General features: G+C 42.1%; 3 protein-coding genes across 13 annotated transcripts; 2 read left to right on the top strand and 1 right to left on the bottom strand.

The window, feature by feature from the left end:
• Positions 1-26,558: 26,558 nt before the first annotated feature.
• On the top strand, positions 26,559-30,726 carry LOC147640451 (pentatricopeptide repeat-containing protein At4g39530-like). 2 transcript variants are annotated; one of them, XM_086780730.1, is made up of 2 exons: positions 26,559-26,816; positions 27,123-30,726. In XM_086780730.1, the coding sequence occupies exon 2, from the start codon at positions 27,157-27,159 to the stop codon at positions 30,331-30,333; it is 3,177 nt and encodes a 1,058-aa protein (XP_086636856.1). In that variant the 5' UTR covers positions 26,559-26,816; positions 27,123-27,156; the 3' UTR covers positions 30,334-30,726. The 2 variants fall into 2 exon arrangements, with proteins under 2 accessions (XP_086636856.1, XP_086636863.1); XM_086780737.1 differs by having other exon boundaries at positions 26,672-26,827.
• Positions 30,727-83,547: 52,821 nt separating this feature from the next.
• LOC147640450 (uncharacterized) lies at positions 83,548-112,127 on the top strand. Of its 8 annotated transcripts, none has more exons than XR_015263082.1 (3): positions 83,548-83,733; positions 83,826-84,011; positions 111,957-112,127. XR_015263082.1 is itself a non-coding variant. In XM_086780699.1 (2 exons), exons 1-2 carry the CDS (start codon positions 83,651-83,653, stop codon positions 83,959-83,961), a joined length of 219 nt encoding a protein of 72 aa, XP_086636825.1. In that variant the 5' UTR covers positions 83,549-83,650; the 3' UTR covers positions 83,962-84,080. The 8 variants fall into 8 exon arrangements, 1 of the variants encoding a protein (XP_086636825.1); XR_015263085.1 differs by lacking the exon at positions 111,957-112,127 and adding an exon at positions 84,397-84,823; XR_015263084.1 differs by lacking the exon at positions 111,957-112,127 and adding an exon at positions 84,354-84,823.
• A 16,285-nt stretch (positions 112,128-128,412) lies between these two features.
• LOC147640449 (primase-helicase Twinkle, chloroplastic/mitochondrial-like) lies at positions 128,413-220,838 on the bottom strand. Of its 3 annotated transcripts, none has more exons than XM_086780664.1 (23): positions 220,404-220,838; positions 208,245-208,369; positions 208,036-208,091; positions 207,793-207,850; positions 207,574-207,681; positions 205,697-205,780; positions 205,522-205,602; positions 205,246-205,311; positions 205,040-205,159; positions 183,338-183,385; positions 183,164-183,249; positions 182,965-183,025; positions 182,396-182,578; positions 148,088-148,219; positions 134,064-134,125; positions 133,864-133,947; positions 133,587-133,718; positions 133,280-133,376; positions 133,054-133,188; positions 132,861-132,928; positions 129,452-129,519; positions 129,034-129,372; positions 128,413-128,947 (listed from the first exon to the last, which is right to left on the bottom strand). In XM_086780664.1, exons 1-21 carry the CDS (start codon positions 220,627-220,629, stop codon positions 129,486-129,488), a joined length of 2,046 nt encoding a protein of 681 aa, XP_086636790.1. In that variant the 5' UTR covers positions 220,630-220,838; the 3' UTR covers positions 128,413-128,947; positions 129,034-129,372; positions 129,452-129,485. The 3 variants fall into 3 exon arrangements, with proteins under 3 accessions (XP_086636790.1, XP_086636799.1, XP_086636806.1); XM_086780673.1 differs by having other exon boundaries at positions 128,413-128,918; positions 220,404-220,835; XM_086780680.1 differs by lacking the exon at positions 220,404-220,838 and adding an exon at positions 209,482-209,503 and having other exon boundaries at positions 208,245-209,366.
• Between the last annotated feature and the right edge of the window lie 52,982 nt (positions 220,839-273,820).

Genomic DNA, 273,820 nt, shown 5'->3' with positions numbered 1-273,820 from the left:
TGCCGTCCACACTAGCCTGGCCGCCCATGACTCCGCATGGGCGTCCTCTCCCACTGAACCCCGATATGGCCATCCGGTCTGCCGTCGGTCACCGGCATTACAGCCTACATGACATTACCCCCCCCTTAAGAAGAGTTTTCGTCCTCGAAAACAAACTGGGGAAACCTTTTGGAAATTGCACTACGGCGTTCCCAGGTTGCTACCTCCTCATCCCTATCTGTCCATTTAACAAGTACCTCCTGGTACACTTTATGTCGGGTTTGTCTATCACGATACTGTAGAATCTTTTCAGGTTCATGTGGTATCTTTGGTGGCTCTATCAAGTCCACCAAAATCTCTGGAGAAACTGCGTTCTCTAACCTGTGACCTGATTTCTTCAGTTTACTGACATGGAAGACAGGATGGACTTGAGAACTCTCCGGTAACTCAAGTTTATATGCTACGTCCCCAATCTTCTTAAGGATTTTAAAAGGACCACAATATCTCGGAGAAAGTTTATTACACTTTCTCGTTTTCATGGTTTTTGACTGCGCAGGAACCTTGAGGAATACAAAGTCACCTTCTGCAAAGGTCACCTTTCTTCGTCCTTTATCCGCATAAGTTTTAGCGCGATCTTGGGCGCTACGACGAATTCTCTCACGTGCGGCTCTGAGCATATCATTCATATCTTCAAGGAAATCTTTGACAGATTGAATCTTCTCCTTTTCTAGGCCTACAGCCATCGGAGATCTCGGCTGGAATCCATACATTAACATAAATGGTGTAAATCCAGTCGTCGCTGAGTGTTTGGAGCTGTTATATGCAAACTCCAGTAAGGGCAAGTACTCTTCCCAATTAGATTGCTTCTTACTAACATAAGAACGCAACATATCCTCTAGAATTTGGTTAACTCTTTCAGTTTGACCATCAGACTCCGGATGATCTGCCGTACTCATACTCAGAGTAGTATCCAGCTTTTTGAAGACTTCCCTCCAAAAATGACTGTTGAACTTTCTATCTCTATCCGACACTATATCTGCGGGCAGGCCATATAGCTTGTAGAGATGTTCAATAAAGAGTTTTGCCAACTCTGGCGTTTTTACAATTTTCTTCGTGGCAATAAACTTTGCCATTTTAGTTAACCTGTCCACTACCACCCACACCGAGTCATTCCCTCGACTCGTCTTGGGTAAACCAGTAATGAAATCCATGGAAATGCTTTCCCATTTCCCTTGAGGAATCTCCAACGGATGGAGTAGTCCTCCAACCTTAAGACGTTCATGTTTATTAACCTGGCACTTACTGCATTTCAGCACATAAGCCTGGACGTCCCTAAACAAACTAGGCCAATAAAACTGTCTTTTTACTAGTGCATAGGTCTTCTGAATCCCAGGATGACCCGCACTTGGACTATCATGACTTTCTTTAAGAATTTGGGCCTGAAAGTCACCAATAGTTGGTACACATATTCTACCCTTGTAGAGTAAGTACCCGTCGTCAATGGAGTAATTAGCATATTTCTCCCCCCGACGAAGTTTATCACTCCCCTTTGAAGCCGTGGCAGTCAAAGGTGATGAAGGGCCTACGTCAGAACTCTCCGGCTCCAAACTATACCCAGAAGACACGGCTAGTCTCTCCGGACTAGCTCTCGCTTCCCTTCTCGTTGCACCTTCGGCCAGTCTCTCCGGACTAGCAATACGTGCCAACGAGGGAGGTGGTCGCGTCTGTGAAGAAGTGCGTACGCGTACAGCGCGCCAGACCTCTGTAAAAGATGGATCGTGCTCACATAAACCACGTAGGGACTCCAAGAAATCATTCTTGAAGACTGTGAAACTAAGTTCATTAATCTGTGGCATGCGACTAAGTGCATCTGCCACCACGTTATACTTACCTTTCTGGTAACGTATCTAAAGGTCAAACTCCTGTAGAATCTCCGCCCCACCGAGCTTTTCTACCCTTCAGTTCATTTTGACTTGAAAGCCATTTCAGACTTTCATGGTCCGTCCGGACCTCAAAAGTGGCACCATATAAATAGTGTCTCCACTTTTTCAGTGCATGAACTATCGCTAGTAACTCTCGCTCGTAAGCCGAGTAGTTACGCTGCGCACGATCTAACTTTTTACTTTCAAATGCAATTGGGCGTCCCCTTTGCATAAGTACAGCCCCAATGGCCTCATTACTAGCGTCTGTTTCCAAAACAAACGGCTCATTTGGATCGACAATTGTCAAAACAGGTGCAGCTGCTACGGTCACCTTGAGCTTGTCAAAGCTCTTCTGTTGGGCGTCCCCCCAACTAATGTTTTTTGTTTTTGATCGTAACTGGTCAGTCAACGGGATTGCGATCTTCGCGTAGTCCTTCACATACTGTCGGTAGAACCCCGACATGCCAAGAAAAATTTGCAGTTCCTCGAGATTCTTCGGTGCTGGCCATTAAAGAATAGCCTCTACTTTTTCTGGCTCCATCCGCATACCATCGACGGATATAATATGACCAAGGTAGTGAATTTCTATTTCAAAAAATTCACATTTGCTTTTCTTCGCAAATAGTTTGTGCTCTCGCAACAACTCGAACACTAGACGCAAATGCTCTATGTGTTCTTTCTGTGTTTTACTATACACAAGAATATCATCTAGGAAAACTACTACAAATTTTTCTAGATATGGACGTAAAATACTGTCCATTAGCGTCATAAACATCGCTGGAGCATTGGTTAGCCCAAATGGCATAACCAAAAACTCAAAATGCCCAAAACGGGTCCTAAATGCTGTCTTCGCAACATCTTCTGCTTTTATTCTAACCTGATGATACCCAGATCTCAAGTCTATTTTTGTGAAGTATCTCGATCCATAGAGTTGATCAAACAACTCATCCATGCGTGGCATCGGATACTTGTTCTTAATCGTTATCTGATTAAGAGCCCTATAGTCTATGCACATCCGCATAGATCCGTCTTTCTTCTTTACCAGAAGAATAGGCGATGCCCACGGACTTGAACTAGGCCGAATAAAGCCTTTGTTCAAATATTCCGTTAATTGTTTTTCCACCTCCTGTGCCTCGGAGTGGCTTAATCTATAAGCAGGTTTGCTTATAGGTTTTGATCCTGGCATACCTTCGATGCCATGGTCTACTTCTCTAGATGGTGGTAAACCATCTGGTAAATCATCAGGAAAAACATCCTGAAATTCCTCTAATAAATTCGTTAAAGTATCTACGTACTTTTTCTTTAATGTCTCATTCACCTTGGATTTTTTCTTGTTTGAATCACACGCATGCCAAACAGGGTTTTCAAACAGTGGGTCTCGTCCAAGGTTATTTTGTTTTTCTTGTTTGTCTACACAAACATCATTTATCGTTTCATCTACGGAAACAGAATTCAAAAGAGGGTAACAAGCATATACCTCTGCTATCTGGTCTCTGCGGACCGCTGTACATAGCTCCATGGAGGAAATAAGTGGTGTGGCAGGGACAGTACGGTCGCCCTGCAGGGTGATGACTCTACCTCCATGCTCAAAACATAGCATATTATGTAAGTAATTCCGAGCTAGACTAGGGCCCAAGCCGTACAGCCACTCCCTGCCTAGATATACGTCTGCTCTGGCTAAGTGCATGACCTGAAAGTCAAGCGGAGCCTCGTAGTCCTGCATAGATAATGGGACTCCCAATACTACGGTATTCCATACCGTTTTGTCATATCCGTTGGCTAGGCCAATAGTATACTCATGATCACTCTGGGTCCCAGTCAACCCCAACTTCTTGACTAACAAGTAGTTCAAAAAGTTGTGGCTAGCTCCATCATCAATAAAAACTATGACTCTACGACCACCTATGGTGCCATACATGCGCACCATGTCATGCGGACCTGCAGTAGGCTGCCACATCGCTGGTGTCACTGAACAAGCGTGATGCTCATCACAATGACACACTGTCACCTCTCTGAACTCTGCGGAACTGAGAGGGAGTCTCTGCACTGTATGCAACTGCCTAGAAGATTTACCATCTTTTTTGGGCTCGTTGCCACTAGTGCTGGCTTTAGGCTTTGGATACTCAACCTTCGTGTGCCCTACTTCATTGCAATTAAAGCAGCGATTTTCCTTACGCGCTTTAATATACTGCTCTTTCTTTTGGATTTCGGTGTCTCTTTTTTTCCTGGATGGTCGCGGTTTTTTAGACCAATGACCACCCTGTCCTTCCTGGTCCGTCCTATCCCCTTGTTTCTCACTACGGAACTTTTTTCTTTTGAGGCCTGACCTCCTCTTTTCACTACCCTCGGCCCTGCTAGAACCACCACGCGCACTACGGCGCTTGATGTCATCGAATATCTGTGCATATTGAATTGCCTCTGCTAAGTCTTTAGGCTGTAGGGGTTCTACGTACTCAAGGTAATCATCTTTGAGGCCTCTCTTAAAGCCTCGCAATGTCTGGAATGCATCGATTCCCTTTAGCTTGAGTACTATCTCCCTATAGTTTGAGATGTACTGAGTTAGGGATTTGTTCAACATCGAGCACTTGTCCCATAACTCCCAGCTTCTCTTTGCCTCATTAACAGGCAAAAATTCTTTTCGAAACATTGTTTCAAATTTCGTCCAAGTGGCAGGGCGAGTTGTCAAACTCATCCACCACTTGTACGCTTTGTCGGTTAATGAGAGGCTAGCCTCTACGGGCTGTATACGGCTAGGCTGCTGTCGCAGCACGTGCAAATCTGACCACTTCGCTAGAAACATATTGACTGAGTCCTTGTTTCTCTCCTTTTCCTCGCCACCAAAACTAGGCGGCTTTAAGTCTTTTAATAACGACGAAGCTCTCGCTAACGGATGGCCCCGCAGGCGCATCGGCCTGTACTCCTGCAATTATTGGCGAGGCTACGCTCACCCGTGCCGCAGGAGCTCGGCTACCACGAGGAGTCGGAGTACTAGCCGAGGCGGCTGTCAGTGCATCTAACCGTGTGGAGATGCTCTGTAGCATCGTGACTAAATCAGCCTGGACTTTACCCATAGTGTTCAATTTGGCATTAAGATATTTAAACAGTCCACTAGAGAGCTCCGTCTCTGTTAGGACATCAGCAGGGTCCAATAGGTCATAGTCGTCGTCGTCATAATCCAAGAGGTCCTCCTCGGTCCCCTCAGCGATGTCAGTATTCATGTCCTCTGGCTCATCGGCCAGAAAGGGGTCATCAGCCAATGCGGCCGCTCTGCGGGCTCGCTGGGTCCTAAGACGGGGTCAATAGACGAGGAGGGCGCTGGTGGATCACGAGTGATCGATAAGCACGCTCCGGACCGAACAACGGTCGGGCATGTACGGCGTGACAATTCGGTCGGGGTCAAATCCGACCGACCGAGGACAAGAGACTAGAAAAACCTAGAGAAGTAGAAGGCGGTGGGGACACACTACGCCTAGCAGACATTTTTAATTCTTGCAAAAAATAATGCGAGAACTCAGAAATTACTAAAAAAAACGCTAATAAAAATGAGCAGTGGTGGAGAGAGAATAATAGTCACCCCCCTTTACGGTCGCCTGTCGAATTGTTGTGCGTTACGGGCCTCTACAAGGATGCTTCCGGGATGCTCCGACCACGAGAAAAATGCCTGCAACTCATAACAAAAATTTAAATGATCGAGAGGTGCCTTGCCGGGATTATTTCTTGCGGGGATTATCCTTCCTCCCCAGCCGAGAGAGAGCGTTTGTTTGAATTTTTCATTTTTAATTTTATCAAAATTGAATAATGAAAATATATATAAAAAAGAAATAGTTTTTTTTCTTTTTTTTTCTCTTTTTTTTTTTGTCTCTGGCCGCTGGTGGCCGTCTGTCGCCGGCTGCTCTGGTTTGGCTGGCTGCCACCCCTGGCTGGCTGCCGTTGGCTGGCCGCCGCCGCCGCCGCCCATGGCTGGCCGCCTGGGCCTGGCTGGCCTAGGCGCTTGGGCTGGTCGCCTAAGCCATTGCGTGGAGGGGCTGCAGCCACCCAAGCTCGTTCACCTCCACACGCCCCCACTTCAACGCGTTTCTTCTTTACACAAGGCGCCCCCAGTTGAACGTGTAAGAACTTCTTCGCTCACGCAAGTCGGTGCTATAGCAGGGCTTCTTCGCTTCAGAAAGGAAAGGCCTCCCTTGCACAACAGCATTACGAGAGGTAGGGGGCTCTGTTCGCCCCCCCCACACACAGCATTAACGTATATGTGGGACTGGCCAGGCTGGTCTTCGCCCCCCCCATCCCACACAGAGTTAACAATATCAGTTTATTTCGTGGGGTTGGTCTGCGCCCCCCCACCTCGACACAAAGGTTTCAAATGCTTTGAAAGCCTTTCAACGCAGAGTTTTTCGAAGCCATTCAACGCAGAAAACAAAAAAAACAAACAAAAATTTTGCTTACCTGCGATGCTTTTCCTGTGTGTGATGGGGAGATAGAGTGAGAGAGAGAGAGAGAGAGAAAGAGTTCTTCCCTTCAAAAAATCTTGGCCCTCCTTCCTCCACACACTCCCTTGTGGAGATAAGGGTGAGAAGATTGTGGATGAAAACCATCGAGTGGGCTCCGGTCCCCCGTTCACGCGCGGACTCTCACGATCCCCTCGAACCACGCTCTGATACCAGTGTTAGATATTCGTAACGCCACTACGGGCGTTACCACGAGAGGGGACGGCCTCTTGCTCACCACCCAGCCATAGAGGAAGAATGAGGATTGCCCCTCATCCCCCAGGCTATATAGTGTGTGGCCTGCCATCCACACTAGCTTGGCCGCCCATGACTCCGCATGGGCGTCCTCTCCCACTGAACCCCGGATATGGCCATCCGGTCTGCCGCCGTCGGTCACCGGCATTACAGCCTACATGACAACAGTGTTACATCATTCCTATTCAACATATTGCAGAAATTACTCAGAGATGAAGAAGAGAGAAACATTCTTCTTGTATTGCTTCCAGAACCAGTACAAACTCAACTGAGCAACTACTCGATATAAGACTAAAGACATGCTCTACTACAATCTTCAGCACAGCTAGCGCCTTCTCCTCTCAATCATTCATTCACTCACTCATTTTTTGATGCTTGCCTTGCACCATCCTTTTAAGCTTGGTCTTCTTGATCTTGGCAACAACTACTCTGATGGTTACAGCCCACCATCTTCACATGTGCAGTACCGAGGTGGTGCTCACAACGTAAAAGGTGGTCAGACTGATCACTCTGCCGCCACCACTGAGCTGTTGGGCGTAAGACTTGGCATGCCTGGTGCTGGAGCTTCTACTTCGGAACCCACTTCCTTGACAAATTTTTCCTTAAACTTCTTAAACATTTCTGGGGGAGTGCAGTGCAGAATGTATACATTAGCAAAGTATGTGGCATGCTTTTGCAACCTCTTTAGTTTTGACACATGTTCTTCCTCAACACCCAAGACCCTTGTCAGTCTGCAAAGTTTTCAGGTCGAAAACTCTCACCAACCCCCACAGGTCGGAGTGGGGTCTTATCTAGAATTCTCTTAATAGACCTCCACTCAACTTGTGCAGTGTCTTTGTATTCCGTCGGATGTTATAGAGGTGGGCTTTGCAACTTCTCTGCATTTGGGTCTTTAGTGCTCCACTTCTAGACATTGGTGCTGTCTGGTGGTTGCATCCTCAGTGGAACTATCTCTCCCCTCTAGAGTCTGAGAGAACAAGAATTGGGAGAACGGATGTTCCAGAGGAAGGAGTTTCCTGCTCAATATGGACCTTATTCTATTTGCATTTTAAAAATACTATGGTAACTCCATGTTGGCCTTCAATAGCTGTGAGAAGATCACATGAGAGGCTTCAAAAAATGGGTTATCTGTGCTGGCCCATGGAGCAATTGAGCTGTTGACTAAGCTATCTTTCAGGCGCTCATTTTCTATGTTTAGGGCTTGGTTGGTTTTCTACAGTTTTCGGACCTCAATTAGTAGCTCCCATCACTCCTTTCTTGGCACACCGCCTGGCAACATCTTTGTGCTTTCTGTGGCAAGCTCTGCATCAGCTTTCACCTTGGCGATTTTAGCTTGTACCCTTGCGACTTCTTCTTTTACTTCCCTCAGCTCCAGTTTCCACTGCACTCTTATTTTTTGGGTCAGCTTTATCTTTTTTTCCATTGGTTGTTCCTCCTCTATCTACTTCTGGAGGGTTATCTTGTATTCTTCCTAGTCTCTGGGCATTTCCCTTTTGAGCTGATCCTCGTTTTCCAAACAATGTTCCATTTCTAATTCTAGAGCGTTCAGTTCTCTGATTATATCCATTTCAAATTTTGTGCTCTTTTTCTAGTCTATCTTTATACTCTTTTGCCAGTGATTTGGTCTCGTCTTTGTCTTTATAGGCTTCTCTCAAAATTATGTATACTCTTGGGAGGGTGTTGCATCCTGCAATTCTTGCTGTAATTCTTTGTTTCTCTCTGCCAGATTTTTGGCCTCCTTCTCCCAGTGAGTTGCTTTCCATGTGGTAGCCTTCAGGAATTGCACCAGTCTCTGCTCCTCGCTTTCCACTTGCTTCTCTTTTTCAGAAGTACTGGCCTAAGAGATCCTTGGTCTGTAGGCTGTTGCTCCTGCTATTGCTATTGTGTTTGCTATTGCTGTTGTGGTTGTGGTTGTTGTTGTTGTTCCTTGTTAGCATCTTCATCTTCATCTAGGTCATGGATGACCTTTTGAGATTTACAAGCCATCTGTTCTTGTATTGCAGTTAGAGATTCTAAAGCTTGGTCCCATACCTTGCTGAGTCTGGCCTTTGCTGTCTTTATAATTGCTATTTTGGTATCTAACGGAAGGCACATTATCTCCTCTTCCTCCTGGTTCTTCAAAACTTGGACCTTTGTTTGGGTGACTTCCAATGCTGTAGTGCTATCCAACACTTCTTCTTTCAAACCTTGGATGGTTTCACTCCAGACTTTGGCAAGCTTTTGGGCTTCTACTAATTCTGCCTTGAGTCTCTCCACCTGAGCTTGGAGCATGTTTTTCTCGCTCTAGTGAGGGTTCTCATCTTCCCTTCACTCAGCTCTTTTTGATGGACCAAGGCCTTCTCCGCCATTGCAAGTTTATCTCCACATTATGTTGAGCCATGATTTTTTCTTTGTTCTCCAATTCCTTGGCTTTGTTTATAGCTTTTGTGAGCAGGCCGTGTTGCTGATGGTTTAGGGTGCACATCTTGTGAATAGTGTTCCGGGCCTTCGACTCATACTCCTCCACTGCAGTGATGGCTTGAGATAGAATATTTTGGGCCATAGTCATCAGCCCTTTGTTCATGCTCAACTACTACTGAGTGGGGAGTTGCACCTCTAGTTCTCTGGGAAGATTTAGGCTGTGGCTTGGTCCTTCATCCATTTTTTGTGTTAGACTTGCCACCCAAGGTCGGAGTTTTGGAGGTATACGAAGTTCCACCCTTGCAGCCATCTTGCCCTTCTATGCCTCTTCATCTCTCTTTTTTTATTGTTCCCCCTTCTCTTTTCTTTTTCTCTTCCTCCTCTTTTCTTATCTTATCTTCTTCCTCCTTTTCCCTTTTCTCCTCTTCCAGCTTCTTTTTCTTTTCAACCCGCTCTGCAAGAGCTTCTCGCTTTTGTCTCTCCTCTAGTTGCCTTTTCCTTTCCTCTTCCACTTTTTGTTTCTTCACTTATTTTAGGTCTGGCAATAGGTTTTCATCCACCCTGTGCTTTCTCTTTTTGCTTGCCTTCTGGGCTATTTTTGCTGGCCTTCTGGGCTATCTTCTGCCATTCATCTTCATCATCCACATCATCTTCAAATGAATTGAAGATCATTTTGGTGGTCTTCGAGGATCCTCTAGCTTTGTGGTGTTATCACTCCACATTGAACTCTCCAGACCTAAGGTCCACAAACCTAGTAGCTTGTGCAATTTTCCCTTAAATGTGCATGCACCACCGTCGGACGTTTTTCTTTGGCCCATGTGGCTGCTTGTTTCACTAGATTTTCACTAGATTTTCTTTGGCCCATGTGGCTGCTTGTTTCACTAGATTTTCCTTGTAGATGGCTGCCCAATTTATTTTCTCTCCTGCTTCTGCTGCTCTGAGTAGCATGTAATTCTTGTTTGACATGTCCATCAACTTTCCCATATGAACAATAGATTCTGCAAAGAAGAAGACAAATTGCTCTCTCCGGATCTCATCTACCACATCCTTCACTTGGTGCATGTTGCCTGTCTTTAGGATTTCTTCCTCCACCTTGGGCTTTATGTTCATGTCCAGCGCCCCATCCATTGGCAACCCTAGCATGTGGGGTGCAATGCGAGCTTCAAAATCTTTATTAGCGCCTTCCCCTCCACATGCACAATGTTCGTCTTAGGAAACTGATTAATTAGTTTGCCCCCATCTTCGGGGTCGTGTAGGTCCTCCCATCGATGATCCAACAGCTTTTCAAAGCCGCATTTGTTTGCCCACTCTAGGTGTTCCTTTTTCTTGATGTCAAGGACCATCATCGGCATGTAGAGGCTTCTCTCAGGCCTTTGTGTCTTGTTGATCTTGGGCATGGTTCTATCTTCAGAGAGAGTGCTGTGAATCGGTGAGAACGCTGGGAGCAAGAAAGCAGGTTGTGAATGTGCGCGTTTTGGCTTCTTGTGCTCTTTTTGCGATCCTTTTTTCTCTTTCCTTCCTTTCTTGGGGCATTGTCATTTTTGACTTGTTAAATTTGTAGCATTGTGATGAGCTATGGTGGATCAAATGCAAGAATCAACATAATTAGCAATTAGATGATGATTAAGATGAGATTAGTGAGCAATTAATCTAATAGCTTAATGTAGGCATGGATACTCAAAAAACAACAAATTCTCATTAGGCCAATGCCTCAATTTATAGGTTGCACATCCATAAGATGCCAAGCATCTAATCCCATTGATTTCTCCTTGATTTGTGCCACCTCCCCTACATCTCTGGGGGTACCTTTTCCTAGAATCTTTCCACACCCCTATATTCACTCATGCTACACTTGATTCTCTCATTATTAGTAGATTCCTCTCACCTATTTTCTAAGCCTCAATGCACACCATGGACACCTTTCACTCGTGGTTGCATGCCTTGAGTGCCCTTATTTAAAGAGCCTTGATTTAGTAGTGTGCCTGTGTACATGTACCACAACGTGAATAGATGCCCTGCGCACATACACGTGCCTCCTCCTATTACCATGAGCCTTGATTTCTCCTTGATTTGTGCCACCTCCCCTACATCTGGGGGTACCTTTTCCTAGAATCTTTCCACACCCCTATATTCACTCATGCTACACTTGATTCTCTCATTATTAGTAGATTCCTCTCACCTATTTTCTAAGCCTCAACGCACACCATGGACACCTTTCACTCGTGGTTGCATGCCTTGAGTGCCCTTATTTAAAGAGCCTTGATTTAGTAGTGTGCCTCTGTACATGTACCACAACGTGAATAGATGCCCTGCGCACATACACGTGCCTCCTCCTATTACCATGAGCCTATTCTCACCCCCCCACCCACCTACCACCTCCCCTAGCACAAGCTATATGAAGGGGAGTGGCAAAACAATTGCACCCACGGACATCACATACACGACCAATGTGGGTGGAAATCTTCAAACTCATGCTGAAATTCCACGATGTTGGAGACTCATTGTTTGGGACATCATAGCATAGCGGAGGCTACACTCCAACCCACACACTTTGTCAATCCGTGAATGCAACCCGGTTAGCGCATAGAGGCTATCCCGAATGGGAGAAGATTAGTTAACCACACACTAATGACTTCTAGTCCTACTCAATCCTTCTTCAACACTCAAGCAATCAATCTAACATAATCAAAGCATCAACATTAGGCTACACTTAAGCATAAAAATGCAACTTATGCAAAGAACCACAAAGAGCTATCACACAAGCCTCAACTACACATCATTTCATGCACAAGCTTCATCACATGCACTCTACAATTCACAAATCAGATTTTAGCATCAAAACATCATTAAGAAATCTAGATTAGCAAGTGTGTAGACCATAACCTCATATCATTGAAAATGTAGAGAATAGAGAGTACAAGATTGAAGCAAGAATGGAGATGGAGAGCCTTGGGAGAGCACATGAGATGGAGCTATGAAGCAAGCTCTCTCTATGAGCCTCTCAACCAAATGACCAAAGAGTCCTTTAGCTCTCAAATGAGCCACTTTTTATACAAAAACTCTAAAACTCCCAAAAGTTCCCATGTGGGATTATTGTCAAGCCCTCTCCCACATTCATCTACAACTTGGAACTCTTTACAAGAGCCCTAAGTGTCTTTTTTGTTGCATCCTTGCATTGATCTTCATTCGTCAATGTAACACTCCCCCCTTCCTATTTTGCGCACGTCCTCGAGCGCGGTAGGAGCACGAGCTGCAAAAAAAACAATGGACACAAGTAAAGCCTTTATTGAAAAAAAGAAAAGAAAAGAAGAAAAGAAAAAACAGCAATGACAATTCCACATGTGAGCATACAAGTGAAAGGCTGATTAAAGTTTTAAAGAGTACTAAAATAGGTGAGTAAAGACTAGTCAAAGTGAGACTAAGTGGTAGATAGTGCTATGCAAAGGCAAGTGTGCTTGTACACCGCCGGTTATGACCGCAGTCTCAATGTCCTACAAGTATTTAAGTTATTCCTAAATGGCAAACCTACTCCTAAATATGAGCAAAGGTGATTGGAACTTTTTTTTTTTTTGATGTGTGTGTAGAAGGTGATAAAGATTAAGGTTCTATCCCAATGAGACCCAAGCAATGGCCAAGAGACCTCCGCCAAGAGAATCTAAAAACCGCTAAGTATCTCAAGGGCGACAGACCCTTTTTCTTTCTTTTATGACCTAAGGAGTACCCCATGAAGATGAGGGCATCGGTCTCGAGGGCCCATAGTGTACCCCAGAGTCCTACCAACATCTATCAAGGCGATAGATTCCTCGAAGGTCTTTTTCTGAAGCTTTTAGACGTCAGTGTTCACCCCATGGAAACCAAGGCATCGGCCCCAAGGTGCTAAGACAACCCCAGGTCCTACCAAGCATTCCTCATGGCTGTAGACACGTCATGTCTCAATTCACTTTGTATATATTTTTTTAGGGTATATTTTCATAAATTTTTTATTAATCCTAGCACCTAAGCTCATATCTAAGAGGTAGCTACCACTAGGGATAACTAATATACCTTGAAAGCATATGAACTTGGCATACTCCATTGATATATATCCTACACTGTCTTTAAATAGAAATATCTTCTACTAAGTTCACTAAGAATCTAGAATTCACTCACCATATTTTAACAACTAATCAAAAACTTAAACCAACCAACATTGTGTGAACATGCAAACCATATATCCAAAAGATGAAAGCACATAAAGAACAAAAGATTAAGATTTGAATACACCTGTTGTAGTGCCCGGTGATGTTGTTCGTTTGCATTGATGCATTGCTGATTTTGTGCAGATTGCTCCTCCTTGGTCTTTGTAGGCGTAGCATGTCTCCCCCCTTCCTAATTTGTGTGCACGGTAGGTGGACTGTTGGGGCGTGTTTGATGCTCTTGTTTAGCTGAGATCTCTGCAAAATGGTTATTAACAAACAAGAAAAGAAAAGAAAAGAATAAAATTTGCTATTGGTGCCAATCACCGAATATAGCCGAGGGGAAAAAACCCAGTGGGAGAAAAGTGCCCTGGCTTGTCGATCTTATTGTGGAGTCGCTGAGCTTACCCTTGCGCTAGTGGTGGATCCGTGTCCACTTCTGCTGGAAAGATAGTATCAATTTCCTCAGGATGCAGGGACAACCCCTCACAAAAACCGGCCTCTGGAGAAGGTGGTAGAGGAAGGAGTGCTTCCTCACTAAAATATGGCATTGGTTCTATGGGAAGGTTAAGCAGACAATTTCGATTTTGGAACTACGCAATATAGGTACTCATATTGATCCAATATTGACATGTTGAGGCTTGGGGAAGGAGGGCTTGCAAGATCGGTGGTTGCAAGTCATTTAAGCTTGTATCCCTCCATTGTTGTGCTTGAACCTCCTCAGGTAATCTACGTTGATTTGGTCCTCTCTCTGGTATTCTCACATTAAGAAGATTATGGCATTGAGGTATAATTCCCACAATTTGTTTCATTAAGCCTGTGCCATATCGTCTAAAGTAAGAGCGGCATATCCAACAAATATGTGAAGCTTCTCCTAATACGAGTCGTGCACACTCTTGACAATGTGGAAATGGGTGATGCTGTTGATAGAATAACGTGACAAAGTGATGCCCACAACAATTTTCACCTAAGGGAGCGTAGAAGTACCTAGAATGAGTTTGAAACGGAGGAGCACTATAACCCCCGCGAGATGATCAGGTCGAGTACTATCAGGGTCAATGCATGGTGGACATGTATCTCGCCAAATATCCATCAGGAGTTATCTGGACGTAGAACAATGAAATTTAGAACACTCATATCCATCATTACAATTCCAATCAAAAACAAAATTATCTAAAAAAGAACACATCTTCTAAAGGCATAAGGAACTACATTATTCAAACATTGATCTACCAAAGAGCTTTAATTGTAGTGTTAATGCCTTATCTTTGGTTTTGGGTATGTTCTTCTTAAGATGTGGAAATTTTAGCAATTGTCAAGGAATTTGAGCAAGATAAGAGGATTTAGGCATTGAAGTGCTAGAATCTATGCTCAAATGAGACTCATTTGAAGTTGTCTTAGGTACACAAGTTGATCGTGGAATTGTGTAACAAGGAGAAATTGGGACAACCGGTGTTTCAATACATGTTTTAGGAAGATCAACACAAGTAGATTTGTAGGTGCTATCACAGCCACCTATCCTATGTTGAAGAGTTTGTGTTGTTTTCTTTTGCACCCACTGATATGGAAAATCAAGGGTGGCTTTTGGAATCTTTCTGAAACACTCTTTTACCCCTAGCAAACCATGGCATTTTGGAAGCCAAATTGCTATTGCACCCTCATAATAGCCTTGTGCTTTAAGAACATGTTTTGGGACCCAACGAGTAACAATCTGAGGTTTAGGCTTGGAAAAGATGTGCTTTTTAGGAGGCTTAGCAACTTTGCTAGATGGTACAAGTTTGTACGCATCTTTGGGTAGCCAAATTGAAAATTCCTTCTTGCCTGGTCCGACTAGAGTAGTTGGAACATGCCAGCCATGGCCCTCACTTGAGTACTCATCAATTATCCACATCATTTGTGTTGGAGCTTCAAGAGCAGATTTTGAAAGTGCTTTGTGTAAGGTAGAAACACCACCCTTTTTACATGATAAAGCTCGTGGAGTAGCAGAGACTTCCTCTACTTGCAGTGCTGTTGTGGATGCATTCCTATAGTACAAATCATCTAGAAGGTCACGTGGTTGTACCATTCGTATAGGAATAATGTCATATCCATCTGAGTCACAGAATTGAATTGGCTTAGGTAAAGCACATGTCGATAATGTTGCAAGGACATGACTCCATTCTAGTGGATCAATTAAATGCTCAGGGAAGGGTTGTGGAATGTATGCTTCATCTGCGATTACCCTTAAGTCTCTCAGTGTTGAAATCCTTACATGAGGCTCCACACATCCACAAATCTTCTCGCCCATCTGACAATGCAACTTTTGAGCCCTCGGATGAAGCAGAATCAAACTCATCTATTGGAGACCTTGTTACATCACGATATGAGTGATTCCTTAGGTTGACCCTTGTGATGACAGAATCATGTCGGAGGTACAAATAATTGTATCCCCAATCTTGAATCATTTTAAATTGTCGCATGAATGGTCTACCCAATATCACTTCACAGTTTGGATGTTTTCCAAAATCCACTACTGCAAAGGTGTGCTTATATTCAATCCCACATGTGGTGATCAATATGTTCTCCAGCAGCCCAAGGGGATGTTCTAAGCTTCCATCTGCTAGCTGCAAGCGCATCCTGGTACTCCTAATAGCTGGTTTGCCCCACTTTTTCCAAATGGACCTTGTCACAATGCCCACTCCTGCACCACTATCAAGTATTGCAGTTGAAGATACTTTTCGCACTTCTAATGGGAGGGTATCATTTCCCTGATCGTCCTCACAAAATTTTTCTACTTTGTTGATAAGAACTGGCATAACATGCTTTGTCTCGTGGTGTATAGTACACTCATGGTGACCCTTTTGTAGCAATACCTGCTCTGACAAACATGTGGCAATATCATTCCACAACTTAGGTCGAATTTTTATCAAATCAAGCAAAGGTAAGGTACAAGCCACTGGTGCTGACAAAATAGCTTGCACGATACTCATATCCTTCTCCTTTGTCAACCTTTTATGCATGGAGGGTATCCTCAAGGTTTGAGAACAGTTCTCATATTCTCCCAGATATGATGGTAAGGTTTTCATTGTATGCTTACTTCTAGGAGAAGAAATTGTTTGAACTTCCTCCTGGATGCTTGGGCGTCTAAAGTTGTTTTCCGTGCCCCTGGTAAAATCCACCTCAGAGAATGGAGGCGAACTAATAGAAGACATGTTCTCATTAACTTTCTCATGAACTGCGGCCCACATCTCATTTGTCATGTCCTCATTAGCATCAATAACTTCATCATTGCATGGGAAGACAAGGCTAGGTGGTGGCAGAATACCTCCTTTCAATTGGGTGTCAATTGGTGCAGACCTTTCGCTATGAGCTTGTGAAATGAGCTCACTTTTCATTTCCCGACTTGATGACACTTCTGGTATGGTTTCTAATGTTGGCTTAAGAGAGGTTGGGCCCCGAGGAATAGGTGGTGGTGGTCCCTCAAGTATTGACTGAGCTTCCCTAATGAGTTGCTGATGTACAGCTAGATTGATCTTCTTCTCACGAGGGTTTGGGTATTCTTGAAGCTTCTTGGGTAGCTCAGATAAAGCTGCAATGCGACTTCTATGAGCATCAATGATGGCATCTAGAGTCTCATTCACCTTATCCACAAAAACAGAACCCCCAGAACTATCCTCGGTCGTACTAGTCTCATCTTGTTTAGCACTAGGCCCAGGTTGAGGTTGATGTTCCTCATGCACTTCTTGGGATGTAAAAGTTTGATCCCTCATGTTTTGTTTAGAGGCATCTTGAGAACTAGTGGATGCACTTTTAGTTTGCTTGTTTTGGTTCTTCTTCCTCCTAGTGGTCTTTTCTATTGGGGACTGTAGGGTCTTGTCCACTAGATTTGTCTTTGCATCCCTAGTTCAAGGTGTCTCATCAGTCTGTATTTCGGCATTTCGTGTCTGTGATCTAGTCATGACTCTAAGTGGCACGACATCCTCATTCTCAGATGAAGGTGGTGATGGAACTGCCCCTACAAGGTTGAGTGAGACCTTTGGTTGAGAGGTGCCTTCCTCATGTGGTTTCAGCAAACAATCCTTTGGGAAGTGTTCTACACAACACCCTAGACAATATCTTTCAATTGGTGGAAATTGTTGTACTGTTGTATTGGATCGAGATGCTTGCCTTGAGCGATGTGGACAATCACGAGCCCAATGGGGTTCTCCGCACTCATAACAGGGGCCCATTGGTTTGGCTTCTACTTTCCTTTGCTGCCATTGACCTGAGGGGCCTGGAGTCCTAGGTTGGTAGCCGCCTAGCAACATTAAAGAGTTTTGTTCCCCTGGTTGAGTCTCCAATGCTGGGCTTGGGTATGCGGGACTTTCAAAGATATTTTCTTTGGATAAATATGATGCATATTCCTCCTCCACATAGCCTGGGTTTACCAAGTCTCTACACATATTTGAATTGTCGTAGTCCACAACCCTTACAGGAGCAGTCCCAGGAGCAGGAGGTTGAGCACCAAGAACAGGTCGTGCTTGCTCTTGTGCCATCGGTGGCTTACGTTCAAAATTAGTATACTGTTGATACATTTGTGAAGCCCCTCCACCCCGTGGCTGCTCACGCTCCTATCTCATTCTTGCAATGCGAGTACATTCCTGTGTGGTGTGGGTAAAGTTCCAAGCACAGGCTTGGCACCACTTTTTTGTGGGTTGGTTTGTGACTAGAGGAGAAAAGGTATTACATTCCTCTGTTTTATGGTTACCGCCACATGCTCCACAAAGATAAGGACCTGTAGGAAGTACACTCCTCATTCTTTGCTGCTGTTGTTGTGGCTGCATGGGTGGACGATAGGTCTGTCCCAATCTCCTTAGTACTAGGTTAGCTATCTGGTCTGGATTTACTAGAGCGCTAGACCCTAAACTTTGGTCATCACCCCACTGATCTCTAGGTTTCACCCCTAGGCCAGAACCATCTTGGAATTTGAAGTTATCGGTGAAATCCATAGCATCATGGCAACACTCATTGAAATTTGTATGCTTCTTCGCATAGAGATGTGTATGTAGTGTTGAATTTTTGAGTCCTTTTAAGAAGAGAGAAATTAATCGACTCTGGGCGGGCTTCTCATCTTCTGGGCAACGATTAATGTACTGCTTCATTCTATTTACACAGTCTCTAACACTCTCATTCTCGCCTTGCTTGAAAGAGTAGATGTGTGCTACCGTGTCATGTTGAATTCCCGTCAAGGAAAAAGCAGCAATGAATCTCTCTTCCAAAACTCGTAAAGAAGATTTGTCTGAAGCCTCTAGTGCCTGAAACCAAGCAAGGGCTTTTCCCTCAAGAGTGAGTCCAAATCCTTCAATTTGAGTATGCTTGTCAGCCACTTGCTCAGCTCAAACTGCTTGCCTAAATGCTGCTACATGATCGTATGGATCTCCCGACCCTTCATACTTCTTTACCAGTTTCTCAAGAGTTGATGGCCTTACTTGTCTTGAATACTCATCATAGGGCCTACGGCCTCTCACTCTCAGTGGGAATTGTTCCTCTCTTTGGAAAGATGGTCCACATGCATCCAAAATTGGTGTAGGGCCCCTATTACCAGCCTCACCAAACCCCTCCAAAGATCTTGTCACCCGCATTTCAGGAGGTGCATTTATGGGAGACCGAGTTGGCTCCCCTCTCCTCCGATGGTCATAGTGAGAAAGATGTTGTTGTGGTGTGACCGGTGGTCGCACATTTGGTGTAGGACTATATCTTGGTGCTAGAGTTGGGCTACTAGCAGTGGTCCACTTTGATGTTGAGGGTCCCTCTCTAGTGAACTCTCGTAGGGGAGGAGCAACAGTTTCTCCAAGAAAGGCTGTCTCTCCTGGTTTGGCTGTATTTGTTGAGAACACTTCCATGAATAATGGTTGTCCTTTCCACGTGAGCTCCCGAATCTCTTTCCAATCTAAGGTTCGGTATTCATTGGCCCATTTATCAATTATTTGGTTCATGTGTCCTGCAAGCTTCTCAACTACCACCACAAGAGCTAGAGGAAGATCTAGCTCTGGCAATTTAGTTGTGGCATAATATCCCTCCAAAGAGTCCTTATAGACCTCTTGAAGTGGGTCATCCTGTAAGACCTTTGTCACTGGAATTTGTCGCACAAACTCCCATTGGTTCTCAGCCCCCTGATCCATTTTGCTCTTGCCTTTCCTATCCCTTTCCAAATTTAGATCTACAAGAACTAAGTCATCTATGGATGGTTTTGAGGACTAGGCATTGGATGGTCCAGGCATGTCCGGCTCAATGAGCCAGTCATCTCTAGACTCCCTTGCTCTGGAAAGTTTTGATAAGTCTAAGAACTCGGTTCTAATTTGTCTACATTTTCTGGATGGTAGGTGACTTCGTAGCGAACACCATCTCCACCCATGTACATGTTACCCTGGTCATTCACTAGAGGTGCTCTATCAAGTTCTGAGAAAATGTCTGCGATCTTAACAAGATACCGTTGTTGTGGATCCCTAAAGATCTCAGTTCCTTGAGCATTCGTGTAGACATATTGGAGTCTCACATTGAGTCTTAACCCCATGGTGTCGACTTCAAATGGATTAAAAGATCTTGCGGGTGTCCTATTTGGGGCTAAGGGATGACTATTTGACGGCCCTAGATTGTCCATGGACAATGAACTAGTTGTTCTGGAGGAAAGGGTATCGGATTGGGATTCAGAAAGGGTTTCAGCAATATCTGCCAAATTTCCTACCGATTGGGTCCCACTTTCTTGCGTAGGTACTCTAGAAGGTGCCCTAGGCCCTATGGCAGAATCTATAAGACGTCCCGACCGCAAGTGCATAAGGTCAAATTTTTTTGGTTTTTTATGTGTTTTTTTTGTCTTTGTTTTTGTTTTTTTTTTGTTTTTTATAAATATATATATATGTATATATATATATATATATATATATATGTATATATATATATATGTATATATATATATATGTATATATATATATATGTATATATATATATATATATTTTACCCTACCTAACCACTAAATGCAACTAAAATGAGTATGTGTGTAACTATCTATCCTCTCTTTTTTTTTTTTTGAACGATTTTATTTTTTTTTTAATTTTTTTTTTCTAATTACAAAAAAATATGAATCACGCTAAACAAAACACTAATTATGCACATAATTACAAAAAATTTAAAACAAAATGCAAGTTACTCTAATTATGCAAAAAATTACAAAAATGAAGAATTACAAAATATGCAAAAAAGTAGACTCCTAAAAAACACTTAATTTACAGAATTTTTTTTATTTTTTATTTTTAATTTCTATTTCTTTTCTTTTGTTTTCTTTTGTTTTTGTTTTTGTTTTTTTTTAAACTAATAAATTTCGTACTAATTACACAAAATATGAATTACGCTAAAAAAAATACTAAATATGCACACAATTTACAAAAATTTTAAAAAAAATGCAAGCTACTTTAATTATGCAAAGTTTTACAGAAAATTAAGAAATGAAAAATGGACCCAAAATACGAAAATAATAATTGTTTCTTTTTTTTAATATTTTTTTAAATTTCTTTCTTTTTTCTCTCTTTTTTCGCTTTTCTCTTTTTTTTTCTCTTTCTTTTTTCTCTCTTTTTTTCGCTTTTCTCTTCTTTTTTCTCTCTTTCTTTTTTTTTAAAAAAAATTATATATATATATATATTATTATTTTGTTATTTTGTTGTTTTTTATTTATTATTATTATTTTTTATTTAAAAAATACAAAAACATGAAAAATTAATAAAAAATAAAAAATAAAAAAATTTGAAAATGCACCAACCTTATCCGCTCGCCTCCTCGCCGGATTCTTCGCCGACGTGCACGTGTTTCCTTGCGACGCCTTCTGCCAGCACGTCTTTTGCCTTCTTCTCCACTGCTGCGCTGCTTCGCTTTTTTCCGGCCGTCTGCTCCTACAGCCTTTTGCTGCTCCGCGTTGCTGCTTGCTACAGCCCGCCCGCGCTATAGTTGCTGTCCGGCTCAAAAGATACAGTCACAGCCGGCCTTCGCTCCGTGCTGCCGAGACAGCCTGCGCTTCGACGCCTTCCGCTCCGCCGGTCAACTTCCTGCTCCTTCTCTCTACACGCTTTTGCCTGCAACCTCTATACTCGCCTCCTTCAGGATACTGCCCTTCGCACGGCTGCTGCGCTGCCTTCCACGCTTTTACTTAGACGCTTGCCACCTTCTTCAGCTCTACGTCTTCCGCCTCACACAGCTACTGCTGCGCCCACAGCCACTTCTGTCAGGTTGCTTCATTGTACGCCTACCACAGCCCGCCTTAGCTTTCAGCCGGCCACCCAACACCTTCACCTTCACTTTCAGCCGGCCGCCCAACAGCTACAAGGTATAAGCCGGCCACCCAACAGCTACAGCGCTTCTGCGAATAAATATATATATATATATATGCGCCTCCCACAGCTACTTCTGTCAGGTTGCAGTGTGTTAGTTGATTAGTGAAAAAAAAAGTATGCCAAAAAATACAAAAACAGAACTCTTAATCTTAATTAATGGCGGGATTACTCAACCGCAATGGGATTTTAATTTTTTTGCTTCTAATCAAAAAACAGAAAACACACAAGGTGCCCTTGAGATCACACACTCAATGCCCTTGCAAACTCTACTCTAATCTACCCTAATCCATGATTTTGCAATCAATGGAGCACTTAGTAAGAAGTAATGGTTAACACCCTTCACTAACTTAGGTGTGCGTTCCCCGGCAGCAGCGGCGCCATTGTTTGGGACATCATAGCATAGCGGAGGCTACACTCCAACCCACACACTTTGTCAATCCGTGAATGCAACCCGGTTAGCGCATAGAGGCTATCCCGAATGGGAGAAGATTAGTTAACCACACACTAATGACTTCTAGTCCTACTCAATCCTTCTTCAACACTCAAGCAATCAATCTAACATAATCAAAGCATCAAGATTAGGCTACACTTAAGCATAAAAATGCAACTTATGCAAAGAACCTAACATGCAAAGAGCTATCACACAAGCCTCAACTACACATCATTTCATGCACAAGCTTCATCACATACACTCTACAATTCACAAATCAGATTTTAGCATCAAAACATCATTAAGAAATCTAGATTAGCAAGTGTGTAGACCATAACCTCATATCATTGAAAATGTAGAGAATAGAGAGTACAAGATTGAAGCAAGAATGGAGATGGAGAGCCTTGGGAGAGCACATGAGATGGAGCTATGAAGCAAGCTCTCTCTATGAGCCTCTCAACCAAATGACCAAAGAGTCCTTTAGCTCTCAAATGAGCCACTTTTTATACAAAAACAGTTCCCATGTGGGATTATTGTCAAGCCCTCTCCCACATTCATCTACAACTTGGAACTCTTTACAAGAGCCCTAAGTGTCTTTTTTGTTGCATCCGTGCATTGATCTTCATTTGTCAAGCAACACCTCCTATCCCACCTTGAGGTCTATCCCACCTTGAGGTCTTCAACCAAATCTGTTAGGCATTTAAAGATTTATATGATGTAACAAAGGTCCATATCTTTGGACTAAACCTTGAAGGCAATACTTGGACCCTCGGCACAAAGGCACTTTCAAAGCAGTGAGACAGGCCTTAACTCTTGGATTTGCACCATACGGGCCCAAATGGAGTCCCGTTATCCAATTGTTCCACCTAGAAAAAAGGACAAAGGAAACCTTACGTGACTACAGTGCACACATTAAGTACCTCGATTCACATTGCAAAGAAAGGGAAAGATTGAGTGACAAGCAATTAATGGACCGTTTCTTCTTGGGTTTGCACAATCCAACGCTTCACGACCATTTGTTAGTGAAGGACCCGTTAACCTTTGCTCAATCGATGACAATATACAAGAAAGCGATTCCATACGATTGGCCACCAAGCCAATGACAACCCAAATCCCATTTGTAACATTACCCTCATCTCCACCTAGGCACCATGCATTAATGGTGGCATCTCCCCTAACCCCCCACTCGTACGTAGAGCCACCACGATTGTCTACAGTGCCCATCTTTCCATTTCAACCATTGTCTCTCATAACAAGTCCCATTTGATCATGGAAAGATCAAAACCTGGTCCATTGCCAAGCCCATGGAGCCCATAGGTGCAACTATTCTTTACTACACTACAGGTGGCCCACCCTACTTTTGATAAGATGGAGGGTGATAAGGCTCTTGATTTTATTGAGATGAGCTAGAAAGGTAGGACTACATAGACAAGCATGGGAAGTTGGGAGGGTTAGGCCGTGGAGGTCCCAGGGAAGGAGCTTGCAAGGATCCTGAGCATGCCAACAAGGATCCTGAGCATGCCAACAAGGGTCCAGAAGAAGGGGACAAAGAGCTACCCTTAGCCATATTTACAAATGAGAAACTGAAAGCCTCCCAAGGAGAGAAAGATGACAAGCCCCAAGGGATGGGTTTCCCATACGTAAATGCTGAAGCTTTTAAGGAACCATCACAGCCATTGTAGGTAAGAAGCAAGTCATAAGAAGGAGATGAGGTCCCATCCAAAATATATCAGAGAACCACACCATTGCTATGGGTGCATGACCCCATGCCTGACAATTTGAATCCCACCAATTTATTTTTTGAAGCAGAAGAGAGAGTGCAAGAGGAGATTCCTAACAACCTTTCCACCTGCCAAGCAATCCACAATATGATGAAGCCATTTATAGGCTAGCAAGGAATCTCCCTTCTTGTTGAGAGTTGATCCATGGTATATCCACATGCTCGAGGTCCTACTCATGCAGTTCTACCTCGAGCAACCCTTCAAGCAATAGCTATAGAGCATTCCCATCAAAGAGCACAAAGGATATAGGTGGTGTGGCCAGACGACAACAAAGCATTTAATTGTGTGGAGATGAAGAACCAACCTAAGTGGTGGCTCCTGCTACTTTCGCATTTAATAATGTGAAGATGAAGAACTAGCCCAATGGCCATTCCACTACCTTCGCAATCTAGATTGCTGGGCCACATACTATGTTGCACCAGTGAATCAATGTATAAATCCCATGTATATGCCATTGCGCAAGCGCATAAGGTGGAAGGAGTACGAGGCCAAAAAGAAGATCAACCCTCTCCTCCATAAATTCCTTGAATTTAAATCTTTGCCATTCAGCATGATCCCCATGGAAGAATGGATATGCGGGTTGATAGCATAATTTATTACTTCATATGAAGATTCCCCAAGTGTTTCCATCCAAGCCGCCCATCAAGTTTCTCGACACCATTTGCATTTGCTTTTACAAGATAGGATATTAAGGAAGAGAAGAGCCCCATGCAATGACACAAACATGATGAATTACATGTGCAGGGCCTTGCCTTTAACATTAACCTCACGCCCATACCACCAAATCTATAGGTTTTTTGTGCACATCCAAATTTTGAAAGCATTTAGGATGTGGGCATTCAAAGAGATATTCTCATCCAAGTTCATCCTTTTTGGCTACAACTTGTGTTCACCCACAACAATGGGAAGCTAGTCTAATGTCTAAAGGTGGTGCAACTTCCATACAATGATAATCTAAAGATCCTCTCATCGACATGCCCATTATTCATAGCATTTGAGGACAACAGAAGCAAGTCTAGGCCGGGGAGGGGGGGTTGTTAACTCTTTTTCATATATCCAAAATTCTTGCCTCTAGCCTAGGATATGCTCACATTATGAATTACAAGGGGACTAATGACGTATCAATAGCTAGCCATAAGCCTTGTATATATGGTTAAAGATAGGCATGGGAACCACTTAAGTTGGGCGACTGGCAAAGCCCATTTGTATATATACAACTTTTGATAATGTGAATGGGGAATTCAATTTTTTCTTAAGTCCATTTTCATCTTCTCTTGAGCTCTTATGTTCTTGCTTGCTTGATTGTAGAGTGCATGCTTGTGTATGTGGATGGAATGTATTGCACGTGGATGCTTGCTTGCTTGAGTGAGAGTGTGATTGAGCATGATTGGTGGTTCAAGTTTTTTAGCTTAACTATTACTTTTTGGAAGAATTACTTAGTTGATTTGAGAGTAGAGGAAGGGAACAAACAAGAGGGATTAACACACCTCTTGGCCTCTTTAGCCTCTCTAATAAGAACTTCCATGATCCAAGATAAGTGGTCTAACCACTAGCACTATGGTTCCTTGCTAGAGAGCAACAAGGTTCTTAACTTGAACAAATGGCACCTAGTCCCTTGCTAGAGAGCAAGAAGGTTCTCGACATGAACAAATGGCACCACTCCTAGAAGAGGGATTGACACACCTCTTGGCCTCTTCTGGGAGAGGCACCATTTGTTCATGTCAAGAACCTTGTTTCTCACTAGCAAGGAACCATAGTGCTAGTGGTTAGACCACTTGTGTTGGATCATGAAAATCCTTATTAGAGAGGCTAAAGAGGCCAAGAGGTATGTCAATCATCTTGTTTGAGCCCTTCCTCTACTCTCAAATCAACTAATAATCCTTCCAACACACTCAACACATTCCATCCACACACATGAGCATATAAGAGCTTAAGAGAAGAAGAAAGCTTTGCACTTGAGAAATGATTGAATTCTCCATTCACATTATCAAAAGTTGTATACATATAAATGGGCTTTGCTCGACTGTCTAACTTAAGTGGGTGCCAATTGGCTATCTCTACCCATATATACAAGGCTTATGGTTGGCTATTGATGATACATCATTGGGCCTTTGGCCATACATAATGTGAACATATCCTAGGCTAGAGATGAGGATTTTGGATCTATGAAAAAGAGTTAAGAAACCTTAAATCTTTAATATAGAGGCGATGATTTTGGACTTAACAAATTTAAATCTATTTTTTGTCATTAACTATTTAATACAATACAATGATTATACTCCTTATACCAATTTGTTTCATTTTATAGCTTGATTGGATCTTTAATTCTTTTGTCAAACATATTTTTGTTTTATTATGATTAGGTATGATTCAATAAACAAGGCAAATCTACTCCAAAACTTATAACTTATGGTGCCACCTCATTTCGTATGACCATAACAATAACTACTCAACCCGCACGTTGCTGCAGTATGTAAAAGACATTACGAAGCGAAACCCAGGAATAGAAGTCGGAATACAAAGGGTCAATCAAAGGGAATTTTTCCTCTTATTTTTTTAGAAAACCAGGATTTCTTTTTTCTCTCGTCTCCTTGTGATGGTTAATATGTAACTAGTACTCAATCCACGCGTTGCTTCAGTATGTAAAAGACATTAAGAAGCAAAACGCAAGAATTGAAGCAGGAGGGTCAAATTAGGAATGGAAACCGGAATACAGAGGGTCGAATCGATGAGATTTTTTCCTCTTATTTTTTAGAAATCCAAGATTTCTTTTTTCTCTCCTCTCATTGTGCCTTGGTTGGCCATGGTTAAGCCATGGTTAATATGTAATAATAAATAATAAATGATATTTCTTACACTAATTTAGCAACACCTATTTATTTAACTTATCTAAGGCTTCAAACCCCCCTTTCGCAAAAAATATCAACGGGTTTCCAAGAGAAGCCGAACTTGCTTGCAAGCAAACAGCACACTCCGGGCCATTGAGACGACCTTGGATGCTCCCAAATTGAAGAGTAATCTGGAAGTTTAACGGCACCAACAAATTATCAGTAAGCTTTAAGTACAGCCCTTTATTTCTCATATCATTTGCCCGTTACCTTAATTTTAAATTTAATCCCCTACCCGCATTATTTTTGTAAGCCTCTAGCTTGGTGATTATGATTATGATTATGATGATATGCCTGGGTGTGCTTCTAGCTTATCAATTATGTATGCGCATGTTGTCCATTCACATACGAGCTTTTAAGATGTACCATGTATGATGCTGTAGCATCCACGGTCATATTATGTATGTGTGTGTAAGGGAAGCAGCTGCAATGCATGAATGATGGGTTCTGCCAATGATATTGTTACAGGCATGTGTGAAGGTAAGGAATCTTAAAGCAAGGAATGAGCAGCGTCAAAGGGCCCATGCATTATGCATGGTTAAGCTGTGCAAATCTTGGCGTGCTTGAGCAGGTAGGAGAGCGTGTGCACGATGGTAAACCCAGTGTAAGCTATGGAGTGCAATTAAGGCATGGGTGCAATGGCAAGCCCAACTTAAGCTATGGAGTCCAACTAGAGCAAGGGCACAATTGCAAACTAAATTTAAGCTATGGAATAGAATCAGACTATGGGCACAATGGCAAACCCAAGTTAACTGATAGATTACAAGTAGAGGACGGGGACAACGACAAACCCAATTCAAACTATGGAGTACAATATGGACACAATGGCAAACCCGATTCATCGGATCCTTCAAGCTCCTCAGGAGTTGCTGAGCTTGCAAATGCGTTTGCTTCCTTGCTACAGAACACTGATCCTTCGATGGAAGATTTCGTCTCCATTTTGCATGAAAACAGAAAACTTAAGAACCTAGCATATGCCAAGACTCTGCATGTGCATATATGTGAATTTGGGCTCGAAGATGCTAGTGCACTAGGGAATTATCTTGTCCCTATGTATGTAGGATGTGGAAGTGTTGCTGATGCTCATCAAGTCTTCTGCAAACTGGCTCACGCAAATGAGTACTCGTGGAGTGCCCTCGCCCAAGGCTACGTTGAATGTGGTGAACTACATCATGCCATCGACCTGTGCCAAAACCAGCAGGTGATTTCCAGTAACTTCATGCTCACTGCCCTCCTGAAAGCTTGTGCCAAGCTAAAATGTGTGGAAAAAGGCAAAGAACTGCACATTGGGATTGTCAAACAAGGCAATGAAGGTGACCTTTTTGTTGGTAACAGTTTGGTGGATATGTATGCCAAGTGTGGCTCCCTTATAGAAGCACGAGAAGTGTTTGAGAAGCTGCCAGTCCATGATGTGGTTTCCTGGACTGCACTGATTGCAGGGTACGTGGAATATGGGTTTTCTGAAAAAGCATTGAACTGTTTGGATCTGATGCAGTTAGAGTCGGTGCCTCCAAACGCTGTCACGTATGTTTGCAGCTTGAAAGCTTGCAGCAGCATAGGAGCCATAGACAGGGGTCGAGATATACATACAAAGATTGTCAAAGATAGTTTTGAAACCGACCGGCAGGTGAGCAACACCTTGGTGGATATGTATGTCAAATTTGCCTTACTTGAAGATGCAAAGAAAGTGTTTGATAGTTTGCCAGTGCGAGATGTGGTCTCATGGACTGCATTAATGAGAGGGTATGCTGAGCATGGGATTGGTGTAGCAGCATTGATTAGCCTAGAAAAGATGAAACTAGAGGGCGTGTCTCCAAATGCTGTCACGTTTTCTTGCATCCTGAAGGCATGTAGGAACATGAGAGCTATAGATAAGGGATATAACGTCCATTCTGAGATTGTCAAAGAGGGATATGATAGTAATCTTTATGTTGGCACCACATTGTTGGATATGTATGCTGAATGTGGCTCACTTGCAGACGCCCGGCAAGTCTTTGACAAGCTGCCAGTTCGAAGTGCAGTTTCATGGAATGCACTCATCGCGGCGTATGCTGAATCGGGTCTTGGAGAAGAAGCACTGAAGTGTTTTGAGCAGATGCAATTAGAGGGTATGCCTCAGGATGCTGTCACATTTATTTTCAGCTTGAGGGCTTCTGCCAGCACAGGATCCATAGCCAGGGGCCAATTAGTACACTGTGAACTTGCTAAAGAAGGGTTTGAGAATGATTCTTTTGTTGGCAGCATGTTGGTGGATATGTATGCCAAATGTGGTTTCCTTCTGGAAGCATGGGAAGTTTTTGACCAGCTTCCCATTAGAGATGTCGTATCGTGGACTGCAATAATTGGAGGTTATGCTGAGTGGGGATTTCACGAAAGAGCACTGGACTGTTTCAAGCATATGCAATTGGAGGACGTGTCACCAAATGCTTTCACATATGTTTCTGGCTTGAAAGCTTGTGGTAGCATTAAAGACGTAGACAAGGGCATTGAGTTACACAGTGGGGTTGTCAAACAGGGACTTGAAAAGGATGTCTTTATTTGCAATGCTTTAGTGGATATGTATTCTCAGTGTGGTGGTCTATTGGAAGCCCAAGGGGTGTTTGAAACCTTGCCGAATCAAGATGTTGTCTCATGGAACATACTTATTGGAGGGTACGCTGACCATGGGCTCGGTGATGACGCACTGAACTGTTTGGACTTGATGCAAGAGGAGGGTGTGCCTGCCAATGCTGTCACATATATTTGCAGCTTAAAAGCCTGTGGCAGCTTAAGAGACCTAGATAGGGGCCAGGAAATGCACACCAAGATTGTTAAAGAGGAATTGGAGGGAGAGATTTTTGTTGGCAATAGTTTGGTGGACATGTACGCCAAATGTGGCTCGCTGGTGGGGGCACGGCATGTGTTTGAGGAGTTACCAGTTCGAGATGTCGTCTCATGGAATGCACTTATCGCAGGGTATGTGGATCGTGGATTTGGTGCAGAAGCTCTAAATTGTTTGGAACAGATGGAATTGGAAGATGGCGTGTTTCCAAACTCTGTCACCTATGTCTGCACTTTGAAAGCTTGTAGCAACATAGGAGCCATAGACAGGGGCTACAGATTACATGCCAAAATTGTGCAAGAGGGGTTTGAAGAAGATTCTTTTGTAGGCACTACTTTAGTGGGTATGTATGCTAGTTGTGGCTTTTTTTCTGAAGCAAAAGAAGTGTTTTATGAGCTGCCAGTTCGAGATGTTGTCTCCTGGACTGCACTGATGGCCGGGTATGCTGATTGTGGGCTTGGTGAGGAGGTGCTCAAAAATCTGCAGCAAATGCAACTGGAGGGTGTGCCTCCTAATGTTGTAACTTTTGTTTGCAGCTTGAAAGCCTGTGGTGGTGCAGGAGCCAAAGGCAGGGCCCGTGAATTACAATCTGAAATTGTAAAAAGGGGTTTTGATAGAGATACTTCTCTTGCTTATACTGTGGTGGAAACATATGTGAAATATGGTTCCCTTGCAGAAGCACGGGCAGTGTTTGACAAGCTACCAGTTCAGGATGAAGGGTTCTGGGCGGCGACAGTAGCTGCAAATGCTGACCATGGATTTGGTGAGGAAGTTCCCACTTCGTCAGATCAAGCATGTCCAGAGAGAATGTCTTTGAATGCTGCTGGGAGTTGTCCTGCATATTCTGAAAGCTTGTGACACTGGGGGATATGAGTAATGCAAGATGAGATTGTTACCATTAGGTGTTTAAAATGGCTATTTTTCTAAACGAAAACTGCTTGCAGAGTGTATGCTGGCTGTGGGGGGGAAAACTTGTGTGCAATGGTGGACTCGAGGGCAGTGAAGTGAAGACTATTATGTTTGGGGTAAAAGTTACACTTTGCATAAAGAGAGTCATGTTTGTTGAAAGAATGAGATGAAAATGCAAGCAAGATGGATCCCATTGTTTAGTCTTCGTGCTTGGAATCTTCTGGAAAGGATACTATATGCCAAGGATGGCATTTTTGTAACTATTGTAACTCCACCGGTCGGTGTGGAATGCTTGGTTGAACACAATGCTAATCAATACACTTAACTACATTGAGATTTAATGGACAACAAGCACAATACAAGATGTAATTTGCTGAATTGACAAGAGATGCACAATGAGCCAAAACGGTTGGCCCCTCTCTCAAATAATGTTTATTGATCTTGGGAGAACGAAGTACATATTGTCATGACATTTTTGACGAGATTTCCATACCAATGCATATGAATATAGTATTGCAAACAATATCGTTGTTAATGGAGATCTGCAGCTCACACTACCCTCTCAAGTGTCCATGTTTCCTATCATCTGCTCTCTATTGTTGCAATGCACGGTATAAATAATTTGCAAGAGAGCACGTAGGACAAGAGCACACTACACAGGGTATGTGAACATGCAGTCCTGCTCCTCTCTCCTACTACTTGCTTCCATAATTGAGTATTAAAGCTTTCCAATTGCAAGATGACAACAGAAGTCTTCACGATGGATGCGTCTGGAGTATTGAAACCTTCAATCTGTCGTGATCCTTTGTGACAAAAGTCTTCAAGTGGATGAAGAGAACCATGAGAAAGCTTTCCCTATCGTTCAACTTAGAAAGGAAGGTTGAAATTAGGGTTTTTCAGTCAAAAGACCAAAAATTACAACAAATATTAGAGTTGTTTTGTTGAATTTTAATCAATGGAAGTCTATAGGAGAGTAAATACCACTTGGAAACACTCTTTGAAGCTTGGAAAACACACTAGTATGCTTGGATATGGTGTTGGGAAGAAGAAAGTACAAAAAATATAGACAAGAGGCCTTATGAAGAGAGGCGCCAACTTCTAGAGAGAGAAGGAAAAGAGAGATGATGATATGTCCACCTTAGGTGTCAGATAGAGAGAAAAAGTGACTTGTGGTGCAACACATGGTTGATTTGCTCTCTTTGAACAAAGGGGATAAGGTTTGGGTGGTGAGCATTGAGCTTTGTCCACCTCGAGACATCAATGTGCGAACACAGGGTTGGTTATAATTTATGAGTGAGTTTTGGTTACCCAAAACTTAATAAAGTGTGTACACACTCACTTATAAATTAATGCTAGATTCTAAGGCTAGGTTTTGATCAATACTTATCACCTGTCACATGCCACATAACCATGTCAGTAGACAGTTTCACACGCATGGTTCACGGGTGGGTGTCTCCATACTTGGAACTACACATTGGTCGAGCAAGCATAAAAAACAGCATATAAAATGCAATTTGCAAGCAAGCACATGAGATGCTACGCAATGCAACATTGGTATGAACAATCCCCGTTTGTGAGACTATACCAAAGTAGATGTGTTCCAAGCAAGTACACGAGGTATTAGATCCAATGAAACACCAATCCTCCAGGCATTTCCGGGCATGTATACACAACACAAGTCCAAACAGTCCATAGTTTCGCATGAGTGGCATCAATCCCTGGCATATGTAAGTCTCATGGACGCCAGTCCAATGTATATACATAATGAGAAAGCACAGGTGGACCAATTGGGTGGCCAAATGGTGACAACTACTAAGCACTATAATTGCAAGCTTGGTCTACTTGGTCTAGTAGGTTCACATCAATGGTGCTTCAGCACGTTATTAGTGTGGCAAGGTGATATGCAGACCTCTCAAAATGCATACGCAACAATGAATATATAAAATGTAGACCTTTCAAATGCATATGCATGCTTCTTAACAAAGAGCTTAAAAATTGACTAAGTTGCACCATTTTCGCAAAGTTGAAAGATGTCTCTATGCAAAGGGACATGGTTAGATCATGATTATGCACAGTGAACAAAGTGCTTAACGATCCTTAACACATGAAGGATATGTCTTATATGAACATGAAAGAAGCCAGGGTAGATCTGGTATACTTGTGTTATGTGCAAGAGTTTATGAGAGACAAGAGAGCAGCGGAACACAAAACACACACCCCCAACAAGTAGACTTCAGCCTATTGTATGTTTCATGTACAAGAAACATAGGTTACAACTGAATGTTTTCAAGTACAAAATGAACTCAAAGTAGATCTCCCTGATCTCAGCCTAATGGTGCTGCAAACTCGTTTCACATTGACACGCTGCAGATCTCGACCAGCTTTTCTGCGTTTGTGAGAATCGTTCCTTAGCAATAGAACTCCTTGAGCACTAGAGATGGGAAACACGGTCCCAAAACGTCTTTTACATAGGGGGTGAGGGCAGGCCGCCCTGTAGGTTTGCTACCTGCTGCTTGACTGGCCCAGGCTGTCAGACAGCCTGTCTGGCTGCCTTGCGGTGGGCTGCTGCCCAGGACTCCATCATCCACCAACTCAGGCTCGTTCTCATTCAATGCAGCACTTAGCTCTGGCTCATGGTACTTAACAAGATTGTTCGAATGAACCACGGACGCATTTTCTAGTTGCTCGGTAACCCCAGCTTAATTGAACTGTTGCTTCCAGATCTTCAAGTACACCTAATCTCCTTCCTTGAAAGTGCTCTCCTCTCAATGCTTGTCAACTTTGTGGACCTGTTTCATCTGTGCCTCCTGTAACTCTTCACGGACTTGTCACAACATTTGGTCCATTTCCTCTACACCTGATCCACACAATAGTCTCTCGTGGAAGCCTCAAGAGCTTTGGTCATTGGATTGATGGCCAGATGACCATAAAAAACCTCAAAGGGAGTCTTCTTCATTGATTTCTGTATTGTCTTGAGAGCTCTGGTCATTGGATTAACGGCACAACCTCAAAGCAAGTCTTCTTCATTGATTTTTTTATTGTGTCGTTGGTGGCATGCTCCACCAACGGTAAAAACTTATCCCAAATAGTACAACGCTCATGACAATATTATCGAAGCATGGTGATCATTGTCTTGTTCATGCTTGGCGTCGGTGAGTCTCTTTGGGCGTGGGAAGGATCTTTCAGGTGCCCATGAGGGGTAAATAGGGTTGGGAGGTTAGTTTGGCTAGGTGCTAACCGAGAAATGATTCAAAAGGAAGTCGTCCACACAGCTTGGTGCAATGGGCACCATGCGAACACTAGACGATGGGTCCGTACCATGGACTAGGTTTGTGTCCGTCATGGTCCCCCCATCCATAGATATATATATTGATATCTGCAAGATCAAAGGGAGTAAGAGTAAGCTATGCTAGCTTGAAGGTATCTATGGTGTGCCTGTGAGAGAGTAGCGAGTGCAAGGAGAGAAGTGGAGGTTCAAGCCATGGAGATGGTGTTGAGAGCGAGAGAGAGAGAGAGTGAAAGATGTGATGAACTCAAATGGAGAAAACGAGAGATAGTAATTGCACGCAACAATGATGATTGATTGAGCATAGAGTACAATGCTTGTTGTAGACTAAAGACCTTATCTTTGACCCGTAATAATCACACACACAAGTAGGCTAAGTACACATGGCATACTTATTCTATCCCAACTAAGGGTGGATTCACACACATAAGCACACAAAACACAGAAGTGAGTGTTCATAACCTTTTTAGGGGCTGTTCATGCACACAAGCAAGTACACACACGAAAGCTCCAACATACCCAACAAACCCCCCTTCGGAGCGAAGGTGGAGTGACTTGAGATAACCTTCATCATGCTCTATGGCCTCCGGACTGCACCATGTCTAGAACTAAACACGTTCTCTATGCCAACTCAGAGGCTTATGTTTGAGCATGATTCAGAGGCTTAACCAAGCACATGAGTCTTACATATAAGCATGATCAGAGGCTCCAAGTCTAAGCATGGTCTAGAGGACCGAGGAACCAACATCCTAGAAATGCCCTTCCAAGCCTAATTTGTGGGAGCTCCACCCCTAGCAACATACATTAGTTTACCCAATGAACAACCCTCCCTTGCTCTAGGCAATGTATGACAGAAAATGATGGAGCCTTTTATAAAACAAGGTGTTACAAACATATAAAAGAGAAAACACACGCAAGGTTTATTTAATTAAGATTTCTGGGGACATCCCAGGTAGAGAACCCTTGACACTAAACACAAAAAAAATTAAACGAAAATGTGAAAAATGTTGAGGAAGAAGATTCCCCCCTCGTTCGGAAGAGTGTCGATGACGAGATGCCTGCGGCGTTTCCATGCTACCGCTCCAAGCTCATCTTATGGCAGCACTCGTGCTAGTGCTTCAAGTTATGGTCCCCCCTAATCTTCCCAAAGCCTTGGCACCACTGGCACCGCACTAAGCTAGGGCAGTACCCATTCTGCACCCAGCTATGGAAATACTGCAAGCTCTAGCAACGCTCAGACAGCTCTGATACCATATGAAAGCTCCCCAACAGTATATGGAAGGGCTTTTGATGTTGAGGGTAAGAATGGAACCTCCCAGGGAGGTGATCTACAGCAAAGAGAGAAAGAAAGAGGAAAGAAACCACCTAAGGGGATAGTAATTGGCAAGCTAGAAAGGGACTCGATGACCCTGAAGCGTCAACAAGCATTGAATTATAGGTCTAACTGAGGATGAGGCCTTTGGCCTAAACAGATAGGGGTGCCAAGTCATCAACAAAGGGAGCATCTTCAGACACCTAGTCCTGTGTCCAGCAAACAAGCTGATGGAATGGTATTTGCAGAAATTGTGTCAAGTAAGTAGATGGGACAATATTATGCTTCCCTTGCATACTAGAGCTAAATTCATCAACTCCATCCTTCTAGCCTTTCTATATTTCTTTAACCCCTTGTTAGATTTTAAGAAATGCCATTGTGTCTTAAACTGTTGACTCCCTATCAAAAGTTCCTATGGAGAAACAGGGTGAACCAGAGAGCTAGCCACCTGGGATAAAATTTATCTCCCCAAGGCCTTGGGTGGGTTAGGCATCTTGCACATACAGATTCACACAGGCTAGGAGAGCCGCCTTTCTAGTTGAATGTATTCTCAACAGGACCAGATTTGGGTTCATATGTTGATGGAGTGCGTAGAAGACTCTGCAGTGGAGACTCATGGTAAGTGACATGGTGTCTGTGGGGTTGAGAAGTTGTTTTCTTTGGTCCTAGTCACGTGCAGGTCTTCTCCCTTTGTCTCCTCCTTGGTCAAAGTTGGGAATCAGTGCTGGGCACCTTAACTTGGAATTGGTCCACTAGAGTCATAGGAAACCATGTGCTTTTTAACCATATCTGGTGGTCACATACCCCCAATACTTTGTGTACACACAGCTTGGGGGGAGTGTGAGTAAGAGTAGGGACAGTAGGATGCTGGGCACTTTGATTTGATGATGTATATATAGTAGCTTTCATGTGTGTTGAGTTTATCATGAAATGAGGGTAGCTGGATGTAAATCTTGTTGTACTATAATCTTGATTATGGTTTAGCATCACTTGAGGAGACATATATATTCAGCCCCCTGTATATATATGTGTGTGTGTATGTATATATATGTTACCAAAAAAATAAAAAAGGAAAAAAAAGAATACCAAAAAAATAAAAAAGGAAAAAAAAGAAGGGAACTCGATGAAGAAGAGGTTAAAAGCACATCACCTAGGGAGTGAGGCATGCACCATGAACCACGTTTGCATCCACCATGCTCCCCCCCCCATCCAGAGATGTACCTAGAAGGGCTGCTGATGTTGAGGATAAGGAACATCATCACCTAGGGACGTGACCTTTGTGGACAAGGGTAAAAAATAAGCACCACACCTAGGGAGGCCACCTAGGGAGGCAGCAAGAACATGGGTATGTTAGAAGTCATCTCCTGTCTATTTTATACACCAGGGCCTTTGTTGTGGGTGTGCCCGCCCTTATGAGGTGTTTTCTCATTTTTCCCCACTCTCCGTTTTTTTTCTCCTATTTTTTCCCATTTTTCTGTGGCTTGGGAGGCAGCCCTGAGTTGGCAGGAGGATCCAGTCGTTGGCCGACTGCATTAGCATGTGTGTGTTCCCATTCTGGAGTTGGCCGACTGAACTGGATAGGTCGTGGACCCTCAGTGCTGGCCGACTGCTGTTGCAGGTCGTGGATGTCCAGTCGGCTGCCTCACAACTGGCCGACTTGCTGCATATGCTGGTCGTGGAGATTCAGGACTATTTTGGAGCTGGCCGACTGAACTGGACAGGTCGTGGACCCTCAGTGCTGGTTAACTGCTGTCAGTGCAGATCGTGGATGTCCAGTCGGCTGCCTCACAACTGGCCGACTGGCTGCATATGCTGGTCGTGGAGATTCAGGACGAGTCGGCTGCCTGTAGCACAGGCCGACTGGTATATGGGGCCATATAAATAGGCCCCCAGCCCCCCATTCCATTATGTATCATCTTCGGGATCTTCTTGTGTATATAGAGCAGAGTTACACACCTCTATCTCTCTCTCTTGTGCTGTGATTTTTTGCACTGCGTTTTGCTCTTGTGTTCCCAGATCTGTTCATCATCTTCGCTACGTATTCTGACATGGTATCAGAGCCTAGGCTCTAGATAGTTCTTGGGATTTGTGTGAGCAAGAGGGGGACTGCTGTGTTGCTGATTGGTGGACTTACGGGACTGTTCGAGAAGAGGAGAAGCAAGAGGACGGCGGGCTGATTTACTGGACAGCCACCTGCTGGTGTTAGTTCTTCTTTGTTCCGACCCACCCACCCTTTTCAGAGTACATCCCCGCAATGGCAGATCTGTTTGAGATGGCCGAGAGGCATGTGAAGATCTGGACACTCCCCATGTTCCCGGTGGACCGTCAGTTGGACGGGAGCAACTACGGCATATGGAAGGTTATGATGGAATCTGTTCTGGAGTCTTACGACCTCGCTGATTTCGTCATTGTTGGGGTTCCACGGCCGGAAGTAGAGGAAGGGGAGTTACCGTCGATCCGAAAGGACCGCGAGGCTCAGACACAGATGTGGGATCGTGTCAACGCTAGGGTTCGGATACTCGGGAGTGGATTCTAGACAGTGGTGCTTCCAGGCACATGACTCCTTCCCGTTCCGGTTTACAAGATCTCTGCAGGCTTTCTGGTCACATTCTTACTGGGGATACATCCACTATCCCAGTTCACAGTGAGGGCAGGATGGAGATAGTTCCCGATGGCAGAGGGGGGAAGCATTCCTCCCAGGTGTTGTATGTTCCGGCACTTGGTTTTCATCTGTTGTCAGTGCATCAGGTTTGCAAGACTCGCGTACGGGTGGAGTTTGATGAGCATTTTGTTGCTCTCCGGGACAAAGCAACAGGCCAGGTGGTTTGGGAAGGCGGAGTGGAGAATGGAGTTTACAAGCTTTCAGCACTCTCTCCCCCAGGTCCTCAGGTTTGTGATGAGTGGCAGTCTGGTATGGCCACTTAAGTGTGGATACGCTGCAGGTGCAGGCTTTCCGGGACCAGATGGTGGATAGCTTGCCAGTAGATGGCAGCAGTTGGCAGGAACTCTCCAGTACTGATGTTGGTGGTTCTTGTGTTCGTGAGTCAGAGGAAACTGAACAGGTCACTTATGCTCTGATGTCTCGTCGTATTCGGGACAAAGAACCTCCAGTAGATGAGGATGTTCTTTCCACGGGGACCTTTTGGGAAGCCAGGCAGGTGGCAACTGATTACTTGCAGAAGGAGGTGGCTTTGTGGTTCCGGATTCAGAGGGGGTAGTTGACAGGTTTCAGAAGGACTTGCGTGGTCTTCAGCAGGTTTCGAGGACTTGTTTGTGCACCGTAACAGGTGTTGATCCTTGTGAGTAGTGTGATGCCTCTTTGACTCAGAAGCAGAATGGTTCATTGATCTGGTTGATGGACACCAGATTGGACGGAAGCTTCCTGATGAGGCAGTTGAGCTCATGGTTGCGGATGACTCTTTGGGAGGCAGGATTGCGTTTCCTGTGGTTTCTGCGGCATGCGAAGGATCATGGATGGAGTCCGACTCCACGGTTGGAGTAACTCAGTTTGGGGAGGAGATCCGAACACAAGGAGATCTACTTCAGGCCCAGGAGCAGTTTTATGGAGCAGTAAGAGGCAGTCATCTTTTGCCTTGTCGAGGACAGAGGCAGAGTACCAGGCTGCTTGTGATGCTGCTTGTGAGGTGGTGAGGATGGAGAGGTTGCATTGCCGGTATGGGCTTCCACTAAAGGAACCCATGGTCATCCAAAGGCACTTTGTTCGTGAAGAGATCGTTGCTGATGACATCTTGCTAGAGTTCTGTTCGACGGAGGACAGTACGGTGGACCTCTTCACGAAGTCGCTATCTCAGGAGTTGCTCAAGCGGCACCCCAGCTCCCTGTGGTTGGTTTCACAGCCAGGAGCTGAGAGGGTCTATTTTATACACCAGGGCCTTTGTTGTGGGTGTGCCCGCCCTTATGAGGTGTTTTCTCATTTTTCCCCTCTCTTCGTATTTTTTTCCATTTTTCTGTGGCTTGGGAGGCAGCCTTGAGTTGGCAGGAGGATACAATTGCTGGCCGACTGCATCAGCATGTGTGTGTTCCCATTTTGGAGCTGGTCGACTGAACTAGACAGGTCGTGGACCCTCAGTGCTGGCCGACTGCTGTTGCAAGTCGTGGATGTCCAGTCGGCTGCCTCACAACTGGTCGACTGGCTGCATATGCTGGTCGTGGAGATTCAGGACCAGTCGGCTGCCTGTAGCACAGGCCGACTGGTATATGGGGCCATATAAATAGGCCCCCAGCCCCCCATTCCATTATGTATCATCTTCGGGATCTTCTTGTGTATATAGAGCAGAGTTACACGCCTCTCTCTCTCTCTCTTTTGTGCTGTGATTTTCTGCACTGCGTTTTGCTCTTGTGTTCCCAGATCTGGTCATCATCTCCGCTGCGTATTCTGACAGGGTAATCCTTGGGGCTAGAAAAGAAACTTACCTAGGGTGGTAAGAATGTGAAACTAGCTTCTCCAAGATTCAAAGAAGCTTTGCTAACCTATTGAAGGGGTCTTTGGACTTTTTTTTTTGTTGTGGAGATCAGGGTTATAGGCCCAAAGGACCATCATTGTAAAAAAGGGCAAGAAGCTTTCCGGAGGCCTTTGATCGTCAAGGGGGGAAGTAGCACACTTCACGTGATATCTGTTGATCAAAGGATTCATTAATCACATTTTCTTTCCTCCTCCTTAGTATCCTTGGGATTGAAGAAGTTATTTTCTAATCCATTGCTCTCGAGACGGTCGAGGATTTGGCTTGAAGGATGCTAATTCATTAGCTGAATTTCTCCATGTGGGGGATCTTGGCGGTGATTTCCACTGGAAAGAATTATTTGTGTTACAAAGTTTACGATGAAGTTTCCCACGTATATTAATGGGGCTTCATAGTGTCCCCTCGGTTCTCGATCACCTTGTGGACTAAGGAGAATTATTTGTGTTGCAAAGTTTATGATTAATTTTCCCACGTATATCAATGGGGCTCCATAGTGGTATTGCGACTATGTCACCTTCCCTCTTGAGTTGATCAGTTTTGTTTGTCCATTGGATGGTGCAATCGGTTGCGCTAGGTCCAGGTTTGATGTAGTGTCACCTATCCTTCCATTGCTCTTGAAGGCATTACATAAATCTTTCTAACCAAAGGATTATTTCTAATGGAAATATTAACTTTTAAAAACCCTTCTTAGCTTGCACCATTATACAGGAGTTTACACTTCAGGCTATGGTGGGTTCAGGGTCTGGTTTAGGTTCCCATGTTTCATATGAGAGCAAGTTGTGACTTTTCCCTATATCAATCAATGTGATGCTAGAAGCTTGGTTATTATAGAGGATGAGATCTTGACGCTCATCCTACTTGGTTTGATGTCCAAGTCCTCATTTTTCAAACAAGTGAGTATAGCCATGTTCACGTTTAATGTTTTGTTTTGAAAGCATTGTTTGGTCTCTATCTTGTTCAATTCTTCTCTCCATTTATCAGAGAATTCCTCATGCACGTTTGTGGCTTAAATGTACCTCAACCGGTTGGTTTTCTTTTTGTAGAGTGTCATTGCACCTAGCCTTAGCTCTTTTTATTTCAATAATTTCTTGAGATGCGAACTGCAATCGGAATCTTATTCTAGGAATTGATTGTGGAAGAGTAGAGAATTCACAAGAATTGATTCAACCATAAAAACCATTGCTTTGCAAGCTTCAACTAAATCAAATCAATTGAAATTTAAACACTTAACAAAATTAAAATACTTAGCTCAATAGACCATATTGGGTGCAATCTTCCCCCCTCTTGTGCGTGGCCTCTCCCCACACAAGAGTATTTCTTTATTAGCTTTCTTTTCCACCAAAATTAGGCCATAGCTCCCAAAATATACAAGATGTGCTTTTTAGAGAGCACGGCACTCTTCTTTAACAAAAATAGAGTGTCAAATATTGGGACTAGGGTAAAGCCATAGGCTTTAATAAATTCCACATAATAAATGTATCTTTCCTAAAGTTCAAAATAAAAAAATCATTTGCTAAGGTTGCAAGCTACTATGCTTGCCGAAAATGAAATGTGATGAACCAATATATTTCTTCCAAAGTAAACTCTTCAATTCCCATAGTCTTCATCACCTGAAAATATAAGCTCAATTAATTATTAAATTAATTCCACAAATATTAAACAGGCACAAATCATCACCAACTCATGAGGCGTAAGTACCCCAAGAATCACCCTGCCATACAAACCTAACTGAAATAATCATAGGTGGCCTCAAACATACGTCATATACCGCACGTATTAATATTTATAGTGGTGTCACCTACGATATTAACCTAGCCGGCATGACGCAAGAGCAACCTAGGCGTCCCCAAATTACTCAAGAGAGGATAAATAATATTTTTCTAGAGGACTTAAAATATACTCATGACATCCCTCTTGCTTGAGTTTGCAATTGTCCTCAATTGCGGATTTGCTAGGTTTGAAAAGAATGAAGAATTTCAGGGTAAACTCGGAAAAATTTCTCAGGCATCCATTTAGCATCTTCTTGTGGATGATTCTTAAAAGTCAAAAGATACTTGAAGTATTGATTGCCTGTTCTTGTTGTTGTTATCTCTTGGTCAATGATAGCATCAGGAACTAGTACTTCTTCCTCTCCTTCAATAAGAGGTGGTTCCTCATATGTTGGATGAGTAGGAAGTGTTCCTCGAAAAGGTTTCAAGAGATGGATATGAAAAGAATTGTGGATATTCCAATTAGATGGAAGCTCTAGTCTATAGGCCACATCATTCATCTTTTGAAGGATTTTAAATGGCCCATAATATCTAGGCGCTAGCTTCACTGCAGGGAATTTTTTCACACTCTTTAATCGACGTTTTTCAATTCTCAAAAGTACATAATCACCTTCTTGAAATGAAAAATCTTTGCGCTTCCTATTTGCTTGAGATGTATACTTCTCTTGAGCTCTTGCAATACAATCACGCACTTCAGATAAAATGCGATCAAAGTCTCTAACATATTGGTCGGCAGCTTCAATCTTATGAGAGAGTCTAGTAGCCGGAATAGGCAAAGCTCTACCATAGATGATCTCAAATGGTGCTCGACCAGTAGTAGTATGAGGAGTATTATTATAAGCAAATTGGAGTAGGTGTATGTACTTATCTCATGCACTAGGTTGCTGGGAAACATAGGCTCTAAGCATATCTAAGATAGTGCTATTTGTGACTTCGGTTTGTCCATTCGATTCGGGATGGAAAGCCGTGGAAAAATCTAACTTAGTGCCTAAGTTTGAGAAAAGAGCAACCCAAAAGTGACTACAAAATTTAGAATCTCTATCAGAAACTATCACTTTGGGTAGTCCATGATGAACAAAAATTTGCTTAACAAATATGTTCGCGGCTTGCTGAGAAGTTAGTGTCTTTTTACATGGAATGAAATAGGCTTGCTTACTAAACCTGTCCACTATTGTCCAAATCATGTCATGGTGGTGACTAGAAGTAGTAGGAAAGCCAGTAATGAAGTCCATAGACACTTGTTCCCATGGTCTATCAGGAATAGGTAGAGGCATAAGCAATCCCAAAGCTTTGCCTTTGTAGCTTTTAATTGTTTGGCAAATGTTACATTCAGCTACAAATTTAGCTACATCATTCTTCAAATGAGGCCAAAAGAATTCTCGAGAAACTACTTGAAGTGTTACGGAAACTCCTCTATGTCCCACAAATGGTGGTTGGTGCATCTCTTCCAAGACAAGTTGTCTATAAGGTTGAGTAACACACAATCTTTTCTCAAAGAAAAGATAGCCATCATTATGAGAATAACTTCCTTGAGGCGTCCAATTGTTTTCACGCAATTTGATCCATATTTCAAAAAAATCTGGATCAACTTCGTAAGTTTCTTTCATAAGTACAAATGGTTCACTTTCAATAATGGAAATGTTGTTGATATTTGGTCTTCGACTCAAAGCATCGGCAACAACATTTTCTTTTCCAGGTTGGTATTGAATCATAGGTTGGAAACTTTGAATGAAAGATATCCATTTGATGTGCCTATCTGAAATAAGAGGTTGCGTAAGCAAATGCCTAATGCTTTGTTGATCTGTCTTGATAAGAAATTCAGAACCCATTAGGTAATGCTTCCAGATTTTCAAAGCATTCACTACTACTGCTAATTCCTTGTCATATGTGCTATAATTTTGCTCTGCAGGCTTAAGCTTTCTACTTTGATAAGCAATAGGATGGTTGTCTTGCATAAGAACAGCTCCAAATCCTTTGCCACTAGCATCAGTCATCACTACTATAAAGAATGGTCTTTGAAAATCAGGTAGTGTAAGAACTGGTGCTTGTGTTAAAGCATTCTTGAGTGTTGCAAAAGATTTATCTTGCTTTTCAGCCCAATTGAAATTTGTAGCTTTCTTAAGGAGTTCAGTCAAAGGATGAGCAATACAAGCAAAATTCTTGACGAACTTCCTATAATAACTACATAGGCCAAGAAAAGATCTAAGATCATGTTTGTTTCTAGGCGTAGGCCAAGAAGCTATACACTCAATTTTCTTAGGATCTACACGAATCCCTTCAGCCGACACTATATAACCTAAGTATTCAATCTCTTCTTGAAAGAAAGAACTCTTTTCAGGATTGACATACAATTCATTTTCTCTCAAAAGATTGAACACTTGTTCCAAGTGTTGTTCATGCTCTTGTCGATCCTTGCTGAAAACAAGAATGTCATCAAAGAACACTATAACAAAACTTTGAAACTTAAGGAATATGCGATTCATCATACAGCTGAAAGTAGCTGGAGCATTGGTCAAACCAAATGGCATAACCAAAAACTCATAGTGACCAGTTTGGGTTCTAAAAGCTGTCTTGAAAATGTCAAATTGAGTCATACAAACTTGATGATACCCAGACTTTAGGTCAATATTACTAAAGACCTTTGGTCCTCTAAGCTTGTCAAGAAGATCATCTACCCTAGGAATAGGATATCTGTTCTTGACAGTAATCTTATTTAATGCACGGTAGTCTAAACACATTCGGTAAGTTCCGTTTTTCTTCTTAACAAGAAGTACTGGAGCTCCAAAAGATGAACTACTAGGTCGAATAAGGCCTCTCTCTAGCAAGTCTTCTATTTGGCTTTGGATTTCTTTTTGCTCTAAATTATTAACTCTATAGGGAGCTTTACAAGGCGGAGAATTTCCAGGCAATAAGTCAATACTATGATCCTCAGGCCTAGACTTAGGTAATCCTGGAGGTAGATCTTCCATGAAACAGTCACTAAATTTGGAGATAAAGAGATCAAACTTTGGACTTTTGGATGTGTCAGACTCAGCATCAAGCTGGTTAACCCATACCATATAAGTCTTGTCTCTTTTTCTTAGAGCTCTCTTTGCTTGAGTGTGACTCAACAAAGGACTCATTTCTCCTTTGACTTGACACTGGAGGATAATATCTTCATTGTCCTTCCTTAGAGAAATGCTATGAGTGTCATAGTCTATAATAGGATTGTATTTGTGTCTCCAAGGCATACCCAAAATTATATCTACCCCTTGTAATAGTGCAACTAAGAAATCCCTCTTTTCTGTTGAGGGCTTGATGCATAAATCCAAATCTTTCACCTCTTGCATGCAATTATACTTTGTTCCAGTAAATGCTGCTTTGACTTTATAGTGCGTAGGTGAAGAATGAAGATTTAATGCTCTAAGTACCTTTTCAGAAATGAAATCATGTGTACTACCATCATCATGCAAAATAAGAACATGTCCATTTATTGTTCCTTTTATTTTAAGCAAAGAATGAACATGAGGTTTACCTTCTTGTTCTGAGTAGTCTGGATCGGAATTACCCTCTTGCTTGAATGATTCTTCTTCATTGTCGTCTTCTTCAATCATATTGACTCGAGCTACTGCTGCTGCTGCTGGTGTTGAATTCTTGGTACGCTCTGGACAATTCGGTGCTATGTGACCTTCTTTGTGGCACTTGAAACATTTGATAGTAGATGTCTTCGGTTTGCCACCATTGACTTTCTTATTGGTACTCATGTTGCCTTTAGCCTCATCCTTGCCTTTGTCATAACCTGGTTTATACATCTTCTTTGAAGCATAAAAAGATTTAGTAAATGTTTTAGAAGAAGTTCCCTCATGTGCTTTAATCTCTTTAGGAAAACCATTTTTACGTTCTGAATTAGTTGCCAAAGATATTGCAAAGGATAGTAAATGAGGTCGAAATATATTCACATCGGCCTTAATGGTAGATCTAAGGCCTGATATGAACTTCCTCTTTTGGTCCTTCTCGCTGACTCTATCCACAACCTGCACCTGTAATAAAGTATTCCAGAACTTTTCTACATACTGTGACATAGTTTCCTCTTCCAATTGATGCCAGCACCTCCATCCAGGATGCCTCTGACCACATGTCCATCATAGGAAATGGGCAGGGCTACGTTTGTGTCCACCTTCAAAGTAGTGGCTGAGCGCATTCACTCGAATTGTTGGTGTGCCTTTGGGTTGTGGGTTGTGGTGAGGATAATGGGGTAGTTCAGGATGATGGGGCTGAGATTCATCTATGGAATCTGAGTTAACTCTCTCCTCTATGAAAGCCTGCAGTTTTCGTTCCATCCAATCCCAAAGATCATTCCATAAATTTGGATTTCCTTTTAACAAGGTTCCAATGGGCATTTGGATTTGGGAAGAAAGGAAGGTTGAGGGGCCAACAAGGTCACGTTGATGAGGAGCTCCTGCGCAGGTGCCGGGCCTTGATCATAAGGTGGCCAGCAATGGTATATGGAAGTTCAATGCGGTCCTTATTTGATGGGAATGGAGTCAAGATTTGGGTGCCGTATATGAGGGTAAAAGACCTCAGCAGATTTTGTGTGAGCATCTCATGAGTCTTTGTTAGACTCTGTGTCACTGTTCGAATCAAGTGGTTTGATGTGAACGTGGGGTTTGAGCTTGGCCGCCTATGGAATAGGCACTGGGGAGGATTAGGAGGCGCAATGGGGCAAGATCTTCGTTTGTAAACATCATGTTGTTGAGCAGATCTTCCTCGGCTTGGAGTATAAGCGGCGGCTCCTACCTTACCAGGTGTGGTGGAAGTTCAAGTTCTTGACGTGGACATTGAGTAGGTATGGGGGGCGGCACGCACTAAGGTACTGGGTCAAAGGTCAAAAAAACAAGTGACAATTCAAGTTGAGCCTGGTAGTTCCCTACCAGTGCTTGGGAACCCCCTGAAGATGTTGCTTCTTGAGGATGGCATTGAGATATGCGACTAGCTATTTTCGTCGTTTGTTGGTGAGTTTTTGGGGAGTGGCATTTTGGCACGATCATCACTCCTGGAGAGGAGGAGGATGTGGTCTTTGTGGAGCCAGTGCGGATGGTGCACAATCAATAACTAAGGTGTTGGACTGCTTCGGTTTATTGGCCTTCTTAAGTTTGGCCTGTAACTGTGTGACAAAATTCAATGGGACAATGGATATCTTCCCATGTTGAGAACGCTCAACACATGGATATCTTCCCATGTTGAAGACATTCAATGGGACAATGGATATCTTCCCATGTTGAATGCTCAACACATGGATATCTTCCCATGTTGATGACATTCAATGAGACAGGGGATATCTTCCCATGTTGAACACTCAACACGTTGAGAGATGGCATACCTTCGACTGTGGACTGAGAAACTAATTGCAAAGGGAAATCCTTGAAGTAATGATCGATTCCACAACCATGACAGTGTGGCATCACTGGCAGGCTTTTCTTTTGAGGGCATTCACTAGCAGTTGTGCAGGTGTGGAGGAGAATTGGTATTATTATATGATGCAGTTCCTAGAGGATGGAACATTCCCAGAAGGGTACACTGCTGACAGAAAGAAGAGGATTTCCTTAAAGAGTAGAAATTCCTCCATGATTGTCAGACATCTGTACAAAAGAGGCATAGACCAGATCTACGCAGGTGTGTCTTGGATCATGAGCAAGAGAAGCACACTGCAGCATCGCAGGAGGACACATGGGCGGAGGAATCACAACTCAAAAAATTTTGCAAGGAGGCTTGTGGTGGCCAACAACGATCATGATGGATGCCAATAGTGAAGTAAAGCAATGTGATGTCTGTCAGTGGTGGATGGGTCAACCTGGTGACTTTGATAGATTGCCCATCTCACCCATTTTGCCATTGTTTCCATTTATGAAGTGGGGATTGGATTTTGTTGGGCCAATCAAGCAACCCATGAAAGGCAGCAGGGTGTGAATAAATAATTGTGGCAATTGATTACTTCACCAAGTGGCCGAAAGCTAAAGCTGTAAAGAGAAATTCCGCAGAAGAAGTAATGAAGTTCCTCTTCAAGGACATCATTGCTAGGCATGGTTTGCCAGTGGAGATAGTCAGTGAGAAATTCCGCAGAAGAAGTAATGAAGTTCCTATTCAAGGACATCATTGCTAGGCATGGTTTGCCAGTGGAGATAGTCACAACACACTTCATGAACAAAGTAATGAAAGGGTTGATGGAAAGATACCACATCAATCACAAGAAATACTCAACCTATTATCCATAGTGCAATGGCCAGCAGGCGGAATCCACAAACAAGGTTCTTACCAAAGAAGATCATAAATGCCAACAAAAATGATTGGGACCAAAAGCTAAATGCCACCTTATGGGCATTCCACACGTCATACAAAGTCTCAACAGGGCAAACAACATTCAAGCTAGTATATGGGTTATTGGAGGCTGTAATGCCCATGGAATTTTGTGGTGCCCAATCTGAGAGTAGCCATCCAAGAGAAGCTACCAATGGAGGAATCGTGGTAGCACAGAATACAAGAGCTCTTAGCTTTAGAGGAGGAAAGGCAACTCAGCTCTCTACAAGGAGAGATAGTGCAGCAAAGAAGGAAAGCTTGGATTGAGAGGCATCTCAAGCACAAAATTTTCAAACAAGGAGACTTGGTATTGGTCTACAACTCCAAGTTGGGATCGCACCTTGGGAAATTCAAGATCTGGTGGATAGGCCCATTCATGGGGTAAAAGAGCCAATAAGTCAAAACACCTTTACACTAGAAGGCTTGGATGGCATACCTTCCCCAAAACAATGAACAACTTCAAGATGAGAAAATACATGAGCCAACCATTGGTAGTCACATAGAAGGAAGAAAAAGTGGAGGACCAGGAGCCGACCAGGAGCCCCGGAGCATCTACATTGGCATGATCTCACTAGCATAAGTTAACCGCCGCGAAAAACCTAGAAAGCAATAAAGCCACGGGAAGTGTCCACCCTAGGGTTGGCTCGTATATGCAAGAGATCACATTTCCACAATCAAACAAGGCCAGGTCAGCAAAGAAGTAAACAACCAAGTGTACGTCAACCAGATCCATGTCAACATGCAATTGGCCCCACGATATCGGCATAAGTGACTGTATGGACTGAGCTACTTATATTTCCCAAGTGATAGAGAACTTCGTTTGGGTTGCACTCGTAGAAGAACTTTGTCTCCTTCCTTGAAGATCCTTTCAGACCTCTTGGTGTTAGCATAATGCTTTTGTTGATCTTGAGCAGCTTTAATATCCTTTTGGATTGCCTTGGTTTGTTCCTCTATCTCTTTGAGCATTTTCCTGGATGCCTCAACTCTTATGGTCGGATCAGAGAAATTTAGAGGAGATAAGCACTCTTGCCCATAGAGTGCTGTGAATGGTGACATTCCTATGCTCTGATGATAAGATGTATTGTAGGCAAATTCTACCAGAGGAAGGTATTGAATCCATCTTCTTGGTTCCCGTCCACCATGTGCTCTGAGAATGTCTTCAATTACCTGGTTGACTCTCTCACTTTGGCCATCAGTCTCTAGATGATAAGCCACAGTGCTAAAGCAAAGTTGAGTGCCCAAGGCTTGAAATAAGGACTACCAGAATTTTGAAGTGAAGTCAGAATCCCGGTCACTTACTATCCTTTTTGGGAGACCATGAAGTTTGAAGACTTCCTTGATGAATACCATGAAGTTTGAAGACTTCCTTGATGAATATTCGAGCAACATCAGAAGCTTTGAAGGTCTTCTTTGCTGGTATAAGGTGAGCTACTTTGGTAAGTAAGTCCACTACTACCAGAATGGAGTCATATCCTCCCTGTACAGTGGGGAGACTTGTGACAAAATCCATACTAATGCACTCCCACTTCATTTGGAAAATATCCAAGGAGGGTTGAAGTTTCCCAGGCATCTTGACCCTTTCAGCTTTGATCCTTTGGCATAAGAGACATTGCTTCAAGTACCGAAGGACGTCATTTTTCAAGCATGCCCAATGAAAGCTCCTTCTTACGGCATTTAATGTTTTTGCATAGCCTAGGTATCGTGCAGGCAGGACTATCATGAGCTTCATGGAGGATTAGTTTTTTTAAAGCGGGATCCTTAGGGATACATAGCCTGTGATATTGAAGTAGAGGCTTCCTTCATGAGTGGAGTATCCCTTGATTAGATTCTTCTCTTTCTGTGAATTTCCCCCTTCTTCTACTAACTTCATCATCCTCTGATAATCTGGATCATGAGATGAGACTTCTTCCACCTTGACCAGTATGGGATTATTTGGCAGTGAAATTGCACTTAAGAAAGATTTGCGGCTAAGTGCATCTGCCACATTATCTTTCCCAGGGTGAAATTTGATGTCGAATTCATATTCTTGTAGAATTTCAATCCACCTCCTTTGCTGCATGTTGAGGTTAGGCTGGGTGAAGATCCACTTCAGACTTTTGTGGTGGTCAGTTTTACAAGCTAGAATTTTCTCCCCAAGAGATAATGTCTCCATAATTTGAGGCAATGAACAACTACTAAGAGCTCCAAATCATGGGTGGCATAATTTTCTTCATATTGCTTTAGCTTGTGGGAAGTATAAGTGGCTGGTCTTCCTTCTTGGCCTAAGACACTACCAAGTGCTAGACTACTGGCATCAATATAACCACTTCAAATTCCTTGGTGAAATCAGGAAGTTTCAGGACTGGGACAGAAGTAATAATGACCTTGAATTGATCAAAACTATTTTGATGGATTGGCAGAGCCACTCTATTTTGCAATCCTTCTTAAGAAGATCCATCAAAGTTGTAGCTACCAAGGCATAATCTTTGATAAAAATCCTATACCATCCCGTGTTTATCAAAAACCCACGAACTTCACGAACTGATTTAGGGGATGGCCACTCCAGAATATCTTTGACCTTGGCGGGGTCTGCCATCTTTGGAGACGATGAACCCAAGATACTCAATTTGATGAGTAAAGAAAGTACATTTTCTCTTCTTGGCATAGAGTTTGTGTATGCGCAGCAATTGCAAAACTCTACGCACATGCTCCTCATGCTGTTCCATTGATTTGGAGTAGATTAAGATGTCATCAAAAAAAACAAGCACAAATTCATCCAAGTAAGGACGGAATATATCTTGCATTAGGCGGTTGAAAGTTGCAGGAGCATTGGTTAACCCGAATGACATTACAGTAAACTCATAGTAGCCATAACGGGTATTGAAGGTTGTCTTGGGTATATCTGCTTCCTTGACTCTAATCTGATAGTAACCACCCTCAAATCTATTTTTGAGAAGACTTTGGCCCCATGAAGCCTATCAAGAAGTTCGTCGATGCAAGGGATAGGATACCTATTCTTGACAGTGACTTGATTTAGCCCTCGATAATCTATGCAAAGGCGGAGAGTTCCGTCCTTCTTTTTTTGGAAAAGAACAGGTGCCCCCCAAGGAGAGCTACTGGGGTGTACGAATCCTTGCTCAATGAGTTGGGAAAGTTGCTTCAATGGCTTCAGGGAAGGGACATTTTATAGGGTGTTTTTGAGACAGGTTGAGCTCCAGGGATCACCTTGATTTCACGGTCGACTTCTCGAGGAGGCGATAGCCCTGTAAGCTCGTCAAGGAAGATGTCTGAGAATTCTTGGAGCTAAGAGGGTTCTGTCTCCTTACTAGGTTCAATGGCTTTTTTGAGCTTGACTAAGAAAACTTGCTGACCCTTACGTGCTCCCTTGAGAAGATGTTTTGCCTTGACTACCCTAGATTTAGGTTTTCCTGTTATCCCCTGAACGGATATTACTTGGCCATGCTTATTTTCAAAAGTGATACTCCCCTGGTTATAGTGAATGCTAGCTTTGTTTGCAATTAACCAATCCACAAGACTCTAAAGTGGCCACCATGAGTTTGCTCATTACCCAGCTCAAAATCAAGGTCTCCTACAGAGTGTGGCGAGATACTACTTCTTTCCCACTGGCTAACTCTACAGTCATTCTTCTAGCTGTTTTTTGACCCAAGTTTAATTTTTGCAAACACCTAGGAGAAAGAAATGAATGGGTGCTGCCATAATCAATCAAAAGCTAGAATGGCTTACCGCCGTGAGTGGCTGGGGTTTAGATTACACCAAATTGTTTATTCGGACCTTGGTGTTCTACTGCCGCATGGACGGTGGCGTGCTCTTCTTCAGCCATTTCCAAGGTCGGTTCTTCACTTATAATACAGGTGGTCCTAGCAACTGCTCCTCCGAGGCCTTTGCCACATCCACCGCCTCTTGCACCTTGGTGGATAGGGGTTCCACGGCCTTGATTTCCTCTGCCACCTTGCGGAAATGATGTTGCCATCTTAGGATAGTTGGCCCTAAAGTGTCCCGGCTCATTGCATTCAAAACACAGAGGGCCTTCTCTGGAAGAAGCAGAATATGAGCGGGGCACAAAAGAGTTGCTTTGCCGCCATTCTGTTGGGGTTTTTTGTAGGGTGGATCTTTAGGATTTGCCTCAAGGTAAGATCTCTTTTGAGGCAAAGTGGCAAATGAGGGGGTATTGAGAGGGGCGGCAGCAAGGGGTGACTACACTGCAGCAAGTACACAGCGTAGGGACAGAGGGCGGTACAGGCAGCGACATGACAGAGTATAAGCTACGCAGAAATGCGTACTGTCCATGGAGCATCCCAGCAGGGTTTCATATAGCTGTGGGGTATGGGTGTAGGCGTTGCGCAAAGCAAGGTCGAAAGGATGGTGTGCCGACAAAGGCTGTGGATCACTGGCCTGCATGGCTCTGGGGGAAAGGTACGGTGGCAGTTAACAGGGAAAGGTACGGTGGCGGCTAACAGGGAAAGGAGTGGTATGCATGTACCCTATGTGGTTAGGGGCAGCATGGGTGTCCACGTAGCGATGCGTGTGGACCACACAGTGGGCAGTCGACCTTTGGTTCTTGTGCGGCCATCGTACGGGCACCTTGGTAAGTGTGTACGGTCCAATTTTGGGGACGGGGTCTCCAAATTTGGGACATCAACCTAGATTTGCATGTCGGATCACCCGGGGAGATGATTTTTTTTTTTTGTCCGGGATGTTCTCCTGGTCGTTGGGGTGTAGATCGTTCGTCAATCGGATGCCCGGTCGTGCATTTATTAAGGTTTAAAGGTCGTTGCTTTTTAACTAAAAATAACCAAAATTTGCATATAAGCTTAATCCGGTGTCCGTTTTGGATGTTGTAAAATCCTATATTAGGGTAAAATCGCATGTAGATTCTAAATTTGGACTCGAAATTTGAAGATTCTAAGTAGAAATGGCTCATTTAATAAAATCATTGATTTTTATACCATAAAAACTCGTAAATTCATCTATTACATGGACATTTCTTTATTAGTGAAGATGGGTATGTTACAACGACCGTTGCTTTTTTGTGAACGAATGGCTATTCGATTTTTTATTTTTTCTTTTGTGATTTTTTGGGTAGGTATGTTTGTGCGCTTAGGTGGATATGTCTATATGCTTTGGTAAGTATGTCCATATGCTTTGGTAGGTACGTCTGTATGCTTTGGTAGGTACGTCCGTAAACTTAGCTGGATACGTTCGTATGCTTATGAGTGAATAGCTGTGGCTTATGAGTGAACGGTCGTGGATTAGGAGTAAATGGCCGTGGCTTATGAGTGAACAACTGTTTCTTTGTGAACAAATGGCCGTTCAAGTTTTTTTGTAATTTTTTTGGGGTAGGTACGTTCGTACGCTTAGGTAGGTACGTCTCGTATGCTTAGGTAGGTATGTCTCGTATGCTTAAGTAGGTACGTGTTATATGCTTATGAGTGAAATTTTTTTCGTGATTTTTTTGGGGTAGGTACATCTACACGCTTATGAGTGAACGGTTGTGCGATTTTGAATTTGGGGAGTGGGTGGCGATTTGAATTTTTGAGTGTGGGACAACTAAGATTCTCTCTTAATAATAGGTAGGTGGAAAGAGGCTAAAGTTAGAGGCCAACTCTAAATTAGTGGTTTTCAACTAATCTAGAGATTCTCTAACTTAACTAAAACTTAATCCACCCTAATCTCATTGTTGATCATCCTTTAACCCTCTTTCTTTGCTCTCTAATTACTCCTTAATGGTTGGTAAGGAGCTTTGTGATGGGGATTTGATAGCTCAATTAGCAATGTCAAGGCTAATCTAATGATGTGATTATCCCCAATTAACCCTTCTAATTATGCCTCCAATTAACCCACTCAAAAGAGAGAATTAGGCAAATGAGGCCCAATTAGTGCTGATTCTCACTAATTGTGACCTAATGGGAGTGGTCTAAATGTGGATTTAGGTCAATGCAAGTGTTTAGAATATGAATGCCACTCCAATTAGTCCAATTACAAGTAATTAAGCTTAATTTTTTAGTTTTTGGTCTCTTTAAGCTCACTAATCACACTAACCAATAGATTAGTAAAAATTAAGAGATTATTTGTGATTATTTGTGTTTTATAGTTGATTAAGGTTTTATCTTAAGTTCCTAACCTACCTATGTACACACTCTTAAAAAAAACATGATTGAAAGCTAAAAATTTACATAAAGTACTCTAGGTTTAAGCAAAAACCCTCTCTTTTAAGCTCTCGAATCACTCAAATCTCTAGTTTTTTAGTTTAAACACATACTAATTCTACTCCAAACCATAAGCTATGCACAACATTAAAACAAAAACAACCAAAATAATTTAAAAAACAAATCAAACAACCCAAAACCAAATGCCATAGTTACTTACTTGACATCGAGCAATGGAGACTCCCTCGAATTCGAACAAGGAAGGCTTCAACAAGAAGCGGATTGGCATCCCTAGCAACGGTACCAAAGATGGTAACCAAACCAAAACTTGTCATGAAAAGTTATTGATCTGTCAAGCTCGAGAGCCATGCTCAAGATCTCCACCGTCGCATGTGGAGAGCATGTGGATAGCCGCTCATTAATCACGATCCTCCCAAACTCGTCACACCAAGGTGGTTCCTAATTCTACGAGTGGTGCAATCGCTCTCATGAAGATTATGTGGGATCTCTGCGAAAGCCAATCGCAGTAATGATAGCCTAACCACTCAAGCAAGAGGGAGAGAAGAAGCAAGAGGGAAGCATGAGAGGACACGCAATTAGCGCTAATCACACCCAAACCCTAACCCTAAGCATACCACACATGCTCGATTAGAGTTGCAAGAGAGAGGGAGAGAGAGCACTCCAATTCTATTGCATAAATGGGAGAATGAGTTACAAACAAAAAAAATTGGCTTTTATAGTTCCAAGTCTTTTCCCACTAGGCCACCCATGAGTAAGCGACTCGAGGTACTCGGAACATAGTTACAAGGCTTTTCTTTATAGTTTGGCCAGTTAGTCAAGATCCTCTTGTCTATCCTTTGAAGCTCAATACTTGGGAGCATCTTTAGGGCGTTTTCTTGATCAAATGACGGGATTTAAAATATAGTACGGGTGCTCGTTACATAAGTGTGTGGACATAGTTTCATAGAAACATGTTAACCACATCTACACACCTTTTTGGACCATGCTACAGCTTTTTTTACAATCCCCTTTATGTATATTTAAAAGGCATCATATAGTATAACAAATGTGTAATAGCTCTTTTGCACCACCCTTGAAAACTTCACATGGGTCTCCACTCATCTTGTCCATGTTTAAGTATTAAAAAAACTAATACTATTTGGAGATGCATTGTGCAAGAGCTCATGACATAGCAACATGTGAGATGAAAGAGGAGGACACGGATGCTCAAGTACTATTCTAAAGAATGCTAAATGAGGTCGTGGAGAGGAAGGGATTTCTAATGCTTACGTCGGATCTCTTTGGCTTCATGGTTGACAAGGTAGGTGCTAATTAGAAGGGGAAGGCCGAATTATGTATAACAATGGTCCTCACAATAACAAGATGGCATTGTGCAACTAAGGATGATGCACTAACATAAGACATATATATAAGAGCTATAAAAGCATGGAGGGGGCAAGGTTGTCGATGGAAATATTGCTACCCAATGGATTGTTGGGCTCAGTTGGTGGAATCATTGGAGGTATTATTCTATCGCGTGCTCATCTCTACCACCTAATGATAAGAGTAACTTGCTTTGTTTAGTGAAAGAAGAAGATAATGAGACAAGAAAAGCACACAATATTCCTAATGGTAAGGTCGCCTAGATGTAAGCAGAACTCACGACATTGAGTTTGGTTCTATTTTTGTATTTTCCTAAAACCTTTCTCTTGACTGAAACACAAATACACAAGACTTCAAAAAATTCTTGAAGAACAAGTTATTATGGTGTCAGGCTATTAAGCATGGCACCACACTGATTAAGTTCTCCGAGCAAACTTACAAGTTGAGGTTACCCACAATGTTTTCAATCATGACTCTTGAGATAAACGAAAGCACTTTGCAAGTGTGTTTGAGAGGAGCTACTTGGCAGAAACCTTGTTTGTAAAGGTGATGCTATTACCCACGTGCCAAATTACAAGACACATGAAGTTGTTGCTTACCGAACAACAACAAAAAATAAAGAGAAAAGACCAGCAAGGGACAACCTGCAGAAGAAGCACATGAAAATGATCATTGGATACTGGGGCCAAACAAGATAAGTATGACTCAATCCTCAAAAATTACACTTGTTATTAGCATATTTGCTTTATGGGTAAAAAGGCCATTACTGTACAAAGTGATTTTATAAGCTTAAGCATAAAGCTGATGGCAACATTGGACTGCTACAAGGCAAGGCATGTTGTAAAGGGTTATACTCAAGAGAAGGGGATAGATTATGATGAGACCTTTGCACCCACGTCTCGTATGACTATAATTAGGTGTATTATTGCATCGGCAGTGCATCATGGTTACAATGTACTTATATTGATATCAAGACTACTAATGGTGATTTGCATGAGGAGGTTTATGTATCTCAACCTCATGGTTTTGTTAAGAAGAAGTAGGAATCTAAAGTATGCAGGTTCAGAAAAGCTTTATATGGCTTTAAGCAGGCTCCCAAAGCATGGTATGAGAAGATAAATGCATACTTGGTTGCAAATGGTTTTTGCAACACCCTCTCTCTCTCTCTCTCTCTCTCTCTCTCTCTCTCTCTCTCTCTCTCATTAAAGAGAGACCGATGGAGGGCGAAAGAGGGAGGCTAGGAGAGAGAGGGTGAGAGGGAGGGTGAAAGAGAGAATAATGGAGAGCAAAAGAGGGAGGCCTAGAGAGAGACGGCAAGAGAGAGAGAGAGAGGGGGGGGGGTAAGTTTTAAAAAAGGAATTTAAAAAATAAAATTCCAATTTCTAAATTTTAAAAAAACACCTCTCTAGGGTGGAGAGAGAGAGAGAGAGAGAGAGAGAGAGAGAGAGAGAGAGGTAAGTTTTTAAAACTTTTGAAATTAAAAATAATAAAATTAAAAATAGTGAGAGAGATATAGGTATAATTAAAATAATTTTAAAAAGCCCCATCCCTCCTCCATCCCAATGTGGCAAGCTCACCACATGGGATGGGGGAGGACTGGGGCTTTTTTATTTGAAATATTAAATTATTAATTTTTAAAATTTATTTTTAATTTTAACTCCTCTCTCTCTCTCTTAATGAGAGAGAGAGAGATGTGTGTGTGTGTTAAAACTCCTCTCTCTCTCTCTCTCTCTCTCTCTCTCTCTCTCTCTCTCACACACACACACACACACACACACATTAAAGAGAGAGATGTGTGTGTGTGTGTGTGTTAAAGAAAAAAGAAAACCCACAAGGTTCTCCAGGCTAGACTATGGTGGCCTACACTCTTTGGAGATGCAATAGAATTTGTCAAATATTACAATGAATGCCAAAGGTGTTCATGGTCCAAGAGAAGGATTGCATGTCCCTAAACCCCCTAATTTTCAAACAACTATTTAAAAAATGGGGATTATACTTCATGGGTCCTATTAGCCTAGTGACTAAAGGGGACCCATGTATACTCCATCATAGTCGCCCCACATTGATTACTTCACAAAGTGGGCTAAGTCCAATGCTATGAAGAATACTGACATGGGATATACCCCAAGCTTTGAGAATGTGATTTCTTGTTTTAGTTACCCACTATAAACGAAGTGGTGGAGTTCTTGCTCAAAGAATTCCTTATAGTGCATACATGATACTACCCACAAGCAAATGGCCAAGCTGAACTTATAAACAAAACCTTGTGCACCATTCTCATGAAGATGGTAGAGGTATCAGGAAGCAATCGTCGGGAGCATAAGTTGCATTCTATTCTCTAGGCCTACCGCATTGCCTACAGGTGGTTATTAGCAGCATGCCTTTCCATCTTACATTTGGACTTGGCATAGTCATGTCAATGGAACACTTGGTTCTAAGCCTCCAAAATATATCAAGATACAACCTCAAGGGAAACCTTTTCAACTGTCCAAACCCAACAACAAGACCAAGATTAGTGGGTACGTAAAGGCACTATTTTAAAGAGGAGTAGAGGTAGGAGGCCATCAAATGCAAAGCATAGAAGAAAAGAAAGGGCTAGAGATGGCCAAGGCAGTGGCATACCACCTTTGCCCCCTTAGCCAAAGAAGACTCCAAAACAAGCATCCCAGTTGCCAGCTCCAGATAAGGGAAGAAAAGAAAGGAAGAGTGGAATTAAAATAAGAAACCATAGTCAGATTAGAGGAACAAGTTGGAAGCACCCAATAACACACATGTAGCAAGAGACTTTATGGTGTTAGGATGCTCAAAACAAGAGGCGCACAACCCAATTGTAGGCATGGAGTGGAGGCATGAAGCCAAAAGGACAAGTACAGATATGCCACTACCACAATCCAAACCATCAACCCCATCCTAAACCCAACAATCCAAGTTACAAACAACAAGATTTTCAAAAACTGTTGACATGGATTAGGCCCAAGAAGCCATAAGCTACACAAGTGCATGACATAGGGACCAAGAGAGGTTTAAAGGCTACAAGCAAACTTAAGAGAGAAGGAAATGGCTTATTTCCAGCACAATAAAGCATTATAGGATGTACAAAAATAGAAGTTGTTCTTATAGGAAGAGGTAAAGAAGCAGGGAGAAGCAACCCAACATAAGGAACTACGATTAGAGGTATAAGGCCTACAAGAGGCAAATAAAGGGATGGAAAGAGAAGTCAAGTAGATGAAATGAATTATGTCTAAACAAGACAAGGAAGGATAAAAAATGAAACACGATTTGGACACAACGCTCCTTTGACTAGGAAAGTATAGAGGCTAGAATGAGCCAGATACTAAAGGAGCAAGGAAGCGATAATAACTCCGTAGACCATGGACACAGACAAAGTGGAGTTGATGAAAGCCGTCTAGTTGTCTTAGATGTAGATGACTAACCAAAAGTCTTTGAGCTGAATGCTAAAAAATGGAGAGTAATGAAGTAGATTTAGTGTCACATACACATGGGGGATGGGGCCTAGGCACTTGGGCTTAGGGTCATTTACATGTGTGCCTTTGGGGGCCTTAGGCTATATGATACTTAGGGCTCATGGGCATTGTACAACTTTTGTTACTTTTCTTGGAGCTCTTATGCCCAAGCTTCCATGGTGGACTTCTCCCTCATGAGATGTTAGGATGGTGGCCTACACCCATGTTATCTACTCCATGTATTGAGTGGGTCATTTACTTTCTTGCATTAGTATCAGAGCTTTGATTTGATCCATTTTCTGAAAATTTTTGAGTTTTCTTGATTTTCTTGATCAAGAAATGGAAAATTGGATGGTCGAATCTTTTAATTTTTGTTGTTTCTAACCTTTTTGGGGCCATGGGTTTGATTGGGATCAATTTTGGGTTAGGCGCTCCAAAATTTTGAAAAAGGAGGACCAAAATTGGGAGAAATGCACTAATCTTGATTAGTGATATTAATCAAAATATTTCTAACTAATCCTCTTCTTCTTACTTGATCTTGGGAGAAATTAGAGCTTCAATCTCAATGATTAGCAAGCATTTCCTTAGGGTTTTGATGGTAGCCTTCTCTTCAAGTTGATCACAAGAAAGCATGGTTTCACCATGGATTTCATGGCCGCCTTCATGTTTTTCTACAGTCGTCATTTTTACATGGATTCGTTTCTTTTCTCATGAAAGATGGCCCATATACCACTCAATAGCCTTAGCCAAGCCTAGCCAAGTTTGCTTAAGCCTTGGAAGCGACATTACAACTTATTTCCCTTGCACTTTATCCAAGCTTAACCAAGCAATAGAACTCAAGAGAGCGTGGCATTGGGGCAATTTTTAGCAACTATGGCATTTTCTTCTACCGGTTTGGATGTGCACGATTTAGACCTTTGAGGCTACATTTTTGGCTACCATTGCTTCAAGTACGGGTTCAATTGTGATTTCACTTAGATTGCCTCAAATGCTTTCACTTGGATGGCTTTTAAATGATTACTTTCACTTGGCATGTTCGAGTACGGGTTCAATTGTGATTTCACTTGGATTACCTCAAATGCTTTCACTTGGATGGCTTTTAAATGATTTCTTTCACTTGGCATGCTTCAAATGCTTTCACTTGGATGCTTCAAACCTTGCAACCTTGGATGCTTTCACTTGGATGCTTCAAACCTTGCAACCTTGGAACAATGGCATTAGATTTAAGCTTGGGAGAATCTCCACTTGACATTTAGGGCTTTCTTCCAAAAAAACCCTAATTTTTTGACATTGGCCATTTCAACTTACCATTAGCCTTGTCTAATCATCATTAATTTCGTTAATGATGTCATTATAAAAACTAATGCTTCAAATAGATCAATGATCAAGCCATGTTTCTCAAGTTTGGGGGTTCTTGATCAATTTCATACACCATTGGATGCCCTTAGAACCATTTGATGCTTCTTCAATCATTGGTGTGACATTTAAGCCATCTCTATGCTTGGGAATGTCAAGATATTTTCACCTTGATTGTTGCATTGGTGTTAATATTGTTTAGATAATCAAGCTTGGGAAGTGAAAGTATAACATAAGTACATGCTAATGAAATAATGGATTGAGCATGAGTTCATGCAAAGCATTGTAAGTCATCTTACCAACATCTTTGAGGTTCAAATCACATCTATCACATCACTTTGTACCCCACATTTCATCCAATTAAATCTAGAATGTGTGTGAGGGTACCTTGGCATTTGGTTGGATAGGCCAAGGGGAGCATGTCTTAAATCTTAATTGCCATGAGTGTCGCAGTAATGTGGTAAGGGAGAGGATTAGGTACTTGGTGTGAAGAAATGGCCCCAACTCTTGCCATTGGATTCTAAACTTTGGTAAGAGGGTGGGAAGGCTTGGCTATAGGAGATTAGCAAGCAAAGCTCTCCATTAACAAACAAAGCTCTTCATCAACAAAGCTCTTCATCACAATTAATCTTCATTGTCACAAAGGTCACATATAATATGCCATTGGTGAATGCATTATGCAATGAGGATATGCCTTGATACTATGCCAATTGCCAAGAGAGCATTGGTTGTGGATTGAGTACATAGGAAATTTGAGATTTAGTCACTAATACAAAGGAGGTATGCCAAAAATTTTCAAAAATTACATGCATAGTTAGCATTAAGGATAATTATGGACACACATAAGGTGCTTTTGGATGCCAAAGATGCTTGGAAGCTAGGGGTGGTACATGTGGAACATGCGGGTACCAAAAGAGCTCTTGAGCAAAATCTGCAGATTCACAAAACCCTAATTCAGTAAAATTACATTAGGGCTGGAGTTTAGGTGTTTATATAGGTTCTTAGTACTTACTCCCTTACACCTTCCTAACAAGCCTTAAACCTCTTCGTTCCCGACATCATTTGGATCCCCAACTTGCCATTTTTCACATTGGAGGTCAAACTTGTGCCCAGTCAGAAACAAGAAGTTATTTGGGACAAATGACATCATATGATGGATGTACATTATTAGGGCTTCCCAAAAATCCATAGTACACCCAAATCCGATGTCGTTTGGGGGTCAAACCTATATGGTTGACTTTGACCAAAAAGTCAAAATAGAGGATATCTGCACTTTGACTCTGGCCAAACCCTCTTAGGCATAGTTATTACTTGTCATCACAAGCACACATATCAAATTTCATCTAGATCCAATGACTTTTGAGTACTCTATGGCCTAATTCCTATTTTCAGCAGTGTCGTATAAACCCTAAAATAGAGAATATTAGGGCTATTCAAAAATCTTCTGTTCTTGCATATTTACACGCTATGCCACAAGATTTTTCCATATAGCCCTAGATCATCAAATTCCAACACCATTTAAGCCTTCTAAAAGCCATTTTCCATTTCCAGTCATTATGCCAAGTGGGCATCCATTCAAGCAAGCGATGGAACTTCAAGAGATAAGGAAAGACAGGGAAATAGTAAATGAGGATCTTATAGAGGATAGTGCTGAAGAGGATTTTGAGGACATGCAAGCAAGAAGCAATTTTTTTTTCTAAGCAACCTTCTTCAAGCATATATGGTGTATAAGGACAAGGCTTCTCTCAAGCAAGGCCAACCGAGGATTCTTCATTTTCAAAGGCAATGGATGGAAATGCCTATCAAAGGCCTTTATCAATTGAGAGTCAAGACAAAGGACAATATGCTTTTTGAGACATAAGGATTATAGAACATTATGATGCAAAATCGAGGCTTAGATTTTCCATGATGCATGGACTTTTGCATACAAGGTTGTTGGAATCAATGAAAGTGCAAGATTTTCTTGATTATATGGTATCTACTCAAGTGAGTAGTTTATGGTTCAAAAGAGAAGATCCGTTTCCACAAAGATTGTTTGCATTCGTGATGGGGAAGGAGTCACTTGCATGGGACTCAAGGATTGGATTCGTAATTGGGATGCCTATTTTCATGCCTTTCCTTATGAGACGATCTTGCCAAAGTGAAGAAAGTGACTTCTCATTTCAAAGGAAGAGCTAGATCTTGGTGTTTGAAGGAAATGCACAACTATAATTAGGATTGGCAGAATTTAGCATATGATGTTGTGCAATACTTTATGACCACCCAAGAGCAAAAGTGCTTTAGAGATCGATACATGGTATTCTCACATGAGGACTCTCTATCTAGCTATATGGAGAGATATTGGTACCTTCCTTCTTCGTTCCCAACATCAAAGAGAAGAAAAGTATAGAGGGTTTTGTGCAAATATTAGACAAAGATTTCATACAAGTATCTCAAAGTATTTTGCAAATTGATAAGGATATTGGTTTAGATGAGATCATGGTGCTGAGGGGTGTTGATGGGACTTGTCCACATGCATACCCAGAGGGTCAATCACAAGGGTAAGTTTGTTGAGCTAAGCAAGATAGAAATGAATGAATTGGTGGTACCCATTCTTGGCTACACTTTATGTTTGAATGGGGATGGAATGCTTCAGCTCATGTTGAAAGATTTGGATATCAAGAATTATAAAAGAGGTTACCCGCTCACTCACAATCTTTTGGTCATTGCATAGAGTATGATTATGTGGGTCTTTATTCACACATTGTCGGTGTTGAAGTGGATGAGATGCTTGCTGTAATTTCTGGACAGCAAGTAAATGAGGGGATCTCGATGCCAGTTCTCTCTCAACAGACATCACCGATGTGTTCGTGGTCAATGGGAATACGCAAGTTGAAAATGGAAATGCTTGGATTACTTCCATAAGTGCTTTGATTGATACATTTTCAGCTTATGATATGATGCAATGAGATCATAAAGCCTTGATCATTGAGGATATTTTGGATGTATATGCAATTGTGGTTGACATAAGGGATGATAACTCACGTGATCATGTACATGCTTATGAGGTTGCATTTGACATAGGTCTTGAACATGAGGATGAGGATTACACACATGGTGGAGACACATGCATTATTGGTCATTGTGTGACATTAGGCAGCTTGATGATGATGCTCATGCAGTTGTTGATGACTCATCTACCATCATTACTAGTGTGATGAGGAGAGTATCTATGTTGACGTGAATGATGGTAGTATGCATACACATGCTCCGTATGATGAGGATGAGTCCTATGATGCTAGTGTGATGAGGAGAGTATCTATGTTGATGTGAATGATGGTAGTATGCATACACATGCTCTGTATGATGAGGATGAGTCCTATGATGCTAGTGAACATGTGGATGACATTATCGATGTGGATGACATTGATGATGAGGTTACTCATGCATCTAGTAGTGAGTAGCTATTGGATACCTCATTGAGGATCTATGGGAACCCAGTCTATGACCCTTTCTTGAGATAAGAGTGGAGAGTCATTGATTGTGACCTCTACGAGGATTATGGTTCTTGGTACATACGGATTATGCTCAAGTAGTCACTTGTGATGTGGATCATGCCTATGGACCTATGCATGGTGATGGATACAGTAAGGACATGTATTCACATTTGATGGAGCATGCTATGGAGTATGAGGCATTCTCTTTTGATGCTCATGGATGCCTATGCATTGACACAAACATAGTCTATCAAGCATTCACTCTTGGACATGATGCATTCACCTATGATTTGAGTGGGTGGTTCTATACAGGCTATCAAGTACCCACAGGGTCCTATGCATGGGTGCATTATCCTTTTGACCCAGGGGGACATTGGACGTATCTCATTGATGGATGTGGTGCATTACATCATCCATTTGATCTAGGAGGATGTAGGATTGATACAGTCATGGGCCAGGCATGGCTTGGATTTCCATTCGATCTAGGCATCATTATTATTAGCCTCATCGTCGCCGCCGTTGATGACACCCTCCTATCCTTTCCATTCGATCCAGGCAAGCGTTGTGGACGTGTTTTTGATGGGTACATCGAGGCCATGAGTGCATTTTTGGCTTTTGTATATAGCCTTTTGTATATGTTTGTGCATAACCACCCTTTGATTTCAAGGATGAAATCATTGTAGGAGGGGATGGTTTGTAATGACATAGATTTGGTGTCACATGCACATGGGGGATGGGGCCTAGGCACTTGGGCTTAGGGTCATTTACATGTGTGCCTTGGGAGCCTCGGGCTATATGATCCTTAGGGCTCATCGACATTGTACAACTTTTGATCATTTTGACTATTACTTTTCTTGGAGCTCTTATGCCTAAGCTTCCATGGTGGACTTCTCCCTCCTGAGATGTTAGGACGGTGACCTACACCCATGTTATCTACTCCATATCTTGAGTGGGTCATTTGCTTTCTTGCATGGAGGAATGGGAGGAACATGCTAAAGGGGTATGGGAGGAGTATTTGTAAAAGCTATCATGGAAGCTTCCACACCCACTTGCGACAACCAAATAGTCCCCCCCATAAGAAAGAGGACTAGAATCCAAAATGGGGAAAGGAACAACAAGGGAGGATTACCAGAGAACAAGACTAAAATCAAGAAATGCGACTAGAGGGCAAGAAAGACCAAGGCTTGATTAGAAGGCGATAGAGGGAGTGCCAATAAAGAAATGGAGAAGCTCCGAACATAGAATGTAAAGCTAATGTAGGAGCTAGAAGTTTAGAAAAAGAAATTTGCAAACCTAAAAGTGGAAGGAAAAAAGGTAGTGGTCCAATAGGACAATAAGAACTAGTAAAGAGCTAAAAGGAAATTATGATGTGGACCACCATAGCCATGGACAACATACTGCTAAATGAGCTCAAGGAACATGTGGCTACCACTACACAGCTAGAAGAGAAAGTAGATGATGAATCTGCACTTAAGGAACATGTGGCTACCACTAGAAGCAGCTAGAAGAGAAAGTAAATGATGAATTTGCACTCAACGTGAAAGTGAAGCTAGAAGGGTTGGTTCAAGAGTTCAAAGAACAATAGAAGAGTTGGTTCACAAGGACCTCGGAGGGTTGGTTTAAGATTTCAAAGAACAACAGAAGGGTTGGTTTAAGAGTTCAAAGAACAACATAAGGGTTGGTTCACAAGGACCTAGGAGGGCTGGTTTAAGATTGCAAAGAACAACAGAAGGGTTGGTTCAAGAGGAGCTGGGAGGGTTGGTTTAAGAGTTCAAAGAACATACAAGTGATAAAGAAGGAGCTGTAAGCAAGAACGACTCCAAGGAAGACTCAAAAGGGCTCACAAATGATAAAGGAAGAACTGAACATGGCATTGGCCACTGCCTAAGCAAAGTTATCAAAAAAATTGAAGCCTCCCAGACTATCAAGAAAACACACATTAAAAACATGGTAGTAGCCAAGGACAAAATGATTAAATATTTCTAGAACTAGGCTAAGCAGGTTCAAGGAGCCAAATACTATGGCAAAAAAGAGGCACAAATGCTGACAGAGCTAACAAAGCTCAATGGAACTGCTCTTCGGCCCAGAAAGTTGACAAAATCAAGAAAGAGCTAGCCAATGTTTAAAGAGCAATGACACAGGAGATCAAGCACAAAAAATCATTACTAAGGCAAGCATGCCAGTACCTGTAATGCTACCCCCATACAATACATGGGGGATGCTCTCAACCACCGTCGGGCTAGGTGGATATAAATAGACTTATGAAAGAACATGCAAAGCAGACAATCCCTAAGAACCATGAGAAAGAAGTAGCCAAAGTAAGACCAGTAGAGTCCATGATGATAGACCTCGTGGTGGGAACTAGCCAAATGGCCTCACCCACATCCCCTAATAAAAGTCGCAACACTTGATCTAGAGCCATGCATGGAATAATGTGGGTTGTTATGACTCGCATGCCCAAGTGAGGAGGTAGAAACCATTGCAGAGGGTGAGATAATGTCAGTGCCACCACTCGATCCAGAGCCATGCATGGGGCAGTGGTGGTGGGATGTCATGACTCATAGACCTAGGTGATGAAATAGAAGCCCAATGAAAGGGTGATAATGCCAAAGCCATGCACGGGGTAGTGATGGTGCAATGTTATGACTCGTGGACTTGTGAGGAGGCAAAAGCCCATGTAGAGGGTGGCAATTCTATTGCCTCTAGGCTTATAGAGAGGGATATCATTAAGCCAATGGGGTGCCGCCCCCAACAGGAAGAAATTGGATGACCACCGATGGATCAGGATTAGAGACAAGGAGCTAGAACAACAAATTTTTACTATGATGATGCCATTCCTCCACAATTTATAGAGCCACATACTTTTACTATGGAGATGGCTGAGATGGTTATGTGTTAGCCAAGAACATGGAAAGGCTTAACTTTCCACATGTCAAAGTGATAGAAGTGGAGCAAATGATGTTGGAAGAGAAGGAATTAAGATCTATATGTGTGATATCTAGAGTATGACTGTGTATGTCATGCGTGATGTCCAAAGCATAACTGTGTATATCATGTATGATTTGACTTAACTTTTCACATGCCAAAGTGATAGAAGTGGAGCACAAGATGCTGAAAGAGAAGGCATTAAGTTCTATATGTGTGATGTCCAAAGTGTAACTGTGTATATCATGTGTGATGTCCAGAGTGTAGCTGTGTATATATCATGTGTGATGTCTAGAGTGTAGCTGTGTATATCATGTGTGATGTACTTTAATATTGTGAGATTTCATTAGGACAGTACTCTTACTCTTTTGGGCTTATCTCAGAGTGTCCCCTACTCACGTAGTCAGGTGTTGGGCATTGTGTTGGGAAAAATCGTACACCTCAGCTCTAGGAACTGGCTAAGTGGTATTGAAACTAGAAAGTGACACCTAAGTAATGCAAGGATGCGGTCAGCCCACTAGGAAGGGGTGTATTTTAACTAGTTTTACAAGTTAACATGGTTTCACCCACCTGACCTATAGTTAGGGCTTTGCCATCTTACCTACTCAAATGAGCACCTATCTTTTGTAATAGGTGCTCAACTTTATAAAGTGGCCTTACCCCATAAGCTTAATAGGGAAGTCACTAACTTTTTATACATACTTGCTTTTTATTAAAACTAGTGGTCTGAGACTATTTTTTAATTTTTATCCAACCTAACATGAAAGCCAGTCACTTGTATAGAAGTTATTTTTGACATCAAGCAATACACATTTATTCCTTTACAATAGATTACTTGTGAGATATCCTTATCCTTCGAACCCTCTTTCAAATTGATCTTGCATGCATGATAGATGCTTACTATATATGTTTGATTGTAGGCTTCTCTCTTTCACTAGCTTCTTCTCCACCCACCTTTTGTGAGAGAGAATCACTCTGCGAAGGATATCTCCTTCTTACCTCCATCTAGGCAAAGGAAGTTCTACCTTCACCCCCTTAGAAAAAGAGCATCCTGTGGTGTGACAACAGAGGGAGGATGTGATGGATGAGCTAGTGTGCACCCATATGGGAAGTTGTAGGCTCTACATCAACACTTTATTCGGTAAGGCTAAGGTAAGCTCTTAACTTGAACATTGTTCTTCTTCTTCTCAAGGAAAACTAGAAGAAGAAGAAAAACAAGAAGTGAATTTTTGTCTTTTTCTTCTTATTAAGTGAGATGAGAAAGTATAAGTGTATATATATTTGTGCAAAAGAAGAAGAAGGAGAATAGAATTTTTGTCTTATTCTTCTTATTGAGTGAGATAAGAAAGTATAAGTGTATGTAGACTTGTGCATAAGAAGGAGGAAGAAGAAGAGGATGCTTCTTCTTTTCCTTATACTTCTTCTCAAGAGGAATTAAAATTAAATGTCTATGTCTAAAAGTATGAAGGGGTAGAATAAGAAGAAAAAGAGAAAGAAGAAGAGCATCTTTATCTTTTTCTTCTTTTTATATTCAAGAGAGTTAGAGTCTTATTCTTCTTGTAGTTTGAAGAAATCAAGATTGTAAAAGAATAAAGAAAGTAGATGTACATGTACATGTAGATGAAGGAATAAAAGAGCATATTTTTTTAAAGAAAGTAGATGTAGATGTAGATGTAGATGAAGGAATAAAAGAGCATATTTTTTTAAAGAAAGTAGATGTAGATGTAGATGAAGGAATAAAAGAGCATATTTTTCAAAGAAAGTAAAAGTAGATGTAGATGAATAAATTAAAGAACAATGTAAATGTACATTTAGATTTAGAAAGTAGAATTAGATATAGATGAAGAAATAAAAGCATGTTGTAAATTAAATGTTGTGAGACTAAAAGACTAAAAAGAGAGTGTTTTTCAAAGAAAGTGGAAGTACAATTAGATGTTGATGTAGATGTGCATGTTTTTCAAAGAACGTGGAAGTAAAATTAGAGATCGATGTAGATGAATATGTAGATGAAGAAATAAAATCATGTTAGAAATTGAATTTATGACTAAATCAAGAATAATTTCACGATTTTATTATGACATTTATTCACAATATGTTTTAGTGTGGAGGAGGAGGAGGGATGCATACATTCGGTGTTCCATTGGAAGTCACCATTGTTAGTCATGAGTTAATGATTCTATTATCACATTTTTATTCACAAATATGTATGTACAACTAAGTTACCATTTTGGGATGAACACTTATCGCCACTAATACTATGTAACAAAGAGTAAATATGGACACACTAAAAGGACATATGATCAAACTTTGAAGCAATAGTGTCCATATCTACAACTGGATGGGTGTCTAATAATGGTATGACATAATACTTATGGTGATACTAGACGGAGACACCAAAAGGATATATGATCAAGCTATGAAAAGCAGTGATGTCCATATCTACAACTTTTATGGGTGCCCATACTAGCCCAACGAAATACTTATGGCGTTTTGGAGCCTGTGGTAGCAAGCTAGAATGAAATCCCTAAAGTTGTCCTTCATGGATATATTATGAGATTAAGTATTGTATAAGCAATAGGTAGCTTATGAGCCATGGTTTGGTTGACAACAATTTAAGTATGTGTGAACACTTATGACCTTATACATAAGTAATTTTCTCCCCATAATGCAATATACTCTCCCATTGTATGCAGTTGAGATTTGCTCTTGATAACCTTCTTGCTAATCTTCTTCTTAATAGTGAGCTTGTGTGAGGAGTGTGTAAGGTGAGAGGATGGGTGGAACCATGTTGTAAAAGAGTGCAATGGTGTGTGGGAGAAAGCAATAGAACTAGCTACCCAAGGAGGTGTGGATCTCTTGAAGCCCTACTTGAGCTGTCCACAACAGAAAGATCTCCATGATAGTATTTGAAGTTAGAGGTAGAGTGGATCCTTATGCTCTAAGGCTATAGAGGCTTGGCCTATTTTAGGGAAATAATATGAGACCACTAACTAGATAAGGATTTAGAACCAACAACTTAACTTTATGATAGGGCAGCACATTAATTGTGAGGATTTAGAGCTTTTTTTATTGGATGGTGACTATTAGCATTGTAATGATGACCCCAATATCTTTACACAAAGGTGCATATGGTCTTGACACTATTAGGATCATAATTATTGACTCGAGATCTTTACACATAGGTTCATATGGTCTTGTCAACCCTTTTCTTACTTTTGATGAGTTTAATGTGATGATTTAAAAGAAGATGTGCTAAAAGACACAAGAAGGTGGGGATTCACTATTCTTCACTAAAAGTGTAAAGGCCTTGTCACTTTACTAAAAGTGTGATGGTCCTGTCACTTCACTAAAATATTCAAATCAAGAACACTTTTCTTACTTTTGAGGAGTTTTATGTGATGCTTTAAAAGGAGTAGATGTGTTACAAGACACAAGGTAATGGGGATTCACTGTTCTACACTATCACAGAGAAAGGAAAGGGTAAAGGCTTCCCTCGATAACCCCTCTTCTCTTTAATAAGAAGTAGGAGTAGATGCATTAAAAGACACACAAATGGTGGGGATTCATCGTTCTTCACTATCACAAAGAAAGGAAAGGGCAACGGCTTCCCTTGATAACCCCTCTTCCTTTAATAAGAAGTGGCAGTAGGTGAAATGATTCTGATATGCAGCAAACTCGGTCCACTACTTGGTCATATTCTAATTTCCTACAACAAGAGGCAAATAGATGAGAAAAATGACACCTTGAATCTCACCAAGAAGGATTCTAGTAATGATCCCAAAGTTCATTTGGAGATTCTCTTTATTGCAACAATTGAAGAAATCTATGTAAAGGCTAAGCATTTCGTTGTGCCTGCCGAGAGTGCCTCAACATATGGCCAATAAAAAAGAATTAGCACACATTTCCATCACAATAATAGTCACCACCCAATGCCCAAGAGTAGAGCATAGATATAGTGTTTTTAGTAATAATGTTACTGAAAATCTTTTGGATGTCCTCTATGTACCAAATATCAAAAGGAAAATTCTGCATCATAACCATCATTGATTATGACTTCAGAGTTTACTTTGATACAATCATCTTGGATGCTAATAACAAAGTTGTAGGAGAGGAACCAAATGTAGTAAACTCTATAAATTTTTAGCTTTTATTGTTGATGGGGGTATAAGTAAGCCATAGCATAAGAGACATGGGAACCTAATTTATACAATCTTGAAAGAGATTCAAAGGAGTGGGATTGTGGCGCACCTACCAACATTTCTAGAGATATGGGCACCTAAGTTATGTAATCTTAAAATAGATGCAAAGGAGTGAGATTGCATAACTTAGGTGCCCATAAGAGATATGGGCACCTAAGTTATTCAATCTTGAAAGAGATGCAAAGGAGTGGGATTGTGGCACACCTACCAACATTTCTAGAGATGCCAAATGCATGTGAAGCTTGTATGATGGGTAAGAAACATGGCAGCCTTTTCATAATAAGAGGGAAACTATAGAGTAAAGTCTACTCTTTAGCTTGTCCATGTTGCTCTTTGTATAAAGATACATGCCATAACTTAAGGTGGTTCTTTTCACTTTATGTTGTTGATTGAGAACTATAATAGGACAATGTGGATATATTTTTTGAAGAACCATTCCAGTCATAGTAGCTTGGGGTGGTTCTTTTGCCTTTATGTTGTTGATTGGACAACTACAATTTAGGAAGATGTGGATAAATTTTTTGAAGGGTAAGGCTTTAGAAAGTTCAAGGAGTGGCTAATGGTAAAAAATGTGACAAGGAAAAATTTGAAGGGTAAGGTTAAGGCTTTGGAAAGTTCAAGGAGTGGCTATCAATGGTAAAAAATGAGACAAGAAAAAAGCTAAAGGAGTGGCTCAACATCCCTTCCTCAAGTTCAACACCATATGAAGATAAGCCTAATAGAATGCTACTATAAAGATGATAGAAGGGTCTAAAATTATCATACTTAATCAATCCCCTTAAGAGAAACATCATTCCTTTAAAACGAAGGCCAAGAAATGCCCTACGTTTTACAAACAAATCTAATCCTAAAAGCTTTGTGAAAATATATAAGTATTCCTTTATATCCAATGATATCTCTTTATTTCTTTTATGAATTGATTCTTTATGTCAATGTGCTTAATTATTGTAGCCTTCTAAGCTAAATGGATTGATATGCTATCTTTACAAGTACTCACCTTTTAGAGCTAGTAAGAAAACACTATGTTGTACCTTGGAAAGCCAAGTGATGGCTTTAATATTGAAAAAAAATCATTGCCTTAAGTAATCTTCCTATCATCAAAATTACCAACATAACTAAAATACAAAAACCCTTTAAAGCTAATTGAATTTTCACTATATGTGAGCCTAGATTTTCTAGTTCCATTGAGGTATCTAAGGACCCTCTATTTTGCACTCTAATGGACATTTTTGTACTAGATATAAATCGAGCCAATACTCCAACACTATACTTCTAGTCCTTTACACGGTGAATGACTAAGCCACCTCCTCTACCATTGCCAAGTGTTATGGTGAGACCATGATGCTCATAGAAGCATCATAGACAATATCTTCCAATAGAGCTCTACCATTTAAAATGCTTCTTTCTATAGGCATGGCTGCACAGAGACTCAGCCACAAAAATCACACAAAGAAAATAGAGAAATCATTATGCACAATGCTAGAATGAGCAGTGCAAACAATACACACATAACATTACTGCAAAAAATGTAGGACAACAGCACAATTTTAAATGCAAGTAGATGAGAAAGGGAGTGCAAACAAACATTATGCATGTAGAGAATAAACATGCTTAACAAGGTCTAAAATAATGAATCTAAAGCTAGTAATCATTAAACTTAGTAATTATACAACATGCTTAACAAGGTCCTAAAATAGCTAATCTAAAGCTAGTAATCATTAAACTTAGTAATTATCCAACATGCTTAACAAGGTCCTAAAATAGCTAATCTAAAGCTAGTAATCATTAAACTTAGTAATTATACAACATGCTTAACAAGCTCCTAAAATAGCTAATCTAAAGCTACTAATCATTAAACTTAGTATGCTTATAATTACTAATTATACCATAGATTGTACACATTCCTTGCCCCATGAATGATTTACATGTTCATGGTAACACGGTCGTCTCAATCCTACAGTATCATTAAAAACAAATCAATTGGCACCACCGATAACTTGCCAAGTGTCATCCGTATATACATTTATTTATAGGATGCCATTCTCAGGCATGATGTTAACCATTGGTACCTCCAGTTTATATGACTTTTGCTTAGTGAAATTCTAGATTTTTTGAGTAATCTAATAGTACTGGATGAGATCAGATACCCTAGTGGTGCATACAACTTTGTAAATGGTCTGGTCCATGGAAGAACCCTAAGATTTGGATTTTTTCGCCCCATTTTAGCTTCATAAACCATAACTACTGGCGTGAAAGTCTTTAATTTTGGATGTCATGAAAATCTTTTTACTACTTTGTTCTTGAGACAAGATCCCTCAGGCTCTATTCTCATCCATGCAATTATTCAACTGCCTTTAGCCTTTCTTGCAAAATTCTAACCTCCTTGAGATCATGGGGCGGGCTGCTATTCTAAGAAGAGTAGGGACACAAAATTCTAGAGGCACTACTGCTTCTAAGCCAAATGCTACTAAACTAGATTGAAGTATGATCAATTGTAACCTTAAAGTATGTAAGGTATGCCCATAGCATGGTCAAAATCTTGTGGTCCCAAAAATGCAATTCTTCTAGGACAATCTTGACCATTACTTCTACTTACCCATTGCGATGGGGATAGTAACTATTGGTTTTGTGGAGATACCATCTTTTCCATGATTTATTAAGAAATTGTGTCCCTTGGTTAGACAACACTATCTCAGGGCCAAAGCAAGTGATGATACACTCACATTTGGATAAGGTTGTACTATGAGCTGAGTTGTAAGGTAATGCCTAGCCTTTACTCACTTGGTTACATAGTCAGTTGCTACTACCATATGTACATGTCCTTTCCACATGAGCCTACATATTGAGTCTAGAGGCATGAGCCTACATATAAGTGAGCCTAGAGGCACGAGCCTACATACATGAGCCTAGAGATGTGAGTCTACAAGCATGAACCTAGAGATGTTAGCTTAGCAAAAAAGAAAAGGTTCGAAAAACCAAAAAACTCAAGCTAAACTAAAAACTTATTTTTCATAGCTTAAGTAGAACATGCGTGTTTGAAATCAATGTTAGACATGTGCTTCAATAGGAAGCAAGAGATTGTTTCACTAGACTGAACATACGAACCAGATTTGGACTTGAGACGATAGTATAGTTGATTGTAGTGCTTCAAACCACACCTCCTCAAACCCGCCGAGCCTTTGGTCCTAGCAAATGACCAGTGCTCAATAGATTGCTTCCCAATTAAGAAGACAAAGACTCCCTCGGATCCATCTCAAGTAAGGACCTTTGGGACGGTGATCCAACTAAAAATCACGTTTCAATTAGTTTAGAAATGTTTCGAATGCTTTAGCTAGAACCTCTAAAACATTTAAGCTAAAATGGTGTTTCTTTGCGAAGGCAAAAAAAAGTACCCCATTGAAACACATTTTTGTTGTGAATAATTTCAAATGAGCCACAATTATCAACAAAGCCATCAAACTACATTATTCTCTTGTTTTTGTTCCCATGCATTTTGTAGGCAATTTCAAATTCTTAGCAAAATGGAACTTTTTTTTGACTAATTTAGAAACTGCATTGTTTTGAAAATGAAAGCATTTTGTGCCAAGCATATTAATCTAGTTAGAGTGTTCTATACTCATATCATTTCTAATGAGACGTCCTTTCTTTAATAACTCATCTTTTGAAAGCTTTGTTAAAAATGAAATACAAGATGGGTATTGAACCTATGGCTCATGCTAAATGTATCAATGTTGTTTTTCTAAAAAGCTTAGATGTTCCATAAACTTTACACTACTACTAAATGATGATTTAGTCAAGACTGATCTTAGTGTGAATCGAATTAGATTTGTGGCACATCTACTTCTGTAGTAGTTGTGACATTTACTTGAATTATATTTCTCGCACATCATCCAGACCTCCTCTAAGCAATCATCATAACATTTGAAACTTTTTCCTTTTTTCTTAATATAATCATACTTCATCCCATTAACAATTGGTAAGATCGTGTTCGTTTTGTATTTTGTGCTGCATGTTTATTTTTCTATTAAACATGTGTGATAAAAAAAACTTAACTTAAGCAAGAATGGGTTACTTTTTTGCTAGGTGATCTTTGGCTATTGCAATAGGTAATGATACCAACTTTAGAGGCACGCTGAATCCAGATTCTAGCACCCTTTTGGTGTGTACTTCTCAATAGAGCAGCATAGTGCACGCCAGTGCTTTGGCTTAAGAATTGCACATATTTCACATATCTCAATCTTCTAAGGCCTTAGCACAATATGGAAAATATCCATTGCAAGGCTTCTACTACTTGACTTGACTAATAAGCAATCCAATGACAGTGTAGCCCTTATCTTGGAAGAGAAATCCCTCTCACCTTCAATGTTGACAACTTTCTAAGTATTAAAGGGGCTATTATTAAAAAGAAAGAACAAAAATGATGGTGGCACTACATTCTTCTTTTTGCATGTAGATATAACATCAATCATAAAAGGAGAGCCCTTTTTTGTCAACCTTTCATTCTTCCATGAGAGAAAGATCAAAAGCTTACTTAATGAGTCTCAATCAATTTATTTGTCATAGTCCATATTACAATGTGAATTTTGGAAGAATTGGCCATATCAAATGATCCACAGAATATACAACTATAAGCCCTTAATTATTCCTTATCTATTCTTTTTACTAATTTTAGATGTGATTTTTCATCTTTGCACTAGTTGATTTTTACTCCAAATAATTTATTGTTCAAGAAAAAATGTCTGGTGAACGGAATTAATTAGATTGTCAGTGAGAAGCTGGACAAGAGCAACTTCTATGCCTTGAAGTTCAGAATGACCATTTTCCTTATGTGTAAAGGATTTTGGGACTATGAGGATGGAGACAATGAGGAGCCTCTTGAGTTGTCTGAAGAGAATGCCACTCCATCAGACATAAAGACATTCAAGGATTGGAACCAGGTTCTAAGGAAAGTCATGTATTGGCTTTCAATTAGTTTCACAGACACGATGATAGGACACATATATAGGATGCCAACACTCCAACAGAGCAGCTGCATGGCAGAACCTAGTTTGTGCAGATGTTCCAGACTAACACAAAGGCAAAGAAATTGCAGCTAAAGCAAGAGCTGCATACTGTGGAAAAGAAAAGCATGTCAATCAATTAGTATACTTTAAATATCAAGGGAATTGTTGAATCCCTTAGGTCTATCAATGTATCGGTGGAAGATGATGACTTGGTAAGTGTTTGTTTGAATGGGCTTAGTAAAGAGTACAAGTCATTCAAGACCTCCATTGCAATGAGGGAGAATATTCCCAACTTTCGGGACTTGGTGTCTATGTTGATAATAGAGGAAAAGTCACTAGGTGAGGAATCTTCTTCACAAACCAAGAACACATCGGAATAGGCCTTTTACTCTACTTCAGGTAGAGGCATAGGTAGAGGTCGTGGTTGAGGCCAAGATGGTGGCCGATAAGGAAATCAAAATTCTGGATAACAACAGTCCAATGATTCGCACAGCAATCATACACAGGTGGAACAGGCCAGTCTAGAGGAAGGGGGAGCCAAAGAGGCTGAGGTGTTGGCAAAGAAATTAGAATGCAAATAGCATATAGTGCTATTATTGTGGGAAACCAGGGCACATGGGACAAGACTGCTATAAAAAGCAAATTGACATTAATAGTGGAAAGTTGCAGTAAGGCAACTATGCATCATCTAGTAAACATGGAGGTGATGACATAAGTGAACAGTTGTTTATGATGTAGCACATGCTTAGTTCGATAACAAGAGATGTGTCAAGATCTCAAGATACATAGTATGTGGATTCTTGCCGCTCTAACCACATGACTAGTCATGCTGAGTGGTTTAGAGACATGTAGAAAATGAAAAACTAGGTTATGTAAAAATATGTGATGATACTGCGCATCCCATTATGCATATTGGTAAAGTTCCATTATCTATGTAGAATGGAAAAATGTACTTGGTAGATGTACTTCATGTTTTAAATATTACAAAGAACCTGGTTTCTGTTGGACAGATGGTTGAGCAGGGTCTGCAAAACAAGTGAGGTTTAATTCTTAAGGATGTTTTGTGGAAGACTTCAAAAATCAGTGTTGCTTGGTTGTAAAGGGTAACAAAAATGGTAGGATGTTTACTTTGGATGTGAACATGCCTAAAGTAAAGGCAGCCATGTTTGCGCATAGAACAGGTGTCATTACAGATATATTGACATATGGCACAAGTGCATTGGTCATGTGAATGTACAATGATTAAAGTCTATGCAGGCCCAAAATATTGTTACAGGTTTGTCAAAGTTCAAGGTTGATGGTATGCACAAAGTATGTGAAGAATGCCAGCTTGGTAAACAGGCCAAACATGCTTTCCCACATGAAAAGCATGTCTATGCAAGGCCATTAGATGTTATACATTCAAATATATGGGGACCGACCAAGACTACAATAATGCAGGTTGCAAGTACTATGTTACATTCATTGATGACCACATTAGGAAAGTGTGGGTTTACTTCATGAAGGAGAAAAGTGAGGTATTGGTCACTTTTAGAGATTTAAAGCCTTGGTCAAAAAGGAAAAAGGCATGCAAATAAAATGCCTGAGATCAGTTGGTGGGGGAGAATATTTCTCCAATGAGTTCAACGATTTTATGAGGAAGTAAGGGATCAAAAGACAGTTTACATGCAAGTACAATCCGCATAGAATGGTGTTGTAGAAAGAAAAAACAGGCACATTGCAAAATAGGTACATGCCTTGATGAGACTGAAAAGAATATGCCTTGATGAGACTGAAAAGAATATGCCTTGATGGGACTGAAAAGAATATGCTACATTATTTTGGGCAGAAGCAGTACCAACGGCTATGTACATTATAAACATAACACCCACTGCACCTGTTCATGGTATGACGCTTGAACAGAAGTTCACATGCATAAGACCGGATGTGTCTCACTTGAAAGTGTTTGGGTGTATTGCATATGTGCATGTTCCTGATGAATTGAGAACAAAGTTGGATCTAAAAGGCAGAGAAATGCATCTTTATTGGTTATGCTATGGAGCAGAAAGGTTATAGATGTTATAACCCTACCACTCGTGAGATGCAAGTAAGCAGAGATGCTGATTTTGACGAGATGAGTAGCTGGAATGCACTAACCATGAAGGCAATAGAAGATGCAGATGTAAGAAGTGCTAATGCTGCACCACATGTAGAGCAACAATCATAGGTCCTTAGTAAACCTGGAGAGTCCTCTTGCAGTGGATCCAATGTTAGCCCATGGTTAGGCAGGTTGAGGACAGATGTAGGTACACATGTATCATACAAAAGGGAAGGACAAGGTAGATCAACCCTTTGTGCCTGATCTGTCGCGCAGGTCACTCATATGTGGATGGTGACTCTAGTGGCTCTGAGCAGAGCCTTGATGAGGAGTTTGGCATTCCATCTGTGGTTACTCCAGGTGTAAGGAGAACGAGAGCTGTTTTGAGGACACTTGGCAATGATCCAGGTGTATGCAGGTCTACGAGGGTTAGGTACCCTATTGATAGGTTGAGATATGGTGGATATACAACCCATCATATGCTTAAATGGTTAAAGCAATACAAGAATTGGAGCTTACTTGTTTTGAGCAAGCACTTGGAAATAGGAAATGGGAAGATGCCATGAATGAAGAGATGGCAGCATTGGATACAAATGCAACATGGGAGTTAGTGTCTTTGCCTGAGAAAAAGAAGGCAATTGGATGTAAGTGGGTGTATAAAGTCAAGAATAACGACGCTGATGGTTTAGTGAGCAGGTATAAGGCAAGATTGGTGGCCAAAGACTATGTGCAGACTTATGGCATTAACTATGAAGAGACATTTAGCTCGGTTGCAAGAATTGCGACCGTGAGAGCTGTCATTTGCAAAGGCTACAGCAAAGGGTTGATCTTTACATTAGATGGATGTAAAGAATGCCTTCTTGCATGGTGATTTGTAAGAAAAAGTTTACATGATGTAGCCACCAGGTTATCAGAGTGATGTGTACCCAAATTTTGTGTGTAGGTTACGTAAAGCCTTGTATGGCTTAAAGCAGGCACCCAGAGCATGGTCAAACAAGACCGGGGAATATCTTATTACCATTGGATTTCAGATATCCAATGCAAATTTTTCACTTTATGTGAAAAAGATAGATGGATCATGCTATTAGTCATCTATGTGGATGACTTGATTATTATTGGTGATAGTGATGTCGACATACATGATGTTAGGAGGCTTTTGAAGCAAAAGTTTGAGATGAAGGATTTGAGCTGCAATATTTCTTAGGCATAGAGGTGGTGAGATCACCTCATGGCATTTTGTTATTGCAGAGGAAATATGGCTTGGACATGTTGTCAAAGTATGGTATAACAGGCTATTGTAAGTCTATTTTAGTGCCATTGGAGCAGAACACAAAGCTTTCCGCGCAAATAGGTGAGCTTTTAGAGGACCCCACTACATACAGGCAAATAGTGGGTAGCTTGATCTACATGAGACCATAATTGAGTTAGGATGTTAGACTTGTGCGTTAGTTTATGCAGGTCCCTAGGAAGCCACACTTGGATGTGGCTAGACGAATTCTTAGGTACATAAAGTCTACAGTTGATTATGGACTTTTCTATGAGTCTGGTATAGAGATACAGTTACATGGGTACACATATGTTGATTGGGCTGGTAGTGTTGTAGACACAAGATCTACTAGTGATTTTGTGCTGTTGTGAGTTGGAGTAGTAAGAAGCAGCCAACAGTTGCCTTGTCGAGTACAAAGGCAGAGTACAAGGGTATTGCTATGGCAGCTTGTGAGGTAGCTTAGTTTTAGAAGCTGGTATAGAGATACAGTTACATGGGTACACAAATGCTGATTGGGCTGGTAGTGTCGTAGACACAAGATCTACTAGTGATTTTGTGCTGTTGTGAGTTGGAGTAGTAAGAAGCACTTGATATGGGTGAGCCTGTGGATAGGACAGTCATGTTGTCATTTATTGTGACAACATGAGTAGCATACAATTGGCCAATAACCTAGTATACCATGCTAGAACGAAGCACATTGAGGGTGTACTATCACTTTGTGTGAGGGAGAAGGGTCTAGCATAGGTGATGTAGATCTGGTATATGTCACTACAGAGGATCAGGTGGCTGACATCTTCACGAAGGCATTGGGCACAGAGAAGCTCCATAGGTTTAGGAGATTACTTGGAATGCAATGTGTGGAGTTGAGCTCAAGGGGGAGTGTTAAGCTCAAGGGGGAGTGTTGAGATATCGAGCTCAACTAGTGCTACAAACAGCCGCAGTTATGTCAATGGCACAATTGGTGTGATTATGGTTAATATGTCGTTAGTGGATGACAGGTTGTGTGACAACCACTTTGGAGTACTAGAGTTATGGCATAGTTATAGCGCCATCTCATATAGTCGGGTTCACACTATAGACCGACCACTTTGTATGTTGTAGGAGAGTATTTTCCCTTTATGTATGTACTCTTATCTTTTAGTTATATGGTTGTAGAGAAGAGAAGAATATAGAAGAAAATTCAGCCATCCATCTCTCTTGTGTCTTGCACTCTTGTGTGTGTGTGTAAGGAACTCAAGCTCTCTCTCTCTCCCCCACATTCTCTTTATCCATGATGGGGTTGATTAATTTGTAGAGAATCTCCAAAATATGCTTTGTTCCCTAAGGTAGCATATAGTACTTTTTAAAACCATAAAATCTATAGAATCTAACAATGTTCTTTGACTTGACGTGCATGTGGTTAAAAATCAAAGTTTGTCTTTCGTGTCCAAAGGTAAACCAACTCTCTCTCTCTCTCTCTCTCTCTCTCTCTCTCTCTCTCTCTCTCTCTCTTACACACACACACACATGCACATAATCTTTTAATTAGACAATTAAAAAACCCCTCGTGTGTTATCCCTTTTGAAAATAACTACTATTACTATAGCCTTAATATGCACCCACAATGTTTAATGGGTTGGGTTTGAATTAATTATAACATTGAATTTTTTTTTTGTTAACCGTATGAAAATTTAATGTTGAAAACTGCATGCTCGACTGACATGTGTCTTCTCCTTTCTTTTATGGACTCATCATGGATTTTGCCTTTTTTTTTGTATCTCTTGTATGGTCTCCTTGGGTTGTTGGCTTGACGGTTTGCAGCATTAATCAAGAGGTTTGTAGGTGTCGGTTCTTCTGCACGTGCATCTTCTCCAAGCTTCATTTTGATCTGTTGTATGGTCTCCTTTTTGGGGTGCTAGCTCGACAGTTTGCATGTTTGTAGCTGTCGGTTCTTTTGCACGCACATCTTCTCCAAGCTTGTACATGCATGTCATCGTGTGAAAGGTATTTGTGTCTCTCTCCCATACTCATCATGTGCCATGTTCCAGAAGGGCTTGCATGTCCTTTTATCATTAGTTCTTTTGTAGAACATTCTTGTATATGCTTCTGGACTTCGTCGGGCGGCGGTTGATGAGCATCTTCTAGTTTCTCCTACCTTTTGCTAGGTTCTATGTGCATGTGAGAACCTGTATGTCCTTGTGTCATATTCTAGAAAGCCTTGCATATTCTTACATGATTCGGTTTGTGCACTATTTAATGAGCAGTATTCCTTGTGTTAATTTGTATTCAATCTCATTAACTGGTTATGTCTTCTACTCATCATGCCACCAAGGAGGAAGCTGTTTCATGATATCAATAACATCATGAAGTTGGATCGTCGCCCATCTTTGTCGTTGTTGTCATGGGACGGACATGTTGGTCCGTCTTCTTCAGCATTATTATGTGATGAAGCCTAACCTTCTACATCAACTGTGCCTAGGGTCGAATGCCATCCCTGTGCTCGAATTGTCACGCCTACATTGTTCATAGCCTCCGTGCAGTGAAGGATAGAGTGCAGTCTTTTGGTATTCACGTTTATATTTTGTGTGCAAACCCTTTGGTAACTTCGTGTAAAATAAATGCATGCATGTAATCCTCCAAAATATGCACCCAAAACGTTTTGTAAGCACCCAAAATAAGCATGCACAAAATGTTATGTTGTGTAACATTTTTATTACTGTCATAATAAAAACATGATTCTATATTTCTCTTTTTGTCTGTGTGCTTTTTGTTTTCCTTTGTTTACATTGTAGAAGAGCCCCATGGCCGCCGTTATGATATAACGTTTTTATCAGTGTCATAATAAAAACATGATTCTGCATCAATTTTTAGAAGAGCCGCATGGCTTCCATTATCATGTAACTTTTTGATTACTGTCATACTAAAAACCTAATAGCGTTTATACTATTGTCATAAAAAAAACCTTTGATTCAATTTTTCTTTTGGAAAAAATATTAATATTATTTCTTTACGCAAATAGTAGATGCTGTACACACATGTGACTTTTTTTCCTTGTGTGTCAAGAAGTACGTGCATGTACACATAGGCGAGTATTTTTTATTGTCTGTTAAGTATGCGCAGTAGGTGCCATCTTCTCCCTCCTCTCTATTGCAATCGCCTGTATTCCCATGACAAATGAAAAAATGCAGACTCAGAGCCCTTTGTCCAAGATACCTCAATTTCCGTTGGAGAAGAAGACAAAGCTCTTCGCAGTGTGAGTGATTGTGGCTATTGGAAATAGAGACAAACATCTGTCATGTTGGGAGCCCCTGTAAGAGTTTATAAGAATCGATTGTTTAAAAGACATGTTTGCACTAGAGAAAGGTGGTACTTTAAACCACTTACATTTTCAAATGGTTGCGAGCCTTATGGCTCCATCATTTATAAGTATAGGCCAAACCATCAAAAGATATTTAGGCTGGGACTTCTTCAAACCGAAGGGTGCTATAGTGATGTGTAAAGGTCTAAGACAAAATTAAAATGCATACATTTGAAGGCATGATAGGATACTGCATGAAAGACTTACATAAGCCCCATTTCAAGTTCTTCTTGCATAATATCTCTAGTTGAGGAGATAACGAGAGGACGTCAACTCTATGCTCTTTATGGATAAGCACACTTCAAAAATAAAGTATGCTTGTCACCCGTTAATTTGTTTGAACTAGCATATGTATACATGGACAATTACTTAGCTACCAAGCTCGGTGCTTCATTCCAGAGCACTCTCCTCAAAATGGTCTGCACAGGAAAATACTACCCAACAGCATCATGGATAATTCTGAAGATTGGATCCAGGACAAGATCCGCTGCCATTTAGAAAGTGATGAAGCTTCCTCATTTGACCCACTGCATAGACATCGATGAAATCTTCTATGTAGATGCTCTTGGTTATAGATATTTCAATCCTATACATGCACAATACGATAGAGAAGAACATGAAGATGATGAAAGTGAAGATGCTGATGGAGCACACAATCATGAAGGTGTGCATGGCAACCATACTATAGAGCTAGGGAGTCATGGCAATCCCATTGTCATTAATGATGAGCAAGACACAGTCACAAGAGAACTATTCCACATCATAATTTTCTATATGGGAAAGAGCACAAAAGTTCAAAAAAGCAATTGTGGATGGAGATGAGTTCGTATCGTTGTCACCAAAAGTCTGTAAATTTGTGGATCTTACTAAGTAAGAAGCTTGTTTCCTCTAGATTTCTCTAGCAGTCATGTTTAGTTTATGTATTGGATTGGATTTCTGAGTTTTTGGCTTTGCGTGTATGTACACGATTACATCTTGTCTTGCTTTGTACTCTTCATAAATACACATTAGTCCTTTGCTCATGCTATTGGTTATCTATTTGATGATTTCATCCATGGATAATTCTGTATGTTGTAAAAATCTTCCATCCTCACTGTCTTGTAATTTCTACGGATGCTTATTGTGTTATAATTCCTTTACGTTTAAATTAAGATTGTAATATTTTTCAAGAAGCAATGACCTTAGCAGTAACCTTCGTAGCTTTACCTTACCTAAGGTATTCAACACGAGCACTCTGAAAAAAAATTAATTAATGCGTTGGAGTGAATAATAATAAGCACTCTCAAAAAGCATTCACAAAACAATGCAATATTATGTACATAAAGTTTTTGCTTAGGGGTCAAAATGATTTGCTTTGGTTTATGCAAGTGCAATTTTAAAGAGAGATGCAGGTTGTAAATTCAAAACTTGTGCTTATCTGTTGAAGTGTACCGTGTATCCACAGATCGAAGTATGTCTCGCACGCGCAACGCCACGGTAGCAGGTGGTCTCCTTGTATTCGCAGCTGCGGGGATGGCCTTCCCATTCTTCCTGGCGTACGCCCACCATCTCTGACCTCTTGTATACCCCTGTTTTCTGATTCGGGTCACATATTTATTTATTTACTTCAATGTTTTGGATTTCACAGAGGTGGGCATGGCAAACCCATAGCAGATCCCACCAAACCCTTGCCTCCCCAGGCAGCTGTGAGGGGCCCTTATGTCAACACAGGCTCTCGCGACGTTGGGCCGGACCCTGACCACCATCATCCCAAGAAGCTCTAACCTGCACCAAAATCACATGCAGATTTTCTAGGGTTTCTAAGCACCCCGAGGTATAACCCTGATCTCTGTTATCGTTGTAAGGATTACATTTCCAGTTAAAGTCGGGAGCATCTTTTTTTTTTTTTTTTTTTTGGGGCGGGGGGGGGTGGGGGGAGGGGGAGGGAAATCATTCATATTGGCAGACATCCATCATGTACTGATAGACATCCATCATGTCCAGTAGGGTTTGAACGCGGGTTCATATCCTAGAGGTTGAATGGCTGCATGCCCGTGGACTAAAATTTGATAGCTTTCTTCACTATTTCTGTTTAATTTTATTGAGAAAATGGGTGGCTTTGTTCCAGTTGCATTAGTTGACATTCTCCTGTATATATTGCTCTAAGAATATGAAGGCAAGTTTTGAACCCGCTGCTCAAAGCCCCATGCTCCATGCAGATCAAGACTCTTATTATCACTTTGTACGAATTAATTGTGTTCCGAGAGGTCAAGCTTGGTATACTATGTGTTGTTGGACAACACATTCGTTCCCTTGGCACTTAGTCCTAGTCATATGGACCATCTCTCAGAGTGGGTTGAAGGGAGGCCTAGCTCCTCTTGTTCTTAGAGGTCAAGCTTGTCTTTTCCATGATTCTAGGTTGTATGCATGAGCTTTCCTTCAAGTGCATCGAGGGAAGAAAAACTCCACAGTTACCATTTTGCTTGGGTAGCCACAGAGCATTCAAACACTGATGCCTTGTTTGGACCTAAAGGGACCCTAAGGGGCTCTTTTAGGACCAGATGGCTTTGTGTAGTTCTTGTATATTGCTAGGAAGAATACATACTAAGCATATGGGCATTTTGAAGAGATTGATTGGATTGCTAAGGCTGTCGTAAAGAGTTATGAACGTTTCAAAACATAGCAAGACAGTTGCCAGGCATATCATGAAATGCGTCTCGAAAACATTTCATTTCTTTATGTACTTGTAGAGTACTATTGTAAACTCATTTTCTTGTACATAAATATACAATAGTTTGGGTATTTGTGTGTATTCCGTTGTTTCTCTTCTTTGTTATTCACTTGCACATTTTCAGTTGTACACTAGACACAAGTCTACCACTTTTTAAGTTAGTTAGTCTAGCCCATTCTTTGTGGACAATCCCACTACGAGATTTGTGAGCATAATTCGTATAAGGGATATTGACGTAAATCATGCTCAAACATAGTAACTCTACCAAAATGAATACATCAGAGTTTGTACTAGACCCAAAACCATGACTAGTACTAGTTCAAGTAACGATTGAAGTAATTGATCTAAACCTGCAGTCACACTGACTTGTTATGTACTTGATGCCACCAACCATAGGATTACCAAAGCTAATCTGGGGGCTAGGGGACTCGAAATCAGGCTGATAATAAAGATCAAGGCTTATAAATAACTCTTAAGTGAGCTATAAGTGAATAATCTATAAGTATAGCTTATTGGAAAAAGCTATATAAGTGAGGGTTATGAGTGGATTGGCGTATTGTATTATTGGAGCATTGTGCTATGATAGTTAGTCGACCTAATCTAGGGGCTAATGCCCCCGAGAAGCAGGTTGATTATAAGGGTCGAGGCTTATTAATAACTCAGCGAATAATCCCATAAGTATAGCTTTTATTGGAAAAAGCTATATAAGTGAGGGTTATGAGTGGAGTAGGTGGTTGTATTATTGTAGCCTCGTGCTATGATGGTCAATGCTTGAGTGCTAATCCACTCCTGCTAGTCCATACTAATGTAGACAGTTTGTCGAGACGGTCCCTTGGGGAAGGTCTTGGTGGTATGGGACACTAGGGCTTATTGGTATGGTTTGTATGGATGGAAGCCTTGACCCCTAATGGATCTATGGTTTGGTGGTGATCTTAAGCCTCCTGAATCTAATTTGGATTAATTTGCATTTAACTTGTGTTTAGGGGATTTTCAAGAGATCTTGGTCGTGACAAACCCCCTAATAATTGTTATCAGAGTTATCCTAAACCGATGTAATACTTGGAGCGATGTTCTGTAAGCTTTTGACAAGCCTTTTCACACATATTCTACTTCCACTTCTTGCTCTTGGATTTCCTCATCGTTACCATGACGGTCCTCAAGATGCACGACATCCTCATCAAAGTGTAGATCCACCATCGTGAGAGCAAATAAAGAAGGAGAGCGAGCAAGATAGGGTGCGCCTGAGTGCACTAAGATCTTTGATGGGACTATGGTTGGGAAAACAAAACAATTCCAACCCACAGAAAGAGACTGCTATATTAAAGAACGCCAATGCTTCACTTGCCATCTAGAAGGGCCACACAAAAGTTTTGCCTACTTGCAAAGGGAGGCGCTAAAGTGACGAATGTGATGAAGTTAAATGTAATCCTAAGTTCACATCACTATCGATACTTCCTGTCAGAGCATAGTACTTCCATTGGTTGTAACTTTAGTTTTGCAATTTTCAGTCCCAATGATCTACTCTGCATACATAGGTTAGTCATGGGAAAGACAGTGGTCACCTTGTTTGACCTTGGAAGTACTCACAATTTTGTGAATGCCAAATTGGTGCAGAAGTTGGGGATATCAACACAACCAAGTGATCCCGTCTATCGGGTGAATTTGGCAGCGGGACATGGACAAGTGTGGGATAGACGAGTGTCTAAGTTACCTATTAACGAGAGAGGTGTCTAGATTTTTTACTTATCAATCTTGATACGAGTAGACTTGAAATTTGTTCTATGCAAAAAAATAGGATGTCCATGTGGATTGGAATGGTTATACCATCTTCTTTTCATATGATGGTGTGTATATTTTGTCTCAAGGGTGATTTGTGGATAAACCTTTGAATCTTGTAAATTCAACAAAACTTAATAATGTGATTCCTCTTTGGATTATGAAGTGTCTACTATATTCTTAAGTCCCTTTCTTTTGATGTGGATTTTTAGAGTTAGATCCATGGGAGATACATGTATTAGATAACATCAAAGTTGATTACTTTGATGTTTTTTTTTTTGGGATGAATTATTGCATGGTTTACTGTCTAGTAGGGTGGTGGATCATAGGATTGAGGTCGTTACAGGCGCTCAACCTGTGAGGACAGTACCTTAGAGAGAACAAGTCAGTGCATGAGGATGAGATTGCCCTACAGTTGTTTGAATATCTCCAAATGGGTTTAATTCGCAAGAGTAAATTTCCTTGGGGGACACCCGTGCTTTTGAAGCACAAGAACGATGAGTTGGAGGATGTGTGTGAACTATAAACAATTGAATAAAGTCATTGTAAAGAATAGATACCCGCTTCCATGTAGGGTGGTGGATTGTTCGAGGGGGTCAATATGTGAGGATAGCACCTTTTAGGACGAGTGAATTGTTGGAGGAGGATGAGATTGCCTGACAGTTGTTAGAGTATCTCCTAATGGGTCTGATTTGCAAGAGTAAATCTCCTTGGGGGGCACCCGTGCTTTTGAAGCAGAAGAAGGATGGGAGTTGGAGGATGTGTGTGAACTATAAATAGTTGAATAAAGTTACTATAAAGAACAGGTACCTCTTTCCTAGAGCAAATGAGTCGATTGATAGATTGCAAGGTGCAACGCACAATCTATTTTACAAAGATTGACTTACGTATTGGCTATCACTAGATAGAGATTGTCGAGGAAAGTACATACGTTATGAGTTTCTCTCGTTACCTTTTGGGCTCATGATTGCTCCGGTTGCATTCCAACAAAGGATGAACAATCTCTTTCGAGATTGTTTGGGTAAATTTGTTGTGGTATTCTTAGATGATATTTTGGTCTATAGCCGTTCTCTTGAGGAGCATGAGTGGCATCTTTGATTCGTCTTGGATATTCTAATGCGTGAGGAAACCTCAACCAATTAGGTGCCTTGTGCCACCAACAAGGTCCCATATGAGTGGCAGTGAAAAAGATTCCATGATCCCACTCTCATAAATTGGCAGTGCTTTCACTCCGCAACCTTGGAAGATCCTTGGATTTCGGCGCAAGTGGCCATGAGGGTGTGGATGATATCACTCCAAATCTTGCAAATGCAATGTGTATTATCAATGGCCTCGGTGCATCTAGCCTTCCAAATGTGCTGTTTGCAATGCTAGCAATAATCTCCTATGCACGTAGAGGTACACCTGTCCCTGAGAAGACTCCTAACCACGAGTAATCAAGCTCTTCCAAGAAGGTCTCTGTGATCTAGCGGTTGGGTTTGGTAGCATCAATCTACACAGTCCTCTGATTAGTGCCCCTTAGATGCTGTAGAAGCACTCCTCTCTGATCGTCTGTGAGGCTTTCAAGCCTCTTCAAGCCCATTGAATATTTGTAGTTGTCCCAAGAGGTCTAGCATACTCATCCAAGATCAAGTCATTCCACATGATGGGCCGTCTGTTAGCCTCTTGCGCTAACCGTGGAGGTATGAGAACTAAGAACCTCCTCATGCAATCCCAAGCTTGTAGAAGGGATATTAACAAGGGGAGGATGGGGGCGATGCCTTGCCCCCCGAAAAGATAAAAAGCATGGGCTATATATCCAGCCACCTCCCCTAACCGGAATACACCTTGTAACCTGCTCCATGAGAAAGTCCTTCCAAAATCTTCTGCTGACAATCATCTTACAAAGCATTGCCTTACACTGATGTTTAATGCCCCCTCTTGCTTGGGTAGGATAATGGTTTCCCTAGCAACTCTAGCCTTGGTGTGTATTGTGCCATCTAATCTTGACCAAAGAAAATTCGGAATGAGGTGACAGAAGTGGTCAATGCATCCCCTATGAAAAACGCAACAAGAAGTTATAAACCAAGCACGGCATGTATGCCATGTCCCATTAAGGCAATGAAGATGATCATATATGATCGAGCTCACACCAATGAATGGGAAGGGTGCGTGGGGAGGGCTTCTTATGGGAGAACGTGGACAAGCTTACAAAATTGGAGAATTCACAGTTGATAGATTTATTAGAGATATGGTTAACCACCAAGGCTCTAGATGCTAAATCAAGCTTCTTGCTACACTATGGCGAATTCTGATGATAAGAGAGAACACCAGATCCCAACAGAAACTGTTTCTTCAATAGTGGCTGCTTCTAGAAGCTAGGTCATCAACAATGACACGAACGCCATGTTTTGGGAATATATACGCATCATAGCGCAGCAAGGGAAATAGATGCAAGCATGTATGGCTTCTATAGAGGCCTTGGAGAAAAGGATACCTCTTCAAGGAACCTCGACACCCATTCCCCCCCCTCTCTCCTCGGCCAGTCGTTCATCAAGATCCCTTCTTAGATCCTTGCTTCGGCTATCTCTCTGGAGGAGTTAACATAGCATTTCTCGTGTGTTACATGAATTGCAGGTATGGGAGGTAGAGCTTCGAACACAAGCGGAAATGTCGACATGTGGAGCACGAGCGATACCTTGTAGCTCTTGACACAAGGACAGCACCCGTAACTTCTTCGACTCACCTACACGAGAAGTTGAATTTTAGTAAGTATAATGGTAAACTCGATCTTGCAACTGTGTATTCTTGGATTCATCAGTTTGAAGCCTACTTTGCTACTGGTAGAAAGTCAGACATAGAGAAGGTGGGGTTAGCTAGTTGCTACATCGAAGGAGAAGCCATCTCTTGGCGGACTCATTGGCCGCAGGTTAATTCCAATTATGGAGTTGCTGCCTACGAGTGGGACCAATTGCCACTGACCTTAAGAAGCCGTTTCTACTGCCTTATTATCTTGAGCGACTCCAAGACGAGCATTGGGGATTGCGCTAGAATGTGCTACATGTCCTTCAATTTGCAAATAAAGTCACTCACTTAGCTTTACAGTTGCAAAAATCGGATGCGGACAAACGAGGTCAAGTCCTCTAAGGTTTGGATACGCAATTCCACTGGGATGTGCGCATGCTGAACCAGAGATTTTTGATCGAGGTACTTTCGCTTGCGCAAAGTGCCAAGATGAAATATAACAATGGAACTCTCAAGGGCCGAACTATTGGGCCCTCCATATCTTGCACCACACATTTCTCCAACTGCCACTCATCGTGAATAGAAAAGAAAAATGGTACCACACCCTTCCCTGGCAAGGGGAGACCCATAATCTGCAAAGGAGCCCTGGTCCTTGAAAAAACCCGAAACCACAAGTGAGGAGACCCATCTAGAAAAGCCCTTGTAACCCAATGGTTGGGTATGGGTGCAACAATTTGCATAATCCTCCACTAGCTTCCCTCAACTACTAAGTAAGGCCAACCTTCTGATCCTCCCTGAGGCTCTTAAACCTCCTCCACTCTAGGACAAAAGGAAAAAACATCTCCCAAGCAGCCCAATGAAGAGATCTACCATGCCCATCCACGATCAAATCATTCCACAAAATGGGCTGTTTGTAAGCCTTCTCAATTGACCGAGGAGGTATATGAACAACTTCTCATGCACTCCCAGGTCCGAAGAAGGGACCTAACCAAAGGGGAGGAAGGGGGGTGGTGATCTGCCTAAGAGAAAAGATGAACTGTGAGCTGTAGAGTGTCACCATTTGGCCACCCAATTGGTCCACCCGTGCTTTCTTATCATGTATGTACATTGGACTGGTGTCCATGGCAGTTGCTTATGCCGGGGATTGATGCCACTTATGTGATATTGTAGACTTGGCTTTCCGTTGGGACTTGTGCCTCCGTGTGCATGCTCGGAAATGCTTGGTGGATTGGTGTTCCATTGGGTCTGGTACCTCGTGTACTTGCCTGGAGCACGTCTATTTTGGTATAGTCTCATGAACGGGGATTGTCCATACCAATGCTGCATTGCATAGCATCTTTATGTGCTTGCTTGCAATTGAAATTGCATGTTGTTTTCATGCTTGCTTGACCAATGTGTAGTTTCGGGTAAGGGGACGTCCGCCCGTGAACCGTGCGTGTGAAACTGTCTGCTGACATGGTTGTGTGGCATGTGAACAGGTGGTAAGTATTACCCAATCTAGGCTCAAATAGCCCTTAGGACTTGGCCAATATTTATAAGTGAGTGCGTTCCCACTTCATTAAAGTTTGGGCGCCCAAAAGTCACTTATAAATTATGACCGCTTCCAAGTTCACTCTCACTGAAGTCTCGAGGCGGACAAGACTCAATGTCCAGGACCTGATCCTCCCCTTTTACTCATAAATGGGCATCTCCCCATGTCCCTTCACTTGATTGGACCCCAATTCACCTACTTATCAAGAGAAAATTCGTGTTTTCTCTTCATGAAGATTTTTGGAGGCTGAAAACTCTGTTTTTCCACCATTTCTCTCCATAGCCATACCCAACTTGCTAGGGTGTTTTCCAAGCTTCCAAGAGTGTTTCCAAGTGCTAATCACTCTCCTACTCACTCCCAATGACTGAAATTCAGCAAAACAGCTCTCATTTTTACTGTAATTTTTGGTCTTTTTGTTGAAAACCCTAATTACAGCCTTTCTTTCTCAAGTTGAACCATAGGGGAAGCTTTCCCAAGGTTCCCTTCATCCTCTTGAAGATTTTTGTCGCGAAGAAAGGCGACAAATCAAAGATCTCAACACTCCAAGAACTTCCATCGCGAAGACTTCCGCTGTCATCGACTCTACTTGCTATTGGTAAGCTTTTATGCTTAAATATGGGAGCAAGTAGTAGGAGGGAGGAACCGGATTACAAGATCACATACCCTGTGTAGTGTTCTCTTGTCCTACGTGCTCTCTTACAGATTGTCACTACCATGTTTTGGTGGAACAATAGAGAGCAGATGGTAGGGAACATGGGCACTTGAGAGAGTAGTGTGGGTTGCAAGTCTACATCGACAACCACTTGTTTGCAATACTGTATTCATATGCATTGGTATGGAAATCTGGTAAGAAATGCCCATGACACTATGTACTTGATTCTCCTAAGATCAATATACTTTATTTGAGAGAGGGGTTGGTCGTTCCGGCTCATTGTGTGTCTCTTGTCAATTCAGCAATTTACTTCTTGTATTTTGGGCAAGTCCATCAAATCTTAGTGTATTTAAGTGTATTGATTAGCATTGTGTTCAACCAAGTTACATTGGTATCAGAGCATACGGTTCTCTTTCACTTCTATCGTGAGAGACTATCACCGTGAAAGCTATCTCTACACTTAGAACGTTATGGACAGCCATACAATGAATGTTGGGGATGCTAATACAAGAGGCAGGGACAATGAAATGCATGCCTCCAATGCTTTACAGGATGAGCAAACTCATGTGGTGCACAATAGGGAACATGAATATGTGGGACAGCCGTCCCGTGGCAAAGAGAAGATGCAAGAAGAAGAGTCCATAGTCTTGAGGACTGAACTTACTCGTATGCAGGCTCTTCTCCATGCACAACAAGAAGAATTGAATCTCTACCGCCGCGAGGATCCATTGGTACATGACCGTTTGAAGGCCAAGAAAGCTGAATCTTATATGGATCATGCAATGGCAATGATTGCTCAAGAGTTGCACATGCAACCGAGGGAGGCAACTATCCCACATGTCTTGGAATCCCCACAAGTGTCCGAACAAGAACTTATGTCTAAGAGGATGAATCTCCATGCTATGGGAGAGGAATAATCAGTGACTTCACGCCATGCAGGAATACCTTATCTAGCCCGTGAAGGATACAATGTTTATGGCAGTGGTCAAAATGTATGTCAAATGTCATTAACGGTTGAAAATGTGCATGCATAACACACGCAACATGGGCTGCAATTTTCAGTTGGTACAGGTATTCCGCGTATCTCTTATGCCACTCATGCCTTTGAGTGTGCTCGTGAGGGAGAATTTATGGCTGAAAATGTATCAATGCATGTTGAGGGGCCAGCCATGCCTCATGCTTACAGGTCACATGTATCTATGCCTTATACATCACCTTTTGGTCCAAAAATGATGCCAGTCAGGGGTTGTCCCAATGGACAAACATGGGGAAAAACATGTTGAGATGCACACACATGCATCAAAGTCTCGTGACTTCAAAGCCGGAGACAAATCTGTGAAGTTTGACACATATCATGGGGAATATGATGCATCAAAGGCACTTGCTTTTATTGCCCAGTTTGATATTGCTTTCAGTGATGAGGATTTCACTTAGAAATCCATGATCCGGCATGTAAGCATGTTCATGAAAGGCACCCCATTGGTGGCTCACGGAGAAGCTCTCACCGAATCCTGTTAGATCATGGGAAGAGTTTAAGGAGAGATTCTATGCTCAATTCTTGCCTCCCAATGCATTGAATGAGATAACAATGAAGTGGGATTGGGTAAAGCAAAATGAGGGGGAATCGGTAAATGCATATGTACAAAAGTTTTGGAAAGTGCTTTTGGAGGTGTCTCCATTTATGCATGTCACCGAGGCGGAAAGGAAGAGAAGGTTTCAATCGGGATTGCAACCCGTGTACAAAGCGGGACTACAAATGTATCTTGGTTATACCTTAAACCAATTAATCGCAGCCGCTACCACCACCGAGCAATTGGAACTCAAATTGGGTCGATCCAATAAGGCTAAACCCTCATTTCAAGGCAAAGAGAGGGCTGTCCAAAACCTGCAAAATGATGGACAGCCACCTAAAAAGGACCAAAACCAAGATAAAAATGGTCCAAAGGCTCAAAATAACACTACCAAGAAGCGTTCCTTCAAACTGAGAGACTATGGTCTCACTTCGGAACAGAAAAAGCAATATATGAGTGAGGGGAAATGCTTTACTTGTGGTAGCACCGAGCATATTGCAAAGGCATGCCTAAACAAGAAGAAGCGTGATAATGCAAATGCATCAAAGCCTAATGTGCATATGGTTTCGAATGTGCAGGGCAACACTTCACATGATAGCAAAGATAGGGTTGTATGTAAAGCTTGGGGACAACTCAAAGATCAGCCCGCTTTGTTCATGTTTGATGAATGTGCATCTGAAAATTTAATATCCATACATATGGCAGTTGCTTTGGGTATTGAAGTGGAGGACATGGGTCCTCAACACATTCAAGGCTATGTGGATCATGAGGATTTTCTTGTGGCACCTTTGAATGGTTGTGATGTATTGCTTGGAAAGCCTTGGCATACACGTATTGATCCGTGCAAGGCTTACAAGACCAACATGATCACCTTCATGCATAAAGGCCATAGTCACAAGGAACGGGGGACGGTAACGGGGGACGGAGACGACATAGTCACAAGGGACGGGGGACGGGGACGGGGACGGGGACGGGATGGGGGATGGCCATAAGTAGGGAACGGGGACGGGGGAGGAAACGGCACTCAAAAAATACTTTTTTTTAAAAATTTTTCTACTCTGTACTTATTCTACTTTGGAAGTACATCAAAATGAGCACAAATTTACACTAAAATGGTAAGCTTTTGAGTCATATTAATAATTAAGTAGATACAAAATGAGTCATGACTCAAGAGTCAGGACTAAGCCTTAAGGAGGCAAAATACAAGGACGGACTCAAATGAGTCAATGACAAAAAAATATCGAAGACTAGAGGCTAGAGGCTAGAGCTAAGTAGTAAGGGCCAAGGCCCATGAATCATGATCCATGAATGATCATCCACGTGAAGTGCTCGCCTCATGGTCATGGGTAGCTTGTGCCAAAGAAGCATCAAGCTCATCCTCAGTCTCATCCTCACTGGCATGCTGCTCCTGCACCTCATCCTCCCGTTGCTCTTCTTGTTGACTCATCTCCCACTCGGTGAAGGAATCTGCCTTCTTGGTCACGGTCTTGCATAGCATTCGCAAGTTCGCGCTGACGAAGACAAGGTCATTGGCACGCTCTACCCTGAGTCGGTTCCTCTTCCTAGAGGCAATGTGGCTGCAGGTACTCCAAAGTTGCTCCAAGCAAGAGGAGCTGATGGCCTGGCTAAGTATGCGGATGGCAAGCTGTTGCAGCTCCGGTCCATCTGAACCAAAGTCCTCCCACCATAGAGCAGCACCAACTTTGGAGCGGTCAACCTGTGCATCATGACAGCCATAGGAGCCATGAAATGACCTGTACATCGAAAGCTGGTCCCTGATCTTGCGCCTAACCGATGCATCAGGCACAAGACGAACCAAGATGATCCTCCATCCAGCGCTCACCTCCCGGTCGCTCTCCTGCTTGTTGCCTTGGAATTTTGGGTCCACCACATAAGCTGCTGCATGCAATGGAGAGTAGTAGGAATTTCACCTTCCTGGACACAAGGCATGGATCTCCTCGTATCTATCTTCGTCAGGCATGAAGTCTTTCAACTTCTCTATCATGCGATCCATGGCCTCGTAGACCTTGCCTATGCATGGTTGCATAGCGTCTACAATCCTCAACAGGTGGACTGTGGGCCTCACCATAGCATCTGTGGTCTTCACACGCTCCCACCAAGAGGCGTCATCTGCCTGTAGCCTACACTCTTGGCCAGTGTTTGTATGGGACTCTTGCATGGCGACAAACTCGTCGCTAAGGAAAAGCCCCCTCAAAGCACCACTACAATCCTTCAACCGGCCCAACATGAGAAAGTTGTAGGCAAACCGGGTGTCGGAATATTTGAGGAGAGAGAGACAGGACCTCTTGTTGAACTCATGCCGAAGTCTTTGGTGGTTGAGGATAAAGGAGACCATGGTGTTGGCCTCCTCAATGAGCGGGCTGATCCATGGTAATGCCCCGATGTCCTTGAGGAGGTTGTTTAGGCAATGAGCCATACAAAAGCACACCGTGACATGTCCATACATACTTTGGAGAATAGCTCCCGCCGCCCTATTGGAAGGCTCCCCATCCGCAACAAAGCCCACTACATGCTCAGGGCCAACGATCTCCATGGTGGTAGCCCACTCCGTCGCAAGCACATCCGCGCTCTTCCCAGTGCCGGATGCATCATGAGATGAGATGAAGTACATCTCTCCGCGGGAATATGCAACCATGCCGTGAATACTCCTCTTGCGGGTGTCACTCCATCCATCCACAATGAGGGAGACTCCGTTCCTCTCCCATTGCCGCTTTGTGTTGTCGGCCGCTTGCTCTACAATGCGCTTCTCCTTGTCGAGCAATGTAGTGCGCAAGCTCTCGGATGAGGGGGGCGTATAGGTTGAGCCATACTCCCCAATCTTGTTAACCATGACCTTGAAGTATTCCGACCTATTCAAGAAAGTAATTTACTAATGAGAAGGGGACTAGGATGATGAAAACATGAATGATGAATTGGCAATGATCGATTGCACTTACCTAGCCGCTTGAAAGGCAATGTGGTCGTGGAAGAAGAAGCGGGCCACCGCCATATCCACCTCCTCCTTCAACTTGGGGTTCCAATTCTCCCCACGTGTAGATTGTCGTCGTGGGCCACGTAATGATTGAGAGGCCGTAGAGATGGAGGGTGCCGGTGTCGTGGATGGAGTAACATTCCGACTTGATGGTGAAGGTGATGGTGTGCATGATCCCGATCCACCACATGACTCCATGGTAGAGGCTTGAGTTCCTCTCCCCATCGTCGCGGGATCCATGGCTACTCGTGGTGTCCTTCTTGTCGCTTCGACGGCTTCGTAGACGCTAAGCTTGTCAAGAAGTTCCCGTCTCTTCTCGAGCGTGACATTCGTGCAAAACCTCACCTCATGCCCACTCTCATGCAAGAGGTGGGCTCGCACTTTGTCGGCGCCACCCGTTCGCCGGTACTGGCAAAGCTTGCATACCCATGGCCGAGAACCGCCTCCATGAACGGATGTGGTGTAGTTTACCTCCTCCCACCATGTCCATCCCGTTGTCCTTCTACGAGAAGCCCCGGCACGTGAGGAGGATGCCGTGGTTGAAGATGGCTTGACTCTTGAGCCTTGAGGAATGAGAGAGAGAGAGAGAGAGAGAGAGAGAGAGAAAGAGAGAGAGAGAGAGAGAGCCTTGAGGAATGAGAGAGAGAGAGAGAGAGAGAGAAAGAGAGAGAGAGAGAGCCTAGAGGCTTGGAAGTTGGAAGACTCGAAGAGTCAAGACCCAAGAGGCTTGAGGGAGAGGTGAGAGCCTAGGCCCTAGAGCTTGGAACTTGGAAGTTGGAAGAGAGAAGATTCAAGAAGCTTGAGCCTTGAAAGCTTGAGCAATGAGCCTTGAGAGTTATGAACTTGTGTGTGCTTGTAGCCTTGTAGAGGTGGGCTCTTATATAGATAGGCAAGAGAGAGAGAGGAAAGCCTCAAGGGCAAGAGAGAGAGAGAGGGCCAAGCCTCAAAGAGCCAAGGGCCAAGGCCCAACAGCCATAAACGGCTAGGAAGGGGCAGGCAGGTGCAACGGCCAAAAACGAGCATAGGCGCAGGCGCAACGGCTCTCTGCTGCCCCCGCACAGCACCGTCCCCGACAGTCGTCCCCGTCCCTGCGCCGTCCCCGTCGCCGTCCCCGGTTTGAAACGTCCGTCGGGGGATGTCCGTCCGTCCCCGTCCTTGCGCCGTCCTGTTTCGGCGTCCCAACGTTCCTAGGCTCCGTCCCCGCCGTCCCCTGTGACTATGGGGGACGGGGACGGGTACGGGTCGGGGGACGGCCATAAGTAGGGAACGGGGATGGCGGAGGGAGGGAACGGCACTCAAAAAATACTTTTTTTTAAAGTTTTTCTACTCTACACTTATTCTACTTTGGAAGTACATCAAAATGAGCACAAATTTACATAAAATGGTAAGCTTTTGAGTCATATTAACACCGGATGGTGGCCGATTGTGGCCAGATAGCATGAGACGATTCTGGAGAAGGTTGGCACACTGCCAACCAGGCTACATGCATATGCGGTGAGTTATTATACACCTACTGCATATGGGCTGTAAATTTTGGGTCCGTTGCGGCGTGCAGTTTCACACCAGCCTACTTGGGGGAAGGTGCGGAGGGGGGCGTGAGCCCCTCTCTGCAGGGGGTCGGGGGGGAGATGACTCCATGCTTGTAGCCTTGTAGCCTTGTTCTTATATAGATATTAGATAGGCAAGGGCAAGTGAGAGAGAGAGAGGCAAGGGCCAAGCCTCAAGGGCCAAGGCCCAAGGTCCCAAGGCTCAAGCCTAAAGGCCAAACCTCGAGGCACGAGAGAGGCAAGGGCCAAGGCCCAAGCCTCAGAGGCTCAAGGCCTCCCCAAACGGCCAAGCCAAACGGCTAGAAACGGCCCCACAAACGGCTATAAACGGGCATAAGAAACCACAGAATGGCTCCTTGCCGTCCCTGTTCCTACTGCCGTCCCCCACAGCAATCCCCGTTCCTACTGCCGTCCCCTTTATCGTCCCTTGTGAGGGACGCCTCCAGGGGGACGTCCGACCGTCCCTTGCCGTCCCTGTTCCTAAACCATCCCGACTCCGTTCCAGCAGTCCGTCCCTTCCGTCCCCTGTGACTATGATAAAGGCCGAGAGCATGTAATTGATGCTGGTGAGGAGGGTGATACCATTCCCCTTGTATCTCATGTACAAATTAAGAAAGTAATGAAAAAGAGTGTTTTTGCGTACTTGATTTTTGTACGAGATCATGTTGAGGAAAATAATGTACATGTAAACACTCTTAGTAATGATAGGTTGAAATTTTTGCAAGAGCACAATGATTGAGTTACCAAATGAGTTGCCACTCGTACAACCAGAAGATCATCGCATTGATCTTGTGCCGGGTAGCTCACCGCCTAATAGGCCAGTCTATCGTGTAAGTGCATCCCAAAAAGAGGAGATCGTGAAGCAGTTTGGTTCAGTCAGGCTCTTCCCCATATTGTTCACCCGTCCTCTTGGTTCAAAAGAAGGATGGATCCTTTCGTATGTGTGTGGATTATAGAGCTTTGAATAAGCTTACCATCAAGAATCGGTTTCCGATTTCACGCATAGACGACATACTTGACAAGTTGGATGGATCGGCATGCTTTAGCCGAATTGATATCAAGAGTGGGTGGTGACATTCAATAGAATGATGGATTGTATATTCCGTGGGTACAAGAAATTTACAGGTGTCTTCTTTGATGACATCCTAGTCTTCTCGAAGACCGAAGAAGAGCATAAAGCTCATTTGGCTATTGTTTTTGAAGAGCTCCATAAGCATAAACTCTACATAAATGCAAAGAAGAGTGAGTTCTTCTTGTTAGAGATACATTATCTTGGGCATTTTGTGTCCAAAGATGGAGTGCGGATGGATCCTGCAAAGATTGATGCAATTCGGAATTGGCCCGAATTGAGTTCGGTGCATGAGATCCGTAGTTTTCTTGGATTATGCTCTTACTACCGCAGGTTCATTCGGCACTTTGCATGGATTGCTTCTCCTTTACATGATTTGACAAAGAAGAAGGCCGTGTTCAAATGGACTAATGTAGAGAGAGATGCATTCCTCAAATTGAAAGATGCAACTACTCATGGTCTCGTGTTGACCATTCCGGATTTGCAAAAGCCTTTTTGTGTGGAATGTGATGCATCTGGAAATTGCATAGGAGCTGTCCTTAATCAAGAGGGACATGCCATGGCTTATGAGAGTCGTAGATTGCATGATGCAGAGCTATCTCTTGGCATTTATGAGAAAGAGCTCTTGGCTGTAATTCATGCACTTACTATATGGAAACATTACCTTCTTGGGGCTGATTTCACTGTGAAGACAGATCACCAAAGTTTGAGGTATTTCCTTACTCAAACTAAAGTTGTCAGAGAAGCATATGAGGATGGCCAATTTCCTCTCTATGTTTCATTTTCAGATCTTGCACACCCTGGGAAAGAAGAATGTAGTGGCCGGTGCATTGTCACGAAAGTTGTATGTAGCAGCTATCTCGGTTGCCTCTCATGGGGACTTGTCTACCATGCGTGATTTGTATCATACGGATACTGATTTTGCCACTATTTGGGCTGATTTGATGGCTGGTCATGCACATGCCTCATATGTGATCAAAGAGGGTTATCTCATGAAAGATAATTGCCTATGTGTGGTGTCTTACATGAGGCAAAGGGTTTTGGATGAGTGCCATGCTCCTCCATATGCCGGTCATAGAGGCATAATGCTTACTACGCACATGATTGAGCGGTATTTCTTTTGGCCAGGTATGCGGAAGGACATAGAGGCACATGTGCGTGCATGTATCACCTGTCAAAAAGTCAAATTTGATAGGTAAAAGGCACCAGGTTTACTTCAGCCATTGTCTATTCCCACGCAGCCATGGGAAAGTATTACAATGGATTTCATTATGGACTTGCCACGTACCCAACAGGGTAATGATGCAATTTGGACAATTGTGGACAGGTTTAGCAAGCAAGCTCATTTCTTGCCGGTCAAAAAGACCATCAAAGCTGAGCATATGGTTAAAATATATCTTGCACAAGTGTTCAAACATCATGGAATGCCGAAGTTCATTGTGGGGGATAGAGATCCCAGGACTACAAGTCTCTTTTGGCGAGCCTTATTTGATAATATGGGCACCAAATTGGAGTTCTCATCAGCTTATCACCCTCAAACGGATGGGCAAAGTGAGGCTGCAAATTCAGTCGTGTTGGATCTCTTGAACTGTTATGTGGCGGATCAGAAGTCTTCTTGGGAGAAGTACTTACTGCTTGTGGAATTTGCATACAACAACACGGTGCATGCATCTACGTGAAAGGCCCCGTTTGAGATTGTTTATGGTAAGGTGGTTTTGCTCCCCATCCTTCGCACAAAGGATGAGATATTTGCAGCTGATGAGTATGTAGGAGACTTGGATATTACTTTTGCTCAGGTGTGGACAACCATTGCAAGGTCACAAGACAAGCATAAAAAGGCTGCCGACAAGCATAAAAAGGATGAGATATTTGCAGCTGATGAGTATGTGGGAGACTTGGATATTACTTTTGCTCAGGTGTGGACAACCATTGCAAGGTCACAAGACAAGCATAAAAAGGCTGCCGACAAGCATAGAAGGCAATTGAATGTTAAAGAGAATGATTTGGTATTGCTGAAATTTGAAAAAGCAAGACTTGCAAAGAGGCCTGGCAGAGAGGGTGCATATCCTAAGCTTGCAACCAGGTACTATGGGCCTTTTCGAGTGATCGAGAAGATCAATGAAGTGGCTTTTAGATTGGCATTACCTAGTCATTGGCACATACACAATGCTTTTCATGTCTCCATGGCAGTTGTTTATGCCGGGGATTGATGCCACTCATGTGATACTGTAGACTTGGCTTTCCGTTGGGACTTGTGCCTCCGTGTACATGCTCGGAAATGCTTGGTGGATTGGTGTGCCATTGGGTCTGGTACCTCGTGTACTTGCCTGGAGCACGTCTATTTTGGTATAGTCTCATGAACGGGGATTGTCCATACCAATGCTGCATTGCATAGCATCTTTATGTACTTGCTTGCAATTGAAATTGCATGCTGTTTTCATGTGCTTGCTTGACCAATGTGTAGTTTCGGGTAAGGGGACGCCCGCCTGTGAACTGCACAGTTGTGTGGCATGTGAATAGTGTCAGAATACGCAGCAGAGATGATGACTAGATCTGGGAACACAAGAGCAAAAGCAAAAACGCAGGCAGAAAAACAGCACAAGAGAGAGAGAGATGTAGGCGTGTAACTCTGCTCTATATACACAAGAAGATCCCGAGAAATGATACAAATGAGGTATGGGGGCTGAGGACCTATATATACCTCCCTGGAAGGGCAGTCGGCGAGCACTAAAGTGTCCACGACTGAAGAAAGAGGTCCCACGACTGCATAAATGCAGTCGGCCAGCAAACTGGTGCCCACGACTGATGAAAACCAGTCGGCCAGCAGCAAGAGTGCCCACGACTGATAAACACCCAGTCGGCCAGCACTGTACTGCTCTTGGCACCCTCTGGCAGCCCTCCCAAGCCTCAAAAAAATGGGAAAAAATAGGGGAAAAATACGGAGAGTGGGGAAAAATGGGAAAACACCTCATAAGGGCGGGCACACCCACAACAAAGGCCCTGGTGTATAAAACTGGACAGGAGATGACTTCTAACACCCCCTCTCAGCTCCTGGCTGTGTAACCAACCACAGGGAGCTGGGGTGCCGCCTGAGCAAATCCTGAGAGGGACTTCGTGAAGAGGTCCACCGTACCGTCCTCCGTCGAACAGAACTCCAGCAAGATGTCATCAGCAACGATCTGTTCACAAACAAAGTGCCTCTGGACGACCATGGGTTCCTCCAGTGGAAGCCCAAACCTGCAATGTAACCTCCTCCTGCTCCGTAAAACTGCTCGTGGGCTATAAGTAGATCCCCTCGTGTCCGAATCTCCTCCCCAAACCGAGTCACTCCAACCGTGGAGTCGGACTCCATCCAACAATCCCCCTCCTGTGTAAAAGAGTCTCTAATCCTTCACATGTCGCAGAAACCACAGGAAACGCAATCGTGCCTCCCAAAGAGACATCTGCAACCATGAGCTCAACTGCCTCATCAAGAAGCTCCCGTCCAATCCGGTGTCCTTCAACCAGATCAATGAACCGTACAGCTTCTGAGTCACAGAGACATCACACTGCTCACAAGGATCAGCACCTGTTATTACGGTGCACAAACAAGTCCTGGAAATCTGATAAAACCTGTCAACCACCCCCTCTGAATCCGGAACCACAAAGCCTGGAGAAACCACCTCCTTCTGCAAGTAAGCACCTGTCACTTGCCTGGCTTTCCGAAAGGTCCCCGTGGAAAGAACATCCTCAACTACTGGAAGTTCTATGTCCCGAACGCGACGAGACATCAGAGCATAAGTGACCTGTTCAGCTTCCTCTGACTCACGAACACAAGAACTACCAACATCAGTACTGGAAAGTTCTTGCCAACTGCTGCCATCTACTGGCAAGCTATCCACCACCTGGTCTCGGAAAGCCCGCACCTGCAGCGTATCCACTCTTGAGTAGCCATTACCAGACTGCCACTCATCACAACCCTGAGGACCTGGGAGAGAGTGCTGAAAGCCTGTAAACTCCATTCTCCACTCCACCTTCCCAAACCACTTGGCCTATTGCTTTGTCTCGGAGAGCAACAAAATGCTCATCAAACTCCACTCGTACGCCAGTCTTGCAAACCTGATGCACTGACAACAGATGAAAACCAAGTGCCGGAACATACAACACCTGGGAGGAATGCTTCCCCCCTTTGCCATCGGGAACTATCTCCATCCTGCCCTCACTGTGAACTGGGATAGTGGATGTATCACTAGTAAGAATATGACCAGAAAGCCTGCAGAGATCCTGTAAACCGGAACGGGAAGGAGTCATGTGCCTGGAAGCACCACTATCGAGAATCCACTCCCGAGTATCCGTTGCGGAGAGTCCTCCAATCTCCTCCCTGCCTGAAGAAAACGAAACATCGGTGTCCATCACCTCTAGGTGCACAAAAGCCGGAGTCTTCATGATTGCTACTGAGGAGTCTTCACCCTTCTCGGTCTTCCGCTTGGGACACTGCCTCTAGTAGTGGCCTTTCTCGCCACAATCATTACAGGTTCTCTCTGCCTTCAGCTTCTCGCAGTCAGAGTCGGACATCTTCTCAGAAGACTTCTCCGATGAAGCCTTCCCTTTGCCCGAGTTACGGCCTTTCGACCGTTGGCCAGTAAAGGCCTCCGAACCTCCACCCTGAGGAGGGTTCGTGAATCGTTCCTCCTGGTCTAGGACCATAGGCACAAGCTCCTCCCACGTGATGGTGTTGAGCTTGCCACTGGTAATCAACAACGAGTAAAATGCTGAGTACGAAGAGGGCAAATGTGACAGCAACGTGATGGCCATGTCCTCTGACGATATCTCCTTCCCAGCCTGAAGAACTTCCTGCTGAAGAGCCTGCAGCTTGTTAATATGCTCCCGCATCGTCGACGACTTTGCAGGGCTCATAACCCGCATCTGTACTTCCAAAGAAATCCTCTTCATGGGCGATACCCTGTTGTAAAGTGAGGCCAAATGCTGCCATATACCTCTGGCCAGCGTCATGTTCTTGACATGATTGATTACTTGCGGTGTGCAGTTGAGGAAAATAAACGAACGGACCCTGGCGTTGACACGATCCCACATCTGTGTCTGGGCCTCCCGGTCCTTTCGGATCGACGGTAACTCCCCTTCCTCTACTTCCGGCCGTGGAACACCAACAACGACGAAATCGGCGAGGTCGTAGGACTCCAGAACGGATTCCATCATCACCTTCCATATGCCGTAGTTGCTCTCGTCCAACCGACGGTCCACCGGGAACGTGGGGAGTGTCGGGATCTTCACATGTCTCTCGGCCATCTCAAACAGATCTGCCATAGCGGGGATGTACTCTGAAAAGGGTGGGTGGGAACAAAGAAGAACTAAAACCTGCAAGTGGCTGTCCAGCAAATCAGCCCGCCTTCCTCTTGCTTCTCCTCTTCCCCGATCAGCCCAAAACAGTCCACCAATCAGCCACAAGTGACAAAACAGTCCCTCTCTTACTCACACAAATCCCAAGAACTATCTCGAGCCTAGGGCTCTGATACCATGTCAGAATACGCAGCGGAGATGATGACCAGATCTGGGAACACAAGAGCAAAAGCAAAAACGCAGGCAGAAAAACAGCACAAGAGAGAGAGAGATGTAGGCGTGTAACTCTGCTCTATATACACAAGAAGATCCCGAGAAATGATACAAATGAGGTATGGGGACTGAGGGCCTATATATACCTCCCTGGAAGGGCAGTCGGCCAGCACTAAAGTGTCCACGACTGAAGAAAGAGGTCCCACGATTGCATAAATGCAGTCGGCCAGCAAACTGGTGCCCACGACTGATGAAAACCAGTCGGCCAGCAGCAAGAGTGCCCACGACTGATAAACACCCAGTCGGCCAGCACTGTACTGCTCTTCGCACCCTCTGGCAGCCCTCCCAAGCCTCAGAAAAATGGGAAAAAATACGGAGAGTGGGGAAAAATGGGAAAACACCTCATAAGGGCGGGCACACCCACAACAAAGGCCCTGGTGTATAAAACTGGACAGGAGATGACTTCTAACAAATAGGTGGTAAGTATTACCCAATCTAGGCTCAAATAGCCCTTAGGACTTAGCCAATATTTATAAGTGAGTGCGTTTCCACTTCATTAAAGTTTGGGCGCCCAAAAGTCACTTATAAATTATGACCGCTTCCAAGTTCACACTCACTGAAGTCCCGATGCGGACAAGACTCAATGTCCAGGACCTGATAACCATATTTAAATCCATGATGTGTGCATGCTCATTGGTCCGTGTCTCCCTACGAGTACGGCCAGCAAGAGGAGCATCTAGATGGCTGTCCTATAACGTCCTCAAATACCATCTAGGTATATGTTTGACCTGTGGAGCCTGTTGCCCCATATTTGGCTCAACTTCTGGCTCAATCTCCTGCTGAATTTCTGCACCACCTTCATGATTAGCTGGCTGCCCTGCACCCTCATGGGTTGAATCACCAACTGTGGAATGAAACTCCATAGGTAGTAGGCCTTCAAACACATCATTTTCGGCCTGATTTGCATCATAACTAGCCATGGATAATTCTGATTTTTCATCAAAAATCACATCCCGACTAGTGAATATCTTCTTGGACAGTGGGTCATATAACCGGTAGCCCTTGCTCTCATGGCTGTACCCAAGAAAAATACATTTTGTGGCTTTATCATCGAACTTCCTCCTCAACTCTTTGGGTATGTGTGCATATGCAAGACACCCAAAAGTACGAAAATGTGATACCGAAGGCTTGTGGCCATGCCAAGCCTCAAAAGGAGTAATGGAAACCAATGCCTTTGTGGGACATCGATTCAAAAAATGACAAACACACATAACAGCTTCCACCCAAAAGACATGTGGTAGCTTCTTTGCCTTTAACATACATCTGGCCATCTCCATGAGTGACCGATTCTTCCTTTCTGCAACCCCATTTTGCTGTGGAGTATAAGGAGTAGTATACTGATGCTTGATACCTCTACTCTCAAGAAAGGAATTCAACATGTGTGACACATATTCCCCCCCTCGGTAAGAACGGAGGGTCTTAACCTTGCATCCTGACTCTGTTTCAGCAAGTGCTACAAAGGCCAAAAATGCATCATATACCTGTGATTTTCGTGTCAATGAATAGACCCAGCATATGCGAGAGAAGTCATCAATAAATGTAGCAAAATAGAAGCAACCTCCTAATGACTTCGTCTGCATGGGACCACAAAGATCACTGTGTGTAAGCTGCAACTTTGTAGTTGCTCGTAGAGCCTGATCACGTGGAAAGGAAAACCGATGCATTTTTCCCAAAATACATCCTTCACATATGTGATCTGGAGGCTTCTCCATAAGAGGTAGGTCTGTCAACATGTTATGTCGCTGCATAAGCATAAGACTACCAAAATTTACATGCCCCATGCGAGCATGCCATAACTCTGCATCAACCATAGCTGGAGTAAGAGTGAATGCATGATAAGCAGACTGATCCTCTGGCTGAAATGCATCCAACTGATAGAGTCCATGACATAATGTACCAGTAAGCATCAAGGTCAAAGCATTAGCTTTGTTTTTGACCATGCATTTGTCATCATCAAAGTTGACTTGCATACCATACTGTGCTAAAGAAGAAATGGACAACAGATTCTTCTTTATCCCTAGTACATATAAGGCATCTGTAAGGCGAAGAATAGAGCCATCAATGGCTGTGAGCTGAATCTCCCCAATGCCACGAACTGGATATGAAGCATTATTGGCACACTGAACGGACTTGCCAACAGGGGCAGGGCATACATTACAAAACAAATCCCTGCGAGATGTAATATGCTTTGAAGCACCACTATCAAAATACCAAGTACATGCATGCTCAGTCACACTGAGTGCCTGTGAAGACCAAGAGGCATCATAACTGCATGTGTAGAAACAGTAATCCCTGTCTACAACAAAGGAAGCAGTCTCCGGAGGAGCTTTAGAGGCATCGTTTATAGACATCCCAGACTCCTTCTCCTTCTCTTTGGCAATCCTCTTCCTACACTCTGTGATGTAGTGACCTGGCTTCTTACAGTAATGGCATTTGCCTTTCTTCTTGGGCTGTCCATCACCTTTCTTGGTATCCTGAGATGAACCACCATCACCTGAATTCTGATTTGAACTCTTTGGCTGAAACTTGCCTTTCCCTTTTTGACCTGTCACAAATGCTTGTTCAGCACTTGTGTTCATGTTCATGTTCTTCCTGATTTGCTCTTCCTGTAACAAGAGAGCAACAAGTTCCTGACACTTTAGGGGCTCAATAGCATTCCTCATGCTAAGGTTCAAAGAGGTATGAAAAGCCAAGTAGGATCTTGGCAAAGAGTTTAAGATGGTGGATACAAGCTGTGTCTCAGGAATAATCTCATCCACATTGATGAGTTGCTCTCTCAAATCCTGCAGCTTGTTCAAGTGGCTAGACATATCATCTTCTTCATGCATCTTCTGGTTTCCAGCTCTCCTTTCAAAAATGAGATCCGTGTCTCATTACGAGCAGCATACATTTGCTCCAAAGTCACCCATGCATTCCGTGAAGAGCCAGCTGAACGAATATGAGGTATAATAGACCTCTGTACTGACAATGCAATAAGTGATAAGGCTTGTGCATCTTTGGCATCCCATGTCTTATGGGCATTTGTTCTTTGAACAGGCTGTGGCTGAACCGGTGCTTGTGCTTGTTGTCCTCTTCCACGAGCACCCCCTTGAGGAGGAGTCTCTGGAGCCAATGGACTTGGATGTGGTTCATCACCACTAACAAAATCCCAAAGACCTTTTGCCACGAGCACATTTCTCAGCATGAAACTCCACAAGGAGTAATTCATGTCATCCAGCTTGTCTTCCTTAGACAAGTACGTGAACACATCACTCTGTTGTTGATTTGCCATTATGCCAGTGCACAATGTTGTACTTGTGTATCAAAAAAACCCAAAAACAACCCTGAAAGCAACTGTACTTCACTGAGTACAACTGACCCAAATATGCTTGCACTCTCAATCCTCTGAATGTGCAAAACAATGCACCACTGATTGAGTAGAACAACAAAAAGTGGCTCACACAGTGCCAAAATGCCCAACATTTTTGCACCCAAAGCCTTGCAAAAGCTTGTAGAGGTTTCTTTGCAAGAAAACCTCACTGTATCTGCCAGAAAAATTTTCACAGAAAAACGCCCAAATTTTAAAACATGTAAAGCTTTAAACTTTACCCATGTGATTTTGCAGGTACTGGTCGGCTGTAGGCTGTACGGAACAGCTGTCCCCGGAGCAGTGAGAAGCGGCGACTGTATTGTTGCAGGTATACGCAGCAGGTGGTGGTCGTCTGCTGTACGGAGCAGCCTGGCCGGAATAGCTGTACGAAACAGCCGGCGCCTGTATGGATAGACGGCAGGCCTGTACGGACTGTACGGCTGTCTGTGCAGGACTGTACGTGGGTTGGAGTGGCTGCAGCTGATAGCGAGGGCATGTACGGGCAGCTGATGGCGAGCTGTACGGACAGGGCAGGCAAACTTGGCTCTGATACCAAAATGTAGGAAATGGTTGTTAGGGTTAGGGTTTTGGAAGGCACACCAACAGGAAGCGTGTGAGAGAGAGAGAGGAACACGTTTGCTCATATATTGATAATGATAAAAAGGAGTACAATAGCTACATATAAAAGATGTGACCTAAAGTGTGTTCACATGGTCCGGCCATAAACTGTGCCAGGTGGACCAAACCACTTATAAACCACTATAAGTGAAACTAAGCTAAACTGGGGGAAAAAACCTCCACTAACTGAAGTAAAAAGTGTCCCAGTAACCTACTGATGATCACTAGCACTCCCCTGGGTGCATACACAACATAAAACCCAACAAGTAGCAGGAGGGAGGAACCGGATTACAAGATCACATACCCTGTGTAGTGTTCTCTTGTCCTACGTGCTCTCTTACAGATTGTTGCTACCATGTTTTGGTGGAACAATAGAGAGCAGATGGTAGGGAACATGGGCACTTGAGAGGGTAGTGTGGGTTGCAAGTCTACATCGACAACCACTTGTTTGCAATACTGTATTCATATGCATTGGTATGGAAATCTGGTCAGAAATGCCCATGACACTATGTACTTGATTCTCCCAAGATCAATATACTTTATTTGAGGGAAGGGTCGGCCGTTCCGGCTCATTGTGTGTCTCTCGTCATTTCATCAATTTACTTCTTATATTTTGAGCAAGTGTCTATCAAATCTTAGTGTATTTAAGTGTATTGATTAGCATTGTGTTCAACCAAGCTACATGGAGTCAGTCGCCACCCTTAACTGGAGTGCATCTCATAACTTGTTGCATGAGAAAGTCCTTCCAAGGCTCAGTGCCAGGAAGAAATCCTCGGACAATCAACTAGCAAAGCAACGCCTTACACTACACCTCTGGGTTAATGATATTCAATCCCCCCTCATGCTTAGGTCTGATAATGGTTTCCCAGGCAACTCTAGCTCGGGTGCATGCAGTGCCATCCAACCCCGATCACAAAAAGTTCCTAATGAGGCGGCGAAGTTGGCCAATCTCCAGAAATATCGCGGTGTCATCTGCCAACTCTGAATCCACAAGCTCATCCTCTGTGCATAAAGGCAATTTGAGACTCGTGACACTTGGGGTGGCCTGAAGAAATCTGCTCATGGCCTCTGCCACAATGAGAAAAAGCAGGGGCGCAAGGGGATAACCTTGCCGCATTGAGCGAGAAATTTGAAAGCGCTCACCCCGTCCCGATGGGCCAAAACCGTGCTATGGGCCTCCCTATAAAGGCAAGAGACCCCTTTGATCCAATCCTAAGAGAATCCCATATGTGCCATTGTGCCTTCCAAAAAACCATCCCAATCCACTTTGTCGTATGCTTTTTCAAAATAAGGGTGGCAAGGGGTTGGTGGCTAGCTTTAGCTCACTCAACAGCTTCCCAAAATGAAAATATGTTATCAAAAATACTCACTCCTTGGAGAAAGCCATTCTGTGTGTCATGAATGATCCTTTGAAGGACCGGTTGTAGCCTCATGCTCAGAGCCTTAGCTAGGATTTTATATGTGGAACCTAATAACGTAATCGGCCTCCATTGCCTGAGGTTGGTCTTATCCCCACCTTTTGGGATAAGGTGGATAAGGCTTTCCATAAGATGGGGTGGCATCATACCTGTACATTACATCTCCTGCAAGGCAAGAGTGATCGCTATCCATTGTTATGGATCTAATTTCTTTAGATACATTTAATGAGACGTTAATAAGTGACAGTTGAAATATGTCTTGCTTGTAGTAACTTATGCAAGTATCTGAATCATAGGGCATTGAGTACTTGATCCTAAAATCACAATGCATGCAAGCTTTGCGCATCCAACCTATAGTGTTATCATTTTACTTCTCTATGTGCAAGCTATTGAAAGGATTGGTCACATGGTGGCACAAAGAGGAATGCTTTAGTCCTTATCGGTTGTCATTTTTTAAAAGCCATTGTTATAAAACTTGGTTGCACTATAATACATACAATATTATAATTTTATTACAAAACTCGATTGCACCATAATACATGTAGTATTATAGTTTTATTACAAGGCTTTCACATCATGAAATGTTTGTGCACGAGTTGCTAGGACAAATAGGAAGGATACAATGCCTTGATCTTAAATACATTCATGTTGAGAGCATTCAAATGCCTCTCTAAAAAATTATTTCTTCACTTGAAATGCGACTTTTGAGAACGAGAATATGATTATATTGTGACTTTGTAAAAGTTCAAAAAATAATGGTTACAACTCTCGATGCATAGATTATAATTATCCTTTTAAGCATTTTTGAGCAACTTCACTTAAGAAGAGCAATTAAAAATAATTAGTTTATACTAGGTAATCATTCATTTTGCTTAATTTTTTTTGAAAAAATGGATTACTATTGTTCTTTTAAATGTTTTTGTGCAATTCAAATCAAGAAAAGCAATAACAAGCAATAAATCTATGTAAAGAATAAAAAGCAATCAATCTATATCTTAAGGAATCATTAATGTTGTTACAAATAAGCTCTCATCTAAAAATTTACAAATGTAGTCGAGTTTGAGTTTTTGGGATTGTATCTTTTGAAATGCGATGCATATTTATTTATTTATTTTTGGTTTGAAAAATACGTACTCATCTAGTCTAGGAACATGTTCTTGGAATAATAGTTTGGCACTCGTGAAAATCGTTTGATATATTTGTGAGTTTCATTTGTGTGTTGCTACAAACAATCTATAGTTTATAAATGTATTTGAGTTTGAGTTTTTGGATCTCAATCTTTTAATGTGTTTTTTTTGGGGGGGGGGTTGTAGAAAAATTTATACTCATTGTTCTACATGTGTGTATTATAAAGTTTTTGGGAAAAGAATAGAGATTTAAAGGTCTACAAAACTTCATGAAAACATTTACATTAATAAATTCAAGATATAATGACCTTAGGAATTTTAGATTATAAGAAAAAGAAGTGTATACATCTTGAAGGTTTTGCAAGCAATCTACCCCAGTTGGGTCCATTGTATAATCTTCAGGGGTTTGCACCCAATGGGATCCATTGTGGAATGGCTTTGATGGTAATTTATTGGTTTATGTCTTTTGGTGCTTCTCTTCAAAGCTCATCATATTCAATTAAGGCCGCCATCGTATATCTCTTCCAACACCTAGTTGTAGCTTCTCCATACTAATCCCTATTTTCTTTATAATAATCTATGGCGATTTGCTTTTACATTGCCATTGTTGTTAGCATGTGTAACATAGAGTCACGACCCATGCCCAATTTGTGTTGTCATGTCCTTGATGTCATAGCAAAGCTTGCTTGTTTTGTGTCCACTTGATGCATTATGTACCTAAAATCATCATTTTCACTCATGTCCCTACCAAATGTTGTTTTTCATGCACATCATGATCCCTTCATACATACCATGTACTCGTACATATATTCTTTTGATGCGCCAGCATCATCATTTGGTAAATATCATTATCATCTCCCCATCTTCCTTTTAAATGCCATGTCAAGTATTATTTACCAACTCTTATGTATCCCCCTTACATTCAACATCAAGATGTGTATGGGACTATCTTCTGTCTCATAAATCAAGTTTAGACCGCTACTTGCTTCCTAGCACATCCCCCATTAAAATTGAGTCATTATGTCTCCAAGAATGATGTGGATCATGTTCTTGTGCATCAATAGGTATGTCACATTATCAAGTTGATTTACATCTCCATCGAGCATCAATGTAATAATATCTATCAATTGTAAGATGTCCATACTCATTGGTCTTCAATCAACACATGTACCTCGACATGTACCAAGAGAAACATCAACTTATTTTCAATATCATTTTAATATGTATTTTGTTGTCGGAGTATTGTTTGAAATTGTCATATTGCTTGTAATGAATGTGTTTTTCCATGATCTCCCATACTCTTTATGATGCATGAAAGCATAATCATGTATTACCTTTTCCATTTAGATCATTGCTTCCTCATTTAAGTTTTTTTGATATGTCATGTATATTCAATACATTGAGTGATTGAAATCATTTTGATAGCATAAATGCCTTTGGAACTAGGTCAATTTCATCCATGGTTGTTTTTACAAGTGTGGTTGATTAATCTTCATACAAAAGGCTTTAAGAAAATGTTCCCACTCACAAGAAAGACTAACCTTCTTAGGGTATAGTGAATTGCAACAATTATGTCTTCTAGTTTGGGGCGTTTTATTGTGAAGCATTGAAAGTATAATTCTTAAAAGAATAATAATTAAAGAAATAATCGATGTACGTACCATTTGCAAGCATATCGTTATCTTCATGATTGGATTTCCATTTTTGCAACATGTTTTTACTATCATCCATGAAATTTTCTTAGGTCTTATAGGGATGTCCATCCATATATGTATTCTTCAGGTTCTCTTCTTGTTATTTTGACAAGCTTCATTTGTGATTTTATAAGGTGAAAGTTGTTTGTTTTTTGTTTCTTTGCTACTTTGTCTTGTTTTTGTTAAGCAGTTCATGCTTTTTTCTTGAATTGATTGAGTATCAATTTAATTTTATAATAAGATTATTTTATTGAATCATTTTTAATATTTATTTAGAATATAAATATAGTTTGTTAAAGTTTTCTTACCTCATTTACAGATGCCATTTTGTTGATTCTTTTTTGCTTCTTGTCTTGGGATCTTACATGTCAAAAAAGTTTGCTTGGATTTATAATTTTCCTATTCATGTTATTTTAGGCATGTACATTTTTTAAAAAGAATTTTGTGAATGGGTCAAGTGTTCTTATATTGAGGTATATTAAAGTCATGACAATGAAATTCGATTTGTCTATTTTATTCAAGATCCATGACTTGTGTCTTTCCACAAGAGCATCAGATATGTTAGTCCTAATGTAAATGATCCCCTTAATAACGAATAGGGATTTTCTTATATAGTACATCCTTGCCTGCGTAGATATCATTGTCTTTGTGATGAAGGATCTGATTCCACATAGTCCTAGAGCAGACTCAATTCTTTGAATAGTAGGAAAGCAACTCAATGTTGCTTCTATGAGGAAAGTTGGTTTGGAAACGATGTATGGAAAAACCATTTTTAGTTTAAATGGATCTAGGTTATGAAGACCTAGTATCTCTGGATCATTAGGTTTGAGGTTCATATTCCCATCAGGTTTGTTTTCATGGCTTAATTTAATAAGTAGTATGCTAATATTTGTTACTCTTTTGAATATTCTTGTGTGCTTGCCACAATAGAAGTATTATTGCATTGTAATGAGTGTTATTTTTATGCTCTTCTAATAGCCCTAAATATAGCCATCTATGTGTGTATTGTTAGATATGTGTCTATATGGACTATAAATGGAAAACCATATTGACACTTATGTGGGCCACCTAAGTCATAGATATTGCGTCTTCCTCTACATATGTGCAATTTTTTTCTAATTACAAGCTTGTAGCATGTTTTATGCATAGCTTGCAAGATACATATCTAAGTCACATGTAAGTATGGTATTTATGCATCAATGTGTTTGTTACCATATTGATGTCACATGATGTATGCATGCATGGATCCAAGATTTTGTATATTATATATAATCAAGTGGTTACATAATGTCCACCCTTTAGTTGTATGATGGGGACGTCTGGACACTAGTATGTCATCCTAGTGAATTGGTATCGTAGGTGACTCCATATTAAATACTGATTACCTGGTGGTATTGGCATGGCTTGCGACCATGCTTGACGGGTGTATGTTGTTGAGGTGTAACAAGTAGTGTCATGCTTGACAATTGTATTGTGGTCAAGTCAAACAAGTGGGCTATGCTAAACAATTGCATAGGGTCGAAGTGAAACAAGTGATTCATGTAATTGATGCACCATACTCTTGGAGTGTAACAAATGGTAACTCACATCATGCTAGATGATGTATACATAATGATACTCTTATCATAGTGAAACAAGTGGTGAATATATGTTGTGTTTGTGCTTATCAATGTTTCATATTGGGATTAATTGTACATAAGGTAATTAATTGGGATATATTTATAGAAATGTCATATTGGGATTAATTATCAATTAATTGGGATATGTTTACAAAAATAAGTGATGAGCAGTATGTCGCATATAAGGGATCTTGTCTATATTATATTATTTCGTATTATTTGCGATTTGATGATGAGTGCGAGGATCATCAATTTAGGTATTGTACGAGTTTTATTGTTGCAGTACGAGTCCATGTTCACCTGAGCCTTTGAGCCATGCCTTTATGTCTCTGAGTCATGCTTGGTCAATGAACCTTGGAGTTTGTTTGTGGTATTTCATGGCCATAAGAACCTTTGAGTCATGTCTAATCAGTCTCTGAGCCATGTTCAGACCTCTGAGTTTACCTTACAAGTTATGACATCGACAGCAACGAGAGCATGATGTTGTAGCATTTTCTTCTACACAATTGAGGACAGTTGCTTCCTCGAACGAGAGAACTATTATAGGTATATATTTTATCATATTTTTGATGAATTAATAATCGTAGAAAAATATGCTTGACTAGAGGAATTGGCTTAATGGAATGTGTGAATGTGCATAAGATTATTATATATGTGCGAATTTGTAAAAAGTTATTTTACATTAATAAGTGATAGTTAAAATATGTCTTGCTTGTAGTAACTTATGCAAGTATTAAGATCATAGAGCATTGAGTACTTGATCCTAAAATCAGAACATGCAAGCTTTGCGAATCCAACTTATAGTGTTATCATGATACTTCTCTATGTGCAAGATGTTGAAAGGATTTGCCAACAATCAAATGGTGACATAAAGAGGAAAGCTTTAGTACTTGGTTGTCATTTTTTAAAGCCATTATTAAAAAACTTGGTTTCACTATAATACATAGAATATTATAGTTTTATTACAAAACTTGATTGCACCATAATACATATAGTATTATAGTTTTATTACAAGGCTTTCACACAACGAGCTTCATTGATTGAAATATTTGTGCACGAGTTGCCAGTACACATAGGAAGGATGCAATGCCTTTATCTTCTTAAATACATTCATGTTGAGAGAATTTAAATGTCTCTCTAAAATTTATTTCTTCACTTGAAATGCAAATTTTGAGAACAAGAAAATGATTATATTGTGACTTTGTAAAAGTTTCAAAAATAATGGTCATAACTTTCGATACAATAGATTATAACTTTCCTTTTAAACATTTTTGGGTAACTTCTCTCAAGAGAAGCAATTAAAAATAATCACTTCTTACTAGGTAATCATTAATTCTACTTATATAAACTTTTAGAAAAATAGATTACTATTGCTCCTTTGAATATTTTTGTGCAATGCAACTCAAGAAAAGCAATGACAAATAATCAATCTATGTAAAGCAATAAAACTTAATCAATCTATGAAAAATAAAAATTAAAAGGTAACTAATCTATGTTAATGAATCATTAATGTTGGGACAAATAGCTCTCATCTAAAAATTTACAAACATAGTTGAGTTTGAGTTTTTGGGATTTTGTCTTTTGAAATGCGATGTGTTTTTTTTTGGGTTTGAAAAATACATAATCATCTAGCCTGGGAAGATGCCCTTCCTTGGAATAATATTTTTGTACTTCTCAAAATAGTATGATATATTTGTGAGTTTTATTTATGTGTTACTACAAACAATCTATAGTTTATAAATGTATTTGAGTTTCAATTATTGGATCTCAATCTATTAATGTGCTCTTTTATTTGGGGTAAGAAAAATGCGCAGCGTACTCATTTCGTTCTACATGTGTGTTGTAAAGTTTTTGGCAAAAGAATAGAGATTTAAAGATCTACAAGAATACAAAAATGAATTACAACATATAAAATGGCCTTAGGTATTTTAGATTATAAGAAAAAGAAGTGTATGAATCTTCAAGGTTTTGCAAGTAATCTACCGTAGCTAGATTCATTGTATAATCTATGTAAAACTCTCTACGTAAGCATATAACATAAGGTTGATTGTGTTTTTTGTGTGTGGACAAAAGCTAAAAAAGGTCAACCACATAAATCTATTTTGATTTCTTTAATCCACCCCAAGTGCACAAGCATTCATATAAATAGTAAACAACCATGTTTACTATAACGATAAAGCAACATCATTGATATTTATGGAGCACTCTACTTTGTCCCACTCCATCACATATTTTCACTCTTTCCATTTAGATGCTAAATTGCTTAGAAGCTTCATATAACAAAAATCTTGATATCTAACGGAAGTTTATAAGACAAGTCAAGTAACGAAATTTTGAAGTTGCTTTCATATGTGATTATAGAGGTAATGAATTATTTCAAACAAAGCTATAAACATTGACAATAAAATAAAGTTAAATTAAATAACAATATAAGGAACGAATATACTATAAGTCAACTATTAGAATCATGAAATGAAATATAAAATTTTTAAAAATCTTAACATAACCATCATGTGTGTGTGTGTGTGTGTGTGTGTGTGTGTGCACATATATATATATGTAGAGAGAGAGAGAGAGAGAGAGAGAGAGAGAGAGAGAGAGAGAGAGAGATTTTACTTACCACAAACAATAAACTTTGATAAACTATTTGTAAAGCTTTGATAAATATCACAAGTAAGACAAAAGGTAAAAGAATCCTTAAAATGAGAAGGCCAATAATACCATATAGTAAGTATTTATTAGCAACAACCTTGCATATAATCCGTCACATAATTCGTCATAAAACTGCTTAAGAATTTTCTTTCCATTTGCATGAGAAACCACCTTACAGAAAATTCCGCTACTACATTGGAGATCACATTTATATCCAATTCATGTATAAGCTTCTATGTGCAATGCTTTACTTCTTCTTCTTATCTACACCATCCAGGGAAACTTGCACTTTGTAAGGTAATCTCAAATTTTCTTAAAACCCTTTGGAGCAGCATCTATAGCCATAAAATTAGCATCAAGAAAATCATAATTTTTAAGACCCATTGGAACCATCTACAACAATAAAATTAGCATTAAGCAAATCATGATTTTTAAGACCCATTGGAACATCATCTACAACCAGAAGGTTATTTAGTGTTAAGAAAATCATCATCCTTTGACTTACTTCCTTCATCTTCATAAGCCCAACATAAAGCATCTTTATTGATATATTTAGACCATAAGCTCAAATTAATACTCTTGCAAAATAATAATTGACCTAGATATATAGCTAACCTTATAAAAAATACATCTTTTAGAAAGAAGTTTTACCATTATCTTTTAGGAAACAAGTTCATTGTTATCATATGTATTCTCATCAGGATCAAACGGTGAATCCATCTTCAAGTACACGCTTAAGTGTTAAAAAATGTGAGCAAGTCCTTGAATAGACCTTCTATAGTACCCCACATGTCCAAGAAAAGGCCTTAACTTTCTTTGTGGTAGGAAAACTTAAGTCCAAGATTTTGGAAACTTTATTTGGATCCATGGCAATCTCTTCATTTGAGACAACATGACCAAGAAAGACACCTCGAATGCATCCAAATGTAAACCTTTTTGGACTCAATGAAGCATGTGCCATGCTAAGCTATTAAGGCGGCAAAAAGAAACTCACTCCTCTCCTCTAGTGTTGTGGGACATTGGTTGATAAAATAAGTCGACGATCTAGTATGAGCTCCTTCCTTTGGTGTTGTGGCGCATTAGCCGATAAGCCAACAATCCAGTATGAGCTCAAGGGAGACCACCCTCACATGTGGAGATATCCTTCCTTCACTCCTTCCCACATCCACTGTCACCCCATGGAGTGGCTCCATCGACATGGTCAGTGCTCTCTCCTCGCTTCTTACACACTCTTTGTCAACAAAAGAACACTAACATGGATTAATAAATGATTAGTAAGAGGGCTAACAAGAGCAAGGCCGAAATTACTAAATGGGAGGGTCCTTCGTGTATTATATGAGAGAAATTGGTATATATACATGGACATAGGTGTTCACATTGAAGTGTGGGTGTGCAAGGACATAGGTGTGTTCACATTGACTTAAAGTGTGCCACATGCTCTTGAAATAGGAATTGCAAAAGCAACACCTTGACCATCATGGGTGCTCGTTGGTTAGTGTGGGTGCCATAGTCTATATCCTATTGGTATTGGTGTTGATGTGTCTGTCAGCAACCATGTTAACTAAGAAGGTTTAACATACTCCCCTTCTTGTTATTGATCCCACCCCTTGGATTGAATAAAAGATGTGGTATGAGGAGAGGGGTGGAAGTTGGTGAAGAAGGTTACTGTTTGACGTCGTCGTATAAATGCACTCAGCTATAGAACATTAATGATAAGTTTTCCTTTGGATGGAATAGTAGGAATGGGGAATGCTAGGCTTAGTAGATGAAAGTGGTTCGTGGTGACAATCGGGAGTTAGTCCTAAGGGTAATGAGATTGAGAATTGAGAGTTACTCCAAAGGGTGATAGGATTGACAACCTTGACAAGTGATTGTTTTTGTTCTCTTTTTAAAAAAGGTCATTTGTTAAGAGTATTTTATTTGTTTGTATTTTTTGTTATTTTTCTAGCCCAACTTTCCCTTGGAAATCATTAGCAACACATTACAATGGTGGATTTGGTTAGTTGGTTAGTGAGTATAGAGAGGCTTATTTTAGTAATGGAGGGAAATTTAGACACAACCATCAAAACTTGAGTCTGCTCTCTTGTTTCTCACTTAGTAACATGAACCAAGTGTTGCTTGATTCCCTTAAAGTGTTATCACATTTATGTTGTTACCTCAAGATAGGCTTGTTCTTACATGCTCTATATTCCCATTAGCTACACACACACACACACACACACACACACACACACACACACACACACACAGACATAAATGTGCACTTTTTACCTAAGGTCAAATTGATTCATGAAGAATATAGTTAAGAGCCTTGATTTTGCGTGGTGGTAGTTGCTTGATGAAGCATCCAACCGTCGGAAAGGCATGAAGATAATGTTGACTTGGGAGGATATATAGTCATGACCAAGAGACTGATGGAATTGGTGCCAATTTCTTCACATGTGGAAGCTGATGAAGGTAGTCCATGTAGTGGACTTTGTTGGGATATGCCTCCATCACTTATGGGGTATGCCTCCATCACTTTGCGAGGTTTGCCTCCATCACTTGCAAGGGATATGCCTCCATCGGATGCAAGGTATAAAGATAGTCCAAGTAGTGGAATTTATTGTATGCCTCCATGCCTCCATCACTTGTGAGACATGGGTGATTGAATTAGTGTGGCTCATTGGTGATATTAGGAGTCATCACCATCATAAGAACAACCTTGTGTGTCTACACCCTTTAAGGGAATCTTGGTGACATTGAGGAGTCACCATCATAAGAACAACATGTTATGGTCTACACCTTTCAAGGGAATTCAAGTAGTAGGTTGTACAATGGACCATGCTTTAACCCACCATCCATAAATGTACGTGGAAGGGTTTCCATGTAGAGGCTATGGTGTAGGTTTGTTTGTACCTTGCTTACTTTAACAACCATTATCTAGAGATGTACGTGGAAGGGTTTCCATGTAAAGCCTATGGTGTAGGTTTGTTTGTACCTTAATTTAACCACTAAAGAATTTCATAGGTTATGACATTGGGAAGGTACTTACTTCAAGCGTGAAGTAGCAACACGCCGAAAAGAGGTTGCTCCCCCCACAAGATAAATTCTTATGTGTTATTGTATCTTTTTTGGATTCTTGACAATGACATATTTATTTAAGCCTTGGTATTTCAAATGAAACTTGGCAATGATGCTTTGGAAATTTTCTTTGTACTCTCACATCTTGTCTTGCTATGATTCTCCCAGTTAGTGAATTGGTTGGTCCCAAAATCCCATAGGTTTGAACCTAGTTAGTCTTAGTTGTGTCCCACTCCTTTGTGATGGTTAACAAATCATATTATTTGCATGTACGCACAGTGGAAATGGCATTTACCTAATCTGTGGAAGTGGTCTCAAAGTGTTGCATGGATTTCAATGCATCATCATGGCGTAAATATTTTTCCATGTTATTGGTATTAATTAATGATTTGGGGGCATTTCACATCATTATAACTTCTTCTAATTTACTATGCCAAAAATCCTTTGTCTAGGAAGAACCTGCATATATGCTTCAAACCTTCTTTGCACATAGAGAATTAGAAGCCACAATAAAGATCAAAGGTAAGAGTTGGACACATGGGGCCAAAAACTTGGACAACAAAGATGGAGAGGCTTGCCTTAAGGTTTGGGGCTAGGGCATTGGAGAAGGAGAAACCACCCTCGCCAACTAGAAGGATCATTTGCAGAGACTAGAGAAGCTGCTCGGCTACCTAGTTCACATTCACTAGTTTTATTGCACACCCATTTCCTATCTTGTTTCTCAAACCACTTTACATCCTACTTGCCACTTCATTTCACATCCCAATTTCCAAACCACTTCAAATCCTATGTGTTGTCTCAATTCACATCCCAAAATTTCCACATCAAGTTACTTCTTTATACCCCAAAATATCCACCACTTCACATCCCAAACTATCATGTCACTTCATATCCCCAATTGGCACATCACTTCACATCTCAAAGTTAAATAATTGCATCCCATTTGTTCATTTAAGACTACTAAGCTTGGAACTTAGATTCACACAAGGATAATGAGTGCTTGAGCTTAAAGACTATGAGTAGATGGATTTTCCCTGTTAGTTAAAATATGTATAAGGAGAAGCAAAGATGAGTGCATGGAATGGATACTCACACGCATCATTAATCTATCAATCTTGTTACTTCCCACCCAACCTAGGCTACAATGGAAATGTAAATGTTAATAGGAACTTACATGCTACCCCATCGAGAAGCTGAACTCCGAAGTGCTACTTTCATTTAGTTTCTCCTCTTCTCTGCATGCTCCTCTAGTGTGTCACTCATCGTGGTTTCTTCGCTTCAACATAGATGGTCACTCTCTCACTCACTCTCAACCAAGAGGCACAATGCATATCCTAATCACGTTGTTTTAAGCTCTCTCTCTCTCTCTCTCTCTCTCTCTCTCTCTCTCTCTCTCTCACACACACACACACACACACACACACACACACACACACACACACACACACACACGAGTTGAACCAAGAGTCTTTTCAATTATGTAATAACACGACATCCAACACTATAGTGAGAATTTACTTATATAATAGGCCATCAAGTTCACACTATGGCCACCCAAAATATAAAAAGTGAAATTCTAATGGACTAATGGCCTTATAACTCTTGAGCATATACAATGTGCTAACCTAATATTTGGTTAACATTCCTCCCTTGTTGATGTTGATTATGTCCTGATGATCTAGTTAAAATTATTGATCAAAGAAATAGAGCACTTTGAGGAGCCTATAACAATTTAGAGATCTCGCTTAATTATTTTTATTGTTATGGGACTAGGGATGTTGTTATGATAGAAAGAAGTTATTCTAGTACCGGTGACCCACTTAGCCTACACAATGGGTAGGCCTTATGATTTATGATTCTTGATATTTGAGCCTTTTTTATACTCATTAACTAATTATTTTATTATTTCTCATTATTTGTTAGATTTTTTTCCTCTTTTGAGGAATGGTGAGTATTGTAGACTAGATAGGATTTCTCAATCACTAATATCCAATTGAATTGGTGAAAATCTAACTAAACGTAAGCAATAGTCAGGGATGATGACATTAATCAATTATGTAGGGTCATTAATGGCATGTTGTGTACCTTCACTCCCCTAGGGGGTTGATGCCTTTGAAATTGTCGGTGCATCTCCTTTGTGTACATGTTGACAATAGGCATTGGAACTCTTGTGACTAGCTTTTGATGCTTTGGTTGGAGAGATAGAACAAGCTAAGAGTCCTTTCTTTTATTGAATGGCAAGGATGTTATGATGTTCATTGGTTGAAGAGGCTATTGGAGGTATGAGCTTTAGCCATTGCAACTTTTGGCTTGGATTTCCAAGATGTACATAAGATGTATGGCACCATGTCGGTTGAAGAAGAGAATGATTAAGGTCGCAACACTTTAATGTGATGCACATTTGTTTATGATTAACACCAGATGAGAATGAATTTAAGAGAAATTAGACATACAACCACTTTCTAACCTGTTGAAGTTGGTGGCATTAAAAGGAAGCCACTTGTACTTAGGATCATGATTAGTCAACATTATGGTTGATGTTGATGGTGGCGAGGCTATTAAGGCACACAAGATTTATTACCATGAGAAATTTGGGTTACCTTGCAAGTGTTTATGAACTGAATATGGCACCAAAATGTTTTTTGCATTTCCATTAAATATATTCTGTGAGATTTTGAAGAATGAGTGTTTTTCTAAGGTTTCATTTTAGTATGTAATGAGTAATGCTTGAAAAAGCCAATGAAATGATGACTCTCCATATCTTCTCTATTTAAGGCACAATGAATACTTTCTATTTACATGTATTCACCCCTCTATTTAAGGCAATGAAATGATGACTCCCCATATGCTTTCTGTTTGCATGCATTTACCCATATCTTTTCTATTTAAGGTCTCACAATTCTCTATAAGAGGTCTCAAAGGGCACTCAAAGAGTAGAGGGAGAGAGAGAGAAGGAGGAGAGGGAAGGCGTGGGCGGAACTCATGTACTAAGGTTGTATTAATTAAATGCCACGTCAATGGCATTTAATTAATACACCTACAATAAAAGTTGTGAATATAGACCTACAATAAAAGTTCTCTAACTCTTCAACTCTTTTGTCTTTATCATCTCTCTACTTTCTTTATTTACTCCAATTCCGTTTTGGGTAGTGGATTTGTTATATAGAAGAACCGCGTGAGATATTAAGCCCAACGTTGATCCTTTGTTGTTGGGCTTTATCAACGACCATGAGAATTGTGTAGCCACATGGATGCGTAAGAGATTTCCTGTGAGGTCCTCCAAGCGCCACTTGCATTACTGCCATTTAAAATTGATGTACATGTTGGCTCTTGGGAAAGTTATGGTGGTGGATATTGAAGTTTTTCTCTCATGTGAGAAGATTTCTTGTAGTGCTATACATATCTTGTGGATATAGGTTCTTGTGTGGTTACACTTGCACACAAGGGATGGTAAGGTTTTGTAGAGAAGAGGTATCCCACATTTAGTAACAAAAAAGGGCTAATTTTACATTTTTCTTGCTCTCATCTTGCACATCACAAGAAGCAAGTTATGGTCTCTCCTTAGGCCTCCACACTATTTGAGTTGACGAAACAAAATTTTGTGGGGTAATTGATGGCTCTAGAACAAGGCCCAATTACCATCATAGGAGCATTGGGATCCCAAGATACTTTTGGGTAACCATTGTTGATGTGCGGTGACATGGGTTCTTTGCGATCCACACTTACTAGCATTATTTGGTGTCTTCTTCTTTGAATTGTATTATCAGGTGGAGGAGGCTGCAGGGTGGTTTTGGAAACGAGTGTCTGGTATTCATTGGATGTTGAAGAAGGGGTCTTTTTCAGCATATACCATAAGGTTATATGAGGCTAGATTTGTGTTGAGAGGGGGGCGTTGATGTTGAGGCTCCATATTTGCTTGTAGAAGCTTATCGGAGTTTTTGGAAGGCTTTTCATGAAAGGAAACTTCCAATGTTGTAGATGAGACTTGATTTGGACATGCAATAAATGTTGAGGTTAGATGAATTGGTTCTTCTTTTGTTGCACGAATTGCACTGTCAACGTTTTGGCAATACAAATCTAATGGTCAAGAAAATATATGGCCTTTGTGATGAAAGCATGTCATGGCATCAAAGAACCTCCTATATCCCCATATGTTTGATGGAGGGTCGTGACCCTCTAGGTCGAGAACAAATGGCCTGCAAAAATAGATTGAGCTCTATCATTGAGGACCCCTTTAGGAATGAAGGACCAGACCACTAGGGTGGGTGTTGATGTGGAGAACTAGAGAAATTTGTATTACCCTTTGGGAAGAGTATCATGCTGAGTCAAACTCTCGATATAATGTCTCCAAAATACATCCCTATGACGTTTGAGCTCTAGTAAGTATATGCCCAAGCATCTTTGATCATTGAACTACTAGTGGACCAAACCCCTTACAAAAGAGGCAATGGAATCTCCCTTGTATCTCATAGTAGATTGGGAAACTAAGCATGTAGTGTGCCACATCTAACAATTGTCCTATGGTGGATACTTTGCATATTTGTCAATCCTTATGTGAGGTATCGTCAGCTTTGCTACTCTTTCACTCTTAGTCGATGGGAAGACACCCTAAGTTGGCAAATCATGATACACATGGCATGTGACATGGGTTTGAATGCATCTAAAAATCATAGTGAAACCATCATTGAAGAGTCAATAATGGTTCCTGTAAAACTGGGCTTCTGTGCCAAGCTCCAAGAAAGGAGACACCCATGTCTGATGTATGTAAAGTTATAGTAAATTCAAGTAGATGATGTTGATCTTTTGTCATGAGAAGTCAAAAAATGGAGAGTCTAGACCATAATGAAAAGGGGAGAGATGGTCCATCTCGAGGCCGTGTTCATCAAACAAGTCAACTACTTCCGAGTACCACGCTGGTGAGGATAACGATGGGTGATGGTGCTAATGAGGTGGAGAGCAACCTAGTTTGCCTAACTCGCTTCCTCTCCCTCTCTTGATGTAAGAGCATAGATTAACATGTAATGAGCTCGGGTCAAGAGCTGTTAGACACTTTAGCAGCACACACCCCACAGTACAATTCTTGGAAGGAGATTCCTGTCAAGCGTGCATACATGTTGGATGTAGGAGATGATTTGAAAGAGGACATCTATGGTGAGTGGAGCTACCTTGAACTTTGCTAGCACTACCTTATGTGAAACCCACATGTGCATGACAACATCGTAACATGTGGCCTCTTTGGGTTCTTTTAGGTAGCTTCCCTTAGCCTTGGTCCCCAAGGAGCACCATGCATGCCTACTGGACATACTAAAGTATCCAAAAGCCAACACTTGGTGGAAGGCTCCTAGAAGTGGGCTTGGAAACATTGCTTCTCTAGAAGGGCTAGGGAAGCATGGCCTCTGGCTAGTCTATCAGTGGCAATTGTGGTCATGCAAAAGCGGGGAACCATGAAGGTCACTTTGACATACACATACCTCTTGACAATCTACAATCCACGTACATAGCCATGATGCAACATCATAGGTTGTAAGGGCTCTCTTCATGCAAAACCTCTCCAGTGCATCCAAATGTCTGATCAAGATAGTGTAATCTACATACAACAATATGGGCACCACTAAATAAGCGAGCGATACCAAAGCTTCTATCTCATCAACGTGTAGACCAAAGAGTGTAGGAGAGAGTGGACAATCTGGTTTGATTCCAATAGTTCTATGTATCTCCCCAAAGAGTTCACCTGATGCAAATGATCAACCATTGTCTTGGGCCATTACCCGAAATCATGTCATGCGAGAGTTACAACTTCTAAAAACTCCCAATAAATAAAGAAACAAATAAATGTAAAAACACACACACACACACACACGTGTGTATATATATATATGTGTGTGTGTGTGTGAGAGAGAGAGAGAGAGAGAGAGAGAGAGAGAGAGAGATTTTTCTGACCTTATGAAGGTATATACTTACATACCTATATACATGTGTGTGTGTGTGTGTGTGTGTGTGTGTGTTCACACACATACATACATGTGTTTATATATATATATGTGTGTGTGTGTGTGTACATATATGCACGCACACACACACACACACACACACACACACACATATATGTGTGTGTGTGTGTACATATATGCACACACACACACACACACACACACACACACACATAGGTATGTAAGTATATACCTTTATAAGGTCAAAAAAATCTGAACTTATAAATTGAGAAAGAAATAATAGTAAAGAAAGACGAAGACAAAAACAAAGCATTTGAAAGATAAAAAATAAATAAACTAACAAACCTAGCCACTAAGGAGAGGAAATCAAAAGATAATATCAAACGAAGACTTTTAATTAAGACATTAACAAAAAAAAAACAAACCCAAACAAACAAAATAAAACAAAACAAACCCCAAAAAAACAATTTAAAAAAATCAAGAAGCAAGAAAACAAAACAAAACAATTACATGAATGAAAGAAACTTAAAAAAATAAAAAATAAAACACACACACACACACACACACACACACACACACATCTTAATAAGAACTTAAACCTTTTGAGCTGAGATACTAAACAACACAAAATAGCAAAACAGAGAATTGTAAACTCTAGACCTAAAGCACGTAAGAGCAAGAACTAAACGTTAAGCTAAACTTTAAAAAAGACTTTGACTCGAAAGTACAACCATTAACTCCAATCCTGTCCGAACACAAGTGTAGGTTCATCAACTCTATCATGCATAGCGTGGACAATAAGCTATGACATCCCTACTCACGTCATCAATGCCCAAGAGTAGGTGCAAGTTTGTATAAGGTTAGTCCAAAAGAACATGTTTTATAAAACCAAGGAACTGAGTTTCTATCACTCTCCGGAGGTGATGGGCATACTCAACCATGATAGAGACTAGCACTAAGTCTGCTCAAAGGTATAACAACAAAGAATCACAAAACATAGGAAAGAACCAAACTAAGTCTATATTAAGCTAGAGCGAGAAAGAATTACCAAAAGACTAAACAAGGCCTCCTACTCTAAGTTAAAACAACAAACCCTACTCTAAGCTAGAACAAGCCACTTTTACAAAAAAGAGCATTGAATTATGAATTAAGTGGGATTTCCAGCTCCCCACTTCTATAGGTATGTAAGTATGAATGTATGTACATGTATATAAATATGTATACGATGTTAATATAAAACTCTCTCTCTCTCTCTCTCTCTCTCTCTCTCTCTCAGAGTACAATTTGGACTCCCCTTTTTTCCGCTTGTTTCACGAGGATACCAACCGGGTTATCCGGTCAGATCTTCTTAGCCTCTACACACATTGCACATGGATCACACCCCCGGAGCTCCCCACGAAGATGCACTTTTACAAAGACCACTTCCTCACACTCATTGAGGATGGATTCATCCAGTAGCTGGGCTACTTGAGTGTTCCCATGTCCCATGCCATGCGGATTGCGATTGGCCAGATACGGGTTTCTTCCCACCGCCTCAGAGTGGAGATAGGTAGAGCTAAGCGCATTTTCAGAGTCAGGAAGCTCGTACGAACACCCAGAGAGGAGAGGATTTGCTGACTATGCCACACAGAGGTTGAGACAGAGGAGCATTACATATGCCGCTGCCAAGTATACTATGAGACCTACGGGAGGTTTCATTGTCTATTTCGTGAGGGAATCGGTCCACTCTTCAGGAGCATTGACTTCCAGGACCAGCGTTGCCTGGGCCTCTTCCTGCTTGAGCTCCGCAGACATAGGGACACCTTGAGACACAGGCCCCAGCCACCCCGCCCGCTCCCTCGACAGCCAACCATCACTAGTTTCTTTCGGTCCCAAGAGGTGGAAGACATCGACAGTGTGAATCTTGTGGACCCTCCATGAGCTGCTCTGGACCTACCTCGCCCGAGAGGAGTTACCTCTCACCGAGCCTCTGCACTCCAGCGTGCCCGACGCCCTCGACCCCCCCCCTGTCGGCCACAATCACCTCATCAGCTCAGATCCAGGACATGCTCCACCACCATCAAGCTACCTTTTCACATGACATAGCTGAGGGAGACCTCTCGGCCATACTCGTCAACCCCTGCTTGGCATTTTGGAGAATGGTATACCATCTACTTGGAGCTGATGTTGCTCCCATGTTTTTATGTTTTTAGTATTCCATGATGAGTTTCCATGGACAGTTTTGTATCACCCTAGTGAGATAGCTATATTTATGTTTTCATTCTGTTTTATTTTCCATTCCATGATGAGATATGCCACGGACATTATTGTACCACTTTGGTCTCATTGGCCCATTGGGTCTTTAGAAGACGCTTAATATATCTTTCTTTCTTTCTCTCTTTCTCTCTCTCCATGCAAAAAAAGTTCCTAACATGCCATAATGTTTTCTGCTGGTTGTTTCTACTTCAAAAAAAAAAGTGGTAACTGATTTAAAAGGCTTAGACAACACATACATTTATAATGCTGTAACAGCAGAATGGGTTGTGCTGCGTAAATATTTACTAGTACCAATGCAAAATTATTCCATAATATTTCAATTCGAAGTTAAAAAATGAAACTCACTGTTCTGAAGCTGAAATTGGCAAGTAAAGACCTGCAAACTGAGCTGCCAGTTGGAATCCATGTTTATAGTTAAGATTACATAAATGAACTCAATTGTGCTTTACCACGAAAAAAATCACACAATCACATCATAGGTGTGTCCCTCTTCATGTGGGGATTCCTCATCAAAATTAGATCCCTCATGCATGTTCTGATGTAATTAAAAAAGACATCCTTCTCCTAAATAGTAGAACCCTAAAGGTGCGTGCATCCGGATTCTCTTGTATTTTTACACTCAATCTTATGGACATTGCCTCAATATTGTACCCATTGAGTCTACTCCACCATGAAAACTAGAACAGCAGCAGGCTGGTCCATCATCAAGCTTTCATCATCATCATATCATCCATATCATATAAGCATGACACCATCAACAATGATCCATTCACGCACGAGCCCAATGTATCCTTGCACAAATACATGTGTAAGATTTTGCCTGCAAATGAAGATGCTTCTTCTCAATATCTCCAACAGAAAATTGTAGACGAGATGTATACAATCATGAAGTAATGTGTGTCATACCTGTCACCAAGCTTGGAAGGACGCACGGTAGGCAGCGATTGATTGCACAGTCATCCACTAGAAACTTCAAACGTTTTTGCTAAGGATATGAGAGTCAGTAGAAAGGCTTTCTGAATATATTGATGGTAGAGGACATAACCAAAAATGCTGCAAGATATGACTACAATACAGTCGTTCAATCAAAAGAGCCCCCATGACCTCTCTATATGCTGTACATAAAATTTCCTCCATATTTATAAGGTCCTGCTCATAATGAATGGAACTATCATGTCAGAACGCCCATGGCTTCTTCAAATGTTTGTGTGGTCCCTTGCCCTGTAAATCACTTTTCTGACCTCGCTGAAACATCAAATTCACATTAGAAGCACATAAAAAGAACTTTTCGAAGAAGAATGTCTGCTATAGTTAAGTAACTCACAGTTAGCACCATCAATGTCTTAGATGGGCTAAACCTATTGCTTGCAGTCCTTGTATTCACCAGTCACCCTGCAATCCGGTGAACATGTTATAATTATGCATATAATGACAAATGACATACCCAAAGTAAAAAAATCCAAAATGTTTGCCATCTTCAAAAACCTCTACATGCCCTGCAAATCCAAATTATGCAAGACGATACAAGGTGCGGTGTTTGTGGGCAACACTACCAAGAGGGCTCTTTCACAACATAAAACTTAAATTCACAATACTGTATTACCAATATAATAGATGTCTATGAGCCCCACATGCCTAAGCTCATGTGAAGAGAGTTTCAATGGCTAATCTGGTGCTCTCCCAAAAGCTCGTACATGATATTTTTCTCTTTGGTAATAAAATACTCCAAAAGGGGGGGAGGGGGGGGGGGTCGGCCCATTCCGCCCTCTATGTGGTGTTGTGCACATCTCTCTTTTACAATTTTGTGGAATTAAGTGGCATATATTGATGGGCCAATTTAAGTGTTTAATTGCATTAATGGTCAAGTGTTTTGTGAAACCCCTTCTTCCCCACTCGGAGTTACATTGGTATCAAAGCTTTGGTTCTTTTACACTCTTGTGTGAAGATGATCCTATGGGGGGGTATAAACACTAGCTATTAGTGTAGTTTAACACTGCGAGCCTATCCACTTATAGAAGTAGACATGCATCAAGAGCATGAGCAGAAGAATGTTTGTTTTATGGATATATGAGTTCATGTAATCTATTTTGGAAGCAAAGACTTCGCTTTTGTGCCTGAACATTCTATCGAAGCCCATAGCAATCTCTTTGAGACTCATGCCGAACTTGACAAACAAGAGATAAGTACTTTTCTATTTTTGTTTGTTTTGTGTTTAGCAAATATGTATTTTTGATAAGTACTTACCTTTGTATGTGTATACAAGGAGAAGGGTGAATTGTTTGCCTTAAGTTATTTCTTTCACGGAAACTTCTGGAATGGCTGAAAAGCCTGGTATCTCTGGTATACATGATTATCATATGGATTTATGGCTCCCTTCATTGAGATGTATTAGATTCACGGAGCACATGAAAACTCATGGATCGAGGATTTTTCTCTGGATTTCTATCGATGGCCAAAATGCACTATTGGCGACCGAAATGCCTATAAACTATAAGTAGCAAAAATGTCCATGGAGCACCAAGATATCTATGCTTGCGAATGATTCTTATCTTATGTTACACACTTTTCTCTTGGGTGTGTGGTTAGAGCACCAACGCGAAGTGCAAGTGGTAAGATGGACATGACGCATGCTTGGCAGGGGACCCAAGCGGGGGACTCATGTCTACACCAAGGATCATGTCGACATGACGCATGTTGGGTAGGGATTGGCGCTTGTTTACAAGGGGACTTATGTCTACGCCAAGGGTCACTAGACTGAAATTTGGTATGCTTGGAACTTGATGTCTGCACTCAGATCCAATGGATGTTCTACATCCGCGTGCATGGTCAATCGATCCTGGTATTCACATGTATAAGCATGGAAGCAAGTGGAGAGTAGCATGCATTTGATGTGACATTGGAGATTGGGAAACGAGTAACTGCTCCTTGGAGTTGGTGGATTCGACTTGGAGTATGGACATATTATTTGGGCCATTATTATCATATTTGGGCTCATAGGATTGATTTGTCTTGCCCATTTATTTGGGATATGATTTTGATATTGGTATTATGGAGATATATACCCATTTGTTTGGGACATGGATTCTTTTAGTTATATTGGATTTATAAGACTATCTTGTCTTGCCCATTTGATCGGTCATGATTATATCTTGGATATATGGCTTGAACCTTGAAGCTTAAAGTTGTGGACAACTTTTAAGAAGCTTGGGAGGATCCAGACATTTCCTTGTATGAAAGGGGTCTGAGGGACTCCAAGATGTATTGTACAAGCTTTCGGAATGGGGGGATTATCCAGTACAAAAGATAAGCGCATGAAGCTTGCTCTAGGCGCTCGAGTTGGCTTCTTGGACAGAAATGCGCATTAGAGCTGAAGTGTGAATGGAAAGCATCTATGGCGAGCTCCCGACGATTTGAAAGAGATCTAGCCAAAAGATGTCAAGCCCAAACCCTCATTTAAAAAAATAAAAGGGCAGTCGTGAAAGTAGATGGCCAGCATATCTTCCGTCGGATAGCCAAAGAAAAGCTGATGGCCAGGCTACCTTTGGTCAGATAGCCAAAGAAAACAGCAGATGCTTCATTTAGCTGAAGAACTTGAGAGAGAAAAGCATGTAAATCACTGTGAACATTGTTTTTAATTGAGGATAAATCAGATAGATTTCTCTTAAACAAATCTTCTCTTCTTCACCCACTAACCCTGCGAAAAAAAGCTTTTGGATTAAAGCTTGCAAAACCTGGTATGCACAACAAAGGGGCCTAATTTTGCTGGGTATGCCAACCTTGCATGCTATAGCAAAAAAAGGTGTGAGAAGGGCCGTGCCATACCTAGTGCCGTGTGGTGATTTGTAGAGGACTTCTCTAAGTTCAGAGGGAGGAGAGGTCAAAGTAGACAAGAAGCATAAGAGAGAACTGCTTTTTATTGTGAATGTCAATTTTGGCACTAGTTGTGTCCTGAAGGATTAGCAGATAACCTCCAATCATTTTTTCTTTGCAAATATCGTCAATCAAGTGTAGAAAGTACCCATCCTACACTTTCACTCCTAAAAAAGCATAAGTGTGCATAAATGCAATCCACAGTGCAAGGAAAGAACACACAAATGAATGAGGTACCATCAATGATGATGCTTGAGTCACTTTGATACCACCTGAAACATACCCTTTATCGCACAGCCTGAGTCCATAGAAAACCCTCAAGAGTCAAAACACCATCTTGCAATTAAAAAGCCATTTTCAAGGATTGCTGGCAAGTGCAACACCCCAACCATAGCTCCATCCAAAGCAACCCCCAGCCTGAGGATATACCTACATCAGTCATGCACTTGCCCAGACCCTGGCATCCCATATCTCTGGTTAGAGCTTAGTCCTGGCCTGATCTGGGTTAGAATCTCCTGGGAATCCTTACTACTGAAGCGAACCAATTATGAGAATTCCACTCACTTATATAGGCTTGGACTCTGTAATAAAAGCAAAATCGATTTTTAAACTCAGCCCGATAATTTTATGCCTTTTAGGGTCATGGGCAGAAAATTGACAGGCAGAAAGGCAATTGGGGGTAAGGGTGACAAGCTGTAGGGGCTTTGGCAGCAGCTTCAGCAAGCATACAAGGAGCTCTGCATAACTGAGATGACTGAAAATTAAAGAAAGGCAGTGAATTCTCAGAATTAAAAATCCTATCAATGCCTGACAAGGAGAGCACAGCAATACTGCAGAAAAACCTACAAGCTGCAAGAAAAAACCTGTCATAGTCCAGTATCGCATCACCAATTGTTCCTGCAGCCTTGTTCCGTACCTTCCGGACAAAAATCTGTAAAAAACCAACCAACCCTCTGAAGATTATGTTCCATGACAAATCATGGCATGTTTTTCCTATCAAAAATTTACCTTGTGGTATCACCTCACACCAAGTTTACATGTAAACAGTACAGATACCTGTACTTGATCAACTGGACCTTTATCCGCATCTCTATTGCGATGCACAACAATTCCAACATCACATTTGTTTATAAAATGTGCACTGCCACTGATATCATACAGGCTGGGAGCATCACCTCTCCATCCTTGAAGCTGTCCACAGGTTTTTTTCCCCAATTAGCCAGTACATCCTATATGTGCGATGCCTTCAGGTTCCTATAAACAATATAAATGCTTATTGTACCTGCTTTGGGTGAGCAACAAACCAGACATGGCACTCGTGATGTTGGGCAAAGCGCTTGATTTTTGTCAACATTTGGCTGACATATTCAGTCTCCGTCCTGACAGATCAGTAGTATATAAGATGTCATTGGCACCTCTTGAGGAAGCAAGGCAACTTAATATGAAAGTTGATTAGAGACTAAGGATAAACGAAATCATCCAGTGTCTCCCAAGAAGTAAGATAATAAAATAGGATGATGTGTAAGATCATAGAATAGGATGATATGTAAAACAAGGAAATTAGAACCAAAGATCTTATATGCTTTTACATGTTTGGGGGCCGCTGATGATCCAGCTCATTATAAGGGTCAATCACCAGCCCGCGTATCCCATATCTCATGACTGCAGACTTGGCAACATCTAAAACCCACTGAATTGAAGGAAGCTCATCATTCTCACATCTGCATAGAATGGAACACATTGTGTTCTAAGTTACCCAAAAAGGAAGGATTCATCAAACCCACTTGGAATTTGATCTGTCTTTGTATTTGAAACATGCCTTGTGAGATAGGAAGTATCTTCGATTCAAATGGACCTGTAACATACCTTATCAGATAGAAAGTTCTGTTTAACCATGATTTGCCAAGCTCATACTCTTTCTCGCTCATTTTTTGAGTACCACTTGAGTACCTGAGAGTCAACTCTTCAGGTGTGAAAACAACATAACCTTAGGACTTTTCTAAACCATGATGATAGTAAGAGTCAAGAGTAAGATGGCCAAATTTCTTGACAGATGGGATACCCACGAAGCATTAAAGAACGGCTTTCGCATATATTTTTCAAGTAGCTTCCTTCCATGCTCTCTCACCTGCGTTAAAAATTTATCACAATTATTCAGCTGTTAAAGTCTAACATCATTGAATAAAGCACGCTCCCACTCTGCAACACTCTCAGCTGTACATAGATAAGCTTGCGGACTACATTGACAGATAAGAAGGAGAAGGACCTACAGGAATGGAGACAGTGGCCTAGATGATGTTGTCCTCCTCTCACTCTCAACAGAGGAATTGCTTGTATTACAAGAAACAACTAGAACGATTTCTGTGTATGATGTAAGAAGCTTACCTTAGTTGGATGGAGAGAGAAAGCAAGAAAGATATATTAGGCGTCTACTAAAGACCCAATAGGCCTATGAGACCAAACTGATACAATAATGTCCATGGCATATCTTATGAAAGAGAGAGAGAAATGAAATGTTATATTAACGTCTTCAAAAGGCCAAAGTGACCTATGACACCAAAGTTACAACCATGTGACATCTGATACACTGTCTGAAAAAGAAAAGAAAGAACTGAAGGTAAGTATCTAGCCCTACAATACATCAGTAGGGAGCATCGGAAGCAGCAACTAGGGAGAGTGGGAAGCTAATGCTACTAGTCAAAATGGGGTACATGAGTACATGGATACATGAATACATGAATATGGGGGAGTACAAAAGTGACAGTGAGTACAACAGTATATGGCTGGAGTGGTAATCGTCCTAGGAGCTCTAGCATGGGTCTTTGCCGGATGGCCTGGATATCTGCCATAGTGAGATGCCTGGTCGGACGAGCCTGATGCCTCGCAATGATACTCTGAATCCTTCGGTGTAGGCACCGTCTCCGATGTGAGAATCCGTGAGCCCTCGGGCGTCTGGATCTGCCCAACTAGATAGCTCTCTCAATTAGAGTCCCACGGGGTGCCCACTCTGGGCTGTCGGCTATGTGTCCTCTCGGGTAGTCCCTCTAAGGAAGTCAGTAATCTGTCTTTGTGTGGACTCCCTGCCAGTCGGGTGTCTGCTCCTGATAATGGACTCTCTGAGCCTGCGGATCTCCAGGAGATAAAACCCCAAGCATCGCTGATCACAATAGTCCATGACTCTAGCTAGTGGTCCAAATCCCTCTCTGAAAAGGCAATGGTAGCGCCCTTCCTGTGAGCACATCCTCTCTAGACCTCCTAGTGCTGCATATCCTCTAGTCAATCTGGCCTCCAGAGAGTACTGGAAGGGTGGAAGTCTGTCTAAACTGAACCCATGGAGCTCAAACCAGGATGCTATCTGCGCATACCAACATGAAGTGTCTCCCTCCATGGCTAGCTGATGAGAGGACTCTAAAGCAAGTCGTGCATACCGGTGTCGGGGAAGCTCCCAGGTGCTATGAATGAAAGACACTGATCTGGCAAGAGCCTCGACTACGATCGGTGGTGCTCCCATCGCGGCTCTGATAATCTCATGGGGTACCGAGGCCTTAGCCCAAATCATCCTGGAGATCATGGACACAAGTGGTCTCTCCATCGATCTCCATCCATCGTATGTGCGTCCTGATTGACTTTGATGATCTAGGCTAGGCCCCTAGATCTGTACTCCATATAGCATAGCCGATGTGACCAGCGTGTCAAAAAGCCACAGCTTAGTGCGTGGCTCCTGAAAATGTACCTGTGAGCACATCCTCTCTAGACCTCCTAGTGCTGCATATCCTCTAGTCAATCTGGCCCCTCTGCTGCCCTCCTCATGGAAAATGTGGGCCTAGTGAACACCACTCCAAGATATGTATATGAGTCAACATACTCCACTGTCTCCTGCCCATATGTGAAAATAGGCATTGATCTACAGACCCACTAAGCTGTAGTGTTAAACACCATAACCTTGGTCTTACCAAGGTTAACTGAGAGCCCACTGTCCTGTGCATAAGCATGTAAAGTATCCAAGTGCCTCTGCATACCCTCTGGTGAGTCTGCTATAAGCACAATATCATCAGCATATAAGAGCAGAGGTATCCAAGTGCCAGCCAACTTGGCTCCTCTGTCCCCTCGTGTCCCAATATAATCAGAGATCTCATCAATGTATAGTCCAAATAGAGTCGGAGAGAGGGGGCAGCCCTGTTTCACCCCTATAGTGGAGTGTACCGGCTCGGAGAGACCCTCTGAAGTCCGCACCTGCCCAACTACTATCTCATAAAGTGCCATAATACCGCAAATGAGCTCACATGGAACCCTCAAGTCTTGTAGCCTGCGCATCAGTCTAGCTCTGGGCACTGTGTCAAAGGCCTTGCGGATATCCACAAAGCCACAGTAGATCCTCCTCCCATGTGCTCCTCCCATGTGCTCTGCCCTCCTCAATGATAGCCCTAAGGGTAAAGATATGATCCAAAGTAGAGAATCCCCTCCTGAAACCGGCTTGTCCTTGAGCTCGGACCCCTTGTCTCTCTATTCTTGAGCAGGAGTTGAGCCTGTCGACTAACTACCGCACCATTATGATTGGTCACTCGCTGGCCAAGCTATATGCCCCCCCGGACCCCCTGCAGAGAGGGGCTCACGCCCCCCTCCGCACCTTCCCCCAAGTAGGCTGGTGTGAAGCTGCGCGCCGCAACGGACCCAAAATTTACAGCCCATATGCAGTAGGTGTATAATAACTCACCGCATATGCATGTAGCCTGGTTGGCAGTGTGCCAACCTTCTCCAGAATCGTCTCATGCTATCTGGCCACAATTGGCCACCATCCGGTGTTAATATGACTCAAAAGCTTACCATTTTATGTAAATTTGTGCTCATTTTGATGTACTTCCAAAGTAGAATAAGTGTAGAGTAGAAAAACTTTTTAAAAAAGTATTTTTTTGAGTGCCGTTCCCTCCCCGTCCCCGTTCCCTACTTATGGTCGTCCCCCGTCCCGTCCCCGTCCCGTCCCCGTCCCCCGTCCCCGTTCCTTGTGACTATGACAGAAGGTATATCTCGGGTGATAGGAGGACTGCCCAACCTGGCGACTGTAGTGGAAATCCATCGTAAAGGAGAGAAGCGCATGATCCACCGTAACTCCGATGGGCCTGGGGCCAATCGCAAAATCCTGGATACCCAGGATGAAGGTTGGCGAGGCTAAAACATAATCCACTGTGCTGGCCCCATGTCTGTGTGGAAAGCAAGTAAAGCCACTGGCAAGTGGATACCTCTCTAGGAGAGAGAGAGAGAGAGAGAGAGAGAGAGAGAGAGAGATGTTAACGTCTACGAAGGACCCAAAGGGTCTATGCCACCTTTTTGCCAGTCGGCGAGGTTTTAACGTATATTTAGGCCAGACAACACGCGCTTTCTTGAGACTTGTGGAATGGTGTTTTTTTTTAATTTCTTCTAGCTCTTTTTTTTAACCTCTTGGAAACCCCGGCTGGATTGACTTTATTGATGGCCTAGGTCATCATGAGGAGCACCAAGGGGAGCATCAGGGTGTGGTGGATATGCATGGGCTTGCAGAAACTGGGGCGATAGGAGAAGTAGAGAGAAAAGCATATTTTAATACTGAGATGACAAAACTTCGAGAAGAGATGCTTAAGGGAGCACTTTGTTCTCTTGCAACGAGCGGTTTTGAACCCATCTTTCTCTGTTATACCTAGTTTTGTGGCTATGCAAAAGCTTTATGTGGGTGACAAGGAGGAGCAGACCAAGGAGTTTGAGGACTCCTTGCTAAACAGAGGGAAATATTCACTTGGAATTCAGCACTTTCCCAGATAGTGGGAAGGTATGGAAAATACAAGGTTCCTCATGGGGGGACAGCCCTGACGAGGGTTCCTTGAGGGAAAGGCCCTGACCTGTGGAGCGAATTGAGTGAATTGAGGGATAAGCCAACTACAAAGGTTGAATTCAAGGAGCAGCTCCGGCTGCATTTTCTTCAGGTGGAAGATGAGTTTGATGTGATGGCCAGACTTGTAGATTACTAGACTTCAAAGTCGAGCATATGATGTGGGTTGTGTTGTATCTTCTGATACCTATTCCATGCCCTATGTAGAACAAGGGGGAGACACATATTATTTCTTGTGTGGATCCTTGTAATTGAAGCCTACCTGGTGGATACTCGGAGATGATGAGGGGGAATAATAGCATGCCATTGGATAGTGATGTGCACTTTGCGAGTATGATTGTCATGATTTTTATGGTTCTGAGGATTGTCATTGACTCCTTACAGCTTCAGATTCAGGGATGAAACTAGTAAACCCTGGTGTTATGTACTTGGACACTAATCTATGGACTCAGGACTAATCCAGTAGGAAGAAGGCCTAACCCCACCGGATTAGTGTACCGTCCAAGGTGAAGTGGTAACCTAGGTGCATGTTAGGGTGGGAGGTATGGAAGCAAGGGTTAGGAAAAGTTAAAGGCCTTATGTAGAACTGGGGAGGCGAACTAGTTGAGTTTCGCCGAGGAGAGGACTGATTTCTGTGATTCCCTGAAAGGGCTATGTGAGACCAATATTGTGTAGGTCAATATTGGAAGTAGGTCCACACAGGGAGCTCCATTTGATTAGACCATGACTCAAGGATCATACCCTTTATTAGGGTGATTATTAGTCCGTACCTCTATTGGAACAGGATGTTCCAGGTTGATAGGTCCAGGTATTGGATAATGCTGAGACTAGGAGACAATCCTTTAGTGAGCTTTACTCCTTCAGCAAGATATCCAAGGATAGAGTACACCTGATTTTAGGGACGGGAGTATTAATTCTCCAGAGATCCCGAGAAACAATGGAAGATTATACTGATGAATTGTTGGGTTGCCACGAACGAGTAGAGAGCATGATGCTATCTGGATGGTGGTATATGAATGTGGAGACAACCAAAATGGCACAACTGTGGCAACATTTCAGGTTGCACAGGTGGGTGAAATTTCTTGATTATCCTCATTCTGTCACGCAACAAGAGGATGGATCAAGGCTTGGTGAAAATGCTTTCTGCATATCCCCAAGAGCACATATGATGAGTTTGATTTTGCCTATGAGATGCTGAACGTGACGGACCACGGTAGATTACGTTTGGCATGGCTATTTGTCAAATTGCCTCACATTGAAGGACTTGAAGGTATGACAACTTATGTTGGATGATCTATCAGGAATCACCACCCTTGAACGACTTGAAGGTATGACAACTTATATTGGATGATCTATCAGGAATCACCACCCTAGATAGAGTATTCTTAGGGATAGCGACCCTGGATGAGAATACTCACATGTATTTGTTTACCCGATAGTTCTACGTTTGACAGGGAAGTATGTTATGTTATTCTCTAAGTACAACGATTATTACTACATCCGAGTATGGATAGGTAATTAACTGGAACTCACAATAAGGATTCAGGTGCTACCAGACTTTTCAAGTGAGGGAAGTGGTGACACTTGTTGATCTGCCGATTTTACCGCGAGATTTAGAGTTCACATTAAGACTTCAGAGACAATGGATCCATTTGGATTGTTTCTGATGGGTTTGACTGTGCACAGGATTTCAAAGGATGAGAGCTCGGTTGGGGCTTGTCTTTGATTAATGGTTGTGGGAGGATATTTGACAGCTCAATCTCAGGGTCAGTGTTCTAGTGAGATTTTCTCAAATCGAGTAAAGGCTTGAAGGAGGGAAGTATGTTATGTACTTGGACACTAATCTATGGATTAGGACTAATCTGCTGTGTTAGGGGGGGGACCAAGATTAGGGATTAATAGGCTGATACTTGGCTAGGATTCTTGAATTGATAAAACAAGCTTAATGACCCTTTATAGCGAGTTAGCTATTTGTGACGTAGTTTTCACTATATAAGTGAAGCTTGGGTTATTATTGAGATATAGTTGTGCGGATGCACCACTGACAGTCTGGCTTGGACCAAGAGCGTAGACATGCTCATACGACTCACATGGCGAGTACGTAGGCTGGCGTGTCAAAGGCCTAGGGGTGGGCTTCAGTGGTATGGGACGCGAGAGTTAGACACGGGCCTATGGGATTGTGCTAGAGCCCTAGCCTTGGCTCAGGGGTGGATCAAAGTACTCATCCTACGGTTAGGAGGTGAGCTAGCTCGTTACTTCATGATTGGTTGAGGACTAACCTTGGTTTTCAGCTGTGTTTAGGGAGATTCAGGGAAGGACTTTACACCTCGAAAGATTGTTCGAGACCATGATAAACCGACAAACGAATTTTGTCAGGGTTGTTACTTCAATTGCAATCAACATTGGTCATAACTGAGTGTTGATGACATGTAGAAGTAAGTATTTGTAGCTGCTATTACTTTTCCATATGATCATTGATTTTTTTTACTTTTTTAAGACTACCAGCCTTGTTTCCACAATTCGACTCTAATACACGGTAGATGGGTTTTGTCAAGTAAACGACGAGATCTAGAGATGATTGGACACATTTTTTAAGGAGTGCATAGATCTCAAGGAAGGATAATCTCACCAACCTCTAATAGGATTTTAGTGTGAGGTATAGTGCGTGGAGGTTTTGTGATTTTGATGAGTCGAACACATGGGCAAGTAAGTATTGGTTACCATCAAGACTAATTCATTGATGTGAATTGATACAGTGATGTGATTTTTCTATGGTCACATGAGATGACTTTCTAGTTGTCAGTATGTGGGGGATGTGACGTAGTGCCAATGGGTTTCTCTTGATGTGCATTCGTTTCACTGGTATTTTACTAGAAATTCCAAAATGTGCAAATTGAGGTTCTACATTATAGATATCCCTTTCGAATGTATGACAATGGATGAAACGTGTGGTGTGGTTTGTCTTACGAAGTTGAAACTATACAGGTGTATACCACGCATACAACTCAAGAGGATGTCTTATGACAATGACCATTACCGGATTTCAAGTATACCTTTAGCTCACATATATGTATCGCCCAATTTGACAACAATCATTGGATGATCTTTTGCATGGATAATCAATACATTTGTTGTATGCTTTCCCATATGATATTTTTTGTATAGAGGATTTCTTTAAGGCGCATTTCTAATGCACCTTTGTCTTGTCTCAGTGGCTTCTGGACGAGAGATGCCATGAGAAATGCTATAGCTTTTGGTATGTGAGACGGGGTTCTTTTATAGGACTTGTTTATTTGGGAATTTTGGATCTCTTGGATGGGAGCGTATACTTCGTGTGAGCAGACATAAATGGTGGAAGGTTAACCGGTTACGTTCCTCAGCATGGGTAGAAACTTTGTAATGTCGAGATTTATTGTTTCTTTTGAGAAGCAATATGATGCTATTGTCGGAAATAGTTGGATTTCCTAAGACTTTTCTCCCGTGATTTGGACAAATATCCAAGTGTCCTTTTGATTCGGATGACAAGCATATTTCGCTCTTCACGAGATTCCTGTGAAGGACTTAGCTATGGTAGTGGTGCTCAGAGACTAATTAGCCATTTGTATCTATGGTTTGTGCCAAAGAGTAGCTACAGGCACAATGTTACATATGGTACCAACATGGTTTGTCATTTCTGAGTGCTATGGGGTTTCGATAGCCACAAGATTGTAGGAAATGCTATATTGATGGGATGTCTAACCCGAAAGTGGCTGACATTCAGGTAAGAGTTTGCTTGTGTCAAGATCCGGTCCAAGAAGGAATTAATCTCACTCTAACTTGGGCTTATCAATCTAAAAAAGGTCTTAGATAAGGTATATCTTGAAGGTATGGGACGTTAGGACATGCTACATATAGGATTTCTTGATGCACCATCCTTCTATTTGGGTGTCGTTGATTGAAGGTGAGAAGCAATGATTGTGAAACAACTACAAGTAAGGGGAGGGAAATGAAAGGTGTCAAGCCTAGGGTTAGCACAAGCTGACTATGGAGGATGGTACTCTATCACGACTGGAGAGAGAAATAGAAGTAACCTATAGAAAGAAAGAAAGAAAGATATGTTAAGCGTCTACTAAAGACCTAATGGGCCTATGAGACCAAAGTGATACAATAATGTCCATGACATATCACATCATGGAATGGAAAATAAAACAGAAACAAAACATAGATATCTCACTGGGGTGACTGTGCATGGAAACTCATCATGGATAATTAGGAACATGGAACATGAGAGGAGCATCAGCCCCCAACAGATGGCATACCACTCTCCAAAATAGAGAGAGAGAGAGAGAGAGTATGTAACAATGCTCTAGAGAGATGATATTGAACAACTCAACGTAGATTTTATGATCTGTAGTACACCAAGTACATGCTTTTTTAAGTTGCAAACCTTATCTTTTGACTCACATAAATCACACACAACAATAAACTAATGCCACATGGCACACACTTATCTTACCCAAATATAAGGGTGTGTTCACACCTAGGCAGGTGTGTATACACACATACATATGAACAAGGTCACATACACACATATACAAAGCCCTTTTGGAGGCGATTCACACACGAACAAAAGCGAGTACACAAACACGTGTACATACAAAAGATGTTATACATAGCAGCTCCGAAACACCCAACAAATCCTCCTTCAGAGCGAAGGTGTTGAGACTCCAATGCAAAGAAGATGCTACCACCTACCCCATCCACCATGCCTAAAAGCTCGACTCACCATCTCCACCTCCCGTGCCATTGTAGTTTCTCATACCAAGGTAAGACCGAGGTAGCAAGGCCAACACTTAATCACCCCTTTGGCTCCTAACTAGGGTTTTATAAATTTCAAAAAGCCTTTTATAACACAAGGTTGTACAAACACATAAAAAACTCACACATGACGAACATTTATTACAAATCTTTTTCAGGGGACATCCCGAGTAGAGGACCCTTGACACACACACAAAACATAGATGTTTGGAAAGCTTTTTTTTTTAAACTTCCGCAGCCAAGAATGCCGTTTGTAGCACTAGCGCCAAGTTGTTGATGCTTGGCCAGTCATTTTACGTCCGAGGGCCAAGGCAAAGAACCCGATAGGACTTCGATGTGATGGTCGAAACCTTAATTATTTGATTTTACCCAAAAATTGGAAAAGCCCCAATATTTGTTGACCAAGAAACTTCAATTTAATGATTTTTTGTCTTGAAATAAGAAAACCCCAAAATTTTACTTATGCAAGGAATTCAATTTTGCAGCGTTCACTTGATTTTCGAAGAAGCCCCAAATGTTGATTTTGGAAGGTGGTGCAAAGGGCTGATGATATCGATTCACATCTGATAGGTAGCAGCCTCAGTGTCAGCAATGGCAACAAGAGCACAATAGGAAGAGCGCAGGCAAAGCGTGAGTAGGAGGGCGAAGCGAGCGAGCAAGAGCTGGGATATGGCGTTTTTACCCTTTGCTAACGTGGCATTTTTAAAAAAAAGGAGGAAAACCTTAATTGCAATTTGTGTTGTAGAATGGGCTTACGCGAGCGCGACGCGCGATGCGAGTCCTGCAGCGACTACTTGTCGACTGTCTTTATGTCATTTCCAACAATGCTCTTGACGGCGGTCTTGACACAGCAGACATGACCTAGAGGTAGAGGAACAGTGCAATGGGTGAGAAGCAGGTGCGCTTTCATAGTTGCTCTTTATAGGTACTCTTCACAAATGTGCTTCGTAGTCATGAAGCCTACTCGAATACCATTTTCACCATCATCACTTGTGGTGTACTCAGGTAGCGAACAAGAAATAGATTAAGGATTGCGGATGCTTGGGGGCTTGATATTGCTACTATGATTGAATTTGTGATTGATGAAACGGTTTTGGTCACTGGTATGGTGAAGCTATTATGTTTTACCCATTTTGAGTGGTGTTGGGGAAACTGATAGGCACATGGTTTTGGTTGGCCAGTAGATCTGGACGCGTGCATATATTATTTATTTCCGAAGATCCGTATATCATTGATGTTGATATTAGTTGACTTCTCGGGTTGATTTATTCTTCCAAGGTTATTTTGCGTCAGATGTTGTTTGGGAATCATGCAACTTTACTATACCTCAATGTTAACATTCGAGAGTCCATAAACTGGTGTGTGATGGATTTGTAGAACGTATATAGGGCATATCCCGGTGGTATGGAACACTACGATCTACCACGTGCGGTTTTACTGGCCCTCAATGAGGCAGATATTTTAGCCTATAATGTGGAAGATGTCCAAAACTATGTGGTAAAGTGTTGACTGGTTGGGATTATACTAGTTCTACCCAAGTCCCAGGCCAATACAGCTCTTGATTGATTTCAAGTCCACAACCAAGTAAATTTGGGCCAAATTGGAAGCTATCTTCGATTACAAAATCTCAAACTCTAAAGTCTTTTTGAAGCTTAAATTTTATGATCTAAAAATGAATGACAATAAAGAGTTGGGTGCCCATTTGGCCAAGTTCGGATCAAAATAACCCAACAACTTGCCAGCCTTAAATGTGAACTTGAGGACGAAGACAAAGTATGTGAGAGTCCCCCTAAAATCTGATTGTACTTATGTCTGTGTGTGTGCCTTTAGCTATAAAAGCCTTTGTGTTTTAGAAGCCAGGGGGTGACTAGTCTACTTGCCTTGCTGCCTCGATTGGAGGGCTATCATGACACGGGAGGTGTGCATGATGAGTCGCCTCTGACAGCATGTGATGGGGTTAGAAGGTAGTGTCTTTCTTTCATGTTAGTTCTCACCTCCTTCACTTCGAAGGGGGACTGTTGGGATATTCGGAGTCTATTGTATGTGAACCATCCCTTCGAATAGTTGGTGTGCTTAGGTGTGTGAACAACTTCTAAGGCTAGATATTGTGTCCATGCAATAAGCAATGATGTCATATCCCTTGCCAAGTGTCATTGCCTTCTGAATGTAACTAAGATAAGGCTTCAAAGCCTATAAAAAAGCATTATACTCATTCGTATACACATCAATCAAATCATTTAGTCATGCTATCCTTCTTTCTCTTCATAGTTCACCATCTCTCTCTCTCTCTTCCTTGTAATGTTCACCAACTAGTTGTATCCGCCATGGCTCTATGCACAATGTCCACGAATAGAGGCTCATGTACGTGCATGTGTCACCTCTCAAAAGGTGAAATTTGATATGCAAAAGGCTTCCAGCTTGCTTCATCCTTCGCCACTTCCGAACCAGGCATTAGAAAGCATTGCCATGGATTTCATTAAGGATTTGCCTCATACACACTATGGCAATGATGCAACATGGACAATTGTGGACAGATTTAGTAAGCAAGTTCCTTTCTTGCCTGTCCAAAAGGCCATAAAAGCCAAACATATGGTCAAAGTCTTTATGGCACAAGTGTTTATGCAGCATGGGATGCCCGTCAATTGTGGGGCATCTCTTTTTGAGGACAATGAGTCTTTTTCACAAAGATCCCTTTAACAATATGGACCCGGTTCGCTTTATCGGATCATTAGAGGATACACAATATGTAAACCTCTTATGTGCCTATAGCTGCATTGGCCCTAAGGTCTTGCACGCCCTAAAGACATCCCTATTTGCGTGGATACCTCAGCCGTTAGGCAAGTCCTATCAGTTTCCATGCCCGCCTAAGCCCTAACCCTAATCTTGGGTTAGCACATCTCTTAACCCGGGGTTATCCTAACCCCCAGTTAACACTAGACCTAGCCTAGTTAGGAACGTAACAACTAGTGTCATGTGCATCACATATGTGACTGCCACATGGGCATGGATCTCGCCATGAACCGCCTCCTAGGCAAGATGAGCAGAATACGGTCCCATTTGTGTAGTTCTGATAACCCAACTAATTGCTATGTAAGTGACCTATGAGTTATTGCATTGTCCACACACTAGACACGAGGGCTACCAGGGGCCTGCAAGACCTTATGGCCATGGAGCTACAAGGTGGGTGGTTCAGCCTAGTGGTCTCGGATGCTAGTTTGGGGCCATCATTAGCAAGCAGCCTTGCCGCAATGATACCTCACGCTCATGGATGAGTTGCTAGCCACAATCTATTGTGGTCATGCGATGCGTATAATGTCAGGTCTATGAAACCTGGTTCGGACGGTTGGGCAGTCAGTAGCTAACCACAATCTATCACCGTCATGCCATGCGTATGATGTTGGGTCTATTACGGTTTCATATCTAGGTTAGATAATCCTTGGGCGTTGTCTGTTGTGACCTCACATTGGTATTAGAGCCAGGGCCAATTATAGCCAAGTTATTGCTGTATAAGTGATCTTCGGGGCACGTATGAGCTATTAAGGTATCACACGGTAGACAGCACGGCTTCGAGGGTTGTGCAAGACCTCATGGCCCTAGAGCTGTGGTGTGTGGTTCAGCCTAGCAGACTGCAGTATGGAGGTCTTTGGTTTGCCATAGGGAAACCAATACCAGAGAACCTGTCTATTGCTCGTACTACAGCGCCATGATATTGAGAAGGTTTTTGATAAGAACCCCAAACTTATGTTGTTGCACGAGTTGCAATTAGATGGATTTTACCTTAAAATTGGAAAAGCCCCAATTTTTTAAGTTGCAGAGGCTCTAAGTTGACCTAAGTTCTCTGGAATTTGCTTTGCTGCTGCCATCAGTTCTGGCACAGATGGAAAGGTTCAGAAAAGTCCCAAAAATTACCAGCAAGTTGCTGATGACATGGCAACTTTGTGGCATGTACAGTGGCCGTTGGCTCGTATCCGGCAAGTCGGACCAATGATGATGAAGTCGGGCCATCCTCTTCAGAGCAGCAGCAGTAGGCATAGTGAACTCCAGCAACAGCAGTAGTGAGTAAGGACCATAGCCGCACGTGCTATACGCGCTGAGCAGGAGGCGGCCCGGGCAGACGGCAAGATGAGACAAAAGGGTATCATGAATCCCTTATCAGCCAGTATGAAGAAGGCCGAAGGGTGAGAAGCGGAGCCGTCGGTGAAGAAGAGTGGGCCGAAGGCGCATGGCGAAAAGAGGGGTCCAGAACGGGAAGCGCCGAAAGGAGGCCCCGGAGCGGGAAGATGGTGGGCGAAACAAATGTGGCGACAGGAGGCAAAAAAAAAAAGGGCATGGCTTGGTAGCAGGGACTTGCAGAGGCTCGGGCTGCCTGGGAGGCGGGCGCTAGCCTCCGCAAGTCCAAGGGGGTGAGAACCCCAGCTGACCCGCACCCCTCCCCGGTCTGCCCAGCCGGCTGAGGTGCTGGCGCTCAGCTCAGCCACCACCGGAGGCAGCTGAGACGTTGGTGTAAGGCGGAAACATCAAGAGAGGAGCGCGAACAAGCAGTGGCTTACTGTACCTCTGATACCAATTTTATTAAAGGGGGAGCCATGGGAGAGAGAAGAGAGAGAGCAGTGGATTAAGAGAGAGAGGGAGAGAGAGAGAGAGAGAGAGAGAGAGAGAGAGAGAGAGTGTTTGCACGACTCAATGCTCATACATTAAACTGATTGTAATCACCAAGTACAATGCCTTTTTGTAGGCTGGAAGCCTTATCTTTTGAGACCCAAAGCAACCACACACACACACAATGGATGCTATCTGGCACACTTATCCTATCCACTCAAAAGAGTGGGTCCCCATGTATAAACACACACACACACACTTTTAAGGGGTGCTCACACACATGCATAAAGCTCTGAAATATCCAACACTCACAAGCCAAGCAAAGAGTGATACTGTGCACTAGAAGATGGGAGAAGAGGAAGAAACCCCAACCAAGGCAAGGGGAGGCCAAGGCCGAGACTAAAGGAGCCAGGCAGACCAAAACACAGGGTGCTACAAACAAGAAAGAAGGGGACAAAAAACTAATTAAAAATCAATTCAGTCAGGAGAGTCAGTAGGATTAATGTGAGAGAGCAAGGGCTAAGTGAGGCTTGTAGGCAAGACGCCCAGGAAAAGGAGGTGGGCTGTGCAATGTGCTAGGGTAGACAGAAGCAGAGCTTTGGTGGGGCAGTGGGTACACAATGCGTAGAAAGGGCAAAGCAAACCGCATGTAGGCAGAAGAGCTGTTTTTTTTTTTTTTTTTTGGAAGGGGGGCTGGTGGGGGGAGGGTGGGGGGAGGTGGTTGCTCACGATAGGGGAAGTTCCAACTCAAGCGTAACACAATAATTCCTTGAAAGGCTGACTCGTAGAACAGTCCATGCATTCCTCTTCTTGGTAAAGCTCTGTAAAAAGTACCTGATTCTCCATTGAGCATAAAGCAAAAGTCCAATTTTTTTCACGGTTCAAGTTACACAACAGTGCATCAATCCATTCACTCTTCCCTGAGCTGGGTACTCCAGTAACCAAAGTGAGCTCCCCTGGCACGACCTGTCAAGTTGTCAACAACAAAAGAAGTTATTGCCAACTTCCAAGTCCACTAGTAAGGCCTGTCAAATTAACATCAATAGAAACTTTAACAGTTCCACTACAATACAAACATATCGTATGCAAGGGACATGCACAGGCACATGGTATTATAGGAAAAGATGTGATCGTTGGCATGCTTTAATACATGTCTTGTATGTCAAGGTTCCATTAAAATTCAAAGGCGAATATGCAAATCAGCAAATCTAGGTAAGGTTAAGTATGCCAAGTCAATGTTCATCTACACGTCCAATGAAGAGTTGTTGTTTCTCCACAGCTAACCCCTTGGTCCTTGGTGACAATCAAGACAATCTCCATGCGCGTGCACACACATTGTTATGTACCTAACACTAATCATCAGGATTAGGGCCTCATTTGGTCAGGGTTGGGAAACCTTGGGATTAGGGGAAGGCCATATACACGTTACGGGTGGTTAGGGTTCATTACTAATGATAATCCATGGTTACGGGCTATTTATAACTGGATTATTATTTATAGCGGTAGTAGTCACTACATAACGGACTTATGGGTTATTGTGATTCATTCAGTCATTGAGTTGGTTGTTGGTATGTGCCTGGACCAGACCACTGCCATTGTCTCCACTCTGGATCGAGTATAGCCGGTGGGGAGGATGGGGAGGACTGGAAGGGGTAAGGGGTGGAGGGAACTGGGGGGGTTCCTGACAGCGGTGAGGGGGCATCGGTTGAGGAGTTGGGTCCACATGGGGAGCAAAAAATATTGAGGCACTAGGGTATCGGGCAGACGATCACAACGAGATGAATGGTCGCCCGAATGGGGGGGGCTTGTGCCAGGCCCCAAGACGTGAGAGGGGGGAACCCATCATTGTCCAAAGGCTAGTGCGACAAATGCTCAAAACGGTTCTTCGACACGATCATATCATCCTCGAGCCCATTGGGGTCGCGCGTCTGCATTGGCATTGGTACACACTAGAGGCCTGGTGGCGGTTCCACCTCGGACCAGTGGCCTACTGTCAAGCTTCCATACAAGGCAACCAAGATCTCTATATTAAGCCTCATGCAAAAAACATGAGAGAGGACTCAAGAATAACCTAGCTTGGAATACAATGTTTAACCACCCAACCATTATATATACCACTGACCCCGAGCATCCAATGTGTACCTTACCGATTACACACCATACTCACGCGCCCCTGTGTCCCCGCTAGTACCCCCATGCTACACATCACTGGGTCTTAGGCCTACAACTGTCACCCACGAACATTACCTGTTCACACTTGTTATTATAAGCGATGACATGCATTAGTATGCCGCCATTGGTTTTCCCACGGAACGTCCACGTGTCCCACACATTACTCGTGTGTAAATCCAACATAATAGTGTCTACGCGTCCCACTTGTTGCCACGTGTAAGTCCCACGTGTTCCAACATGTAAAGTTCGTAACATCCTTTTAGGAATCATCGTCCTCGACGACAAACTGAGGATAACATTTGTGAAACTGAAACTCCATTTTCCAAGTTGCATTTGTCAAGGGATGTCCTTTCCATTTTACAAGGAACTCCTGAAGAGTACGATTTCGCAATCGTCTTTCTCTTTGTTCCAGGATCTGTTCTGGTCCATGATCTTCTTGATTAGGTTCTTGAAAGCAATCATAACATCAACAAAATTATCATCGTCGTGAAGATAACGCTTCAATCGACTCACATGAAATATTGGGTGGACACGACAGTCTTGTGGTAAGTCTAACTTATAAGCCACATCTCTAACTCCTTTCAAAATCGTCCATGGCCCACAATATCTAGGTGACAACTTAGTAGATTTACCCGCACGAAGCGTCTCAATTCTTTGAGGAACAAGTACAAAAATTTTCTCCCCTTCTTTAAAAGAAGGAGCTATCCTCTTGGGATTGGCATACTTAACCGCTCGATCCGTCACCCGACGGACATAATCTCGAGCTCTAGCTAAATTTAACTGCATGTGAGATAGAAATTCAACTGCACTGGGTGTCTTTTGAGGTAATTCAATTGTACCTAGCATGAATGGATTATACCCATGATTCAATTCAAATGGAGAAAATTTTGTAGAGAAATGCTTGCGCAAATTATACGCAAACTCCAATAAAGGCAAATACTTTTCCCAATCGCTTTGTCGTTCTCCGACATAAGCTCTCAACATATCCTCCAAGACTTGATTGACTCTCTCCGTCTAACCATCAATCTGTGGATGATCATCGCTATTCATTATGCACAGTTGCGTGCCAAGTTTACTAAAAACATGCTGCCAAAAATAACCTATAAATCGCGGATCTCTATCCGACACAACGGATTCCGGCAAGCCATGTAATCTAAACACATTCGCAATAAATAATTATGCTCCTTGCGGAGCTTCAACCTTATTGGTAGTAGGAACAAAATGTGCCATCTTAGATAATCCATCAACAATGACAAAGATAGCATTGAAACCTTTCTTGGTTTTGGGCAAACCCATAATGAAATCCATGGATACACTCTGTCATTTCCTCCCTGGAATAGGCAACGGATGTAACAATCTGGGCGACTTCACACACTCGAATTAAGTAACGTAACACTGTAAACAATGTGTCACATAATGATTAACATGTTTCTTTAACTGTGGCCACCAATAGAAACATCTAATGAGCTCAATGGTTTTCTTAATTCTCGAGTGTCCAACACATGGACTATCGTGACATTCTTGCGTCACCGATACCCTCAAATTATCCGAGTCCAAAACGCATACCTTGCCGTTCCTCTTGAGAATTCCATTCTCAATGGTAAGTCTATGTTTACCACACAATAAATCAGACAGAGCGTATTCCTCATCTACCGTATTCTATGAATGATCTCATTCTCTACTATATTGAAACTCATCTGATGCATTATACAAGACAATGCATCAGCAACAACGGCCTCTTAAATCCGGTTGGTTACAAAAATACTTCAGTGTATCATGATCCGTGTATACCTTAAACTCAGCTCCATTCAAGTAATGCCTCCACACCTTGAGTGTATGTATAACTGCATACAATTCAAGCTCATGTGTGGGGGGCCACTTGCGTTACAAACTACTGAGTTTCTTACTTTCAAAAGCCACCGGTCTGTCTTCTTGGCTCAACACAGCTCCTACGGCAATACTACTAGCATCTGTCTCAATGACAAAAGGTGATGACGGATCCACGATCTTCAAAATAGGTGCAGTTGCAACCACCTCCTTTAACTTATCAAAACTTTGCTGTTGAATGTCGGTCCAGACACAAACAAAGGTAACTTGCAACAAGTCAGTCAATGGCATTGCTATTTCAAAATAGAAAATAATAAACTTTCTATAAAAACCAAATAGTCCTAAGAAAGATCTAAGCGCAGTAATATCATGTGGAACCGGCTAAGCCAAGATTATTGCTACTTTCTTCAGATCTATCTTTACAATAATGTGTCCCAAATACTCAACTTCCTCTTGAGATAGGAAAGTCTTTGTTTATTGGCATATAATACATTTTCCTTGAGCACGCCAAATACTATAAACAAGTGTGGTTCGTACTCCTACGGCAATACTACTAGCATCACTCTCAATGACAAAAGGTAATGACGGATCCACGATATAGGTGTAGTTGCAACCACCTGCTTTAACTTATCAAAACTTTGCTGTTGAATGTCGGTCCAGACACAAACAAAGATAACTTGCAACAAGTCAGTCAATGGTGTTGCTATGTCAAAATAGAAAATAATAAACTTTCTATAAAAACCAAATAGTCCTAAGAAAGATCTAAGCGCAATAATATCATGTGGAACCGGCTAAGCCAAGATTATTGCTACTTTCTTCGGATCTATCTTTACAATAATGTGTCCCAAATACTCAACTTCCTCTTGACATAGGAAAGTCTTTGTTTATTGGTATATAATACATTTTCCTTGAGCACACCAAATACTGTAGACAAGTGTGGTTCGTACTCCACTTAAGATTTACTATAAACCAAAATGTTATTAATAAAATCCACCACAAGTTTACCCATTAATGGCCTAAAGACATCATTCATTAACATCATAAATGTGGCTCGCACATTAGTAACTCCAAATGGCATTACAAAGTACTCATAATGACCAAAACAAGTACAAAAAGCAATCTTAGATACATCTTCGTCTTTAATATAAATCTGATGATATCCACTTTTTAAATCTATCTTATTGAAGACCTTAGCTCCACCTAGAGCGTCTCTCAAATAATCGATCCTTGGCATCGGATATCAATCTTTTATAGCAAGTTTATTTAAGACTCTGTAATCGATACACATTCGATAAGAACCATCTTTCTTCTTAACTAACAAAATTGGAGAAACGAACGGTGAGAAACTGGAGCGAATGAGTCCTTTCTCTAGGTACTCCTCAATCACCTTTGACACCTTGTTCTCCTCAACCAAACTCATCCGGTACGGAGGTCTATTGACTGCAGTTGCACCATGCACAAATTTTGATGCTCCACATTTCTATGCGGAGACAAAGAAGAGGACAGGTCAGATTTGAAAACATCAGAAATTCCGTCAAAATTTTCTCTTGCAAAGATTTTGTGGCATCACAAGTTGGAGTTTCAATTTCATGCATGTCTATAACACTCGGAACTTTTTGAGCCCAACCCAAAAAGAGAGACTTACAAGATATTCTTAGCATTTGTGTAGCAGTAATTAATGCCATCTTGCGTAGATTTGACTCACCTTTTACGTGATGCATCCTCCCCTCATGCATAAATTGATAGAGATGTGTTGCAAAGTCAATAAGCGGCTTCTTCTGTGCATGCCATTCTTTCCTTAGCACAATATCAAATCGTGTTAGTCGAGTAATATCAAAGTTGAACTCCTCAAAGTAGGATTGAATGGTGAGACCAAGGCCTACAACCTGTTGATTCCAAACCTCTCTTCCTTTGCCATCTGCTAGCTCAACTGTGTACTGGTAAGGCGATGGTTGAGTTTTCAACTTTAACTTCTTGACAAGTTGAGAACTAACCACATTATGACTAGAGTCCGTATCAAAGAGTACCTTCACTGGTTTCCCTTTAATTGAACTCGTAAATGACAATATGTTCTGTAACCGAAAACCGGTAACCGCGACTAGCCTCTGAAGATAAGACTATATCTACAGCCATGGGTATCCGTTTCTCAATTGACACTAAGAGTATCCTAGTAGAATGCTAGGGTGTCTCCTCTAGAGTATCTTCCAATAAATCATCCTCGTGATCTGAATCTATAGGCTCACTGGTCATATTTGCAGTTATGCGTTGCTTCTTCAATTGACAATCATGCCTTTGATACTTGCCCATACAAGCATAGCATAAGCCTTCATTCTTTGCTTTCTCAAACTCCTCCGGAGTGAGAGAAGAACTGCAGTCATTCTTCATTGACACCTTTCTCTTAGAAATAGATGTCTTTCCCTTTTGCCCACTAGTGTACCTGGAAGCTTCATATGTAGGTCACATAAAATGTGACTTGGAACCTTGATCCACTGCCTAATTTTGACCTTTTTGACCATCTTCACAAACTAAAGCTATTTCTATTGCTCTGATAAGGTTTGACAATTATCTCGGCATACTAATGGCTTAAGTTCATCATTTAACCCCAAGGCGAATTTATGAACTTGTAAGCAATCTGGTAAAATTTAGGATATTTTCATAAGCACCTCTCGATACTTGTCTGCGTCCTCTTGAACTGTAAGATTCTTTTGTGTTATAAAAAACCAAGTACCAAGTGCTCTACTCTGCTTATCTGGTGGCACAAAATTCTGAATAAGCATATCTTTACACTCCTCCCAAGTATTAGAGATTGCCTTGTCCTTTTGAATTTTCCTCCACCAACAATGAGCCACATCTTCTAAATTATATGTAGTGTGTTGGATTCTAATGTGCTCATATGTGATATCACATGATGTAAAGCATTGCTCCCACTTAAAAAGCCACTCGTCTACTTCATTAGCCATGCAAGAAGATAAAGTGCCAATGTACTTTGGTGGTTTCGAATCCTTTAATGCAAGTTTTGGCTTTAATCCCTTTTTCGAAGTAGTCTCACGATTACCCACGGAATGGGTATCCGATGTCGGCAGTGGCTAAGGTACAATAGGTGTTATCATAGCGCGGATACCATTCACAAATAACTTCATTTGCTCCCACAATTCATGCATTTGTTGACGAAGAGGGACAGATTCCGATGATTGTGGGGCAGAGTGATCAGAATCCATTTTTAACCAATATAGGCAAGAAGTACCTAACGACAGGAAAATTAAAAGTGAAGGGATAAGTAAGCCCCTTGGTCACAAGGATATTGAAGCCGATGAAGTTTCAAGCCGTGAAGAGCTACAGTTTAAAAGATCAAACCAATTTCTGCGAGAAATAGGCCACTGGAAAGAAATATTGTTGTCGAGAAACACCGCGTATAAACCTCCTCCAAAAAACTATTGAGAATAAAACCTTAGGCTATGATTTTGTTTGTAATAAGTCCCCAATCATGGGGTTTTTTTAAAATCCTCTGTGCTGTTGACAAGTGAAGGCGGCGATGGTGTGGGTGGCGATGGTGTGGGCAAGGTTGCAATGGAGACAAAAGCTTGGCTTGGCAAGCACCTTGTTAGAAGCTTGTGGTTTGGCTCAGCCACACTATGGGGTGGTGGCGACAACCGACAGAACCACAGCAACGACAGCAGCAACAACAACAACAACGGCATCTTGACGAACGGCAACAGAACATCGACGACGACAACGACGAATGGAAATGCGACAAACAAAAGGACGTATGCAGCAGCGATAAAACTCCACGCTTCTCCCCACTCAAAGCAAGCTCAATAGTGCACCAAAGCTTCCCCCATAGCCAAGAAGGAATGCATAGCCTATGATGCCAATTGTCAAGCTTCCATACAAGGCAACCAAGATCTACGTATCAAGCCTCATGCATAAAATGTGAGAGAGAAGAAGAACTCAATAATAGCAAAAAGAAACCTAGCTTGGCATACCATGTTTAGCCACCCAACCATTATATATTCCAGTGACCCGGGGAGTCCAATGTGTACCTTACCGGTCACACACCATGTAACTCGCGGCGGGTGCCCGGGGGACTAGGGCCTTTGACACACTTGTTGATACCATCAATGCATATTAAAACATTTAAACATGGCCACAACCTTAACATATAGCCATCAACACTTTGCATAAAACATAAAGCTGGACAAAACATCCACAAATGCTGAAAATGGAGCTTGCACGTGTGACACCACATAGAGACCGGAATGGGCCGACCCCCCCCTCCCCTTGGAGTATTTTATTACCCAAGGAGAATAATATCATGTACAAGCTTTGAGAGCCTTACTCTCCCCACTGGAGATGCCGGATTATCCATATACAAATGCCATAACACAGCCCAACACAAGGCTACCAAGCCGTAACATAGGCTGTAGAAATGCCGAGCCAACAATATAATCCATATACCTCCGTGTGGGTATTGATTCTTTCCCAAAAACCACGGGTCTTCATGCAATAGAGCTGATACAGCAAGTACAACTCTCCATTCAGCCGGTACAGCAGATACAATGGCTGATACAGCCGATACAGTGGCTGGTACAATTGGTACGATGGCTGGTACAGTAGGTACAACAAGTACAAATGCTGGTACAGCATGTACAGTGACTAGTACAGTAGGTACACTGGCTGGTACATCAAGTACAAAAGCTGGTACAGTCGGTACAATGGGTGGCACAGCAAGGACTGGTACAGCCAATACAATGGCCGATACAGTAGGTACAAAGGCTGGTACAACAAGTACAATGGCTAGAAATCATAATAAATGATTAAATACCCTTGCCTTCAGTATTTCTTCGCGTTGGAAGCCTCCAAAACAGTCCCCAACAGCCAGTACTCTTCATGGGCAGCCTTCAAGAGAGAGAGAGAAAGAGAGTAGCCCATCATTAGGGCAGCCTGTAACGGTGGTAGAGGCTAGTGTGCAGCAAGAGAGCCTCCATTAATGAAGAGAGAGGGCTCCAATTTATAGATTTGGGTCTCCCATGAGCTAAAATGGCAAGAGAAGGCTACAATGACAAGTGGAGAGCCACACCATAGCTGAAGTGACAAGTGTGAGGCCGCTTGTCTCACTTTGATCCATTTTCTAACAAGTGTCAGGCCACTTGTCTCACTTTGGTCCACTTTCTTGCCACATGTCCCAATCTAAGAGACGGGTCCTTCCATAAACTTTATCTCTAAAAATATCCCAACTGGTAGACATTCTGTCATAGGCACTTTGCCAACTCTTGGTATCTGCTCAATTCTAGATGTAATGACGCGAACAGAATTTCCATCGGAGTTGAGCCAAAAATAGCAACTCTCCTAAATTTTAGGAGTGTGGTCCTTTGTATTCTAGGATAATCTCCCATTCCCAAAGCTTGTACTTTCCAAATATTTAGACATCCTGGAGTCCACCAGACTCCTTTCATACTGGGAAATGTCCAGCTGGTGACATCTTCCCCAACTTCTTAAAAGTTGTCCGCAACTTTAAGCTTCAAGTCATATATTCAAGATATAATCATGTCCCATCAAGTGGGCGAGACGAGACAGTCTCAATCATCCAATATAACTTAAGAATCCATGTCCCAAAGAAATGGGTGAGACTAAGTAAGTCTCCATAATACCAATATCAAATTAATGTCCCAAAATAAATAGGCGAGAATTCCATGGAAGATATGCTAGACACATGCACAAGAGCCAATTGTGTCTCAATCACCAATATCAATGAGATAATCATATGCCAATGAAAATCACCAACCAGGTGCGAAGACGCTTAAATAAGTGCCTCGCACAGAAACATGTACTATGCACACAAACTGGTGCCATTCAAGAGCACAAACCATGGTGACAGAAAAGCTGGTTCTCCATAGTTCTAGCAATCCTTTCTCCCAATCCCAACTCTGATCAACAAGCATGGTGTGGAAACAATGAAACACTCACTCCACAATCGCAACACGAATCCACGTGTATGGTGGAGTGTTCATTGAATTGCCCTCTCACAATCCCAACATGAATCCACATGCATGGTGAGATGAACAATGAACCTCTTGGCCTCTGTATGGGGAGATAGTGATTCTAATATGGCATAAAGATAAATAAATCCATGTCCCAAATAAACGAGCAAGACAAAACAGTCCCATAAGTCCAGATATCATAATCCCTGTCCCAAGTAAATGGGCGAGACATATCAGTCTCCTACCAACAAGGCATCGGTCCACATGACCCTTGGCATAGACATAAGTCCCGTGCCAACCAGGCGTCATGTCCACTTTACCACTTGCACTCCGTGTTGGTACTCTAATCACACACCTTGGATGAGAGGTGGGCTCAAGTAACAAGATAAAACAATCACTCGCAGGCATAGATAACCTGGAGTTCCATAAGCATTTCTGCTACACATAGTTTATAAGCATTTCGGCCACCAATTCACACTACCCTCTCAAGTGCCCGTGTTCCCTTCCATCTGCTCTCTATTAATCCACCCACACATGGTAGAAACAATCTTCAAGAGAGCACGTAGGACAAGAGAACACTACACAGGGTATGTTGTGCTTGTCACTACCCTTTGAAGTGCCCATGTTCCCTTCCATCTGCTCTCTATTGTTCCACCCACACATGGTAGAAACAATCTTCAAGAGAGCACATAGGACGAGAACACTACACAAGGTATGTGAACCATGAGTTCCATAAGTCCAATGCATCCCAAATAAAGGGAGCCATAAAGAATAATCCATCCTAGTAAAAGGGAGTCATAAACATAATCCATAAACCTGAGGATGGATCCAAATCCCTAGAAAAGAAGTCCAGGAATCCATAGACCTGTATACCATAATCCTTGTATACCATAACTCTTACCACATACTCCGTGCTAACCACACACCTTGGAGTAAAGGTGGACTTTTATCCATAAAAGCATCATATCCATGAGATATCCAAATACTTCTTCTCTATAAACTCGGACAGATTCGTCCATAGAAATTGCTTGTGAAGCCCAATATCTATATAAATCTCGTCCAAGAAAGAAATCTCCATAGATATAATCCATCCCAGTAAGGGAAGCCATAAACAATGTTTCCCTGAAACCATCTCAAGGCAAACAACACCACCTTTCTCCTTGCATGGCTATACAAGGGTTAGTAAACATCAAAAATACTTCATAGTAAATAGCCAAAGCACCAACTTTGCAAACTCAAAGTATACTTAGCTTTTCTTTGCCAGGTTGGTCATGAAGCCAAAAGAAATATCTCCTCACCATATCCTTAAGATATCCCGAGATATATCTCCATATAGCTTGCTTGTAAACTTGATAATATAATCCACAATATCCATATGGAAAGAGTGCTTAACGTGTGCACATAAGCCAACTTCACACTTCCAAGATAAAATTTTGTGAATTCATAAATCCTTAGATCAACAAGTTGTCTGCTGCTCATGCTCATGCTCTTGCTTCATAGGCTATGAAGTGGCTGGCCATGCTTAATAGCAATGATGGTAAGTGTGGTCCCCACTTGAGATCTTTTCTCTTCCTTATTGATAGAAGGAAGCCTCCGCTTCCAAGAAAAACTATGCTTTGATACCAATGTAACTCGCGGCGGGTGCCCGGGGGACTAGGGCCTTTGACACACTTGTTGATACCATCAATGCATATTAAAACATTTAAACATGGCCACAACCTTAACATATATCCATCAACACTTTGCATAAAACATAAAGCTGGACAAAACATCCACAAATGCTGAAAATGGAGCTTGCACGTGTGACACCACATAGAGGCCGGAATGGACCGACCCCCCCCCCCCCCCCCCCCCTTGGAGTATTTTATTACCCAAGGAGAATAATATCATGTACAAGCTTTGAGGACCTTACTCTCCCTACGAGAGATGCTGGATTATCTATATACAAATGCCATAACATAGCCCAACACGAGGCTACCAAGCTGGAACATAGGCTGTAGAAATGCCGAGTCAACAATATAATCCATATACCTCCGTGTGGGTACTGATTCTTCCCCAAAAACCACGGGTCTTCATGCAATAGAGCTGGTACAGCAAGTACAACTCTCCATTTAGCCGGGACAACAGGTACAATGGTTGGTACAACCGGTACAATGACTGATACAACCGGTACAGTGGCTGGTACGGTAAGTACAAAAGCTGGTATAGCCGGTACAATGGATGGTACATCAAGTACAAGAAGTACAAGGACTAGTACAGCCAATACAATGGCTGGTACAGTAAGTACAAAGGCTGGTACAACAAGTACAATGGCTAGAAATCATGATAAATGATTAAATACCCTTGCCTTCAGTATTTCTTCGCGATGGAAGCCTCCAAAACAGTCCCCAACAACCGGTATTCTTCATGGGCAGCCTTCAAGAGAGAGAGAAAGAGAGTAGCCATCATTAGGGCAGCCTGTAACGGTGGTAGAGGCTAGTGTGCTGCAAGAGAGCCTCCATTAATGAAGAGAGAGGGCTCCAATTTATAGATTTGGGCCTCCCATGAGCTAAAATGGCAAGAAAAGGCTACAATGACAAGTGGAGAGCCACACAATAGCTGAAGTGACAAGTGTGAGGCCACTTGTCTCACTTTGATCCATTTTCTAACAAGTGTCAGGCCACTTGTCTCACTTTGGTCCACTTTCTTGCCACATGTCCCAATCTAAGAGATGGGTCCTTCCATAAACTTTATCTCTAAAAATATCCCAACTGGTAGACATTCTGTCATAGGCACTTTGCCAACTCTTGGTATCTGCTCAATTCCAGATGTAATGACGTGAACAGAATTTCCATCGGAGTCGGGCCAAAAATAACAACTCTCCTAAATAATAGGAGTGTGGTCCTTTGTATTCTAGGATAATCCCCCATTCCCAAAGCTTGTACTTTCCAAATATTTAGACATCCTGGAGTCCACCAAACTCCTTTCATTCTGGGAAATGTCCAGGCTAGTGACACACCATACTTACACGCCCCGTGTTTTCGCTAATACCCCCATGCTACACATCACTGGGTCTTTGGCCTGCAGTCATCACCCGCGAACGTTACCCGTTCACAATTATTATAAGCAATGACAACTGTATGCCGCCATTGGTTTTCCCATGCAACATCCGCGTGTTCTACGCATTACTGGCATGTAAATCCCACATAACAGTGAGTACGTGTCCCACGTGTTAACACATGTAAGGGTCATAACACCTACCACTCTCCTACTCCATGATCCTTAGGGGTCGGGGTTGGGGCCTGGAGCTCATAATCCTAAGGGATGGATGCCCCCCCCCTCCACCCTGCTTAGTAGTTGCGTTGGGACCAGAGGGAGGGATCGATGGTGGCGTTCACCATTTTTCCTCTAGTCCCCTTTTCGTTTCCATCTCCAGTTTATTGATCTTCTCTCAAGATTCTGCCACGGACCGGTTTTTCTCTAGTCCCCTTTTCATTTCCATGTCCCATTTCTTGATCTTCTCTCAAAATTTTTCCACAAGTGTTTCCTAGTTTTTTTTTTCTTTGAAATTTACTAGCTATCTCCTCCACATTATGATCCCCCCATCGACCATGATCACCTCATCAGCTCCAGATCCACGACATGCTCCACCGCCATCAAGCTACCTTTCCACGTGACATAGCTGAGGGAGACCTCTCGGCCATACTCTTCAGCCCCATGCTTGATATTTTGGAGAGTGGTATACCATCTACTCCGAGCTGATGTTGCTCTCATGTTTCTATGTTCTTAGTACTCCATGATGAGTTTCCATGGACAGTTTTATATCATCCCAGTGAGCAATGGCATGTATGTCCAAAGCATGTCAGCTACAAGAGGTCAAGCAAGCACAAAGAGTGGGGTGCACCATCATTAAGGTGTACATCTTCATCGACATCAAATAACGACTTAGATGGCATCATTGTATTAGCCTCTAAGGCTCTAGGAACATAGTTGTAAGTCCTAGATAACCACACCACCATGAACATTCTTGTAAGCCTAATGTTATAAAGGCACATTTTTTTTTTCATAAGTCCAATACCACCCATTCCAAGCACATTTTTTCATGGTTGGTATTGAGGGGGGGTATTAAGATATAGGCCTTGGAGCCTTAGTGAACAAGGTTGTAGAAGGTGTGTGGATGTGAATGGTCCTTAGGGCCACCTAACCCTAGGCCACTAGCATAGCTATGTTTATGTTTTCTTCCTGTTTTATTTTCCATTCCATGATGAGATATGATTGTATCACTTTGGATCAACTTATTCCTAAGCTTGCTCTCCCTGAAATCCAGTATAAGCTCTTGCTCATACGGAACAAAGGACAAGTGCTCGACCTCTACCAACTTCTGAGGTGTAGCTATGTTATCCTCAGCTCCCAATTTCTCCTCAAGTCTACTTACATGAAAAACATTAGAAGGCAATTCTAATTTATAAGCCACTTCACCAACTCTTTTTCAGGATCAGATAAGGTCCACGGTACCTAGGGGATAACTTCTCAACCTTCCCTGTCTGTAACGTCTCAAAAATCTTGGGTATCCTTAGATAAACAAGCATTCCCTTGCAAAACTCCCTCACGCTTCCTATCAGCATAAAATCGTGCTCCATCCTAAGCACTCCTGATAGATTCATGTGCACTAAATAGAATCTCCTACATATCTGCTAAGAAATCTCTAGCCGCATCGATCTTTATATCCTTAAGCCCTAATACAGTTACCAGAGACCTCGGTTGGTAACCATACATCAGCATAAACACATTGTAGCTAGTAGCCGAATGCTTAGCACTATTGTGGGCAAACTCAACCGTTGGGATGTATTGTTCCCAATCATATGGTCGCCTGGAGACGTATGCACGAAGTACATCCTCCAGAACCTGATTCACCCTTTCCATCTGCCCATCATCAAATTGAGGATAATCAGAGGAACTCATACTCAACGTAGTCTCCAATTTTTGGAAAACTAGCTGTGCCAAAAGTGTCCAGAAAACTTCGATTCCCTATCACTCACTATGTCACAAGGCAACCCATATAATCTGAACAACTGCTCAACAAACTGCTGAGCCAAATCACTTGCTCTCATGGTTGACCTTGTAGGTAAAAATCTTGCCATCTTTGTCAACCTGTCAAGCATCATGCTCTTTGATGGTGCATGATAACCCGACAATAAAACCATGAAAATACTTTCCCACTTTCCAAAAGGGATCTCTAGAGGATGTAACAACCCTCTAGCTCTAAGACGCTCGGTCTTATTCGTTGGACATTAATGACACTTCACCACATAGTCATGGACTTCCGCCTTCATTTTAGGCCACTAAAACATCCGTTTTAGTAAATCATAAGTTCGTTGTACACACGATGACCTGCTGCTGTAGGAGAGTCATGACATTCATGAAGAATCTTCTTCCTAACCTCACCACAATCTGATATACAATCTCTAACATCACGGCACAATAATCCGTTCCGGATCAAGTATTGACTACCAGCCACCCTAATAGGTGGTATGACCCCTAAGTCCAGGTCTACAACTGTGGAGCTCCCTGCTTGAACCTGCTGCCAATACCAACTGAACTACCCATCGGTCCGACATACCCCTCTCATAGAATCATACAAGTCAGTACTAATCTCAGTGAAACTCAAAAGAGTCACTCTCCAATCCAACTCAAAGCATCTCCAACCCGGTTCAAACTACCCTTCCTATACTCAATCTCCATATCAAAGTCATGCATAAGCTATACCCACCGTGCCTTCATCCCTCTCAACTCAGGTCTATCACAAATGTACTTGATCGACCTATGGCCAGTCAAGACTAACAAATTTGAATCCAAACAAATAATGTCTCCAAATTTTCAATGCATGTATCACCACATATAACTCTTTCTCTTGAGTATGCCGCCTGACTTGCATATCATAAACCATTCATAATTTAGTAACACCAGTATACAAAGTTGCAGAAAAAACAACTAAAATTCAAACATATATGCTTTATAAATGTCAAATGAGCAGCGAGCATACAACATGAAGTCGTGTTGAAGCTGAAATCCTAGTACAAATGCCAATAGCCATATGGCCGGCTCTCACTCATCATCATCCAAGTTTGAAGATGAGAATGATAAGTAGTCTCCATCTCTGAGGGGATTCCCATCATAATCATATCATGGCTTTCTCTCCTCCACATCACCTAGTATATCAGTACCCGGTATCTCCTCAACAATGGTAGAGATCCCACATCCCTCATCTGGAAGAGTTTGCATCTAGTGCTCTAGATCGCCTCTATTGGTCGCTTTGGCGGCTCTCCCTCTCGAATGTGCACCACTAGTATACACCCCGGTCCCTAGTGCCTCTAGAGGTGGAAGGACAACTCTGCTGAGCTGAAGAAGTGAGGGAAGTGATCGTGAGAGCTTGATACCGAGCTCAAGTGACTCGTCTATCAATGCCCTCAAGCTCTCTATGAAGCTATCTGTATATCTCCTACTGCTCATCACGTACTATGTCGCTCTCCTCGGCATGCTCCTGTCTGCAACACTCCAGCTCCTCAACATCAACCTATGGAGCATGTATTTACTAGTAGTTATTAGTAAATAATCACTTTAAACTTACTATGAAGTGTAATGTCGTAACTCGTCACTTTTACCTATTTGGTCTATCCATCTTTCAAAAATTCCAAATTAGTCGAAAGTTGCCTCTACAAAACACCAACCTCTCTAGTTGCGTCGTACTCAGGTGGTTTCGAATCTTTGTGTAGATAAGAGAGTAGGAACTCTATTTTCTCTCATAGGCTCCAGAGAAACAATCCTTACATCCATAAAGATTCAAGCATGTTGATGTTAGTAACTTAGTAGTAACAAATTTTAAAGCCTGCACCCTGCACTCCGGAGCCAAACTTTTTGTCAATATGGATTATGTATTATTACGTCGAAGAGCAAGGGCTCTCAATTCAGGCTCGATATCCATGTGTCTTCCACCAATCAAGAGACGCCTTACAAACCTCTGGCAACATAGAAACACCATGATTGTAGAATTCTCCAAGGTTATTGGAGCATCCTATCGTCTCTCGAACTATGTGTCCTTGCTGCTCATCCGTCAGAACACAACTCATGTAATGATCTCTCATGGCTAGAAGCATGATGTTCGTAAAAAGATCTTCACTTTTGTAGAGAGAATGCAATAGTGTTGCCATACCATGAATTGGATGATGCATCCAATCTCATCTCCTCTCTACGAGGCGCAAAATCTCATCCACCCTATCAATTCCTGTCACATGCACTCTGCACTGTAGTGCATGGTGACAAGATGGCTCATCATCATTGCATCATTGTACATCAGTATGATCCAACCGGCAACCTTTATACCTAGTCAGCCAGCATTAAAGCGTTATATTAAGCATATATTACATATTTATGCAAGTCGTGTAGCATTAGTAATTCAGCCAACTTGCTTCAGCCAACCGACTAGCTCCATTCTTGCATATAAATACCTAACAATTTCCAGCATTCATTCATTCACACATTCAGGTATTCAGCAATCAGATCATCAAGCATAGATCTTCATCAAACGCTGAAGCGCATCCTTCTCTGCTCATCTATTGCAAAAAACGCAGCTTTTACCTTCATCCCTTTCTCTTGCAGAAAATACAACATACACGGCCATCATCGTTTGCATTTTCAGCCCTAGAAACAGTCTCCAATCAGCCCCTTCTCTCAGCCTTAGTTTGCAGCCTTCCTACGGCCCCATGGAAGAGTGCATTGGCATCGAGATTGGTCATCATTGGTGCTTCTAGAGGAGTGTGCAGCCAGCCCTACTCTTGGTCTTCTAAAGGTCTTGCGTTTGGCTCATCTACAATCTCAAAGTCAGTCCTACAGTCATTCTCTTCAAAGAAATAAAGCAAATACTCCTAGCAATAGGAGGGGGTAATTGGGACCCAACACTATGTACAGATCTCTATCTCTACACAGTACCAGAGCAGCCACCACTACCGAACCCTCCAGAGCCTTGTCCACCCACTTCTACCTTCTTCACAGCAGCAGAGATGGTGAGGAGGACCATCAACAAATTGCATTCAAGGAGGGCACAGGATCATGAGGGCATTGTAGCCGAGCATTTCATACATGCTAGAAATATGATTGCAAACTTGCTAGCTCTCATGTTTAATAGAGCCATGTGTGAGGGGTTTCCTGGGACTTGGAGTACTTCCACGATTGTGTCAGTACTCAAGTCTGGAGATCCGAGCCTGCCGACTAACTACCGCACCATTATGATTGGTCACTTGCTGGCCAAGCTATATGCCTCTACTCTTGAGCATGAGTTGAGCAAATGAGCACAGAGACAAGGGGTCCGAGCTCAGGGACAGGCCGGTTTCAGGAGGAGATTCTCTACTTTGGATCATATCTTTACCCTCAAGGCTATCATTGAGGAGGGCAGAGCACATGGGAGGAGGATCTACTGTGGCTTTGTGGATTTCCGCAAGGCCTTTGACACAGTGCCCAGAGCTATCATTGAGGAGGGCAGAGCACATGGGAGGAGGATCTACTATGGCTTTGTGGATTTCCGCAAGGCCTTTGACACAGTGCCCAGAGCTAGACTGATGCGCAGGCTGCAAGACTTGGGGGTTCCATGTGAGCTCATTTGGGGTATTATGGCACTTTATGAGACAGTAGTTGGGCAGGTGCGGACTTCAGAGGGTCTCTCCCAGCCAGTACACTCCACTATAGGGGTGAAACAGGGCTGCCCGCTCTCTCCGAACATTGATGAGATCTCTGATTATATTGGGACACGAGGGGACAGAGGAGCCCAGTTGGCTGGCACTTGGATACCTCTGCTCTTATATGCTGATGATATTGTGCTTATACCAGACTCACCAGAGGGTATGCAGAGGCACTTGGATACTTTACATGCTTATGCACAGGACAGTGGGCTCTCAGTTAACCTTGGTAAGACCAAGGTTATGGTGTTTGACACTACAGCTCAGTGGGTCTGGAGATCAGCGCCTATTTTCACATATGGGCAGGAGACAGTGGAGTATGTTGACTCATACACATATCCTGAAGTGGTGTTCACTGGGCCCACATTTTCCATGAGGGGGGCAGCAGAGGCCAGATTGACTAGAGGATATGCAGCACTAGGAGGTCTAGAGAGGATGTGCTCACAGGTACAGTTTCAGGAGCCACGCACTAAGCTGTGGCTTTTTGACACGCTGGTCACATCGGCTATGCTATATGGAGTACAGATCTGGGGGCCTAGCCTAGATCGTCACAATCGATCAGGACGCACATACGATGGATGGAGATCGATGGAGAGACCACTTGTGTCCATGATCTCTAGGATGATTCGGGCTAAGGCCTCGGTACCCCATGAGATTATCCGAGCCGAGATGGGAGCACCACCGATCGTAGTCGAGGCTCTTGCCAGATCAGTGTCCTTCATTCATAGCACCTAGGAGCTTCCTCGACACCGGTATGCACGACTTGCCTTAGAGTCCTCTCATCAGCTAGCCATGGAGGGAGACACTTCATGTTGGTATGCGCAAATAGCATCCTGGTTTGAGCTCCACGGGTTCAGCTTAGACAGACTTCCACCCTTCCAGTACTCTCTAGAGGCACCCTCTCTCACCTTGACACATTCTGAGATTAGTAGTCATCAAACAGGACCTCATTCAGTTGGACACTAGGAGGACATGGCTAGAGCCCTCACAGGAGTTAGGGACGAAGATGACTTTCTATAGAGACCATCTTCTCCACACCACTGAGGATGGCTTTATACTTAGACCGAGCTACATGGATACCCATTTGTCTCATGGATTGAGGTGTGCCATTGGGTATATCCGCACCTCTTCACATCAGTTAGAGATAGAGACAGGCAGATTTAGAAGGGGACAAGATATGTCAGATTTGTTGGATAGAGCCAGAGACGGAGGAGCACTACATCTGTCGTTGCACAGCATATTATGAGATTCGAGGGCGCTACCATTGCCTTTTCAGAGAGGGATTTGGACCACTGGCTAGAGTCATGGACTATTGTGATCAACGATGCTTGGGTTTTTATCTCCTGGAGATCCGCAGGCTCAGAGAGTCCATTATGAGGAGCAGACGCCCGACTGGCAGGGAGTCCACACAGAGACAGATTACTGACTTCTTTAGAGGGACTACCCGGGAGGACACACAGCCGAAAGCCCAACAGTGGGCACCCCGTGGGACTCTAGTTGAGAGAGCTATCCAGTTGGGCAGATCTAGACGCCAGAGGGTTCGCGGATCCTTACATCAGAGACGGTGCCTACACCGGAGGATTCAGAGCATCATTGCGAGGCATCAGGCTCGTCCGACCAGGCATCTCACTATGGCAGATATCCAGGCCATCGAGCAGAGACCCATGCTAGAGCTCCTAGGATGATTACCACTCCAGCCATATACTGTTGTACTCACTGTCACTTTTGTACTCCCCCATATTCATGTATTCATGTATCCATGTACTCATGTACCCCATTTTGACTAGTAGCATTAGCTTCCCACTCTCCCTAGTTGCTGCTTCCGGATGCTCCCTACTAATGTATTGTAGGGCTAGATACTTACCTTCAGTCCTTTCTTTTCTTTTCTAGATAGTGTATCAGATGTCACATGGTTGTAACTTTGGTCTCATAGGTCACTTTGGCCTTTTGAAGACATTAATATAACATTTCATTTCTATCTCTTAAAGTTTGAAGTGATAAAGTGGATTGGTGAAGACTCACGAAACCCAAGATACAGAAGGTGGGGTGAGACTTTGTGTGACAGGATCCTTTCATCTACGCATAATTCCATTGCATGATACATTGGTATCAGATTCACCTCGTGCACACACACCGCATCCTAGTGTGAGAGCATCCTTGGATGGTCAAACTTTGCTCCGCCACTACCACTGACTTCAGAAAATGTCTGCAGAGGAGAGTACACACCATCAGGAAGACATCTCCCTCAAAGAAGACCATACTCTTCCACCACCAGCACATACCATAGCTCTATCAAAGCTCAGAACCAACTTCTCATGGAGCATCTCCAACTCTTGGAGGCCACCGCCACAAAACCCAGTCCACCAGCTACCCCCAACTTCATATCTCTTTTCTTTCAGTTGGAACAACAAAGACAAGAAGATGAGACCAGACAGCAGGAAGAGAAAGTTGAAGCAGAAGAAAGAAAGCAACAAGAAAAAGCAGAAAGACGAGACAATGAGAAAGCTCAATGCAGGCTTGAAGGAATCCGGCGTTAGGCTGACCTCGCAGCTCGGGAGCACCAGCGAGAGCTCGATCATGAGCAAATGTAACTTGAACACAAGCGGGAAAGGGAGGCCATGCATTTGCAATTTCAACCTACCCTCGTTTCATTCTCTCCGCCCATAGGTGCCACCAGCCAGACTCCTGCAACATCAACGACCATCATCCGGACTTAGGCAAACTTTAGTAAGTATGATGGTAAGTGTGATCCTTCAGCTGTCAATCAATTTATTCATCAGTTTAATGCATATTTTTCCTTTGGCTAAGCTAATAGATCTGCAAAATAAAGTCCACATAGCAGCTCCCACCTTACAGGTGAGGGAGTCACTTGGTGGCAGAATTCGTCTAGTTTACATACAGACCCAACCACTATTGGCATATATGCTATGAGTTATGCCACATATGATATGAGTAATGCTACATTCAAGAAAAATTTGGGGATTTTTCACATTTTGGAGATTTTTCAGAATTTGCACAATTGCAGTTACAGGACAGAATTTTTGGGCTCTTCTAAAATTAGTGCTTAATCGCACAATTAAATCTCATTGGTACACACATTTTTGGGGCTTTTGTCAATTATGTGCAATTGAAACATAAATCAGCCCATTGGTGCTCAAAAATTTGGGGATTTTCAGCATTGCTTATCTGTAGCCATGTGTTCGGGGCAAAACATTTACACAGGACTTTGTGGTTGCCTGGCATTGCACTCGGTGTGTTTGGGATTTTGCCGGCAAGTTCTTTTTACAACATATTTGGTTGCACGTGTTTGCATCTCTCTTGCAAGAGATTGCAACACATGGCTCGAAATACGACCGATATATTCGGGGTTTTGTCCCAAGAGGACAAATTGGATGGCAGTAATTACTCCCTATGGAGTTTCATGGTCCGAAATCTACTTGTGGCCAAAGGATTATGGGGTTGTGTGTCAGATGAAGATGTACGCCCTATTGTCATAGCACCTAACACACTTGGCCGTGGTGCTCAACAAGCTGCAGTACCCACTACTCCCTCAGAGGAGCAGAAGAGATGGGATACTCGCGATGCCCAAGCAATGGCTTTGATTACTTTGTCAGTAAAGCGATCAATTATACCGCATATTCGGTCTTGCAGGACCTCATGGCGAGCTTGGGATGTACTTGAAACCATGTATCAAGCAAAGAATGAGACGAGGGTTGCATTTCTCAAGAAAGAGCTTGAGAACTTGGACATAAATGAAGGTGATAGTATGGCTTAAAAAGGAGTTGGTTTCCAGAATTTCCACATCGCTCACTCTATCTATGCCATCATTGTTTGCATATTCAATCCTAGAAACAGTCTCCAATCAGCCGCTTCTCTCAGCCTCAGTTTGCAACCTTCCTACAGCCCCTTGGAAGAGTGCATTGGCATCGAGATTGGTCATCATTGGTGCTGCTACAGCAGTTTGCAATCAGCCCTATTCTTGGTCTTCTGAAGGTCTTGTGTTTGGCTCATCTGCAGTCTCAAAGTCAATCATTCTCTTCAAAGAAATAAAGCAAATACTCCAAGCAATAGGAGGGGGGCCTTCAATGGGTAATTGGGACCCAATACTGTGTTCAGATCTCTCTCTCTCTCTCTCTCTCTCTCTCTCTCTCTCTCTCTCTCAAAGTTTGAAGTGATAAAGTGAATTGCTAAAGACTCACGAAACTCAAGACACAGAAGGCAGTGTGAGACTTTGTGTGACATGATCCTTTCATCTACTTATAATTCCGTTGCATGTTACAATGCCAACATCCATAAGTACATACTACGGATAGTAATTTATAAATACTGAATATTGATTAGACATTACAATTTAGTATTCACCTGGTTGTGGAGATAACTGTGCATGCTGCAAGCTCTCTTTATCTTCTGGAAAAGGATCCAATAACACATCGTCATCAACGATAGTGCTACGAATCTCTCTACCATATGGGAACTCCCTGGGGTTCTCCCTTCTAATAGCATGAGCTATCTCCTATGGAATACTTGGGTACCTACCAATTCCCTTGCCCCCCATCTTTGACATGTGATGGATGACCTGCATGATCGAGCTAGACTCCTGCAAGGGACAATAACAGCACGTCCAATGCCGAGTGCCTGAACCTGCTAATGATGTGGTGTTAAGGATGATGGTGTATCCAACCCGATAAGAATTTGATGCCTTGGGCATCTTGGACAAGTTGAAATTTACAAAAATCAATATTAGACCACATTATGGGTTGAGTTTCTGAAAATCGAGAGAATGAAAATTGGGAGAAATACATAAAATTAGAGGGATTGAGGGTCCAACAACGTTTCCTGAGATCGGGGGAATTTGGAAATTCAGGGGACAAAAAAAAAAAGAAGAATAATGAATTCCGAGAATTAGGGAATTGAATCTTGCTGAATCATAAAAATTAAGGGAATTTAAAAAAAAATGGGGAATAAAGTAGGGGGATTTAAATTGGGGATAACTGTATTAGAGAGAGAGAGAGAGAGAGAGAGAGGAAAAATGTCTCTGTGTGTGTGTGTGTGTGTGAGAGAGAGAGAGAGAGAGAGATATTAAGCGTCTACTAAAGACCGAATGGGCCTCTCAGACTACAACGATACAATAATGTTCATGGCATATCTCATCATGGAATGGAAATAGAAACATAGCTTATCTCACTGGGGTGATACAAAATTGTCCATGGAAACTCATCATGGAATACTAGGAACATAGAAACATGAGAGGAGAATCAGCCCCTAGTAGATTGTATAACACTTTCCAAAATATCAACCATGGGGCTAATGAGTATCGCGGAGAGGTCTCCCTCAGCTACATCACATGGAAAGGTAGCTCAATGGTGGTGGAGCATGTCCTGGATCTGGAGCTAATCAAGGGATCGTGGCAGCCGTCCAGGGGGACGGGGTCGTCGGGCACGCTGAAAGGCGGAGGCCCAGTTCGTGGTAACTCCTCTAGCAAGAGGTAGACCTAGAGCAGCCCAAGGTGGGTCCACAAGATCCATTGTATGAGTGTCCTCCACCTCCTGGGTGAAACCGGCCTCTGATAGAAAACCAGAGTGCGGTAGGAGCAATCACCCGTCCACTTGTAGTCTAGATGATAAACAAAACACAGATTGGGACTAGAATGCCCAAATCTGAATACACAACGACACCTGTTGGCCCCAAAGCTTGGCGCCCCTTGCGGTATTTCTTTATTCCATTAAAATAATATGTATGGCTGAGTACAAAACAAAAACCAGCCAAGAGTTTACACCTGTAGTCCAATCTGACTGCCCACAAATCCTTCTCAGCACAGAGGATCTATGCACACAGATCTGTGTCCTCAAGCAACACACTGTGCCTCCCTCTGATCAGCCAAGTTCACAAAGCAGGCCAGCCATGGGCATACATCTGGCATAACTCATAAGCATGATACATCTTCTCAGCTCAACATATACATGTGCTGTTCAATCCCTGTCTTAATCCCTTGTCAATCTGCTATACTCCTCCTCTCACAAGGAGCCAGATAACACATACCTGTAGCAGACATCAAGCAATAGAAAGAGAGATGGATGAACAGAGTCAAGGCTTACCAAGTTCAGCTCGTGAAACAACTCTGGAGGAAGCAACAGCACCAATCTGTGCCTGCAGGCACTTGAACCCACAATCCTGCTTCACACGTGTGCTTGCACTTGCCTGTATCTTCCTCCTGATGCTCACTCCTATGCTGTCCTTGAAAGTACAGATCTGAAAATCAGCACTGTACTTGATTGTACCGCCTCGGGATGCGTGCCAGGCGTTGTACTTGCAAAAACAGCCTGCTGTCCACTTCTGTACCAGCTTGAATCAGCGTATACAGGCCTGTCCAGCACCTGTCTACACCACCTGCAGCACTTGTACCTTCTGTACCAGGCTGCCCGTACACTGTACGGCAGCCGTACCAGGTGTACCTGCTGAAAAACCAACTGTGCAGCCTGCACAGGCCTTCTGCGCAGCCCAACAGTAGCTGTCCTGTGCGCCGCCAGCAGTAGAGGAGAAAGAGAGAGAGAGAGAGAGAGAGTCCAGCACTGGCCGTACAGTGCTGTACGGCTGGTTTCTTCAGAAAAACAGCAACAGTCTGCAGCAAAACAGCCGCCTTCACCTCCTCTTCAGCTTTCCCACGATGGAACTCAAGCGCATGAAGGAAGGCTCCACTTTTGCTACACGACTCCCCAAAAAGAGAGGAGAGAGAGTGTAGAGAGAGAAAACCTCCTTCCCAAGTTAATCCCTAGGGCCCCAACTTAATAAGTTCCCTAGGGCCACTAAGGCCTAGGGGCAACTTTTATAAACATTAAAAGTTAATGTTTTAATGTTCCCCCTTCACACCTAGGGTTGTCCACACATCTTTAAACACTGTCCGGGCACCCCCCATGTGAATCATAAAATATTCTGACCCTGCAACCACCATGCCCACACTTGTCCTGCTCCATTTTCACAGGGCCATGACATACCCCCCTCTTGAAAGATGGCAAGCGTCCTCGATTGCATTCTGGTGATGCATCAAAATATTCAAAGTGAAATATACAATATGGCAAGATCAGCGTCCCAATCTCTCTGAGCCACACACATGTATCATCATTCACTGCAAAGCAATGGCATAGTAATAGTCCAAGTTGTATACCACTGTGAACCATACATATCCACAAAAATCTCCATGTGACTAGTACACATATATCATAGAAGTCCCATAAACAGATGTACTGTCAGCCTCAGTACCTTCGGATGAGATAAAATCTGCACCAAGCGACCTCTAGATGTCATCTGAGCCTGTCAATATCAAGGGAGTGGAGGTGCTACCCCCCTCTTGAGCATCAGGTAATGCTCCAGACCCATGCTCTGCTGAACCTGAATGAGCCACAATAAGAGTCGGCTCTAACTCAAAGGCATCGAGATAAAGCTGCAAAACCTGAGGTGAATCTGTTAAGTCACCTTCCTCCATCCACTTCGCATCCATCGGTGAATAGTTCTTGAACTTCACAAGATAGCGACGGGAAACTTTACCTCGTACCTTCCTTTCTTTATGTGCCAGTATCTGCTCTGGAATCAGAACCTCATCAAGTTCCTCAACTTCCGGCTGAGCCTCATCTGATACATCCTCAGGCACATCCCCACGGAAAGGTCTAAGAAGACTCACGTGAAAAGCATTGTGAATCCTCCAGTGATCTGGTAACTTCAATCGATAGGTTACCTCACCAATCTTTTCCAAAACCTGAAAAGGCCCATAATATCGCATGCTCAACTTAGGGAATAAGCGCTCTTTACCCTTCATCTTCTTGAGTCTAGCCTTTTCAAAGCGCAAAAGAACCCAATCACCCAATGCAAACTGTAAATCACGTCTGTGACGGTCTGCGGCTTTCTTTTGCTTCTGCTGAGTTTTCTGGAGGGCCAACTTAACTCTCCGATAAGCTTCATCCAAGCTCTCCACATACTGATCAGCCTCAAAGATCTTATCCTTTGTATGCAAAATGGGTGGAACCTTCTTCCCTCCTTCTACAATCTCAAAAGGCGCCTTGCCTGTCGAGCTATGTACAGTGTTGTTATATGCAAACTCCACCAAAGGAAGATACTTTTCCCATTGTTGCTTGTGCTCTGACACATAACACTTAAGAAGATCCAACACTGTAGAGTTAGCCTCTTCTGACTGACCATCTGTCTGTGGATGAAATGACGATGAAAACTTGAGAGTTGTACCCATGTTGTCAAACAACCCTCTCCAAAACAAACTCGTCATCCGTGGATCACGGTCACTAATGATAGACGTAGGCAAGCCATGATACTTGAAGATGTTCGCCATGAACAACTTCACCATATGATCCACTTTAATTGTCTTCCGCACGGGAATGAAATGAGCCTGCTTACTGAACCTGCATATGATAGTCCAGATGCCATCATTTCCCGTTTGTGTCCGTGGAAGATCAAATACAAAATCCATGGCAATGCTTTCCCAAGGTCTATCCGGAATAGGTAAAGGCTGTAATAACCCTGGTGTCTTCTGACGGTCAAACTTTACCTTCTGACATACGATGCATTGCCTCACAAAGGCATCAACATCTCTTCTCAAGGTTGGCCAATAAAAGAAAGTCTCCACTGCTTTTACCGTGGCGTCAATACCTCTATGACCTGCATACGGTGGAGCATGACTTTCAATCATAACCTTGAGTCGCAATGGCCTGGTAACACACAGTCTGCCATGCATCAATAAAAACCCATCTCTGAGAGTGTAATGCTCATGCCGCTGACCCTCAGACATCTGATCATACAACCTTTCAAAATCCTCATCATGGGCATACTGCTCTTTCATTTCATCAAGCTCATGATGATAAGCAAGTGAAACAGCAGAAACCTGTGGCTTGCGTGACAAAGCATCTGCCACTACATTCTTTTTGCCTTCCACATGCACAATCTGGAAGTGAAACATTGACAAAAAGTTTGCCCAACGCATATGCTTCTCTGAAAGCTTAGTCTGCGTGAGGAAATATCGCAAGGTCTGATGATCTGTCTGTACAGTGAAATCAGCCCCAAGCAAGTAGTGTTTCCATGTAGAAAGAGCATGAATTACAGCCAACATCTCTTTCTCATACACCTGCAAATGCTTCTCGGCATCTTGCAAAACTCTACTCTCATAGGCTATCACATGTCCCTCTTGCATGAGAACTGCACCAATGCTACTTCCACATGCATCACACTGGACAACAAAAGCCTTTCGGAGGTCCGGTAACACCAATACTGGGTCCGAAGTAAGCTTTTCTTTGAGCTTTTTGAATGCTGTAATTTCCCGATCAGCCCATCTAAACGGAGTTGCTTTCTTCGTCAAAGCATGAAGAGGCGAAGCAATTTCAGCAAAGTGCCGTATGTAACGCCTGTAATAGGAACACAATCCTAGAAAGCTGCGTACATCATGCACAGTCCTCAAAGCTGGCCAATTAAGTATTGCTTCCACCTTTGCTGGATCCATACGGACTCCATGACCAGACACTATATGCCCCAAGAAATGTATATCCTGCAAGAAAAACTCACTCTTCTTGCCATTAACCACCAATCTATGGTTTCTGAGTTCTGCAAACACAATGGCCAAATGCCTTCTATGCTCTTCCTCAGTTTGTGAATGCACAATCATATCATCAAAGAATGTGCCCACAAACTCTCTATGAGGCCTGAAAATCCTGTCCATCATTCTGTTAAATGTGGCAGGCGCATTCGTTAAACCAAAGGGCATAACCAAGAACTCATACAACCCAAACGTGGTTCGGAATGCTGTCTTATGCACATCCTCGGGTCTAATGCGTATCTGATGATACCCGCTTTTCAAGTCAATACGACTAAAAACTGTGGAGCCCTGTAAGCGGTCCAAGATGTCATCGATCCTCGGTATGGGGAATCGATTCTTGATGGTATTCTTATTCAGCGCCCTGTAATCTATACACATGCGCCAAGAACCATCCTTCTTCTGCACTAAGAGCACAGGTGAGCAAAAGGGTGATGAGCTAGGCTGAATCAATCCCTTATTCAATAGCTCCTGCACCTGACTCATAATCTCTTCTTGTTGGGCTGCACTAACACGATACGGCGGTCTATTCGGTGGAGTACTACCAGGAATCAGATCTATGGCATGATCTTCTGGCCTCTCAGGAGGTAATTCTCCTGGCAATGACTCGGAAAAACAGTCTTGAAACTCACTTAAGAAATCAGCCCTGTCCTTATCTAACATTGACAAATTAGACTTAGACTCATCATCCTGTGCATCCTTTACATAAATCAAGTACGCGGAAAGATGCTTTTTCATTACTGATGAAATCGCCGAAGCGGATACAATAGGAACAGATTCCCCTTTGAGTTTTACATCCAATACATGCTCTTTCCCTCTATGAGTCAGAGTAATTTTCCTATTGTAAGTATCCACCACCGCATGTACCCTGTGGCACCATGGCATCCCCAACAAAACATCACAGCCATCCAAAGGCATGATGAAGAACTCCTCGCTGTCCACATAACCCTGCAAATGAAGCCGAAGCTTCCCAATAATAGGAGTAACGGGTTCTGCATACCCTGGACAAGCCATATTTGCCTCATGTAACGGCCCCATCTCCTCTGCGCGAATCCCCAATCGGCTAGCCAAATCTGGTGAAATGAAGTTGGCTCTAGCACCTGTGTCAAAGAAGATCAAAGCATTCTGATCTCTCACTTTGCCCCATGCCCTGCACAACTCTGTAGCTTCACCACTTAGCTGCTCACCCACAAGATCAGGAACTAAGCCTGCAGAAGGCTTTTGTTTCTTTGGCTTGGGCTCTCCTTTATTGTCAGGGTCCTTCTTGGACGTTCTTTTGGGACAATTGAATGACATATGCCCCTCTTCAGTACAGTAAAAGCACTTTTGAGCATCTCTCAAAGCCTGTCTTTCCTCAGAAGTCCTTTTGGGCATTGGCAACTTCTTATACTTTGTCTTTGAAGACCCTTTAGTATCACGAGAAGCATGCCCAAATTTTTCAGCTTTCTTGCCCAATTTCTTACTGCCTTTAAACCCAGATGAACCACCTGTGAGTAACGCATTAGCTGTCATAGCATTTTCAATCATCTGTGACATGTTCGTTACTCTTGTCTTTATACAGTAATCTCGTACCTCCTTGGGCAGCCCACAACAATACTTCTCTACCTGCTCAGATAATGGCACGGCACGATAAGAAGTCACTGGGAGTAGAGCTTCCCAAAACTTCTTGTTATAATCCTCCAAACTATCACACTTTGAAGCATCCAGCTTGTGCCATGCTGTCATAACATCCACCTCAAATGTAGATGTGAGCCATACGGAAGAGAAAACCTGTTTGAATTGAACCCATGTGGTGGGTGCTATGCCCTGCAAAAGAAGAGTAGACCACCACTGCAAAGCATTACCCTTGAGAAAAGTGGCAGCTTTCCTCACCTTTGAGGACTCTGTGTAATTCCCACCAGAAAAAGCAGCATCAAACTGCTGTAAAAAGGTAAGTGCCTTCAATTTATCCTTGGCCCCACTAAAAGTGTCAAACTTCACTGCAGCTCCCCCTTCCTTGTAATCCTTCGCCTTGCCCATAGGCGTTAGATTATCATATGGAAGTGGTTTCGTAAGATTGCTGCCCCCAACATTCATACCCATCATTGGGTCAACATTTCCCATTCCAACACCAGGCATACCATACATCCCAGCCATGTTTCCATACATTCCACTATGCATACCTGGCTGCATGCCACCAAACATATTGCCTTGCATCCCAGGTTGCATGCTTCCAAACACATTTCCTTGCATACCGGACTGCATACCACCATACATATTCCCTTGCATGCCAGGCTGAAAATTGGCTCCAAAAGGCCCATACATACCCATGCCTCCCTGAGGATAACCCCCAGTCATGGATTGAAACACTGAGCCACCACCAAAGTACCCTGGATGCATGTTCTGCTGAGGAATAGGTGGCTGTCCATAGAAGGAACTCTGTGGGTTAGCACCAAAAGCATGCTGCATATTCGGAAACTGGGCAGGAGATGGATCCTGTGGAGTGGTACCACTATGACCATGAGAAAGATTCTTCGAACGAACCTTCTTCTTCTTTTTCTGGGGCTCTGTGCGGGGCTCTGAGCGAGACCTCAAAAATTCAGCAAATCTCTCACTCTGTGTGAGCTGCATAAAAGTATCCATAACACTAGCCAAGCGATCTTTGAACTTAGCATCATCATCCTCTTTACCATGCACATCTTCTGGCTGTGTTACATCCTCATAAGGCTCAACATCTGCAGCCTGTTCTCCTGCAAAAATATCCTCAGATACATCTCTTTCAGGAGAAGTCTCTTGCTCTTCTTCTTCTTGATAGAAGTACTCTTCCTCTGTATCAGACATGATTGCTGAATTTTCAGCGATGGCTTTCTCCAAAACAACCACGAGCTCACCCCCTTCAGAAAGTTGATGATTGGTCCCGGGGACGGAACCTTGAAACCGGCCTCTGATAGAAAACCAGAGTGCGGTAGGAGCAATCACCCGTCCACTTGTAGTCTAGATGATAAACAAAACACAGATTGGGACTAGAATGCCCAAATCTGAATACACAACGACACCTGTTGGCCCCAAAGCTTGGCGCCCCTTGCGGTATTTCTTTATTCCCTTAAAATAATATGTATGGCTGAGTACAAAACAAAAACCAGCCAAGAGTTTACACCTGTAGTCCAATCTGACTGCCCACAAATCCTTCTCAGCACAGAGGATCTATGCACACAGATCTGTGTCCTCAAGCAACACACTGTGCCTCCCTCTGATCAGCCAAGTTCACAAAGCAGGCCAGCCATGGGCATACATCTGGCATAACTCATAAGCATGATACATCTTCTCAGCTCAACATATACATGTGCTGTTCAATCCCTGTCTTAATCCCTTGTCAATCTGCTATACTCCTCCTCTCACAAGGAGCCAGATAACACATACCTGTAGCAGACATCAAGCAATAGAAAGAGAGATGGATGAACAGAGTCAAGGCTTACCAAGTTCAGCTCGTGAAACAACTCTGGAGGAAGCAACAGCACCAATCTGTGCCTGCAGGCACTTGAACCCACAATCCTGCTTCACACGTGTGCTTGCACTTGCCTGTATCTTCCTCTTGATGCTCACTCCTATGCTGTCCTTGAAAGTACAGATCTGAAAATCAGCACTGTACTTGATTGTACCGCCTCGGGATGCGTGCCAGGCGTTGTACTTGCAAAAACAGCCTGCTGTCCACTTCTGTACCAGCTTGAATCAGCGTATACAGGCCTGTCCAGCACCTGTCTACACCACCTGCAGCACTTGTACCTTCTGTACCAGGCTGCCCGTACACTGTACGGCAGCCGTACCAGGTGTACCTGCTGAAAAACCAACTGTGCAGCCTGCACAGGCCTTCTGCGCAGCCCAACAGTAGCTGTCCTGTGCGCCGCCAGCAGTAGAGGAGAAAGAGAGAGAGAGAGAGAGAGTCCAGCACTGGCCGTACAGTGCTGTACGGCTGGTTTCTTCAGAAAAACAGCAACAGTCTGCAGCAAAACAGCCGCCTTCACCTCCTCTTCAGCTTTCCCACGATGGAACTCAAGCGCATGAAGGAAGGCTCCACTTTTGCTACACGACTCCCCAAAAAGAGAGGAGAGAGAGTGTAGAGAGAGAAAACCTCCTTCCCAAGTTAATCCCTAGGGCCCCAACTTAATAAGTTCCCTAGGGCCACTAAGGCCTAGGGGCAACTTTTATAAACATTAAAAGTTAATGTTTTAATGTTCCCCCTTCACACCTAGGGTTGTCCACACATCTTTAAACACTGTCCGGGCACCCCCCATGTGAATCATAAAATATTCTGACCCTGCAACCACCATGCCCACACTTGTCCTGCTCCATTTTCACAGGGCCATGACATCCTGGGTCTGTAGGAAACAGGTGATGGTTGGCTGGCGAGGGAAGGGTCAGGGTGGCTGGGGATGAAGCTCTCTCAAGAAACTGTCCCTGTGTCTGCGGAGCTCGAGCAAGAAGAGCCCTAGGCAACGCTCGTCCAGGAAGTCAATGATCCTAGAGAGTGGACAAAATCCCTCACGAAATAGAAGGTGAAAACTCCCACAGATCTCATAGTATACTGGGCAATGGCAAATGTAATGCTCCTCTGTCTCAACCTCTAAGTAGCATAAACGGCAGATCCTCTCCTCTCTGGGTCTCTGTATGAGCTCCCTGGCTCTAAAGACGCACTCAGCTCTACCTGTCTCCACACTAAGGCGGTGGGATGAAGCCCGTATCTGGCCACGCAATCCGCATGGCATGGGACATGTGGACAATCAGGTAGCTAGGCTACTAGATGATTCCATCCTCAGTGAGCGTGAGAAAGTGACCTTTGTAGAAGTGCATCTTCGGTGGGAGCTCCGAAGGTGTGATCCATGTGCAATGGGTGTAAAGGCTAAGAAGATCTAACCAGATAACCCGGTTGGTATCCTCATGAGAGAGCCGGAGAAAAGGGGATTGTAGTGAAGGGGTGGCAGGCGGTCCATGCGGAGCCCATATATTGAGAACCAAATGGAACCTACTCCATACCATACTCCAAAGTGGCCCTCAAGTGCTAGTTGTCTCGAGGACTCCAGGGCAAGCCTCGGGTACCTGTGGAGATCCATGTGACTAATGCGATGGAGGTATGTCACTGTCTGGAAGAGTGCATCCACTACCATCAGGGTTGCAGCAAACTCTGCCTGGATAATGTGGTGTGGGACTGATGGTTTGCTGCGGATCATACGGGAGAACATCATGACCTAGGGCCTCTCAACTCGCAACCAATCCTCATCGGATAAATCTGGCTCCCAAAAGGCATCAAGGCTGGTGTGACGAGGGTGTCAAAAACCCAACCCTTCATCCTGGGCTCCTGGAAATGTGCCTGGAAGCATTGCCACTAAAGTAAGCTCAAGGTTGCATATCCCTGTGTCACTTTGGCATGTGGTGCGGGAAGCATGGTGAAGCATGCGCCATTGAAAGTGACACCAAGGTAGACAGGATGAAACAATCTCCAGAGGATCCTCTCTATAATCTAGATGTGAAGGGGCAAGTATTGAAGATCATTACCTTGGTCTAACCAAGGTTAACAGAGAGGTCCCGCAGAGTCCAACTGTCTCAGAAGCCCCTTGGCTGAATCTAAGAGGACGACGATGTCATCTACATTAAGTAGTATGGGGATTAGTATGCCTGCTAGTGTGGGACGAGCCCTGCCTAATCCGTCAATGACACTCGAGATATCATCAATGTACAGCCCAAAAAGAGTGGGTGAAAGAGGGCAGCCCTGTTTCACCCCAATAGTGCTAGAAATCTCCTGCGATGTACCTCCTACCTCCTGGGACTCTCACTCGTCCGGTGATGGACTCCTAGAGGGCGATGATGCTCCAAACCATGTCAGGTGCGACGACGCGGTCAAGTCCTCCGAAAGCCTGCCTGTCCTAAGGCTCTGCATCCATGTCTCTCTGCAAATGAGCTGAGCTCTACCTCTAGCACCGATCCATAGAGTTTAACCAATGTGTGGCCATTCATGATCGTGATCTCCAGCTTTGAGGATGGGGGTGATGGTGTTGGTGGACCACGCGGGTGGAAATCCTTCACAAAGGACTCTATTGAACATGTAGGCTAGTAGGGGCGCCAAGGAATCATCGGCATGCGAGATGTACTCGACAGTGAGTCCCTCATGATCCTAGGCTTGCCCTTTACGTAGTCTACTAAAGGCCTTGAGGAACATGCCCTTTGTGAAGAAATGGAGGTGTGGGGCGGGGATCTAGTGGTGGGGGTAGGGGTGGCTCATGGGAGATATGATAGAGGGAGCATGCATAGGAGTGCCATGTGTCCGGGCAGGTGATAGGTGTGGGGGAACGATGTTCTCGGAGTTTCCTCCAAGCCTCTTTGCAATTCGGCCCTAAGAAAAGTCGACCCTTGCATTTTTCACTTCATCTCGTCGTGCAAGGCACTAGATGGTTCCCTAAATGGTGAACAATCGACGCATCACCACACAATATGCCTTTTCACTTGGGAATGGAGCTATTAGTTCAGCCAATAAAAAGCAACTCAGTTTTTGAAGCGAAGTATATGGCTGCATATCATGCAGTATGTGGAAAAATTTGGCTTTGAGGACTGCTGGCCTATTTTTTCAGTCACCTGTGGTACACAGAATAGCTCTGAGAGCCAACTCCTATAAATGATGAAGGCACTTTCTCATGCAAGTCAACTTAATCCTAAATAGGGCCATATTTTGGCTGACAGAGAGAAGACATTTGTTGGATTCTCATTAATTTAAACCTATATAGTTTCCCAAACAAATAGAAGTGAACTAGTGAACTAACGCAGCTAGAAAAATCAAACAAACAAGCATTACATAGCCAAAAACAAGGTCAGAAAGTCCAATTACAAAAGAAAACTTACACACCCGATACAATGAATCAAGTCCTTTCCAACCAGTCGACACACCATGCTCATTGCCCAATCGTTCATGATAGTAATCATCTATTTCTTTGTCGAAGTCACAAAATTGGAACAGTCCACGAATAGGATAAAGCTCAGAATTTGCAATCATGTCTTTTAAAGCTTTGCGCCCTTTGAATTGCAGTACCTTGTACGATTTAAAAAAACATCAAAAAGGCAATCATGTCTTGTACAATAAAAAACATCAAAAAGACAATCATGTCTTCTACAATAAAAAACATAAAAAAGACAATCATGTCTTGTACAATCAGTCCACGAATAGGATAAAGCTCAGAATTTGCAATCATGTCTTTTAAAGCTTTGCACCCTTTGAATTCCAGTACCTTGTACAATAAAAAACATCACAAGGGCAATCATGTCTTGTAAAGCTTTGTGCCCTTTCAATTGCAATACCTCACTCATTGAATAGGATGTTGATCCTTGACATGGTTTTTCCTACATAACATATTTTAAGTGCAACCACAAGCCAATTGATGTACTAATGGGCTTAACAACAAGGCTTAGAAAAGAAACCTCAGTCGGGTCCTTGCATGGCATCCCTCTATTGTCTGTGGGCCAATTTACACGCCAACATCTAATTTCAAAGCACCAAAACAACACTATTCGTGAATCCAATAAGAACATAAGGGATTTTTATCAAGCAGCATCTACCAAAATAAAATAAAATGTTGAAGCCCTTTTATGGGATTAAGTATGCGCAAGCACCACTCACCGCTCTCGACCAAGTCGACGTGCAAGCTCCTCTGCAAGGTTTGAAGAACGGTCATCTGAACCGGTTGCCAAGATGATACAGTTTGCCTGCATCATCAGAAGTTGAATCAGAATATGTACGACCAGACCTACTGTAGTCAAAGAAAAGTGTAAACATCTACTACATAAAAATTACCTTAGCCAAGTAGTCTTGGCAATTCCACAAGTACTCATAATTCTTGTCCTGGGGAAAAACAAGAGAAAAAAAGAAAGATTATATTAACGTCTACAAAAGACCCAAAGGTTCTCTAACACCAAAAAATGTTACCTATGATCCATAGTACATTGTATGTCAACAACATGAGAAGAGAGAGAGAGAGAGAGAGAGAGAGAGAGAGAGCGTCTACTAAAGACCCAATGGGCCTATGAGACCAAAGTGATACAATAATGTCCATGGCATATCTCATCATGGAATGGAGAGAGAGAGAGAGAGAGAGAGAGAGAGAGAGAGAGTTATATTAAACATCTTCAAAAGACCCAGTGGGTCTATGAGACCAAAAGTGATACAATAGTGTCCATGTAATCTCATCATGGTACAAAAGAAAACAAAGACTAGAGCTATGAGCTTGGAATGTGAAATCCGAGCCATATGATACAAAGTGGGACCATCATCATCATATAACCTATGGAGCTAACCCCCGGTAAGGGGAGGGGGCCGTCAAGGATATCGAGTATGGGGTTAGCCTGTAGAAGGCTCTGCAGATCCACCGGGCGTGGGAAGGTGACTATGTGCCTCTCCAAGACCTCCTCAAGTTGGGGCTGATTTCTGTGTGGCTAGCAAGATCAAGGGAGTCTAGGGCATCAAGCTCACTCTAGTGTCGTGGCCCGGTCTAGAGTCACGCCAGAGTGGGGTTTCGCGGGGGGGTTGGGCACTAAAAAATGTGTGGCTCCATGAGGTTGTTGTTAGCACTTTCATCCCCAGTTTCTGCTCTGTATGGTGCCCATTTGGTCCCCTTTTGCATGGCCCTTGTTTGTGGGCTGGCCACCCCTTTTTAGTATTTTTCTGGGATTTTTCCCAGCCTTTCTGGCATTTTTCTAGGGAGCCATGTCCAACAGCTCCAGTCGGCCTGTTTCTATGCTCCAGTCGGCCAGCTCTTCCCCACTATAAATAGTGGGTGCTGGCCTCTCATTTTTCATAGAGTCTTGTAGTTATTTGCTCCCTCACTTATGAGACTATCACTGTCTCTTGCTTGGGACTGTTTTGGTTCAGTATATTCAGCATAGTTTGCTCCATATCTCTTTCTCTCTTGCACTCTCTGTTCAGCACATTCTAGTGCCACTCTGCTTCCGCTCTGTGCACTCTTTCATGGTATCATCGCTCTAGGTTTAGCAACCTTTCTGCTGCCCCAGATTCAGCCCTGTTTTCAGCACCACCTCCTCTGCGTTTTCTTCCAGATCCATAGCTTTTTGCTGCTGCGTTTTCTGGACAGCACTCTGCTGGTCAGTTTTTCTTCAGATTGGCTTCACCGATTCAGCCGTCTGGCTCTTGGAGATCAGCGTTTCATTGCCCACTTGGAGATTGGACTGCAGGCGGCCTGTTTTCTACAGGACAGCACTTCTTCATTGCTGCGTTTTCCTCTCCAGTGGTTCTTTCCCTTTGCAGAGGGGGCTTGTGGTGTTGCAGGCTTTGGTGGCACTCTTGGTACCTGTGGAGGACACCTTTTCTTCAGAGATTGTGCATTTCTTGAGATTGAGCCCAAGCTCTTGTGATGGCTGCTCCCACTTCTCTTCATATGTTTGCAGAGTCTGCCAAGTTGGATGGTTCCAACTACACCCTATGGAAGGTGAAGGTGAAATCGGCCTTGCGTGGCGTGGATCTCTGGGATTGGCTTGTTACACCAGCCAATGCCACCCCTCCCACCCTTGCTTCCGGTGGTGTGACTCAGGCACATATTGATATTTGGCAGTCGAATGATCGACGTGTTTTTTCCTTTCTGATGTTGAACTGTCAGGATGCTGTTCTCTCTCATGTGCGTACAGCTGATGCTGCACATGAAGTTTGGAAGGCTTTTGCAGATCTCTATGAGATTAAGTCTCCGGGTCGGATTTTGGCATTGGAAAAGCAACTTATGAACTTATCAGTTTCTGCGTTTCCATCTTTATCTGCTTTCATCTCGAAGATGAAAGATCTCCGGGACGAGCTTGCTGTTTGTGGCAAGGACATCTCCACAGAGGATATGGCTATTCGGCTGCTCTCCAAGCTTCCAGAGAGGTTTGATGCATACTTTCAGTCTCTGGTTTCTTCTCCTCGTCCTGTTCCAGTTACTTGGGAGGAAGTTCTCCCCTCCATTATGCAGATAGAGTCTCGCTTTGAGGAGCGGACTGGCACCTCCGGTGGCCCTGATGGAGCTTTGGCAGCACGAGATAAAGGGAAGTCTCAACAAAAGAAAGGTAAAGGGGGTTCTGACAAGAACTCCAAGGATTCCGATAAGGATAAAGATAACAAATCTTCAAAGAATAAGGACATTGAATGTCATTATTGTGGCAAGAAGGGTCACAAGTCACCCCAATGTCACAAGAAGAAGCGTGATGAAGCAGCAAAGAACTCTTCCTCAACGGCGGTGTCTCAACCCAAGAAGGATGATGGAATTCTTCTCTTAGCAAGTACTCGGCGTATACTTGCTCTTGTGACTTCTCAGTCACGGTCTTGGATTGTTGATAGCGGTGCTACTGCTCATATGACACCCCATCGAGATTGGTTCGAGGACTTCACTGCCAGAACAGGCGAGATCACTCTGGGTGATTCTTCTTCTGTGCCAGTGCATGGTCATGGCACTATCCCCATCTTCCGTTCTGAAGAGGACAAGAGGTACTTCTCTGACGTTCTGTATATTCCAGATTTGGCTTTTAACCTTTTGTCAGTGAGTGCTCTTACAGCTCAGGGTGCGGAGGTGATCTTTTCTCGTTATGAGATTACCATTCGTGATAAAGCGACTGGTAGCATCTTGGCTCAGGGAGTCCAAGATAGTGGTCTCTACAAACTGACCGCTCTACTTTCTTCTGGTGCTTCTTCTGCTCTTTGGCATGCTCGGTTTGGCCATTTGAGCTATCAGCTTCTGCAGCGAGCTTCGAAGGATGGGTTGGTTGATGGATTACCAACCATCAAGGCTCCGTCTTCTCCTTGTTCCTCTTGTTTGCAGGGGAAGCAGCACCGAGCCGCCTTTCCGAAGGAGGCGACACACAGATCTTCGACATCACTTGCTCTCATTCATGCAGACTTGTGTGGTCCTATGAGTACCGCGTCTTTGAGTAAGGCGTTGTACATGCTCGTGATGGTGGATGATTTTACCAGATATACTTGGGTTTTCTTTCTGAAGACCAAGGATGAGACTTTTCATCACTTCTGTGATTGGAAAGCCGAGGTGGAAAAAGAGACCGGTCACTCGGTCAAGGCTCTCAGGACCGATGGAGGGGGTGAGTTTACATCCCAGGAGTTTAAGCAATATTGCAAGACACATGGCATTCGGAGACAGCTTACTACAGCATATACTCCATCTCAGAATGGAGTTGCCGAGAGGAAGAATAGGACCATTATGGAGATGGCCCGTGCTATGCTTGAGCATTCTTCATTACCTCGACGTTTCTGGGCTGAGGCGGCTTCCACTGCTGTCTACATTCAGAATAGGTCTCCTACTGCTGCTCTTCCCGACAAAACTCCATATGAGGCTTTCCATGGTGAGAAGCCCTCTGTTGTTCATTTTCGGATATTTGGATGTACCGCGTATGTTCATGTGCCTAAGGAGCACCGCTCCAAGTTGGACTCGAAGTCTCAGCGCATGACTTTTCTCGGATACAGCACTGTGTCCAAGGCATATCGTCTTTATGATCCTCAAGCCGGTAAAGTTATTGTGAGCCGTGATGTGGTGTTCGACGAGACTCCTACATCTTCAGAGGGGGGTGGTGAGCTTGGTGAGCTTCTTCTTCCTGCACCTCCTTCTCCTCCTCCTACTCATCCTCCTGCTCCCGCTGTTACTGTCACACCTCCAGCTGAGGATTCTCAGTCAGATGATGATGACCCTGCTCCTCCTCCGGCGAGTTCGAGCAGATCTGTACCTGGTTGGTATTATCAGACAGTTCGTGACTCTGGGTTACGTGAGCTTCCTTCTGCTCCTCCGCCTGGTTCTCTTCGGCGTTCTTCCAGAGTTACAGGGAAACAAATTCATGAGGGCAACTTGTTTGTTAATTATGCTCTTATGTCTACAATCATTAATGGTCCTTCTGATCCCACTTCTGTAGACGAGGCTCTTTCACATGAGTCTTGGCGTCATGCTATGCAGACAGAGCTGGATGCTATCGAACGGAATGGCACTTGGATTTTGGTGCCTCGGCCTCTGCAGCGTAAGGTGATTGGTGTGCGTTGGATTTTCAAATCAAAGTTCCGAGCTGATGGCAGCTTGGACAAGCACAAAGCGAGGTTGGTTGCCAAGGGTTATGCTCAGCGCCCCGGTGTCGACTTCGATGAGACTTTCGCTCCAACGGCCCGAATGACTACCATTCGCACCGTTCTTGCACTTGCAGGACATCATAGATGGCCCGTTTTCCAGATGGACGTCAAGTCGGCTTTCTTGAATGGAGAGCTTACACAGGAGGTTTATGTTGATCAGCCGCCAGGATTTGTTGTTCCGGGCAAACAGGATCATGTGTACCGGCTGAAGAAGGCTTTATATGGTCTAAAGCAGGCTCCGCGGGCTTGGTACCAGCGGATTGATGAGTTCTTTCAGAAGCTCGGCCTGCGCCGCTCTCATGCAGATTCGAACCTTTATATCCTCCTTGAGAGGGGGTTGATTGTTATCATTGTGGTCTATGTTGATGACCTCATCTTTACAGGTTCTTATTCTGTGCGGATCCGTTCTGTTATGGATGCTTTGGAGACAGAGTTTGAGATGACGGATCTGGGCCTCTTGCACTATTTTCTTGGCTTTGAGATTTGGCAGACCTCGAAGGGCATTTTCTTCTCTCAGCAGAAGTACACTCGGGAGATTCTCGACAGATTTCAGATGACTGGGTGCAAACCAGTATCTTCTCCTTTGGATATTGGTGAGAAGCTTTCTTCACTTGATGCTTCTCCAGGGACTGATCAGGGCCAGTATCGGGTTCTCGTCGGTTGTTTGGTATGGTTGACCTACTCCCGATTGGACATATGCTTCGCAGTCAGTTTATTGAGTTCCTTCTCATCCAAACCCCGTCAGCAGCATTGGCGGTGTGCTCTCAGAGTTCTTCGGTACTTACGTGGCACTCTGGATTTTGGCATCTTTTATGGCCAAGGACGCACTCTTGTTGGATGGTCTGACTCAGACTGGGCTGGAGATCCAGATACACGGCGTTCGACCACTGGTTGTGTTTTTTCACTTGGGTCTGGAGCCATTTCTTGGAGCAGTAAAAAGCAGCCTACTGTGGCGCTTTCCTCTACCGAGGCGGAGTACCGTGCAGTTTGCTATGCTGCATGTGAGGCGATATGGTTGCGGAGATTATTGGAGGAGCTTGGCTGTCCTCCTACCGGATCTACTCTTCTTTGGTGTGACAATCAGAGTTGCATCGCCATCGCCAAGAACCCTGTGTTTCATGCTCGTACGAAACACATTGAGATTCAGTATCACTATGTTCGTGAACGGGTTCTTGCTGGAGATTTGAGTTTGGAGTATTGTCCTTCCGCGGAGAATGCTGCAGATTTGTTCACCAAGCCGGTTTCTCAGGCTTCCTTGGCTCCTCATCTTCGGATTCTCGGAGTTTGTTCAGCATCTGGTGCTGAGAGGGGGTGTTAGCACTTTCATCCCCAGTTTCTGCTCTGTATGGTGCCCATTTGGTCCCCTTTTGCATGGCCCTTGTTTGTGGGCTGGCCACCCCTTTTTAGTATTTTTCTGGGATTTTTCCCAGCCTTTCTGGCATTTTTCTAGGGAGCCATGTCCAACAGCTCCAGTCGGCCTGTTTCTATGCTCCAGTCGGCCAGCTCTTCCCCACTATAAATAGTGGGTGCTGGCCTCTCATTTTTCATAGAGTCTTGTAGTTATTTGCTCCCTCACTTATGAGACTATCACTGTCTCTTGCTTGGGACTGTTTTGGTTCAGTATATTCAGCATAGTTTGCTCCATATCTCTTTCTCTCTTGCACTCTCTGTTCAGCACATTCTAGTGCCACTCTGCTTCCGCTCTGTGCACTCTTTCAGTTGTGAGTATATCATCCATGGCTAGTGGGGCATCCTCTCGTAGTCAGAAGAACAAAGTGATGGTCGTCTGGGACCGGGGTGGGTGTCTCCCATGGGGTCTCGACTCCCTAATCAGTGAGTCTCTGTGGCGATGAAGCTCTAGTAAGAAGGGACTCAGGCACTACTAATCTGGATAATCCATGATCTTGGACAAGGGTCCAAACCCCTCTCTGAAGAGACAGTGGAACCTCCCTCATATCTCATAATATACGGTGCATCTGCATATGAAGCACTCCTCTGACTTGACCTCCTGCTAGCACATAGTGCGTATCCTCTCCTCACAAGGTATCTACATGGCTCTCCCTGTCTCTATCCTCAGGCGATGCGATGACACCCGCAACTCGCCCACTGCAATCCGCATGGCATGTGACATGTATATGTCAACATATTTGGCCCTCAGTATGAAACCATCCTCTGTAAGCCTCATGAAAGTATCCATGTAGTAGTATCGTTTGTGTGAGAGTGGCTCATGTGTTGTGATCCAAGTATCCTCTATGTGTAGTCCCAATAAATCATATTTGATCACCCGGTTCTTGTCATGTTGAGAGAGCCTGATCATTGGGGAGGCCGGGTCATACTGGAGTGGGGGGAGGCGATCCATCCTAAGTCCCTACCTTGTGAACCAAGTGCATACTCGGCTATACCATGACTTGTGTCCATCTCAGCTAGCTTCTGGGAGGACTGTAGGGCGAGCCTCGTGACTCTCCAGGGGGGCATGGTACTGATCCTGTGAATGTATGTGACTGTCTAGAAGAGTGCCTCTAGGCTCTACTACCATGGGTGTTGTAGCAAACTCTGCCAAGATAATATCATGTGGGATCGATGGTTTGCTGTGTATCAAACAAGAGAGCATCATGACCCAAGGCCTCTCTATCCTCGGCCATTTGGCCGCCATAAGATCACGTGCCCAGAAGGGTGCTCCATACATCAATACTGAAGTGACCAAGGTGTCAAATAGACACAACTTGGTCCTCGGCTCCTGGAAGCAGTGTCTCTCCATGAGAGCAAGAGAAGCATACCCTCGTATCAGTCTAGCCTCTACAACATGGCTCATCAAGAAGACCAGTCTTTTAAGAGTGACTCCTAAGTACACGCATGAGTATGCAATCTCCACTCGGCTGCCCATGAAGGTGAAACTTAGTTGAGATGTGAAAAGAGGGATGTCTTGAAGACCATAACCTTGGTTTTTCCAAGGTTTACTGTGAGATCCCACTGTGCACAAAAGTCATGTAACGTGTCAAGATGCCTCTGGAGAGGCTCTGGAGAGTGCTGCACAATGTCATCACCATAAAGTAGTATGGAAACAAGGATGCCTGCTAGTGATACGCCTCTTTCCCCTCCTCTATCAATGAAGGCTGAAATCTCGTTGATGTAGAGGCCAAAGAGAGTGGGAAACAGTGGGCATCCTTCACTCCAATGGTACTGGAGATCTCCTCTGATAATCCTCCTAGCATCTCACCCACCCTATGATCGACTCATATAATGCCATGATCCTCAACGAGATTTCAGCCTCTTCCCCCTCCTCTATCAATGAAGGCTGAAATCTCGTTGATGTAGAGGCCAAAGAGAGTGGGAAACAGTGGGCATCCTTACTTCACTCCAATGGTACTGGAGATCTCCTCTGATGATAATCCTCCTGGCATCTCACCCACCCTATGATCGACTCATATAATGCCATGATCCCCCAAATCATGTCGGATGGTACCCCCAAGTCCTAGAGTCTCTCCAGTAGTCTGGCTCGAGGCACTATATCAAATGCTTTGTAGAAATCCACAAAGCAAAAGTAAACCCATTGGTGTCGTGCTCTGGCCTCTTTTATGATGGCTCGGAGGGTGAAGATGTGATCCAGAGTAGAGAATGACCTACGGAAGCCTGCCTACCCTGATGCTCTGTTCCCATGTGTCTTTGCAAGTGTGTTGAGCTCAAGCTCAAGTACTGACCCGTAAAGTTTGGCCAATGTGTGGCCAATCGTGATAGTCTTGTAGTTGTTGGGGTTCCTGGGATCTCTGGCTTTATGGATGGGTGTGATGATATGGATTGTCCAGGTCGGCCTTCCGAAAGAGCCCGGTTGAGCATATGGACAAGGAGGGGTGCCAGAGTCTCCCCCGCATGGGAGATGTGCTCTGCCAAGAGGCCCTCAAGGTCCTGTGATCTACCCATAGTTGTTTCCGCACGGCGTACGATGCCTTATCGTATGGAATACTGTACAGTATGATACCGTACAGACTTGTACGGATCCCCCCCCCCATAAAAAAACGATAACTTTTTTTCAAAAAAAAATCCCTTTTTTGGGGGGAGGTAATGGTCTTTTTTTTGCTTGTATATGGCTGTTTGAGCATCCTCTATACTATGATGCTTCCCTCCTTTTTAAAATACTCCATATCTCGAATTGGAAATACTAAGTTTATAAGTACTTCTTTAAAACACCGTATTTTATCGTATGATAAGAAAAAAAATTATATCATACCGTATTTTCCCATACGGTATCGTACCTAACAACTATGGATCTACCGTTTTTGAGTCTCCGGATGGCTCGGGCTACCATGTCGGATGTGAAGGTGGATGTGATGGTGGTGGGATGGGGGGGCTGATTTGGTACTTCGAATATGGATCGTGCACGTGTGCGCCACATGAATGGAGATGTGATGGGTGTGGGTGGGCATTTCTCCCGGATTTTCTTCCAGCCCTCAATACAGTTCACACCTTTCAGAGATTGGTATAAATCCTTGTATTGGCCCTTAACACGTGCTTGTTTCTTACGCCTGGTGTGTATTGGTTAATCCTTTGAGCATCTCGCTCTCGGATTTGGCAAGTTGCAACCTCGTGTAAGAGACGCTCACGTGTTGTGCAGCATTCCTCATCATACCAATCATTGTCGGCTAGTGGGAGATTGGGAATTACATCTGTTAGATGTTGGTAGAGATGGTCGGGGTAAGTCCAGCCCCCATGATGGTGGAAGTGAATCTGGATGTGGTGGGAGATGGGCCTTGGTGTAATATGCGGAAGCTTCGGAGAAGGATCGGTACTTCAAAACTCAGCAAACAGCACTCTTTTCGCGACGGAATTAACGCACAAAACTGAAAGACGATGTGCAGAAAATAGAGAGAGAAAGGGGAGATGGAGAAGGACACAGTATTGGGTCCCAATTACCCTCTGTAGGGCCCCCACCACGGATGGTGTATTTGCTTTATTAGAATGATGTAAATCTGAAACAAATACAAAGTACTTGACCTTTTCTTGGCTGGAAAACCTGCCCTTGACCTTCAGTCCTTCACCCCTTAGCTTTAGCAAACCCTTGGCTGTCCTGGCCCTTGAATGCTTGAGGCTCTTGGTGAATTATGAGATAAATGATGGGATTATGGGCTGGGGTATTTATACCCCTCCCTTCATGCAGTCGGCTGGCTTCAGGACAGCCCACGACTGAGTATTTTTAATAAAATACCCACACACTTAATAAAGTGTTTTCACACTTGTTTGATGGCTGTCCAGCCTGCGCACATGTTCTGGGCAGCACCCTGGCTGCTGGGCATGCTGCGCATGGGTGTGGGACTGCCCCCCACACCTGGCCGCCTGCTGTTTAGGGCTTTAACCTCTGTCGGCTGCCTGTCCAGAAGCTCTGGAGCTGGCCGACAGCCCCTCCAGCCCTTGCCTTGGCTGGTGGGCAATATCTTGGGCCCTCCTGGCCCCTTGGGGGTGGTTCTATACCTCCCCCATGCCCATGCTAAGTATGCCAATGCAAAACCTTGCCCTGGGGTAGCCCTATGGGCTGGCCCCATCTCTACATGCAAACTACATGCCTACAGAGGCCTGGCATCCAGTTGCAAACCAGATACTCAGCACATCTGACATCATTCCAGAGGGAGACTCACAGCGCGGACTGGCACTGCTTCATGTGCAGGACAATGCACACCTGACCTTGGACTCATGTGCAGGACAATGCACACCTGACCTCGGACGACTGAGATGGATCCCTGGCTGACTCGTCCCGGACTGGGCTCACATGGGACCAGTTCACCATCCCAGGTCCTGCACCTTCTGTACAGAAATGTCTACGTGGCATCCAAGTGCGGGATGCACATGACATCCCCTTCTGCTTAACTTGACGGAAGCTGCATAGCCTCCAAATAATCCGTCAATAAAGCCGGATAGTCTTCGAAAAATTCCTTGTCGAGCCATACCGCTTCATGAGTTCCTCGGTCTTGAAACTTCGTGAGGAACTGTCGTAGTCTTCGGCCTGAGCCATGCTTGAAACGGTGCAGAAGGATCTGTTCTGGAACCATTACTTCTGCTTCATCAATGATGTCTGGTTCCGCTTCGTCTTTGACCTCTGAAGGGGGTGGACCTGCATATGGCTTTAACCAACTGACATGAAATACATCGTGCATAGTCCAACTCGGAGGTAGCTTTAACTGCATAGACACCTCATTAATCTTTTTCCGGATGGGGAATGGTCCGAAGCTCCTGAAAGACAACTTTGGGCATCGCTTGCCCACCTGCTTTAATCTTTGCTTCATAATCCGAAGATATACCCAATCTCCTTCCGAAAACTTCATGTCCCTTCGGTCTTTATTGGCCTGTCGAGTGTAGGCCTCTTGCGCTTTAGCCAATCTGTCTTTGACGGACTCTAGGATCTCCTGGTAAGACTCCGTCACTCTGTTCGCCTCCGGTATTGAAGACGACGTCCTGGTTAACAACGACTGGAAAGGCCTTCCAAACGCTGCCTCATATGGAGTCCTGCCAATAGCTGAAGAAAAAGAGTCATTCAACACAGCTTGAACTAAAGGCAAAAACGATTCCCACTTACCTTGCTGATCGTGGACATAACACTTCAGCACATCAAAGGCCAACTGGTTGTATATCTCTGTCTGGCCATCTGTCTGTGGGTGGAATGCACTGGAAAAATTCAACTTAGTACCAAAATTATCAAACAATGCCCTCCAAAAATGACTGGTAAACTTGGCATCTCGGTCTGACACTATGGTCCTAGGAATCCCACCAATCGGGTACCAATGCCGAATGAATAGCTGGGCAACATCCTCGGCGGTCACATTGGCCCTGCAAGGAATAAGCATCACAAATTTGCTGAACCTGTCAACAATAGTCAAACACTGTGTATTACGCTTACTCGGACTGGGAGGCAGATTTGTGACAAAGTCCATCGAAATGTCTTGGAAAGGACCCTCAAGAATTGGCAAAGGCTGTAACAACCCTATCTTCTTTCCACGAGGAGCTTTCACCTTTTGACAAATGTCACAGCGTTGTACATAGGTAAACACATCACGCCTCATCTTTGGCCAATAGTATTGCCGTTCTAATTTCTCCAAAGTCGAATTCATGCCCCTATGACCACCTGTAATGGCGTCATGGGCATCATGGAGAAGAGCTGCCCGGAATGTTTTCATGACACACAGTCGGCCTTTGTAATAAAGCCAACCATCGCGTATCAGAAAATGGCATGGTCCTGTGGCATCCAATGCCTATTCCCACTGAGTACCGAATTCCTCGGAATTCGCGTACGTGTGCTTCATGTCTTCTAGTCCTGTACCAACAAGGTCCAGTCTAGTGGTCTGAATCGCAGATACTTGTCCCTTCCTGCTCAAAGCATCGGCCACTGGATTGGCCTTTCCTGGAAGGTACTCAATCATGCCACCAAATTGCTGGAATATCTGACTCCAGCGGTGTTGTCGATCACTCCACTGTGCACTTGGCATCGTCTGAATCCAGCGCAATGCCTGATGGTCAGTGCGGACCTCGAAGTCACGGCCATACAGGAAATGTTTCCAATGTTTCAAGGCCTGAATGACTGCTAGGAGTTCACGATCATAGACTGAGTAATTCTTTTCGGCGGGCAGTAACTTACGAGACATGTAAGCTACTGGATGACCATTCTGTTGCAATACACCTCCAATTGCGATGTTACTCGCATCGGTGATCACCTGAAATGGTTCGTCCCACGAGGCAAGGGCTAAACAAGGCGCTTCTGACAAAGCCACCTTGAGGTTCTGGAATGCCTCCAACGCTCGTGGAGTCATTCGAATCTTTTGCCTCCTTGTTTTCACTCCCTTTAGCAGATCGGTGAGGTCTGCCGAGAGATCAGAAAACTTGTCAATGTGGGTGGAATATGCCTGGCATATACCCACAAAAGATCTAATGTCATAAGCAGTCTGAGGTACTTCCCAGTTAACAATCTCGGCCACTTTAGCCGGATCAAGTCGAATGCCTTCGGCACTGATTATATATCCCAAGTAATGTACCTGGAACAGATAAAATTCTGACTTCTTTTCATTGATATAGAGCTCGTTGCTTTCCAGCAACTTAAGGACTTTCTCCACATCAATGTCATGCTGCTCAACTGTAGCTGAAAATATGAGTATGTCGTCCAGAAATATGAACACACACACTCCGATCAACTCCCGGAAAATACGCATCATCATGCGGTTAAATGTAGCTGGGGCATTCGTCAAACCAAATGGCATGACCACAAATTCATAGTGGGCCCGTTCTGTACGGAAAGCTGTCTTGGGGATGTCCCCCTCAACAATCCGAACCTGGTGGTACCCACTCTTTAAATCCAATTTAGAGAACACCTTAGCTCCATTCACCCTCTCGAGAATATAGTCAATTCGAGGCATCGGGAATCTGCTCTTGATAGTCAGCTTGTTGAGTGCACGATAATCGACACACAACCGAGAAGACCCATCTTTCTTCTTGACAAATAAGATCGGTGCTGCAAATGGCGACACGCTGGGGCGGATGAAGCCAGCTTGCAACAATTCTTGGAGTTGGCGGTCCAACTCCGATTCCATTGCCTTAGAAAGGCGATACGGAAACTTGCTCGGGGGTTCCGAGCCTGGGAGGAGGTCAATCTTGTGATCCTCCGGTCTGGACGGGGGAAGCTGGGGAGGGAGACTGTCTCGAAGAAAAATCTTCTGGAACTTTTCATGGAGAACCGAGTACTTCTCGGAAGCACTGGCCACCGTTTGGGCTGTCTGGATGTAAATCATCGCACACTGTGCGCCTTTCCTAACTGCTCGCTTAGCCTGCAAGTGGCTTATGAGCGGAAAGTTTGGAATACCTGGCTCACACTTAATGGTCACCGGGGTGTTTGACACATTCCGATCAATCTGGAACGTGTGCTTGTCCCACTTGACATCAGGAAGAAACTTGTGAAACCACTGGATACCCAAAATTATGTCTGCTCCTACAAGAGAGGCAACCATAAAGTCACGCACAAACTCTATGCCTTGAATCACTAATTTAGCACCTAGAGCTTCATACTTGACGCTCGTTGTCATACCTGTGCTAAAACCCTCAACTTGTTTGTCCACCGGAGTTAGCTCGAAACGGGCACGCCTAGCGGCCTCTTTCGTGATCACATCCTCCGTACTGCCGCTGTCAAACAAGACAACGACTCTCTGGCCACCTATGTAGCCAAAGGACTTGAGCAATTCGTTGCGCTCATACTCCTGGTCATGGGCGCCCTTCTGCTTATCTTCGAGCTCCCGGCTAATAATTGCTCCAACTGAAGCACCGGGGGTTGAAGAAGTAGGGGTAGCCACTGGGGTCTGTGTGGGAGCTGTGCTCACCACGGAAGCTGTGGAGGCGGCGGCGGCCTTTGGAGGCTTCTTCGGACAATCCCGAGAAGTATGTCCTTTTGTGTGACAAAAGTAACATCTACCCTCCTTCCTGTACTGAGCAAGCTCCTCAGCACTCAACTTGCCACCTGTCTTGCCTGCCTCCGCTTTCTGGTCTGGAGTAAGCTTAGACGCATTGTTCAAGTTCTTGGAGCCAGAGGCTCCCGGGCTCTGTCCTGGGGAAGACCCCGTCTGGTTCTGGCTTTTGCCCCCCGAAGCGTTAGCCTTGGGAGAAGCCGACTGGGAAGTCCTGGGCTTGCCACCATTGTGTTTCATTTCTGCACTCTGCGCAAGCGAGAGTGCGTCCTCAAAGGTGGCTGGTCTAAACATACGCACCTCCCATTGGATGTGCGTGTCCAGGCCATACAAAAACTGCCCTTTCTTGTCCGCATCAGATAAGCCTAATTGTAGACACAAGGTCGAAATTCTATTGGCAAACTGAAGGACTGGTTGCGCATTCTGACGCGCACCCCTGAACTCGTCTTCGAGTCGCTCAAGGTAGTGGGGCGGTAAAAACCGCTGCTTAAGGTCACGGACGAACTCGTCCCACCCATAAGCTGCCATACCTGATCTGGTGTGGGCATGAGCCCACTGAGTCCACCAAGGAATGGCCTCACCTTCCAAATACCAACTGGCTAAGATCACTTTGTCAATATCTGATTTCCTAACTGCGGCAAAGTAAGCTTCAAATTGATGTAACCATGAATACAGAGTAGTGGGATCGAGTTTACCATTATACTTACTGAAGTTCATTTTCTCGGGAAAATGATTCGAGGGCGCCGCCGGTGTCAATCTGGCGTCCAAAGCTCGGAGGTAACGCTCGTGTTCCACTCGTCGCATGGCTTCGTCTTCTCATTGTCGAATCTCCAATGCCCGTATCTGCATCTCAAGCAAGGAGCTTGACTGCGGCTGTGACCCCTCGAGAGAGTCCCTGTGACGAGGATCTGGTATCTGGGGTACGGAAGGAGGGGGAGGAGGAGATGGAAAACGCGACGCTGGAGAGCGAGAACGCTCCTCCAGAGCCAAAATCCGCGCCTTCTGCTCGTCCAACTTGATTGTCTGGTCTGCGATTGCTCGCATCATCTGCTGGAACATGTCTTGTACACTCAAGCCGGGTGCCCTAGCTGGGCTGCCTGGTGCACTCTGGTCCCATGGTTCTGGTTCTCTCTCGTCGCCGAAGTTCGCCATAGCGGGAAAATGCAGTTCCTTTCCGGAACGCAATCTGACCATCCACTATCTGTGTGGGAGACTTCCGGAGGCTTCCGGAGGCTAAAAACCAACCGTCCTTTGAGGGACAGGAGTCACTCTGAAAGGGGTAGTCCACCGGCGTCTAAAAACCAACCACACGAGCGAAAAAAAATTTTCTGGTTTTCTTTGCTAAATCTTCGTCCTTGAAGTAGGCTCTGATACCACTGTAATATGCGGAAGCTTCGGAGAAGGATCGGTACTTCAAAACTCAGCAAACAGCACTCTTTTCGCGACGGAATTAACGCACAAAACTGAAAGACGATGTGCAGAAAATAGAGAGAGAAAGGGGAGATGGAGAAGGACACAGTATTGGGTCCCAATTACCCTCTGTAGGGCCCCCACCACGGATGGTGTATTTGCTTTATTAGAATGATGTAAATCTGAAACAAATACAAAGTACTTGACCTTTTCTTGGCTGGAAAACCTGCCCTTGACCTTCAGTCCTTCACCCCTTAGCTTTAGCAAACCCTTGGCTGTCCTGGCCCTTGAATGCTTGAGGCTCTTGGTGAATTATGAGATAAATGATGGGATTATGGGCTGGGGTATTTATACCCCTCCCTTCATGCAGTCGGCTGGCTTCAGGACAGCCCACGACTGAGTATTTTTAATAAAATACCCACACACTTAATAAAGTGTTTTCACACTTGTTTGATGGCTGTCCAGCCTGCGCACATGTTCTGGGCAGCACCCTGGCTGCTGGGCATGCTGCGCATGGGTGTGGGACTGCCCCCCACACCTGGCCGCCTGCTGTTTAGGGCTTTAACCTCTGTCGGCTGCCTGTCCAGAAGCTCTGGAGCTGGCCGACAGCCCCTCCAGCCCTTGCCTTGGCTGGTGGGCAATATCTTGGGCCCTCCTGGCCCCTTGGGGGTGGTTCTATACCTCCCCCATGCCCATGCTAAGTATGCCAATGCAAAACCTTGCCCTGGGGTAGCCCTATGGGCTGGCCCCATCTCTACATGCAAACTACATGCCTACAGAGGCCTGGCATCCAGTTGCAAACCAGATACTCAGCACATCTGACATCATTCCAGAGGGAGACTCACAGCGCGGACTGGCACTGCTTCATGTGCAGGACAATGCACACCTGACCTTGGACTCATGTGCAGGACAATGCACACCTGACCTCGGACGACTGAGATGGATCCCTGGCTGACTCGTCCCGGACTGGGCTCACATGGGACCAGTTCACCATCCCAGGTCCTGCACCTTCTGTACAGAAATGTCTACGTGGCATCCAAGTGCGGGATGCACGTGACACTTGGTGGTGAGGATGGTCGGGAAAACCTGAGGCTTAAGGAGAGATAGGCATGATCGGCTCCAAGGGGGCGGGTGGGAATGGTGAAGGTATGTATGGATGTGGCTAAACCCCGAAATCCCATCATGTAATCCACTGTACTTGAGCCTCCGCCATGTGGGAAGCATGGGAGAGGTCCTGAAGAAAGCCAACGGGACACTCATTGAAGATGGCAAAGCCATGTGTGGTCCCCAGCACGAAGAACTCTCTCCCTGATGCTGTAATGTCCCCCGTCCTGTGATGCTCGCTGAATGCCAATCTCCTCCGAGTCTATCTCCTGCATGGTCGGCTCCTCCTCGTCATATACAAATGCCTGCTCGCTCTGAGTCGTGGCGTTGGAGTCCCCTAAAAGGAGAACTTCACCCAACCGTGAGAACTCAATGATGTCTACATGGAGGGGATAAAACTGCTCTCCCTCCTTAGCATATGGGGACTTCCTAGGTGGGAAGTAACATACCACAATGTGTATACAACTCTCCAGTGTGACCCCCGAGGCTCTGAATACCCAACAGACCCCCCTTCGGAGCGAAGGTGGAAGTGTGATGAGGAACTTTCACTAGGGAGGAGTACACATGCTCCAACTTTGGTCCGAACTTTGCATGTTCTAGTTGCATGCTCAGAGACTCATGTAATTTGGCTCAGAGGTTGGAAATCTTGGCCTAGAGGCTGCTGAGCTTGGCCTCAACAGGCTCAGAGGCTCAACACTAGCATGGTTTAGAGGCTTATCATGCTTGGCTCATAGGTTCATGTAGCTTGTCCCCAACTCCAACTCCGAGGCCAAGGTAACACGGGGAGTTAGTTGTCCATGTCCTACATTGGTTTCAATCACAATATCTAGCGGAGTGTTGTTGAAGGTAACTGACTTAAAGCACACACACAACATTCATTACAAATCTTTTTCGGGGGACATCCCGGAAGAGGACCCTTGATGCGCACACATAAAAACTAAACACACACGATTTCTCGATGCCCATGAAGTCGTCCTTTTTGCAGCAACGCTTCCATGGCACTGCATCTTGGGGCCCGTGTTAATTTCCTCCACACTAAGGATAAGCTAGGTGGCCACTAACATGAACAGAGGCAACGAGTTGGGGCCAGAGCCATTTAGCCAGCGAATGCACTGGGGCTGGTTGAGGGCCTTGGGACTGGTCAAGGTTGAGCTAGGTGGGTTCCAACAGAGGTGGCTCTGGTAGATATCATCCCCTACTTGCTGGCTTCCTATTTGGTGTCCTATTTTAGCCTCTAGGGCTGACCATGTTAGTCCGAGGGGCTGGTCACCCCTCACATGTATTTTACCCATATTTATTCCCCATTTATGGTCTTGGGTATTTTTCCCAGTCGTGGAGATAGTTATCACCAGTCGGCTGCCTTCATGTAGAGGTATATATAGCTTGCATGCCTCCCTCATATTTCATTGCTTGCCTAGCTTGTCTAGCGGCAGTCCCTCACTTACGAGGTTCTCCCCTCTTGCTCGGGACATGTATTCCTTTTGATGATGATATTGAGAGCAGGTTCTCACCTGTGTTTCCTCTCCATCTCTCTCTCTCTCTCTCTCTCTCTCGCCTGTGTTTCCACTTTCCCTTCTTCCGCTGCACATTCTATCATGGCATCAGAGCGCCGGTGATTTTCAGCGTTGGATGCTCCCTCCTATACCTCTTCATATCCGCGTTTTTTTCCCATTGACAGATCTGCGTTTTTGTGTTCATGCGTTTCTTCAAGGGCTGATTGATACCCATTCAGTGGGCTGCAGTTTCCTCTCTTCAGGGCGTCAGATTTCAGCCTTCTTGGCAACCTAACAAGGGTGTTTTTTCTGGACAGCATACCTGTCCTTCTTGGTGGCACCTTCCAGGGGTGTTCTCAAGCGTTTTTTTTCAGGTCTGGACAGCAACATAGCTGTCCCAAACAGGCTGCATTTTTTGCCTGTTTGGGCTTGCTTTCCCAGCCCTGATCTTGGAACTCTCTGGGCTCCCTTTTGCCTATCCTTTCTAGTTATCTTGTGCCATCCCTCCCACCCCCTGATTGTTCTCTGCAGCAGTTCTTGATCTGAGGCTTCAACGCACATTCAGCCCCTTATACCTCTGCGTTTTCAGATTTGCAGCCATGGTTGCTGGGTTTTTCTGAACTGATTTTGCTGGTAGCTCTACCTTCACTTGGACTTCATCTGTTGGACCCGAAGGTACCTTCTCTTCAGCATTTTTCCTCATAGGAGGTGTGGACACTGGTTAGCCTGAATTTTCAGGTTTGTAGCCCTTGTTTGGTTGCGTTTTCTTCTCCAGTGGCCAGATCACTTGCAGAGGGGGTTTCTTGTTTGGATTGTGGCTTTGGAGGCAGTTTGGTACTTGAGGAGGATTCTGAATTTCAGTTTTCAGTCAGCGTTTTGCTGATTTTGGAGCATCTATACCTGTGTTTTGTTCCTGGCCTACACGGTTTCCCGGTTTCTACATGTTCCTTGCCTTCTGTTGGCGGTGGAGTGCTATTTTTGGCTGGATAGCAGTGTTTTGGCTGCGTTTTGCTTCCCACATGAGTTTTCTACACTCAGAGGGGGCCTTTCTCCAGCTACTTCACTTGAGGATCAATTTCGAGAGCTGTGTTGTATCTGTGGAGACTTTCTTCTTTGACAGGAGTTTACAGTTATTTGGAGGAGAGCAGTGAACTTTTCAGAGATCCTGAGCAGAGTTTATTTTGTCCGAACTTGTGTTCTTTGCAGTATTTGCAGAACAAGGAGGGTGTTTTGCCCTTTTGCGGTGTGATCCTTTCACATGGATCCTTTATTTGTTGCTGATTCTTGGGATCTGGTTCTACTTCTATAACAGTCTTCTGCTATCTGTGATGCTTTTGAGGACTTTGTTACCACTGCAGTCTATATTCCTGCTTCCCTTCCTCATTGTGAGGAGTCTACCTCTGCCTCTCTTTGTGATGCTTCTGAGGATGCCCCTCCCCTGCCAGTTCTGCTGGCTTGTTGTTTTGGAGGATGGTTTTTTTGGACCCGGTGGGATGCTTTGGATTTGTGGTTGCTAACCGTGCTTGGGACACAGTGGTACTTTCAGAGTTTTTTGGATTTGAATCAGAATCAGGTTGGACTTATATCAGTCCGACGATATTTATTTTTCAGAGGGGGATGTGCAGTCCTTTCATCTTGTGATGCCCATCTCAGTGGCGTGTACTTATGTACAGCATTGTGCAACTCATGTTATGGAGTTTGCGCAGATGGACCCCATATTTTCTACAGAGTCTTTACATCTTGTGATGCCGACCTTTTCAGAGGATGCTTTTATACAGCATTTGGCTACTCTTGGTACAGAGTTGGAGCACATTGACTCTATTTCTTTTGAGGGTTCCAGTGAGGAGCAGTTTGCTTCTCCCAGGATTGATTATATACAGGATCTGATCTTGGTTGGTTATGAGGTTTTTCATACCTTCTCCAGGCTGGATACACGACATTCAACTTCGGGGAGTGTTCTTACACTTGGGTTTGGAACCATTATTTGGAGCAGCACATCGCAGCCTATATGGATGTTTTCTTCCAAAGGAACTTTCTTGGTACCTGTTTCTGCAGTCTTTCATCTTTGATCGAGGACGGCGTCTCTGGCTTCTTGGAGTTTGCTCAGCATCCGGTGCTGAGAGGGGGTTTTAGATATCATCACCTACTTGCTGGCTTCCTATTTGGTGTCCTATTTTAGCCTCTAGGGCTGACCATGTTAGTCTGAGGGGCTGGTCACCCCTCACATGTATTTTACCCATATTTATTCCCCATTTATGGTCTTGGGTATTTTTCCCAGTCGTGGAGATATTTATCACCAATCGGCTGCCTTCATGTAGAGGTATATATAGCCGGCATGCCTCCCTCATATCCCACAAATCGTGCCTCCCTCTGAGTTGCAAACTCCAAGATCTCTGTGTACAATGCTAAGTGTGGTGATTGGACATCTGTAGGAGGAGCAAACCTTGGAGTGTCTAGAGGAAAATAACACACTGCTATGTAGACCACCCTGGCATTCTCCCTATGGAATCTCAGCCACATGTATCTAGCCTCCGCATCAATTCAGACCACAGATAGTATGGTCCAAAGGTGTGGCCGCAATAGTACTGCTACTCCCCCAAATCCTCTAACTCCCCCACATGTCCGTGTCTCCCCTCTGCAGGAGGACTCCCATACATACCCTGCTACATCTAGTAGTCCCCTCTCCAGGTCTGGTGTCTCTCTGTGTAGAAGATGGCATCCTTGTCTGTAATTGACTCTGAGAAGCTATCAGACCATAACGTGCCGTTGCAATTTCTTACCGCCATGTCCAGGATTCCTTTGGTCCCACAGACCCCGCACCCCTATTTGGAGCGTAGGTCTCTGATAATCACTCTCCCATCTCTGTAGGCTGCCCATTTACCTTCATCCCAGGCTTTCCTTCCCTAAGAGTTGTGAGCTCGTCCCTACACCCCTGTAATTCCAGTTCCATGGCCTTCACTTTGCTATCACACTCTTGCGACTCCTTCTTGATGGTGTGAAGCTCCTTTGTCAGTTCATTCCACATGTTGTCTAACTTCTTGTTTAGCTTCTGTAACTCTCTCTTATCAGCAGCATTGTTGTCTAAATAGGGCAGCCTGGTCTCCACGATTTGGACATGGGGGGGAGGTGAGGAGACAGAGAGAGAAGATTAAGTTTCCACCTTCGGGGCCTGAGCAAGGATGGGTGGGAAAAGGGGGGCGGAGGGATGCACGCAGCTGCACAACCTGGAGCCTGTGCACGGCGTGACCAGAGGTCAGGCGGAGGGATGCGCACAGCACAGATAGACAGTGCTGCACGACCTGCAGCCTGTACGCGGTGCACGAGCAGAGGTCAGCGCCTATGCGTGGCGCGTGAGCAAGGGGGGGAGGGGGTGAAGGCTCACGCCATGCTGGGCATGAGCGCACACGCGTGAGAGAGAGAGAGAGAGAGAGAGAGAGATCAGTGGTATTATAGCATAGGTACACACATGTGAAATATCATTCTCAAAGTATCTTTTTGTTTAATAAAAAGAGAAATATAAATGTGAATGTATGTATGTATGTATGTATGCTTGCCCAATTTATGAGAGTGAGCGTGCATGTGTGTGTACCCATGTATGTATTTAGGTACATGTGTGTGTGTACATGTATATGTGTGTATTTATTTGTTTGTGTTTTTGTGTGTGTGTACATGTATATGTGTGTATTTATGTGTGTGTGTTTTTGTGTGTGTACACGTGTGTGTGTGTACATGTATATGTGTGTATTTATTTGTTTGTGTTTTTGTGTGTGTGTACATGTATATGTGTGTATTTATGTGTGTGTGTTTTTGTGTGTGTACAAGCATCCCACCTTATCTGCTTTCCAGGAAATCCTATTGCAAAAATGGATAAACATTAACTTAAAAAGGAACCCTTCGTACTGCTGTCTCTTGCCTTTAATGGAGAAAAAAATGAGAACAATTTCATTGCTTTTACAAACCTCTAATTTAGATTTCTTATCTGAAGCTTTTGAGCGTACACCATCTGGTACATCCGGTACACTAACACAATTCAAAATGCCAGCCTCTTCTAATGCTAGTTTATCCAGTTCCCGTCCAACCTGATGCTTGAAGGTGTCAGTCAATATGATTTTTTTTTTATCACACTAAAGGTACAAAGAAGACATTAAACTAACAAATTACTTACAATTATGATGTCATTTGCATCCTTGATGTCATCAAGGCCATATAATATTTTGCGAGTGCAGTTTTCCTGGACAATCAAAGCACAATAGAAATCATAAATGTATATACATATAAACATATACATACATGTGTATACACACATACACATACATATACACACATACATACATATACACACATACATACACACAGACACGAACATGCATATTTCTAGAACAGCTATCAAAAATTAATCTATTTGATAAATGTTTTTCTTTCCCCCAAAAAGAAAGCTGACCTCTTCAAAACCTAAATTTGAGGCATAATATTTGCAGCCGACTACTTCTCCCCCTTCCCGATAAGGAAAGGCTAGCAAGCTCTGCCACATTGCCAAAAAAAAATCTGTTACAACCCCAAAAGCACTAAAAAAGCACATGGGATGGTAAACATGCACTCCATAAGATGCCCCTTACCTTTGCACCTTTTCGCAACTGTTTAACCCCATTGCGATTCAGAGTCTGTTGTGTTATGCCTCGAGAGTGTAAGTATTCTTGTTGCTGCATTAGGGGCATCATTGTTGGCCTGAGTGATACCACTTTTGTGCAGTACTCCGATACAATCATGTGATATTTTAAATATTTTATCTCAAAAAACACAAAATCTGCAAGATACTGGTGCTATTCCAGAGGAATAATATATATAATCACTTGTAAACTACTACTTTTGATATGTATGGATGAGAAAGCACATTCCAGAGGAATATTATATATCATCACTTGTAAAACTACTACTTTTGATATGTATGGATGAGAAAGCACATGTATCAAAAATATCAACCTCAATGTATTCAACAGTAAATAAATGACATGCACAAGCCATTCCACTAGGAAATGGCAAGTATCTAGCCCCAAAAACTATTTAGAACAGCACACCATACCAGTTACCTTTCTAATAGTAGAAGTGAGGCTAAGGGCCAAAGCCCTGTATCATAGCTCTCGTGTGCAATCCAAATGCATGAGGGATCCCTTCAAGCCTGCTCAGGAGGAGGCTACATTGATATGGGATAGTAAACATCCACTTATCAAGGGGAAGTGGGGGTGAAAGCCATCATGGAGAAAGAAAGCCTCACACTGGTTGCAGCTGACCTTGGCTGCTTTTTTTTGCAGCTGGCAGGCTTGCTAGAATGCCAGCAATACAGCCAGCGACCACACGTGCAGCTGACGTGTGCTGATCTCAGCTGCGTTCTTTGCAGCTCAGGTAGGTGTTGTAAGCTCTAAGAGGTGGCTCAGCTGACATCGTGTTTTAAATGCTGAAGCAAGCTGCATTTATACAGCTCTGAGGAAAGCAGGCGAGGGGACACAGAGGGCAAGGCCTTGTTGCATTGCTTGCAGAAACAGAGAGCTGCTCATTTTTGTTTTTTGTGTAAAAGCTTAGACAAGAAGAATATTAGAAGGGAGACAGAGTACTGAAGCTCCTCCTGCTATGCAGCAGCTGCTGCTATTGTCTGAAAAATGCCTTGCAACCCACCTTCTTGACAAAGAAAAGCACACTCACGTGCAACGTGGCGAAGAGGACGGGATTTTGCATGCAGCAGGAGCCATGTGTGGAGAGGGATGCCCCTTATCGGATTTCCCCTTGCCTTGCACTTTGGTGTCTTTACAAAGCCTTGTGTTTTGATGAGTCAAATGCCAAACTCTTTAACCTATTTTCCACCATCTTTTTATAGTCCTCTACGTGATCTTCTGGGGGAAACCAATGTCCGAGGACCACACTAGCTGATGATTGGGCAGCCCAAGAAGGCTTGGCAGGGTGGTTGGGCAACTCACAAAGATTGCAGGGGAACATAAAAAGGTGGAGGCTGTACAATTACTATGTCAGCATGGTATGGACAGGCCCAGTCATCACTATAAGGACTGCACGCAAACATCTAATCTGTGAGGACAGATATCAGGGCAGCATGGGTGTTAGTTTCTTGAAACAAGCCAACAGTTGAGTTCCAGGCTGTCTCAAGGCTGGACGTTGATCCCTAGCCATGCTACCAATTGGCCATCTACATAACCACTAGATGGTAGATCCAAAAATGGAGCAACTAAGTGGCTGCCCATATAAGAAAGGACAAAAGCTCCCTAGAATGGTGTCCTTATATCGTCCAAGCTGGCATTGTGCCAAGATTTTATAGTTGTCAACAATCAGATATAAAATCCAAAGATTTATTAGTGTCAAGTCTTGTCATTAAGTTGTGGTTATAAGAGATTGATTGAAAAATTTTGTAGATTTTTGTATTTAACTTTAAGAACAGATAAAGCCGGCACATCCTAGAAGTTATGGATGATCTTTGTACTGAACATACAGCAGCTGATAACTCTTGTAAGCGGAGGCTTTCTTCAAAGAGCTCTTTCTTTACTGCTCCTGACCCTTGAATTTCTTGAAAACTTGCTCGAGCACTTTTCCTCGGTATCTACATGGAAAAGAAAAAGATTGCGAAATTTTCAAACATGAGAAAGCAAATGAAGGGGAGAAACAGACTAGCTGGCAAAACGCTAGCCTATGCAAGCTCTTCTTTTACTACCTCAGTATAGCCTTTCCAACCACATTTGGCTCGAAAACAAATCCACCTTGCAAGGTATCTACCATAGCCCCACAAAAGAAAACAAAGAATGATCAAGTTGTGCTGTTGTATGCTTCAAAAAGCTACATAGGCTATGTAAAGAAAGATTTGCAGGGCATTCCATAGCTTTGTAAACTGTTCCAACAAGAAGAGATAATATGCATTGGGTACCACGTATAGGGAGGCAAGGATATTAGAGCTCACCCATCATCAGATATATTGACAGAAAGACTTCGCTCTCTAGAATGTCCCCCTCCACACTGTCACAATCACACAACATTACACTCCTAGAAAATGTCAAGGTCAGAGGTTAATTAACAGAGGTTTGCTTTCAAAAACTCACTTGATAACGTCAACCACATAGCAGAATACGAGGCGTTAGAATATGGAGGAGAGAGAGAAATCATACACACCATGGGACATAGGGTTTTTTTTTGCCCGCCTGACTCATACGTGGTAAGACGTATTTTCATCTGTTTTAGGTTGTCTTGTATAGGAGCCTCATGCTGATAACTGTGAATTGCTCCATTTGATTGATCTGATATACCCCCAAAAAATCCCTTCAAGCTACAATGTTTTATATGCAATAATAAAACACACCATCTCTATGATTCAGGCCAAACAAATCAACATTGAAGACCAGCAAAAAAGGATGTGTGTGTGTGTGTGTGTGTGTGTGTGTGTGTGTGTACCTAGATGAATCTAGGAACATGCCCAAATTCAACTTAATAGGGAAGTGCAATTTATAACCTCATGGTAGTCATCCACAAGACAATAAACCATCAACTCCATCATGCATAGTATGGACTAGATACTACGACATCCCCGCTAACATCATTAGTGCCCAATAGTGGGTGTAGAACTTGGTATCAATATATGTTCCCCCACACACACCCCACGCACACACACACACACACTTGGGTACTTGGAAATGCAGTATAAGAACAAGAATTAACATGAGTTCTATCCACAAAATGGAATATCATTTGAAAAAACCAGAAAAATACTTGCACCACCACTATGGGTGAGCTCCCTGTACTGCTGAACGGTGCACCATCTGTGTGCCCTTCACCTGCCTCCATTCTCCTCACCGCCCTCTGTGCATGCCTTTCAGCAGCCTCCCCCCTGCCCACTACGCCCCCTTCCGCTTCTGTTAGAAGTCATCTCCTGTCTATTTTATACACCAGGCCTTTGTTGTGGGTGTGCCCGCCCTTATGAGGTGTTTTATCATTTTTCCACACTCCCCGTATTTTTTCCCTATTTTTTCCCATTTTTCCTAGTGGTGGGAGGACTGCCAGAGGATGCCAGGAGCACCCCAGTGCTGGCCGACTCCATGTTGATCAGTCGTGGGCTACTGGGCTGCTGGCCGACTGGATTTCATCAGTCGTGGGCATTCTTGTGCTGGCCGACTGCATTTATGCAGTCGACAGTCAATCTCCTCTAGCTCCCTGTAGAGATCGGCATATATGGCCTCCTCATCTGGATCTCACACTCTTAAGAGTGTCCACTGTCAACTTGAACTCGTCGACATTCACCTGAAAGCAAAGTTCAAACATTTATAAATTATTAGTCACGACTCATCATTCATGACATGCTATAGCCTATGAATCATCATTAATGAGTCGAACTTTGAGCTCTAGAGATCTCTACCTATTTGGAGATCTCCATGTCATCCATCTTCTCCACCATGCGCATGTTAGCAGGGTGCAAGATCCGCATCAATGGACACACAGGGAAGTACACAAGTCAGCGGTGGTCCAAATGTTAGGTCATCATGTAAGAAGAGAAAGATATCTAAAGGAAAGGGGGATTTGGCAAATGTTTAATGCATGGAATGTACAAGCACGAATGCAAGCAATCATTGCAATGCACAAATTCTTTTATGTGGAGGACATTCCGCATTGGAAAGTGAGTCGTCCTTACTTTTTGGAGATAGTAAGGCAATTGGACATGCCGGTCCTCTTTATGTGCCTCCATCTTACCATTGCTTGCGCACCACTAAGTTAGTGGATGAGGTCAAATGCATCGATCATGAGATCATGGGTGTGAATCATTATTATATGTAAAATATACAAGTTTATATTCTTTGTTTTGATATAACTTCTGGTAATCATTTTTGCGCGAGACATGGGAAAAAATATGGATGCACCATTGTTTCTAATAGATGGTCAGACACTAGGCGCAGGCCTATCATAACTTTTCTTGCATGCTCCATTCATAGCACTATATTCTTGAAATCTGTGGACACATCTGGGGAGTTCAAGTCTGGGAAGTTTATTTTCTAGCATTTAAAGCAAATTATCATTGAGGTTGGCCCAGCAAATGTTGTGCAGGTATGCATGGATAACACATCGAATTGCGTTTGGGCTGGAGAATTAGTGGAACAGGAGTGACTGACCATTTTCTACACTAGATGTGCATGCCATTGCTTGGACCTCTTGTTTGAGGACATTGGCAAAATTTCTTGGGCTGCAAAAATGCTAAACCAAGCAACTCAAGTTGCCACATTTGTCACAAGGAAGTCCATAGTGTTGGCATTGTTTAGAAAACTCAGCAAGAAGGACTTGGTGAAGCCTTTTGCAACTCGGTTTGCAATGTGCATACTTTTTTATTATGTTGGTTACTCTCTTGGATGAGAGATGTATGCAGGGTGTGCGCAAGCTAATGATTGATGATAAATTTGTAAAAATGAAGGCATCAGAGACCCCTCAGGCAATTGAGGTGTCAGACATTGTGTTCTCTGCATCTTTTTAGCAAGAGGCAAGAATCATTGTCAAGAATCATTGTGTTCTCTCCATCTTTTTAGCAAGAGGCAAGAATCATTGTCAAGATATGCACTCCCATTTTGAAGATTCTCCGCTTGGCTAACAGGAAAGGAGCCACCATGGGCCTCATGTATGAGCTTACAGATCATATGGTAGAGCAAGTGTAAAACATGCAAGGCATTGAGGACAATAAGATGAAAGAGATCGAAGACCTATGCATCGGTAGATGGGAAATGATGCACACACCATAGCATGTTCTGGGCTATATCTTACACCCTGTATGGAAAGGAGCAAGATAGTGACTCAGAGGTGCTTGATGGTGTTAGAAGTCATCTCCTGTCCAGTTTTATACACCAGGGCCTTTGTTGTGGGTGTGCCCGCCCTTACGAGGTGTTTTATCATTTTTCCTCACTCCCCGCATTTTTCCCCTATTTTTCCCATTTTTTCTGTGGCTTGGGAGGCAGCCCTGAGGTGGCTGGAGGATCAGTAGCTGGCCGACTGCCCAGACACCAGTCGTGGACTTCTGGATGTTGGCCGACTGGATGTATGCAGTCGTGGGCCTCTTTTGCTGCTGGCCGACTGGCTACATGGTGCTGGCCGACTGATGATGCAGTCGTGGAGCTTTTTTCAGCAGGCCGACTGCTCATCTGGGGGCATATAAATAGGCCCCCAGCCCCCATACCATTTAGTGTATCATATCAGGATCTTCTTGTGTATATCAGAGCAAAGTTACATGCCTACATCTCTCTCTCTCTCTTGTGCTGTTTTTTTTCTGCATGTGTTTTGCTCGTGTTCCCAGATCTGGTCATCATCTCCGCTGCGTATTCTGACATGGTATCAGAGCCCTAGGCTCTAGATAGTTCTTGGGATTTGTGTGAGCAAGAGGGGGACTGTTTTGTGGCTGATTTGGTGGACTGTTTTGGACTGTTCGGGAAGAGGAGAAGCAAGAGGACGGCAGGCTGATTTGCTGGACAGCCACTTGCAGGTATTAGTTCTTCTTTGTTCCCACCCACCCTTTTCAGAGTACATCCCCGCAATGGCAGATCTGTTTGAGATGGCCGAGAGACGTGAAGATCCCGACACTCCCCACGTTCCCGGTGGACCTTCAGTTGGACGGGAGCAACTATGGCATATGGAAGGTTATGATGGAATCTGTTCTGGAGTCCTACGACCTCGCTGATTTCGTCGTTGTTGGTGTTCCACGGCCGGAAGTAGAGGAAGGGGAGTTACCGTCGACCCGAAAGGACCGGGAGGCTCAGACACAGATGTGGGATCGTGTCAACGCCAAGGTCCGTTCGTTTATCTTTCTCAACTGCACACCACAGGTAATCAAGCATGTAAAGCATATGACGCTGGCCAGAGGTATATGGCAGCATTTGGCCTCACTTTACAACAGGGTATCGCCCATGAAGAGGATTTCCTTGGAAGTACAGATGCAGGTTATGAGCCCTGCAAAGTTGTGGACGATGCGGGAGCATATTAACAAGCTGCAAGCTCTTCAGCAGGAAGTTCTTCAGGCTGGGAAGGAGATATCGTCAGAGGACATGACCATAACGTTGCTGTCACACTTGCCCTCTTCGTACTCAGCATTTTACTCGTCTTTAATTACCAGTGGTGGCAGGCTCAGCACCATCACGTGGGAGGAGCTTGTGTCCATGGTCCTAGACCAGGAGGAACGATTCACGAACCCTTCTCAGGGTGGAGGTTCGGAGGCCTTAACTGGCCAACGGTCGAAAGGCCGTAACACGGGCAAAGGGAAGGCTTCGTCGGAGAAGTCTTCTGAGAAGAAGTCCATTACTGACCGCGAGAAACTAAAGGCAGAGAGGACCTGTAATGATTGTGGCGAGAAAGGCCACTATTGGAGGCAGTGTCCCAAGCGGAAGACCGAGAAGGATGAAGATTCCTCAGCAGCAATCATGAAGACTCCGGCTTTTGTGCACCTGGAGGTGGTGGACACTGATGTTTCATTTTCTTCACGCAGGGAGGAGATTGGAGGACTCTCCGCAAGACGGATACTCGGGAGTGGATTCTAGATAGTGGTGCTTCCAGGCACATGACTCCTTACCGTTCCGGTTTACAGGATCTCTGCAGGCTTTCTGGTCATATTCTTACTGGTGATACATCCACTATCCCAGTTCACAATGAGGGCAGGATGGAGATAGTTCCCGATGGCAGAGGGGGGAAGCATTCCTCCCAAGTGTTGTATGTTCCGGCACTTGGTTTTCATCTGTTGTCAGTGCATCAGGTTTGCAAGACTGGCGTACGGGTGGAGTTTAATGAGCATTTTGTTGCTCTCCGGGACAAAGCAACAAGCTAGGTGGTTTGGGAAGGCGGAGTAGAGAATGGAGTCTACAAGCTTTCAGCACTCTCTCTCCCAGGTCCTCAGGTTTGTGATGAGTGGCAGTCTAGTAATGGCCACTTAAGTGTGGATACGCTACAAGTGCGGGCTTTCCGAGACCAAATAGTGGATAGCTTGCCAGTAGATGGCAGCAGTTGGCAGGAACTCTCCAAAACTAATGTTGGTAGTTCTTGTGTTCGTCAATTTGAGGAAACTGAACAGGTCACTTATGCTCTGATGTCTCGTAGTATTCGGGACAAAGAACCTCCAGTAGATGAGGATGTTCTTTCCACGGGGACCTTTCGGAAAGCCAGGCAGGTGGTAGTTGATTACTTGCAGAGGGAGGTGGTTTCTCCAGGCTTTGTGGTTCCGGACTCAATAGGGGGTGGTTGACAGGTTTCAGAAGGCCCTGCGTGGTCTTCATCAGGTTTCCAGGACTTGTTTTTGCACCGTAACAGGTGTTGATCCTTGTGGGCTGTGTGATGCCTCTTTGACTCAGAAGCAGTATGGTTCATTGATCTGGTTGATGGACACCAGATTGGACGGGAGCTTCCTGATGAGGCAGTTGAGCTCATGGTTGCGGATGACTCTTTGGGAGGCAGGATTGCGTTTCCTGTGGTTTCTGCGGCATGCAAAGGATCATGGACTCTTGTACACAAGAGAGGGATCGTTGGATGGAGTCCGACTCCACGGTTGGAGTGACTCGGTTTGGGGAGGAGATCCGGACACGAGGAGATCTACTTCAGGCCCAGGAGCAGTTTTACGGAGCAGTAAGAGGCAGTCATCTTTTGCCTTGTCGCGGCAGACAGAGACAGAGTACCAGGCTGCTTGTGATGCTGCTTGTGAGGTGGTGAGGATGTAGAGGTTGCATGGCAGGTTTGGGCTTCCACTGGAGGAACCCATGGTCATCCAGAGGCACTTTGTTCGTGAACAGATCGTTGCTGATGACATCTTGCTAGAGTTTTGTTCGACGGAGGACAATACGGTGGACCTCTTCACGAAGTCGCTCTCTCAGGATTTGCTCAGGCGGCACCCCAACTCCCTGTGGTTGGTTTCACAGCCAGGAGTTAGAAGTCATCTCCTAACCACTTTTATACACCAGGGCCTTTGTTGTGGGTGTGCCCGCCCTTACGAGGTGTTTTATCATTTTTCCTCACTCCCCCTATTTTTCCCATTTTTTCTGTGGCTTGGGAGGCAGCCCTGAGGCGGCTGGAGGATCAGTAGCTGGCCGACTGCCCAGACACCAGTCTGTGTTAGACATCATCCCCTACTTGCTGGCTTCCTATTTGGTGTCCTATTTTAGCCTCTAGGGCTGACCATGTTAGTCAGAGGGGCTGGTCACCCCTCACTCATATTTTACCCATATTTATTCCCCATTTTATGGTCTTGGGATTTTCCCCAGTCGTGGAGGTCTTTTATCCCTAGTCGGCTGCCTTCATGTAGAGGTATATATAGCCGGCATGCCTCCCTCATATTTTCACTGCTTGCATTGCTTGCCTAGCATGTCTAGCTGCAGTCCCTCACTTACGAGGTTCTCCCCTCTTGCTCGGGACATGTATTCCTTTTGATGATGATATTGAGAGCAGGTTCTCACCTGTGTTTCCTCTCCATCTTTCTCTCTCTCTCCCCCTCCTGTGTTTCCACTTTCCCTTCTTCCGCTGCACATTCTATCATGGTATCAGAGCGCCGGTGATTTTCAGCGTTGGATGCTCCCTCCTATACCTCTTCATATCTGCGTTTTTTCTGCCCCTGGACAGACCTGCGTTTTTTGCGTTTTCAGCAAGGACAGCAGCACATAGGTTGCTGCGTTTTTCTTCAGGTGGCTGTCTACAGCAGTTCTCAGCAGTTCTCAGCAGTCATACCCCCCTGTAGTGCTGGTTGCTTGTTTTGTACAGGCCAACAGCAGCATATTTGCTGCGTTTTTTTCTTCTACAGGTTTCTGATGCTGATTTGCTGATCTGAGGCTTGGGTGTACCTATTTCTTCAGCGTTTCCATATTCAGCCCCTTATACCTCTGCGTTTTTCAGATATGCAGCCATGGTTGCTGTGTTTTTTCTGAACCGATCTTGCTGGTAGCTCTACCTTCAACTGGGCTTCATCTGTTGGACCCGAAGGTACCTTCTCTTCAGCGTTTTTCCTCATAGGAGGTGTGGACACTGGTTGGCCTGAATTTTCAGGTTTGTAGCCCTTGTTTGGCTGCGTTTTCTTCTCCAGTGGACACAGATCACTTGCAGAGGGGGTTTCTTGATTGGATTGTGGCTTTGGAGGCAGTTTGGTACTTGAGGAGGATTCTGAATTTCAGATTTCAGTCAGCGTTTTGCTGATTTTGGAGCATCTATACCTGTGTTTTGTTCCTGGCCTAAACGGTTTCTTGGTTTCTACATGTTCCTTGCCTTTTGTTGGCGGTGGAGTGCTATTTTTGGCTGGATAGCACTGTTTTGGCTGCGTTTTGCTTCCCACAAGAGTTTTCTACACTCAGAGGGGGCCTTTCTCCAGCTACTTCACTTCAGGATCAGTTTCGGGAGCTGTGCTGTACCTATGGAGACATTCTTCTTTGACAGGAGTTTACAGTTATTTGGAGGAGAGCAGTGATCTTTTCAGAGATCCTGAGCAGAGTTTATTTTGTCCGAGCTTGTGTTCTTTGCAGTATTTGCAGAACAAGGAGGGTGTTTTGCCCTTTTGCGGTGTGATCCTTTCACATGGATCTTTTATCTGTTGCTGATTCTTGGGATCTGGTTCTACTTCTGGAACAGTCTTCTGCTATGTGTGATGCTTTTGAGGACTTTGTTGCCACTGCAGTTTATATTCCTGCTTCCCTTCCTCATTGTGAGGAGTCTACCTCTGCCTCTCTTTGTGATGCTTCTGAGGATGCCCCTCCCCCTGCCAGTTCTGTTGGCTTGTTGTTTTGGAGGATGGTTTTTTGGACCCGATGGGATGCTTTGATCACCCTATGTTTTTCCTCACAAAAGGTTTTCTCCCCAATCTTATTTCTCAAATTTATTGTACAAATATCTTGCGTGTTCACCCCCAAGATACAAGCACAGTTTCATAGGATGATTGTCTCAACATGTGATGATATTCAAATCACTTCTATGGCCAGTAGAGATGATAGATTCATCCTCATATGATAAACAATCACTTATTTTACTTCCTTGATAGTTAATCTTTAAGAAACAAATCCTAGGAACTAAGATCGGCTCTGATACCATTTGTAAGGTTCCCCCCTTCCAAAAATAGTGGAAACACTTAAGATAAGTCCACTAAGTCTTATCTTGGAGAAAATTTCCTGCTCATCGACACCTTGACCATGCAGAGATTCAAGGATAGGATTCATAGGTAAGACCTAGTTCTATCCCGCAAACGGGAGCGTGGTCTTCTAAAAATCAAACCACCCATAGGGTAATTGATCATAATTTGGGCAACTACTAGTCTTGATTCCTTAGAGACAACGTTTTTTTCCTCATCCGTGCAAGGCACAGCCGCCGCTGGCCTAGTCTTCTAGAATAGAATTGCCGGGGAACCTATTTATCTAACAACGTAGGGCTTTCACTTAATATGTTGGAAAGCTACCCGACTAATCGGGTCCACCCGTCCGTGTAGGATGGTGCCGTCGGGGCATTCCATCCTCCCACTTTCCATCCTACTCACGCGTCAATTTATTTTCTAAATAATCCTACCACACTGTTTGACATAAATAAACATGTTCCTTAATTAAGGTCCTTTTCACAAGGTTTGTTAAAACAGCCTTTTTACACAATACAATAATGCCAAGACAAGATTTATATAAAAAAAAGTTTATACATGAATCAATTTCATACAAGCCAAACCGTCTTTCTTATTCTTTTCCTTTATCGTGCCTGGGGCACAGTGGTACTTTCAGAGTTTTTTGGATTTGGATCAGAATCAGGTTGGGCTTGTACCAGTCCGACGATATCATTTTTCAAAGGGGGATGTGGAGTCCTTTCATCTTGCGATGCCCATCTCAGTGGCGTGTACTTATGTACAGCATTGGGCAACTCATGTTATGGAGTTTGAGCAGATGGACCCCATATTTTCTACAGAGTCTTTACATCTTGCGATGCCGACTTTTTCAGAGGATGCTTTTATATAGCATTTGCCTACTCTTGGTACAGAGTTGGAGCAGATTGACTCTATTTCTTTTGAGGGTTCCAGTGAGGAGTAGTTTGCTTCTCCCAGGATTGGTTATATACAGGATCTGATCTTGGTTGGTTATGAGGTTTTTCATACCTTCTCCAGGCTGGATACACGACATTCGACTTCGGGGAGTGTTCTTACACTTGGGTTTGGAACCATTATTTGGAGCAGCACGTCGCAGCCTATATGGTTGTTTTCTTCCAGAGGAACGGTGTACCTGGCAGCTTGTTCTGTTGCTTTTGTAGCAGAGTTGCTGAGGAGATTGCTTGTGGAGCTTTCTTGGTACCTGTTTCTGCAATCTTTCATCTTTGATCGAGGACGGCGTCACTGGCTTCTTGGAGTTTGCTCAGCATCCGGTGCTGAGAGGGGGTGTTAGACATCATCCCCTACTTGCTGGCTTCCTATTTGGTGTCCTATTTTAGCCTCTAGGGCTGACCATGTTAGTCAGAGGGGCTGGTCACCCCTCACTCACATTTTACCCATATTTATTCCCCATTTTATGGTCTTGGGATTTTCCCCAGTCGTGGAGGTCTTTTATCCCTAGTCGGCTGCCTTCATGTAGAGGTATATATAGCCGGCATGCCTCCCTCATATTTTCACTGCTTGCATTGCTTGCCTAGCATGTCTAGCTGCAGTCCCTCACTTACGAGGTTCTCCCCTCTTGCTCGGGACATGTATTCCTTTTGATGATGATATTGAGAGCAGGTTCTCACCTGTGTTTCCTCTCCATCTTTCTCTCTCTCTCCCCCTCCTGTGTTTCCACTTTCCCTTCTTCCGCTGCACATTCTATCAGTCTGGACTTCTGGATGCTGGCCGACTGGATGTATGCAGTCGTGGGCCTCTTTTGCTGCTGGCCGACTGGCTGCATGGTGCTGGCCGACTGATGATGCAATCGTGGAGCTTTTTTCAGCAGGCCAACTGCTCATCTGGGGGCATATAAATAGGCCCCTAGCCCCCATACCATTTAGTGTATCATATCGGGATCTTCTTGTGTATATCAGAGCAGAGTTACACGCCTACATCTCTCTCTCTCTCTTGTGCTGTTTTTTTCTACATGCATTTTGCTCGTGTTCCCAGATCTGGTCATCATCTCTGCTGCATATTCTGACATATGGATGGATGACATTGTTGGAAAAATACATTAAGGGTGATTTGGCCTTGCAAGGAGACCTCATTGATGAGCTGGACAAGTATAAGCGAAAAAGTGACACATTTGCTCGTCCCATTGCAAAAGATGAGAAAAGAATGCAAGAGGGTGTGAAAATGTGGGAGACATCTAGGGCTTGCACACCCAAATTACAAGCTCTTGCACTTAGGGTGCTTTCTGAAAGAGTGCACAAAGCGGAAGCAAAAGAGCACTAGAGTGTGCTGAATAGAGAGTGCGAGAGAGAGAGAGAGAGAGAGAGAGAGAGAGAGAGAGAGAGATGGAGCAACTATGCTGAATATACTGAAGCAATACAGTCCCAAGCAAGAGACACAAGCAGTCTCATAAGTGAGGGAGCAAAAGATAGACAAGGCAAGATACAAAAGTGAGAGGCCAGTGCACCTATTTATAGGTGGGCAGAGCTGGCCGACTGGACATGCTATAATTGGCCGACTGGGCATAATAAAGCTGGCCGACTGAAAAAAATGCATCCAAGCTGGGAAAAATCCCAAAAAAATATGTAAATAAGGGGTGGCCAGCCCACAATCAAGGGCCATGCAAAAGGGACTAAAAGGACACCAAACATGGGCAGAAACTGGGGATGAATATGCTAACACTTTCTCAAGGCGCATGTGCCTCCCTACGTGAAAAAAATTGGAGCACATTTTCTCTCATTCATACTAAGAGAAGAAACAGGCTTCTCTCTTCTCATACGAAGAAGCTTGTTTTTATACACACAAACTTGAGGCTCATCTCCAAGATCAAAGAAAGAGGCTATGAGAGAATGGAGATCACATTGGCTATGCTTAACAAAGAAAAAGATGAAGAGCGCTTGATTGCCTTGCAAGATTTACAAGAAGCTATTGCAAAGGCAAATGAGGCTTTGGAGTCTCTTTTGATTGCTCCACCCTCTACAGATGGCCAGCCATGTTGGGACATCATGGTCAGTTGCTACCGAGGCTTACGAGTTTGATGATGATGAGGAGGAGGAGGAGGAGTCTGTAGATGAGGATGAGAAGCCCATTGATCACGCTGAGGATGAGGAGAGCTTTGATGAGGCTTAGGGCTACTTAGTATTCGTCCACTCTCTACTTATGTTTTGCCCACTCCCTACTTATGTTTTTCCTCACTGTTGCTTAGGAGTCAGTCTACAGGTTTTGCGGCTTGCCCACTGAGCAGTGAGCACTCCATCATCCATGTTTTTGCTCGCTTCCACTCATGTTTTATTTAGTTTCTTGAGGCTTGGACCTCCTCATGTTTGTCCATACTCCACATGGCACAGCCTGGATTTGGAATCTGGGCCCTAGCTCTACATCATTTATGTTTTTTCTAATCCCAAAATCTTTGCAGTTTCAACTTTCAAGTTTCTTTGGTTTTTTGTGTCATATGTAGCATGTTTTTCCTTAAATTTAGGGTGTCGTATCGTATCTGACGTATGGAATTTCTTGGGGATCTGCACCATACTTTTTACGTACTTCTATACCTTATGCGTTTGCCGTATGGTCCCCATATGGAAAAAACTATGGTCAAAGATAAGGCATAAATTATAACTGTCCATCATTCTAGTTAACCTTTCATCTAATGCAGCTGGTCAAGAGAAAAACTATTCAACGTACAAATTCATGCAAATAGAATTTGTATTTTGATATGTATATTCAGACAATTATTTTGATATGTATTAACTAAATGCCACTAACGTGGCATTCAGTTAATACAACCTTAGAAGAGTTCCCCCTGCCTTTCTCTCCCTCCTTCTACCCATTGAGTGAGCCCTTTTATAGAGAATTGTGGACCTTAAATAGAGAGGATATGGGTGAATGCATGCAAATATAAAGCATATGGGTGAATGTATGTAAATAGAAACGATATGAGGGGTCATCATTTTATAGACTTAAACAGAGAGGATATGGGGAGTCATCATTTCATTGAATTTTTCAACCATTAATCATTACTTACTAAAATGAAACCTTAGGAAAACACTCTTATTCTTGAAAATCTCACATATGAAAAAAACATTTTGGTGCCAAATATTTCACGTGCAAAATTCATATATTCATTTATTTGACAAGAAATAATTAAACAAACTTCGAAAAGTAAATTACGTATTTGATTCAGAAAGGTAAATTCTTTATTTAATAACTGATGCAGAGAGAAAGGGAGGCGGGCTGACCTTGGAGCTCTGTCATGATGCTTCTGACTGGGGTGCTGGTGGAGATGAGGCGTTTGTACTGCAGGTAGCATTTGTGGAAGGGCTTGGGGTAAAGGGGGTTGGAATTAGGGTTTTGAAGGGAGTGGAAGGGCACACGCAGGGCCATGGAGATGCGGGCGATGCCGTCACTGCATGATGGGCTCACACAGCGGCTGCCCGCAAGACGGCCTCTAGACAGAAACAACATGCTCTCCTCTTGCTCATCCTCTTGCCGCCGCCCTTCGCTTGCGCAGACGTCCTCAGAACTGTACTTCCGGGCTGGAGGCTTTAATGTAAAATCAAGAAGAGAAAAAATGAAAACAAGAGTATATATATTCCCTTATTAACAAATTTGCTCTGCCCACCCAAATTTGCTCTGCCCGCCACCCAAATAAATTCAACTCAATATGCTAAGGTGTTTTTAGAATTGCTCTCCCATACCATAGTATGCTTGATTTAGAAGGACATCAAAGCAAATCTTTATTTTTATTTTTTTGGGAACAATAATATATTAATATATTGATATCTACAAGCTTACAGTATACCTTTACAAAAAGCTTTCAGCCACTTGCATATTCCCTCTAGTCCGACTCCCTATTAAGAAGATCACAAACCAGTTCCCATAAAAGAGGACATTCCCCAAGAGAGATGGAATCCCAACTCCATATAAGCAATCAACAGCACTTCAGAGGTGAACCCCTTGGGAGTCTGCTCTTCAAAATACTCATACCTGCCATCAATCAATCAACATTAGGGAACCCTAGTATGTAATAACATCTCATCGTCAGACGCATGATTCACCTAATCCCTGCCTGCAATGCCTGAACTACCTCATCATATATAGTATTATTCATCTTATTAACATAGTAGATAGACCCACAGAAGTGCACACATTTGAACATCATCTCTGTTACTTCTACCCCCTGAGTAGTCCCTTTATTGAATATCAATAAACTCCTAGAAACCCAAATCTCCCACAAGTAGCAATATCTTATAATACTAAATATTAGATCTATCTCCTATGCCTCCTTGACTATTCTCATAGTAGATAGACCAACATAAGTGCACACATTTGAACATCATCTGTGTCACTTCTACCCCCTAAATAGTCCCTTTATTGAATATCAATAGATTCCTAGAAACCCAAATCTCCCACAAAGCAGCAATATCTTATAATAGAAAATATTAGATCTATCTCCTCTACCTCCCTAACTATTCTCCCCAAAAGCTAGTCTCCTCAATACCCTTTCAACCCCAAGTTGCCTTCTACCCATTTTCCTATTTTCCCCCAGAGCCCCCCTATTTCAAGACAATCCCAAAAAGCATGTTGCCCCTCTTCAATCTCGCTAATTTACATCTAGGGCATACCCCAACAGCGAAGTTCCTTTGTAGTAACTAAAAGCCAAGGGGTAGAGCCAACAAACATATTCTCCAAAGGAAGGTTTGAGATTTCACTGGGATTAGTGAATTCCAGATCAGATTCCATCTCTTTCTCCAAATACTCAGCACCAACTAACTTTCCAGATTTTGTTACAATATTTCACATTAGCTTCACTTTTACATATCTCTTCATATAGTGTCTTAGTAGTAATTCTATCCAGTCTGACCCAATTGAACTAGGTCCAATCTTGAAACCAAGAAGCTTCATTGAACTAGGTCCAATCTTGAAACCAAGAAGCTTCATTGAAAGCTGTGGAGGAGCAGCAATTCTCAACCTCATCCAACACAGAGCTTAGCATCTAAGCCTCCCCCTGTTTTAATCTAAACTCCCTCTCAACCTATTATAGCTCCTTCCAACTAACCTGTGAGAAGTCCCAAAGGTCACCTAATCTCCTTAAACCTCTATTATTCAATCTCTTAGAAGCTCTTGTGTCAAGGTAAGCCAGAGGGGGCTTAAACTTATGGGTCCACCAAGGTTTAAAGATGAGTTCCCAGAGACTCTAGTATATTCATTCCAACTGATCAAGCCCATCATCTCTTTCCAGTTTAAATAAAGAAATTTACAAAAGGGGGGAATTCACCATTTCCAAAGGGGCATATGAGAATAGTTTCTCCTTCCAATCCAACCCAGCCCACTTGCCTTTAATTTGCACTTATGTATCTCCTATCACCTCTCTAAGCATCTTGGTCCATATTCTTTCTTGATGAAGAAACTTGAGGAGGCTACTCTAGCCTTGGCACGAGTAGGCAAATGCAGTATACCCAGGCCTCCCAAATTTTTTAGAAGGGCAACTTTGTCCCTGGCCAACCAGATGGAAGCCTTCTTACCATTATTACCATTCCTCCACAAAAAGTCTCTAAATAGGAGCTATAATCCTTTTCCAATGGCATTTCCTGAACTCTATCACTCATAGGGCAGAAAAACATGATATAAGCATTAAGAACTGTGTTCACAATAGCTATCCTATCATGAAATGACACTCTGATCCCTTCCCATTTTCTAAGTTTGTCCCTATCCATCCATCTAGCCCTATTAGCTTTAATGCTTTTATTGATTAAATCTAGCAGTTTGATTTTTGCTTATAACCTTTCCTGAGAGGCATCTTCCTTAAGACTCAAAGTATTACCCAAGAACTCTACCCACTTTAGAGCAATCTGTTGAATATCCCCTAACTCCTGTCCATATTCATCTCTAATTTGTCCTTGCAACTCCTTACTCCCTCTCTCTTTGGCTAGTCCAAAAAAATATATGACTGGTTTTCTCTTGTTATTGTAGTCTATCCTTCTATCCCTTTTTCTCTCTCTTGGCAAGTTTGTCGTCTTCCTCCTTTAGATGAACCTGACACTCCAAATACTAGTTAATCTCCATCATGGACAAGCCACTCAGCTACCTCTTCTTTTGTAATGTATCTAGCAGATTCCCCCAATATTGCCTCTTCTGTTGAGCTCTCAATTTACCCACCCTTCTAATGATGCCTTTCATCTCATTTTTGTAAACTTCCCCCAGGATCCCTCTGCCTCTCCCTTGCTCTTTATCTTGTTAATGGCCTCTTGTGTAAGGAGTATAAACAAATCATCCTTGAGCAAAGTGTTCTTCACCCTCAAATTCCTCAGTGGAATGTTGCTAAGTTCATCCTCCCCCCCCAACTAACTCCCATCCCCACATCGAAGGCATATGATTAGAGAGCACATAAGAGGTTTCCACTTTAGCAGATAGTGTGTGTGGCACCCAAGAGGCTTGATAACTAGAATGACCCTACCAAGTCTAGAGAAGGACACCATATATTAAAGACTAAAGTAAAGTGTGTCCCAAGTCAAAGCCATGGGTCCCAGTTTCCAGCTTTCCTCTAAGATTATCCCATTTCTTCTTTTCTTGCTCCATCATGACTGTACTTCCTCCACATCTATCAAGGTGTTTCTTAACCACATTAAAGTCCCCCATAAGAATAAAAGGGCATTGAATATCTAGTTTATAGATCCACTACCACATTTCCCCTCTGATCTTGTGATTATTATAAGCCCCATACAGGTTGATTAACCATACTTTCTTTTCATTTAAATGGACCTCGAACTAAAATTCTAGCATTAGGATGGTTAGCAATAATAAGGGACGTTAGGTTTTTTTTTTTTAATGATGGTAAGAATAACACTAAAACTTGATTTAACCACCCATACAACACTACCCAATCTATGAAGTTTTCTCTCCTCCCCACTTTATTATAAAAAAGGTTATGTTCTTGAATAGCCATTATTGATCTTTCACCACCCCCCAAAAGGCTTCATTTTTCTTATTATCCTTCAACTCCTTAACATTCCAAGTGCACCCCCTAATCATGCTACCCTTCATCATTCTAAAGCAGTATAGCAGGGACCATCTCTACCTCCAACCCTTCTTCCCCACTGTCTGTACCCTCAGGTCCCCATGTCTTGTCTGAAGCTCCCTCCATGTAGTGACTACTTGCCAGTTAAACCTCCCCATGGAGGAGGTTCCACTATCCTCACCCAGAAGGCTAAAAGGATTAGAGTAAATAGGAGGACTCAACCCCTTCGAGGACTTGCTTACTCCCACTTTGGATTGTTTGTTCGTGGCTTCACCTTTTATTTGTCTAAGGTTGTTTCCCCCTTTGGATCTGTGCCTAACCCTAGTCCATCCTGTATCTTTAGTTTCTTTTCACTCTATCCCCATCTTCCCCTTTCCCTTTTCTCCCTTATTAGCCTGCATGACTAGGGTTTCCACTTTGCTACCCCTCTCTTCCTTCCTCCCTTCTTCATTCACTTCCATATTAGTGCCCAGACCACAATTCCTAGCAATATGACCAAAGTTCCCACATTTGACTCGTGCTCTTGGGAACCTTCCAAACTTTAGCTTCAGCTCCATTTTTCCCATTCCCCTAAATCCATTTCAAGTGATTTCGATGTTTCAACCAATGTGTTCCTAGAAACACAAACCATATTTGAATGGCAGTTGTTATCTTCATCACAAGGCACAAATAGCATAGGGCCCAAGGCGCTTGCCAGTTCCTTCATAGTCGGCCTCAACCAAGGCGAAAGGCCTATTATATCAACCCATACCAGGCACGATTCCGTGAGACTATGATTCACATCAAATGTAGGATCAAACGGCATGCACCAACTTTGAACCCATAAATAGCGGGGCTTTCACAAAAAAGATCAACCACCATCTAGCCTTTAATAAACAGGACGTTGAGAACCCCTTCCCCAAGTAGCAGATTCAAGAAACAACCCATAAATAGCAGGGCTTTCAGAAAAAATATCAACCACCGTCTGGCCTTTAATAAACAGGACGTTGAGAACCCCTTCCCCAAGTAGAAGATTTGAGAAAGAACTCTCATGAAACACTTCTTCTTGCAGCCATCTACACATCTTCGCCTTACTAGGCGGTTTCCTCGGACAAAACAATATTGCACTGCACATTGAAAATAGACCGACTTGCCTTCTGACTAGCTCTGATGAGATGTTAATACATACCTTCCTAGAACATAGGTTTTCCTAGCATTGCTAAGCATGTAATCGAGAGGATATCAAGTCATGTTGTCATCTTTTTGCAACCCCTTCATTCCCTTGGTCTTCCCTCACTCTCTTCATCTCGTCTTATGATTCCCATTCGCCCCATCCACCCTTCTCTGAATCTTCCAAGTGGTCCCAATTTCCAGCCATCCTCTTGTTACATGCATGCACCAACCACACTTGCAATAACCTACCATAGTACTGGTGCATGCGCCACCACTCTCTCCGCTCAACCTCACAAATCTTTTATTCTAACAACATTGGAACATCAAATATATATATATATATATCTCTAAGGTTTTATAGGGATGACCTCTCAAGGTGACCCTCTCTGTCTCCACAAGGTCTCAAATCAAGGTTCTATGACTCTCTCTCTCTCTCTCTCTCTCTCTCTCTCTCTCTCTCTCTCTCTCTCTCACACACACACACACACACACACATTTGGTTTTGGTATCTCACTCCACAAGGTCTCAAACTGAGATTCTGTGACTCTCTCTCTCTCTCTCTCTCTCTCTCTCTCTCTCTCTCTCTCTCTCTCTCTCAGAGACATGAATTTTGATCTCGAGGAGACGTTGCTTACTATCACACAAATCAACACATATAAACTTCAATTATTACCTTGATAAAGATAGCATAAACCATAATTAAAATTAAACACGAGAGAGTATTGGGTGCAATTTATTCCCCCTCAAGAAGTGTCTTCATCCTCCGACTTCTTGAGTGTTTTATTATTGAAAATAGCCAGCATGCTAAAAATAGTTGCATGCTTATGCATGGGCTTGCCCTTTACAAAAATAGGAGTTACTTTTACCACAAGCTTAGATAAATCCTTCGTATCTAAACCATTAAAGGAAAAATACATAAAGAATCCCAAGGGGTCCACGCCCAAGTATAACAAAAGTGGGTGGGTCAACAATAATATAAAATATCTTGTAGTAGTAGATACTATAGCCAAAATATAAAAATGAGAACCTTCCCGGTAATAGCTTATGCCATATCATCGCCATCATGTACTAGCCATACCGGATTATGAGCACAAAGCTCGTCAATCTGACCAACTATAGGTTGTCCATTCAAATACATTACAAATTAACAACACATGCTAAAATTACACAACAGCACATAAGCATTAAATCTAACACACTTAGTTATAACCATCCCTAATTTAAGATGTCCTACACATGGAGTATTCGAAATCACCCAAGTGCCATGCTATGAACATAGTGGTAATTAGGCATCCCCAATCAACCATAGATTGACGGACGAAAAAATCGTAACATCCCTCCTACCTGGGATAGCAACAGTGCTCAGTTGCGTCATATCAACTGGCCTGTGTTTAAAAGTAAGATTGGATGAGGTCGCGGGAGGACGATAGGCATGGAAAAATCATTTAGGCATTCATTTAGCATTCTCGCGGGGATAATTTTGAAAGGTTAAAAGATATCTATTATACACTCTACCTGTGCGAGTGGTAGTGGTCTCATGGTCAATAATAGCTTCACGTTGCAGTTCTTCTACTTGGTCAACAAGACTAGGTGCTTCCTCATATGCAAGATGTGTAGGGAGTGGTTCCTTATAAGGTCCCAACAGACTAACATGGAAAGAATTATGAATTCTCCAATGAGAAGGAAGTGAAATCCTATATGCTAGGTCATTGGTTTTATGAGTAATTTGAAAAAGGACAAAAAAATGAGAAGCTAGTCTCGGTGCTTTTAAGACGTTTCTTTTCAATACAAAAAGCAAAACATATTGACCTACTTGAAAAACCATGTGCTTTATTTTCTTATTTGCATGTTTAGTGTATTGCTCTTGTACTTTGGAAATAGCATTACGAACATGATCATGAATGGAAGCAAAATCAATGGTGAATTGATCTATGCAGCTTCAATAGTGTGTGACAAAAGAGTGATAGGAGTAGGTAAAACTTTGCCATACACAATTGCAAAAGGTGCTTTTCTAATGGATGAATATGGTGTGTTATTGTATGCAAATTGCAAAATATGGATATACTTGTCCCATTGTTTAGGTTGTAATGAAACATATGCACGAAGTAAATCCAATATTTTGCTATTTGTCACTTCAGTTTGACCATTAGATTCAAGATGAAATGTAGTGGAAAAATCCAATTTAGTGTCTAAATTATCAAACAATGTAGTCCAAAAATCATTGCAAAACTCAAAAATTATATTAGAAATAATTACTTGTGGTAAACCATGATGTGTGAAAATTTGTTTAACAAATAAGTGTACAGCTTAATGTGTAGTAACAGTCTTTTTACAAGGAAGAAAATATGCATGTTTGCTAAATCTATGAACCATAGTCTAAATCATATCATTATGTACTCAAGGGAAAACCAGTGATAAAATCCATAGAAATCTATTCCCAAGAAGCATTAGAAATTGGAAAAGACATACGTAAACCAAGTTTCTGATCCTTGTAACTTTCCCTTTTTGACAAACATCACATTAAGAAACAAATCTAGCCACATCACATTTCATTTTAGCCTAATAGAAGTCACTAGAGATGGTTTAGAATGTAGATGAATCACCTCAATGTCCCGCATAAGGTGGCTGATGTAATTCCTCTAGAATAGGATATCTAAAGGGTCGAGCAATATGCAATCTTTTTTGAAAGAAAAGATATCCATCATCATAGAAATACTCATCAAAAGGGTTCCAATGATTTTATCACAATCTAGACTAAATGTTACTAAAGTCAGGGTCTTGGTCATAAGTCTCTCACACATAGAGTCAAAAGATATATTCTCAATCACATATATATTTTGAATGGAAGGTTTTCTACTCAAAGCATTAGCAAACTACGTTTTCTTTACCAAGTTGGTATTGAATAATAGGTTGAAAACTTTGAATAAAAGCTATCCATTTAATATATCGGAGATACCTGGTTGAGAAAGCAAATGTTTAATACTTTGTTGATCAGCTTTTATAAGAAACTATGAGCCTATGATTTCAAAATTTTAATGCATGGACTAGAATAGACAACTCTTTGTCATAGGTGCTATACTTACTTTCAAAACAGGACGAAATTCCCTACTCTCGCATGGACAACTCTTTGTCATAGGTGCTATACTTACTTTCAAAACAGGACGAAATTCCCTACTCTCGCGAAAGCAATAGGATAACCATCTTGCATTAACGAAGCACCAATACCACTGGCATTGGTTACAACCACAAAGAAAGGACGTTAAAAAACAGGTAATTATAAAACAAGTGCATGACTAAGTGCATATTTTAATGCAAGAAAATATTTCTCTTCAAATTTATAAGGTTTGATTTTCTTGAGAAGTTTCGTGAGATAATGTGCCTTATATGCAAAATTACAAACAAACTTGCGATAATAGCTACACAACCCTAGAACAGATCGTAACTCATGAAGATTCTTAGGTCGCGACCATTACACAATAGTTTCTATTTTCTTGGGATAAACTGGATTTCCTTAGCAGAAACTATGTCCCAAATACTCAATCTCACTCTGAAAGAAACTACTCTTTTCAAGATTAAGGTAAGGTACATTTTCCTTGAGTAAATTAAATACAATTTGCAAATGTTTTTCGTGCTCTTCTTCAGGCTTACTAAAAACTAAGATATCATCAAAAAAGACAACCACAAAGTTTTAATGGCCAAGAAAGATCATATTCGTCATACGACTAAAAGTCGCGGGAGCATTAGTAAGACCGAATGGCATCACTAAAAACTCAAAGTGACCAGTCCGAGTTCTAAAAGCACTTTTATAGACATATCTATCGGCCATTCTTACTTGATGATATCCAGATTTTAGATCAATTTTTCTAAACACACTAGCTTCCCTCAACTTGTCGAGTAGATCGCCAACTATAGGAATTGGAAATCTATTCTTAACAATGTTCTTATTGAGAGCCATGTAGTCTACACACATACGATAAGTACCATTTTTCTTCTTTACAAGAAGGATTGGTGCTCCATATGGTGAACTACTTGTTCTAATAAGTCCTCGAGAAAGCAAATCCTCAATCTAAGACTGAATTTCTCTTTACTCAAGATGGTTAACTCTATAACGTGTTGTACGGGTGCACTTCTAGGAATAATATGATGATCCTCAGGATGTACACTAAGGAGTCCAGAAATCAAAAAATTTAGAAAGAAAAGAGTCATGTGATGTATCCCTGGGAGATGGTTCTTCAACACTAAGCTGGTTAACCAAAATTAAGAAAGTTTTCTCCCTCTTCCTCAAAGCCCTCTTGGCCTAGTAGGTATGGCTCAAAATCTGATCCTTACCTTTAGAAATTCCTTGTAAACAAAAATTCTTACAACGATGAATAAAAGACATTATGTGCTTGCATAATCAATATGTGGTGTGTACTGATGTCGAAAAGGCAGTCCCAAAATAATGTCAATACCATGCAAAGGTGCTCCTAAGAAAGTGCATTCATTAGAAAATTGTGCAATAGACAGAAAGATTCTTTACTTTTAGTGAAATTATACTTTTGATCTTGAAAAGCAACCTTCACTTTAAAACAAGAAGGAATCATGTCAAGATGAAGAGCATGTGCAAGACATTCATAAATAAATTCATGTGTACTACCATCGTCATGCAAGATTGCGATTTCAATTTTTTTCAATGAAACTTTCCTTTCATTTTAAGTAAAGTGTGGTGAAAAAGAAAGAGGATCAAGGTTATAAGTACCTTCTTGTTTAGATTTACCATTGAACTCGTTAGCATCAAACTCTGGCCCGCAGTTATCATCGTAAGCATCAACCAATGTCAATGTATTCATCACCATCCACCATGTTAAAGCCAAGCAATTGGATTCTTGTTATTATTACTTGGACACCTATCAGCATAGTTCCCTTTTTTATGGGGCAAATGTAACACATTCCCCTTTTGATGGCAAATGTAACATTAGATATTCTTCGCTTTTCATCTCGATTCATTAAATCTAGAACATTTGTCTTCTTTGGTTCTCCACTTGCTCCATTGTTTTTGTTGCTAATCTTTACTTTATTGTTGTTGAATTGTTGGCTTCTTTGATCTTGACCCTTGTGAAAAGGTTGTTTCAATGAAGAATGCCTGTCAAAACCACTAGAAGATGTCGAAGCTTTAGAGAATTTGATGAGAAGTATGATTCTCCTGTTGGAACCTGGGCACACCATTTTTCTTTTCACAAATCAAAGCAAGAGAGATTTAGTAAAGGCAAGAGTATGAGGATGAAACTTGTTAACCTCTGCTCTAATCTTTGGATCCAACCCTGAAATAAACTTCCTTTTAAGCTTCGTTTCATGCACTTTTTCAAACAATCGATTGCATTTGAATGAGGGCATTCCAAAAAAATTCAATGTAAGTTTGGACATTCTCTCCTTTCAACTGTCACAATGCTACTGGGCTTTGGCTTTGTATTGAAGAGGTAGAAAGTGTTTCAAATCCTCCCAAGTATAAGGTCTAATGTCACCCATTCTTGGTAGCATTCCACCATAAAATGGCATTTTGAATCAAATGATTTGCAGCGCACTTGACCTTGCCTTTCTCGAAAAATTTATCTCCCAAAAAATAATCACCAAACTACCTAAGCCAAGCTAAAATAGAACGTGCATCTTTCTTTCCATCAAAATTTTGAAAAGAGAAAGCCTTGCAACTAATGTGAGATTATTTTCGAGCCGTTTGTAGCATCTAAAGTTGCCTTGATGGCTCAACGAATAGAATCCTCATCACTATCGCTTTCAATATCATGCCTGTGTCATTTTTTATGTTTCAATTAGTCTTATAATGCAATTCTATGAGTGCGTTCATTGAGCAGTTGTGCTTGCAAAGCAGTGAGTTGCTCTTGAATAGAGAGGGATGAAGGAAAACTAGCCAAAAAATGATTAGAAATGAAGAAAAATTGCAAAAGTTCAAAAATACTTATAGATAGTAGTTCTCGCTCTTGATAATAATTACCAAGTTTGTGTGACCCGTGGAAACATAGAAGAGTGACATGGCCGTCCAACACAATCTCCAAAATATGTGAAGGTAGCGATGAAACGTTGGAAGGTCATTCGGTGGAAAAATATTGAGTACCGGAAGAGAATTTGAGCTTCAAAAGAGCGAACGGTGACCAATTTTGAAAACTTTGATTTGCTATAATTTTGCGTTTAGAACAAGGATGGGATGCTGAAAATTTCTTTAGTTTGAAGCCAGGCCAAATTCGGATGAATTTGGGCAATTTTTGAAGGGTTTTTTACTTAAAAAAGCTCCACATATGAATCTCCTCCCATCTTTGAATCTTTTTATGAGTAAAAGAAGATGGGAATTATGGAGACCATGGATTTCTACAGGCTTATAACCATCGTTGCAAATTTAAATCACTGGATCCTCAACGAAAATGTGTAAACATGGTATAACTTTTATGTAAGGGACCATTTTAGACACATCCAATGGAAAAGATTGAGCTTTCGACGACGAAGTTTGCAATATCCCAAAGCTCAAAAGCTGGCCGACTACACACTTTTACATTTTCTCCTTGCTAGCTTTTTTTCCCCTTTTTTTTAAAACCTTACGTTAACTTTCTAGAAGCTATAGACTAGCCTTCTACCTTGCCTTAAAATTTAGGCTTGAATTCTTCTTTTTGTCCTTCTTTTTGCCTTCCCTACACTTGTATTTCCAGCTTCATTTTGGTCACGACGTGAGGAATTTGAAGCCTTTCTTTTTTTAAAAAAAATTCATTCTCTTCTTGTACTAAATTTTTCACATTCTCTGTCCCCAAAACTCTAATATCACTAACATGAATTTGGATCTTGGGGAGACACATCACTTACTATCATACGAATCAATACATATAAACTTCATTTATTACCTTGAGCAAGATAGGATAAACCATAATTAAAATAAAACACATGAGAGAGTATTGGGTGCAATCTATCCCCCCTCAAGAAGTATCTACATCCTCCCACTTCTTGAGTATTTATGTTTTATTATGAAAAATAGCCCACATGCCAAAACTAGTTGCATGGGCTTTCCCTTTATAAAAATAGGATTTGCTTTTACCACAAGCTTAGATTAATCCTTCCTAAGACTAAACCACTAAAGGAAAAATACCCAAAAAAAAATCCCAAGGGCTAATTCACGTGCAACAAAATCAATAAGTCCACACCCAAGTATAACAAAAGTGGGCAGTCCACAATAATACAAAATATCTCGTAGTAGATACTATAGTTAAAATACCAAAAATGAGAACTTTCCCAGTAATAGCTCATGCCATATCACCACCATCACGTCCGAGCCATACTGGCTTACAAGCACAAAGCTTGTCAATCTCACCAACCTACAAGTTGTCCATTCAAACACATTACAAATTAGCAATACATGTTAAAATTACACAACAACACATAAGCATTAAATCTAACACTTAGTTCTAGCCATTCCTAATTTCATATGTCCTATACACGGAATATTCAGAATCACCCAAGTACCATGCTACGAACATAGTGGTAATTAGGCGTCTCCGGTTAACCACAGAAGGACGGATGGACAAACTGTAACATCACACACACACACAAATTTAGCTTCATTCTTTTCTTAGTTGGGCGAGATATGTAATATATCTTGGTCTCATGGGTCACTTTGGCCTTCTATAGACATTAATATAACTTTCTTTCTTTATCTCTCTCACTTAAGCTAGTATAGTTGGAGATATCTATCACGTGTAGCCTTGCATGCTGAGGGCTACATTAATTAGCATATGGTGCCCCATGGCCAAAGCCGTGAGGAAGTGGCATTGCACAGGAAAAATGGAAGGATGAAGCAAGAATTGTCAAAGGGAGGTCAACATCTATTATGAGGCCATGCATGGCTAAGGAGAGCAAGGCAAAGATGGTTAAGGAGGGATAGGTGAAGTGATGATAGAGGGCTTAGGAGACACGGCAACATAATGTTCCAATGTTGTTGTTCACACATTCCATCCATCTGAAATCCCTATCTCTCTAGCCTAAGAGCATTTTAGCTTAACCATTGTAATTTGAAGGATTACCTTAAAGGATTGAGAGTAGATAAAGGGCTCAAACAAGAGGGATTGACACACCTATGCCGCCATCTCTCCAGTCTATGCGAAAAGGTTCAGAGTTTATGCTGCCGTCTCTCGAGTCTATGTGAAAAGGTTCAAAGTTTATGGCTGCCGCCTTGAAAATTTACTTGGCTTGCTGAGAATTTACATCATGTAGAGGTTGCAATGGTTGGCGGGTTTCAAATGCAGCTCTCCTTCGTCTTCACCTAAACATTTTTTTTCAAATTCACATACTTAGAAAGGTGAGAAAGTTGTAGGTGAGATCTCTCTCTCTCTCTCTCTCTCTCTCTCTCTCTCTCTCTCTCTCTCTCGTAACTGCTATGTGTTTGTGTGTGCATGTGTGTTGAATGCTATTTAGACTAATCTTTGTTTGTGTGTTTTTGTGTAGGTTTCAAACTTCTTATCATTTTTATTGCCATTGCAAGGTGAGCAAGCTGTACGGCAGGTGAGATCTCTCTCTCTCTCTCTCTCTCTCTCTCTCTCTCTCTCTCTCTCTCTCTCTCTCTCTCTCTCTGTTGCATGCTTCTTTTTGCTATTTTACTCATGTTGTGCACGTTTCAAACGGCACACGCTCCTCTCTCCAAAGGATTCAAGCATCTGTGCATTTATTACACCATTGTGCTGGGTGAGTTCTCTCTCTCTCTCTCTCTCTCTCTCTCTCTCTCTCTCTCTCTCTCTCTCTCTCTCTCTCTCTCTCTCTCTCGCATGTGTAATGCCTCTTTAGTAAGGCCACGAAAGTATGCCCACCACTAGGATGCAGAGAATGCTGTGGCTTTTACATTTGATATAACCTGAGGAAATGGGAGGAGCATCATGCATCTTTCAACTTCCACTAGTACGCTTTTGTGCATGCAGGAGGCGAGCAAGTATAGTGCATGCGCTCAGCCATTCATTAGTGATTGCAAGGTGGGTTTACCTTGTAACATGCACATAACACAAAACAAATGGTAACATATTACCTTTGAATCGAGAACCCACTTACCTTGCTCTTGTGGTTGTTCCATGTTAACTCGTTCCTAGCGTTAACAAAAGCTACCACCATTATCTTACATCAAGAAGTCAAGGCACATTCAAGATATGAAGCAATGGTGTCCAAAGCTACAACTTGGACGGGCGCCCATAATGGTGTGATAGAGTATTTATGGGCGATTCCGGTTCAAAAGTGTGTGGTAGCATACAGGATGAAGTCCCAAGTGATGTACTTCATGGATATATTATGAGAGTAGTACCACCATTATCTTACATCAAGGAGTCAAGGTAGATACACCAAAGGGTCGTACATTCAAGATATGAAGTAATGGTGTGATAGAGTATTTATGGCGATTCCCGGTTCAAAAGCCTGTGGTAGCATGTAGGATGAAGTCCCACGTGCTGTACTTCATGGATATATTATGAGAGTAGTACCACCATTATCTTACATCAAGGAGTCAAGGTAGATACACCAAAGGGTCATACATTCAAGATATGAAGCAATGGTGTCCAAAGCTACAACTTGGACGGGCGCCCATAATGGTGTGATGGAGTATTTATGGCGATTCGCGTTTCAAGAGCTTGTGGTAGCATGCAGGATGAAGTTCCAAGTGAAGTACTTCATGGATATATTATGAGAGTAGTCATTGTAATAGCATTAGGCCTCTTATGAGAGTAGTCATTGTAATAGCATTAGGCCTCTTATGAGCCTAAAGTGCCCGGCCAGCCATAGTTAAAGTGAGTGAACACTTATGGCCATGTATATAAGTGAATTTCTCTCATAATACAACAGCCTCTCCCATTGTGCAATTAAGTCTTGCTCTTGCTAATCCTCTTGCTAATCTCTCTCCCTAATGCATGCTAGTGAGTGTGTGTGAGTGAAGTGAGGTGAGAGGAGGGACGAGTACTCGTAGTGCAACGCGGCGGTGTGACAACCCTTCACGAGAAACGCGGTGGAATTACTTCTCAAGGAGTTGTAGACATTGGAGACCTCAAGGATTACAAGCTCAGCCATTTGAAATATCCTCACCGATAGTTGTGGTTCACCAGGTCTCTCTTGTTGGATGTGTTTTAAGAGGGGTTAGGGTGAGCCATACCAATTTTGGCGCTGCTGCCGACGAGAAGCCATCCCTTGGCTTTTTCCATCGTTTTTTCTTTAATCTACGCATTACCCATTATCTTGATTAATGGTTTCCCATGAAAAAGATGTGGATTTGATGGAGATTTGTGTGTGATTTTGTGAGAAACAGCTATCTTTTTTGTTTTGTAAAGAATGCTTTTTAACTTAATTTTTAGCTTAATTTGTTGTTTTTGTTGTTGTTAATGTGGTTTTTAATATTCTTAGGGCTTGCACATAGTTTTTATTAGGCTTAGTTTGCATTAGCTTAATTGGTGTGTTTTTGGTTGAAATTGTTTGCATTAGAGTGTTAGAAAGCGTTAAGAGTAGCTTAGTCCTTCAAAAAAATTTCTCAAAACCATAAAAAAAACAATTGTATTCGACTAATTTCTCTTAATAGATTGGTTTTTATCATTAAGGGTGATTAATCCACTTCAAGAGACAAAATTTTTAAAAATATGTTAATTGGGGTGCAAATTGATCATGTAAGTAGTTAAAATCAGTGTTTTCAAAGCATATACATGCTTTAAAATACCTAATTACATCAAATTCTGCATCAATTGGAGGAATTTGACTTTCTTGTGCTTAATTTTTTCTTAAAAGAAGAGACCAAAATTAAGGGCCTAATTAATCTCCTATTTTTAGATTAATTTACACATTTTTTGATGCACATAGCTTAGCATTTTCTTACTCTATCCAATGATGTGTTCAACTATATGAATTAATTAGGGATTAGAGGTTAATTCGAGTCCTTGATTAGTGTAAAAGAGAGAAAGATTAGTGAAATAATTAATCTTTGATTAATTCTTAATCACTTTTTTTAAAAAATATAACTCATTAAGGTTAATGAGCATTCAATGAGTAGATGCCCATGAGTTGTCAAATTGTCCATTTTGGGAGTCATTTATGAAGAGTGTAAAGGGGTGTCATAAAAAGGTTGACTTTTTTTTATTCCCACTTACCTTTTTGGGAAAATGTCCAAACAAAAAATTCAAAAAAAATATCTCCCCCATACAAGGAAATTCGAATTTCCCACTAGACTCAAAAAAAAAAAAAGATTCACACGTGAACCATTTTCTACACTCACGCCTTAAGGGTTCACGCCCTAAGGATTCACGCAAAAAAGATTCACACATGAACCATTTTCTACACTCACGCCTTAAGGGTTCACGCCCTAAGGATTCACGCAAAAAACTAAAAATTGGTCTACATGTGAGCCTTTTTCTATCCTCAAGCCTTAAGGGTTCACGCCCAAAAAAAAAGAATCGTTTCACATCCTACGTGGTTGACAGTGTGAACCAGTAACGTTGTGAAACAGTCCCTGCACGCAAAAAATAATAATAATAATAATAATTTAATTTTTCTATGAAGTCCGTGAAGTTTACTGCATAAAACCCTAAGCATTTTAGCATGAAACAGTAAGTATCTCATGGCGTGAAACAGTTATTAAAAAAAAATCCAAATTTGATAAAATCCGTGAAGCTCGCCCACGATGTAAAGGGGATCCGTCATTTAAAAAAAAAACCCTGTTTGGAGGCTTGTATCTTCTAAATCATGAATCCGACGAGGGCGCTCTAATGCTCATCAAAAAGCTGACATCGAGCCCTTCAAATTGGTCTTGGCCGTTCGAAGTTAAAATCGTTCATTTTTTGGCCTCCGACCAACAGTCAAAATTCAACTCGAAAACCGAGGCAAAAACAGCCCGAAAATTACTAAAAATCGTAAAAAACAGTGTGAAAATGACTTCGAACCATATTCGGGCTACTTTTTGAGAGTTTAAACGACAAAATCACAAACGACTCGGAGAGACAAAGTTGTAGTACTCCAAAAATACTACAACTCTCTCATACAAAGTTTTTTCAAATTCCTTTCAAAGACATGCTGCGAAATAGGGAAAAAAATTCCTAGAATTTTTTCCCATCTTGAGATAGTGATGGAAAATAGGTTTTATGACCTCCTCTTCCATCTGGGAAGTTACTAGCATGCACTTTTTTCGGAACAATATCCCTAAGATCATTCACGTATATGTAGCATCTAAGTTAATTAGGGCAAACTGACACTCGCTTGACTCAACAAAGAGTACACCAAGCTTCCTGAGGCTGTATAACGGGCTGTGAGAAAATATAAAAAGCAAAAAAAGAAAACACACATGTGCTTGCTCATTAAGGAGCAATTAGGCAATTAAACATGGCAATGATAGAGGGACTACATGGGCCGACACCCTCACTGAACCCAATGACTGATATCTTCGAGCCATTGACATCTATGCCCCAACTGCAACTCCCAATACCATTTGCCACACACCCATGACAATGTGATCGGGTTTTGTACCCCCTGTCACTTCAATCCCACCGGGGTTTGGTCCTTTACCTAACATTCCCACCAATCTTATAGGTACCAAACCTTTTCAACCCCTGGATGCCCACATCTTAAATATACTCACTAGTCCTAGAAGAGGGGCTCACCAAGGACTGAGTGAGTCATTACCCACAAGAGAACTCACATACGGCCTCAATGACTCATACAAAATACGACTACATATAGATTTTCAAAATTATGGGCAAATACAACGGGACAACTGATCCTGTTCAATTCATTCAAATGTTTGAACTGAGATGTGAAGGCTTTGGAAATCCAAACTGCCCAACCAAGGTACATGTGTTGAACCTATGATTAGAAGGAAAAGCTAGCCGATGGTTCATCACATTAATGTTGGTGTGATCAAGACCAACTTGAGAACCTTAAAGTCAACCTTTATCCATGGCTTTTCAAGGCAAGGTGAGCGGTGGAGTGCAGCGAAAGAACTCTATTCAATTGAGCATAAACTAAACGAAACCATTAGAGACTTTATCCTTCGGATAAAACTCCTAGACTCATGATGTGAGTCATGGAAAAAATTAAACGATTCTCAATTCAAGAGATGTTTCATGATGGGTTTAAAGAATAATAGCTTACACAACTTGATCACTATATCCAGCCCGAAAACATTTGATCAATGTTGTAAAGAAGCAGTACGTTTAGATGACAACAGACTGGAAGATGATCATGCTACGAGATGTTCCTCGTATGAACCAAGTGAAATAATGGCAAAAGAAAATTTGATCTCGAAATTTTCATTCCCTGAATTCTATACAGCCTTGCTTCAAATCTTTCAATCAACATCTCTAAGAGAGGATGAGCTCCTTCAAAGATTATTTTATTGAATCATTTTTAATATTTATTTAGAATATAAATATAATTTGTTAAAGTTTTCTTACCTTAGTTACGGATGCCATTTTGTTGATTCTTTTTTGCTTCTTGTTTTGGGATCTTGCATGTCAAAAAAAAGTTTGCTTGGATTTATAATTTTCCTATTCATGTTATTTTAGGCATGTACATTTTTAAAAAAAGAATTTTGTGAATGGGTCAAGTGTTCTTATATTGAGGTATATTAAAGTCATGATGAAAATGAAATCTGATTTGTCTATTTTATTCAAGATCCATGACTTGTGTTGAGTTGTCACACGAGAGCATCAGATATGTTAGTCCTAATGTAAATGATCCCCTTAATAACACGAATAGGGATTTTCCTATATAATACATCCTTGCCTGCGTAGATATCATTGTCTTTGTGAGGAAGGATCTGATTCCACATAGTCCTAGAACATACTCAATTCTTTGAAAATAGTAAGAAAGCAACTCAATGTTGCTTCTATGAGGGAAGTTGGTTTGGAAACCATCCTTAATGCCTCTACAAGTGAGGAGTGAAATGCCTTGTGTTAAGTGCAATAACTATGACCATCCCAATCCCCATTGTGCATATAAGGCACCTATCTTTTTGTACTGCATATATTGTAAATCCTTTGGTCATGATACTATAAAGTGTCCCAATTCATCAACAATTGACTCAAAATTTCTATCTCCTATGCACTAAACAAAAATAGTCCAAAGGGTAGAAACTGCTCAGGAAGTAGTTAATCAAACACTTCAGTGTTTATATTATCGGGGACCGTACAAGGTGGCTGATTGCACAGTTTGGAATACTTTCATGCCCATGATCACTGAAACTTTGCAACCCCTATGTGACCACTGTGGCATCGACCACATGTTCCAATATTGCCCAAGAGGCGAGTTGCTTCAATGCAACTTCTCTCACAAAATATAACTCTTAACATCTTAAGTGTACAAATCAGACAATTGTCCACGGTACCCTTGAATGTGCTTACACACCAAGGCATAACAGACAGTAAAAACAAATGCAAAAGACAACACTTCGAAATGGGTAGAAGAACCTGCCTTAAAGCAGAAACCAAAAGAGAAAACAAAACCTTCTAAATCCAAGAAAAACAAGGGACAACAAACTATCGAAACCAAGGTTGAATTAAAGGACAAGGAAAAGGAGCCTGTGGAGAACACAATCCTAAAAGGGGATATAAATCCAAAAAAGCCAAAAGCTACACATGATGCAGAAGCATCCACCTCAAAGACCACCACACAAACAACAAAACCCATATGTGCAACACACGATACAAAAGCCCAAAAGAGAATTCGATCTCATCGCATGGGCAAATATAAAGAAAACCTGATAATCCAAAGAAAGTCAGAAGATGAAATAAGTTCTAGTACGTCACTTAGTGAGGATGAAATAAGTTCTGATTCGTCACTCAGTGCACTTAATAGACCAATCAAGAAACTAGAACCCACCCAACCACCCCAAATTGAAAATCATGATCATATGACATATGCGGAACACAAAAACCAAGCTTATGAGAGCATGCTTAGCACAGCTAAGTGTCTTACAAGATCACCAATTGTGATTGAACCTCATAATTCCAATCTTAAAAAAACAACCAAACTACAAAACTCGGAGGTGTACTCCTTCCCTTTCAAGAGGAAGACATACTCTCTACAAAAGAGTCATTAGAGACAGATTGTACAAATTATGCAGTTCAGAAAGCATGTGAGGAATTCGATGAATCCCTTATGAAATTAAAGCAGTCTCTCAAAACCTCATTTGGAGGAATGCTCTTCTCTCATGGGTGAAGACAGCATAGCATCAGCCCTTGCACCTTTAAAGGCTCAACATGAGTCATACCAAGACATAAAGAGCTCCATAGAATAGGATGGTGAGGATTCACAAGTTTCCAAACCGACCTCATTTAGAATTGCCATTGTACACGTTGGGTACTCTTGAAAAAGCTGAGAGCCAAAAAGAGGATGAAAGTGAATGGGAATATGAAACAGAAATGAGATCTGAAGCTAAAACACAAATTGAAACATCCATGGTTCCTCTTGAAGATTATGTCATGGTATGGTTAAATTTCCCTACAGGCAATGATGCTAAGCATAAACACACATTAATTAGCCCTCGAGCTAGTCATAACATCATGACAATATCATCTAGAGAGTCCAATTACTAAACCACCTGCAAGTCTAACATAAAATCTCTCGGAGTACATAAATGCACTATTGCTACCCAAGCACCACTGTGCTTTGCTAGCAATAGGGTCATCACTCACGATGGTTAATGACACAAAGTTGACACTACCATACTGCAAGGAAGAGGATCCAATCCTAATGGATTTCTATGATGCTGAATGCATAAAGTTACAAGCCTCTTCCACGAAAACTCCTCTACACAATGACCTACCATCTGCATCAATGACCGACTCCGATAAAGTATCTACTCCTTCAACCCCATCCTCACCAAAAAAGTTTGATGCCAAAACCTCTCAGTCAGTAGCTATTTCACAAAAAGTTCCCTGTGCACAACCATCTATCTTTAACAAGAAACTCAAAGGAAAATCCCCGAAGCCAATGCGACTTTATCAACAAACCTCACCAAAGGAGATGACAATATGCTCAAAAGCCTCATCATTGAATGCAACTCTTCAAGAGACTCAAACCTCATCATCGTCAACAATGCCCATGAGTCTCAAACCTATAACCTCAGCACCAACTAATGTGAAGGAGGGCTCACAACCTCCCACTTCAACCAAAAAGAAAAGCCACCAAGATAACAAAAATCAAGGCATCTTAATGGTATCAAAATGTGGGTAGAGAAGCAGCTACTTGTTGCTCAAGAAAGAAACATATTATACTATACAACTTTTATAATGTGTGTGTCTGTGAACTTGCTCTCTATTTAAAATACATTATACTATACAACTTTTGTAATATGTATGTGCATCTATGTGTGATCTGTGTATGTATCTACATGTGTGTGTGTGTGTGTGTGCGTGTGCGTGTGCACGTTTCACATACTTTACAATATACTCTCTTAAAACTCTTGTGGAAATGCTATGCAATATTTAAAGGAAACAAACATGCAAGGGCACACACACACAAATGTATATACATGTGTGTGTATGAGCTCACTAATTCAAGGGCAACAAACATGCAAGGTCACCCACATATTACACATACTTCACATGTACAAAGTGTAACCTTATTGCACATACTTCACAGTATACTCTCTTCAAACTCTTGAAATTTTGCTCCACAAACATTCAAAGAAAAGAAATATGCAAACATTAATAGCAAGTTCACCGTCCTTCTCTTGACATGTTAGCATGTTGCTACTCATGGGCTTATAATTAAGGAATAGAGTGTGTGTGTGCGTCACCATATTCTCCCAAAACACAAATACATCTATTTGATACATGTGTGTGATGTCACCATATTCCACCTTTGATAGATTCTTGAAAAAAACATTATACTATACAACTTTTTTAATGTGTGTGTGTGTGTGTGAGCTAGCTAATTCAAGGGCAACAAACTTGCAAGGACACACTCACACATACACACATATGTGTATGTGTGTGTGTGTGAGAGAGAGAGAGAGCTAGCTAATTCAAGGGCAACAAACATGAAAGGACACACACACACATATGTCTATATGTATAATACATCTATGTGATACATGTATCTACATGTGTGTGTGTGTGTGACCATGTTCCACCTTTGATAGATTCTTGAAAAAACATTGTACTATACAAATTTTATAATGTGTGTGTGTGTGTGAGAGAGAACTTGCTCTCTATTTAAAATACATTATACTATACAACTTTTGTAATATGTGTGTGGGTGTGTGTGGGTGTGTGTATGTACTTGCTCCCTTCAAAATACATTATACTATACAACTTTTGTAATGTGTGTGTGTGTGTATGGGTGTGTGTGTGTGTGCATCACCATATTCAAGGGCACAAACACACACATGTGCATATGTTGTATGTACTCTCTCTCTCTCTCTCTCTTCAACGCAAATATAGTGTTGTGTGTATATGTTGTATGTACTCTCTCTCTCTCTCTCTCTCTCTCTCTCTCTCTCTCTCTCTCTCTCTAACACAAATATAGTGCTGTGAGGATTATAATATTTTCATTATTTATAGTGCTATGAGGATTATAATTATTGAGAGACCCAAATTAGACTGTTGTTTTTAAGCGGCAGTTATGGCTAGCTACATTGCACTTGCTCGCCTGCATGATTCCAACTACCTTGTCTCCATATTAGTGGAAGTTGGGAGCATGCAGGCAAGCAAGTTTTTAACAAATGCATGATGCTCCTCAAAGCCCTCATCATCATAGGTTATATAAATATGCACTAGGTTAGTGAAACAGCAAGGGAACTATCAAGGCAGCTATGGCTATCGCTTATGTAGATGTCATGCGGACAACTCGTGGTAGGGGTACTTGAGGGATCTTTACCGTCCCAACAAGAGATTACATGGTGAACCACAACTATCGTGAGGATCTTTCCAATGGCCGAGCTTGTAACCCTTGAGGTCTCCAAGCTCTACAACTCCTTGAGAAGCAATTCTATCGTGGCTTCCGCAAGCGTTATCACACTACCACGTTGTATTATTACAGGTACTTGTCCCTCCTCTCACCTCACTTCACTCACACACACTCACTAACATGCATTAGGGACAGAGATTAGCAAGAGGATTAACAAGAGTAAGACTCAATTGTACAATGGGAGAGTCTGTTGTATTATGAGATAAATTCACTTATAGACATGGCCATAAGTGTTCACACTCACTTAAAATGTGGCCAACCGGGCACTTTAGGCTCATAGGAGGCCTAATGCTATTAAAATAACTACTCTCATAATATATCCATGAAGTAAATCACGTGGGACTTCATCGTGCATGCCACCACACGCTCTTGAAGGGAATCGCCATAAATACTCCATCACACCATTATGGGTGCCCATCCAAGTTGTAGCTCTGGACACCATTGCTTCATATCTTGAATGTATGACCCGGCTTTGGTGTATCTACCTTGACTCCTTGATGTAAGATAATGGTGGCACTACTCTCATAATATATCCATGAAGTACATCACTTGGGACTTCATCCTGCATGCTACCACATGCTCTTGAAGCGGGAATCGCCCATAAATATGCATCACACCATTACGGGCGCTCATCCAAGTTATAGCTTTGGACACCATTGCTTCATATCTTGAATGTATGACCCTTTGGTGTATCTACCTTGACTCCTTGATGTAAGATAATGGTGGTAGCTCTTGTTAACCATAGGAATGGGTTAACATTTCCCCCTTCCTGATGGCAATCGTGTCCTCGTGATTGCATTGAAAACCTTTGTGTGTGTGGGGAGAGTGGACAAGCTTTGTCCATGGCTTTGATGTTGAGTGCCATTTAATGGTCTTTGTTCTTCCAAAAGAAATAAGGAAAGCTATTAGTAAATGAAAAGGTTAGTGATTTATTGGGAATTCCTGACAGGGTGGGGAGGGTGGGGTTTTTTTGTGAATCATTGCAGCTTTATATTTGTGTGAGCATGTTTTTTTTTGTGTTATTTCTCACTTTATTTTTGGAAATTATAAGTAAGGTTACATATGATTTGTGTTAGTGGGGACACTAAGAGATATTAATAATGGCAGAGAAGAGAGGGAAGGATCCAGAGGAACGTAGACATAATCATCAGAACGAGATGGTGCTTCTCAATTCCTCATTTGATTCATTGAAGCAACATTCATCATTTGACCTTTTCCTGCATGCTTCTTCCCATGTGCTTTTTATGTGTTTATGTATATTTAAGTGCTCTCATAAAGTAGATATACATGAAGTACAAGAAGTGAGTCATATAGACTCTTATTGAACTACTATGTGTTGAAGTAACCACTTGTTGGTGAGGATTGAAAGAATTACGTTGACATGCGAGGCTAATATAGATATCTTCTCTAAGGATCGAAAGTTATGGATTTGTGAAGATGGTAGCATCATTTGGAGAGGTTTGTAATTTGAAGGATAAAATATAGGCGATGGGTTGTACCATTGATCAGGCCTTCGCCCACCATGGCTCCCCCATCCAAAGATGTACCTGGAGGTTGTCAATGGTGAGGCTTTGGTCAAATGTCCTCTAGTGCATGAGTATGGATATGTACTCATAGAGCAGCTGCTACATTAACATAGCCAAAAGAAAAGTAAGCTATAAGCTTAACAAAATATAATGGCTATTGGAGATCCTTGGGAGTTGCTTGTGATTTTTATCACTTCTAGGTAGGCCATATGTGTTTGTGTTTTTTTTTTGTTCACTACCACATTATGAGACAGGTTCTTATGGCTACTCTCCTTTTTTAGAGAATAGGTTCTTCTGTCTACTGCATAGCTTTTGCACTTACGCTTCACATCCAAAGGGGTAAAAAGAGCATTGTGAGTTTGTCTTTGATGCGCTCATAAGTCTCCATTGCAGACGTGGGAATTGATTCTTGAATTTTTGGCTCAAATGTTGTTGAGGTGGTAGATAAGATTGTTGGTTGGTTACCATTGGGGTTGCTTGAACACACAAGATCTTGTGTAGGTGGTGCTAAATGCATGAGAGCGGTTGACTAACGCTCGGTGTTGCTTGGGCCTCCATTCTTGTCAAACTTTAGGTAAAGATGTTGGGGTTGAAGTAGATAGTGAGGCTATACTCACTTTGTTTGATTTTGGCAACCATATGATGGGATTACCATCATAGTATCCTTGTTGTTGCATGTGCACAGGCGCCCATCTTTGATGAACATTATAAATTGGTGGGCTGATGCCTTTGGTGCTGATGTTTATTTCTTTGAACATGCTTAGGGGACTTTTTGATGCACTTGGGAATCCAAGATTTGGTATTACTTTGGTAGTAACCTTGTGCTTATAGTAATTTTTTTGATACCCACACTTGTTGACTTGGTGGAGTTCTTAGAGGAACTTGCATAGGCTTTTGTGGACGGTGTTGTGGAGTACTTTTCTTTTTCCTTGGCCTCTGAGTGCTGTGTTGAGGAATAGGCTTTGACTGTCGAGGAACCCAAATTTAATTGGCACCTTCACAGTAGGTGGAATATGGTGACATATGCACACACCCATGTAGATACATGTATCACATAGATATATTATACATATACACATATGTGTGTGTCCTTGCATGTTTGTTCCCCTTGAATTAGCTGGCTCGCACACACACACACACACACACACACACACATTATAAAAGTTGTATAGTACAATGTTTTTTTCAAGAATCTATCAAAGGTGGAATCTGGTCACACACACACACACACACACACACACATTTATAGATGCATGAACACACCCACACTTATAGATGCATGAACACACACACTTATAGATGCATGAACACACCCACACACATTTCATTTAGCTTTTATTTAAACCAACCTAAGTATATATGATATCAATTTTGGGGTTTTTTTAAAACCTCATAGGTTTCAAGGCCTTGTATAATGGGTGCTACCTCTATCCTAATATTGATGTAAATCATATTGATGGGGCACGAGCAACACTTATTGCACCACATGCATGGGCTCATCAATACATAGACTCACACACACAAACACGCTTCTCTTTCATGTCTAACATTTTGGAGGCAAAATGCTCCATTATCACCTGTTTTGCGGTATCTAATTATGGGGAAATATGTTTCTGAGTATTGCTTGGAGGGACCTATGGAGGGAGCTCTGAAAATTATTCGGTGTGACGGATCCTCACTGAAACCACAAGGCAGTGTTAACTAGCTTCTTCAGCTCATGGCGGGTATAAAATGGCCTTTCTGCTTTGTGAGTTCAATACACTCACTTAGCATGTGTGTTTTAGGGGTTCTTCTACCATGTCACTGGTATTGGCTTCCACGGGAATTTCTTCTTCTCATCTATTTTAGGTAAGGGTTTGTGGCCTTCTTACCTTACTGTCGTTGATTAATTATGTACCTTATGTGATATTGACCCTTGTGAAAACCATCACAGATGGGTTCTTGGTTATGGCATATGCATGTTGAAGGTATTTGAACCATTCACTATCAGAATTGTGTGGTTCTCTTCATAAATTGTTTATCCATACTAAAAACCTGCATGTACTATCTTCTATTATCATTTTTATTTTTTGATGTTAAATACTGCACAGCACATGCATGTTGTAGAATTTTTTATCTCGACCTTCATGTTGTGAATGGGTACGCTTGATGTCAGGCTTTTCTAATGACTTCATTGATGAACTATTTAACCCCTATTTCTGTAATTATGTTTGGTTTAGATAACCAAAATGTTTTGCACTTCGGATTAACCTTTATGTGCCTTCTGATAAATTAATTGATAGGATTTATTAGAAAGGGTATGAGAAGGCTTATATTGGTCGAGTATTAAACCACTCTTACTGGTTTAGATAATTTGTTTGGATTTTTTCTATGCTAAATTTCTACATGTTGTGGTTTTATGGATTAGTACTTTGGCTAGTTTTTGTAGATTTATCTAGATATGTGTGCTTTGAATTTAGTCTACTCGTTAAATGTGTAATGGCTTATGGTTTCGGCTCTGCTGTTTGGTGCTGACCAGACATTTTGATGTATATTTATTTTCGGGTTTCATTTTTTGTGGCTTGATATGTGTAACTGGCACTATGGTCTATAGTGGCTTACTGATTGGTATGTATATATTTGTTTCCATTACTTAAAAGTGATTGAATTGATATTTTGGATTATAATGCTAGCTTGGGTATATTGGCACTTTGTATGTTGATACCTTCTAGGTTACTTACTGCTTAGACTTATGCTGGTATGATCGATAGGATGCATTATGATGCCGATCTGCATTACTAATGACATGGATAGGTATGAAGACTCATATGACTATCCATGTTGTGGATTGTTGTGCATTTCTTATGGAAGATTACATTATTGGCCCACAAGTTATCCGAATTTTAAAATGGATTGGCAATTGGATTATTTTGGGACTAATTGACCCAACTTTAGTTTAAACTTTGGGGTACTTGAGTGACATCTATAACACGTGGTAGGGCCTAAGACACCTATAAGACACACACAGGCTTACTATCTGTTTGTCTATGTTGGATGGATGTAGGTAAAAGGTTCTACCCTCTCAAATATCTCGTAGTCTAAGCTCTTGGACTCATGGTGTACTACCTAAGAGATTGTCTCATAATATTGATAACATGGTTACTATACTAATACTCTTGTTTTATAATCATGTTAAACATTTCATTTATCAAGACTATTTGGGTTCTCGAAATCTTTGGGCTCGCTTGTAGATATGTTATTTGTATATTTCAAACACACACACTCTAGCTACAATGCATACCTTTTTTCATAAAAAGGATATACATAACCTTGGGCTTGAGATGTCTAACCAAGGAGTTGAGCTTCCCCACTATTATTTTGCTCTATGGCCTGATAGTCAGGCAGCTTAACATCTAGGTGAGATTATGGCTCACACCATTAATGCTTTGTTTACTGGTTGAAGGAAGTCTTAATCTCATTACATTTCCACTTCAATCACTGATGGTTTTTTTTTGTTATAGATTTTACCACTGCTCAGAGGAGTTGAAATACCTTTGGAACATACTCCTTCAAAAGCATGCCAACATGTTCTTGCTTGCATAAAGAATGAAGAATCTCAGAACAAAATTATGTCCTCCATTAATCTAGAGGGTTTCCATTTAGGGTCTATCATGTAGTTTCTTTTATTCAGAGATTAAGTCGTCCGGGTTCTGGCAACCCTAGACACGAATCAGGTGGAAGGGAGTCAGACCATCTATGACCTTATTTCACAAATTCCAATACTTACAAAGGCCTACCACTTGGATCTCATAGCTTTTGCTGTGGCGGCGGGAGTTGACATTTCCAATTTTCTAAGAAAACAATGTGGGTTCAAGCCTTCCTTTATTTTGTGGCTCCTTCCACTCGTAATGTTCCTTTGATAGGCAACATTTTAAGCAGGGATCCTTCTGCTTGAGAAGCTATTAGATCATTCTAGACATACATGTGAACCATGTCTTATTCCCGCTTACTAGAATTGGTCCCAAAAAAATCTAAAGTTTACCCATTCCTACCTATTCTCGTCAAGTGGAAGTAGAAGCTACTGGGGTTTCTCACCGTCTTTGGACTTTAGAAAATAAGGGTTTTCTTGCATCTATCCAAGCAGAAACTTGGATTTACCTTGCTAATCTCGAAGAATACAAAAACCATGCTATCAAAGGTTTTCAATATATGGAACATGGAGAGTTGCTAAAATCATCTTTTTCTATGAGCATTTTGGATCCTTCTAAATGTTCATCACCAATGGGTATATATGGTAGGACAAAAGGCACTATGATTTTCACCAAAGCCAATGCAAAATATTACTTAGAGACTATCTGGAACATTTATAGACCTTATTTAAAGTGTTCTTATACGTTTCTTAATCCTAATGCTGTTATGGCTCACCCTAACCCCCCATGAAACACATCCAACAAGAGATTACTTGGTGAACCACAATTGTCGTGAGTGAGGATCTTTCCAATGGCCGAGCTCATAACCCTTAAGGTCTCCAAGCTCTACAACTCCTTGAGAAAAAAATCCGTCGCGCCTCCTACGAGCGTTATCACACGGCCACGTTGCAGTACGGGTACTCGTCTCTCCTCTCACCTCACTTCACTTACACACAATCACTAGCACGCATTAGGGAGAGAAATTAGCAAGAGCAAGAATCAATTGCATAATGGGAGAGTATCACTTATATACATAGCCATAAGTGTTCACACTCACTTAAACTGTGGTGGCCGACCAGGCACTCTAGGTTTATAAGAGGCTTAATGATATTACAATGATTACTCATAATATATCCATGAAATAAATCACTTAAAACTTCATCCTAACTTCCTACCACACGCTCTTAAAGGAGGAATCGCCATAAATACTCTGTCACACCATTACGGGCGCCCATCCAAGTTGTAGCTTTGGACACTATTACTTCATATCTTGAATGTATGATCCTTTGGTGTATCTACCTTGACTCCTTGATGTAAGATAATAGTGGTAGCTCTTGTTAACCCTAGGAATGGGTTAACATCCCCCCCTTCTTGATGGTGATCGCATCCTCGTGATCGCATTGAAGACCTTTGTGTGGGGAGAACGGACAAGCTTTGTCAATGGCTTTGATGTTGATTGACCTTCAATGGTCTTTGTTCCCCTAGAAGGAATAAGAAAAGCTAGTGATCGCGTTGAAGACCTTTGTGTGGAGAGAATGGACAAGCTTTGTCAATGGCTTTAATGTTGATTGACCTTCAATGGTCTTTGTTCCTCTAGAAGGAATAAGAAAAGCTAGTTAGTGAATGAAAAGGTTAGTGGTTTATTGGGGATTCCTAACGGGGTGGGGCGGGGTTTATTGGGGATTCTTAACGGGGTGGTCTTTGTTCCTAACGGGGTTTATTGGGGATTCCTAACGGGGTGGTCTTTGTTCCTCTAGAAGGAATAAGAAAAGCTAGTTAGTGAATGAAAAGGTTAGTGGTTTATTGGGGATTCCTAACGGGGTGGGGTTTTTTGTGCGAATGATTGCATTTTTATATGTGTGTAAGCATTTTTTGGGCTTTTTGCTCACTTGGTTTTTGGCAATCATAAGCAAGGTTACATGTGATTTGTGTTAGTGGAGACACTAAGAGATGTTAATAATGGGAGAGAAGAGAGGAGAGGATCTGGAGGGGAGGATCTGGAGGAACGTAGCCATAATCATCAGAATAAGATGGTGATTCTCAGTTTCTCATTTAATTCATTGAAGCGACATTCATCATTTGAAGACATCGGCCTTTGATGATGTCCCTTTGTGTGGCAGGATTCTTGTCAAATGATGTTGAGTAGGACTATTCCTACATGCTTCTTCCCATGTACTTTTTATATTTTTATGTATATTTAAGTGCTCTTATGAAGTAGATACACATGAAGTACAAGAAGTGAGTTATATAGACTCTTATTGAACTGCTCTGTGTTGAAGTTGCCACTTGTTGGCGAGAATTGGAAGAATTACGTCGACTTACAAGGCTAATATAGATTTCTTCACTAAGGATTTAAGATTATTGATTTGTAAATATGGTAGCATCGTTTGGAGAGGTTTGAAATTTAAAGAAAATTTCTAGGCGATGGGTTGTACAAATTACCAGGCTTTCGCCCACCATGGCCTCCCCATCCTGAGATGTACCTCGAAGTTGTCAATGGTGAGGCTTTGGTGCAAATGTTCTCCTATGGATAAGTATGGATATGTACTCATGGAGCAGCTGCTACATTAACATAGCCAGAATATTAAGCTATAAGCTTAATAAAATATAATGGCTATTGGAGATTATTGGGAGTTGCTTGTGATTTTTATCACTTCTAGGTAGACCATATGTATGACTCCCTTATTTTTATGTGTTAAAAATAAAATAAAATTTACTACCACCTTGCGAGCAATCGGTTCTTGTGGCTACTCTCCTTTTTGAGAGAATAGGTTCTTATGTCTGTCGCATAGCTTCTACACTTACACTTCACATCCAGTTAAAGTATGGATATGTACTCATGGAGCAGTTGTTACATTAACATAGTCAAAAGAATATTAAGCTATAAGCTTAACAAAATATAATGGCTATTGAAGATTCTTGGGAGTTGCTTGTGATTTTATCACTTCCAGGTAGACCATATGTATGACTCCCTTGTTTTTGTGTGTTTTTTTTTAAAAAATTACTACCACCTTGCGAGCAATCGGTTCTTGTGGCTTCTCTCCTTTTTGAGAGAATAGGTTCTTATGTCTATCGCATAGCTTCTACACTTACACTTCACATCCAGAGGGGTGAGAAGAGCATTGTGAGTTTGTCTTTGATGCGCTCATAAGTCTCCATTTGCAGACATGGGAATTGATTCTCAAATTGTTGGCTCCAATGTTGTCAAGGCGGTAGGTAAGACTACTGGTTGGTTACCATTGGGGTTATTTTAACACACACAAGCTCTTGTGTAGGTGCTGAATGCACGAGAGTGGTTGAGTGACTCGCTTGTTGTTGTTTGGGCCTCCATTCTTATCGAACTTTAGGTGAAGCTATTGTGGTTGAAGTCGGTGGTGAGGATTTCTTGCTTTGTCCATTGGCTTCTCTTTCAAGACCATTTTCTGTAGGGACAAGTTTAGGTTGTCCCAATGACACCCAAGTGTCTATTAACATGATGTTATGACTAGCTCGAGTACTAATCAACGTGCGTTCGTGCTTAATATCATTGCCTGTAGGAAAATCCTACCATATCATGATAGAATCTTCAAGAGGAAACATGAATGTTTCAATTTTTGTTTCAGCTTCAGATCCCATTTCTGTTCATATTCCCATTCACTTTCATCCTCTTTTTGGCTCTCAGCTTTTTCAAGAGTACCCAATGTGTACACTGGCACACTTGGTCCTCTGACAATTATAAATGAGGTCTGTTTGGAAACTTGTGAATCCTCACAGTCTCGTTCTATTAGAGCTCTTAATGTCTTGGTATAACTCATGTTAAGCCCTTAAAGGTGCAAGTGATGCCGTTATACTAGCTTCACCATGAGAGAAGAGCATTCCTCCAAATGAGGTTTTGACATATTGCTTTAATTTTGTAGGGGAATTATCGAATTCCTAACATGCTTTCTCAACCGCATAGTTTATGTAATCTCTCTCGAATGACTCTTCTCTAGAGAGTATATCTTCCTCTTGAAAGGGGAAGCGGTACTCCATTGGGTTTCGTATTTTGGTCTCTTTTTTAGTGTTATGTGCACATTATATGTGCATATACTAGGTGGTTAACCGACATTGGAGCATGGGAACAAGCTCTAGTGGAGCATGGGTTAGGACTAAGGTCAAGCATCCAAGGGTCACACATGGAAAATGGAGAGTCAAGAGTCACTCGAGGGCCCTCCTACATAATAGGGGCATGGGGCACACTCAATGAATGTTCTCTTGTGTAGAGGATTGTATCTACATTCTTGCCATTTCAATATAGAGCCGAGTGCTGTTGTATTGGAGTCATACCTCTTGGTGGTATGGGACACCAAGGTTAAGGTATGTGGTACTCCATTATATTTCATGTGTGCAACTACTCCATTATATTTCATGTGTGCAACCCTTGGGCTCGGGGGTGGTTGGGTGGTAGATTTTATGCCTGAGTTATGCATGTTTATGCATGTTGATTATCTAAAGAGATCTTAGGGTTTTAACAGTGGTATCAAAGCAATATCTAGTTAATTGTTGCTGTTTTTTCTTTCTTATTTCAATTTTTGGCATTTTTTTAAAAGTAAATTTTTATATTTACTAAATAAAAATATTATTTTATTAGTTTATGTTGGTGATTTTGCACATGGATCGTCGATATGGCGATTGGAACGTATGTTACTACTATTCAATGGATAAATCGACGTTGTGGGGGAATTTCGTGAGTTTAATGCTATTTTTTATGGTTTAAAATAAGCATTAATGGAAATATTTACCAAAATACCACATGTTTTATTGTGGATATTTTTGGTAGAATGGATTCCCCAAATTTTTAGAATTTTTAGGAATTTTTTTCTAGTTTTTTTTTTAAATTTGAGCATTTTTATGGTTAAAAATGTATTTTTAATGCATTTTGCGGGTTTTTCGTTTTCCTCGGGTATGTTTTCGATTTTTTTGCCAGTTTTTTACTGAAAAGCAGTGTGGGGCAGTCAATTGATGCATTGGGTTCTCTCCTGTGCACGTACAGTTCTTCTCTTTCCCAAAATCGAAATTTTTTTCTTCTATTTCTCTCTCGTGCGTGTGAACGCCTTTTAATAGGATGATTTGATTAAATATTAATCATAATTAAACTTAATTTGATTAATCAAAGATTAATAAAACCTTAAGCCACCTATCTAACAGAGAAGGAGAGGGTGGAGAGAGAATGGATTAGAGAAGATGGAGAGGAGAGGAGAGTGAGGAGAGATGATTCATCTCTCCCTCTCTCTCATTTCAGCGCACAGGTGGGGGGGAGGGGGGCTGCGCAGCCAGCCACCGGCAAAAAAAACGACCCCCCTATAAAAAATATTTTACAAGCTTTAGGTAAAGCTTAATTAAGCTTTTTTTAGCTTTAAAAAAATATATTTAAAATAGATTTCTTCTTTTTCAAGATATTTCAAATGGAAAAAAAGCTTGGAAAAGGGAGAAGAAATCTGGGAAAATATATATTATTTCTTTGAAAATTTTATTTTTTTCCTCTAGAATTTATTTTTTCCCTTGAACCTTTTGGCTTTCTGCATTCTCGGGAAATCTTTTGACCTTTCGAATTCTTGGGATCTTTTGACCTTTCGGATTTCGAAAACTTTTGACCTTTCATATTCCCATTTTTTTTATCTTTTCATTTTCCCAAAACTGTTGGCTTTCCGTATTCCGGGAAAACCATTAGAATTCTGAAATTTTTTTGACCGTTCGTATTCTAAATGCGTTTGGGGTAAATTAAAATTTTTTAAAAATTCATGAAAATTAGAGGAAAAATTAGACAGGTTATTTTAATTTTTTGGAATATTTGGGATTGGTGATTGGCATGTGGTATGTCCATTCGAGCACCCGTGACCATTTAGATTCTTTAAAAACTCTATTTTTTGGTCTAAAAATTTAAGAAATCCACTAAAACTTTTAAATTTTCATTGGATTTGAGAATTATCGGGCAAAATTGGAAATTTTGTGGACGATGGGATTCTCATGAGAAATTAGGAATATTCTAGAACTTATTTTTAGAAATCCTAGAAATTGGTTTTTTTTAAATATCAATGGTATTTTGGTAAAATTACTTACTAAAAGTTTTCTGAGAAATTATAGGTTTGAAGTGCCATAAGGTGGTTTTCAAAATTAGCATATTTTGAGGCCCTAGAAAATTAGAAAAATTTAGAAAAAAATCATGGTAATTCTTTTTTCTCGAGAATTCTTATTTTCGAGAGATATTTGGTGTTATAGTATGTTTTTTATGTACTCACACTAAACAAATACAGGTTATTCGCATATTATTAATGCGAGCATGCCTTGTATTAATACTTTATTCGTTTAGATTAATTCTAGACGATGTTTTCATGATTTTTTAGCCAATATCTAGCCACATTGAAGCATTTTTCTTATGTACAGTTGTTTCTAGTGAATTAATTTGCTATAACTTTTGGTCAAGAGGGGTCAAGAGAAGGGTGAAGAGAAAATTTTAATCCAGATTCATAGAGAACTCATTTACCATGGCTCATATTGACTTTTCGGTCAATGACAATGTCGATGACATGAGTGATCATCCGAACTCTAGAAAGGAAGATCTTAAGTTCCATGAAGAAGAAGAGGAGGCGGTAGCAAAGAGCGAATTTTTGGAGGTGACACAATGTCTCGAGGCTACGATAACAAAGTGCCATAATGAGATGGAATCACTTAAGGTGCAGATTTTAACTCTGCAGAAAGCTCTTCTAGCCACCTCATCTACAGCTACCAAAGTAGTTGCTCCGTCTTTTGCACCAAAGGTGTATGGCGGGGAGAAAAAGGAGAAGACACAAGAATGTGTGGATGCCTGGCTTAAAAGGTGGAATACACACTTTGCTTTTCACCCTTTCACTGATGTGCAGAAACTGCAAATAGCAGAGGGTTTATTAAAGGGGAAGCTTTGACTTGGTGGAAGGATCTAAAAGAAGATTCTATTTCCACTACTTGGCTAGGATTTGAAGTTGCATTCAAGAAGGAATTTATCCAACCAGAGGATAAATTCAAAGTTATTGCCAAGTTAGTTAAAAATAGCATGGCTAATCAGTCTTTTGATAACTATGTGCAAAAGTTTAGACAGTTGGCTGCTAAAGCCAAATTTGATGATCATACTTTGTGTGGTATTTTCATCAATGGTTTATCTCGTGATTATCAATACGAGGTGAAGAAGTGCAAAGTTTAAACGGTTGAGGATGCTATTCAGGCTGCTCAAGTTTTTCATAAGACAATGGTTGGCGCCAACTCATCAAAACCAGCGTCAAATGAAAAGAAACCCACGTTCACTTATTCAAACAGTGGACAAAAAAGAAAATTGGTTTTCATACCAAAACCAAAAAATGGTGACAATGCCAGCAAAAAATGAAAGTTTGTAAGGAAAAACTCACATGCTTTAAGTGCAAAGAGAAAGTGCATATAAAGAAATTTTGTCCTTGAATGGAGCCACAACAACTTCGGCGCCTGGTCAAAAGCCTGGTCAAAAGGCAACACTAAAAAAGTTTATTCCAAAGAATCTGTACAGATTACAGAACTTCAAGGTAAATTCGTTGAAGTTAATATTTTGCATCTTGAAGGAACCCAATGTTCAAATTGTACTTTCAGTAAAGACGTTTATGGTCCAAATGAATTATTTCGTGTTTATGGATCAGTGAAAGGATATCAGGTTCATATTTTGTTTGATCTTGGTAGTACTCACAATTTTATTGACAATATTGTGGTACAGAAGATGAAGCTAGAAACCATGCAGAATCATCACATGTACAAGGTTAGGATGGCTAGAGGACAAGTCTAATTTTGGGACAAGAAGGTGTCAAAACTACCATTAAACATCCAATTATACTCAGATAGGCTTGATTTCCATGTCATGAGCTTGGGTCATGTGGATATAATTTTGGGAATGGAATGGTTTCATAGCAAAAATAAGAATTTTTCTATTGATTGGGTCAAACATTTGATGTCTTTCCATCATAATGGAAGCCTTGTAATTCTTAAAGGAAACATTGTTGTACCCAATGAGCTGGAATTAATGGAAGATATTTTTAACTATGGACTTTTCCAGTTGGTTATGGATCCAGTGTCTTCGTGTATTCATTTTGATGCAAACACTGTTTCTTTAGATGTTTAGGAAAGTAAAGTGTTAAGTTCCATTAAAAGTGAATTTCAAGATGTATTTCTTGATGAATTGCCTCATGGGTTGCCTCCTAAATGAGAGGTGGACCATAAAATAGAGCTAGTACCAAGGGCAAAACCTGTTAGTATTCCTCCATATCGGCTTAGCCAATCTGAGGAGGATGAGGTAGCCAAACAACTAGCTAAATATTTGAGGATCGGTCAAATTAGACCAAGTAAGTCTCCTTGGGGTGCACCAGTTCTCCTGGTTAAGAAAAAGGATCAAGGTACCTGGAGGATGTGTATTGATTATAAAAGTCTTAACAAGGTTACAATTAAAAATAGATACCCATTACCTAGATCAGATGATCTTATTGATAGGTTGCATGGAGCTAAGTATTTTACAAAGATTGACTTGCAAACCGGTTATCATCAGATCCGTATAGCAAAGGAAGATGTTCCTAAAATTGCTTTTAGGACAAGATATGGCCATTATGAATGTTTAATGTTACCCTTTGGTCTCACTAATGCACTAGCAACTCTCCAACAGATGATGAATGATATATTTCGAGATCTGTTAGGAAAATGTGTGGTAGTTTTCTTAGATGATATTTTGATATACAACAAAACTTTGGATGAGCATGAGAGTCATCTTAAACAGGTTCTAGGAAGGCTCAGGAAGAAAAAACTGTATTGTAAATTATCTAAGTATGATTTCTTTAAAAAGGAATTATTATACTTAGGACATAAGATCTCTCAGAATGGCTTGAGTATAGATTTGGATCGGATCCAAAAGGTTTTGGAATGGCCAGTTCCGTGTACGGTCAAACAGCTAAGATCTTTCTTAGGTTTTGTGGTATTTCTTCGAAAATCTGTTAAGGATTATTCGAAGTTGACTGTACCTTTTACCAATCTTGTTAAAGGTAAAAATAAAAAGTCCAATTCTCCAATTGGTTGGAATGATAAGCTACAGGAGGCTTTCGAAATTTTGAAAAATAGAGTTTGAGATGCTCCTGTGTTAGCTTTGCAAGATCCTAGCAGACCTTACATTGTTGTTGAGACTGATGCTAGTGATTTTGCAAGATGGGAAACCTGTGGCCTTTGAGAGTAAGAAACTCAATGATGCACAGTCTAGGTACCCAGTTCAGGAGAGAAAGAGTTGTATGTAATCATTTATGCTTTAAAGGCATGGAGACAGTATCTTTACGGGTCTCAATTTATGGTCTTAACAGATCATCAATCTTTACAGTATATTTGTGATCAACCAAACTTAAAAGGTAAAAAAGCCAGATGGGCTGAGTTGATGCAGGATTTCAATTTTATGATTAAATACAGGAAGGGTAGCTTAAATCGCATTACTGATGCGATGCATTGAGTCGAATTGGTGAAGTTAATGAACTTTGCTTCACTGAGATTACTTCTAACCTGTACGATTCACTCACGAAAAAATACAGCACAGATATTTTATTTGGAAAATATTAGAATTTGGCTTACCAACTCTGAAGTAGATCAAAACTAGGTGAAAGGAAAAGCCAACCAATTTTTTCTTTAGAATGGTCTTTTATTCCGAAATGATAAGGTTTGCGTGCCGAATGTGCTGGAAATTAAGTTAAGGATCCTATTTGAGTGCCATGACGCACCATCGAGGCAGGATATCCTGGCATACAGCGTACCTTGGCTTTAGTTAGAAGGACATTTTATTGGCCAAAAATGAAAGATTTTATTCAGAGTTATGTGGTTCGATGTCATCAATGTCAAATAAACAAGGCTGAACGCCTTAAATCTGTTGGGTTATTATATCCTTTGGATATTCCGTCTTGAAAGTGGGAAAGTATTTCCATGGATTTCATTACGGGACTTCTACATACCAACAAGGGTCACGATGCCATTTGGGTAGTCGTGGATAGATTGAAAAAGATGGCTAGGTTTTTACCCACAAAAACAACAGTTAAAGCTTCGAAATTGGCTTACCAATTTGTCTAGCAACTGTTTAGATCATATGGTCTACCTTATGATATTATGAGCGATCGGGACTCTAAGTTCATGGCTAATTTTTGGCAAGAAGTTTTCAAGAATTTGGAAACAACTTTAAGAATGAGTTCCTCTGATCATCCGCAGTCTGATGGGCAAACAGAGCAGGTGAATTAGGTTGTAAAGGATATGCTTCGTGCATATGTCTCTGGAAAACCATCAAATTGGCAAAAGTATCGTCCACACTGATGGAATTTGCCTATAACAGTTCTAAACATACGGCTACAGGTTTCAGTTCGTTCATGCTTATGTATGGGTATCAACCCAGGGCACCTATTAATGTCAGTCTTAAGGACATTAAGCTTGATGCATCGAGGGATTTCTTGTGTGATATGTAGGAAATGCTCATCAAAGCTCAGGATTCTATCAGGAGTGCTTAGGATAGAGCATGGTCTTATGCTGAGATAGAGGATGCTCATCTCGATCTTTTGAACCAGGAGTGTTGGTTTATTTAAAAGTTCCTAAAGACTCTCAGACTTTATCAACGGGAAAATGCTCGAAATTATCTCCTAGATATTGTGGTCCATTTCGAGTTATACATCGAATTGGCACGGTTGTGTATGAACTAAAACTGCCTCCACATGTTAGAGTTCATCCAGTCTTTCATGTCAGTAGATTGAAAGAGAAGCTGTGGGAAGTGAGGATAAAACACAGTTACTCCTCAAGAACTTGTTGAAATCAAAGATTTATCTTATGTTCCACATGAGCCTAAGAAGGTACTTGAATTCAGGGAAAGGAAACTTCGTAGTTGACTAATCCCTGTGGTTAAAATTTTGTGGAAAGATAGGGAAATATAGGATTCGACTTGGGAGTCGAATCCCTGAGGTTAAAATTTTGTGGAAAGATAGGGAAATATAGGATTCGACTTAGGAGTCGGTTGAAAATGTTCAGCGCAGATTTCCTTCTTTTCATTGCAAGAGTGCAATGTTTTGAGAGAGGGAAAGTATGTTATGTGCACATTATATGTGCATATACTAGGAGGCTAACCCACATTAGGTTTGTGAGCATGGGAGCATGGGAACAAGCTCTAGTGGAGTATGGGTTAGGACTAACCTTAAGGGTCAAGGTTAGGGTCAGGCATCCAAGGGTCACACATGGGAAATGGAGAGTCAAGAGTCACTTGAGGGCCCTCCTATATAATAGGGGCATGGGGCACACTCAAGGGATGTTCTCTTGTGTAGAGGATTGTATCTACATTCTTGCCATTTCACTATAGAGCTGAGTGCTGTTGTGTATTGGAGTCATACCTCTTGGTGGTATGGGACACCAAGGTTAAGGTATGTGGTACTCCATTATATTTCATGTGTGCAACCCTTGGGCTCGGGGGTGGTTGGATGGTAGAGTTTATGCCTGATTCATGCATGTTTATGCATGTTGATTATCTAGAGAGATCTTAGGGTTTTAACATTTAGGTTTGGTATTATTAGGTTCAATCACAATCGGTGATTTTGTGAGACACTCAACCAAGCTAAGCATGCTCTCCTGAGCTTACTTTTTGCATTCCACATATGTCAGAACTTGTTTCTTCCTCACTAAGTGGCGTACTAGAACTTGTTTCATCTTCTGACTTTCTTTGGATCATCAAGTTTTCATTATGTTTATCCATGCGACGAGATCGAATTCTCCTTTGGGCTTTTGTATCCTATGTCGCACATATGGGTTTTGTGGTTTGTGTGGTGGCTTTTGAGGTGGATGCTTCTGCATCATGTGTAGCTTTTGGCTCTTTTGGATTTATGTCCCCTTTGGGGTTTATGTCCTCCACAGGCTCCTTTTCCTTGCATGTCACTTAATTCAACCTTGGTTTTGATAGTTTGTTGTCCCTTGTTTTTATTGGGTTTAGAAGGTTTTGTTTTCTCTTTTGGGTTCTGTTGTAAAGCATGTTCTTCTACCCATGTTGAGGTATTATCTTTTGTATCTTTTTAACTTCTTCTCATGCCTTGGCTTGTAAGCGTGTAAGCACAGTCAAAGGTACCTTGGACAATTGCCCATTTTGTACACTTAAGATGTTAAGAGATGCATTTTGTGAGACAAGTTGCATTGAAGTAGGCCCAGTCTCTTCTTCTCCAATCGTTTCTCTCTGTGTAGGTCCAACCCCTTACTCTCTGCTCGTTTCTCTTTGTGTAGCCCCAACATCTCTCATATGTTGGCTATATGTCTCGTGCTAGAACGATCACCTAAAAAAAATGTTTCTACTAGCGTCCGCGGTCTCTCTCTCACTCATGGACCAGAGCCCATTGGGCCAGAGCCCAACCAATCTTAAAGTTGTAATTACCATAGCTTTATAAAGGCCTCCATGAACCTTCTAGATCTCAAACACTACTACAAAAAGAGGGAGTAGCGGAGTTTATAGCATGGCTTTTATAAAAAGAATTGAAAAAGTGTCCGAGTGTAAGCGACGCTATTTTTAACGGTATGAGTCAATAAGGTCATAGGTGAGTGCTCTTGTGGGGGTAGGGACTCACTTAGTCCTTGGGCAACCCCCCCTTCCTAGACTAGTCAGTATGTCTAAGGTATCGTCATCTAGGAAAGGGTTGGTACCTATAGGATTTGTGGAGATGTTAGATAAAGGACCAAAGCCCGGTGTGGGATCGAAGTGATATGGGGTGTAAAACTGATGACACGCTTGTTATTGGCCAATGGTATTGGGAGATGCATTTACGGCATAGATCTTAATGACTCAAAGATGCCAGGCATTGGGTTCAGTCCTTGTGATCATTGGTAATCCCTGTATCACTGCCATGTCCGATTGTCTAATTGCTCTCCTTAATATGATCAAGCACACATTTTTTTTTTGGCTTTTTATATTTTCTCATAGCCCGTTATAGCCTCAGGAGACTTGGCATTCTCTTCATTGGGTCAAATGAGTGTTCGTTCACCCTAATTAGCTTAGGCGTTATACGCACATGAACAACCTCTTAGAGATATTTTTCTGAAAAAAGTGTATGCTCGTAACTTCCCAGATGGAAGAGGAGGTCCTAAAACCTATTTTCTAACACTTTCTCACGACCCAAAAAAATCGAGAATTTTTTTCCTGTTTTGCAACAGCTCGTTTTTTAGGGTGTTCTATAAGGAATTTTGAAAAACTCTGTATGAGAGAGTTGTAGTACTTTGTTTCCCCGAGTCGTTTGTGAAGTACCCGAATATAGTTCGACGACGTTGTTTTTGCAGTGTTTTTTTATAATTTTTCGTGCTTTTCGAGTTGTTTTTGGCCTCGATTTTTGGGTCGAATTTTGAGGCTGCTCGTCGGAAGCCAAAACGATCGATTTTGACTTCGAACAGCCAAGACCAAAGTTGAAGAGCTTGATGTCAACTTTTCGAAGAGCCCTAGTATGCCTTTATCGCATTCACAGTTTAGGAGATACGAGTCTCGAAATAGGGGTGTTTTCCAAAGAGTTTTTTTTTTATTTTACCGATGGACCCCCTTTCACGTCGTGAACTATAGCAGGTAGGGAGCAAACTTCACGAGTTTTATCCAAAAATAATAATAATTAATTTTTTAAATTTTTTGAGCATGAATGAAGTCTTTCACACCATGAACCGGACTTCACGAAAAAATTAAATTTGATTTTTTTGGCGTAAACAAAGTCTTGCACGCCGTGAAACCGTAGGGTTTCACACTGGGAACCAAATTCGCTTCATGGAAAAATTAAATTCATTTTTTTGGGGGCATAAACGAAGTCTTTCATGCCTTAGGGTTTTACGCTGTGAACCAGAACTTCACGAAAAAATAAAATTCAAATTATTATTTTTGGGCGTGAACGAAGTCTTTCACGCCGTGAAACCTTAGGGTTTCATGCCATGAATCGGACTTTATGAAAAAATCAAATTATTTTTTTTGTGTAAACAAAGTTTTTCACGCCATGAAACCTTATACTTTCATGCCATGAACCGGACTTTATGGAAAAATTAAATTCAATTTTTTTGGGTGTAGACTCCTAGGGCGTGAAACCTTAGGCACAGTGAGTGCAGGAATGGTTCACAAGCGTGAACCATTTTTCGATTTTTTTTTTTAGTCTAGTGGAAAATACGAATTTCCTTTTTTGGGAGGGATATTATTTGAAGTTAAAATTAAGGAGATATGGGCATTTTCCCAAAAAGATAAGTGGGAATAAAAAAAGTCAACCTTTTTATGACACCCCTTACACCCTTCATAAATGATCGCCAAAATGGACAATTTGACACCTCATGAGCATCTACTCATTGAATGCTCATTTAGCCTTAATGAGTTATGTAAAAAAATTTGATTAAGAATTAATTAAAGATTAATCCTTTTATTAATCTTTCTCTTTTACCTTAATCAAAGACTCTAATTAACCACTAATCCTTGATTATTTCACACAATTGAGCACCTCATTGGATCTAGAGCAAGGGAATACTAATCTATGTGCATCAACAAATGTGTAAATTAATCTAAAATAGGAGATTAATTAGACTCTTAATTTTGGTCTCTTTTAAGGTAAAATTAAGCAAAAAGAGTCAAATTCCTCCAATTGATGAAGAAATTGATGTAATTAGGTGTTTTGATGCATCTAGATACCCTCAAAACACTCAAACACAATAATTTCAACTACTCACATGATCAATTTAGATTCCAATTAACACATTTTCTAAATTTTTTGCTTCTTGAGACTAACTTTAATCACCCTTAATGACAAAAACCAATCTATTAAGAGAAATTAGTCGAATTCGAGGATTTTTTATGGTTTTAATAAAATTTTTACAAGATTAAGCTACTCCTAATGCTTGATAACACTCTAATGCAAACAATTTCAACAATAAACACACAATTAAACTAACATTAATGACTTTAGTTCTATATTTAACACTAAACAGAGCTAATATTCACTAAAAATTACATTCTATTGCATTGTTTGATGCAATGGATGCAAACTAAGCCTAATACAAACTATGTGTAAGCCCTAAGAACACTAAAAACCACATTAACATAAATAAATTAAGCTAAAAATTAAGCAAAAAACATTCTTTAAAAAAATAAATTAAGCTAAAAATTAAGCAAAAACATTCTTTACAAAAACAAGAAAGAGAGCTATTCTACACCAAATCACACACAAATCACCTCAGATTCTTATCTTTTTCATGGAAAACCATTAATCAAGATAATGGGTAATGGGTAATGCGTAGATTAGAGAAAAAATGATGGAAAAAGCTAAGGGATGGCTCCTCCTCGTTCGATAACGGTGCAAAAAATGTTATAGCTCATCCTAACCCCCCTTGAAACACATCCAACAAGAGATTACCTGGTGAACTGCAATTGTCGTGAGGATCTTTCCAATGGCCAAGCTCGTAACCCTCGAGGTCTCCAAGCTCTACAACTCCTTAAGAAGCAATTCCACTGCGCCACCTGCGAGCATTGTCACACCGCCATGTTGCACTACGGGTACTCGTCCCTCCTCTCACCTCACTTCACTCACACACACTCACTATTCACTTATATACATGGCCATAAGTGTTCACACTCACTTAGAGTGTGGGTCGGTCGAGAACTCTAGGCTCATAAGAGGACTAATGCTATTACAATAACTACTCTCATAATATATCCATGAAATACATCACTTAGGACTTCATCCTAACTTGCTACCACATGCTCTTAAAGTGGGAATCACCATAAATACTTTGTCACACCATTACGGGCGCCCGTCCAAGTTATAGCTTTGGACACTATTGCGTCATATCTTGAATGTATGATCCTTTGGTGTATCTACCTTGACTCCTTGATGTAAGATAATGGTGGTAGCTCTTGTTAACCCCAGGAATGGGTTAATAAATGCTCCTTGTGACTCCAATATCATCTAGTTTGACCATGCTATTTGGTATGTTCTAAATGATTTGGAAGACTTATTTCCAAACAAGCTGGTAGTTTTCCATCTTTCTCTTTTATGTTCATGGCTAGGTGGATAGGCTAGAAATCTGGTTTTGGCACAAATTGCCTTTTTACCGTTTAGACAAATTATGTTGGATGTTCTCATTAAATTAAAAGGGATAGAGCCTAGTACCATACTCACTAGCTATGGACAGTTTAAAGGCATTAAGCTTATAAATTATGGGCTAAACCCTTGTATTGACCATGAATCCTCTTCCTCCCCTCCAAGAAAGAAACCCATCACATCTCTTGGCGCTTCTAGTACCTTTACCTCTTTTCTCTCCCCCTCTTCTGGATTTAGTTTTAGAAGCAAATCTAAATCTTTTACTTCAAGAGGTCGTGGGTAGGGCTTCCCTCTCCATAATCTATATGATTTGTAATTTTGGATTTTAGATTTCAAAAGGCCCTACTGGGAGATGGATGCTTTGTACCAAGGATGATGTACAAAAAGATATTTCTTTTCATTGCCTATTTGCTAGCAAACTCTTGGAGTATGCCTCACCTATGCAAGTATTTCGAGATGCCTTGGATCTAGTTTTAGGAAATCATTATATTTTACAAAATGTTAAAATTGGTTTGAGATATACTGCGTGTCTAAAGAAATTATTTTGCAGGCAGGATTTTTTATGAGAAGAAAAGACCCCTCCATGTTTTTGTTATGATTTTCTAACTTTTACGAAAGACTTTACTAATCTGGGTTTATATGTATGCATGGTAAATCTTAAAATTATTTATGGTCTGAAACCTTTTGGCAAAGGGATTAAATCACATCTCTATTGAACCTCTTAATCCACATATGGCAATCAGTGCCTTACTAGAGTGCATGGCTAACATTGCTAGTAAACTTCAATTGAATATGATTAATATGGCAATTCCTCACATTTTTGTGGAAAAAATTAAAGGGATTCCTAAGAAATGGTTGTCAAATGAGAACTCGTGGACTAACCCTCACTTTACGCGTTACCGATCATAATTACTAGAAAAATTCATGGTGATTGGGCTTTATAAAGCTCCTAATAATGTATCTATCATTTGCAAACATCTTGCATATGAGGCTAGTACAAAAGGGCTTTTTGACAAAGAATTTTATAGAGTTTTAGATAATCCTTTTGATATTGCTAATGGTTTACAAGAAGAACTTAGGGGTATGCATTTTGAATCACTTAATACTAAATTAACCGTGCTTGTCCCTACTTTTAAAATCCATAAGAACAAATTTCAATAGATTTCTAATGTTGCCAATGGTATCTTCACATAAATTACCTTAATCATTTACTAATGTCCTTAACTTGGTTCTTTGTGACTTTCATAAGATCTATGGAATCAAGCAACAAGAACTTAAAGTTTTTCTAGGTCTCCATTCGAACCCTTTTTGGATCATAAGAAATGCAACTGAGGTAATGTTAAACCTTCCAGAAACTATCCTGCACATATTCACTGTAGACATCACATAGTGTTATGAAAACATACCACTTATTGGGTGAACCTGGCCTTATAAACATATAATACAAGGTTTGCAATATGGTTTTTGACAAAAGAAAAACATAAGGCTTTGCTAAGGTTTCTTTATGTCTAGGCAATACACGATGGGCTAAAAAACCATCTGTTGTATTCCCAAAAACCATTGATGTGGGAGAGATTCTGAAAGAAAGGAGTTTCTAGATTAGTTTGGATTTAGCCTAATTAGCCTTGGAATAGCCTAGATTAAAATGATTAGCCTAGGTTTAGAGAGAAGAGAGAGCAATTGACTTATATATTGATGATTATCAAAAGGTACCCAAAATATGGCATATGTGACCTATATACATGACCACTCCCCTTTCACACTATCATAAGAGTTCTCCATGGGCATGGTCAATTGGCCTTGGGCCCATTATTCATATGAGACCATTCCACTTTGTTACAAACCATCCCCACCCAAAAGGTATCGTCCTCGAAACCATTGATATGTACAATTACAATCCTCATGGATGGAGTATATGTCAATGGACTCATGTCAAACTTGAAGCTCATGCTCACACCATGTATGGGAGACCAAAATCGCATGTATATGGCTGTAAACTTTTCAATAAGCCCTCAAAACAAGCCATAACTTCTTGCCCATAATGGCATAAGAACCTTAAGTAGCTTCCAATCATTATGCATCTAATTTCCAAGGGTATAGGGCTGTCCATGGTGAATTTACAAGAATTTTCAGCAAGGTAATTCACAGTTCATGACCCTCGTTGGACTTCCAAAATGCATCCAATGTATAGGTGGGTTGCAAGAAGCTTCTTCCTTAGGTAGACCTTGCCAGTTGACCAAGTACTCTACTAATGTATGGTTGGAAGGACTCTTTCTCTTGTACCCAAAATCGCTTATGGCACATACTCAATCATCCCCTCCTCATTCATTAGAGGTGATTCATCTTGCACAAATACCTCCGGAACAAGGTAAGCTTTGAGATGTGACACATGGAATACATCATGAATCTTTTAGGTTGATGTAAGTGCCAATTGATATAAGCAACTTCACCAACACGCCTCACCACCTTGCATGGCCCATAGTAGCGATGAGCTAACTTGGTATTTGTGTTGCTCTTGAGAGAACCATATCTTGTCTTTGGAATCCTCAAGAATATCAATCACCCTCCATGAACTCCAATGGCCTCCAATGAGCATTACCATAATGTTTCATCCTTTCTTGAGCTTGCTTCATAATAGCTTTGCATTGTTGCAAGAGTGCATCTAGCTTTTCCATTTCCTCTTTTGCATTAGGATTGCTTGCTTTAAATCATCATTGGCATATTCACTTTGTACCCATAGAGTGCCTCAAAAAGGTGACATGCCAATTCTCTCATGATGCGTGCTATTATGAGCAAACTCAGCAAGTGGCAACCACTCATCCCAAACACCTAGTGTATCATGGTGGCAATAGTGCCTTAAGTAAGTTTCCACCCACTTGTTTACCCTCTCAGTTTGTCCGTTGGTTTCAGGGTGATAGGTGATGCTAGGTGTCAAAAGAGTCCCCATGATCTCAAACAATGTCCTCCAAAATGAACTCATAAACTTCACATCTCGGTCACTAACAATTTGTTGTGGCACTCCATGCAACTTGAACACATGATTCACAAACTGTTTTGCAACCATAGATGCTGAAAATTTGACCTTGGAAGGAATAAAATGTGCCACTTTTGTCAAGCGTGGTCTACCACCATATATATAATATCCCATCCCCTCTGTGTATGAGGAAGCCCCGTGATGAAATCCATAGAGATGTGTGTCCATTTGCCATCGGGAATAGGCAAAGGCTAAAGCAAGCCACCAGGCTTATGCATGGAATCCTTGTTTTGTTGACAAGGTAAGCAATTTGTCACAAAAGTATACATATCTTTCCACATTCCTTTCCAATGAAAACTCTTCTGCACCTTCTCAAAGGTCTTAAACAGCCCCATGTGCCCCAATAATAGATAAGAATTCATCTCTTCTAACACCCTCTTCTTGTAGCTTGATGTAGGAACAAGGTAAACTTTGCCTTTATAGTAGATGAGTCCATTACAAAGTCCAAAATGTAGCAAATCATCATGGGACCCTTGCTATAATTTTTGCCACATTGGTGCCACTTCCTCATCCAATAAGTACTCTTCTTGGATATCCAAAATCCAATCTTTATGTACCTCCAATATTGCCATGCATCTACATACCCATATACATGACAACGCATCCGCGCCACAACATTCTCTTTCCCTTTCATGTAAGAGATTTTGAAATCATAATTTAGCAATGTAGCCACCCACCTTCTTTGCTTGGAAGAGAGTGTAGGTTGAGACAAGAAGTATTGAAGCACTCTAGAGAGAGTGTAGGTTGAGACAAGAAGTACTGAAGCACTCTATGTGATCACTCTTTACAAAGAAATGACTCCCATACAAGTAATGATGCCACTTCTTTATTGCATGAAGTATTTTCAACATCTCTTGATCATAGATATGCATAACCATTTCCTTCTCATCAAGCTTTTGACTCTCGAATGTGATCACTCCATGTTCCTAGAACAAAATAGCTCCAATGCCTCTTCCACCCACATTAGCTTGAACCACAAATGGCTTCGTGAAGTTCAAGCATACAAGTATAGGAGTTGATGTGGGCATCTCCTTGAGATCTTATCGGCTATAGCATCCTAAAAGAAAGCTTCTTTCTTAAGCTTATCAGTAAGAGGAGCAATAATATAGAGATAAGCTATTAGTGGAATATTGGGGAACAGGCTCAAACTCAAATAGCCAATGAAACTTATGTCCTACAGCACTATAGTTATCAAAAGACTGCAAAGTTCCAATTTACATTAACCTTAACGGTGTTATGAGACTGACAAGAAACACTAAAAGGTAAGACTAGAAAAGATTATTTATATGTAAAAGGTTTGCATATAAATAAGGTTTAGGGGATCTCAAATAGGAAATACCTAAAGCAATGGTTAATATGCATTAAAGTTAAAGTAAAAGGGAAGTAATTGGTGCACAATGGAAGCCCAAGATCCACATAAGTAGGCATCCCTTCTAGGGGTAGTTGAAGAGGCATTGGTAAATGAAAAGGCCATGCCTAGCCAATGAAAGATCAAGGGGATGAAGTTGGAAGGTCATGCATCACTTAGGCCTATTTAACCATGAGTTTAGGGTCCATTTGGGATATGGTCATTACATTGGTATCACAGCCAAGTCCTTCCTCTTTCATGTTTTCATTGACCTACTCATTGCTAACTCTAATCTCTACTCCTTAATCTCTTTTCTATTCATTTCCATAAGCTAATCTCTATATTTCTCAAATCTTCTCCATACAAAATACCTCTTGCCTAAAAAGTTAAGCATACCTCTTGCCTAATAAGTTAGGCATACCTTTTGCCTAATAAACTGGGCATACTTTGGAGATTCTATATGAAGCAAGGGAGTACATGAGAACCTTGAAGAATCATTGAAGCAAATTTCAACACGGAGGAATCAATGGAATTGTCCTTCACATCATTAGAGACAATTCATAATTGCCAACCAAGTAAGGTCATTATGCTGCATTTTTTTTACTTTGTAAGAAATTTTCCATTTTACTTTGTTATAGTAAATGGCTTCTCACAAGGTGGGAAGGATGAAAATGGTGAGAAGGGGAAAAACCCAATGTCCTCTTTCCATATGGAAGAGGATACAAAACCAAATGAAATAGATAAGCTAGATTTAGATCTTAATGAGTATGGGGATATAGAAATGAAAGAAAAAATCTTTAATATAGAAAATAAACTTGAGAAAGTGATGGGTCTTGTTAGCTCCTTGATAGGAAGGGGAGGATTGGGAGTAAAAGAAATATCTAAAAGAAATATCTAAAAGTGATGGGTCTTGTTAGCTCCTTGATAGGAAGGGGAGGATTGGGAGTAAAAGAAATATCTAAAAGTAACATTGATGATGAGGGAAGGGAAAAAACTCTAGAAAAAGGATTGAATGAAACCATAATTGAAGAGGGTCCTAAAACTAGAGACTAGGGTATGGTATTCAAAGATTTAAAGGCACCAACTTTTACTGGAGAAGAGAAGGAGAGAAATAAAGAGGTGGTCCATATTTTTCTACAAAAATGGCAAGATTTGCATCTTTTAAGAAATATGCATAATCATAACTGCCCAATTGAAGCTAGCCTATCCTTATAAGGCAAAGCTTATAAGTGGTGGATGAGTTTACTAGAAGTTAGGCAAGTCCCCGATTCTTGGGATTCATTCAAGGAATTATTCTTAAAGGAATATCTTCCTGAAAATGAAGAAGATCGAAATTGGGAGGGGTGGGATAATTGGATAATTGTTCTATGGAACAAAAGAATTTATATAGCTTGCTATAGAGAAGTTGTCTTAAAACTTAAGAGCATAGACAATTTTCAAAAAGTAAGAGGCTTGAAAAGAGAGTACAAGAAGAAAGTTCTCTCAAAGAGCCAAAAAAACTTAGATGAGGCTATAAGATTTGTGAAATCTTTTGATGATACTATGGGTAATGGTAATCATAAAGAAAAAGATAAGAATTTTTCATGTAACCCTCATGGAGAAAATTTGGCTCTCAAAAAAGAAAGGGTTTTTCCTTTAAAAGAGATGAACCTTCAAAAAAGCAAAAATCCAATCCTAGTAAGTTTCTAAAAAAGCAAGATTTTGAGAGACGGTTAAAGAAAAACTTTGTTTCTCTTGACTTGAGCTAGAACATGATAAAAAGCATTGTCCTAAGTCCTAAGGACAAGAACTTACTGGGAGTGGTAATGAAAAACTTAAAGGAAAATTAGTGCACACTATAGTGTTAACACTTAAGGATTCTCCTAAATATAAATCGGTCGAGATTTATCATTCTGATGAAAAGCATTATTGTATAGTGGCAAAACTTATGTGGGAACCATTATTTGGATCATATAATTTAGTTTGAGTGTATGGAAATATTAATGATAAAAAAGTTAGAATCCTCATAGATGATACAATCACATACAACTTTTTAATTTATAACTTGGTTAAGAAACTTAAGTTGCCTCAAGTCCCAAGTTCTCATAAGTATATAGTATCATTAGCCAATGGCCATGACAAAGATAAGTGGGATACTAAGGTAAACCAAGTTGGGATAAAAATTCAAGAGTACAAAAGCACTTTTGGATTTTCAAGTGATGCGTCTGTCGATCGCATATGTAATTCTTGGGAGAGAATTGTTATTTTCATTAAGGGAAACACTTTCGAGAAGCTATTTGCATAATACACTAACATTTGAGCATAAAGGAAAAATTATTACATTGCAAGAGCTCCAAAAGCTTCATCAAGATAATGAAATAGAACATGTGTTTTTCTGTTATGCAATGCCCCAATTGAAGAACCAGTGTGAAAAGCTTGATTCAAGTATTTGTGAAGTACTCAATTCTTCTTTGAACAATTTATTAAAAGAAGTTAAATATGTTTTTCCATAAACATTGCCAAAAGGTTTACCTTCGGATAGAGGGATAAATCACCCATTGAAGTTTTAAAGGATTCAAAACCAATTCGTAAGCCACGTTATAGAATAAGTTTGATTGAAAGATAAGAAGTTGAAAAATAAATAGCTAAATATTTAGAATAAGGCTTTATTAGGCCAAGTAAGTCTCCCTAGGCTTCACCAATATTATTGGTGAAAAAAAAAGATGAATCTATGTGCTTGTACATAGATTATCGTGGATTGAATGCAATCACAATAAAAAATAAATTTTCTATTCCCATGATAGATGAGTTGTTTGATCAACTCAAAGGTGCTAAATATTTTAGTAAGATATATTTAAGGTCTGGATATCATCAAGTAAGAATTAGGATTGAAGATGTTCCAAAAATAGCATTTAGGACATCTTTTGGGCACTATGAGTTTTTAGTTATGCCTTTTGGTCTAACAAATGCTTCCGCTACTTTTATGACCATGATAAACACTATACTTCATCCTTATTTAGGAAAAATTGTGGTGGTTTTTATTGATGATATACTAGTATTTAGTCAAAATGAACAAAAACATATTGAGAACCTTAGAAAAGTGTTTTAATTATTGAGAAAAATAAATATTTGCTAAAAAGTATAAATGTGATTTCTTTAAACAAGAAGTGCAATATCTTGGACACATAATGTCCGAGGAAGAGATTTGTATGGATCCTGATAAAGTTGAAGCTATATTAAGATGGAAGGCCCAATCTAATATAGGAAATGTTATGAGACTGACAGGAAACACTAAAAGGTAAGACTAGAAAAGATTATTTATATGTAAAAGGTTTGCATATAAATAAGGTCCATGGGATTTCAAATGGGAGATGCCTAAAGTAATGGTTAAATTGCATTAAAGTTAAATTAAAAGGGAAGTAAATGGTGCACAAAGGAAGCCCAGGAGCCACAGAAGTAGGCGGCCCCTTCTAGGGGTAGTTGAAGAGGCATTGGTGAATGAAAAGGCCATGACTAGCCAATGAAAGGTCAAGGGGCTAAAGTTGGAAGGTCATGCATCACCTAGGCCTCTATAGCCACCATGAGTTTCGGGTCCATTTGGGATATGGTCATTATTACAAACGGGGTGTTGTTGGAGCGATCGATCACTTCTGGCATTACCAGGTTGTGAATCATAGATCGTGGACATTTGAAAAGTCATTGTTGCTTCACACGATTGACATGAATTTTATGTAGACTTAGATGGAAATATGAAGCCAAGCTATAATACACAATAATGACCATAAAGAAGAAGTAAAGCCTACAAGGCTTTGCTTGTACTTCAAAACAAGTGAAAAAAAGTATAGCCAAGCTTACTCTATTAGATATAGAAGCAAGTATGAACTTAATGCCCTATGAGACTTAGATCTCATTAAGTTGAGCCTATATAGGCATTAGTGCAAACTATTATAATGAAATGTGATGGTTGTGCAAAGCTTAATTTCCACATAAAGTCTCATAGCATGGAAGGTAGTTGCTTTATCATGACTACAAGAACTATGCCAAAAGAAATCATCCTTGAAAGAGGATGGATTGCGAAACATGATTGCAACATTGACTAGAGGGCAAGGACAGTGACCACCACCAAATTTGAGCAACAAACCATGAATATTCTTCTCACATAATGAGAACCAGGAGAAATCATCTCGGAGATCCAGAAACTACTTACCTTGTTACAAATAGGTCTAATCAAGTGGGTAAGTTCAATCAGCTACAAAGCTCAAACCTCACATCATCGAAGCAACCCTTTTCAACCTTATCTAGAGCAAAGGCCCACAAGATAAAAGCCGAACCTAAGGAGGTGAAGCCCAAGCCATTGTAGCAAGAGAAACATAAAAAATAGTTAAGGATACTCCAACTCATGCTACATCCACTTCACAAATAATCCCCAAAGGTAAATTCTGATAGGTATGGGTACCAAAAGCCTCACTCATTCTAGAAATTTTACCCTATACTTCTTCGAAAACCAAGGCCAAAAGACCAAAGTAGGTATGGATCCCAAAGCCTGTATACAAAGCCTATAATGAACAACATGTGATAAGCTAGTACAGATTCCAAAGAGAAGGAGAAACTATAAACTGAAGAATGATCTAGCCACACAAGGTTGGATAATTATAGAACGCTCCTTAAAAGCCCAAGGATACTACCAAGGATAAAGATTAACATGGGTGTCAAAGATGAAGCCAACTCAAAGTTACGACTAAAGCATGGGAACTTAAGCATATCAAAAATCATCATCGTGCTCAAAAGGAAATATAAAAGGTTGGATAATTACGGAAGGCTCCTTAAAAGCCCAAGGGTACTACAAAGGACAAAGATTAATATGGGTGCCAAAGATGAAGCCAGCTTA

This window comes from Cibotium barometz, chromosome 3 (genome assembly GCF_041138505.1).
Source record: "Cibotium barometz isolate CiBa-2024 chromosome 3, ASM4113850v1, whole genome shotgun sequence".
Classification (NCBI taxonomy): Eukaryota; Viridiplantae; Streptophyta; class Polypodiopsida; order Cyatheales; family Cibotiaceae; genus Cibotium; species Cibotium barometz.
This window is presented reverse-complemented; position numbering and strand designations above follow the sequence as displayed.

Excerpts from the sequence above, each read along its gene's own strand:
- LOC147640451 (XM_086780730.1), top strand. The coding sequence starts at position 27,157 with ATGAGCAGCGTCAAAGGGCCCATGCATTATGCATGGTTAAGCTGTGCA.
- LOC147640449 (XM_086780664.1), bottom strand. The coding sequence starts at position 220,629 with ATGTTGTTTCTGTCTAGAGGCCGTCTTGCGGGCAGCCGCTGTGTGAGC. Across the intron at positions 207,682-207,792 it reads GTTGGAAAGGCTATACTGAG|ATACCGAGGAAAAGTGCTCG; the intron begins GTAGTAAAAGAA and ends TTTTCCATGTAG. Across the intron at positions 205,603-205,696 it reads AGTTGCGAAAAGGTGCAAAG|AGCTTGCTAGCCTTTCCTTA; the intron begins GTAAGGGGCATC and ends GCAATGTGGCAG.
- LOC147640450 (XM_086780699.1), top strand. The coding sequence starts at position 83,651 with ATGTCTCGCACGCGCAACGCCACGGTAGCAGGTGGTCTCCTTGTATTC. Across the intron at positions 83,734-83,825 it reads GCCTTCCCATTCTTCCTGGC|AGGTGGGCATGGCAAACCCA; the intron begins GTACGCCCACCA and ends TGGATTTCACAG.